This window comes from Strigops habroptila, chromosome 1 (genome assembly GCF_004027225.2).
Source record: "Strigops habroptila isolate Jane chromosome 1, bStrHab1.2.pri, whole genome shotgun sequence".
Taxonomy (NCBI): domain Eukaryota; kingdom Metazoa; phylum Chordata; class Aves; order Psittaciformes; family Psittacidae; genus Strigops; species Strigops habroptila.
Genome location: NC_044277.2, coordinates 66,678,029 through 66,916,446, shown reverse-complemented (window position 1 = coordinate 66,916,446; position 238,418 = coordinate 66,678,029). Strand labels below are relative to the sequence as shown.

The following is a 238,418-nucleotide window of genomic DNA, read 5'->3' as shown; positions in this document are numbered from 1 at the left end:
CAATTGGAAAGAATACTGTGATGTACCCAAATATATTTACTAAAACAGGCTGCCAAAATAGATGGCATTCTCATGCAGCGCATATGAAGTAATACTGGTATGGAGTTATTTTGTAAGTCTTTCCCAAGAAAAAAACATTAGTTAGGTGAAACAGAAATTTTCTACTGGAAGGTTCAATGAACTCAGTGTATTGATCCAGAAGGCTTATGAAGCCCAGAATTGATTCCAGGAGGTGAAAAAGACTGAGATTCATATCAACAAGTACACAATGATTACAGCATTCTCCTGAGATGTAGAAGAGCCAAACAAAAATTTTGACCTCTCTTTTGAGAGTGGTAAATATTTGGCTAAATACATAAAACAGGATAGTTCCTTTGAGGAGCGAAAGATATTTCTTCCTAAATCTGTATGTCTAAGAAGCTGCTTGAGTCATGGTAATCATTGGCAGACTTAGTTCTTTTACCATCACATTCAGGTGATTTCTGTCCAGAGGAGTTTCCAGGTTATTGTTTGTATTCAGGTGGACATGCTCATAATCTCCTATCTATGTTCTCTTTTCTAAGGAAGACAGTTTTCTTTTCACTCTGTTCAGAATGAAAAATTTCAAACTCAAATTTTTTAAACAAAGCAAAGATCCTCAGTTTTCTGGCCTGAGCCAAGTTAGAGCTATGTAAATGGCTAAAGCCACAAGAATACTGCATTCTGCTGGTATACCCCTGGACCTATCAAACCTAAATAGCATAACTATCTTCAAATGTGCTTCAAGTGGGATTTTTATCTTTTCGTACTTAAGATATTTCACTTTTTGCTACCTCTCATTACTCACAGCAATTTTATGTACTGCTTTCCATTTATCCTCTGGCCAGGATGAAAGTTGCTGAGAATGGGAATGAGGACTCTTTTTCTCATAGCTGATGCTCCTGGTTCCGCATGTGGCCCTGGGACATATGTCCAGAAAGAGATCTGTAGAAAGTGTAGACTCACAGGAATGCCCAGATATTGGCAACAACGTGAGAGAATGCCTCTGTAAACAAGATGGGTAAACGCATTACAGGAAAAAAACCTGCAGTAATAAAACTGCAGTTGATATGCTTTTACTTGTCTTAGCTACATCCTGTAAATCTATTAACTGAATCTTTGTTTTCAGTGTTACCATTACAAGACTTAAGTATGGGATAAGGTAAAAGGAGTTGCTGACACATTTAGACACTGATCTATTATCGAAAAATGTGCCTTTCCCTGAGTCTGATTAGTAGTCATCATGCATTTCAGAGGTAAATAACACCTGGGGTGAACACTGCATCCAGCCAGCAGGAGCAAAGAGTGTTTGTTAAATCAGCAAATGTGTTGAGGTGGTTCCAGAAAAAGCAGATAAATGAGTTCAGTTGTCCTGTGTGCGGCCTCTCTTCAGGTTCTCTCTTTGATATGCTTCTAAAACCCTGAATTATTGTAACGACCCACGCGATATATTGAATTTGAAAATTAATATTTAACTGTATTGATTTGTTGGTAGTTATGTCACAGGCAGATCCTCAATCCCTTTTTGGCAATGGGAACTGAAAACAAAAAAAAAGGATGGCTTATATCCATTTGTTCAGATTGCCATCTTTAATGGTACTTGTGTTTGCATTATTTAGAATAGTGGAAAAAGCCTTGCCATAGTGGAGTGGAAGTCTCTATCCTCCTCCTTAAAGGTCTAAGATGAGGGATGCTTAAAGGAAGAGCACGTCCCGCTGTACCCTGACTGTGAACAGAAACCCCACTCCCTGCCACAGCAAAAATCACAGTTCCATATCTGACCAGTTACCAGATGGCAGTTTTCTATGTGTATTAACATGAACTAAGTGTAAGGAGCTACATGTCATATCTGCTTGCACGCACATGGATACATCATTAGAAGAACTGATTTCTGCTTTCTAAACACTGTATTTAAAATAAGCAAGCACAACTATAGCATAGGTACTGAGTAGCTTAGTGGACAGTATATCTGAAAAGCAGAAGTGTAGCACAGTTCTCAGTTCGATTCTCATTTGTAGTAGCAGAATTTGAGTGTCTTTTGTCAAACTGCTTTATCTTCCTTTGCCTCATATTCTCCATCTCTAAAAAATCAGGACGAAGAGAGCTTTTATAGAATGTTTGAGGCAAAGATTTGCTGTCATTCTGTACATTACTTCATTAGGAAATAATGTTGGTTTTTATGGTTTTTTTCTTCCAAAACTTAGCTTCCGAACTATGTGAAAACTGTAAGTTCCTGTCAAGAAACATAAAAAGTTGTTTCAGAAATATTGCAAGACTTTTATAGTGCTGGAGTTCTTGTGAGGATTGGGCTGGGAGTACTTTTCAGGGCCAAGCTTTTGTGTAGTTCCAGGACAAGTTACAGAAGGTCCCTTATTTCTTCCTGACTACTATACTTGCTTTGTTTTGAAGCTAAAGATGATGGTGGTGTCAGAGTAGGATGTGTTCAGGCATGAAGGTGATTATCCCAGGGTACTCAGGGATCAGATAGCATGGCTGATGGCCTTCATCAGCGAGTACAGTTTGACATCTTCAGTGAGAGCCCACCTATGGTCAACAGTTCAGCAAGATGTCACAGTGGAGAAGAAACAGTGCTCTTTTTCATAGCACTGTTGTGTAACTAACTCCTGTGTCACTGCCCTTAGGGCATTGTGCACCCTCTGTGCCACCTTAGATCGTGCGGAAGGGGTTCAGAGTGATGGTGAGCATTCAAATGGGATGAGTGGGAAAGGTTAGCTTGGGCACAAACAGCTGGGGACAGGTCAAAGGGAAGTAAGTTGAGGAATGGCAGAGAGAAAGTGGAAAGGGGACAGGAAAGCTATACAAGGAAAGAGTTCAGGTTGTTGTTCCCTTAATTAGGGTGGGAGCTCACTGCCACAAGAACTCAGTGAGTCATTCACAAGATAATTGAGCTGTTGTAGGTGGCAGACTTTTGAAGAGATACAAAATCTGTTTCAGACCACAAGCCAATTTCGGATTATTGAGGACCTGCACCTAACATGGGTGCCAGTTGCTCCAGGCTTACACAGTTTTAACACACCAGAACCATGCTGCCTCATCTGAAAGATAAACCAGAAAGATAGCTAGGCCAATCCAGCCAGATCACTCACAGAGGATGCAGCATTTTAGGCAGCAAAGATAAAATTCATGTGAGTAACAGAATCAGCTTTTGTCATTACTTGCAATAAAACCCAGGTGACTCATCTACCCTCAAAAATTTATTTCCATGGTACTCTCAGTGTCATTTTTGACTGTAAAAGGTTCAAGTGAATCATTTATGAGCATATTCTGGCAGCTCAGCCAGGGTATAGTCTTCCAAGCCTGGTTTCTTGATGAGACAAAAACGGAAAATGAAAAATCACATTCTGATCAAACTAGAGATTTATCCGAAATTTCACCTGAGCCCAGGAAATTTAGTTCAAAGTTCTCCTCTGGTCTGGAGCCAGTGATTCAAACTTGATGTCTCTGCCTGTCAGAAAGGATACCATGTAATTACCTACCTCACCAGGGCATTGCAAAAATTAGTTACTATTTGCATAGAGTAGTTGAATAATTTAAAAGTCTCCATCTCTGCTTTTGTGAAAGACTTTCTTTCTAAAGCAAAATAAAGTATTAGTAATTTCAAAATGGTAGTAGGGGAGAAGGCAGTCTCCAGAGCACAGGCTCTGTTCAGTGATGCCAAAAAGAAACAGGCAGGTGCTGGGGAATAGCTGGGACATATCATGCAGAATGACCGGACAGCCTGCTTTTGTAGCAGGCCTCCTCCATCAGGACCTGGGGCCACCTATATGTCTTTCAGATGGAAGGCGTCTTCCCTGCAGTGAAGGCATGTTACACAATAGTTTGAGAAGACAGAACCACTAATGAAAGAAAACATCAGGAAGATGTTTGGGTTTTTTTGTTTTCAGTCCAGCTACCTCGCACTTTTATCACAGCTTTCCTTCTTGGATGACCATACCTAATGGCAGCCCTTTGCCCTCTCAGGTTTCAAGGGATGCCTGTGCCCTGGCTGCAGTGAGAAGATGTGCATTCTCTGCTCACCTGTGCTGCTTTTTCCTCACACAGCAGAACTGCAGTGACAGGGAAGCTGTAATTTGGCTTTGGTATTTAGATTGCATTTATCAAACCAGTTCATTTGCATTCACAGTCTCACCCTTGATTACACCTGACATTTTTAAGTCCATTATGTTTGAAAACATCTTGTCTGTCTTTCGCAAGGTAGGAGAAGCAGGATGTTCTGAGTTCCCCAAAATTACAAGATCTCTTCTATCCACATGCTTCTTCAGCTCACCATTAGTTTGCACTTCCATCAGCTATAATGGGTGTTGCACGTCAGGACTGAGCAGAGCTGCGCTACAGAGACCTGCTTCAATTATTTTTTAAGTGTTATGCTGCAGTAACAGCAGCTGTAACCAGGACCCCATGCACTCTCCACCACACCCACATATGCCAAGGACACTGTTTCTGCATTTGGTTCTTTGGGGTAGGGACTTTCCTGTTGGGGTGTATCTTGGCTGTACAATGTCAAGAAAGACTGACTTACTGCAACATTCTCAGTGTAGAAAGCTTTTTTAGCTATATTTTGTTGCCTGAATGTTCATTAGCTACCTAAACACTCTTAAATCCCTGCATCAAGGGTAGACAAAGGAAGGAGGAGATCAGGATGGGGTTACCCTGAAGGTAGGATGTTGAGGAGTCTCCCTGAGATCTGGAAACACCAGCTGGTGTCCTATGCTGTCCACTCAAATATGGCCCTTTGTGGTTTCACCTGCAGAGCTGATTTGGTCTATAAAAGAGAAAAACATAATAAATGTAGACATTTAATTTTTACTTCCCAGGGAAGACTCATAGATATGGTTGGGTTAATCATAACACACATCTATCTGCACCAAAGCATCCTTCTGGATGGGAGTTTCCTGCCTGAGATAGGCATGTATCATGTACCACAGCATAGTGAAGCATCCCCGTACAAGCTTTACCTCATACACACAGTTAGTGTTCTTGAACAGTTGTATTTTTGCTTTGTTTTCAACCCAGGATTTCTGGAAGAAATGAGAAGATGAATAAAACAGGGAAGCAAAAGAGGATATATGAAGGAGAAAAAAAGCAGTATGCTAACCCTGCCAACCACCGGGGAATGTCCTTCCCTATTTGCATAAGTATTAGTTTTATTATTTTAACTCATTGCTTCTCTCTCTACTTAGCTTTGTTTGGGGCTGGGATTAATTAGCACAAGAAGTTACAGAATACGAATTGCAGCAGACTTCTGCTTTATTCCAAAGCCGAGGTGACCAAGACACCAGGGAAAAGATCCAGAAAGGATTTCAACCTACATAGCTTTCATGAGTAACAGGAAAAAAAAAGTAGAAAGGATTACATTAAAATAAAAGGATAGCCTTCTTTACACACCAAATCTTTCAACAGTTCATTTCAGTTATTTATATAATGAGAGACAACAGTTCCAACAGAGAGGGCAATGTACTATGAATTTTCCACTTCTGCATATATACCCCCTGTGGTAAAATTCGTAGCAATGACAAAGAAGCTACTAAAAAAGAACAAGTTTCGGGTTTGATTTTTTTTTTTTTAATATATATTCAAAATATCATTTATAACTAAAATCCCTTTGAACCTTATTAAGAAATTCCAGCACACACTTTTGCTTCAGTTTCCCACTTACATCAGCCAAAAAGAATACATTAGAAGCAACTACCCTATGCATGTAAGTGTCCATGGGTATATACACATGAGAGACCTCGGTCTGCAGGAATATAACCCATGGACAATATGATTGTGAAATGATCTGTAAGAGTGTCTTTCAAAATGCAACAGCAGCTGAATGTGTTCTTACTAATTTGAAATTAGATTTCAGAACGAGAAGGTCTTTTCTTTTGAAACGGTGTTGGTTGCACAGAGATATGTGTGGCTGGTGGAAAAGGACATGGAAGCCCCAAACATCCCATTGCATAAAAGATCCCTTTATTCCTTTTCTCGTAGCAGATGCTCCTTTCCCCCACCCCAAAGCCATTTCCTCCCTCTATTTCTATCTACAAGCAAAAAGTGCACTCATTTAAAGCACATTTCTTCATTAAAAGCATATTAAAAAACACACACTGGAATTATATTGTGCATAATGCAGTTCCTATCACATTATAAAGTACAAGCAACAAGGAATACTGTCATCAACGCCATCTTATTTTCATTAAGCAAATATTGCTTGAGATGGTTCTCGGATTTTCTTCATTTTTCTATTACGTGATCCGTTGGACTTTATTTTCTTCTGATTATGGAAACAACTGAACATCACACCTATAAGTTCTAGTTACTTGCTCCATCATTTGCTTTTAATAGGTTTCCACAGCAAAGAGAAAATTAAACCAGGGAAATCTTGTAACAGAAAATGAAGAATACCTGATCATGTGCGCACAGCAAGTACTGAGGGAGGGTAGCTGATTTTAAACTATGCCTGTAGGGCATTTTCACCATTTCAGTTCCCAGGCATATAGTATACCACTTATTCATATTTTGTGGAGCCATTTCACACAAAGTTCTGACTACTCACAAGGTAGGGCATTGATGCACACTTATCCAAAAGGGGACAGGGATTGGATTTGCATTCTATCCAACAAATGACAGCAGACATAGGCTTCAGCACTTAAATTCCAGCTACAGCCAAAATGATACTTCTGACATGCTGGCTGTCACTGCCTTGAAGGTGCTGGGGTCTACCTTCTCTGACACAAAATGCTGCTCATGCACTGGGCATTGTCACATGCCACAGGGTGCTTCTGTCTTGGCTGGGCTAAGTGATCATGTACTTTGCCTCTGCTGAATCCCAGTGAAATCCAGGAGCTGATGGTGCTTCTGCCAATGGGAAGGGATGAACTCCTTCCATTCATCATTGCCTGTGCCTGCTAGAATGATGGGACAAGGTGCAGTACACAACCCAGCAGCTGACATTGAGAGCAGTGGTGCAGGGGTCGCAGTGTGTGCTTAGGAGAGGGATAACTGCTCTTGGGGATTCATTTTCCAACAGGCTGAATCTCCCCGTGTAAGTTGTTTCACCTTGCTCAGAAAGAGTTTAAGATTCACCAAAATGTAAAGGATGCAAATATCTATACTTTCAATGGGGCATTCAGCTGAGAAGATGCCTTTGATTCATGAGGACTCTCGGGATTGCTACTGTATTTTGTGCAGTAACTGCAGAAATAAAGGAACATACAAAACAAAGCAAAACGCTACTACCAGTGAGCAACTCCTGCTCTGCTCTGGGCTTTTCTTTAATAAGGTGTGGATATAAGGTGCCTTCCTCTATGGTGGTGTTCTGGATGGCAGATGGAGCTTCTGCCCTGTAGCCTTTGGTAAGTGCCTATGGCATTGGCTGACTCGATGCAGCAAGTTGCAAAATTGGCTGATTGTAGGTGACTTGCTGCTCCTCAGTCAGGCTAGAATAGATACTATTAACTCAACAATATAAGGAGGATAGGCACACAGGTCTCTGCTCCAAGGCAGAGAGGTTTTTGTAAATTGGGTGCTGCAAAGGTCACATTTAGCTTTTGTCCTGTTGCTACTAGCCTCTGGGGCCTCTCTTTTAAGAGCTACCTTAAAAGTGGTTGCAAGTGAAATTTAAGCTGCCTGTGAGTAGTTGTAACAGCATAAAGAAGCCTGACTCTAAATAAGTGCCAGGCACAAGGGGAAGACATATACAAAAGCTCTGCAGGTAATGAAAGGATTGTTTGTTTCCACCACAGCAGCTGGAGATGAACTACCACTGTTCGATCGCTTCTAGGGCAAAGACAGTCTAGTTGATCTGAGCTGCCCTCAGCCCACATTCCAGATGGAGGTATCATTCTCTAAGAAATAGAGATGTTCTGTGGAGGAGAAAATAATTCAGCTACAGATTGACCTGTCTCCATAACAGCAACTGCATGCTGATTTTTACCTCTAAAATTGTCGGCATTTTAAGATCTACTCAGAATCACTAAATGAGAATCATTTGGGCTTGTAGCTGAAAAGAACAGGGTCCTACCTGCTTCATACATAGGGAGCACTACGCTGCTGCCGGAAAATGTCTCCCACAAGAGGTCACAATGTCAATGTGACAGAGCTGAAGGTAGTCCTTGGTCCAGAAAAACATGCCATAAACTAACTCAAATCATCTCTCCTCTTTAAAAGACAGAAAAGAGGAGTTTGTGCTAAAGCAGCTTGCTACCTTACATCTCAGATTGCCAATATCTCTTTGAAGCCTCTGTGCAGAGGCTGCATTTTAGTGCTGCTGACCAAGAAAAAGAACAGCTCACGGATAAGCAGCCTCATGCTGAGAACACTTTTGGCTGCCCCAGTGGCGTTCAGTAGATTGGTCTGAAACCCCACAGAGACCTTCCACATCAGCAAGGGTGTGACCAGGGTGACCTAGACATCCAAATGCCACACTACAACCTGGCTCTGGAGTAGCGCAATATCCTGAGATAACAAGGGGGCATTGTGCATATTTTGTGATTTCCCACCTTGTCCTCAGAAGTTGCAAGAACTCCCACCATCAGGCGCATGTCTCCAAGGGGTGTTCAAGGACCACCTATGCAGACAGTTTCCTTGCAGAACTGCTATGGTTTGCAACCTGGGAAGGCTTGCTCCTTTTTTTTCCTGAGTAGGGAATTATTCATGCACATTACTGTGGCTGTGCAAGAAAAGGAAATATTCAGAGCATGCATGCACTCTTTTCTCTGCCACTGGTGGGCATGAAAGCATGACCCACTGTTTCTTTTAATCACACATGACCACAAGCTGTTTCCCAAATGCTGCCTTTAAAAACAGCTTGTGGATGTGGAGAAATATAGGGTAAACAGCACAGCCAGATTTGCTGAGAGGGTTGTGACTGCCGAGAGCACCTAAGGGTGAAAAAACCAGACTTCAGCCTAGTCCTCTCTCTTCTGCCTCCATCCTCTGTTGCAGCTGTAGCAGTATCCTGTCTCCTGCTCTGTTGCTATGCCAGCTTCAGTCAGAGGTTATCTGTATGGTAATGCACAGCTAGTGATAGATAGGTACGCTACTTTTATAGCATAACACAGAATAAATGAGCAAGATGATAAACTGAGGCTGAACATAAATTTCTGGAGGACTGCAGGGTCTTCCTGGAACAGCATAGAAATTTCTGCTTGACCAGATGACCTGTGCCAAGATGATCTGCTTGCTTTCACTGGACATGGATTCACTGGCTAGAATTCACTGGCAACACCAGCACATCCACTCAACCTGGAAGAAGAACATATGTGTCTGTGTGTTCGTGTGTCCTGGGGCTTTTGGTTTCCAACTTAGTTACAATACCTTGGGTTGTTCTCATATCCTGTCCCCTGTCTTGATACAACAGTCACTCCTACTGACTTTTGTGGGTCTCAGGCCAGCGCCTGAGTTGCGTGAGAATTAGGGCTCTGCCTTGCAGTCTCAGGAGGTTGTGGCAGCTGTGATTTAAGGGTTTTTCACATAGAAGATGCTCTAGGAAGGCTGGTGCCTCTACGAGGCATTACTGTCCCAGTGGCAGAAGCAGTTCATCTTTCCCAGAGCCTCAGTAGTTCAAAATCCCAAATGGACATAAACCACTGCTGATTTCAGCTTGTTCACAGATTTTGAGCAACAAACTGCATTGGGTGAGGAGCAGAGGCACTGCCCATTCTGCTGACCTAGCCAGCATACAGTAACTCTCAGCAGATGGCTGGGCACTGTAGCACTTTAAGCTCCCCACCAGCATGAATCCTAGCCCCATGACAGCAGCAGACACACAGTGAAATCATGGAAGTTGTTTCATTAAAAATTGACAAAGTAACATGTGCAATACAAAGACCAGAAGCCCTCAGTGCCTGATTCTTTGACCTCAAGCTTTCAGTGTGACCCACAAACACTCATTGGCTCAGGCTGTGACATTCTTAATTCCAAAATCAGGACATTCTCTCTTCTGAACTCTGGAAGACCAGAAGATTCCTAGAAATTACTGCTGTATGTATTTTGTTTTGTTTCTACATGCCCCATAGTTCTTCCTGGTTTGCATGGTCTTTTTGTTCCTTTATTTAGAACCATTTCTACAGTTTCCTATACATGCTGGTGTCCAGTACAGCATAATAGAGCCTGACTGGCCCACAGTCAACTTTTCATAATAAAAATTACATAGTATTCTCTGGTATAAGACATAGATAGTGGAGAATAATGTTTTTCTTTTTCTCTCTCTCATAGGAATAAATCTGAGCAGACTTTGGTAATCCTGCCATAACGCTCTGTGTTACTTCAGAGACCTTCAGAGGCCACTGAGTTACAAATAGTTATCAATTTGTGAGACTTGAGCAAGCTTTATGTAGCAGTTTGGCATGCAGCATTACTGCAATCAGCACTAATTTCACCTATAAACAGGTGCTGGTTCCCATTCTTGAGGGATTTCTTTGGTGGGAGGAAGTATATTAAAAATAGACACTCTTAGTTTTGCAATTATCTCAGAAATCAAGTTAAAATACAGTTTTAAGGGTAACTCTTTACTGACAATAGATTCTGGTTTTAAGCAGTGTGATATGGTATCATTCTCTGAGGTAACTGAGATTTTGGAATTAAACTCCTTCGTTGTGTAACTTCCCAAATCCTCCTCTCCATTTCCTTGTCCTTCCTACACTATAGGATGCTTTTTCCAGTAGGTTGCTATCTTCAATAATTAGATAATACACTTTGGTGGCAAAAAGCTTCAGCACCACAGAATTCATATAGCACCTTGATGGTATGAAGATGTGTCAATCTCCTTTAAAAAAATAAAATTAAACTTTACTCCAAACCAAACATACTTAGTTTGGAAATTAATACTAAAATAAGAGAAAAAAACCTCTGCCCCCACCCCCCTTTCCCCCCCAAAGAGTGTTGTGTTACTTAAGAGCTGCCATTACTTAGGGAGGGAAAGTGGTGGTTTATCCCTCTTTGCACAAAGACCGCAAAGGCATGTTGGTATGAGATGCTCTGTCTTCAACACTTTGGAATGGGAAAACAGCAGACCTTTTTTCACCAGTTCCCTCTTGAGAGGCATTCCTGTGGTTTCTAGGAAAGGTGTTGAGCTGACTCCAGCCTTTAGAAGGTAACCTTGCTAAGTTAAATGCAGTAAGGTGAAGTAGGAACGAAACTTGTCTTCTGAGCATCTAGTCAGCAAGAGCAATACTGTGAGAGGGAAAAGCCAGACACCAGTCATTATGGCTAAACATTATTCAAACAGTGAAATCAAGCTGGAAAGTTGGCCAAGAAGTGAAATCATGCTGAACAGCATAAGGTCACCTTCTAAATGAAAGCCTTATATGACACCATTGCTAGTACATCCCATCTGGATGGAGTGGTTCTCCACCTCACCATCCTATCAGAGGTGGATTTTCTCAAGCCCCATGTGGGTTAGGCATTAAAAAGCCTTTTACACACAACGAACAGGACTAAGTTGGCCCATGAGCACTAACATGACAGAGCTTTTTGGACAAATGTTTCCAGAATTTGTCTCATTTTTGGAAATAGCTAAGCTGTGTCAGCTAAGATTGTGTCTCTCCTTTCTCCAAAGTAGTAAATACAAACAAGTTAGTCTGAAGCATCTTTGCAGTAAGGAAAAATCTCATCCTAATATGGATGTGCCTAAATAAAAAGTCTATCAAGCAAGAATGACCTATTAACTTGTCCCCCCTGCAACTAGGGTGAACATTCAACATAGAAATGTCTCATACCTCTTTTTTTCTCAGTTTCCTCTGTACTTCGGCCAACCTGTGGTTTGGGTTGGGAACAGTGTAGTTGCAGTGTTTGAGGTTCACTAGCCAAAAATTTTTATAAGTAAGGCAGTGCCATCTGGCCTTTGCTGTTCATGTCCATTAATAATTTTTGGCTTTGGCTGGTGGCTGAGCAGAAAGTGCTTCTCACTTACAGGGTCAGCCTGGTGCCACCTTCTAGCTTAGATCCATCCAGGGTCACAAATCATTACCAAAGACCAAAACCAGCAGGAATCCAGGATTTTATTCCCTATTACAATTAGTTACGCTACTAAACTAATTCTGATTTTGCAGGTCTTTTTGATATCCTCCCAACATAACAGGCAAGAAAGCTTTTGCCAAAAAGATCTTTCCTGTAGTTGTCTTGCTCAGTGCTCATCAGCTGTTGGAGGCAAAGAAACCTGTAACTCTATAGCTTCAGGCCCCATGGCTTAGCTCAGCAGTCAGTTTCCCAGGACACAGTTATAAGGATTACTAACTAACTACTCATTGCTATTATCTGTCACTAGACATTAATGTGGGGGTAGAACTTGTACATTAGAGTTTTTTGGAGGATGCTAATGATGTAATGGTGGGGCAGGGAAAACTTCTGATGGCACAGTAACTGAAGAGAGAGAAATGAAGCCAAAATGTAAACCAAAAATAAATCTTACAAACCGATAAAATCAAGTAGAACAAAAATGACATTACGTGGCTTTATATTTGCATTCACCTTCAAGGTCTCATTTATGCAATTATTGTAATGTTGTGTTGATCTCTTTGCAAAGGAAAAACTGTACTGATTTTTCTTTTTTTTTTTGAGAGAGAATGAAAAATAAAAGAATAATGTTCTTGTAAATAGGGATGGCTGGAATATTTCAAAAACATTTTACTATCCTGAAGGCTGTAGCTCAACACTTTACCAGTAAAGGCTCAGATACTAAAACTCACTCTGATCATCTAAATCACTTATGAGAAGGAATTGGTTTGAAGAAAATTAATTTCCTTTGCCTTGGAGCTGTTTCTTACATTGTATAGGCATTTGCAGATATGAGAAGTGGGCAAGATTTCTGGAAGCACTGGGTTCCTAAAGAAACTGATTATGCATCTAGAAGGGTTTTCTGAAGTCCCCAGATAGCTTGTAATCTATTTCTGTGGGTTTCAACTCACTGTGATACCTCCGTGGACCTCACCAGGTATATATTTGAATCCCAAATGTCTTGGAAAATATACCACAACTACCTCTCCCTGTTTTTGACACTGAGTGTTTTATAATTTATCTGCATTTTGGAAATCTTTAGCATACATTTTAAGTTAACTTATTTCTCCAAAACAGGCTCCAGGGATGAGATGAGATAAGTGCATTTATGAGAAACTGTAAGAAGTCCTGGGAGATCTATCTCAAACAGACCATGCTGATCATCTTTTTACAAGGGCAAATAGTAGCAGTTTGTGGTTTCAGGCTTGGGGCATCTCCTGAGATACAGGAAGTTTGTGTCCAACCAGCATGCAGTGCTTGCCACTGATTTCACAAGGTCTGCATATATTTTACAGTTTTTAATATAGATAAACTAGGCCTATATCAAACATTTATGCTATTCCAGCAAGTCATAATGCAAGTCAGTCTGTCAGTCATGCCCCCACACAGATTTATTATATCTTTTGATTGCCAGATACAAGTGAATTGAAAACAAAGGTTCCTAAAAATGGTTTCCTTGCTCTTCTTGTAAGTAATCAATTACTTCTAAATTGCTTAATAAAGGTATGATTTGATGATGTCTCTTTCACATTCTCCCTCTCTGCTCTGTCCAAATGCTTGAAATATACATCTTCCCTATAAAACCCCCTCTTCCTTGCAAGCAGCACAAAATGATTTTCAGCCAGCAGCTGAGATTGCTTCCAGCACAGAGTAATCATGATCCAGCAGTGGGCTTTGATAGTCAGCTCTGACCCAGGCAGTCCCAGCAGCCCCTGTGTGCATGGGAATTGCTGAGTATCAGATGGGGCTGTGATGAACTCCATCAGTGTCAACATGATCAGCAGCCCCTGGCGGAAACAGGAACTGCAGTGCTGTGGTGGCAATGAAATGTTGGTACTCCGGTTAGGCATAAACAACACATACTTGGTGGAAGATAATTAGTGAAATAGTCATAAACCAGCATGTTATCAGTAATGGACAGATCAATACCTGAACTTCATATTGTTAGGATGTGACCTCCCCCCCCCCCGCAAACAAAGTCACAGCTTAAATGGACCAATTCTGCTAAGTATCTAGGAATAACTTAATATAGATATGGAGGGTGTCATTTCTACATCGGTTTAAGCTGATCTGAGACTGTATTGCTGCTGAAAATGATGCCTTCTTCCCTCTTTGAACTTGGGGTTTCAGGTCTTTTTGCCTGCCTCGCAATAATGCAAGTAAAAGGGCATGGAGTCACAAGGCAGGGGGACAGATGGACTACCCGTTCTGACAGGGGTTCAGGTGCAGAGCAGTAGCCTGCTGAACGGGCAGCCTGTAAGCACAGAAGTCCTCTGCTATTTGCAGGGCAAAGACGATCAAATACATAGAGAAGAACCTTACTGAAATCTTTCTGATTGGTTACAGCACAAAGTAGGGAATGCACTACAGGAGTAGCACAAATCTCCTTTCAGCAATAAGCACTCCTGCATTGCCTAGAGGATGCAGAAGTTGTGTTGGCAAAGCAGCAAAGGTGCGACAGCAGCAGGCAGGTGCTGAACTTGACTGCTGTCAATAACTGAGAGCTGGTTAAACTTGATGTCTGAAAATCAACCATCTTTTTGTGGTTTTGCCTGTGAAAGTAAGATACACTTACGAATTGTGGTGCTAAATTATTCAATAAATTATTCAATACAAAGGAAATTAAGATATCTGCTTCCCAAGTGCTAATCCAGGAACATGTCCAATTTCTGTCTTCCTTCTACTGCACAACTTCAGACCAGGGCCATGTCTTTCCACTTCCTTGGTGCTCTGCCTTCTGACTTTCTTGTGCTGTGTCTTTCTTTCTTGTGTCTACCTAGCACCCACACCCCCAGGGTGAAGCATTTGTGGGAGTTTAGTGCTGGCAAAGGGTCACTCAGAGCAAGCACAGGAACCTCGAGCCCCTGCCTCACAAGAAACATGCAGATGGCCCCATGAGAACTGCCTGCAGCACCTTTCTCTTCACCTGGAGCATATCTGGGCAAGGTAATTTAGGAGCTGAACTACTTTTCTGTCAGCTCAGAAGAAATGCTGGTGCAGGGCAGTTTCATGGGATGATGTAACTCAGTAGAGTGAAGGCTGCCTGGGCTACGTGGGGTTTCACACAACCACAGGAGCAGCCAGTGTCTGCCTAAGACTGGCTTTGAGACAAGTAAATTCCACAGCACCAGCTGAAAGGCCTCAGTGCCATTGGCACTAAGTTTGAACTTTTCACTGGCAGCACATCCAAGCCTTAGCAGAACACAGGCTATTTAGCCCTGTCCTCATGAAGAGATTGGGTGTTTAAGACACCACCACCAGCATTTAGATTTTCTTCTTAAGAAAAAATTGACAGCAAATATCCATATTCTAGAAAGGTTTCACAGGGGCTAAAACAACAGCTCAAATGCTCATCATACATCAACACATGGAGGTGGTGTAGTAGTTGTTAAGCTTTCTGTTACTTGGCTTTGCTGTTACTTGGACTTCAAGAGTTTGTTAAGCTTGCCTGTAATACATCTTCAACAAGAAAGAAGAAAAAACAGGAACGCAGTTGCAGCTGCATAGAAAGGTTGAAAGCCACAGCAGCAATGCAGTCTCTGATGTTGTTCCTCAAGTTAATTTTCTCATTCTGCACAACACCATTTTTACTATTCCTACCTGCTGCTGCAACCACTGCCTTGTTCATCGTTCATTGTTCAGTTACTGCACAGTCTTTAGGAAAGGATGTTTATGAGATAATCTATCTTCCCTCATATGCATAATAAAAATAAATTAGTAACTACATTAATAAAGCACCTACAGTATTTTAAGTTCTTTTTTTTATTGTCAGTGTAAATCATGAATCCCCTCAGCCCAAATTATACCAGAATTCTTACTCACATCTCAGAACTTTAACTGGTTTTTGTTTCAATTTATAGCAACTTACCTTCTCTACTTACTAGTATACCCCCAGCTATTATAGTAACTGAAAATACTATTTAGGAACAAAACATGCATTACAGCTTTTGAAAGTCACATTGCTACGTCAAAATTTAAGCAAAGGGTTTACAAAGTTATACATATCAAGACATTTGGATTGTGCAATTATTCCTCATCAGCCTCCAGACTTCCATACAACAGCTGGAATTGCTTTCACTATGGCTTCCTGGCAAGTGCTATGAATGATGACTACAGAAATCCTGTGACATTCAGAACTTTGGCACGATGAAAATTAATCTTCATTTTAGGAACATGGAAGCAAGCAAATGTGAATGTTAATGTAATTAAAAACTTGCCAGTTTGGGAATGCTGGGCATGAGTCTTGAACTTCTGACTAATGTCACTTTTTCACAGCTGTGATGAATGTGCACACAGAGAAGAGAGGTGCATTGAATTCTAAAATATTTAACACTTGCAAACATGTATTGTGATCCCTCTGTGTAGTTTGGTGCAATTCTGAATGAAGCTACCAGAACCACTTCTAAATTGTAGTTAGGATATTTTACTTGCCTTTGTTTCTAACATGGTCCATGGCTGCTAGTCCCAAGGCTAGAGCTGAGGGCAAGCCATAAAAATATGGAAACATATTCAATTCTCCCCATTGTTCTCTATTTTGATTCTGGAACTCAGAAGGGCATTTCCTCTTCCCAATTTTATTTGCCTATGGCCAGAAGGCAAACTACTGCAGCAAAAGAAGACATTTCACACATATTAAGCTAATTTCAAGCATAAGAATTATACTTCTGGTAAAAACTCTATTAGTGTAAGACTAATGTATAATGACTAATCTTATGCAACTGGGTTAGAGAAATTCAAAGAAGAACAAAACCCTTTCTGCTTGTCCACCAATATTTCTGATTTGACACAAGAAGACAGTACATGGCTGTGTCACAGGATGTGAGGTATTCAACCATCAAAATACTTGGAAATATACAATAACTGGTACCAAAATTTATTTCCAGGGTAAGGGTTTCACAGTCAATTGTTGCATACCCAATATACTGAACCCAGCCTTGGACTGTCATCTGCAATGCTAACTTCTTTTCGCTTTAACTCAGACATAAATTAATTCACTGGCAGCTGAAGACATCCAACATTCAGTTCCTAACTAGGAAAGTTCAAAAGCAAACAGTCTGCTGCTGTCTTTCAAGATGAAAGGCATGCTGTCCTTGGGGTTAAATGTGTAGCTATGCCAAATATTCCTTTCCTTTCTCCCAGCCCAACCTGGTAAGACTGTGGAGAGCAGGGTGTGTTAAAGCCCAAAGTGGCAATGCCACATCTAGGTGTGCAGGAGGGCCTCAGGTTCAGTAGGTGGTGAATTTAGGTCATACTTCTCTGACATACTTGCCTTATAGGCAGCACTTTTCTAGTACTCCCTCCTAATCACAGCTCCTCCCCTTGAGCTTCAGCAGAGAAGGGTGGACGAATTCTGCCCTATGATACCGAAATTGTGATGCAACTTCCCTCAACCATGAAAGAGCAGGGAGGTCTGTGAACCTCAGGCTCAGCCTCATTTTTCTCTTCCTTTCTTTACATCATGGAAGATGTCAGTCAAGCAGGGAATACTTGCTGACAGGTAGCCTTGGGTGACTGTAGGGTGCTCACATCTTGTGGGGTCTTCTCAAGAGGCTTTGGCACTGCCTCTGCTCCTCAGACCACTTGGTCCACTTCTGTAAGGGAAAGAAGTGCAAACATCACTTCTCCAGCAAGGAAGGAGAGGGAAGAGGCATGAGAGACTGCTTCCACCAGTCGCTTGAGGCCAGCCTTGAGGACAGGAGAGAGAGGACTGAGGGCAGCCTAACCAGCCTTGCTGTCTGTTCCACTCACTCAACAGGCACCAACATATTGCAGTGGGATGTATTAAAGTGAAAACGCCCTTCATCTACTCTTCTAATGGGGTATGTTGTGGGATCCCTCATTCCGCCTCTGCTCTTCCTTTCCCAGGAAAATGCAGGAACAGGCTTCACCAATGCAAAGGCCATGTAAGGCAGTTTACCCCTTGCTTAATGGGGTAAACCTTACCTTTAATGAGTTTCAGCACATCTTCGCAGAAGGTTTGCATATGTTTAGCTTGATCTTTTTTTCTTCAGTTCATTAAACCAATAATGAAGATAAAGCTCAAGTACTAGGACTGTTAGTGAGCTGGTCATGGCTAAAGTGGAACAACCATTAAAACCAAAACTAACTGCTTCAGGTAGAATTTCTGGTTGTAGAACTATTAATTTAAGCATTTCACTGTACTACCAAGGTCTTTTTTCTTTTCATGTATGTAATAAAAATGAATCTATTAATCTTCAATGTGCATATCTCCAGAAAGAAATGAACAGGAACATTTTAATTTTCAATAAGCATTTCTGGTGGATGAACACAGTTAAGTACCATCATATAAAATATCTGTGATAGCTTAAGGGTGCAGAGCAAAACTATGTGAATAAATACAAGAGTGAATTAATCATAAAAACTTACATCTAAACCACAGAAGTGTCCTTTAAAATAGTAAATCAGGATTAATCTAAGCACATGCACATATTTGTGTGTATGTACCTGCATGCTCAACCAGCATTTCAAATCCCTTCAAAACCATCCACTTCTGTTTGAACAACAGGCACACATACAGTTGTGTGATGCTATTCCATGCAGCAAAAAAAATGCAGGTAATCAAAGAATCACGGCAAAATAATTACAGAAATTAATTTATAAACGTATAAATGCTGGTCCATTTCTTGTTACAAAGGGTGAGAAGAGCAGCTGAAACTGACAGGGCAGGAACATCAGGAGCCACTGTGTGCAGGGTACAGGAAAGATTTTGTCAAGAAAGAGGGATACAGGGAGAAATGATCTGGAGGAACGAAAGCCCAGGACAGAAACAATGACAGAGATGAGAAAGACATTGCTGCTGGACAGGAGCATCAGGAGGTAGACAGAAGTTGAGAACAGATGGCCCTGAGACAAGAGGAGAGTGGGGCAAATCATGGAGATCAGATGAAGATTGGATGGGATTTGCCAAGCAAATACGTGGATCAAAGGCAAATGACAAAACTAGAAAACATTTCTGTAGGTAAGTCCTGTGAAAAGAAGATGCGTTATAGGGTGGTGGTGAAGCAAAAAAGGAGGATATCATACCCACAAATGTGAATTTATTTAGGTTTCACAGCACATATCTAGAAAGGGTGGGGCTAATTTGTCATCTCTACTGAGCACTTGGATTAATTAACTTCTTTCTATCTCTTCGAAGTATTTTGATGCATAGTATTTATCCTCTGCACACTCCCACAAACACATGTATCTACAGCACAAAGAAACGAACTGCTGAAAGATAAAAAGTACTAGCTGAATAATTGTTAATGAATTCCTCCGGGCTTTGAGAAGCAGCGAGTAACAACCACCAAAACAAATACCATCTGCAAAATAATATTTTTAAACTAACTTGCTCACTGAAGATTTTTCCCAGTCATATTTATTATAAAATACACTATGAAGTGGTTTGTCTGGATTTTGGAGGGGAATGTCCTGGAAGCTAAATCATAACCAAAAATGTAATAAAAGAGATGAAAAATGTGCGAAAAGGCCATATTAAAACTTATTACATTGTGGTATCCTCAGGAAGTTGTTTACTGCATATTTCTTCTTTTCTGTGGCTAGATCTACACTTCATTTTTAACTTTCTGTCAAATCTATTTCACTCACAGCCTTTGTAGCTTAAACATTTTCTCAGTGACTGCAATTGTATTTCTCTGTTGTCTCATCATCTGCTCCTGGTCAGGTATAGGTTTTACCTGTGACAATATAAAGCCAAATGTTCTTGAAGATTGTTTCACAAGATCTATGGAAGCTTTAGATTTCATTGAGGGTTTATTTGTTCTATTGAATAGATGTACTATTTCGACAGGGTGAGAATAAAATTCACACATACAAAAATCAGTAAAAGGTCCACTAACAATATTTTGATCATTAAGAATAAATCTGTAATTTGACTACTCAAAATAATTATTTGCCTTCTTTTTAGTAATATGAGGATACTCAGATTTACAAGTCTATGGATTTTATTGAATCAACTAAAGAGTAATATTTCTATAAACAAATAAGATACTGATTCTTGAGTTGAACAACAAATCAAAAGCTCTTGTTCAAGTTCTAGCAGTGCAGGAATTGTATATCCTGCATAAAGACATTTTACGCTTAAAGGCATACACAGCAGAGGAAAGCAAAATATTCCTTTCTTAAAAAGGGAAAATGCTAGTTCCTGATTGGAACATACACACATACCTATTATGTGTAGTAGTGGCAAATGCCACAGTTATATATTTAATGATCCTATGATCAAAATGTTTTTATACATCCTGTAAATGGCATTAATTTATCATTCATTACTTTTTTATCTACTTTTTTTTTTTTTTTTTGGAAAATACTACTCTATGTATTTGTGTAAACCTTTGATGGCCAATAGAGATCAGAAGTATGACACAGGAGAGATTTTGATACTGGAATAGAAGCAGTGCTCCACCAAACTATCCTCAAGTGGAGAGGAATCTTTAACACTCTCATCTGCTCATGACCTGTCAGAACAAATCATCTACATGTGATTGGATATGATGGGAAAGGAAGAGAGAAAAAACAGACATGAGAACATCTTTTTTTCCTAGTTTTTGGTGCTGGTTATTCTTTTGCAAACTTATCTTCCATCAAGACTGTCTATATGAAAGTGTCTTCCCTGGACTAAGTCTTCTGGAAGTGTTCCCTACTCCATTGGACAATACGGCCAGGAAAAGGAGTGGAAATGGGGCATGTCCCGTCAGCCCACAGCAAGATTAGGGGTTCCTTAGATGAAGTATTCTTCTTAATATACTTCCAAAAGTTAATTTTTTTCTAAGTTTTCCATTATTTGAAAGGAAAATACTAGATCTATTTACCTTCTGTCAAATCATTTGTGGAATTCTGCACCTCTGGCTTGCCAAACACTGACTCGTTCAACCTTTCAGTAATATCCCCTGAAGCAAGATCTCCACAGAAATCACAGTGGCCTTGGAATACAGTGCTATGCTCCTCCTCAAACACCATTAAAGCCAGTGGTCTGTGCATCTCATCTCAGCAAATCCTCAACAGCAAACTTTAGGTCTGAATTGTGGAAATGATCTAACAATAAGCTCTCAGTTTGGTCTCCTCTCCACTGCTACTTATTCGCTGAGGAAGAAGTTCTTTGTCTCACCGTTACCTTTGGTTTAGTTTCTCTAGCAGGCAAGGGTATACTAATGTCCAGTGCAAGCTATTTGCAGATGTACTGCAGGAGAAGCAGCAGAATTATCCCACACTGTCCCTTCATGAGCAAGATGTGGCAAAATCACATCTGAAGCCACAACTACAGCACAGAAAACACCGAGCCCATGATGAAGAGTGCTTGATATTTCCAGAAAGTTGAGGAGAAAACCACAGCTCCAAAGACCATGCACACTACTGCTGAGCATACACACAGAAATGGGGCATCAGACAGAGAAGGGGATTATGTGGTGCAATATGCAGCTTGCACCAAACACAGGTGTCTGAAACAAATTGTTCTGGAGGACTTACATCCGTCTCTTTCCCGATAAAATTTGATGGAGAACTTGTGTTCCCTGCAGGGATGGTACGTGGGGGGAAATATGGATGTACTTCCATAATTTTCACAAGGATCTGACAATTATTAATAGTTAGTCTTTAGATAGCACTTTACATTTACAAATCTCAGTACTAGCTGTATTTAATTAATGATAGGTCCTTAAATACACTGGAGTTGAACTAATGAAGCTTAGAATGACTGATTATTGCAGACAGAAGAATCGTTAACCTTAATGAATCATGTTTGGGACAGTGGATGGAATAAGTATTAGAAATGTACTTGGACAGAGTGTGACAGGCTGGTAAGATAAAAATTTAGTCATCTGGCACAAGCTGTTTTGTAGTCCTCCAGCTTTTGTCTATTTTCCTGGTAGATGGATAGCCATAAGGTAAGCTGAGACTGCAGCATGAGGCAATAAGAAGATATGCAGTGCTTGCTCATGATGCCATAGGCGCTGGTTTTCTTTGTACAGTACCAGAATTGCCAGGACAGTTACTTACTAATTCCTGATGGTTTTAGCAGATACAGAAGCATGTCTCCAAGTAACCATCAAATCACTGTCACTTTCAGGCTTTTGGAAAGGGACATAATGTACCATTACGAATTAACAGGTATCGTTTTAATATCAGTAATGTCAACATAGCAGAGCCTTAATGAAAGACATGAATAAAGACCTTCACCTGTTTGAGCAGATCACTGTGATAATTTTGTGGTATAAAATTACTTGAGATGAAAGAGTTACCTCTCCAGTCAAGCCAAGAGTGATTTTCTTCTGGGTAGAACAGTGCTTCAAAAGCTTTGACCATCAGCATCCATTAGTTACAGGCACTGCATCCTCACAGAAGCCCTACAACTCCCTGTCTCTGTGCCCTGTATTGCTTCTTGGAAATACCAGACACTATCTGAATGTAATGTATTTACAATTGCATTTTGAATACCTCCAGAGTGACTGGCAGACAGATCAATTTTTTTGATTAAAGTGACTTTTCAATATTAAATAAAAAAACCTGTCTGAGCAGGTTTAAATTTTATGTTAATATATTGCTGTTAAACTTTCTGTGTCTGCTTCAGTGTTTATAAGTAACACCATTATTCCATGTCCAGATAAGTACCATTCATTTTCCATTACATTTTCTCATCCTTAACCCCTTGATTTGAGGGAAATGGCAGGCACAGCTTGCTAGCAGAGCAGAGTTTGCTAGCAGACGCTGCAGCAGAGGACCAAGTTATATGAGCACTGATTATCTACCCTTGCACCCCCAGAGTGCCTGAAGGCCTCCTTCCAGCCTCGCTGCTTAAGCTTGCTTATCTCCACTGTGGCAAAAGCTGGGTTTAACTGATGCGTGTTACCGGCTCCAGAATTCTTGCAACAGCATGAAAGTCCCCAGAAGGTTGTAAAAACCACTTTCCCAGTTGCACAGTTGTTATTTAACTGTACAAAAGGCAATAGCCCACACCAGGACAGCAAGGTGAATACTGAGGTGAATACTGAATACTGAGGTATCAAATCTAGATGCTATTACTAATAATGTCATAAAGTATCTTGATATTAGTCTCATTTCTTACAGTGATCTGCCACATTAAAACAACATTTATTTTTTCAGTCATATAAGGTACGCAAGACTTTGCTTCTTTATTCACAGATCAATTAGCTTCCCCCTACAGAAGCAAATGAGAAGAGGACACAGTTCTTGCTGCAAGTATAGGTAGCCTGGTAGCTATGGCAGCAAGCCTTTGCAAGAGTGAGCCCTGTTTTGGAAATAACAGTGCACAGGTTAGAAAGAGTAAAATAAACACGGATTTGTTTACTAATAACCTGCTGTGATTAACAGAAATGAAAAGGATTAGGCATTCCTTTGGGAAACATATCTCTTCTTCATAACAATTACACTGACAGTAGCTTATTAATGCTGTGTCAGCTTTTGTTTACAGTTTTCACAGAAAAATGAAAGAGAATTGATACAACTGAACATGAATGTAAATACACTTATTTGTTTGTTTCAGTGGGTATTTAAATAAACAAATGAAGATACCCTCACCATTATGAGGCAAAGCAGAAGATTTAAACTAAAATCACAATGGAAAGCTGTCAAACCTTCACATTTTGCTGCTTGAGGAATGCATAATACATGTAGCATTTTCTTTGTGGAATCAGAAAGTCATGTTACACAGCACACCTTCACTATCATTTTCCCCAGTGAGGTTTGGGTTTCAGATTTTGGAGACCGTGAAGGGTTCTAGATCTGTGAGAAACCACAGTTCTTGTTCTCTTGCTTAGCTGTAAAAACCATCATAAACTAATATGAATTAATCTCCTATGAGATATTTGTGTTCCAGAGCCCTGGAGAAATGCACCTAACCCCATTCCCCAACACAGCAAAAGAAAACAGTACCAAGGTTGTGCTGTAACACATACACTCCTACTACCATAGTGAGCAAGAAACGCTGGGGAAGCTGCTTGGATTTTATGAATAATGCAACAGCAACCTGTTTAAGGGAATGAAATATTGAGGAAAGGGCTAAAGAAACAGTTTGTGTTTGAAATAGGAAAGAAACCAAATGCTTGATCAGATCTCTGTTCTCATACAAGTACAAAAGCCCAGTCTTGCTCAATTTCATGCACAGCTCTGACAGCAGCTCCATTGGGATCCTTAAGATAGCAGTGGAAAAAGTCAGTGTGAAAGAATGTTACACCATAAAAACCACCTTTCCTCTTTTTTCCTGTTTAGTCACTTAATTCTTCTTGAAGTCTCTCATCTTTTATTTTCTCCCTCAAGAGTTTATTGCTTTCTCCTTCTTACCCTGCCTCAGTCCAGACAGGAGTATCAGGCAGGTACTTCACTCACTAAATTACCATCTTCAAACTGAAAACACAATCTGTAATTTTATAGCAGCCTGCCCTGCTTAGGACATTAATCACGCATTATTTGTGGTGGTTAGGGCTTGGTGCTTTATCATAGAACAAACTCTAAAAATAAAAGTACCAATAATAAAAACGCACTGGCTGTCTGGGACGTGCTGCTGAGATTCACTGTTGGAGGTACAAGGAGAAGCTGCTGGGACCAAAATCCATCACCTGGCACATTTCTCCTGACTCTCCTGGCATCACAGTGAGTCAGCCGCCACTCCTTGATTGCCAAAACTACGTCAGCAGCCTGGGGTTAGTCAGAGAGAGACCAGGGGAGATGGCTGTCCCTCCCCATATGCTATCATTAAATAGGCTGTGTCCCTGCATACAAAGTGGCACTAAAATGGAAGAGTAGCCAGGCCCTTAGAAGGGTCTGGGAGCTCTGGGTGATCTACACGAAGGTGATCGGAGGGCTAGAGAACCTCTCTTACGAAGACAGGCTGAGAGAGTTGGGGTTGTTCAGCGTGGAGAAGAGAAGGCTCCAGGGAGACCTTAGAGCAGCCTTCCAGTATTTAAAGGGGGCCTACAAGAAGGTTGGAGAGGGAATTTTTACAAGGGCATGTAGTGACAGGACAAGAGGGAATGGCTTTAAACTGAAAGAGTGTAGATTTAGATTAGATATTAGGAAGAAATTCTTTACTGTGAGGGTGATGAGGCAGTGGGACAGGCTGCCCAGAGAAGGTGTGGATGCCCCATGGAATTGCTCAAGACCAGGTTGGATGGGGCTTTGAGCAACATGGTGTAGTGGAAGGTATCCCTGCCCATGGCAGGGGGGTTGGAGGTAGGTGAGCTTTAGGGTGCTTTGCAACCTAAATCATTCTATAATTGTCTGATACATAGATGATGGCCCACAGCTTCACATAGCCTTCTTGTTCCTAATTGCCACCCTCCAGCCACCTCTCTTCTACCTCCATCACAGGATGCCCAGCAGCTGACTCTACATCGGCCTTTGCAGACCCAACCCAAAAGTGATTTCCCATGTCCAGGAGTGGCCTGGGGTCCCAGGAGCTTCAGAGTTTTGTGCTGTGCCAGCTGGCATGCCAGAAGATACCTCCATCCCAGCAGGACAGAACATCCCTGCCCACAACCCTGACAGCTCACAGCCTGGCACCACTGGTACTGAGGAGAGCAGTCTGATGCATTGGAGACAAGACTAGGGAGGTGCACATCCAAATCTCTCGAAATCCAATAGGCTTTAGGTTTCTAAAGAAGTGTCCTTTCTCTAGAAATGCCCATATTATTCTGGTAAATAATACAGTTCCTTTTTAGATAGGCTGTGAAATGCAATAGAGCAGGGTCTGTGTTTGCATACATATACTAATAATGTAAAACAGATGTTCAAAACCCACCATTTGATCTCGTATAAATGTTTATAATGTTCTCTAGTTAAAACCAGGCAAGTTTTTCTGTTTCAGCAATTAAATGAATGTTTGGCTTCATTCCTATATATTGATAGCATCTATTGTTCATTACATAAACAGCTGGGTTAAAGAAATAAAGAAAATTACATAGGAAATGATTTTTCTACAGCTTACTTTTCCTCCTGTTACTTGTCATATGCAGGAAGGAGGCCTTCAAAAGTCCTGTATATATTGCTGCTGTTGTGTTATGTTTAAAATTTTGAGAGCCTTGTTTAGTGCTTTGTTATTTTAAGCATATGCAGACATAAAATAGCAATATAGTGGTAATTAATATTTACCATCTTATAGCTGGTCTGATTTGCAGCAGTCCAACTGCTTAATTTCTATTTTACTCATATTTGAGTGGGTATTCTGTCATGGATTAAAAAAACCTGATCTGACCATACTCAAGCAGCTGGATCCAGTTCTTCTAGGTCTGGATTAGCATTTATTATATGTAGGAATATGACATGGATTGACAACAAGTTTTCTTGCCTTAAATTGGCATATATATCCACAGCAGACAAAATAAGGGAAAGTTAAAGGGATAGTTAGAGAGCACACACTGGAAAGTGAAAAATATTAATCTAGCTAAAACCTCAAAAAAATCCAAATATTTCAAAGTAGAAAACTTGACAAGTCAGGTCCCTTCAATGCTAACACAACACCATCAATGACAACTGCGCCCTGAGTAGACTCGTTAAGGGGATTGCCCATAAAAGAATACTCGTACCCTCTTTTTAGACTCAGAACAATCTGGTCATCAGGCAATAATCAGCCTGACAGCAACCACTGCGGCTAGCTGAAAGGACTTTTCATAGCACCGTATGAAAGAAGCAGCCTTTTGATGCTCAGCATTTAGCCTTGCCGTTGTCAGGGTGACTGGAAAAGAGCTGTGCATAGAGTGGGATAAAACAGAAAAAAAATGTCAAAACTTTTTCATGGAAAAAAAAATCCATTTTACACGAAAAAAATATGGGTTTTAAGTCCTACTGATCATGCCGAAAATTACTAGAACTACTTGAAATAAAATGAAGTGTTTGGTTTTATCTGGCCATGAAAGAATAAAAAATTTAGGGCAAAGCTGAAGTCTGACATGACAAAATGTTTACAAAATGGTTTTCTTTATTCCAATCACCTTTAATGAGGGAGAAAAGGAAATCTTGAATGAAGGAAAAGGGGAATAATGACAGATAATTACATTTTTGAGTGATTTATCAGCCTGGCCACTCTTCAGATCTCATAGCTTCTGGTCTGCAGGGATTTTACTCTGTGACCAGAGTGGGCAAGTCCTGTACAGCAAATTTCACAGGTATCTCGTTGCAGATCAGATGCTACCATGGTGCTGCAATGCTGAGTGTCCTACCCTATTGCTGACCTAGTGCAAGATGACTCACTTGAAAAGCTGTAATGAACCTTCACCTTCCTAGAAAGGCATTTCCTTGACTTCAGGTACTAAACCAGAGCAAAGACATTGTGTTTGAGCCCCAGCACTGTAGCACATGTATTTGAATGAGTCATGTGTGTGAGTAGGCTCTTGTTTTATCCTTGAGCAGTGGTGAAGGAGAAGAGAAAGGGCCTTGCATTTTCCTATTCATATTTTAAAAACCTAAGACATGATACATCACCTAGAATTAGGTGATAAATAGAAAGGTAGAACTAATCTGTATTCTAAATTGAAATGCATCTCGTACATTAAAAAAATAAGCTTTCAAAATGAAATACCAAAACTTAGCTGTGCTAACACACAAAGTAATTTAAAATTATTCTGTTTCCCTACCTCATGGTGCTGAACCAGTATTCTGTTTCCCTACCTCATGGTGCTGAACCAGCTTGCTGATTGTCTTTATCTTCAATGTTTTTCAAAGAATTTTGGTCTTATTCCTCACAGCAGTCTGTAGAGCTGCTGCTTTTAAAATACAGCTTTTAACCTCTGGTACAAAGCAGCTTGTGGGAAACCAGCAAAGTGAGCCATGTGGGAGGAGAACAGTCCCTTCTGTCCTGGTTCAGCTCATAGCCAAGGCTGCTGAATGAAATTCTCAAGGGCCACTTTCTTTCCCTGCCCCTGATGAAGAACAAGGCAAGCTCTTCTGCAATGGCCATGAACTGTAGAGTCACTGCTGCCAGGGTGCTAAGCTGGAGCCCACAGTGTCCGGCTTGTCCAGATGCAGGAGAGGAGGCTGGAAGGAAGCCTTGCTTCTGCTGCACCAGGGCCTTCCTCAGAGAGAGGTGCCAGTGCCAGCAGTCAGCGGGACAGCAGTATTTATGCAGGGCTCAGCTTCCTTCTCTTGATAGGAATGGTGATGGTCCCTCTCTGACCTGAAGGAGCACAGCAAAAATAAGTGTTTGTCAAGTGCCACGAATTGTAGTCATAGATGCCACACAAAGGTCCACAGAGCAAAGAATAGCTCGTTTCTCAGAATTGAGCTTGCACAGCGTTTGGTAAGTAGCCTATTAAACAATAAAAGAACAACAGAAATTGAGTGTTTACTCATAAGCTGGGTATCATCCTCTTTTTGAGCCAGCCAGAGCTTTGTGGGAGTAAATCTATGCGGTCATGCGACAAAAGGTTTTGTCATCTGCGCCTGGGGGACGACAACCCCTCACTTTCCACCGCTGTAGTTCTTTACTTGGTGGGCATCACAGCCCTTTAGCACTGCCTGCTGTCTACAACTGCTTTATATATTGCCATTTTCTGACTCAGCAGAGGACATGCAAACAATGCGGCTCACTGAAGGAATAAATATTGCAGGAAGACATTTTTCACCAAGGTGAAAGAGAAATGCAAACAAGCATAGAGAAATGGTGCAGATTCATAGGGCATGTACACGTGATGATGGCCTTGCCAGGCAGCTGTCAATATTGTCCTCAGATAACGTATGCTTGCTGGGGGCTGAAACCATGTCCATTTCCTGGGGAACAGAAAAGACATAATGATGGATAAGGAGGACAGGGAAAGAGAGTCAAGTTCGGTCAAAACACACTCAGGTTGCTTAAAGCACATGGTCTGTTTTAGTTTTTTGGCTAAAAATCCTCACTGAAAATGTGTTATGTGATGACAGAAAGAGGGAAATTGCCATCTGCCAGTATGGCAATACAGCCAACAATATTTTCCTATCCAAGCACCAAAACTGCTTTTGGGCCATATATACTCAAGCAGCTGGCAGTTGTAGCAAAGCAACAAGCTGCTTCAGTGCTTTGGCACACAGTTAAATGAAAACAAAAGGAAAAGAAACAGTAAGAAGATATTGGCAAGCAGTTAGAAACTGTCAAGTTGTTGAGCACTGATCTGGGTCTAGACCCCAGGTCATCCATAGCTTCAGGAGAAGTAAATCTGTAGTTGATTTGCTTCTTGCACAAATGCAAAATTCAGCTTCTTTCCCATGCTCAAGGTATCCAGCTAAGAGGCACTTGAACCACTTGCAATCTAACTGATTTAGCATGTCTTCGTATGTATGTATGTTTATGCTCCCAAGTGACTGGTATCAGGAACTGCAACAATTTGCTGCTTACCCCCTCTCCTCAGCTGCAGGACAGCAGAACTGAAGTTTGGTCCTCATAGGCAACTGAGGCATTCACTGGTCTTGCTGACGTTGGTTCCTGTGAATGATCAAGAGGCCACAGATGCCCCTGAAGTGTCATCTCTGTATCTCCACCAGTGATGCTTGTGCAAGACATGCAGGATGAAGGCAGGTGGAGAGTCTGAGTAAGCAGCCCTTGCAAAACCTATGGGTGAGGAAAAGCCACATAGCTCATATTGGCATAGATGACAGACCAGTAAATGACCAGCCATTCACATTTTAAAAACTTTTCTAATTTTGGGGCAGTCTTTATAACACAAGCCTGCCTGTCTTGCTCTTTCTGATAAACATTTTATGCAGTGGGTCTGGTTTTGTTTTGATTTTTTTTTCATGAGTGCCCTGGTAATATTTTTTTTCCAACACTGATGTTTTTGATAGTGAATCTCTCTGAAGTTTCTTGTTTGCTTCTGCTGCTGACATTTCATCCCAGTAGATTGGGAATGTGTGCATGTATCTGTGCTGTGTACTGATACAACCAAACTGCCTTCGAGCAAGGGTGAACTTCCAAAGCTGCTTCTTTCTCCACTTTTTAGCTTTCTAACAATTTTTATTTTCCTTTTATCCTTCTCTCAGTTCCCCTAGTGACTTAATGTGAACTTCTTTGAAATAATCTAAGCTAGTTTGGTCTGAGAAAAGACAAGCTACAAAAGGCATAACCTTAAAAAAGAAAATAACACTTTTTATTTTTTACATGTGAGAGAGGAAAATAAGGCCAGTTTTCACTTCTTCAAAGGAAGATACCACTTGTTGCATCTTTTATGATTTTTCAGGTGTCATAAATGTCTGAGGATTGCCTGTCACTGATCAAGGAGAGTGTTAAAGAGGATGGTGGAGGTATTTTGGTTTTCCATATCCTTTTGTTCACTATATCCCATTTTCAGTATCCTGCTGCAATGTGGCTTTTTCTAACAGACAATGAGAGACACTCTCATGCAGAGTTCTAATTCTTAGCTTAAATCCCTTCCAAAAACTGAATACAAACTGCTGCTATATCTGGGATTTCAAATACTATTATAGGAGAAATTTCCTATTTATACAGAAGCTAAAGAGAAACTCTCTGTCTAGAAAAAAGGGGTTTGCAGCTGACTGGAAAAGCCAGAATCATAGAAGCTTTCAAAATACTCCATTCTCTGTCATTTGTAAGCCTCATCTGCGTCTGTGTTTCAAATGCTCTTGGTATATTTTCTCTGATTAGATGCCTGCAAAGACTCCCAGAGCTGAGTCTATTGAAGAAAGGGCAGTTTGCTGATAGAACATACTGTGGAGGCAAATCAATTACTTAAACATGGGTTTCTCTTGCCTTTTGAGATGTTACAGAGCCTCTTGGACAAGGACAAGACTATCCATCTAGCAGGGAAAAAGCTAGCAGGACATGACTCAAACCTCACAGGAGATCCCCATGCTTCTGGGGGAACAGCTGAGGATCAGGTAGTTTGTAGTACTTAACGCGATGCAGAATGTGTTTGGAGCATGGGGCTGAGCCTTGTGGTCTGCACTATACACATCTGCTTTGATTGTTTCTCTTTCCTTTTTTCTAGAACTCATTTCCAGCTGCAGTAGGCAATGCTTTCTGTGTTATCCCAAAGTGTGTTTGTCTCCAGTAATTTTATTTCAGAAGCCCTTTATTTTGGGCTAGGATTAGTCCAACTTTGACTTAAAAATGTCTGAAACATAAGCACCTAACACTAAGTTGTGTGCCCTGATCCATATAATCTATATATCCTATCAATCAATGTTCCATGAACAATGACACTGTCAACTGCTTAAGATCAGGACAAAGAGTCATTATCTGAGACTACTTGCCACTCTTCACTAACTGCAGGAGAAACACCGAGAATTTGCTGAGACTAGACCCTCACTTCAAGAAGTTTAAAATTGAATTAGAAGTAACCTCCCCATTGAGTAAAACAAATATTACAAAAAAAGCCTTCTGTGCTTCACTTTCTAGCATTTCTACAAGTTGCAATAGAAGTCTCACTCTTCAAAAGCAATGGGAGCCCTCCGCTTATGCTTTGGGAAAGTCCATGGTACCTCACTCCTTTGACTTGTAACTTCGTTATAACCGCTAATAGCAAATTTAGATATACCACTATAAAACCTTCCAGCCCATTAGTTAAGGGGGCGAAGGGGGTGCATTCACATCTCTACACAAATAGAACAATGCTGTCTCTGTAGGTTTGATTAGATCTCGAATGAGGAAGAGAAAATTGGGTCTTAGATTACTGGAATGGTATGATGAGCTTAATTTAAAAAACTCATCTATGAAGTGAACGCTTACTTTCTATTTCTTGAGGTGCAAATTAGTTTTAATGAGCAACGTTCATGGTTGCTTATTTAAAGTGGTCATTCTGGCATGCTTCTTGTGATTTTCAGACTATTAGAAGGTGACATAAGATACGTGAAAGGTTGAGGATCTTTTAAGCTTCCGTGGTTTTCTTTATTTATTAACCCAGAGAGTGAAATTGTCAGAAGCTCCTTAACAATGTAGGAACCCATGGGCTATTTTGGAAAGAGATACAGGACTCACAGTTGAACTATGATGTTTTAATGAGCTTTGTTGCTGTTTGTTGCAAGCCAGGGAGGCACATCCAACTAGGCACAGTGACTTGGCTGACACACCTGCCATCTGAACGTGTATCTGAAGTCTGAGCCTCCCTGGATCGTGAGAAGCCACACAAATCAGCTGGACTCCCCATCAGTTCTAAAAGTGGGGCATTCCTCACTAGCTCTACCTTTGTTTGTTTAGGCATTGTAATTGAAAGGGAATTTGTAGTTTACACTTGTTAATAGATCTGGTGTACAAAGAACTCTTCCATCATAAAATTATGACCTTGCCGCAGCACTGCAATGTTCATAAGAACCTTTGTCTTTTAGGTCACCTTCAAGCTCTGAGGAAAGATCATAGAACACTGCTGATAGATAGCTGTCCACTAAAAGATTCTCAGGAAAAGTCAGTAAATAAAAGTGTTCCAAGTAATCATCCCAAATAGTCATTGCAAAATAGGAATAGGAATTAAGATGACATGGTTACTCACAATACATCAATTTTGAAAAGAAAGAATAAAAGTGTTTTACCCAGTGTATTCAATTTCATGCAGTAGCTAGAATTCACATCTATGGAGTGTTATTTAAGAACTATCCACACCAAATGACCTTGGCCCATCAGTCTCATCAAGGCTTTGGGTCACCTCAGTAGATAAACTTTAATTCATATTACACCTTCCTGTTTTTTATTCCCAAATGAATCTACTGAAAATTTCAGTTTGAGCAATCCAGATGTCTGCATTTGTGGTACGTGATAGTATAGAAGGCAGCATGTGTAACAAACAGACATTCACCTGCCTGTGATTTTACCTGTGCAAAAAGCCAGCACACATCTTATGCTGCACTTCTGTAGATTACTCCTAGCTACAGGGCATGGAAGTCTAATACTAAATAGAGTATTCCCAAACAGGAGTGGGAAAGACTCTGTGCTGGATGAGCCACCATCCACTTCAGTGAAGATTCAGTAGTTCCACTGATGTAGATAGAGAAGAAAATGTCTAAAATTCAGTCAGAGGTGGAAGTGCTTCACAGTGCCAAGTCATTTGTAATACAGGGTATATTTATAGTACCTGTCAAGTGAATTTGGTAGGATACAACAATGAATATGGCTTAACTCATTCAGTTACAGGCCTGGCCTAACCACCTGCTTTGTAATTTATCTGTCACTAACTTTTAATCATAAAATGTTTAAGCTAGGATGCAAAGGAAAAGAGGAAATCACCTTGGTGCTCACGCACTGACAGATGTGCCACACCCCTTTTTGAATTTAGTAGATAGAAACTTGATATATAAAATCCCCTCTCTGTCTAGTAACAAAATTAATTGTCCTTTGAGGTAAATATTGATCCAAGCTTTGTCCTACTTCCTGGATGAGTACATCCTGATACTGCCCTAAACATGTCAAAAATGTGCCTGATACAGTCATTCATTTCTGACGAAAGCCTTCTTAAAAATACACCATAAAATTAAATGCTGATGGTCAGTAGCTGATTCTGGCAAGCAATTTCCACTCCAAGTGCAACTATCTGCTCAACTACAAACTTTCACAATAAACTCCCTGGCCATAGAAATTGTTTCCCAGTTTTCTCTGCTGCAGGAAGTCTGCAATGTTTGTCAAAGTAAATAAATGGGAGGAGATGCAAAGCAGCTAATAGCTTGTACATGAAAACCTATTTTCAAATTTCCAGTAATAAACTCCTTCCAAAAAAGGTCCTCTCAGGAAAATGGCTCTGTCGTTTACTTAATATAATTATCTCAGAATATGTCTTGATTTGCTATATTGATAAATGCTGTATTGGCAAGTACACCCGAAAAACTAGCACACAGAAACATGATACCTTACAGGAAGCTATTACTAATAATGAAAACCTTTCAGAGTAAAATAGAATAGCTGTATCATGTGCAAACCCTTTGTCATGTGGAACAAATGAACCCAGGAATACTGTACATAAAAACTAGATAGGTCTATATGAAAACAGTATGTTCAATTGTAAAAGTATTTTTTGTTGATTACTGATTATTTTTTACAGTACTACCAAGAAGATAAGCAACTGAATCAAAATCATCCTCCTTCTCATACATTTTTTTAAAACACATATAGGATCTCCTACATAATAACTTTTTAGACAAAATATGGCACTGTGTCAATAAGACTTCAGTGTACATCCATGACACTACCAGTAAACAGGAATATGGACCTGAAGCCACACGATAGCAGGTCCTTGCTTTTGTACCATCTACACAGAGAATCTTTTTCCTAGCTGTTACGTGTACTGTATCGCTTTCTCTCCACCCCATTATGTTCCACATGTCAGATTTCGGCAGGTCCTTCCTAAACCCCACACTTGTCACTGGCAGACCAAATTATTCTTCCTCCCCATACAGTTCTGAGAAATTCAACTCCTCCTGGCTCAGAGGCAACCGTGCTGAAAAACTAGCAGTGAGACAAGAGTAGAACATGTAGTATAGTGCAGGGAGGCAAACGGTGTCAGATGTAGGACTGGAATGAGAAAGGACCCAGTAAATTAACTTCTTAGATATTCACTTGTGTTAACCTTAACGAGCAGCCAGACATCCACCCAGCTGCTCCTCAAGAAGGGCAGGGGGAAAAAATAGGATAAAAAACCTAGTGGGTTGAGATAAAGACAAGGAGATTTCTTACCAGCTAGCATCATGGGCAAAGCAGACCCTACTTGGGGATAATTAACTTAATTTATTGCCAATTAAAATAGATCTGGATAGTGAGAAACAAAGAAAATAAATACGAAAACAACACTTTTCCCCTACTCACGCCCCTGTTTTTTTCCTAGGCTCCTTCATGCCTGACTCCTCTATGTCCCACCCCAAGCAGTGCTACGAATTGTGCTGCTCGCAATGTGCCCACCCATGGCTGATGGGCTTGGCTGTGTCCTGTAGTCGGTCCATTGCAGAGATGGCTGCAACTGGCTGTGTCCAGCACAGGGCAGCCATTGGCCTCTTCTTACTGTGTTTCTAAGATGACTTTCATCAGATAATAACCCTCACTGCTGGCAACACCTTGCCACCTACACCCAATGCATACTGCAATTGGTTTTACCTAATGTTTTCAACAGCTGAAGCTCAGTTTAGCAAAGTGGTAAGTAGAAAGAGGCAGGGCATTGCATTGCATTGTATTGTTCTAACACAGCAGCAATCTCTAGGACACACTGTATGAAGAATATCAGCTTATTCTTCCCTGCTGACCTTCACTGTAACTAATAGCCATAATGCAAAACAGCCATTCAGCAGCCTCATAACACTATTTACACAACTCAGCTGAAAAAGAGTTCAGGATCTCGTCATCTGCTTTTTGATTAACCTTACTGTGTCTTTGCAATGAGACCTGTCATTACCATTACTGTTCCCTGGCACAGAACAAAAGTGTCATTTGCAAAGGTAGCTATGTCTTAATGAAGACAGGGTACAGCCAGAAAACAGAAAACAACACTATGAAGTGCTGAATTTGAGTTTATGTGCAACATATGCAGAATCCTGTTGAGTCCTGCAAGACGGAGTCCTCCTGACTCCCTTATGATTTAGTGTTCCGCCTCATAGAGCAAAACCAAATAACTACTACCTCATAAATGAAGCAAATGAGAATTTCCTGGGTTTAGGGATCTTGAAACATGTACTCTAGCTTTCCCAGGGGAATGCCTTCAATGGTTTATATTTTCTTAAATGAACACTCAGGTACTGATTTATATTTACAGCATCTGGCCATGTAAATTTTTAACATAAACCTGTATTGAGCAGGAAAACAACACCTATCATTATAAATTAGTTTGCATGGATGCAAAGCTTTCTCTCTAAGGATTTCAAGCATGTCTCATTTGCAGTCCCTACAGCTTATCCCTAGGGACATCCCCTCTCTGTAACCTGGAGGAGGTTGGAGGCTTGGCTGGATTAGCATTGAGACACATGGGCAAATGTAGTCAGGAGTCAGGACTATGCCTGAATGATTTTGATTTACAAAACTAGTCTGGAGATGTTCATCTGTCTCTGGAGGAGTGAACAACAACCGTTCAACAGCAGCTTGTTACCGCTTTTAACATTGCCCTTTCTGCATACAGGGTAAATATATTACATCGGATGTTGCAAGGTGAGTGCTTATAAGGGGGCATACATTTTGTTTCTTTATAAAATGTACATACATCTCTTCAGTCTTGGGTGAGCTCCCAGGACAACATTACTTAATCCCAGTGAAATATGTTGTCAGATTTCTTTTCCCCTTCAGTTACATTCCCCTTCTCCCCAGCTCATGTTCACAAATACATCTATTTTTCTCCTTGTGTGGAGACCTTATAAGTCAAACTCTATGTACGTTGAGTTTCCTCTGTCCTCCTGGAATAGCTGTGTTTTCTGGTTCCTCTGGACACTTATAAATTCCGCTATTTGACCAGGGATAGGTTGTGCCCTACCCTTTATCTGGGCTTCCAATAGCAGGAAAATTACTTTAGAAAGAAAGTCTTTATTCCCACTGAAACATGCAATCCAGCATCTGCTTTGAAAAAGAGAAGCTCCGGATATTTGGTACAGGGTGCTATGGCTTTGCGTTGCAATCAAATAGTGCAGCATGGGAGAGAAGATCTCGCTTTCAGAGGCAGCTCCTCCTGTCTTAGGCTAAATTCATTCTGTGTAGGCAATGCAGAGGAAGCATCACCTCCAGGCATAACTGCAGATACTCACCCTCTGGCCTTCAGGCAATAGGTCTTGCAGAAGTAAGAGAAGACTATCTCCTGCCTGCAGGATTTGTATACTGTTCCATTTGTGCTGTGCTACCTCTCCAATGAAGATGGCTATAAACCAAAACATAGCTGCCATTCTACTGAAATTTTGCTAATTTATGTCCTTCCCTGTTTTATTGCTAATGCCATTAACGAACCATTTGTTGTAGCACTGGTATTAGAGATATCTTTTCCTGTAGAAAAGGAACTGCATATTTGAGGCATTTTAATTTTCCTGGCCAGGCTAAACCATGAAACTTGTTATTAAGCTTTTATGTAGATTATTACCAAAAACATTAGCATATTAATTATTCCTCTGTGAATTCCTAAAATGTTAATTCACTACATACTGCTAACTAAAGAGGGCACAGCTCACTGAGCACTTCCACCAGCTTCTCCCATACCCTTGGGTGGATCCCATCTGTCCCCATAGACTTGTGTATGTCCAAGTGGTGTAGCAGGTTGCTGACTATTTCCCCTTGGATTATGGGGGTTTCATTCTACTACCTGTCCCTGTCTTCCACTTCAGGGGGTTGGGTACCAGTAACTGGTCTTACTATTAAATATGGAGACAAAGAACCCATAAAGAACTTCAGTCTTTTCCTCAGTTCTTTGTCACTATGTTTCCCCCCCCACCCAAAATTTTTCTACTTTCCCTTTCTCTTCTCAAGGTAATGTAAAGTTATATTTAGCCTTCTGGTAAAGTGCTCTGGAATCCTTTGATGAGGAGTTGCCTGTAAAAAGTCCAAGGCCCTGCCAGACTGGGAATTGTCTAAATCATGGGGAATTAACTAAAGAAGACAAAGCTATTAAACACTCCATAACCCAGTTGTTTTAGAGGAAATACTGAGAGATAAGTATTAATGGGTTTTTTTTTAGAAGATAGATAGGAGAGTGAAGAAATAAAATACGAATAATACATCTTTTGTCCTTAAATAAGAAAAATAATGTGTCCAGAAAAAGCAGAATACCTTTTTCTTAGAAATAAAATTGCTAGAAAAAATTCCACATGCATGTTGCACTCTCATAATTCCTAATAGGACTTGAAAGTACGGTTTTGAGAATTCTGTATTTTCTCTAAAGATGTAATAATCTTTGTAAATTCATTCCAATGCTACATATCTGATTGAAAGATCCCTAGATTTAATATCTTGAGTATATTGGCTTTGTGGCATAGCTTTGCTTTGCCATAGCATGAGGAACATTGTTTCCATTGGTCAAACACAGCTGGTTTGATGGAGAGCAATGTTAAAACCAGACATGCCACACAGGTCCTGTAAAATTTCAGTAGGCTGGCATACACAGTTCTATCAAAACAATAGAGGAGGACTGAGTGAGCAGAATTATATCTGAAGCTAATCTATCAAATAACAATAATTTATAAAAATCACTACAACAATATTGTAGGTCCCAACTCTCTTATAAGCTCCTTCCCAGCAGATAAACTGTGTAGAAAGAATCAAGCAAGCAGAACCCCCCTGGCTTCATTATTACTTGCACCTTGCTAGAGCAAGTGCAGTCTTGTTTTAAAATGCATGTTTACTACAGTACTTGCTCACTTTAAATCGGTGTTCAATTCCAGGTCTTCTTTTGGCTGCACTCAGTATTGTACTGACACCATAGAGTTATACTATTCCTACATAAGCCTTACAGTTTGAAACGATGTAGAGAATCCTTATTAACACCTTATAGGCAAGATAACCACAGTTCTTTGTTTAAGCCATTTATCTGAGTACCGTGTTCCACTCCTTATGATTGGATTTAGCCCCAAAGCCGGCTGAGTGCTTTCTGTTTATCATTCCACAATACGTTTTTAAAAAACACCCGAAGGTAATATATCTCTCCTCACTTATTCCACCAGTATTAAGATCATAGCCAAAGGACATATATTTAGTTAAAGCTGTGTGCGATCCTGCTGAAAGTCATAAACCTCCTTAGCTTTAATGGTTCTGCCAGAGTACCCTTATTTAGCTTCTATAAAAGCATAATGTAAAGGCACTTATTGGGAAACAAAGTTTATATCTGGCTCTGTTCAGCTGAAGTGAGCCCTTGGCTCAGCATGGCTAAATTGCTCTCTCTGCATGTCAGCTCCTCTCTGCCTGCTGGCGCTGACATTGCTGTGCTCCTTAGCACTGCTGAGGTTTGTGCTGCTTCCTCCTCCTCCTCTTCCTTACAGCACTTGGAAGGACAGGAACACAGAGATTGTAACAGAGGAGACGTACAAAATGTAAATGCCTCTAATCCAGGTTGTAAAAGACACAGAGCAACCCAAAATCCAATTTATGCATGACACAGAGTATGGGTTCTGAAGCACTTTGGAGCCCAGCTCCTTTCTCTGCATATGAAGTCTCAACAGGCAATCAGTTTCCCACCTGTGTCAGGGGGGAGCTTAGATTGCAAACTGCCCATTCAAGACAACAAAGAAGCTACATATGGTCGCACGGTTTGACACTCTAATAGCTAGCATTATAACTAGTATAATAACTACACATTGATGTAGCCTGACAGTACGTTTAGTCCCCCAGATTTCCCTCTGGAGGTACCATACGAGGCAGCCAATACCAAACTTTGCTGGTTCTACCCTTGGCTTGGCCACAACGCCCTGAACAAGCAGACTGTATATAAGGAACCAATTGCACTCTGGGAAACATGGGTGGTCCCTGCTCCTTTTTTATTCATACCTGATGCAATTTGCTTTTCTGCCTGGATCCTCATGATCCAGCCTGGGGGAAAGCAGAGTCTGCCTTCTTGCCCTCTGAGGTCTGAACACAAGGTCTAAAGGAAAGCTATTTTTACTAGCTATTTCTACTCCTGCTGTAAAGTGACTGGAGTGCTTGGTTATTGGTAACAGTTACTCCTTGAGGAATCTGTAAATGTACTCAGCAGATACTCTTAGTTTCAGGTCTGACCCTGCTGCTTGGTTGCAACAGATCTTTAAAACAATACGAAAAAGGAAGTTAGGTGGTAGCAAGAACCAATTCCATTTAGAAGACTAAAAGTGCTTCTTCCTGCAACCCTCAGACCCAGAATGGGGTATATTGCTCGAAAAACAGTCCAAGCCTTGGAACACGTCCATTCAGGACATTACAGACAGAGGGAGGAATAGCCTCAGCATTTCTGACTACTAAATGCAGGAATATATTTAGAGTTCAGTTGTGGAAATGGTGGGGGAATCTGATGATGAAGAGACAAAACTGGCACAAAGAGGGAGAAGGATTACAGCTAATACATTCATAATGCAAGCCTTAACTCTCTCTCCTGGGACAAACTGAACATGAAGCTACCCAAAGCAAAAGAAATAAGCCAATTTGCATAGTAAGGAAGGGAAGACCTAGCATACAGTGGTGATTCATCCACTTTCAGGGCTCTGGGTGAAGTGAGGGGTGCCATTTCCTCTGGTGCTTGCCAGTTTCAAGTTCCTCATGGAAGAAAAGACAGAAAGAGGCAGAAAAGGAGCCATATCCGGGAGAACTGATTCTTTTTTTCTTCCCCTTCTACAGTCCTCAGCTTGCAAATGATCTTCCTTCAGCGACATGTGCCTGTTCCGGGGCCTTGCTTTTGCTCCAGGCTGAGAGTAACTTGGCAGCAGATCAAGCAATCAAGCACACTTTCATTAATACAGGCTTGAAGCTGCCTTGCCATCACTCCTAACCTTGTCCTCTGACACAGAAGAGCTCCCCGCTCCCCACATGCCCTGGCGGCAAGAGGGCCTGCTGCTTGGCACTGAAAGGATTCATAAAATTAGAGTCCATGTTCAATAAACACGATGGAGTGGAAATGGCCTACGTAACACTGTCAATATAGGACTTATGGAGAACAGCGGTTTTATCAGCTTTGAAGCAAACCGGCAAAAGCTGACACTAATAGAAAGGTCATTGAGCTGTCTGTGTAGTGGGAAATGTGACAAGTCAAACAGTTTAGGTTTTGAGAATGGTGCCCAGGAGAAGACAATGTGTCTGGCATCCAGCAGTGACCTTGTCACTGCCTGTGGGCTTCCCACTGTGGAACTGACACCACTGCTCCCTGCTTTCCAAAGTGAGGCCACAAGAAAGGCTTGGAGAAGATGGTTGAGACCAGGGTATTACACTGCTGGTGAGACACATCCAAGATGAGCTTGACAGCCGAGCATGACACATTGTGTAGTGGAGGGTAGGGTTGCTGTGCTATTCCATAAGCACATCAGCAACAGCTTACCTCAATGCAGCGCCACCAAATTAAAGTGTCACCAGATTCAGACTAAAAGCCTTTGCATGTGGTAAGAGAGGCCTTATGCCTACAAGATGCTATTTAGATCTACACTAGATCAGTTCATTGCAAATTTCAATCCCAGCTTGGACTGCAAGCATGAAAATTGCTGTGAGTGGGTAATGCAGAGAGATTCTCCACAAGCCTATACCTTGTGGCATTTTTTGCACTTGTATAAAATTGACCCTTTCTGATCTGGCAGCATCTTACCCATCATTTACGTGAGTACTGAGGACTAGGGCAGAGATCAAGTCAAAGAAGAATCACTTTTCTCATGTGTGATTCAATTTCCCTCAGGTCTTTCTCGTTCTCATCAAATAGCCCTTAGAATTCTAATTTCTGTTCCACTTTAAAGAATAAAACTAAATACTTCGTGGCTCATGATACTCTGTGTCTCATTTTCCATCTATTTGCTGTAATGAAATTAGTCTTTTTTTTTTTTTTTTTGGTGATTGTTGAAAGCTGATGCTTCCAAATAGACCCCAAATAGGGTAGATCAAAACATCAGTCTTAAAATAATTACTGCCATAATAGCATTTGCAGTGTGCAGCAAACACCTCCCGGCTGTAGCCCATCCCTCCTGCTTGCCTGCACGGTTACTCTGACCAGTGTCAGGAGCTGCTTCTCTGCAGCATGGAGGGCACTGAAACACCTTGCCTTGTCACCATTCAGTATCAGAATGGTGAGAGTATCAAAAAGTATCAGAAAATAATCAGAGAGTATCAGAAAATATGTTATATTTAGAATGTGTGCATTTCATGTAGCCCATTTCTCCTTTTGAAACCAGTCCCGTATGAACTATGTTCTCTCTGGAAAGTGTGTTGGGGCTAGCGTGCAATGCATCTAATGTCCTGATAGTGCACACTCTCATTAGGCAAATCCCAAGGATAACTCCGAAGCTAATGAGAATGGTTACAGATGCATTAACAAGGTCACTGATATGAATATAGTCACAAATCACCTAATTAGGAAAGGGAAAAAAAAATATCAGACAAGCTCTTCTATGTTTCTGTCTTAAAAGAGACCCTCTGCAGCCAGCTGCCAGCAACTGCTTCTCTTTCCTCTACCTGTATGGATGGCTGCCAAAATACCTCTCTCATTCTTGGGGATTGAGAAGAGAGGAAAGAGCAGGAATTCCTGAATTCTGTCATTTTGATCCAGAATGGATAGTTAATCTGTGATTCTAAGTGCATCTCTTCAGGCCTGCTTCTTCTCAACCCTGAAAATTTGCTCACATCCATCTACTCCCCTCCTGAGTCAGTCTTATTTTGCCCTCATTTTGTGTCTAAGGACATTGGCGGGGATGCAGCACTCGCTGCACTGTATGCAAAACGTACAAAAATGAAGCGAAACATTAATCAGGTTTTCATCAAATCAAAACTCGATATATGAGAATTACGGTCATTGAAACTCACTTCTCATACCATTGGGTAATTCTGACTTTGTCAGGTTCTGTTTGCCTGGTTACAACTAGTACAGAAAAATAGACATGCTGGTAGTCCCTAAGGGAATAAATAAAATATACACTTCAATCTGATGAAATGAGTAGGGTAGAACTACAAATTTACATGATTCTGTCATTCTATAGGAAATGTAAAGCTGACATAATCCACTCCAATTTCATCAAACCCTCTATATTTCCACCAGGTCAAAAAACCCAAAAACACTTCAGCTGCATGAAAAGAAAATTGTTTCTGTTCAACCAAGAGTTTTCAGCTTAGCTGAATCAGTGCCTTTGGAGAAAAATAAACACGTGCCTTCAGGAAACTTTTGACAAATTACAAAGAGATGCAAAATAGCAAAATGTCCTGGTCTGCAGCTGTATGCTAAGAAATGCCTTCCTATTAAATGGGCAGGAGATTTATTCTGCTCCTGATAGCGAGAATTTACCTGTTAATATGTAAACTAATAGAACCTTATTCTATTATGGGTTTATAATACAAATAATTTGCCAACTAGTAATGATGTAGTGTACAGACAGGTACAATAATATGTATACACACATGTAGAATACCATAAATACTGAGCACACATATATATATAGTCATAGAAAGCCTAGATACAAAACTCTTACATCAGTCATACTGAGTGTGTTTATATAAAAGTATATATATAAGCTAACTATTTGTAGCAGAGGATGATGCCTTCAAAGCAGAGGTACTGTACAATCCGAATATGGTCTTAAAATAGAGATTTATCCTCCTTTCCATTATTATACACTAAATACTGCTCGCTCTTGCTCAATACAGCAAGTTTTCCTACCATCCCCCATCTAGTGAGGCAACTTCATTCTCTTTTGGCACTTTCAAGGTTACTTTCTGCCGGAACAAATGATACCCATGCTGTCTTTTCGCAGCTTCAACAGAAATCATCTTATTCTTCATGATCCGTGTGCAAATGTGTGCGCACTAATAAATAACAACACTGCTCATTCAGACAACATCCTTCACAGAAGCTCTTTCTAATCCAGTGGAATTAATAGCAATGCCAAACAAAACCCCTGCCAGCTGGGATACAAAAGCTAAAAACCTACACTGACTGCCTGAATACAAAAAAGAAATCAAGGCAGGTAACGAACATGGAAAGTTTACTGACATGTTTCTGAAAAAAGAACCGTTTGCTGAGGTCGGCTGAGGTCCACAAGGATGGATCTGCAAGACTTTCAACTCCTGCTGTAAAGTGACTGGGTGCTTGGTTTGGTAACAGTACTCCTTGAGGATCTGCAAATGTACTCAGCAGATACTCTTAGTTCAGGTCTGACCCTGCTGCTGGTTGCAACAGATCTTTAAAACAATACGAAAAAGGAAGTTAGATGGTAGCAAGAACCAATTCCATGTTAGCAGTGCTTCAGAGCCAAAGTCCTCATTGCAATCAAAATAAATTTGTAGTTTAAGAGGAAAAACGGGTTCTTCTTTCCCATTTTCAAAGATCTCTATACCTCTTAGATGTGTCAGTTTTAACCACCAAGTACACTATTTAGCTGGAAAAACCGCACAACAAAAGATTACCTTTAGAAAAATAATGTTTGTCAAATGCCAAGTGCTGCTTAGAACTGCAGTGGCTTGGTGGAATCACAGCAGCCAGGAGTTTCCACTGCAGCAAAGAGCTTGATGATAAATGAGTAAACCAGACCACCAGCCCAAGACCCTGAGTGAAGCCCATCAAAAGGTACTAGAGAAAGAGAAACATGATGGAACAGCAGCCTGGGAAAGCATAAAGCATAAATAACAAACCACAGACAAGCTGGTGTCTGTTTGGGTGCTAGTTTTGAATGCCCCTCTCTCCCTCCCCACTGATATCCAAAGATAACACAAGATTTTAAAGCTGTAAAGAACACACTCCCAACCTGTGGCCCAGCTTTTCCAGTCACTCCCAGACTTCAGCTGCCACTGCTGGCTGAGGGCACACTGCCTCAGCGGGCAGGGAGGGAAGGACAGGGTGATGGAGATAGCACCTCCCAAGGAACTGCCATTCTCGGGATATGTAGCAGCAACTGGCTTGGCAGACTCTTAAGACACTAGGCATATTCATACATAATTCTTCACGTGGTTATTTCTTGTTCAAATTAAAAGGTGAAATAAAAGAGGAAGTTCATTGTTGCAAAATAAGACAAAGAGTGAATGATCCCACCTGACAGCCGCAGGTTTGTGGAAACTTCAGGAGCTGTTGCTCTGAGTTACTTGCAGAGGCTTGCCCCCACATCCCTTCATCGCTACTGTGCTGAGTTAATTTCAGGATGCCCCATCTGTTCACTGTAGTTTTTAAGAAAACTGAGGTGTATTTAGAGGATAAGGTTCCTACTGATTTTGTTAATAACAGGAAAGGCCAAACACTATGTTTTGGGGTTTGGGAAAAACACACTGTATACTGGAAAATTCAGACTGTGACCTAAGTGTTATTTCCTCTCGCTGCCGAAGACAGCCTCTGTGCCTTGGTGGTTTCTGTAACAGCTGTGTAACCAAAGCTTTTTTTCCTGGTTTTGGAATACAGTTGTGTAAGCCAAACAAAAAGCCTTCAGGGTTCTTTTTTTTTTTTTTTTTAAGAATAGATATTTTAAACATTGTTACCTGTAAGACTGGCATAAATAAGATCTCTCTCTTGCAGCTGGCATGCCACAGAAATGATACATTTTGATTATCTCTTTCTGTCCAACTTGCATGGTCCTAACTAATCAAGTATTTCAATAATAAAAAATTGCAACTAGAACATCAGTCTTTCCAACTTACTGCTTTCTCTCTTCCAAAAACAGTGTGGGAGAGGTGAGACCATTTATTTACTTCAACATATACATTACAGTTTGAAGGAAAATATATGGTTTGCTCCTGGCTCTGAAGGAAAAAATAGTGTACATTTATAAGTCCCTTCCAGCAGGAGCAAATTCAGACTGCATATTAACCTTAGGCCTGAAAAACACTGGTTAAAAAAACCGATGTCATGTTCTTCATGTGTGAAGAATACTCTATTCTTCAAACTGAATTACATTTATTTTCACAGATGGGTCAATATTTTATCTTGATTTGCCATATTTAGTGTACCCAGAATGAATATGGGTAAAATAGAAAATCTTCTAATTGTCAGAGATTTTGTGTGAAGCTACAATGGCTGTATGTCACCTTGATAAGCAGCTTATCCAGTACAAGAGAGCTGCGTTCTCAAATTAATGTAAATTATGTGAAAGCACCAAGGAGTGGAACACAGGGCTATTATTCGCTGAAAGGAGTGACTCACAGTATTGCCACTGGAGTAGAGCACAGAACTGTGCTCTTCAAAATCCCAGCTTCGGTTTAATTTCACAAAATACTGTAATTCCATTTCCCAATGAAAGTAGCTTTGGCCTTCAATTCATTGGTCTCACTGTGTTAAAAATTTATTAAATACAATTTAAATTAATATTTTATTCCCCTTTGTGCCCCGTGGCCTTTCCTTTCTGAAAGTAGATGAACTGGGCTGTCGTGTGCAACAGCACTCACCATCCAGTCTGCAGGAGCACTGTGCCACGTGAAGGTAGAACTCCTGTCTGCTGTGCAGGCTGTGGAAAGGGCCACACATCCCGTTTGTCCTTCTGTGGAAGGACATGTGCAGGTTTGTCCCAGTGTTGTCTTGCCTAAGAGGTGCAGCTGGTTGTGGTCTCCCTGCCCCGGGGAACACATAGTACCCAGCTCGGGAAGCATCATATAGGCTTTTGGGCTAGCCCCTTTCACCCTAGGCATGACAAAGTGAGTCTGAGGAAGTTCTTTATCCAGAGGAGCTCAGCCTGGGGCTTCCCATTATTGCACAGGGCTCTGCCCACTGAGCACCAAACTCGAATTTTGTTCAACACAAGCTGCATATTGGAAGAGCTCTTCCAAGAACCAGGCCTGCAGAGACAGCCAGTCATGTCATCCAGGAAGCTACATGAACTGATGCTACTTGTGTCTAATGCGTTACTAATTCCACATGGTACCATGGTACCTCTCTCTATTTTTGGTTTTTTTTTTTTCAGTTTCACTTTGCTTTTTTTCCTGAATTATAAAAACAGTTGGAAAATGCTCTGATCACGGTAAATTCATATGTTGTAAACATTTTGCTATTCATGTTCCATTGTCACTTATTAAAGTAGAAATGCCTTGGAGTTTCACAAATGCACACATAGCACAGAAGCCTCAAGCAGTTCTCCTCCCTCTTCTGTTTAGAAATTTGCTAACAGCTGGAAAGCCACTGCCTTTTCTTTCAAAGTGAAAGCAGAATTTGACTGCAAATGAGACAGTGTGTACTAAGCGTAATAAATCAATTTGTCATGACCGAATAAACCCCCCAAGTTCTAAATCAGCATATTCCAGCAAAAATTTAAAGTCTATACATACCTGTATATTCTGCCCTCAATAAGAACCACCTTCAAGCTGTTCTCAGTCTTAAATACTTTTACTTTTATTTTAGGATTGAGCTCCAAACTGTCCACAGCGTCTTCATGGCAGTGACTATAAATCAGCCCCAGACTTGATTTTTGTGCCCTCCAGACCAGGCCTTGCCTCTGTTCCTGCACTTAGACATATTGATTCTGGTCCAAGAGGCTTTTTATTTGTTAACTCTTGTCAACTGCACAGTGTTTTTGAGCCTCCTCAGCTCTCCCATCTGGCCCACCTTTTTAATTTCTGTGTTATCATATTTAATTTTAACTTTATATGATTCAGCCATGAAAAAAACATTTTACAGCACAGTGTATAAGATAGACGTTTCACAAAATAAAAAGCTGAAGTACATTTCTTGGGAAACAACAAAAAAAAATATGTTCAAATATGGTATGGTCTCTATTTAAGTTATTTGCCATTTTTAAAATGCTTTTTCCTCTGCGGCAAAAACTTCACCCACTCTTGTATTCCAGCCCACGGCCACTGTGAATAGTTCAGAGCACCCACACACATGTTCAACTTCCACAGGTCGAATCACTGAGTCCTTTTCATAGAATGATTTTCAGATCAACCTCGATGGAACAAAATAAAGAAAATATAAAAATCACATCAATTCAAAGCCCTCAAAATTTCCAGGTGGTTCTGCAGAAGCTGAGTCAAGCTCAGCCATGAGATGAGTACTGTCACAGGGATGTGATGTTGTACCTACACCCTGGCACCAGATGAGGTTTTCCAGTCTTTGATCTTTGTGCACAAATTCCCTGTGATATGGCTGTGAACAGCCAACACCAACGAATCAGGCTTGTTATTTAATTTTTAGACCCTAAACTGTCTTTATCTTTTTACCGATGAATGTAATTACAGACAAATCAACTCAGAAAGTAATGGCAATCACTCTCTTGCACAGTGGGAGGAGAAATGAAAGATAAGATCGTTTTTCTCCTATCTGTCTTTTTAATGACCATGAAAAAAAGCCTCTGAAATTAGTTGAATGAATCTTGGCACTTCTTTCTTGGCTGAGATCATGATTTCATGGTTAATTATTCTGTATCTAAATTCTCTCTGGTTGCAGCCTGCATGAACTTTTATTACTTCAGCAATATTCCTGGTTATCAAAAGTCTCAGTTTCTGTTTACCAGGGCAGTAACACCCACACGCGGGACAATGTCTCGGCTTGACTTTGGACTATGTAACTTCAGGGTTTCTTATATGCATACAAGGTAGCAGGTCGGGTTACATATTTGTTCTAGCTGCATTATAGCCATTGAGCTGAGTTAGTACAGGAACAAGTGAACCTTTGTTTCTCTTAAGGGTACAGTTAACTTAAAATTAAAATCTGAGGAATGAGTTTGGGAAGCATCTGCCTCTTCTCTCTGACCGTCGCAGTGCCAGCTGGGTTTTGCCTTTGTTTAAAATACATTTTTCTCCTCTACTGTGGGGAGATGCAAATTGGAATTTCTGTACAAAATATGATGAAATACTTGATCTGAAAAACTGAAAGTGCTTTTTTTCCTTTAATGTTTTCCAGTTGAATGTTATTCGCAGTACTAATTGGCTTTTTTTAAAAAAGCTTGGTAGACCTGTGATTTTAAGATGTATGTCTCTAAAACATTGACTAGAGAAACTTATACTTTCATGAAAGTTCTAATGAATCAATGTCAAAACACACTTCACACAACAGCTAACAATACAATCATTCTCTGCCCCTGGATCATTTAGCTTTTGAATTCAGGTTCAATGAACAAAAGACGAAAACTAAAAGGTCCAGTCATTCGTTCTCCCCTTACCTCATTCAGAAGTGTTTTTTTCCTTGGCATTACTATTTACTGTGGCATTTCAATGGGAAAAAGAAAAATCTCTGTGTGAAGACAGTAATATTGAGCAGCTAGAACACAATTTTGTTTTTGAAGGTTCCTCAGGAAGGGCTGTTACTGGTTTCAGGTGGGTTTGTGGCTCATAAGTGAATGTGGATCTGGCCAAATGCCTGTGTTGCCACAGGCACTCCTTGACCTCCAAGTGGCTTTCTTGAAGCTGCTGTCCTGCATCTTTTCTTGCGTTTCTGACAAGCACCAGTAAGTTGTCAGGGGTTGGTGTCCCCCCCACCAAGGAAGCAGGAGGCAGCTTCCATTTATCCTTGCCTTCAGAGGAAGCTGAGGGCAGTCCTTGTGCTGTATGTTCAAACATTTAATCAGCTTTCCTCATGACTTACAAGAGAAAATGTTTATCACCACCTGACAATGTCCCTACCCCGCACACACTCTGCATGCATTTGTGTAAGAGCTCCTTGGTCGCTTGTCAGGCGCCAGCAGAGATTGTTTTGACAACATAGTTATTCATGATGATTCCTCCAAATAGAAACATTTCACAGCAAAGTTATTATGCTCAGCATGAGATCTCTGAGCACAACCAATGCAACCCATAGATGCTACTTGAACCACTAAGTAGCCTTTCACTGAATGACAATAAATGAGTGACTTGGGTCAAAGTCTGACACTGTAGCAGGGTGGAGTAGAGAATTGAACCTGCATATTTTCCCTTTAGATGAGTTTGCTAACCACTAGGTAGCTGTCTGTGCTGGGCTGAGACATATTCCCACATTTTGGAGCTAAATTTACAGGTTTCTAGACAGGTAGAACAGGAAATTAAATTAAATTAATATAACTTTCTTTTTTTTAATGGAATGAGGTAGCCTTTCTCTACAGCAAAAAAGTACTTCTTGGCTGATCTCCACAAGGAAAAAGTGCATTGCTAATACAACTGTGATAAAGATAGTACAAGAGTAGTATGATAGTTTAGGAGTGCTGGTCCTTTGAGCAGCACAAGCATTAGGCTGTCCAGTAGACTAAACAGACTCGTGCTAAGATACACTGATGGGGTGCCTGAGGATGAACCTTCTCACCATGTAACTCTTCCTTGTTCTCTGAACAAGCTTTTTTTTTTCTTCCCCTGTCTCTCTGTGAAAATAATAGCTTGGTTTTTTAGACACTTTTCTTAGCTTTTTTTTTTTTTTTTTGTTTTTGAAAAAAACACTAACACTGCTTTATAATCCCACACATCTTCAGAGTGCAAACGGACATCAGCAGCTCAGTGCTCCACACTGAAAAGTAAACAGACTCCAAGAGTAGAAAGCCAACTAAAAATAGTTATAATAATAATAATAAAGTAGCCATAAATGAGCATGATGGAAATTAAAGGTCTCTAACATCAAAGAGGAAAACTGCTGGAGCAGCTCTGCAGAGAAATACAGACTGGAGAAAAATGAGGCAAAAAAACCAACCACCACCACCCCCCACCCCCTCCGTAAAACAAACTAATGTTAGACTACTGAGTTTCATAAAGTTAACAAACTACAGTAGCCCTTAGTACGACAGAGCTTGTCCTTTTGTTGGGTATCTTGACAATGTTTTGGCCTACCAGGTTTACTGTCCTTAGAAACAAGAAAACTCCTAGATGTTTCTCAATATTGCTCACTCTTCGTTCCTTTTCTTCTTTTTGATATAGGCAATGAAAATGGGTAAAAGAGTATTACAGGCATTAGGTACAGGGATAATGCTAAAAGTCAAGGTAATACAGAGAATATAGTTTTAAAAAAGCTGTCAAGAAAAAATCATTCTTAGGAAGGGGAGGATGAATATTTAAAAATAAAACTGAAACATTTCTCTTTGCCAAAGTTATATTGAAAACAGCTTCTTTTCCCACTTTCTTCTCCCGCCCAGATACATATGTTGGAGGCCCAACTGAAAAAGAACTACTAGAGAAGACTCATCTGGACTGTTTTAGCATGGAGTGAAATGTTTCCACTGCTGGAAGGCATTTTCCCCAGGTAGGGCCCTACAGGAAGGCTTGCCAAGGCAGATGCAAGTGAGCAGTTTCAGGGCTTGCAATACCTTCCTAACTGGAGAGTAACTTGGGAAATCCCTACGTGCCCTGCCTGCACAGTGAGGCAGACAGATGCAAAAAAGCCTTGTCATTGGTACTATTCATGACCTTGGGAGACAGAAGAGGATATGTAGCTGGGAGCAATGGGCAATCTATAAATTGTCCTGTATCTAAGGCCCCTGTGTTTGTGGTTCAAGCACCACTAAACTATATGGTGGGAACATAGCTGGATAGGAGCTTGTTTTCAGTGCTGCAGAGTATCTGAGATTGTGCTGGCTTGCAGAGTTACTCTGCTAGTTCTTACAAATAGGAACGATTTTCCCATTTGTTCAGATTTCAGTTGGTGGGTTTTTTTCTTCATGGACCCACAGATGCCATATCATCACTGAAAGGCAACTGAGGAATGTGAGGTGAGAAAAATAAAGCTGATGGCTTCTGGGTCTTTTCCCTTATTCTGTCAGAGGAAAAATTCACTTAGCCAAGAAAAGGAACTGATAAACCTTTGAGCCTGCCTAATTCATTCAGCCCGTCGAAAGGCAAGGAGATGATACACACACAGCTCCATTCATCCTGGCGTCCTTGCTGTACGCTAATAAGAGATGTGTTCACCCTTTCAGGGGATCTCAGTACATCCTTTCATTTTGGACAGTGCCTCATTCACCTGCTCCTGAAGTGCATCATTCCAGTAATATCAATCTATAAGGCCATCAGCCCTGCATACTTATCATTTCCAATTAAAACAGCAACATCTGCATTGTGTAGGAAGTAAAAATACTGGAAGACTAAGGAGGCCAATACCTAAGTTTAGCTATCAGAGGTGAATGTGACCTAATTTAAACGTGATGAAATTAGACCGTTTGCCCTAATTTTCATGCACTTAAGGTTATCTTAAGAATACTGATAAGGATGGAGTGAACACTTGAGAGCAGCTGGCAGGCAGCACGGTCACTGTGCTGCAGCACATACAAAATTTGCTTTCAAATGTAAAGCTAGATTTATAAAAATGAGTGATAAAGGTAATCTGTGTGGTTCTCCAGCTTGTTTGGGAAAGGGAAAATGCTAGCATCCTGCCTTATAAATCACACTGATTCCTTCTGCCTCTGCTAGCCTGCTCTGGTTGTATATTGAAATAAACTCAATACTGTGTATCATTTTAGGGGATAGAGTTGCTCTTTGAGAGGTGTTGGTGGGAAAATTGGGGTGCAGGGATTATTGGTTTGCATTTTGCATTTTAATTAAATTGAGCTAGGAAGAGGAAAGCATCACTCCTTTTTTTGTCAGGCCGTAAGTAGTGAAGACATTGCTAGTTCCACCTATTGGCAGAAAAGTAAAAATTATTTTACCTCCTTTCTAAAGAAAGGAATTCCAAGAATTTCTAGTGCCATCTATGAGTGAATACAGAGAATTGCCAGTATTCCTACCCTTGTTTTATACACACACACAGATATAATGTAGAAGTGAACATCGCTCATCTTGCCTTCTCTGTGTCCACACAGAGCTTTGTGAATACAATCCTATTGCAGCTATTTAATACATGCACTTAAATAAATCCAATTGGAGTTAGGAAAACTTTAAAACTCATCCCTGTAGTACAAGATACTGGCTGAAACAGCTGACATTCAGCCTACCATCATAATACTAAACTTTTAAAGGAAAAGCCTAAAGAAGGCAACTGGGCTCAAGTCTCTAAACTTCCTGAATCACAGTGATCCAGGGTGAAAATGTGGATTTGACCCAGAACCCACTGAAGAGGAACACCTTTCCACTGCCCCTGCTATAGTTCAGGTTTCTAGAAACACATCCTAATGCAAAACCAGCTGAAAATGGCAAGAGCTGCAGCAAAATCTAGTTGCTGTCCTCCACTCACCCCAAAAAGACAAGCATGATCTGCTTGGAATTCCCCCCTGGATCTTTCTGGGAAACAATTTAAAACCTCAGAATGATAATTATCTTTTTCCAATACACTATAGGTTGAATTTAAAATGTTATTGAAAATACATCATTAGAGACTGTCAGAAGAAGGGATGGGGGAAATCATATACTTTAACGTTTCCTTTTTGAAGGTTCCCAAATGTACCAGTTTCAAAATGAAAAAGTTATCTCTGAGAGTGCAGGGATAACTTTTTTTCTCCTCACAGTTACCTCAGTCTCTTTCCCATTTTTTCTCTCCAAAGAGGACAGCAGCAAAGGAGAAGTGGCAATCCAGAAAATAACAACTGGTTAAATTGGATTTCATTAGAGAAAACTATTAAGAAGAAGACTACAAAATATCTTGAAAAACATACTGGTTTTCCCCCAGAGAAAAAGTTGGGAGTTCACAGTAAGGCAATATTCATTTGAATAAGTTTCTCAACCCAAGTTGGCAGCAGAAAATATTATAAATGTTGTCATAAAAAATGAAATACCAAGAAAACACCCAAAACAAACAAAAAAACCCCAACCAACCAACCAAACAAAAAAACCACCAAAAGTGCAAGCAGCTGTTTGGGGAGAAGTGTTAAAAGCAAACCCTCAACAGTAAGAGGAATGAATGTCTAGGCTGCTTGGAAAAAGGGGGCTGTGGAGCCTCCACCTCTGGAGGTGTGGTGGGGTAGGTGAGAGGATGATGTTCACCCATGGTCTTTGCACAGCTCAGAGGCTGGCCACCCATCAGCCTGTGGGTGGGATTGGGTCCCCCTGCATGGTGTGCTGACTCTTAAGGTGTGCTGGCCAAAAGCAGCCAAAGCAAACTGGGGCACATGTCTCTGGGTGTCTAGCAGGGCAGGATGCAGAACCAGACCCAGAAGTATTTCCTAGGCTGATGGCAATGTCCTAGACTGACTGCAATGCCATGCGGGCACGTTGTTATTCTGGCTGTTAAAGACCTGTCTGGGAATAAAAGTGACCCTGCACAGATGTCATTGCTCCCATGCAGCAGAGCCCCTTACTATGCAGAGCATGTTAGATTAGCTCAGGTTTACAGCTTCCTTTCAGTTCTCTGAAGGGAAGTTTTTGCAGCAGTATATGCAATGTATTTTCACTACAAGGTTTCACATCCGTATCGGCCTAAGTCATAGAATGAATCAGAATGGTTTGGGTTGGAAGGGACCTTAAAGACTTTCTAGTTCCAAGCGCCCTGCCACATATGACCACCTGGACCACATGATGACCTGGGTTTTCATATGTAAGTAGACAGCAACTCATTACACAATGAAGAGATGTACACAGGAGTATAAATTGTGACGTCTGCTCTGACTACAAAATTATTTTTAGTTTTAGTACAAGGTTCAAAAAAACCCCTTGTGGATTATGACACAGTTCCTATGTTAAATGTAAAGAAAGTGTATTATTTGTATTATGCTGTTTTCAGTTTTTCCAGCAAGCAGAGTTTAAAGCAGGAGATTTTCATTAGCCAGGGACTTGAGTTCTCTTGACATCAGGTTCATGACAAAAATACAGCTAAACATGGATTATGAAAGTAGCACCTAACCCAAAAATGACACCCAGAAACTAAGAATCCCAGCAAGCAGTGTACATGGTAGTGTATTTCTCATCACTGGGAGGCATCAGGTGAATGTGGGGGTAATAGAGGGTGATGTTACACCCATTTTATTTTCACCTAAGTCATTCCCTCTGAATATTTCCTGTTAGTTTTAAGGCAACATCTGGTTTATAATAGACTTGAATGAACTGGGGAACATTTTCAGAATCAAGCACAAATGAGGGATAAAAATCTAACAACGGCATTTTTAAGGTAATACATTTTAGTGCAGAGAATATGGATGTATAAAAATATGAAAAGATATGCATTTGGTTTCCAGTAACCAAGTGTCATCAAATGACTAAGAAAGGCCTGGTGCAACAGAGTCCTGGGCTGAGACCCTTGTTTCAAAGCAGGTGTAATGCAGTAAGAGGCTGTGTCTTGTAGGGGTTAGTACTATGGCATGGCATTGTAAAACAAACCCTAAGCTGTATTGTCCTGTTCTGATCTTTCACTTGTCCTTATAATCCTTCACATTTTTGTGATATGCCTCCAGAGCATGTGTTCCTAGACCTTGTCTAAGGCCAAGGAACATAATCCTTATTCCATCTAGTGGGAGATCGATTGGGAAAGTATGCAGGTACCTCCTTATCCCGGCCTTCTGCACATTCCCTGAGGCAAAAAGCTCTTCTAACAAATCCATGTGTGTCAGTAATTAAAATATAACTGCAGATAAGTATTTCCCACCCACACAGACGCTATTGCATGCCTCATCTTTTTCTAAGACATGTATTACCAGAGAGCAAAAACTTAAATTTCTTTACCCATGATTTATCTATTTTAGCACATGTCAAGAGTTATATAGATACACAGTGAGAAGCAATGGCACAACTGCTTGAAAATTTATCACAGGATGTGTTACCGCAATTTCAGTACATTTCCAAGTAATAATGATATGTAGGTTTTAACCAAAATGTTCTATCATCTCACCCAGTTGCCTGAGGAATTACCTTTCTTTCTGTGAGATACCACTATGGAAAGGACAAGCTATGGTCCCTCAATTGGAAAAGAATAGGAGCAGCTTCAATCTGCAAATGAACATTACTAGACATACTTTTGTATGACGAGTCTATTGGTTTTCTTGGAGGATTTTGGTTTGGTTTTTTGTTTGGTTTGCGAAGCATAGAACAAGCACTTTGTGGTAATTTCATGGTTATAGATTGAACACTGCTACTTGCATATATGGTTGACTTGCATAAATAAAACCAATGAGAAAACGGTGGATTAACCAAAACAAAAAAAAATCACAACCATATTTGAAAAAGCCGGGAGAGATCTTTAGGAAATACACTCCAAACAGTGACTACCATGCACATTCCTGTGTGGGAACCAAGCCCAGAAGATGCCCTTTGGTTTTGCCCTTGAAAATAATGAGTCAAGAGAAGGAAATTTCAATTAACTAGAAAGCAGAAGAAAAAGTTGCTAGAAAATTCTTCTGGGAGTTATGAAAATAGATTCGTATTTTTCTCTTCTTTATTACCAGACACAGGCTGCATTGATGTGGACATCTAATAAAATTGAGCAGAAACAAAAATTTCTACTGAAATAACACAGAAATACAGAACAAATCAAATGAATGCCTTTTGCCAAAACCCAAGGGGATTAGGGGAAGGATTTGAAAGAGTTAAACCAGTTTGTCTTGGCTTTATCAATAAAATATCTTTATTTAGTCCTTTCATATTTTTGCCTGTGAATAGCATTTTTTAACATCAATTGTAAAAATGGGTCCACAAACTATTATAATAACACCCAAAATTCACAGAGCAGGTTTCATATAAAAGGTCTTCTTTGGACTCAAACTGCTGGGTTTTTTTCCCCTTCATTTTAAAATAAATAATAATTAAAACAAAACAAAAATGAAACAAAACAAAACACCAAAACGAAACTGCAAGAGAACTATTTTCCCCTCCAGTATTTTTGTTCAGCTATCAATTCCACCACCACCACCTGCCAAATTCCTTGCTCAGCTCCACTTATGACCTTTCATTTAAAAAAAAAAAAAAAAAAGGGGAAAACAAGATGAGCATTTGAAAATTGATGTAAAATAAGGCTGCCTATTTGACTCATGCAAACATTCACATTCAAAATCCGGGAACTGAGCAGCATATCAATTTGCTCCTGACACTGAGGTTAGTAGCTGAAACAACGGTACCTTCCCCACTTGCTTGCGATTCAAACGCAGCATGTGTCATACATCTGCGCACGTTGTTCTGCTGCTCAGGCTGAAAAGGATGAGGAACGCTAGTTTTGTGAGTCAGTGCCTTCCCTGGAGAGCCTTCAACCATAGCATTATAAAAGTAGTACTTTTGTTAATTCATTCTCAAGAGTATTTGCCTTCAGCCACTAATGATGGTAGAACGAGTCATTCCTTTCAGATTTTAGGAAATCCATCTTTTGCTTCATCAATGGAGGCAGTCTGGGGAGGAGGGGATGGGGGGGTGGAGTTTGACCAATCTGGTATTCAGCAGGACCAATTTCCTCCTGGTTTCATATCTTTATGTACATGGCTGGTTTGCCTCACTCTCCTCACACAGCTGAGAGTAATTCAGCTAGCTACTGTTATTAATATGGGATTGCGGTAGCTTTGTATTTATAACCTGGTAAAGCACTTCCCAGGCTAAGCTACCCCTCTGGCACCTCTAACTGGATTGCCTTCATGGCTTGTGCCATACAAATCCTTAAAAGTTAAGGTCCCTCAACTTTTGCATCTTTCAACTACCTGATCTAGCAGAAATGAACAAAATAAAAGCTTGCCAGTATAAATCAGAATGATCTTATTATTGTCACTAATATTAAGGGAGTTAACATTAGTTTGCAATAGTTGCAAAACTGCTCTTCAACATGTAATTGATGACACACAGCAGCTGCTGGGGAGGAACAATAGATGCGCCCTCCCTCTTCTTTATGATGAAGCTTGTTCTTTAAAATGCTCGACAGATAGAGATGACTCCAAAGAAGACAATGCACATCATGTTTTAAGATCTCAGATATTCCAGTGGTAGGTGATAATTTTATTTTAGCTTCAGCTGTCAGCATTAGTTAATTCTAATGCTAAGTAATATCGCTTCACTTGCCTTCCTGGGGTATAAGGAATGGATTTTTTACACAGGTCTGTGCTACTTTTTGCTACTTATGCTCTCAAGTAATTCTCGAGGTACACTTTGTATTTAAAAGGTTTTTCTATACATCTAAGGGCTGGGAGCTCGTTCATCTTCAAAACCAGTTTGATTCATTCCCACGGCACATGAAGCTGAAAGAGCAGAACCAGCAGCAAATATCTACATCTGGCTCAACTTTTATGGTATTAAAAGTTTATTAGTTATTTGCTCCCTGCAAACTTCTTCCAAAGAGTTAGAAGTTTACAGAAAATAAGCATTTGTATTGCTAGCAAAGCACATAGAAGTTGGAATTGGCTCTGTTTGCCATAAATGTCATCTCCAAGGGCTATGAGAGCTGATTTTAAGAGATGTCTGGCACTACAGAATCAGAAACTAATGCTGGCATGACTTTTTGGAGTCACCATCCTCAAATGTTTCCTTTCCACAACCCATTTACAGTCACAAAACAGACAGCAAATCCTTTCGTTTCAACAGCTTCTGGCTGCAGCACTGCTATCTCAGCAGGATGCGAAAACAAGATAAAAAGGCCAGCAGTGACTTGCCTGTAGATGGGTCAAAGAAATTTTTCATGAAAACAGCTTTCATTTCATCCCTAAGATGAAATTCAGTGACTGCAGCACAGTCAGGTCCCAGGCTATTACACGTGTAAGTAAACAGCTCAGAGGTTAATATACAGCTGAGAAAATCTGTGGCTTATTTTTTTCTTTTCCTTATTTTATACATGATTTTCAGCTGGAAAAGGATTCAGGAGTGTGCCTCTAAAGCCACATGGCACAGGCTGGGCTTCTGCTCCAAATGTTGTAGGATTCCCCTGTGATTTAATCCTCAGAAGGGGAAGCCAAAGAAGATACAAAATTTAGATTTTGTAAGACCTGCCATCACCTTTTCCTGGCCCATCCAGAAAAATCAGGGTACAGCAACCAGCACTGCAATAAAGTAACACAGAGCAACACAGGACTGGCCCAGCCTTTTCCAAAGCTGTACAAAAGAGATCAAACAAGAGCCTAACACAAAAGACATGTTTCAACAGAGGTAAGTTTCAGAAAACAAGCTGGAGATTAGATAAGTGAATGCCCAACTCTCAATAGTTGGTAGTAACTCACAGTTAATAATTAATCAATGTACACAAATTGTCGCGTCTCAAGTTCCTTCTAAGAGGAACAGAAGAAAGGAGGTATCACCTATTTTTGCATCATGGTGGCTCAGGGATATTGCTCTATGTGCTGAGCAGTTTCTATTTGCTAGAGAGCATTCACACCTTTTCTTTCAATGTTAGACCCCAGAAAAGTGCTCTTTCAGTTGAGCATACACTCCGCAAATTTTTAATGTAAGCTTTAGAGAGGATATCTAAGAGTCACACACTTAAAATGGCCTTGAACACTTGAAAAAGAAAGGTTGCTACATGTATCAAAACACAGACTGTTCAGCAGGAACTGTCGGCATCAAAGCGAGAGCCCAGGTCTTACTAATCTAGTGCTTCCACCTGGAAAAAGAAACTCTGAGAAAAATTTGAAGACTACCAACATGGATAAAACAAATGAGCTGTTGTGGATACCCTGTGGTAGCTGAAGGGAAAGAGACATAACCTTGTTTGAAGAAAAGGCTCGACATGTCAGGAAGAAAATTAATTTGGACAATTACAGGGATGACAATGCTTTACTGCTGTGACTCCCAGAATCTGTAGAAATTACACAGGGGAGGCACGTGGCAGGGGACAGGGCTGGAGACACAGGCCTGGGTGGTGGCTCTCTGTGCCAAGGAGGACCCTAGAGGGACTGCAGCCCGTGAAGGGCCAAGACCAGGCAAAGGAGAAGTAGATGGCATGGATCAGCAGATAAATACTGCTGTGCACTGACCTCAACCTCCTGTGTCACCTGCACGTCACCCAAGGGATGGGAGGGACCTTGGGACAGGGAGGGACCGAGTGCAACTCACAGTGAAAATAATAGAAGTGAGGACTAGGAAAGGGGAAGGAGAAGTGTTGGACTGAAGCAGAGCCCGGGCGCGTTTGTTTTGTCACTCAGCATCTTATTTTTTCCCTCAATAGCCAAATCAGTTATTAAAAGTTAATGTTAATTGGCAATGAATTAAATTAATTTAAATTCCCTGAGTCAAGACTGTTTTGCCTGTGACAAGACGTTTTCATTTACTCGGCATTTTCACACAGTTCTGGGCTGGTTTTTTTGCCAGTCACTAAAGTGTGTTGATAGAGGGGTATTTGTTCTTTAGGACAGGGAGGTTCAGCATGAACCATGCAGTGCCCAAGGAAGGGGGCTGGCATTCCTGGCAATTGCCTCTTCTGAGGACAGCACTGCTCTTTCCCCACTGTGGCAGAGACCAGCTCAGGGACAAGTGGCAGAAGAAGCTGTGCTCTGGCCTATTTCTGTAAGCTGAGCATGAGAGGAGGCTGCCACTGTTGTAGTACTTCATACAGCCTTGTTCCTGGCCAGGAGCAAGCAGGGACTTCCCTGTGCATAGAACACCAGCTTAGCTGGCTACACCACCTACACCTTGTCTGTATGCCTTTACGAAATCCAGCCTTCCCAGGAAACATTCATGAGCTCTGCAACCACAGCACAATGCTAAGTCCATGTACAGCAGTGGGACCCAGCACAGCTGACGACAAGTATCACCATTATAAAGCTGATAGTGACAAACCCCATCCCTAATGCATATGATAAGGCCCAAAGGAACTTTTGAATCCTGCAAAAAAAAAAAAATATAGCTTTTGTTACACAAAGAAAACACTATCCTCTTGTACCCATAAATCATTATAGCTTGAAAGAATCTAATACCTGAACAACAAAAGGATTACAATGTCATCCAGGAGAGTCCATAGCTTTTTAATCAGCTCTTTGGTATTTGCAATCTATGTAAAGCACTAGGCCACTGGCTTAAGGGTTAAAAAAATAACAGAAATATTTCTCAAGCTGGTTTTGAAATTGTTAAGTGTTTTGTGCAAGAGGAAGAGCAGGACCAGGAACAAGAGAGTCCCAGCAGCCTGTTTGTCAGCACAGGAGGTGGCCTCCACTCAAGAAACATTTGAGTCTTTTGGGTGGGACCAGGGTTCATGGGTACAGAGGGTAACAGAGCTATGTGGGGCATGCCTTCATAGTTTGTCATTAACACCTAAACACTAGCTTAGAACTAAAGCTCTATTGTTCTCAACTAACTCTTACATGGATGTTTTAAAAAAAGAGAGAAGGCTGGAGAGAGATCCATAAACAGTTCTCCATTATCTGAAATCTAGTTTCATTCCCAACATTTGCCGATGACACTGGGCTATTCTGGGTCTACTCCAGAGGGAACTGAAGAAAGGTGGAAAACCACACAACATGTTGCCAGTTTAAATATACGCAATTTGAATTGTTTCCAAATGCTGCTAGGTACTGAATTGAGTACATCAATTCAGAAGAGACACCAATGCATTTTAATAGACAATTTAGTGACAATTTCTGGACAATCTGTCAGTAGCAAAAAAGCAAACAAAAAATCTAAAAGGAAACAAAATGTTACAGAATAAGATAGAAAAGCATTCAACTGTTTGAATTTTAGCTCATCATACAAATTACCTTCACTTTCTTGTGAGAAATATATCTGAGGCAGAATTTGAAGGTATCACAAGAGAACTGAGTCCCACAAGATTTTGTGCTGATTTAGATCATCCTTCTAAAAGGTACACCCCAGTTGCTATTACATGTGTCTTTAAGTGCTGACCATATAAAAGAATGGTCTTTGGGAGGGGTAACTGTCACCACACAGCACCACCAAATTATATGAGTAGCTGCAGCACACTTTACGCCCTCTCTCAGCAAAGCACGTAAGTGCAGTCCTCTCTATTTTCAGAGAAATGTAAAGGATCAATGCTGCCACATAAGTTTCTGCTGCTAAGCCGTTGTCAGCCTCAGGAGAGTTCAGAGGGCTCAGAATGCCAAAAGAAGAGATGTGGGAAAAGTACTTTTAAAGAGAAATTTACTTTGTCATACATCACCCACAAAGGTAATGGCTATAAAGAAGGATCAGCCATCTGCCTGTTAAATCCATAGTGCTTAAGCCAAGGGAGAGATGACAAAGGCTTACAGGGAGGAATACTCTGTAGGATGGGTCCCATTTAACATCTGCATGAGTGACTTGGAAAAGGTCAATAACATGCTTATGACATTTACAGATGTCACTCAATTAGAAAATGAAGCAATGAGCTAATGCACAGGTGAAAGACGGTAAGAAAATTAAGAAATGGTGTGGTGAGGCATATATGTGCAGTCAACACACACACATGGATATGTCTGTGCACATCTGCTTCCAAACATAGTGAAGAAAATTATTTTCTAAATGACTGCTTTTATTGACATTGGACTCACTCTGTTGAATGGCTGAATGAAAACACTTTTCCATCAAATGCAACCATCTAACACTTTTATTGCTGTTGATCTAGTTGTTCGTTTCCACAAAGATGATTTCAGACCAGATTCCTGATAAATTTCTTTTTTTCTATCTTCTGTTTTAGCTTTTGTATATTTGTGTTAGGAGTGTAGCATGCGACAGCACTTTGGGTAAATTTCAAATAGAAAAGGGTAAAAGCACAAATGAGCATATTAAAAACTGCTAACTTGTACCTGAGAAAACAAAACTTTGTTTTGAAACATGTCCGGGAGATGACCTTCTGGAGAGAGGAGGAAGTGTAAGGGTGTGATTACTCCACATGAACAGCACTTACAGTGACAGTCAGGGAGCTGGCTCTCTTTGCCAGACAAACACACCCAATGCCTTCAAGTCCTTTCCTGACTAGCTCCCAGATGGGGCTGTCTGGCTGGATGTGATAGCAGGGAATGAACACCAGCCAAGGCATGAACACATTCCCACCTGCTTGGGGCCAGCAGGAAAGCCTTTCTCTGCAATTACTCTGGCAAAAATTTTTCACCTTTCAGTTCTGAACACCGGGAGTCAGCGTCACTCAGCGCAAGGTCAAACCACTGAATTATTGCTCACTTTCCATCGTTTCCTTCCTTTGGAAAAACAGCTCTGCCCCTTTTCACATACTGCTTGAAAAATCCTTCCCTGACTCATGGGCCAGTATCCAGGACACCTGCAGCAGGGCCAAGCTCGGTCACAGCACAGAGGTGTCTGCCAGACAGACAGAGCATCCCTGCTTATGGCCAGGGATCTCCCGGGCAGACGTGGGAGAGAGCTGGCAGCACTGCGCTCTCCTGATGGCACGTACAAAGGTGAGTTTGTTGTCTCCTAATGCAAACAAGGCGCAGGCAGCATTCACAGGGTTTGCGCACCTCAGTAGGGAGCAGGAGCTGGAAATCAAAGGACAAACTGTGTGTTGAGCACGAGACCTGTGAGACCTGACCACCCACTTAAACACTGTCTGCAAGTCTTGTCCTGACAGCTATTTAACTGGACACCTACCCTGCACCTTGCTGCTTTCAGGCTGTCCCAGGCTCAATTAGCAGCTGTCGGGCATGTCTGCACATGCACAAGGCTGAGGTGGGGCAACATGGTCACCTGCAGACAGCAGGGTATCAGGAACATTGATCTATGCTGTGCACTCAATGGCCCCACATTTTACACTCCGATACACCATACCAGCGAGGGCCTTAGTAAGCTTAAAACATCTCACAGATTGACTGGGGGCAGATTTTTAGCTCCTGAATATTAAAGTTATGTTTAGGGTTGGAGTTCTTTTCCTTTTTCAGATACATCAATCTGCAGAGAAGCAGCTCTGTAGGGAAAACCAGCAACCCTCATACACATACATAACACAAATTCAGAATGGGTTGGATAAGTTGCTTCAAAGGAATTATTTTCTTTAATCTGTCTGCTTCTAAACTGGAACTTTGTCACTGGCACAGGTTGCTCAAAGCAGCTGTGAATGCCCCATCATGGCACTGTTCAAGGCCAGGTTGGATGGGGCTTTGAGCAACCTGGTCTAGTATGAGGCATTCCTGCCCATGCCAGAGGAGCTGGAACTAGATGATCTTTAAGGTCCCTTCTAATCCAAACCAATCTATGATTCTGATTCTATAAACACAGCCATATAGTTTGTGTTAGCATCGCCCTGTGTCAAATCACAGGACTGAGCCAGAAACTCCTGGTAGCAGTATGTGTGCTGCTGACCTCCTGCTTCTCCCTTGTTCCTTGTCTGTGAGCTGCTCCCCTGTGCCCTCTCTGCAATGCATCTCCCCTGAGTAATAGGAAATGTAGGAGGAGAAGTTACACTCTTCAATTAGCTGCGTGATGACACCAGCTGATGTGGTATCCAGGGCAGCAGGTCAGGTGGACTCTGAAGAAAATGATATTGGTTTTGCTGCACTCTGGTGTAGCCTGCCTGCAAGGCCAGGGTCATATAGCACACTGTGTGGCCTATAGCACATCCCTTCCTATGTTACAACTCTACTGGGTTATAAATGCATAGAAGAGCCTACAATTCCCCTGGCATCACTGCCGCAGAAAAACATCTTGGCATACTAAAGGCCACTTCTATCAAATGGCATGAACAGCTTTGCAAGAAAGGCTGCCAATCTAAATACAAGAGGCAGAATTACTATGATTTGTTAGCCTATTTTCAAGGTATCACAGCTCTGAGGAACAGAAAGACATGTCAGTGTGTCACTCTTGTAGCTCTTTGGGTGTCAAATGGTTCAAGCTTCTTTCAGAAGCCAACAGAAAAACACAACTCACCCTCCATTAACAAAGCAACCTCTGATAGTATATTTGTCTCTCTAATAGTCTCAGATTGTGGCAGACAAGAGCCCCAAAATTTGGTCTGGTGCAATAGGTGTAATTGCACAAAAGCCTTTGTGTGTACCTATGTCCAAGTCTTGGCCTTCCAGGTGCCAGTGGGAAAACAGACACAAGCTGAATGGACGGACAGAAACTCTGCAGAAATACCACCTCAGCCAACAGCTCTCTTCCTTCTTGTTGAGGGCATCTTTGCCTACCTGCCTGCCCTGACCCCTGGCCAGGCACCTGCCCATCAGGCTGCCTGCTGACCTTGCTCCTTTACCGGGGGTTAGCAAGCACACCTGCAGCAGAGCACGGCATGCCCCTCACTGGCATTCACAGCACGACATCTTACTGCAAGGCTGCATTCATCAGCACACTGGTGTGCTGGTGTGGGAGAAACGGAGCAGCTGACTGCTGGAAGGGAAAGGAAGGTATTGTGTTTGAGTTCTCATTTATGATACAATGCCAAGATGTCTCACAGGGATTCATGCTCCACTTTCCTCTGCCTGCAGCCCACGACGCAGTGCAGTCTCTGCGCTTTCAGCACAGCCAGAGCTTGACCGTGGCAGCTGCATTGTTGTGGCACATCTCTGGGCACAAATGGCTTGGCTTTGTCTGGCTACATAAACAACAGCAGTCCAGGAGCAGTATCTTCTACCACCACTGAAAAAGTAGTAGCGATGTGTGTGAATTAAACCCCTGAAAAAGAAATATTTCATGGTTAATTTGTTACACAAAGGTCTTCTCTGCTTTGGAATTTATAGACCTTAACCACTGTTTAAACTCTGTATGGTCCTGGGAGATGCACAGTACCCCAGAAATGCGATTCCCTGCCTCTCATAGTTGTGGCATGCTTCATTTCCATCCTTTCTTCAGCAGGGATGTTTACGATCCATGTACCGCATTTACATTACCACCCAGCAGGCTATGTGGAACTTAGTCAGCTAAATATCAAATCCAGCACTTGCAAGTCTGCCTAATTAAAACAAGTAGAGCTGAATGCATTGAGGAAAAAGCAATCAGCTTAAGCTGTTCTAATACAAAACGTGTGAAGTTGATCTGGGATCACACATCTGGATTACTATACTGGCATTTGGAATATTCTGAATACCATATGTTGGGTGCCCTATTAAAAACCTTTAACGGGAGAAGTTGTGACTGATGATGGCTTTCAGCTGTGCAGCATCCAAGGTCAGAAGGTCACTTTGCACATCACGTGTTCAGGTAACTCTGAGATCCCAGAGTCCAGATGCAGCAAATCACACAAACAAGAGACAGAAAACAAAAGCACATATCCTATTCAGTACAGCGCATGCCAGACATCAGCTGGCCAGATGAATAATTTTCCAGGAGAGCATGAGGAAAAGTTATTCTTCAGGAGGACTTGAGGAGACTCGTGCATCCTGTTCATGATCCAGAGTCTTGCTTGAGCTTCTAGAGCAGGCCTGTCCTGGGTTCAGCTATAGCAGTCATTTTTCTCCTGCTCAGTAGCTGGTGCAGTGCTGTGTTTTTAACTTTCAGCCTGGGAACAACGCTGATAACACCGATGTTTTAGTTGTTGCTAAGTAATGTTTATTCCAACCAAGGACTTTCTCAGTCTCATGCTTTGCCAGGGAGGAGGGGAAGCCGGGCGGAAGCAGAGACAGGACACCTGACCCAAACTAGCCAAAGGGGTATTCCATACCACAGCACGTCATGCCCAGTATATAAACCGGGGGGAGTTACCCGGAAGGCCCGGATCACTGCTCGGGTCGGGCTGGGTATCGGTCGGCGAGTGGTGAGCAATTGTATCCTCTCCCCTTGTTATTTCACTAATCGTTATTATCATTGGTGGTAGCAGTAGTGGTTTTGTGTTATACCTTAGTTGCGGGACTGCTCTTATCTCAACCCGTGGGAGTTACATTCTTCCCATTCTCCTCCCCATCCCTCCGGGAGCGGGGGGAGGAAGAAGGTGGGGGGGGGAAGTGAGCGAGCGGCTGTGTGGTTCTGAGTTACCGGCTGGGCTCAAACCACGACAAGGCCACAGAGCCAGGGTCCAGGTAATTTACCTGGCACTGCCATTGAACTGATGTGGGACAAATCAGTTGGCATCATTCCTGTAGTTTCATTGTCATACAAAACGGATAATCACCTCCTGCAGCATTAGGAAACCACAGGGGTGTTGCCAGGTCTTCTAGGACCAAAACTCAGATTTAAAAAAAAAAAAAAAAAAAAAGTTCAATTCTTTTTAAAGACTTACTGATGGAAATTTTGTTCTAAGTAATGAAAAATGACTGATCAAACATAATACCACTCTGCAAATATTAGCACAACCAGGCAAAGAGAGCATAGAGCAAAACTGATCGTTTTTTGATCCTGCCTTTTTGTGAAGCTAGAGGCTCTGAAGACAGTCTAATTTCAATTTCCCTGTCATTAAAAGCATGTCCAAATACTTTTGTGACAGGGCACATGTATCTTTGCATTTTACAAATCTATACAATTTATATGCAAACATGAAACACACAAGCCTTTGCTATCTCTTGAGCTGAGATTCATAGAAAAAGTGAATGTAACAGCCCGCACAAGGGAAGTTGAATGAATTTTCATCACTTTCCTATATTAATGATATGATATACTGTAAGCAGCAAAAAGACAAGCTTTAGTATGACAGAGCTTCCCCTCATTGCCTGAGAAAGCCCCCAAAGCCCTTCAGAGGCCCCACCAGGTCTCCAGGTAAATGCTGCAAGCCCCTTGCTCATGCTAGATGAAGGCAGGTTGCACATGAAGTGTGTGCTTCATCAGATGAACACTGAAACCAAATTTGTTCCTTGGAATACATGCACACGTTCCCATGGTCTCAGGTAACACTGAGCTGCCAAAACGGATTGCCTCAGCTGACCTGGCCCAGCTCTTTCCTAACAGAAAATAAACATCGAAGCTCTGTTAGGCCAATTTGCCAACTTCTGCAAAGGTTAAAACCTCACTGCCTATTCTCATCTAAGGCATTGAATGGGCTCATAACTGCACCCCCAAAAACGCTTGTAGAATGAGCAGGCATGATGATTTTACCTGTAGGTATTCCTGCAAAAGGTGAGCACAGAGTTCAGCTAAACAGCCCTTGGGGTGGTTCTGCAAGAAACCAGTGAATCTGCTCAGTATTTAAACTCTCTTGTCCCAAGGCTTTTGCTTGCTTCCTTGGGCATGAACACTGTCATGCTTACTGTTTTATGAGTCAGGAGATGAGATACCTCTGGCTGCAGGGAAATCGGAGAAATAAAGGGCTCTCCTTTAAGATTACCTAAATGCCAGGTTTTTTATGCAAAGGTGCAGCCTGTGGCATGTGAACTACACAGATCTTAAAGGCATGTACAAATCAGGCAGCAAATAGCAATAAAGAAGCTATATGGTTTGCTAGATGGCCTTTTAGAAAAAAGCAAGAAAAAAAAAAGCTTAAAAACAACTGGATTTAATCATAACTTTGCCTTGGAACAACATGATAAGTCTCCCTTGCAGAAAAAAATTTACCTTGGGCTTTGGAAAAGGTGGGATCTGGTGCAGGCTCTTTCATAACACCCATGATTGCTTTCCTCTAGAAACAGTGTTGATCTACCCAGACAAGGTGCTCCAGTTGAGCTAGGTGCTGTAAAGAGACCTACAAGCTCAGTTGCAGATGGGGACCCAAGAGTACCTGGCAACATAGGCACCAGCATGTCTTCCTCTGTTCCTCTTCAGGTATCACTAGGTGACCCTGTTAGTTTGTCTATTTCTTCTGAGCAAGTTTTTAATCTTCAAAAAAATATTGCAGTGTTAGAGATTGGGCTTTTTTTTTTTTTTTTTTTTAATAAAGGAGTCTTATTTTGAGAAAAAGTGTGGCATGGGAGATTGCTCTGAGGTTTATTCCCTATATTTAGAGAGAAAACCTGCAAAACCAACACTCTGGCCTCATAAGGATGAACTTTCTTCGAGAAGGGGTTTCTTTGTACACTGCTTGAGTTGACCTTTGCTCTAAAGCTAGTAAACACATAGAAATAAAAGAAGATGGGCTTTGAGCAGCTGATACTCCAGCTTGCTTTAGTAGAAAGCTGATCTAGAAGTTTGCTACGATTTGGCCCATTGCCAGGAGGAGAAGGAGAAGTTTCTTTTCAATTGGGAAGGCTGGAACATTTACATGGACTTCCCACATTTACCTGGGCTTGCAGAAGTACAACATACCAGCTTTGCGATTCTGTCATGCATTACCTTTCCTCTTCCTCTAAGAGTTATTTGTGCTTCTGTGGAAGAAAGGTCATTACAACATTCAGCTTTTCATCTCAATCCTTTTCAATTCAAAAAATCAAGAGTGTTTATATAGTGAAGTGTGTAGTCACTTGTACAGCTGCAGCATGAAGGCAGATTTGGAGTAAAGAGTTTGTAACTAGGAGAACTCTCACAATCACACCTCTCAGCACTGAGGAGCTGGACTGAAGCTCTGTTTTATTCTCTGTGCAGCTGCTTGACTATTCAGTACTGTGAATTTACAGAAAAGCACAGGGCAGCAGCACATTGTGCTGAACTGCTTTTGGGTCTGCTGGGAGAAGGAAGACCTAAAAAATCAGAAAAGGAGAAATCAGTAGTGCCTGGGAGAAATAGTGGGACCAGAGGAGATGCTGAGTGGAAGAGGGTGATGCAAGAACTCAAAAGTTACTGGTGAATTATTTCCTACAAGTGGTCAGCTCTGTTAACAGAGTGGTCGGTGCTGCACCACTTAAGGAAAACCCAAAGACAGGTTAGGTTCTTCAGGAGTGAGCTGACATTCTCACAGTCTAAACACTTTGATAATTGCTGTACTTAAAGACTGTGCATGCTCCAGAAGACCAGCTGCCCCAGCACAAGTCAAGAAGATGAGGAAATTAAATGAGAAAAAAAGCCCACCCCACACCTCTCCACCTTACTCCCAGAAAACATAAACAAAGCAAATCTTGGTCCCTGGCAATGTGTCAAAAGAGAGAGGAGGGAACAAAGAGTATATTTGTACAGCTGGCACAATACAGACAGAAAAATTTTGCAGCCTGAAGTGCTCACTGTCTCTGAAAGGAGAACAAGCCCCAGATGGCAGAGGTCTGTCATGGTATCAGTTGCTTTACATGGGATGACCAAGCAAGAGGTGGGTTTCCTCTATTTGCGTATGAGCCAGCAAACCCACCAGTGACATCTGCTAATGTTGATGGAGGGGAATCCACCCTGGGTACTGCAGAAATGGTGATCTTTGGATAGCCTAATAGAATCAGTCTCAGTAAGAGAAAGAAGCCCAGCTTCTCAAAGCAGAAAATCTTGACTAAACAAAACCTAAAGGGGCTGCCCCAAACCCACAATAAAACCCTCAGCTTTTTTCGAGCCATTAGACTTCCACTGCTGGGATTTCCCTGGGTACCTGCTGGGAGGCTGTTATGAAGGTTCATGGAGGATGGTACTTCCAAGCTGACAAGTACAGGAGACTCTGGAGAGCAGACTCAGATCCGCAAATGGGCAAGGGCTACAAACAAGCATGTGAGATTAGGTAGCCTTTAAGATCCCTTCCTTTCCTAAGAACATAGCTTCCAGCCAAGCAGAGCTTTGAGATGAGCACATGACCACCTTTCTGATTGTTGCTGGCCATTTGCAAGGCTTTCCAGGGGTTGTTTTTTTCTTCTAGCCTTCCACTTTAATAAGTTAAGCACAAGTGGCAGAGACTGAAGCAGAGCTGTAAAATCCACTGTCTGAGATTGCCCCTTGCTTACCCATTGCTCTAAGGAACGTTTTGCAATTACAAGTGACAGGGCAATTTAAAACAGTAAGTGGGGTTTACCACTTAGCAATTCTCACGATCACAGTGGATCAAGTGTTGCATCCAGCTCCTATCCTGGTGGCAGAGTTCCCTCCCATGCACTACAGGAGCAACAACAGTCACTAAAGTCAGCAGGTATGCCTGTCTGTAAGCTGAGCTGTAGGAAAATGTGCCACCTTTCAGCCGCTCTTCTTAAAGCTAAAGTGTATGTCCCCTGTTAAGTACCAAAATGATACATGCAGCAGAAACAGACATTAAAGAACACTTAATGCAAGAAAAACTCGCAGAGAAGATGTTTTCTCTGCCTGCATCCCTTTCTCCAGCAGCGGCAACTCTCATCCCAGGAATAAATTATCCACATATTTCTAAGCACTGAAGCAAGCACAAGGGCTTTTTACGTCTCTCTCAGCTCTGCCTTCTCCATACAACAGTTGTTTCCATTTACAGCCAGCTGCCATCAGCATCTCTCACCCTCCATGCTTGCAGGAGCTGAGTTGGATACTGACTTCATGTTTTCACCTTTGTTGTTCTCTGGGCTGTGGGGGAGGAAAAGGGGAGGAAGGGAAAGTGAATGTAAGTGAATATCAAGAACCTGCCTTAGATAAAATATTCAGATCTTACAGTGAATAATACATGGGAACGGCAAATGTTTCCCCAGCTACATCCCAGCTCAGTGCACTGGAGCTGGCTAGCAGCACCTTACAGAGGGCTGGAGGAGGCAAAAAATTTTGCATCGCTTCTGTTATTAACTAAATTCGCCTGTGCCAGCCCAACAGCAGACACAGGCTACATACACACACACACAAAGATCCTTCACACTTCTGCTCCACTAGCATAGGTGCCATGTTCCTGTGCAGCAAAACAACAGGCAAACTTCAGAGGTTTCAGGGCAGCCTCAGCTGGAAGATAGGCTCTTCTGTGTTGCTGCCGGAACTACTTCCAAAATGATTAGTAGAGGTTTGCCTTGCAACCACCTTGTTGCCCTCATACTGTGCTTCCATAGACCCTCCCTGAAGAGCTTCCTGGTGGCCATAGCAACATCTCCAAAAATCGGCCAGCGTGCCAGCTCTTCCTTCCTTTCAAACAGCCTCCGCTCTAGGAAGCAATCCTCTTGAGCAGTAAACCTGTGTGCTTCCCACTTACAGCCATTTTAATCTCTGACCCTTTGACAGAAGGCTGTTTCTGTCATTTATTTAAGAGGCGAAGTTGCCCCAGTGCCTCCCCCTTGCCTTCCCCTTCAATTGCCAGCACTGATTGCTGCTGATCAGCTTCACAAGAAAGCAACACTGCGACACACCAGTCTCAAAACATGAGTGGCTTTACCTGCTGGCAGCATTTCTTACGCACCCTCTCAGTAGCTCCTTCTGCTGTTCACCACAGCGATGTCCCCGTCCTTTCTGCAGGGCTCAGCTCTGCTTGTTGTGCCCCAGGGTCTGGTCTCTCCTCTCTTCGTTCTTCTCTAGCCAGAGGGTTGGCTGGACTAAACCCCAGCAAGCCCCTTCGTAAGAGCTGCTGAATCAACCTGGGCACCATCTGTAGTTGGGAAACAGGCATCCCGCTCCACGAGGTGGGAAAGTGCTTGTCTAAGCCCATACTGTAACCTGGGCAGTTTGAGCATCCATTTGTATGGGTGCCACACTGTTGTGGGAGCCGCTCATCTTCCTGCTTTTACAAGTTACAGGTATTTTTTTTAGTGTTATTCTAGTTTCAAGTACAAACTGCACAGCGGCTAAAAAATAGGGATCCTTAAGGGATTTTGTGACCCACCCAATTTTCTAGCTCAGGATACACACACACACCCCCCTGCTGTTTCAAGACACCATGAACATCCAGAAACCACTTCTCAGAAATTACAGTGGGGGGCCTACCAGGAGGGGAAAAGAAAGAGGGAAAGAGAGGGAACACAGAGGCCATCCCTTCCCTCACACAGTCTCCAGGGAACCTCTCAGCGCTTGTACAAACCCAGGAACATGGACACCTGCCCGTGCAGTTAATTCAGATAACGGCCATGCCCAGCTGAAACTGCTGCTCCAGATAGGCTCTATTCATTGCATTTCTCTTTCAGATTGCTGTTTACAGAAGTGTTCCAAAGCGTTTTGCTTCCAATGCACTTTATTACTATTTAGAAAAAAAAGACAGATTGCCTCTAAGACATCCAAAAGCATATATACAGCTTGAAGGAAAGATTTTGGTTAGTTTTTCAGCCCTTTAGTGCTTTCAGGTCTAATTCATTTATGCAAGGGGATAAAAATCTAACTTATTGCAGGTCGGCATGTTTCCAGACAGATCTAATTGATACTCTTTCTGATTATTAATAAATAACTTGCTTAAGTATTGATCATAAATCTATGGTATGGCTTGGATTTATTCTAATTTTGCCTATCAGCATCAGCTGCTGTGGGATGCAAATACAATAGATTCACTTTGCTATTGCTTGTCAGAATATTGTTACATGTGCTACTTCAGTCTCCCAGGCTCAGATATTGCATTCCTCCCCTGGGGTTTAACAAATAAGAATTTCAAGAGGGCAGAAAATGAATTTCTGGCCTAAGGGAAAACATTTGATGAAAAAAGTCACATTGTTAATAGTTTTCATGGAAAATGAGATAAAAGTGAGGATGAAAAAAAAAGAATACTAGAGTGGTTTTAGCTCTAAGTGCCACTGAAGGCCTGATAAGAGCTGTAGTCTGGCATTTTTGAGCCCATCCTCTGCTGCACACTTGCGCTCTAAGTCAGGCTCATGCAAGGCATGCCTCACTGGGTGTAGAGTAGGAGGAAGACTGCTGTTCCCTGTGGGTGAAGTCAGGCAAGGGAGGCTGTCTGGTAAAACCTAAAATATAATTCAAGAAGCATTATGACATCTGGATTGACTGAAAATCAGTATTTTATATCGGATGTATTTTTTTTTTATAATGAGAGCTTCTTTACTCCTGTGGGTAGCAATGACTTTCCATGAGAACTGTGAAAGCCTGATTTGTCCAACAGAAATGTCAATGGAAATCAGTTAGGTCAGCTTTCATAATACCACCTTGTACTTTGAAAACAGCAAGCAAAGTAATCTTCCTGTTTTATCAGAAGGAATCAATGGCAGACAGGCCAGGTGGATCTCAGCGTTGGACAGCAAGTCATTTTTAGTGCACAGTTCTCCTGCTCTGCTCATTGCCTCATCACCAGAAGCAGGAAAAGATGTATTGGTGCATTAAAGAGTCACTGCAATGCACTACTACATTCCCTCCTTGAAAGAGCGAGTTGGTGTCTGCAGAAATGCATCTTTATTGTTCTTGGATTCATTACAAGCAGCAAACTGATGTTGGGAAAGAAAAAGAAAAGTCACATATAAAATCCAAGCAGAGCCAAAGTGCCAAGAGATCTTACAGGAGCTCCTGGCGAGGTAACATAGAGCTGAGGTAAACAGCTTCTTCAACCTGCTAATTACTTTGATCCATTTTCAAGGAAGGGGATAAATGTCACAATAACATCTTTTACTTTAGCTAATCAATGCTGTGGACTGCAGAGCAAAAGGAAACAGTCCCATGAATTCACAATAACCTTCTTCAGAAGCCTTTTGATTTTTTATGCTTAGCTGCTGTAAACCAGAAGAGGTTAAAAAAGGAAAATGCAGAAGAAACACTTGCTTTGCTTCTCATATCTGCTGGGCAGCCTTCGGAACAGGTACAGCTACCACATAAATGCTCTGTTATGCTGAAGACCAGCCACAGCAGCTCATTTGTGCTTCTCCACCAGGCATATTGCTAGCACTCACATCAGTCACCTGTTGGGTTTTTCCCCTCCATCCTCAGACAGCAACAGCAGACATGCTCCCTGAAGCAGGAGTGTCTCCTTGGGAGTCACACACCGAGCTGATGCTAGAGCAGCGTTGAGGCTCAGGATGGCTGGAAGTCTGAAGTGGTGAGGATGTGTCAAGCCACCTACTCTGTGTTTCTTCAAAGGGCTGGATGAATGAACCAAATCCAAGTTATCTTTTGGTTTGTTTTTTTGTTAAGCATGGGCAGAACTTGGGTGTACTCAGGCAGATACCCTGGCCCTCCTCTTTCCCCAGACTCTCCACAGATGCTTCTCTCAGCACTTTGTATCAGAGTCTTGCTGTGCTGCAGATCGTGTATGCACTGAAAGCAGAAAGAAAGCAAACAGCTTTTCTAGGACAAATTCGGCCATAAAAACAAATCTCCATAAAATGGGAAAGTTTTTAGAAATACTACTTTTTTGAAAATTTATTTTAGAAATAAAAACTCTCTGTGGAAAACCTTCGTTTAATAAAAAAATAGACCAGTTGAAAGGGAACTGAAGTCATTGATTAGAAATAAATTAAAATACAAAAAGCTTGCTAGGTGACACATGTGACTGGACTATTATGAAATAATATAATAGAGGTGCTTTGGAAGGGCCAACAAGAAAAAAATAGTTTTGTGTATCAACAGATATTTTTTTTAATTTTTATATCCTGTCTTTATCCTAATGGGGCACAAAGATAAACTTAGAAAATTTAAACTTCGCAACGAAAATGAAAGAGGCAGCATGGGACACGAGAGGTTTGCTACAGGTCATCTAACAAGGAACACCGGGTAGACAATTTCCATTTATTTTATTTTGGGTTTGTTTTTTTTCTTAATATTTTTTTGAGGGTTGCTTTTTTTTCTTAAGCCATTAGTTGGAGACTTTGGTAGCCTTTTCCTTTCCCAGCAGAAAGCTACGAAGCAGGCAAGAAGCTCAAGAGATGATGCCCTATCCCTGGCAGTGTTCAAGGCCAGGTTGGACCAGGCTTTGAGCAATCTGGTCTAGTGGAAGGTGTCCCTGCCCATGAAGGGGGTAGCAACTAGATGATTTTAAGGTCCCGTCCAACCCAAACCATTCTATGATTCCTGGGATACAATGGCAATAATTTTTCGGAAAGGGAAGAGGGAGTTTCAGAGTACGGGTAGCCCTCTAAAGAAACAGTATTAAAAGCACATACACAGGCTATGCCAGTGTGGAGGAAGCATAGCAGCAGCATAGCTCTTGACAGAGCAACTTGGCTCTGCCAGGAGCTATGCAACAGCCTGAAACTTGAGAAGAATATGAAAACTAGGAAATAGGGTAAGTTATTCAGAAGAAGCATGACAGAAAAGCATGAATTTATAAGGGTAAAATCAAACGCCAAAGACACAGAACAGATCCAGAGAGCAGCAACATTAACAGAGAAGTATGTAAATTAATAAATTAGCAAGGCAATAATGATCAGTTCTCAGTGGGAAGAGAGCAGCTGGCACTGAGGATCAGAGCAATTAATGCTGCTTTGTTTTAGTATTCACTAAAAAGGCTCCAGCTAGGATGAGGATAGGCAGAAGAGAAACAGCCAGGGAAGGGGTGGAAAAGCAAAGATATTGCCAGAAATGGAGCAAGCCAAAGAGTAGTCTAGTAAGGCAGAAAACACCTAATATTATTTAACTAGCTAGATCTGAGTAAATGCACCCTGGGTGCTCATCAGCCTGCAGAGGAACATGGCAGAACTGCTAGAAGTTTTTGCTGAGTGCTTGGAAAAAGAATGTTGCTGGATATTGGGAAGAGACAAGCAAGATTTTAATCTTAAAAAAATGACTGAAGTGTCCAAGGATAATGGTGCAAGTGGCTTCAATTTCAATTCCTAGAAAAACATTGGAACAAATTATCTAATTATATGTGACCATGCAGTAAGCAACCAAGATACAACCAACCACCATCACCAACTCATTAAAAAAGATCACATGAAATCAGTCTAGTTTTTAACCCATTGACATACCAGAATGTAAAAATCTAAGAGACGCTTGTGGTTGAGGATATTTTTGTCGTCCCCCCTGCTCCCTGTTTTGGTTTTGAGGTAGGTTTTGTATTCCACATTCAGCTAGGTTTGGAAAGGAGAAATAATCTGTTACTGCCTGAAACAGACCAACATTGAGGATCTTCAGGAATACAGGAGTTTGATAACACATTGTGAAATGAGATCTCTTCAATGTTTATCTTTATTTTACACTTGCTGTTTTGTAACTCTGGATATCCAGATCACATGAACTGGCTCCCCACTGTGACACTAGCCCTACAAAGTATTTCACCCACACCATTAGAGTAATATTTACACAGCACCCTGGGGTTCACAAACACCAGATGAATGTAAATACATTTCTGTATGCACATGAAAGCACACTGCAGTGACATCCAGAGCTGGTTTAAAAATAATTATCTGCATTAGTCATGGGTTGAGCAAGGAATGCTTTTATAAAGGCAGAGTTGTCAGCCTCCATCCACACACAGCAGAGTGTGGGGAGGTGCAGGCAGAGATCTAATCTATTAAACCAGTTCATAAATACCTTACACCACTCAGCATGAAAAATGAAGCTGTGAAGTATACAACATATGTAAATTATCTTCTAATTTTATTAGACAGAAGCTCACAGTACAATGTTACTGAGAAGGCAGTAAAGCTTTGGTTGCAAATCCTAAGACATCAGACTGTTTGCTGCACAACTGAACAAGGGAATTCAGTGCCTACCATTGGTACCACAGGTCTTCAAGGGACATCTGCAATTTGTTTCATAAGGAAAAAAAAAAAACCCTGTTCGTGAGCTGTTGGACATGAATAGTCTACCTCCTCCTCCAAGTTCTGCCAGATCTTCCCTCATGTAGATTAAAAACTCTTTAGCTAAAAAAACATATCCACTGCAAATGAAACACTGCAGCAAAAAGTACTTTTATGGAGATATTCATTATGACTACAGAAAAATCTTCCTAAAAAACCTACCCAACCAACCAGCCTTTGACGCTCTTCCTAAAGGAGAACCATCAGCACAGACGAGTTGACTGGGATGTCACGGGACGCATTCAAAACACCCCCAAAACCAACACTGGGCCACAAATCCAAGGGGCAGAAGTGGCCCATTACAGGTCACCAATGCCCTTGGGTTGATTTGCCAGCCCTTGCCACCAATGGCTCCTTTACACCTTTTTGAAATTGTCCCCTCATGGAGAAGGGGGTCTTCCAGGAGAGGGGCACTGCACACCAGCCCCTGGAGCAGGGACAAGGGGTCGCTGTGCCAGGGGCTTGTGAAGCACCTTTTGAGTACTGCAGGTACCTGAGGGGGAATATATAGGCCTGAGGAAGTTCAGGTGAGATGCAGAAGGCTGAGAAACTTTGGGGATCCATGGGAGGAGAAACCTGGTGGGTGGCTGCAGGCTTTTCCTAGTGAGGGAAAATGGAAAAGGGGCCAGCTCACAGGCGGTGGTACCAGGCTAGGCAGGCAAGGTGTGAGTGGCAGGTGACCTGAGTGAGGGTCTTGCTTGCAATAAGTGATGGGGACGTAACAGAGGAAGATGGAAACACCTGGAAGTTGTGGACTGTAATCCAAAAATCCAGCTACTTGCAAGTTATCAAGAGACAGGAAATCATTAGGTTCCTCTCTTAACCATCCCTGTCATGCTACTTTGGATCAATGCACCAAGTTCCCTGCATCTAAAGAAACCAAACAATTGACAGCCACCAGCCACTGATAAAAACCAAACTGACTTCAGCTTTCTAATTGTTCCACCCCCAGTAAATAAAAGAAAACTATCAAACCTTTTCAACAAAACCTCTAAATTATCCCCTTTCCTTTAGCAGCCACCTACAGCACATGCACATATCTGGTGGCTGCACTGCAGACGCCATCTGTTCCACCACAACAGCAACTCACCCACTTCAACCCACTCGGCATGACCAGAATTTAACACTGCATGCTGTGTGCACAGGGGAGGCACATGTGTTGCGAGTGATGGAGGAGAGCAAACCAGGATAAGGAAGGGACAATCACTGCTGGAGGGGGAGCAGGGTGCAGGTGAGATGAAACCTCTTCAGGACACTGAGTTGGCTGCACTCAATAAGCTGGTGATGGGGGAATTCATCCTGGGAGAAACAAATGTTTCACTGTCTTATAAACCGCTTAGTCCTGATGCAGCTACCTGAATCTATTGCTTCCTTATCAGCTACAACCAGTAATGCAATAGTTTTTAGTGTGAAAGTTCTCCAATGCAGAAGTCTACAGAATATTTTTACCCAAGTAGGGCATCCCATGAAACAGAGGTAAATAATTCTGGGAGCTGGCATCAGGCCTGGCACGGGCAGAGGATCACAACTTAACCCACAAGGTCAGTTCCCCAATCTGACAGTTTTGCTCTGTGACTGTGAGCACCACAGAGTGTCTACACCTAGCCTTACCCATTCAGAGAACAGATATGAATAACTGCACCTCACTGTACTGCAAAACAAACTCTGCTTGGCAACGAGATACTAGATACAGTACCTTGTCCATGGGGATGCTATGCAAAAATGTAGTCTCTTCTGCAAAATTTCAGTTATTGCTACTTCTCCCCACAGCTCCCAACAAGGAATGCAAGAAAGCTAGCAAGATTCTTGCATTAGAAAAGTATTTTTTTGTATGAACTTCTTAAACAATTCCTTCAAAGTCCAAATTCTATGAATCAAGAGGATCACAGTGAGAACAAGTTTTTTACCCAGGGTTTCAGTTCTCTTTCCAGAAAGGGCTCTGCTCTATGTGGGCTTCCTCTCAAGGCACGTTGCCAGTGCTGTATTTCCAGTTTCCATAACTTTCTTCTTTCTTTCTTGCTATACTTGGAAAATCCAGACTTCATGCATTACTGTTCCCTTTGCACTTTGATGCTTCAGAAACATTCTCGGTTCACGTGGCTCAACTTCTGCTCCTAAAATGTCTGCGGAAATTATTTGAGGCATCATTTCTGTTATTAAGCCTGTTTTGTGTCTCCTCCAAACTAGTTTGAAAGCCCTTTGGAAGTGGGATTGCATTTGATAGTGCTTTGCACAGCATCAAGCACCATAATCATTCAAGTTTATCATCTGATACAATAACTGGTTTGATTAGGGAAACAAGACATGATACGTTAGTTAATCTGTTGAAATATATGCTGAATGCAATCATAGTTCCATAAAGTATTTTATTTTTCTTATTCTCCACCATCTAAACTCCCTCAAACACCAGGAGATCACTTTTCTAAGCCATTACCCTTAAAAAAACCTCCTCAATCTACATAAGCTTGTAATGACAAAAAAGTAAACAGTTTACACAGATGGCAATAAAGCAAACAATATTCAGTGTTAATTGAACAAGTAAATCTATGCATGTATTACAGGAATCTACAAAAGCAAACAGTATGCATATAAATAATAAAACCAGGTTATATTCAGATTTTTTCAATAGTTTGAATGAAGTTTTTACTTTAGTACAAAGATTACTGTGGCATAGTAGAAGAAAGTGGTCCTTATTTATATGTTATTTATATTACCTGTATTGACACCTTCATTTTAGACTGCCTCCTTTTTATTCTGTGTATGGTTGAGATGTCAAACTGAATTTACGTCTTCTCTGCCCTTTCTGGAGCTACTTTTATTATTCACTTATGTTCTATTTTATATATATGCACACATACACATATATATCTATATATACACCCCCTTCCTATCTACTTGATAAAGGAAGAGACAGCATTTGAAAGTAATGCCATTTAAGCAAATCTTTAAGACTGCTCTTGTAATATTGGTTGCAAGATGGGGTTTCTTAGTTACACAGCATTGGATCTTTAAACCAGGCCAGTTCTGAGTAGTCACTGCTCTATCTGTCAAGTTGAATAACAGGGCAAATGGGAAAACAACAGTATGACCTCCATCATGGAAAGAACAGTGGGAAGAAACCTTCCCACTCCGAAAGGAGTTCAGACTGGCTGTAGCACCCCCCTGACACAGGTACTGTAGCTGAGCTGCCTTTTTTCCTTGCAAAAAATCTAAGGGCAGTGGAGAGAAGAAAAGAATAGGAAGAAGCTCCTTGCAAATAGCAGTTCTCCAGCTCACCACATTTAGGTCTTCTGCACCTAGGATCCATTCAGTCCTACCTTTCCTTCACCTGGAAGTTCTGCCTCTCCTCAGTTCCTGCTTTACTCTTCAAAAGCAGGCAAATAATTCACTGTATAAGAGCTCCTACAGAGGTGGTATATTCCCAGCTGTGTGCCAGAGACTCAAGATTCTTACCTGTGCTCTGACATCTCATTTCATGCAGCAGGCAGAGCTACTGAAGTAGCAGAGGTGCAATATCCCAGTAAATTTACTGTGAGCAACTCTCACAGAGGAGAAGAATTCTCTATTCAAAATGCAAGTGTCCTCAGCAATGAGATTTCTGAGGATCACTTAAGCAAAGGGAGTAGATTATCTCGTAATAGCATTTCTTAAACTAAAAAACAGCACAGGAGAAATTGCATATTTATTTTTTAGCACATAGTAATCAGTTCAGTTACATTATACTATGACTGACCAAAAAAGGAATTTAATCCCAAATCAAGATGAAATCAGATACTTTAAAATATTTTAATATTGTAAAAATTAGACTTCAAGTACTGTAAGGAAGATAAGCTAAATTGAGTCACTGCTAGCGGTTTTTTATATCCCTGAGATATAGCACAAAAAACTTGCACATGGAAATAATACATATATTGGGAAATGCCAGTTTGATATATGTCTTCCCAATTATTATGAATTCAAGCAAGACTATCAAAATTCAGGTTTTCTCACCAGTGGCTGCCTGTTAGGAGTCTTTGCCTGACATGAATTATGCAAAGGCACTTCTTCCATACTCCTGGCTCCCTGGCAGAGCATCCTGTTTCTCTGTGGGGTTGCCAATACTGTAAGGATTCTAAAGGATTGCCTTGTGCGTAGGAATGGAATTGCACTAAGTCTGAAGTCACCTGTAACACTAGGCATGTTAAAGCCCTCTTCTCCACGCCAGCAATCAGCTGTGCAAGTCTTGATGATACAGCCACGTGCCTTATCTCCACCAAAAGCGTCTTCTGCACCCTATCCTGCTAACAGGCTGCAAAGACACTGGTACCATATGGTCATATGGATTTCCAGCAAAGCATACATATATTGGCAGCTTTCTATGCACCTGCAAGAGATTCCAACCAGCATGCACATCCCATGTCTGAGCTGCCCAGATGGTTGGTTTTGGCCTTGCACTTTCCTTCACCAAGATTTTATTGAATTCTTAACTTCATCTTGAAGGATTATTGGCCTCCAGCTTAAAAAGACTAATCAGTAGGCAGAGCCATGTCTTGTAAACAGCAAAAAGTGCTTACTAACAACCATCCTAGTTCTTAAGTGAATCCCAAACATATTTTAAGGTCAACACTCTATCCATCTGGCAGCATTGAGTTTAATCTTCAGAGTGTTTTCTATTTTGAAACTTATAAACTTTCATTTTACATACACATGTAAACAGAAATAATTCAAGAACAGCATCACTGGGCTCTGGTGTGTTGTGAAAAAGAGACAACCACCCTGGAGTAGCAGAGGGCGTAGAAGATACGACTACTCACATGTATCTCTGTAGTACCATGAGGACACACGATATACCAAAAGAAAAGGTAGCCTGAACATTTCATACATACTAGCAAAAAACCCCTCTATCTGCATTCAAACAGTTGGTTATGTGGCCTCATATGGTGTAAGTGCAAAGACTTCTTGGTCTAATTAATCAAAACAATCCTCTTTTATAAAAACTGTTGCAAGTGAAATATGCATAAGAATTTATGGATTACTTGGTTGCTTTACTTCTCCAGTGAGCTATTTCTGAAAGAACTACACACTGTATCTATATGGAGCAGACACTTTCCATACGTTTGCTTGCTTAGATAAAATTCAAGCTGCAGCCATGTGTGATTTTTTTTTTTTTTTTAAAGGATTAAAAGGGTCGGTAATCTTTTTATGCAACTCATTTTCTTCTTGAATAAAGCCACAGTAAAACCATATAGCTAAATACGCTTTATTTCACCATTAGCCATATAACCAATATGCACAAAATGGTGGCTATATTTTTGTTCCAAACAGTTCCAAAACCAAAGAACACTATACTGAAAACATTTAACCAATACTTTATTCCTATAAAAATAAAAAAGAAAAATGATACATTCATTTCAGGAAGTGTCTACATTTTTAAACAATAAATTAAGCTTTGTAATATCAATATCAATTTACATTTCAAATGATTTAAAAGAAAAGTACAGCTTAGGATACAAAATAAACTCTTACCTTCCAAATACACCAAATACATTCTTTTATTCCTTTAATGCACTGGCACCTAAGATCTCAAAAGAAGAAACTATAGAAACTACTATAGAAGGCTGCAGAAACAACCATTAAAATGAACAAACAAAAGAATGGCCAGAGCCACTAAATGGGTATTATCTTTTAAGCTTTTTCTGCATCTGACAAAGCTTTTTGCAAAGCTTGCAAAAAAAAAACCAACTCCAAATCCCAACTCTGCCTTTCCCACTTCCATATCAGTCATAATAAAGTCCAGTTTTAACCAATACAACATTTGTTACAAGTGCCCTGGCAGATTTACCAAGCCATAACAGGACTGTCCCCATTATTTACCTTGTACCTCTCATTAAGGTTTCACAATAAGTGTGAAAACCTAAATAAATCATGTTTAGTACTTATAGCACAGGTCATTGGAATATAAGCATTGATTCTTGTATTTTCTTTTGCAAAACCTGGATTTAAAAATCTATTCACGTTTGAGAGCATATACTAATTCCCCACCCAATTTCTACAGACAGTAACTTGATTTCTCTTAAAAGCTAGGTAAGCAACAGCTATACCAACTTTTCATTCATGAATGCAAAGCTCTGAATTAGAAGGGTATTGACCAGGCATAACTCAACTGCCATCATGCTAACCTGCTGCTTGATTGAAGCAAATGAAGCCCACAGAAATTAACACTGCTGCTCTGAGCTTTTTTTTCTTAAATGAACGTAGGGCTTCAATGTACTTGCAAACTCATATAGATACACCTGACCTTACTTTGAACTGGACTGCTCAGGTTAGATAATACAAGTAGAACGCCACTAAGGTCAATACAGATGGCTGATTTACTAAGCAGGCTTTTAGTCAAGAAGGAAGCCCCTTCTCCTTCCAGCCTGCAGCAGGGACTTCTGAACCAGGATTGCAAACAACCTTTTGCAAGGAAGTTGAGAAATTAATCAGGCAGTTAGGTTGATGTTGATGTTTCTGTGTTTTAGTGGCCATACTGCCTTACAGGTTGAGGGCTAGTTCAGTTTATGACTACGTAAGATGCACCCGCAGCAAAGAAGGTACTTCCTAGCAGCTTTCTTTTTTACAGAGAAACTCTTTTTACTTCTTGTAAAAGGTATGTGTATTTTGTATAGATTTTGGTAAATAGTCCTTCAGATTTTAATGCTGGATTTTTTTAAAGCATCAATTCTAGCTTAGTACAAGGTGACTTCCTAATGCTTGAGAGAACAGGCTCCAAAGATGGCCTGTTTACAAAACGGTTACTGCAAAAGGCTGATCGAAATATGATGCTACACTAGTTACAGTTGGTAACTGATGCTAGGTAATGGATTTAATAGGTCTAGCAGAGCACCTGTTTCCTCCTTGGATGCGTGGCAACCTCAGTAGTTATGCAGACACATTCAGGTTCCATCTATGTCTCAGAAAAAGACATCAAATGAAAACAGCCAAAATAATTTTTAAAAGGAAAAGACTTCAGTTTTGTTCAATGTTACTTAAAAGCACAAGGCAGTAAATGAGGAAAGAGTTAAACAAAATTATTTCCTAGGTCATTTTGACAAAAATTAAATCACATCAATAGCAGGGCTCCTTAGTAAAGAAATTGCTCCAAGAGAAATTATGCATTTGAAACATAGAAAAGTGTTCTGCAAAGGGAAAAAATTCGTCCATTTTCCACCCCTACTTTATCTCTTAAAAACATTTTCATCCTCACAATTTTTAATTTTTTATTTTTTAAGAAAACACAAGTCTATCTGCCCTGAACAAAACATTCCCTAAATGGTTTTTGAAAAATATCTTTATGATTTTTTACCATTGCTAGCAGCATTGTTTAAATTCATCAGAAAGGAGTTCAGTTCAGGCTGAAGACCATGTTGCACCATCAGCAGGTGTAAGTAACATCCTATCTTAAGCAACAGCAGCATCACTTAGCCTGTCTATGACAAAGCCAGCTTTACAGTAGTGGGAAACCTCAAAAAGTGTTTTTATAAGGCGAAACAATGACAATTCATGAAACGAAATCATGAAAGCCAAGAAAAGAGAAGTTGAACAACTAATAGTAAACTGAAGTGTTTCATTAATGTCTATAAAAATCAAGGCTTTAGTATTTTAAATAAGAATTTCATTAAAGACTCAAAACCCACAGCTAAGCTCAAAATAACACACAACCTAAGACTCTTATCCAAGTAGTCTGTAACAAAATTAGGAGAGTCAATGAAGGCACATTCAACTCCCCACCCTCAATGCCAGCTCTTGAGATGAATTTGTCTTAAAAAGACAGTAGTTCCTGGTCTCTTACTTGGTTTTTCCATTATATTCTTGGTGCTCGACAACTGCTTTTTCTGTCCGTGGACAAATCAGATTGCTACTGTCACAGAGTTAGTCTGAGCTGAAAAATGCTTGAATCGATCAATATCATATGCTCATCCTTCCTTTTCATTTGGAAAAACTTACGGTTTTTTTTAAAGACAGCAACTTTCAGTGATTGTGGATACTCGTTTAAAGTTTGTACAGCTATTGAATAACTGGAACTTTAAATATGTTAAAGTGCACCACAACTAAATCATATTGCATCTGATTGCTAAACTGTTAATATAGTGCTATTGTTAATCTGAGACGGCTTAACACTATCAGTGTCAGAACTTAAATGTAAGAGAATCCATTTAATCAAAACATTATGTTTTATATAATGAATTAATCATTCATTCACTTGGCTTTCAACTTCCTCTGAACGCAGTATTTTATGACACAACCTTACCTTCTATACAGTTTCAATTAATAAATGCTTTTAATCAAGTAGACTAGTTGCAGGTTACTAATCGAAATACAAACATTTCCTAGTGCATGTACTCTTTGGAAAGGCTTTATATGAAGGAGTAAAATAAACTTGCACTTCAATGCTTCATTTCAGGATATAACAATAAAGCCATTACTGGTGAAATAACTGTGTTTAAATTTTAGTTGACTGAATATGAACCATGTGTGTCTATTTTCAACATCTTCAATCAGTGGACTACTCATGCATTTAGTTGACACATAAGAACATTATCTACAGGGAAGAACGTTCATTGTAAAACAGTATCATATCATTCTTTAATAAAGCAAATGCATAGTTCAGTAAGTATTTCAGAACCACAGTTCTTATGAAAAATATATATATATTTAACCAAATATTGCATAGTAGAAAAGGGAGGGAAAATAAAGAACCAACTGTTAAATAGGTGAGTGTATATGAAGAGCTATTGCTGAATTCTTAGGTACATTTTGATTGCATATAATTTAGTACCAACATGAAAAAGACAGGATTATTGAAGGCAAACCGCTGGATTAGAAAACTTTTTTTTTTTTTGGTCCAAAACACCACCACTATTCAAGGTTTTGTTGTATTTTAATGATTCATGTTTCGTACATCCTGTTACACAAAGGCATTCATGGTTTATGGCACCATTTTTATTATTTTCAATACATGGTAAGACGTGTCCCTCCCACCTCCATCTCAGAAGTGTTCCCCTGTGATATTTCTGAAGACGCTCTGAATAGGCATTTTAGTTACTTCTGTATCAAATATAAAGCCATTTAGTTAAAATTTATTTAATTCTGAAGAATAAATGTTATTGTATTTCACAGTGATGAAAACCTCAAAGGCTTATTACTCCCTCTTCATCCACCGCAATGCTAGAATTTTTGAATACTTATTGTTATGATCACACAAGCAAAACTGAGGTTAAAGTGTTTATGTAGGTTATGCAGAATCTTGACTTCACAGAATTTCCCACTGTTTATCAATTGCTTGACAGACAAACAGCTAAACAGTGTTAGGAGTTTTAACTCTACCAACCCCCTCCCTTCCCACTGATCAATCAATTCAGTGTGTTTTTCATTTCTCAATTCTTGTGGAAACAAAAGTCAGCATTAAGAAGATGTTTTCGTAATTATGCTCTCACTGCAAGATCAGATCTAAGGCATACATTATTCAGTGCAAAGTCATCACACACTACAGATGGAGGACAACCCCCCCTTCATTCTCCCCTATGGACCCTACAGGTACTTGTGCAAAACCCAGCAAGACTGAAATAAAGATGGACACAATGTACAAGATGCTTGCCTAGTTAACATCTGCTCTATGGTTTTCCAAAAACAATTAAATCAAATATTACAGAGATTACTATTTTTATAATTTTTAGTAGTCTCTCAGTGGCCAGCAATTTCAAACAAGTTATTAAAATCCAAGTAAGACTTCAAGAATGGTATTACCAAAACCATCTAAGTTTACCAGAACAAGAGCAGCATTTGATGTCACAATATAACCATCATCATTTAAACAGACATAGTATTGTAAGTCAAGCCTATACCATGTATCTTGAGACTGGAGTTATATAAGGAATAAATTTAAAGTGTTTTGGTAAATACATATTCAATATGAAGAAACATAAATAGCAGTAGGAATATAGCAATAACCTTGAATGCAAATAAACCAAGTACTTCTATGAAAGAAACATGTCACAAAGAGATGCTCTAAATATTTTCTTACTATTTATTTTCTTGTTTTTTCCTCCTTTCCTTTTGCACTTCTTGACAAACTACTAACTGCAAGTCATGCCAACCGCAAAGGATGACTTTGAGACCTGGGCAAAATAAAAATTAAAAAAAAAAAAAAAAAAAAAAAAGGAGATGTTTTAACAGCAAGGCACACACATAACAAAAGGGAGACTTTTGTTAACCACCCAGCAGGAACAGACTCTTTAGTGCCCACTACTTCTCAGGTGGGAAAGAGCCACTAGGTTTTTTCACTGTGCGATGTCCTCTCTAACAGCAGCAGGTGGCCTGCACTTGTACAACACTTTTCCACATGCATCTTTCAATAAAAACTTCCCAAGCAACATGTGCAGGTCCAGTATAATTTATGTTTGGAGTCACAGGCAGATTGACCTGATGCACTTTAGCAAGTTAAGAGTGAACCAGAGTTATGGTCTCTTGCCTTCCAGTCTGTGCCCAATCAAGCAAGAGGATAATGATCCAAAGTATTACAAAAACTTCAGTGAAAGTGAAATTTGGAATGCAGTATATAAGAATGAGCACAAACCTGTTCACCCTGCAACTTAACAAAACCAAGAAGCTTTCCATTTTGCCAGTTACCCTGCGTGTTCCAATTAAAATACTTCTGATCAATAAATAGAAGCCAGGTATCTTTATCTATAACTAATAATGTAATCTTGAAGAAAGGACCAACCCTACAGAAAGGCAAGAGTCAGCAATTTAGCACATCCTACATTCACTTCTCAGCTATCTCCTGGGGAAGAAACATAACCTTCTGGTAACACGAGAGATGCATGTTGTACAGCTGTGGCAGTTTCTATAATGAAACTCCAGATATAAATGATAATACCCATAACACAAACCATAATTCTAAAATATAGCTGGTTATGTGTGTACATATACCTCTAAAAAGAAAATTATCTAGTTTTCTCTTTTATACACATATAAACATCTGGCTAATATGCCACATAAAAATTTTTCCTTATTTAGGACTAATCTTTTAAATAACAGAGTTTTAAACAGTCCCTTAGAATATTTTTTTAAATACTATTCAAAAATGAAGTACTATCTCAGGGTAATCAAAAAGCACACACAAAATAAATTAACATCATACAAATGTGGTTATATTGTTCAGAAAGTCCAATTCTCCCACTTGAAATGAAATTGAGACCAGTGTACCTTAGGGTGAGTTATTCATCAATGCACAAATTCATTCTCTTTCCATGTAAATCTTCGTATGAATTTAGCTGCATTTCCATAAAGCAAGAAACACAGTAAACCCACAGAATTCTTGCAAGAGGGAGTTGTGTTTCACTGGGTAAGAGCAGTTTTTGCTGAAGGGCAGCAAGTCAACATGTTATCACCATCTGAACACTAGCAACACCTGTGCCCTTGTAAGCTTCACACCTTGAAATAGCAGCAACATATTTGATGGGTTCAGTAGTAATTTTTCTTCCAGTATTGGATTAGACTACTTTGCATATACAGTAAGTCAAAACTCTAGTATCTTGTGTGCAACATTAATCCACATTTACATCTGAGAACTCATAAATACATATGGAAACAAAGGTGACAGAAAATTAAACCTCGTTTAAGTTAAAATGCTTTCAGTCCACATATAAAAAACAGCAGTGAAAAACAAGTATAAAAGACATGGACAGCAGAAACAGAAGATAAGGAATAAAATAACTAAAACTGTAAGAAGCAGGTCACTGTTAAAAGGGCAAGTTGTAATTAAAATTGATCAACAGAAGATGTAGACAGTACCATCTGCATAAATGCTTAAATGCAGCATTATTTTCAAATCACATACAAGTAGATGTGATTTCTAAGAAGCATATTACAGCTGGCGTACTTACTAATAGGTTTATGGTAACTGAATACTTAATTTCTCCACCTCTTAATGTACACTACTTACACATTAGCCTTTAAAGTTCTTGATCAGCCTTTTAGCAGTCAAAGTTACATCTCCATGAATATCTAGTGTCCCAGTAAGAAAGTTTAAATATTCAGCTCCAATGCACTTTCATACAAAGATACTACATACCTTAGCTGAATCATTTCAACACTATGAGTTTTCTTTTTGCTATTTCAAAGGAAACACAAGGACCTTTTAACTTCCAAAGTGAAGAGTGTTTTAAGGCAGTAAAAGATACATATTATGGTTCCCATGATTGTTTATGGTTGTCTATGTGAACAAAGCATATTACACACAATTGCTGTCATATATTTATCTACATGTCTTCATTACGCTGTACATGATTTAGCAATCTTCTTGAGAAATTTAAAGTGCCACAGTTCAAATGTGCTCATCTGTCTTTTCATGGGCTTCCCAAGTCCATTCTAGTTGCTTTCAGAAACAAGCCCTTGCTTTACTTAAAGAACAGTGTTTTTAGGGGAAAAAATAATTCATCCTTCAGTGCTGTGCTAACTGGAATCCAGTGGTCGAACCAATCCTTCTTTGTAAACACGAAGAATAGCTTCACAAACAAATTTGTATTGACTCTGTATAAGAAAGAAAAAAACAAAACATTTATGGATGATTCAACTCCTGATTGTATAGTAGTATTGAATAGAGCTAACAGTCCCACTGCTTCCTTTTCTCTTGGACAATGACAGGAGAGGAGACACAAAGATGGAAGGAGAAAATCCAACTCTGCTAGCGGTGTTCACTGTAAACAAAAGTAACATTCTTTGAAGGACAAGCACTAAAAATCTCATGCCAAGGGAAAACACAACCCTCAAATTTAAAAGAACACATGCTTAAATTTCAGGAAATAGGATTTAGTTGTAAAGGCTATACAAATTTATGAGATTCTTTATATATGTCTTTATTGTTCTTTATACATCTCATCTATTTATTTGGTAGTTATCTGATTATTACAAGTATTCTAAACCTAACAATCCTGCAGTTACATATTACTGGGCACATTTAAGTTACATGACTAAAAATGCACTTAAAGTTACCATATAGGATATATAGGTCCAACTGCCTTGCTAAAAACTTTGGTTTTTTTTAAACCACCTACACTATTGCAGAAGGAGTCGTCACTTTATTTTAATTTGTGATTAGACCACACATCGCCTTTTGTAACAGAATGGGATCAAAACCTTTGGAATGAATATTTTTGAAGAGTAGCAGCCACATTAATTCTTCCATCACGGAAAATTCTGAGCTCATTTAGTTCTTATAAAGTCCTCACAAATTAGATAAGTGTTTCTTTCCTGAATTATACTATTGCAAAGACTATTTCTGTTGATGGACCTGTCTGTTAAAGCCAGTTAGCCTGTGAGCCTCCTTCTGAAAAGTGATACAAGAAGACATTAGCAATAGGACTAAAAATCCACCTAGCCTGAATAAATGTTTATGACCAACAGAATCCCAGGAACACAAGATGATGGAAATTTAAAAGAACTTACAAATATCAATACATACCTCTCCTCCAAAAGTACTTTTCACCATTGTCAAAACCCCAAAATGAACACCTTCCTCCAAAGCTCCATGTCATATATTCAAAGAAGCGCAGCTTCACATTTTCTAAGTCCCTTTTTACATCTTCAAAATGTTCTCCCTTGTATTCCAGTTCCCATCAACTCTCTAGAGGCATCTGGAAACATTCCCCCAATATCTCCCAAAGGACAGGGCTAAAAGATAATACTTGGACCACCAAGGACCTTACACTGCATTTAAATACCAGTAGTTAGGAATGTGACTCTTCTCTGTAACCTGCAATACATTTTCTCTTAAGTACAGAAAACCTTAGGAAAACTGGGGCATGGAAATGAATTTTCTGCATCTCGATCTTCATGCCTTTTCTTTCAACCCTTTAGTCAATTACTCCCACTTTCAATATCACTCTCTTCTTTTGTCTTTATTTCTTAATTATCTTGACTTATCTCTTCATTGTTATTATCATTTGCATTTTTTTTACTGACTGAACGAGCCAAATATGATATTTAGCTCTCTGTTCAATACTTCTGTGATCAAGTTACTGAACAAACAAGAACGAGCACTTCAGCATTTCTTCCTCTGACTCAGACTACTTGTTCTCTTTGCTCTTATCTGTTGCATGTATTCTTACTGCTTACTCAGCAGATAACTAGTTCTACTATGTACCTCCTATAGCACTGCTTTCTGTATTGTTTAGCACCTCTAATTTCTCTGTAATGGAACAAAATGGTTAGTTTTTCTTTTTTTTTTTAATTTATTTTTTTTAATGAAAGGCCATACTGTTACATAAATTTTGTTGTAGCTTTATTATTTTGGTCAAAGCTTTTGTTTTGGTGTTCCTGACTATCAGATTGCAGATCTTTGAGAAACTACAGCCTTCACATGATTAACAGCAGACACTAAATTGGTCATTTAATAGCTCTGATGAGTCCATTCTTACTCATTGAGTATGCCCTATCTGATACTAATTCACAACATGATTCTGGCTGTGTGTATCATCTTAGAATTGGAGCACATATACAATACCCACAGGGCAGCTGAACATGCTCCAGGCAAGGCTATTACAACTGAACAATCCTTCTATTACATCTGAATAATCCCCAATGGCTTTTCCCAGCAGCCCTAAGCTGAGTATCAAGTGTGAGCAGTGGGGCTAGCTGGAATGCAGGCATGGGAATGTGATAGAGCACCCAGGATAGAGCTAGATGTTAACATGCAGCTCTTCGGTATTCTGTTTTCTCACAGCTGAGCAAATGCAGTACATATGTACAGAAAATAAGGCTTCCTCTCTATCACTTACTGATGTTTGCACCATCATAGCTCGCTGGTCTCGCATTTTTCGTACAATATCCAGGGGATAAACAGGTTGGTTCCTTTCAATTAAACACATGGCTGTTTCCATAGTGACCAATACACCAGTGCGACCAATTCCAGCGCTGTGAAATGTAACAGAAAAATAGTCTATAAATTAGTTTTTTGCAATGCACCAGATTCATATCACAGTCTTAATACTGGGATGCCAAAGACCCTTAGAAATTACATGAAGACCTGAATATTAGGACAGAGTGAGAAGCTTATCTTTAAAGCAAGTTCAGTATATTTCCTGCCAATTATTAAAAAGAAAAGAATTTTTATATAAATAAAACTAGAACATCACCTAAAGTGAATGGATTTTTAACAACTATGCTTACAAATCTAAATGTACTCATTTGGTATTTTTGACTAAAAATTTAAGAGCTAACTGACTGCTTTTTGACAGGCATTTGAACAGCTGCAAAAACCCCTTTGCAGTACCATTGAAAATGAAATTACAACAGTGGTAGAGGATAAAAATGGAGAACAACTTACACTGCAGATTATCAGCTCTCTGATAATTACATGACTAAGCCTTTTCACCCAAAGATTGTAGGACAAAGGGAGAGAAAAGAAACTTGTCCTTTACATACAACACCAGTGCCTCTGTCTTCAACAGTGAATGCTGCTATTGCACAGTTTAATGTTTTCATCTTATTCAAAGAATCTCCTGCCTTGCAGACAAACTTTTCAAAGCAAATGCTTATTCTAAGGCTGAAGCAAATCTATAATCAGAATTTTATAACACAAGTACCTGCAGTGAACAAGGACAGGCTCATTCTTTACTCTCTTTGGCCTCATACAGTTCACAAACTCCAAGAAGTCCATTGAGTCATCAGGAACACCATGATCAGGCCAAGCAACGTACTGGAGATGGGTGACTGTGTGGTGTTGTTCTGTCTAAAATAAGTAAGGTTTTCAAAAAGTGTTCAGTGTTATGACTCCTATATTGATGTTTACTAGATACAGGTCATACTTTTCACAGGTGTATTCTGCAGATGCTATAAGATGCATATGATGTAGAAAATATTTGTCATTTTAAAACTCAAAGTATGAACATGCAATTCTTAGAAAGCATGCAAAAGGCATAGCATTTTCTAAATAAATGAGGCATCAAGTTTAACTTCTGTGATCTAAACAGATTGTAATTTTTTGAATTTATTGACTGCTGACTTACTATACCTTGACATCAGTGATTCACCTCAGGTAAAATACTACAAAATGTATGCATACTAGTACTATGTAATAGAATAGGTTGGAAGAAATAGCTGAAAACATCAGAGAACTACTGAGAACTCTGTCAAAATAACAGGGTCTTGGGGCTACATAATCCATTCTAAATATGTATGCTTGCGTACTTACAGATTCAGTTATAAAGTTGCCTGGAACACTTGCTAAATACATTTTTATGTTCAAAAACAATATATATAGTTCATACATACATGTTCACTGTACATATATGAATGACTTCAGTACGACCCACAGAAGGATACTTATGTATGGAAGCAATAAAATCAGTTAAAAGATTCTGTTGTATGAAGAGCTCCTTTTTCATTCAATTATACCTAAAAAAGTAGCTTTACAGAAGTTCTTTCAGTTTAGCTTTTTGTTAACTTTGATTATGAAATCACTCAATCATCTTTGCATTCAGATTGGGCTCAACAGCTATGTTACATATATAACCAATGATTAGGTGGGAAGGAAAAAAACCTGAGATACTCCTCAGCTCTGCTGCATTGTGCAACAATGATCTCACGCTTCACAAACTGAGAGAAGTCTTCAGGCTCCTTTACTTCTTCCACACATTTAGCAACAGTTAAGCTGTTATCTGGAATTTATTGATGTCCATTACTAGACAACATTTGACACTAATGAAATAAAAACTCCTTTATCACTGCATTAGTCTATAAAAGCTAGCCTCTCCCTAGTGTTCCATGCAAGAATGTTTTCACGATGCTTGTGACTTTAAGAGGTATTTTTTTTTCCTTTTAAGTAAGTGCAAAACTACTGAAATACATGACCTGCTTCAAGTGCCTTCAACTGCTTGCTTTCCTCTTCCACTTGAGGAAATGATTCCACTCCTAAGAAGCAGGTTAGTAAGATACAGAAGACAGGATAAACTACTGCCTGTGTACCAAGTAGAATTCTAGGAAGTGTGTTCATCCCAGTCAAAGTAATTGCAGAAATTTACAATTGCCTCCAGGGACACGAAGATAAACAACATGGCTCATACTTAGCTTCTTAAAGGCTGAGCAATCACTATTAAAAGGTCTAGCATAAGGCCCAAGTGGATAATATAATCTACCATTAATGACCAAGCTCGCTGTAATACAAATTGTATTGGCAACTATCATCAAAAAGACCTTACAAGACCGGGATCTCTGCAAGAAAAAGCACAGCCTTTTTCTTGTCAGCTTTGCTGCCATTATGTAGTTGAGAGCTTGATCAAATAATTACACTGTAAATTTTTCTGAAATGCTACAGATTGAAAACAGATACAAAAAACACAACAATAAAATGTCGATTAAACAATTCAAACAATTAAAAAGTTGTCTTTTGGAAACCTGCGCCTGCTTAATCAGAAGCTCTTCAAAAGGGAAATGAGATAACGCAGCAATTACATGCAGCAGTTTGAGCTGATTCTCTTAAATCAGAGACATTTGAATTACAGCTTTCAGCTGAAACAAAGACTTGATTCATTCTAAAATTATCCAAGAGTGAGCATCCAGTGACCTTTCATGTGCATCAAGACCTTCAAGCCACGCATCATGGATAAATGCCAGCGGCACACCTAAGAACCACCGACAGTGATCTGTAGCATCAAAAGCCATTTTACTAGCACAGAAAAGAGGATAGAGTTAACTTAATTTTTACTTGTTAGTAATTCAGACTCAAATATAGTGAGTTGCATTTTTTAAAAATAGTTCATACACATTAAGTACCACAAACATATTACGTAAGACTTACTTGGAGTAAGAATACATGTCAGAACATGCAACTAATCCTCAGAGCTGCTCCTTTTGGGTGTGATTATCTTAATTTTCTGTTATATGCCCTACTCACCCCTAAACACCAACATAGCTGCTTGTTATTTCAGATATGCCTCAAGCTTCAGTATAGTTTTCTAGTTGCTTGCGTTTTATCTGTAGCATTTTGATATGATCAGTTTTGATTCTTTCAGTTGAGCTCTTTTGAGATTATTTAAATTGTTAAAACTTGATCATTACATCACTCACTTTTCAAAATGCACAAATATTTTAATTGTTTTTTAATTAAAAGTTAAATCTATTGTAAAAAACAGTTTTACTCATGTTAGAACTAGTTCTTCTAATACTTTTATGTCTCATGCAGAAGGTATCAAATCAGTACTCTGGCAAAGTCTGGAATTTTAAAGCTATTTTTAGTGGGTTTTGGTTTTTTTTTTTTTTTTTTTGTTTCGTTTTGTTTGGGTTTTTTTTGAATATAAAATCCTCAAGTCTTTACACTTATAGTAAAAGTCCGCTTTTAAATTCAGAAGATGTCAATCAAATACCACCACACATGGAAATAACTTTAATTAAAAGACCACCACAGTTACTAAAATCTAGCACTTGTACATTAAAAACAGTGCTAGAATTACACTTACTGGTCCCATAGGTAGCCTCACTGTATATGTCCTATTACAAATAGTTATTTTTAAACACCCTGTTTCTGCCAGATCCTGCTTCTTTGTACAAACCTAGTAGCGGAAGAGGTAGCTTCTCATTATACTCAAGTTGCTGTCCAAACCGTTATCCTCTACAAGTCAGCTTAAAATCCTTTCCACAATTTTTTTTTTTAGACTGAGGTTTTAAATGAAAGTTGTTATTGTAGCATCTGAATGACTGATAAATGTAAAATTTATTTTTATAAAATCTGGCTCTATTAGTCCTGTTTTGCTGTCTCACTTTCTGTAAGTTTAGACTTACAAGAGTTGCTCATGGTCTAGTTGCTATTTTTGCCTAACTTGACATTACACACCTTGTTGTTCCAAAAATATTTAATGTTTATCAAATGCGCATGGACTGATTTCAATTGAATTTATGTATTTGGTATTTCCACAAATCAGCTTAACAATGGTTGATTTTAAAAAAATTAGTCCAACCAATGTACAGACTCAAATGACGCTTCTAGATTATGTCATTTGCCCAGTTTATCATCAGCCATTTGGCCAGCATTTAGATGCTTCACAGCATTGAACCGTATTAATTTGACAAGCAGCTACAGAGGTCTTAGACTTCTTAGACATAACCCAAGGTGTTCGTTAGTGTCCTTCTGATAATGGTTATTGTTGTTGCAGCAAAGGTATCTGCCAAAAATAAAATGTTCCTGTACCTACCCCTCCTGTGCAAATTCAAGACATCTTACTGCAAAAGCAACTTCATTGCAGTTAAGCTAACATCTAAATTTTGCTCAGAAACACAGGGTAAAGATACATGATCTTTACTAAGCCTGTCATTGGGATTGCAACTCCTGACAAAGTATGGGGCTGTTAGTGGTAATGCTTCAAATGGCTGCTGCAACACTTGCAAAACCACCTCATTATCAAGACCTTCAGCCACAAAAATATCAATTCTTCATCTTTCTGTAGTTTGCAGCCCTGCTTATTATAATTAAATCAAAAAGCAGACTTCCTTGTTTCATTCTCCTAAAATGATTCTCCCTGACTAACAGAAGAATTGAGTGCTCTTCAGAAAAAACAACACACAGAGCTTAGAATGATAATATTCATATAGAAAGAAGGAAATTTAGACTTGAAAGGTCAACCTTAATTTTGACTTTTCTTAAAATCCAAGCCATTGATTTTGTGTTTCACCTTTTCATTTAATGTCCTTTTTGGTCTAGGTTATAATAATCTACCATAAAAAAAAAGTGAAAAATTTCACCATGAACTACATTAAACTTGAAATGGTCCTATTATCTTCTAAGCAGGAAAAGGTATGCTCTTTGCTAGTGAGCTTCAAAAATATACCTTGAAAGCTGAGACTCAGTGATCAGGGTTAAAGCCTAGTTTCTGAAAAGCAGATAATTTGGCAGTGGCATTTGGATTTTTGCTGGACCACTGTTCCCACCTCACTATGCTCCTGTACACTCTTGCCGTAACACTTTTAGTCTACTTTTGTTCTTCAGCTCTTTACTATTCAAAACTAATTCTTGTTCTTCTATCTCAAGTATCTGACAGAAAAGAACACGTTTAGTGCAGACACTTTTCAGAGAATTTTCAGAGAAGCCTTTGAAATACCTCTGCAGTGTGACAGGTTTATTCAAGACATTTATGACATGATCAAATTTCTATAGATTTCTTTGGAAAGAGAAAATACAAGGTCTTGTTTAATGTGCAGAAGCAAAAGTTTTAGTGAATCAATCTAAGAATCTAACATGAGCAAACTCAACATTTCCCCCCACTAACTGCTGTACGACATGTATCTAGCAAGGAAGACAAATGGCATGGAAAGCCTCAGCCCAAACAATTAAGATGTGTAAAAATATCAGAGATTCTATTTTCAGCTCCATATAGCAGTAAGTGCTGCTGGCTGTATACTCATTGACATTGCTGTCTTTGTTTCATCTAATATCAATTTAACACAGTCATTATAAGGCCTGCATGCTGGTCATTCATAAACAGAAAGATACCAGTCATTCTTCATCTTGCAATTTTATGTCCTCCCTTCAGCAAACAGCAATATCATTCCTTAGCAAAATGAATTTATGCTTAATCTTCCGTTTGTTTGAATTGCTGCAGCAATTTATTTTCTTTTTCTTCGAACATCCCCTCCATCACTGTGATGTCCATGAAAAGCGATAGCTTTTAAATGAAAAAGCAGCTTATCTCCCCAAATCCTGCTTTTTGCATTGTCACTGTCTGCACAATCATGCTGAACAGTCCACATTATGACACAAGGAATTGTCTTAATTACATTGACCTGGGGTTTTTTATAATGTGTAAGTGCTCTTTCATGGCGCTCACTCATTCATTATAGCAATGGTATAACTTGTCTTTAAAGAATGAAATACAGCTAATCAGGTGGGAGAATGACAGGGAACTTTGGAAGCAACCAACAAGGTGTGGCGACAACTAACAGATGTGGCAGAACTAAGAAAAAACACCACCACCACCCTTCCTCCCCCAAACAACCCTTGCAAAGTTACAGTTCTTCAAAGTTATGTGAATAATATACTTCAGCATGTATCATCTCCACAGCCTTGCTAAGTTCCATGGATGGCTTTCAGTCACACTTAACCAACATAATGAAAAATCCTTGTTTAAACAAGAGAAAGCAACAAAAAAGGTTTCTCTTTTCAAAATATAACTGGATGAAATTAGTGAGATTTAATGAGCAATGGTATGTTGCAAGGTGATTATCTTAAAGCAAACTCAATGGAAGTTTGCTTCAGGCTTTCCATGCTATTTTTTCAATGGTAGAAAAGAAATATTTATCTTGTTTTACACAATATTGCACTGTGTGATGAATTTTTGCAGTCAAACTATGCAATTTATTTCCTTTGGTCTGTTTGTTCTCGTTTCCAAAGTGTTCTGAAGCTTTCTGAAAAGTAAAAAATCACCTACCTAACCTCAAAAAAATCCCCAAATTAGTGCTTTATTTGCTTTTCTTTCATTTTGTTACAGGAGAGCTTTAAATTGTGGTCTTGAAAATAAAAGGTAGGAAATTAATCCTTATTTCATTTCATGAGGCTTAGAACAGTTATAAATTTTTCACACATTGGCTAATGTTCAATCACAGGTAGAGAAGCACCAAGTTAAACCGTGTCAGAAAAATCCTCAGAAGTTTCTAGTTCCTCAAGTCTTCAGAACATACATGAATAAAAAGCCAAAGGCATCATTTCATACATTCATACACTTCTCTTTCAAGCTATTTTCCCCTAAAGGCAGATGTGAAATCTATGCAACTTAATTCACAGGAAACTCTCAACAGAAATCAATTCTTTTGTGAGTTTGGAAGCTTTATCCATCTTACTATTAAAAGCTACTTGTCTTCGAAAAGACCAGTTCAATGACGCTCACATTAGTTCAGGTAATAATAAAACCCTGGTTTGAATTCAGATGTATTCTTAATTAATGTATTCTTCAAAGAATACAACAACTCTACCTGTGAGAGGTAGTACATATAAAGCTATATAAAGTCTACTCAAGCACAAGATGCCTCCAGAAGAACACATCTGGCCAGCTTTAAGAAAGCAGCTCAAATGACATATAAAACTAGGAGATATATCAGTGTTTCAGTGAGTTCTTTCAGTATGTTTTAACAAGCTACAAAGGTTTTTATTTCCATCTGAAATGCCAAATGTACACAGAGTTATCACTTATTAGGGTCATATTTTTGCTGTCTGGACAGGCCAGTGTTGAGTGTTCTTCTGAGTGTAGCCACTTTATTTCAGTGTACAAATAAACTTGCCTACAGTGAAAAAGGTAAACCAGAATAAAAGACCCCCTCAAAACAACCTTGTCCTTACCACAACCCATTCACATCCACCTAGGATTTGCTTTAGCATGTTTTTGGCTAATCTATATGAAATCTATGCAAGCATACCCCTTTGCATTAGAAATGATGTTCTCAGCTGAGAGCTATCATGAGACAACTTAGTTGAAGATCCTTGTAACTTTCACACCTGTTAACACGTCTACAAAGGCACACTACATTCTCACAAACACTTTATTGCAAAAATAATTAACTTGTATTAAAATAAATGAAAAATAAAGTTGTCTGCCCCACTCTCATTAGGATTTTGAATTATCACATACTAATAGAGACACCTGAAGTGGAAAAAAAACCCCATATTGAATATGGTCACTGGTGAATTTACTCAAAATTATGTAATGGTTTGAGAAATGTTAATGAAGAAAAAGAACAAGTATTTGAAAAGAGTAACTAGTATTTACATGAAGCATTAGCTACCCAAAGACAACTGGCAATCACCTAATTTAAGTGACAGGGACTAAAAGTTAGTCTACATAGACTCTGCAGTACTGCTTTAATAAGGTTAATTTCTTCTGTGCTGACATTCAAGTTTATCATTTACAGATTAATTGGCTGAAAAATGGAAGCAAAAATCATGCTGCTCCCTGACTGGATGGTTTCTTATATCTAGGAACTGTAAACAATCTTAACTGAAAGTACTGGCACCTCTAAACATGTGATGTTTATGACTTCAAAGGAAATCTTAATCATGTTAAAGCAAATCTGGATGCACTGTCAAGTGATTCTGTTACAAATTTATGAGACTAAAGGATTGGTCATCTTGCTGTAAGAACATCAATTAAATGTCACATTTTAAAACTGATATTTCTTTTTTCTTATTACTAGCAATTCTAGTAACAGTAAAATCTACTTAACCATACAGAAGTTTAAAAGATTGAATAGCATTAGAACTGTAAATTAGCATCTGGTCAGTACAGAGCGATTTCTTACACATGTATCTTACGATAGCACAAACTCTTACTCTTTTTAGAAAATACTTGTGACCATAGAATTTAGGAAAAGAGACGAAGAGGGAAATGTGTAAGAAATGTAGGACAACTTACAAACAAAGCCAACCTTCATCTGATATATTCAGGTTGTGGGAAGTCTAGATGTGATCTCAAAATAGATTTTACAACACAACCTGATATGCAAGAAGTATCCCATGTTCTTTTTGCTTTTTAACCTTTCTATTAGTGTAAACTATTAACAGCCATGGAAAAAGCACCTTACATAAACTGAGCACATTTCAATTGAGAAATATAAGGATTTTTTTCTTCTTTTTTAAAATCTGACTAAAAACAATGAAAAGGAGCTGGTGACACTGCATCTTCTCTCAAAACAACATTGCTACGCTTCACTTCGTTAGCTACTCTAGCTGCATGTGCCATTAACCAAGTGACCCACATTTCATCCTTGAAGGAGGACAGTTTGAAAAAAAAACTCTCATTGAAAATCAGAATACTTGGGAAGAGTCAGTGACTGCAAAACTGATTATAGAAAAGCACTACACTTCTTTACAAAACTTATTACAGTACCAGTGCAGCATAATGTATTAATGTATTATAGAACTTCAAAAAGTATGGTTTTGAAGAAGCTCTAAAGAAATAATCATCTCGTTGATGATTATATGAATTATATGAATGTTGATTCATATAATATATACATATCTGTTTTATAAAAATGTGTGTATATATACACACGTATATTTTCAGAGGTGTTCATGCTCAGACACAAGAGTCTATGTCTACCTATCTATACATGTATTCATTCAGCTTGCTTGGGAATAATTAATGATAACAGGTATTTACCTCAACATTTGTAATCACCATTTCTCTAACAACATAAGCAATCGTACAATCTTCAGAGTGGCATCTGACACGAAAGCTGCCATATTCCATTACATCTGGGGGATCAGGCCAGTACTGATGACATTTGGTCTGTAATGAAAAATAAGCACACATCAAGACTGTATACAAGCACCTCTGTTTCCAGTTTCCCCTCCTATGCTATGGTTCACAGAATTTGAGTGGTATAAAATCTATTCTGGTTTTTTGGTGAGGTGTTTACACCCGAATTGGAAAATAGCATTACAAAATTGGCTAAATTCTCTACAAACCTTTGTTTTAGCAATTTATAATAAAAATTCAGGTAAATTGGATGCAAGATGTTTTCTCTCTCGTACTTATCTGCAATTGCTAGAACGACTTCTCCAGGCATAATATAGGAAGAGAAACAGATGGATTTATTCCCTTTTAAGAACAAAAGTACAGGGGACAAATTTATAACTAACTTCAGCCACCTAATAGCAGGTTACGGTAAAAACAGAGCCACACTTTTCTTGGAAGTGAACAATGAAAGGACAAGAGGCCACTGACTAAAAATGGAAATTTTGATTAGATGTCCGTGAGGATGCTCAAGCACAGAAACAAGATGCTCTATGAGGCTGTGGAACCTTCATCCACGGAAATAATCTAACCTTAACTGACATGACACTGTGCAACCTGCATGAAATTCAAAGCTGCCCCTGCTTTGAGTTGTGTACGTGATACCTCCACAGGTCTCTCCAAACTGAATTATTCTTAGACCTTGAAGCAAGATCATGCTGGAATGCGAAAAGTAGTGTGAAACAGTCTTTTCTACCCTGTTCCAACACTGCAGTCTCACAGCTGAGGGAAAGAGCAAGACAGGCTCCATTTGTGAAAGCCCTAAGAGATAACCCATTCTGCACAGAGAAGAGCAGCAAAAGGAATACCCAACTGTCCTTACTTATGTCTCAACCATTATGCTGTTTAGGACCTGAAACACTTACTTTCTTGCTTTCTAAAAAAAATTGGTTTTGACTGGTGTGCCAGAAATTTGATAGCATAGGATAGATTACGTAGGAAATAATGATAAAGGCTACAGTGCAGTCATACAAGAGTCATCATCCGCCTCAGAAAAACCCCAAACTGTTCAGTTTTCAGCCTCTAAAATGTCAAAAACAATGCCTTTATGTACATTAATAATCTAAAAGCGTCATCTTTAAAACTAGAAAGGATAGGGTAAACCAAAATGCACCAGAATGCACCAGATATTGCTTTAATTTTCAAGGCCAGGTTGGATGGGGTTTGAGCAACCTGCTCTAGTGGAAGGTGTCCCTGCCCATGGCAGGGGGGTTGGAACCAGATGATCTTTAAGGTCCCTTCAAACGCAAACCATTCTATATTATTCTGAAATTCATGGATTGGTAGTATTTGTTTAACAGAATTACAGGAATTTTCAGATCAATTCTAGGAAAGAACCTATGACATACATAAATTTAAGCAAGTTAAATTCTAATCACCAGCATGCCGAAACTAGTAAATACTGCAATGTTAGACTCTTGCTTGAAGCCATGTTTACAAGTTTTGCTCAACCTGCTCCATGCTTCCAAACATCTGCTGAATCATTAAGAGAGCAACTGCCACATGGAGCCCAGTTTTCAGGGGATAAAAATAACAGCATGTAGTACCTGGCTGATTAGCAAAAAGAAGTCAATGCAATGATTTCTGTTTATCAGACAGCTAGTTTGTTTTCCGAGAAGCATAACAAAAAACATTGCACAGTATTGTTCCTCTAAGTAATTTAGAAAGCTGGGCCTTCAGAGAAATGATTCAACAGAACAAGCTGGCCTGTTTTAGGGTTATTTAATCACAATAATGGGAAAAAAGTTTAAAGGCACATTTCTTTATACATTTCTTTAGCATACAAAGAACCTGAACGCTTACCCGTCCTCGTTCCGTGAGAGTTGTTAACATGATGATCAGTGACAACTTGTGATCCCAGACTACTTGCCAGAAGTGTGCACATGTGTGTGGAAGAGGCCCCTGAGTAGCAATGTACCTGTTCACAATACCCACAGAAGGAATTTCCATCTATAAAGAGAAAGAAAAATCCTATGTGAAGTTTGCTCTCACTACTGAAGTACTATTTTAATTCCACATTGCATTCAAACAGGAGGTTCTGAGGGAAGATTAAGGAGGAAAGCTGAGTAATAAGATAATCAAGATCACAATTTGTTATGTGAAAAACCTTTAAATATTTATCTAAACCAGATGTATACTAAAGAATCCTTTATGTATCAGTCCTTCATGCGGAACTAGAAAGAGATGGCTAAGAATGAAAATGTATTTGAAAACTTGAAACTGCAAAGCTTTTTAAATTTTTTTCAATATTTAGTAAGGAATAATAGCAAGGTATACCAAAGGTACACTAGCAAAAGATGTTCATTGCCTGATACTAGACACAGTAAGTTAATAGTTGATTCTGTGATTAGGTGTTTAACTTAAGTATCCGACACAAACATTATACATAGTTTTCCCTCTTTTCCTTGTCTCCCAGTCTACACAGATCATTAGGGCAAGCAGGGCTCTGGTGTATCTTCTGGACCCTTCAGGGCATAGCAGATAGGCCATAAGTGTTTCTAGAGGGGAAAAAAGGCTTAGTTTTAAGCTGTAGGAGACAACCTCAGCATTTGCAATATATGGAAAGGTAAAACAATTTTTACCGGTTAAAGACTCTGCACATATCACAGTGTATACCATATGCTTGTGTCTCCTGTGTATCAGGATGGCCACTTGTTTCACAAGAGACACTTCATCTTTTACATTATGAATCTTCACATCTTTTACATTCACAAATCCCCAGAATATAACATGGAAAACCCTTATTCCTTAGAAAGGCTGAATTTAGCCTGCTACTGTAAAATAGAAAGAGAGCAAATGCAGACCTCTGTATGACTTACATTCACGTAATTCGCATTAATGTAATCTTCATCTCCTTGCAATATTATCCTTGTGGCATCATCTGCCAACAGAAAAAAAGAAGGGGAGGGGAAGGAGGGGATAATTAAGGACCATGCTTCCCTTCCGTTCAGTCAAAAGAATGAGAAATGGCAGACACACAAACAGCAGAATATAAATCAGAATAGATTACCTTTTAGAAAATAAAATTAACAATTATATGACTTTGATTACATAATGAAATCTTTAATCAAGAAGTTCTATACAACTGTTTTATAAGCTATCATTTAGAGGATAAAGCAAAACAGGCAGAAACCATACTTTATACTTACAAGGTAGAACATCTTTGTATCTATTCTTGTCCATATTCTGAGGTACCTTTGCACATGTAACAGCCAAACCTGGTTTCTTTCTATAAAGTTGCTGCAAAACAGATTGAAAAATGGTAGGATTTTGAGGGATATGATCGTGCAATACACACACTAAATAGATTCAAATGAAAATACATAGACTGGAAAAAAATCTTCAGTTATTTTCTCTAATATTTTTCCCAACCATCTGCAAAATTAATCTGAGAGATTTTTGTATTTAACATAAGAATTTCTGTTATTGCTAGCCCATCATGGTCTCCAGAAGAATTTCAATTCAAAAAAAAGAGTAAATGTAAGAGCCAATGATATAAACTGTTTCCCTGCAAGGCTGCCTTTTCCTTACAAAACTGTGGGCCAGAATAGAAGCAACAGTTGAGGGTGGAAGCAGCAAGCAATTAGAAAAGGAGAAGGGGAAGATCTCAACTCTCAGAAATCCTGGAAACAAATCAAACCTCTAAGAGAGTCAAAAATTGTGTTGCTGTTCTACAAGCTTTCAGTGTCAGAAATGGTTACTCTAAAACTTGACGATCTAAATTTTGTAAATAATAACAACCAGGGTTTCTCCAAAGTTATAAATGTTTGGATCCACAACAGCAAAACAAGCACATACATATGTACACTATACTGAGTTATCTTTTGGAATTTCTTATGCTGACATTGAAGGAACTGATTTAATAAAAACATTTTATTAGTCAGTTTTCCACGACATTCCTTGCTAACACGTTGTTAATTCATTGATCTGTAGACCAGTATCATCCTACATACTGGGGAATCTCACCTATAAAGTAATCTACCCAAGAAGTAATCAGCAGTACTTTAGATTGCCAGGTAGAAACACAACAGAACTGGACAATACGAATGATCTGCAAATGCAAGTTAACATTCCAACACTTTCGTATCAACCTCTAAGAGAAGATGGTGAGGAATGGTCAAATTGCTCCCTTTATTCCGTGAAAGAAGGCCACGCAAGAACTTGAAACCCTAACTTAGGGTATAAAAGATATTTAGAAATGTCACTAAGTAGCATGGAAAAAGAAACACAGTTCAAGACTGACTGACCTCTGGCAAAACCCCACTATTCTATTCAATAAAATAATTAAGAAAAAATTATTTAGTGAGCTTTGGGTACTTGAGCAAGAAACATGTTAATTAAAACACATTTTTCTCAGCAGATGATACTTATGCAAGACTAATAACTCATTTTTCCCTATTCTAAGTAGCGAAGGGTCAAACTGATAGGGAAGTCACATTCTTGATCTCTTCAGATAAGACTGAACAGCAGCAATGAGATTTCCAATTAATTAAGCCCTTACATTACATGCTGGTCACAGCTACAGGTCTATATTAATGGCATTTGAGAGTTGAGTATTACCTACCTCAAACTGAATAAGAACAGTCCCACCTTCCAGCCCTCTTTTTAGCTGCTCCATAGACTCCTCCAGTGTATCACCACCATATTCGGAACAGATAGGAAGAAGAGATTCTGCGAGATTGTGGGAGTCAGCTTCGTCTTCTGACTTAGGCTCCACAAACTGTTTAACTACTAAGATATATTCAAAATTAAAATCAGTTACATACAGCATTAATGTGTTTGCAACACATACTAAAATTTACCAGCTTGTAAGAACAACAAGATTTGCAAAGACAGAGTCTCAGGAAAGCAAAAACAGCAACACATTTAACTGCATTTCTTTAAGTACTATATTACTGTAATAGTTACTTAAAGTAAAATGTCCTTATGACCCTTCAGAAAATGAAACTCCTCAAGATACCTATCTATGAAGTCAAAGAACTTGACTCCAAGCGCAAAGATTTTTGCTGCAATCTTGTCTTACACAATGAATTTCTGGATAGCCTAAATGAATCACAACATCCACCGTAGTAAAAAACAAATGAGTTTCACCTAAAAAAGTTTAGAGCATAATTAATGAGAAGCTTGTATAAGTTTGGATCCATAACAGCAAAATGAACACAAACATACTTACATTGTACTCCCCTGCCATTTAGAGAAGCAACTGAATTATCTTTTGCAATTTCTTATGCTAATATTGAAGGAATTAATAAATTAAAAAAAAAAACAAACATTAGTCAGTTTTCTATGACTTTCCTTGCTAGCACGTTCAAGAACATGACAAACGTTAATGAATTAATCTACACAGCAGTTCTGTCTTTATGAAAACTATTTTATCACCAAAAGTGTCCACCAGCTGTGGTTATTCTCTGCAATGATAAGAATGGCTCATACCTGCCAAACTTCAGAAAACGGGGAGCTGTTCATACTCATGTCTATACAATTGACTGGCATGGGGCCACAGGTTATCTTTAGCTAAGAGCAGCCTTTTCTTATCTGCCCGTAGAAAGGGGACTCGAAAAGTTAAAGGAAGCCTAATACTGCATAAAGCCAATGGAAAGGCCTACAATAACAGGAGCAGGACTGTTCAGGGAAAACAAGACCGAGAGCCCACTTGTCTTCTTAGAAACACAGGAAAATTTAAATAAAAGTAAATGCCACAGAAGTACATATAATTTCGGCACTTTCATTCCCTCCTGTTTCCCAGTGATGCATATCACTGTCAGATTTTTAAGTCTTCATGTAATCAGAAGCTCTGTGCAACACCCTTCTATAATTGTGTGTGTTAAGGTCTTACTATAGCTCTTAAAGAAAGTAAACAATAAACTAGAAGTTTCACATCATCTGAAAGCTCTTGGGATCTGCATGTGCTTAAATATGGAGCAAGCAAAACCAAGCTGGAGGGGTTACCCATATTTTAAATATATAGTCTTAAGATCCTGCATATTTCAGAGATTGTCTCCTGTTTGTAGCCAGCACAGTTCAAGTTAAGTATTATCACAAAATGTTTATTATAAGCATGGCAGGGGGGAAGCTTATTTGACTTGCTTCATTGTATAATTGTGCTGGGGAACAGCCCATGGGTATTTGCAACCTTCTGGATTTGTGAAATTATACTATGTTTACAAAAAAACCCAAACCAAACCCAAAACTTTTGCAAGGGACTGTTTGTTCTCATAGGGTTTTTTTCAGACTTAAAAAATAAGAAGAAATTCTAACTTGATAGATTCTTTGTTTCATACGAACACATATATGTAAACAGAAGAGGGTACACCACCAAGCATAAGTGCAACAGTCTCAAACATTAAAAGCGAATAAAATGAGCCCAGTTACCTTTCCGCCTGACCAAAAGTGCAAGCTCTCTTGTGTGAGATTCTCTGCTGGCTTTTATGAACATGACCACCTGGTCATGCGTGTGCTCTGAGATATCTCGGCCATTAATTAATACTATCTGATCACCTTCAATCAGTTTTGGAATGCATTTATCAGCCTGTTTCAAGACCAAAGAAACATATTAATGTCATCGCATCCAGTCATGTAATCAAGAACACATCAGGATATTAAGTTCATCACGTAAGCAAAGTCTTCAGAGTTCTCCTGACAAAGTTTCATTTTCTGTGTCAGAAGTTATATCAAAGGATTCAGATCTAAAGCTGTCTTTCTTGCTTCAAAGTCTCTCAACAAAGATGAGAAACAGTTCAAATGGCATATTGATAACTATAAAAGGAATTTGTATTTATCAAACAGCCATTATCAGATTGTTCTTAAAGATCTACATTTCAGACTCCAAGCCTCAACAACCACTGGTTATAGCCATTTGCAAAGGGATTTCTGGAAAAAGTGTTACGGGCACATAAGATAACACAGCAGTTTTTATGCAGTGAATACTGAGAGGTCCAAACACGATTTAGATTAACATAATTTCAGCAACATAATATATCCCCAGGCATGTATTTTTTAAAATTTAAAGAAATCTATACACATTTCATAATTTTGTTATTTATCAGACGGTTTGGAGAATATAAAATGATATCTGCAAATAGAGAACATTCTTCCTCGCTTTATTCACTCAAAGTTTTAACAAGAAGATACACGTAAGTGCTCAACCTATGATGCTCAGGTACCCTGTATTTGGGACAAATTCTTTTGCTATCTGTGCTGCAGGTAGCAAAAGAATTTTTATCTCAAATGAAAACTTACATTATGTCTTGTCTTGGATACAGCAACTTAGATTGACTGCTGAACTGTAGGTTTTGTTTGGCTTTATTCTGCCACACTACTCAGTTTGCTTAGCTCCAAGTCCACTGCAAAGCAATTCAAGCTATGGTCAGACTATGATGATGCTATGAAGGGACTATAGCATCTTTCGTATGAGGAAAGTCTAAGAGAGCTGTGAGTGTTTAACCTAGAGAAGAGAAGCCTCAGGGACATCTTGTCAATATATACAAATAACTGAAGGGAAGGTGCAGAGAAGATGGAGCTAGGCTCTCTTCAGTGGTGCCCAGTGACAGGTTAAGAGGCAATGGGCACAAACTGAAACACAGGAAGCTCCATCTGAATGTCAGGAAACACTTGTTTTACTGTGAGAGTGACCGAGCACTGAAGCAGAGACATTGTCCAGAGACATCATAGAGTCTTGGAGTATTCAAAAGCCACCTGGACATGGTCCTGATCAACTGGCTCTAGGTGACCCTTGAGCAGAGGGGGTTGGACATTATGACCTCCAGGTCCCTTCCAACCTGGTGTAATTCTGTAATATGAATGCATTGGATTCTACAACCCCTGAGTGGCAAATAGGATAACAACTTTATTTTCATTGCTGTCCTAATTTTTATTTTGTCTAGGAAGTACCTGGCTACACAAGAGCGATATATATACATTCAATTTAATTTGTTATGTGAATGAGACATAGACCTTTACCGTTATTCTCTATTCCTAGCTGTTCCCTGTATTTCCTTAAGGCCAGTACTGTTATCCTGGACTTTATTTATCCAATGTTACTAGCCCTATCAAGAAACCATCACCAACCCCTCAAATGTGAACAAGATGTTCTAATTAGACCTGATCCTCGTTACGCCTTGCACTTATGGCTCCTAAAACAAGATTATCAGTGTTGGACTGTATTAACAAGTAAAAAAAAGGAAGAGATGGAAAAGTGAGAATGAAAAAAAAACCAAGAAAGATTGAGGGTAAAAAAAAAGAGAGGCAAGAATAATAAGAAGAAAATAAATTGGGGGCCATTTGTGTCAGAGAATAAAGTAAAAGGAAAGAAAATTTAAGACATGTGAGTGCCACAAAACAAGTAAAAAAGAAGAGAGAGAAAAGAAAGATGTATGCAAGAGGGAAAAAAAAATCCCAAGCAGAAAGTTGCTTAAAAACTTTTAAAAAAGGAATAGTTTCTCCCAACTTTTTCCAAAGAAAAATGGTATAAAAATAATGAAGGATATGGAAGATTGACAATGATTAATATAAAAGACAAATGTAAACAGAACAAGAATGGGAATTAGGAACAGCCAAGGTGTTCTTCAACACTGATTTAACTGGATATTCACAACTCCTCAAAACCTGTCTTGCCATATTTTGTACAATTTAAAAAGGCAGAAGAATGCAACTGTGAATGACTGAATCACTCTGAAATATTACTGAGATAGAAATTATTCTCTCTGAAATATAATTATTTGAAAAGATAAGTGATATGAAGACCATATCAGGTCAGTCTAGGAGAGTCAAGAAGTCAACAAGAATAGGGAGGGAATGGTTTCTGATCTCCTATATTTGTCTATAATTTAGATTTCTTGGCTGGTTGGTGGCTATTACTCTTTATTACAGAAGGAGATTAATATCTTTGCTCAAAGAAACTTTGTTAATCATGAGACATGTTAATGCCTCAGCTCTCTTTCTTGAATCATTTGTCTATATAAAATATATCTTGAAGGAGAATTAATTAATTCTATGTAAGCATAATTTGTAGATTTTTCAGATACTGTGCTTCTCCAGACAATTAATTATGTCAAAGGCTTCCTGTCCTATCGGCACACCCAATGTTTCATTTTATGCTAATTACCTTGCTATTGCTCCAAGAAGCATGCATACTATTTTTCAATAAGAAGTTCTATTAAATAAAACCACAATGACTTCTTTAGCACATTGGGACATTAATATTGGTTGGGGGGAGGGGAGGGAAATCAGTATAAGACTTCAGTAAAAAAAAAAAAGAAATACCAGATACAATAAATGCTTGTTCTTTAAATCTAAGGGTCTCTCACAACGATTTTGGCTACTCTGTCCTACAGTCTTCCTAGCATACTAGATTGCTGCTGTATTAGAGGGTGATTTTTAGAAGAACTTTAGGATATTAAAGGGAAAATAGTGTCTTATTTTGGTGAGTAGATTTGCTTCCCCACCTCCACAAAAAATATGGATCGTTTTGTAGGAAGCTGGGAAAAAGTGACATACAAACCTAAGAAATAATTTTAGCAAATAATATTACCAAGCAGCATCTCTGAGCACAATTTACAGGGTAATGAGTGAATCTAGAGCAAGTTAAAATAGTAGCAAATACAATGAAGGAAAGGCACCATTTAGCTAAAATAACTTAAAAATGCATTCCATAGACAGTTTAACTTGAATTTTCAAATATCAGGTACATTTCAGTAAACAGTCAAGAACAGGTGAAATATAGTTTATGGAAAACAAAGCAATCACTTAATACTGCTTTTCTCTAAAAATAAGTATATTATTTTTCCTCTTGCTGTAACATGACATGATTTCTATAACACTGCTGTTGAGTATATTGTATTGGATAGTTTCCAGTTTATTTCCCGACTCTTGATAACCTGCTTGCTTGGTGGCTTACTAGGCTATACAGCTAATGGGTCATCTGCATCTATGCCTATGCCACTAACTGAAGACACTTAAATGAAGTGTGTAAGTTAGAAGTCCAGTCCTTTTCTAATCCAAGAGAAAAAAAACCCAGGTCAATACTTTCCAGAAGATAATCTGAATCTTCCAAAGGAAATCGCTGCCTCTGAAGCGACATCTTTGATTCTCTGATTGTGGAATGAACCTGTTTGCCCTACATTAACTTCAGTATTTCAAATCACCTTTAAGAAGTTTGGTAGATTGGCTATTGCATGTGTTAAGGACTGTTTTATTTCCACTTTGTGGATTTAAGTTATAATTTCTTACTACTCTTTCATTCAAATAATTGTTGTAGTTCATAAAGGAGTGTTATGCACCGCATAAGCCCAGTCACAAATCACGTGACAAAAAACTTCTCAAACAATCTGTTTTAGCTTGATTTACATCATGACATTTAGATATCAGTCCTGTGACTGCTTATAAAATTTCAAAAGAGTCTACAAGATGCAGAGTACATTGGATTTCTGAGATTAAGTGAGCAATTTTTCCTATTGAGTTTGCACTGAAATTGTTTTATGGGAGTTGGGAAATAACGCTTTGGAAGAAGGTGAGTGGAAACAATTTACAATAACATATGTCCTCACAAATTTATGTAGTAATTATTTAAAGAAGATACTAAGATGTAATGCTACTATTATTATTTCACAATCCAACAGAAGAATTCAATGGCTGTACTGATTCTGATGAACACACCATCCAGTCCATAAATATTTCCCTAAGCAAAAGTTCATGGGAAGATAAGAACAGAGCAAACATATTCTCTGTCCCCTACCCTGCCAAGTACTCTTCCATCTTATAAATACTTTTGGCCCTAAGCATTTCCTCAGCCTATTGCAGTTTGTCTATTCAGTAACTGTCAGCAGATTTTTCCCCCAAGTATTTGTCCTTTCTTGACCACCCACAAAATTATTTTAACTACAGCATCTTTTGTCAAGGAGTTTTACAGATCTACTGTCTTATGCAGGAATAACTACTTGACTATGCATGAAGAACCTGAGTTCACTAACTTAATTTGATAGCCTGTAGTTCTTCTGCCAGAATTCCTTGCTCACAGTGCTCCTAATCTTACAGATCCCTACAACACTTCCCTTAAACTAGTTCCTTTTTTGAGGCTGCAGGGCCTCAGACTACCTGCTTCTTTAATGAACACTGTTCCATATCTTCAGTCATCACTCTTGCCCCTCATCAAACATTTTCCAGTTTAAGATGCACTTTTTGAGATGACAGAGGGAAACAAGTTTTCTAGCGCTATCTTGTTTGGCTAACACTTCCAGATCTTTTAATCTGTAGTTCAAGAAACCACTGGTCAAATCTATTGACAAAGAGAACAGCTCAGCTGCTATCTCATACTGGTTATGGGTGTCCAAATTCTTATGTGTATGAACCTTGGAGTGGTAGAGGGAGTAATAAAGGGAGGGGTTAAAAGTCTTGAAAATTTACTTACAGGTGATCCTGGAGTTATTCTTGATACCACTAATGGCATTTTTTGATCTACACCACCCTAGAGGAATATCAAGTAAATAACAACTATAAGTATATTATTAAGCACAAACAGCATTTAAAACAAGCAATTGCCTTTTCATATATATATATATATATATAAACTTCATGCTCTGTCATTGTAGACAGAGTTGGTAAAATTGAATTTTCATCAGTACATGGGGGTGGGGTGCAGTGTCTATCTTTAAATACACCAATTTCTACTAAATTAGATCCAGTGTCTTTGCTTGGTCATATATTCTAACACGCAATAAACAGATCAAATGCGGCATTTATTCTAACCCTACCCTTTAAGAAAGCCTAATTCGACACTTCAACTTGAAAGGTAAACAGTGTTCTTAGATGTTGCAATGAACCTGCAAGGGATCAGGTAGGATCAAAGTTCCAGACAACTGTACTCTGTTATTCTCTTTACATGACATTCTATCACTACCCCACCAATAAATGCCCAGCGTGAAATGGAACTCTGCCCCAATTTTGATATTATGGCTACTTTACACCACTCTATTTGCTTAAATGGAATTTCAGTGAGAAAATTTACAATATTTCAATGAGAAAAATTTACAATAGTCAATTACAAATAGTAATTTCCATTTTCTTCATAAATTCATTCTCACCTTTCTGATATGATTTTTAACAGATCTATTCAATTGGATAGCACAAACTATTTAACTTGTTTTATAATAGAGGTCCAATTTTCCAAAAGTTAATGCTTGAAATAAGGCTTCCAAGTTCATATTTAAGCCAAATAGGCAGTCTGCTTTATAAATGTGCCATAGCCATATGTAACTAAAACCCACAGAACTATTAAAAGCTTATTTCTGTAAATGTGTTTTAGCATTTAAGGATTAGGCTACCACTTCTAAAAAGTCTCAGTCCATAAGAAATTCCTGCAGAATATACTGCTTTGGACAAAACAGTATATTCTACAAAATAAACATAAATCTAAAGCATATTATATCTATAAAGTCTTTAAAAATAACTAAAAGATTGCTCGTTTACCTTTAGATTAAATCCAAACTTCCCATCTTCATCTGGTATGATACGCACCAAAAGTAAATCTCCCTCAATTAGGTCATTCTGAAATATATAGAAAAAACAAACCATAACTTTTCTAATTTCTAAAAGAAAATAATAGCAAATTAGAAAACAGTACATCCAAATTTAAACATACTGAGCAAGAATGCTCAGTATTTTAAACATAAATCCGTGTTTAAAATGAGCATCAGCTAAGGCCACAGAATACACTCATGACTGTATCCTTTTGGATTGTAAAAATAGCAACATAACAGCAAATATATGCTCTGCTTGCTCAGTCCCAACACCGTTGCTCTCACCTTTCTCAATTGATAGCTCCTATTAAAATTTTCAACATGTTGTCTTTACTGAATGTTACATGCAATGCATTTGAATCAATTCTACTCTAAGGACTGTGAAGCGACTACCTTTTCCCCAATTTTTCTCCTGTAAATGAGTGCATTGGTATCTTCTGCAAGTGATGCACAAGCTAGAAGTATTAAAAGTTGGCAGTAGCCACCAGACAGGCAGGTTAGGAAGCTCTTTGGCGCCCCTCTGGAACAGGCTGGAGAAAGGGAAGGAATGATCTACTACCATTACGCTAGCAGCAAGCAGCTGCTTTCTAGCCAGCAAAGAAAACAAAGGATGGTGTTTAGCCCTTCTGAAAAAGAGATGCCTGGGATAAAGCAGAGTCACGCCTGCTATCAAGACATATAGCAATTAGAGTTATCTCATCTTTCTCCTTGGGGGAATTGAGATTTAATCACAGAAGGAATCACATTCCACTAGGAATTTCCCCTGCAGACACTTCTGAAAGCCTGGACACTACAGAAATCAATACAACTGGCAGACTTGCTTATCATATTGTGTACACAACATCAGATAAATTTGACTAAGACAAGATTTATTCTTATTACTGCATAAAATATGCTCATCCTGAAATATAAACTCAGTTGTTGCACACTCTTAACCTACAGTTCAAAGTTACATTCAGCACTAGTTTTGACTTTAAAAGCACTCAGTTGAACATACCTTATCGCAGTAGTACTGACTGGAATCTTCAATTGAGCTACTTTTGGTAATGTCACATGTTTCTAAGAACTGTTTATCCACCCCTTCCAACAGGTGAGAGCCAGAAATGTTACCAACTCCATTGGGAGACTGAGCCAAGGCTTTAGGTGAGATATGGGTCAGAGAACTCCGCGTTGGACTGTTTCCCAATACATTCCTTCAGTTAGAAAGGATGAATAAATATTACAAAGGTATTGTTATCCAGACTTTTAAACTAAATAGTAAAACATACAAATGTACTGCCCAGTTCATAGAGCAAGCCAACTTTATACTTAGATTTAACATCACTTGTTTAAGTGCAGGCTAATAGGACTGGAGTATGATCTAAGTCTACCATTTGATCAGTGGATATCCAGAAGAACGGACAAAACAAAATTAGAGCAACAAAAACATTCTTAGCAAAATGTTTGGATATTATCAGTGAAAGGCACTGTTGCAGTGATGTGGGAAATCATAACAACATGAAAAGAGCTGAACCCCAGGGGAAAGGCACTTCAGTTGCCAATCCTACCATGAATATATACACCATGTAGAAGGACACAATTAAATGGAGGTGCAGATCTGACGTAATGATTTAAATATCTTAAAATTCAAGGATAACTAAAGTCAATAATTAAATGCCTCAAATCTTAGAATTGGCCAAGTTGCCTGGTGGTGCTCCAGAACCTTTCCAACATTCATTTAGCTACATACCCTCTGATGAAAAGGATGAAATGCAGACGTCTAATACAACTAGACCTCTCCTTTAGTTGGACCAAACTCACAGAAACCATACAAACTGGTCCATTTTTATAAATACTACATCATACTTTGTGAAAATTTGTCTTGGGGAAAGCTCAGGTGTAGTTCAGATGCAGTTTCCTACCACTATCATACAGCACTGTGTATGGCAAATCCTGAGTCTTAGCTACTTGTACTACCCCACTGCAGACAGACCTTTCACTTACATGATATATCACCATCATTTTCCAAGAACACTCTGCACTGCTACTGACAAACCAGCACTGCAATGAAGCATATTTGATCCTTGGAAGTACACGTGCTGTTAGTTGTTTATTGCAGTTTATTCTTAAAAGCAACATCAAACTCTCACAGGGTTAAAGTAGCAGGAGTACATGCAAGCAAACCCTGACATTAAAATCTGTAAACTCAAACATTTATTTCTGCTCTGATACTAGTCTAACTATATACATGAGCTTTTCTGAACCATTTCCAGCAGCCACTACTAGCTGTCAATGAAGATGCAATGCTACACTACAGAGGAATGTAGCTTAGGCTTTTAATATACAGAACTAACATTGCAGCAAATTTTAATAATGCAAACACTTATTTCTTGGTTTGTGGAAATCTGACTGGAATAAATATAAACATTCTGAAAGATACCATCAAGCAAATGTATCCTTGCCATATTATTTCTGATGTTCAGCTATACTACATGTACTTGGGATTGGGAATGAAGTGTTTGTGCAACATTTGCAGAATTTTCAGTTATTACAGAAAATATTTTTTCAGTGTTTGGGAGATCTTATTCACTTGGTGTTTTTAATAATTTCAAAATACTCTGAGGTACTGAACTATAATGACACTTAAAGGAATTACACTGTCAAAATTGTGGTTTTTATCTGATAGCTTCCAGATATCAGATAAATTTCATGATTCCTGTGTGTCCTGGGTTCAGCTATAGCAGTCATTTTTTCTTCTTCTTAGTAGCTGGTGCAGTGCTGTGTTTTTGACTTTCAGCCTGGAAACACTGATAACACCAATGTTTTTCATTGTTGTTAAGTAATTAGGTCAATGTTAACATTGTACATATAAATACATCCCAAACCCTCCAAAAAACAACCATTTCACTTACAAATTGAGATTACAGATCATAATGATTTTTCAGTGCAGAAAAAAAACCCAACCCAATACTAGAAAAACACAATAAATTATTTCAGTTAATGTCTTCTGGCACTACATAAAGAGTGCCATACCAGATAAAATTATCAGGTTTTTTTGCATTGTTAAACTTTTACAACAGTTTTTAAACCAACTTTTTTGTTAATAAGGGATGTATTAGGACTTCAGACTTTCCTGATCAAAACATTTTTTTTAACAACTCTTTACAATCTTCATTGATTTATATATTTGTGTCTTTAACCATTACTTTAAAAATGTCAGTGTTATGCATTTTACTATGTATCCTAAAGCTAGAGATTCCATAGTAGAAAGTTTAAAAGAAAACTCACTTTGGTGATTCTTGTTCAGATGACCTGTAAAAAAAAAAACAAACAAACAAAAGCAAAGAAAAATGGTAAATGTGTAAACTCTCTCTCTAAAAAAACCAGAAACAAACAACCTGCATAAAAGCCGAAAGATGTGCTCACAGTAAATTAAAGAATACTTATTCCTATGCTGAAATGCGACAATTATAGAATTCACGAAACACTCAACAAAAATCTCAGGGCAGCTCTAACCACTCACTTCCACCCTTCCACTTTTGGCACAAGCCTAACTACAGACAACACACATCTGCTACCACAGCTTAAACTATGTAAGAGTTTACAGAGGCCATTATTTAGGAAGACCCACTACATCCTTTAAGAAAGTCTTACATGTGGATCACAATGACTACAGGCGTCATTAACTGTATTTTTAAGAAGTCAAATGTGGCAAAATCTTTATGTATAGGTAACAAGACATGAGTACAGGCAGCTTCAGAAGCATGATGTTTCTTACACTTATGAGAGCAAATGATGTTGACAGAGAATTTTAAGACAAAGCATAACTAAAGCAGAAGTGGTTACACAGATGAGGACAATTTAGAACAGAAAAGAAACAAAAATTTCCAGTATATAGCATTTTCAAAGGCTTCCAATTAACTTCATCAGAATTCACCTGAAACAGTGAGGTTTCTACCTCACTATTAATTAATTACACCAATTAAAGCAATAGCTGTGATACTAAGATAAAGTTGAAAGTAAGAGTTACAAAAAAGATGCTTGCAAAGCAAAGTAAGTTTAAGGCATATGGGATAGCTTTACAAATTTCAGTAGTGACCAAAAACCCTCAAGTGATAAAAGTCTATGCTGTAAAAATAGAAACATGAAGTAGTTTGGTTTGAATGTAGAGCTGAATTGTCAATTCACAGTATACAGTTACATTTTCAACTATTATCTCTAAAACCACCTCAGCACTAAGAATTTTGTACTATGTTTCATCAAGACTTCAGTAGAAATAGAAGTATCTGTCTCATTAATTTTTCTTATATGTATTCTGCAATACAAAGAAATTCTTTCTTAAGAGGCAGAAGTGGTGAAGTTTGATTACCTAAGAATTTGTGGAGGTTGGGGTTGTGTGTACTTTGTTATTTTTTTAAAAAAAGCACTAAATTTCTTCCCTTTTTACTACAGTCATGCCTCAATTCCAACTTCACTGACATCCACGCCACTCTCCCACAAACACCTCTGGTTCTCCTTGTTTGCAATCCCCTAAGTGTCAGCAGTGCAGAGCAGATCCTTTGGGAATGTGCATTCATTTGCTGCATGACCAGCCCACATGTAAATGGAATAGCTATTGAACTCGTAATTGCTCAGTGAGAGGAGAATGTCAGTTTAAGGCGGGCTTTTTTCTGCCTAGTCACTGACTTTCACTAATCTTGTAAAAAACTTTTCATCTTTGAAAACTTGACTCCTATATTAGATTTGACTGCAATTGTCCAAACGTTCTCAAGTGGGAACAGAGGCAGACAGGCAGTGCAATGACATAAGCTGTATTTCCTTAGGAAGTCATGCTAAAAATAAAGAATCATTGAATTTATTTTTGTTTAAGCTAATTGATTTCCTTGTGAGGCAAAGAACAATGAAACTGTACATCATTTCTATGTTTGGCATAGCTACACCTCTATTACCAAAATCTGTGTAGAATTCAAGTTGCCCTAAGTTAACACTTTCAAAAGCCTTCACCCAAAATTTACACACATAGAACTGGGATTCAAATAAATGCAATGTCCCCATTTTAAATTTTATATTTTTTCTTTTTTCTTTTCCTCCCATCATTCCTCCCAGTAGAGTGTGATAATTGGAGACAGAAAAAAAAAAACCCAACCTGGGCTTCCACTCATATACTATGTGTAAACACACAGCAAATTTTTCATCATCTCAATAATACATTTGGAGACTTTAATGTAGGATATAAATTCTAACTAATACTTGCTGAAGGCTTATCTGTTGAATTACTGCACTTTAATTCAAACATACCAGCTCTGAAAGAGTTACTGAATCATTCCATAACCTTTTAAAGTTGAAAAAGGTAACCAAAAATTTGACCTAGAAAGTGATCCCATTCAAAGCCTAAAAGAATTCATCAGGGACAATGCAGCTGTGTCTGCCTAAAGTCCTTAGTAGCTCAGCATGCTAGACCTGCAGAATTTTGCTCTGCAACTCAGTAAAATATTATTTCTAGTATTTAATTACTCACCTATAAGATAAAGTACTTCAAACATGAATAACTAGATGATCTTTTCTGTCTATACAGTATTTCACATTTTCCTAACCTATCTTCTTCATTGCACAACATACTACAAGGACCACGTTTTGAGTCAATAAAAGATAACACTCACCAGACCAGCCATTCAACTTTTTCATCGAGAAAGAGAGCTCTTCCTTGCAATGAGATTAAGCTTTCCATTGGCGTAGCTAACAAGCAAACACTTTAAAACTGGAGGTAATTTCTCTTCCTTATTCCCTAATATATCTAAAAAGATGCCATTTCAATCTTTCACTCACTGTGGATTGCTATGATGATGATATTGATAAGAAAACTCTTTGCCCCTAAAAGTATCTTCTCTCTTCTGTCAGGAGGACAGAAAGGAAAGGTCTTAAGGAAAGACCCCTCCTCCCTATCTTGCTGTGCCCTCGCAGGGAATTCTGCTATTCTGAGAACTGAGGATGATAAACTACAGCAAAGTAAAACCCCGAGAGAAAAGGGACAACTGAAACAATAGCACTGTAGCAAAACTCCACCTTTACAAACAACTGAAGGAAACATCTGTAGGTTTTGCCCTTGTGCTGTTCTTGAAGTTCTTAAAGCTTCTTTATTGTAACACCTGCAGGGTTGGGGAGACTGAGTGTGCCAGCACTTCCATTATCACCTCTTTTCTGAGTGCTGACTATTAAAAGTGGGATTATTATTCAAAAGCCAAATAAGTGGAAGACATTTGCAGCAACACTTTTTTGCTGCCTGTTGGAGAAATATATACACAGAATACTCAGCATTTCTATAAACAGAGTGACTGTGTAAGGCAGCAATGTAGATTCTTTGTGCTGCATTCTTAAGAGTACCATTACAGAAAAACTTGAGGACTTCACGGTATACATAAATTTTTCAGTGATTTTTCTATAAATTCCAAACATTCACATTTGTAAGCTGCTGCCATCATTCATAAAAGGATGCTTTCAGCTACTCTGCATTGCCTCTATTGACCATATTCTGTTTTACTGACTTTCCATGAAAGTTTCATGTATTCTGATACTCTGCAACTGCTTGGCTTGCTACGAAATTTGACTTATTACAGATTTGCAATTCAACTTTGAGACTTACTTTTTGGATGTAAAATGTTTGTTGAACTGGCAAAGAAAGTGTAGCACATTTCAGTAAGGATAGATATTTAAAAAGAAAAGTTTTCATGTAAGCAAAGTATAGACATGCACTATTTTCATGCATATTCGAATGGAAGAGCACAGTAAAACTCACACAAGTCTATTAGTAGTCTTAAAGCCCTAATTTGAAACTAAATGAAAAGTTCTCAGATCCGTTGCCTAGTATGATAAGGACATCTTTGGGAAAGGTTGAAGTACAGGAACAAGGACAATGGACTCTTCTGAAATGCAGCAGATTTTCTAAAACCAAGGAATTGAACATATCTGTACTTGATTAAAAAATAAGGATAAATAACTTAGTTTAATTTGTTGGGGTTTTATTACTTGCAATTTTCTACCAAGAAAGTAGTTAGGAGGACTTGGCTGGATACATCTGAAGGGTACTTTCACCAACACCAACGCTTTAAAAATTTTGTTCACAAAAGGAATTATATTTTAGTTAAAATAACGATGTGTTCCAATAGTACATTCTCCAAAGCTCGCTATGCAGCTACACTTTATTGTTTATCAAAATGGTAAACTGAAAGAATTGAACAAATGCAGCATCCGTTCAGGAAATCTATTTTCAGTGCAGTACCTTCACCATGATGCATCACACTTACGAGGAACATATATGTACTTCCAGAAATTCATAGCACAGTGCAAGTGAATTTCCTTTTTGTATACTAGTTCATCATTTCATTTCCTTCCTCTCCCCTTCAAATCTGGGACTGTTCATATTATTCATATATCACTAGCAAAAAGTTTTAGAATATAAATTAAAGAGGTTTATAGCTTTGCAAGCATGTTTAAGAGAAAAGCTTGTACAGGAACATGTTGCATTTAAAACAAGTAAAATTGTAGACTCAAAGTAATTTAGTTCGGGAGGCATCTTGAGAGATCACCTAAACTCTTGTTCAAAGACCAGCTAATATCAAAGTTAGATGAGGGTGTTCAGGTCCTTGTCATGTTGTGCTTTCAGGCTCTCTAAGGATGGAAACGCCTCCATCTTTCTGTCAACATGTACAAGGACTTAACTAATCTCAGTGTGATTTTCACCCCCCCAGTGTCTTTTGAGCATTTCCCTTGCTATAACTTGTGTCCATTGCCACACATGTTTTTACTGTGCATCTCCAAAAAGAGTTGGCTCCATATTTTTGATAACCCTCTTTTGGCAAAGTAAGGTAACAATGCAACCAACTCCTCCTCAACCCCCCCAGCCTTCTGGTTCTCCTCATACATCATACGCTCAAATCTATGAATAACTAGCCAGATTTATCTCACCAATCAATGTATGACTCTAAATATAAGCTCTGTAATGCCTCATCTGTCAGTAAGTTTTTCTTACTGACTTCTACTATACCTTATCGCTTAGAAATGTGTTTTACAATAATCTTTCTGGTTAAACAGAAAATTTCACAGCTAATCTCTTCTGTTATGCCACTGAGTCTGCTCTAAAGAACTACCAAAATACTTGTTCCTATGCAGTCTGCTGCTGCAAACAAGACAGACATCTTCGGTTTATTTAATTACAGAGCAAACAAGAGAAACTGAATACCGGTCAAGTAGCAAGACCCTTCACACAGCTTTATCAGGGTACTTTTCCAAGCCTACAAGCCAATTATTTTTTCCCTTAAGTTAGTACATTATATACATAGTTAAATTTATTTGTTCTTACTAACAAGTACCCCTCCCACTCAGAAAAGTGTGTTCAAAGACATGAAAAAAGGCATTAAGAGAGCAAGCAACAGCTATATTTACACCCCAAACTATTCCACCTATAGTATAAAAACCATTTTAAAAAGCACAAGCACAAGCTGAATTTACAGGTTTAATGGCTTGTGGCATAAAGGTCAAAAGCAAGCTCTGCTCCTCATATAAAGGAGAAATTGGTCCCACACAGGTAACATGAATAAGGTTATCCTGAAATGCAAGGAAATGTGTTTGTTTCAGTAACCCTTTGCATCTGACACGTTCTTCTCTGAAAGAAACCCCAGCTTACTTTCATGAGACAACACTCAGGGGGCAAATGTGGGTGTTGGCAACAATGCACGGTCTTCCAACAAAACCAGATTAAAACCTTAAATCCATGAATAGGAAAGAATCGACAATATTCCTCCATTTTCACAGTGACCAGTAGAAAACCATGCAACTTCCTGCAGCTGGGTTCTTGGAGGTTAAGAGCATTAAAAACAGTGGCTTTCTGTTTTCATTTCTTGTCATTCATTCATTCTCTTTCACTTCTCATTGCACTGTGAAGTGTGAACATCAGTATCACACCTCAGGCACCAGAAGATGCTTGAGAAAAAGGAGAGGACCATACAGGGAAAAACAAAGTTCAAAACTTCTTAAATATCACTTGGTTACATGTCTTTATGTTTTCATGGCAAGCCTTGGACGTCGGTATTTTAAGTTCATCAACTGATTAAAATGTGTATTATTGAAACATTTAAACCTACAGATTTTTAATTCATAACAGATACCTGAACATAATGAAACAAGCAAACTCATTTTAGTCTTAAATTTTCACTTATTTACTCGAAGATGAATGGTATCTAGTTTCTTTCAAGCTTGCCCCCGCCCCATTCTTGTAACATCTCATTAGTGAAGAATCCCACCCATGAACTACTGGTTGTGATAAGCATTAAGTTACATTTATTTACTTTTTTTTTTTTTGTAGATATACAATATTAAGAATCAGAACTTGCTCTGGGGGTGGACAGAGCAGTCTTTCAAGACAAAACCTAACATCTGAAACAAGATCAAACATGTCAGAGTACATGATCCCAAAATGTAATCAGTCTATTGTCCCAGTTAAAGCCAACTTAGTTTTGAAGGTTAGTGCTTAAATTAGAGATGTTTTGGAATTTTCCAACCTGGTCTTGAAACTATGTCACAGACTTCAATATGACTACTTTATTTTCACTGTAGCCTTTTGCCCTTAAATGTCACGTAGCATACAGATTGCATTAGCGTCACAAAAAAGCAAATGAGAAATGATGATTTTTTCCTCTATACCACTGAGGCTTTCCTTACTCCAAAGTTGGAAACTGTAGTGGCACCTTTATCAAGACAGCCTGCAACAGCGGTAATCGTCAGGTACTATACCACGATACAAAAAAAGAAAAATTACAATCTAAAAGAATTGCCTGCACAAGCCCATCAGCCTCCCTTTAAAAATAACCAGCTGTGGTCTAAACCTGTTAAACTGAAAAGGAAACATGTTTCTCAACGGCAACTTTGAGCTCTTCTAGGATCTTTATCCAAGCTACCTATAAGGATAGCAGATGGTCAGGTTAGGTTGATGCCAGGTAGCTTGTTGGTATGACAGAACTTTGAAGAAAACATCCAAAAAAATTAAAGCAGCTTTTCCACAGAGATAACTTTAGAAATCAAGACTTATCATACAACCTGTTCTCTACCTTAAAGGAAAGCCATAAGACTTCATATTCATAACTCTTCCTTAATGCACATCTCAGTGTTTAAGGACATCTGAAGGTAAGATAACAGAATGGAGAGAAGTTTTCTACTTTGCTTAAAAGAAGAAATGTAGTAAGTCAGTAACAGTAGTGATTCAATGAAGGAAATGCAAATTTCTCAAGAAAAGCCTCTTCAGGGAAGCTGAAGTCAAGACTAGAGAAAACCAATTTTAACTGAAAAACAGTTGTCAAAAAAGTGCACTTACTAATTATGTTTTATCTCAATATTATTATTGAAATCATTAAAAAAAAATCCCAAAATAATAGTAGGATCATGCATATATGCATGTTGACATAGGATAAATATAGTGACAGAGTACAACATATAGTCAGAAGGTAGACTGGATTACCTATTCTGAACTGGTGAGGTACAGCCATAACAAAGTGTGGTGTAACACAGAAAACAACCTATGAGACGTCGGAAGGCTTAGTGTGGGTTCTGTATCTTAATGCTATTTTTCCAGTGGCAGCAGCAGTCAGATGAGATGCCCAGCAGCAGGGCAAAAAAGAGGAGAAAGAACTGACAGGGGACGCTTTCTTCACAAAGGCCAGGGAGCCCTGGCCTAAACAAAAGTCTTCTTGAAGTCCTCTTTAGCACTGTCTTTGATGACAGGTTTTGTATGTAGCTGTGATTTGAGATAGCTGGCTAAGATAGGCAAACCTATTCACGTCTGGTGAATAAAGCTCTATTTAATATATGTTAATTCCGGATTAGAGCAATTTTTTGGCTATAATACCTATGTAATAGACAGCTCCAATCTTTCCTGCAGACACTAATCTGAGAGAGAAAAATTGCTTCGGTTCACTGTGTCTGAGCCTCAAATTGTACTTGAATGTGAAAGTACTTAAGATAATTTGGGTAGCAGAAGCAGTCCAGCTTCTGCGACCCAAACACAAAAGACAAGACTCACAAGCTTGCCCTGGTTTTCTGTAGTTCACCTATGCGCATAATTTGCTCTATTTTCTAATTTTCTTTTTCCGGTCACAGCCTGTAGGGTTTACCTCATAAATTTCAGTTAGAAGGAAGAACGCTCACGCTAAGCACATTTTAAACACAATCACTATGTTCTTCAGGGAAATGACATAATAAATGACAAAATATTCTTGGCCCTCATCTTCAGTATGCTCATTTAAAGTATTTAGCAGTAAACACAGTTCTAGGTGTTGACATGTTGACATAGTACAATATATTTCAAGAAATGGAAGAAGAAATGTTAACAATTGATATGTTTTATGCTCTCTAAACTAAGAGCTGTTCCACATAATTTGTCTTCTAAATTGTGTAATGTTTTACAGAAATAGTTTGCTTGATTCCCTTAAGTGAGTAAATACAGCGAGGAAGAAAAAAGATTATTAAGAAAATAATTATGCTTGGTATTGCCATGATGACAAAAAAAAGAGGTGCATAGGGAAATAAATGCAAGTGTATGTACTCTGCCAGCAGTGGTGACTCCTATAGTTCTGACACCCGCCAAGTAGGATTAGGTATACAGCAAGTCTTGGTATATGAGCTTTACCTATATATTTGTCTCAAGAAGTACGATATCACCACAGTTTGAAGGTAGGTCTTTCTTGGACCACTTATCATTTTGACAAAAAGGACTTAAGATACTACCCAGGGGCTGAAGTGAAACACATGAATACTATCCCTCTGCCCACAAAATGCTGATGGCAGCCTGAAAAATAGAGGAGACATATCCCATTCTAACTGCAACTTGCACAGTCTTGAGCTTCAGATGTAAATGAAAGCTTCAGTAAATGAAACTGGTGTGAACATATTTAGCTTACAAAAACGAAGCAGCTGCATGATTATAATTAAGATTTGAGGTCCCAGGCATAACAATTCAGCGATTAAAAATCAGCATCATACAGCTGTTTGCTAGTACCTCTCAAAAAATGTTTCAGATTTTTTTATACCAAAGCTATTCATTAGTTATAAATAGCATTAATTACACCTTTTTCATAGCCTCAGACTGCAGCCTAGTAGCAGAAAACAGCCACAGCCCTCTAAAGACAATATATAATAGCAGGACTATAAGAAGCTGCCTTTAGCTCGCCTCTAGTGAAAAAGAAATACTGAAATTGCAAATCTGGTTTTTTCCATAAGTTTCAATTATGTCTATTCAAATCTACTAAAGACTAGCATGGCAAGAATGAGCAAGTGGGCTTTAAAAGACTTATCAGTACACTGTGAGGTGTTCTATAGTTAACATCTAAATATTCCTGAAGTGTGGCAAAAGGACAAGTGTCCATATTTAATACCAAAGACAGGCAAGTTAAACTTTTTTCTTATAAACCAGATTTAGCTGGCAGGATAAGATTCCCTTTCCAATAAAACATTCAGGGAAAGACAGACTTTACTACACATGTATGCTTAATTTTACTTTACATCTTTCAACAAGGGGAGTGAGGCAACTAATAACTACTGTAAGAATGTAAAAGGAGAAAATCTGGGATGTGGACTAGCATGAACTGTTGAAAACATCAGCGTACAGAAGAAACTTTTTATTTATTTATTTGTATGGCTACTGTATATTTTACCTCAATTGTTAAAAAGGAAAGTATTAATGCCCATTTTACTTCACAAAAGTCTAACTGTCAATACAACAAAGGATCATTCATTCCACGTGCTACATTCTCTCCTTCCAAAACACAAGCATTTTTCCAGTTACCTGCAGGGTATCAAATATTACAAACAGACCCAAGAAACCAAGAATGTGTTAGGGATAAGACACATAGAAAATTTGATTTATATGAGGTAATAACAGTCATCTTCCCAAAGTGAGTGATATTACTCAGATACAGTGTAGTCATGTAAAGCTCAGAAAATAAATGAGCATGCTATTTTCAAATTTGGAACATCCTATTTTCACTGCATGAGAAACAGCAGAAAAGCAGGCTTTCCCACTCCATTCTCAGTAGGCATAAGGTAGGTGAAATAGGAAAGAAAGTGAAAAAATACAGCAGAAGAAAAGAAAAAGGAGAATAAATGAAAAAAACCCAACAACATACTAACTGGGAGGATACAATCCACCAGTTACAGAACACAGCATAGCAACTTAGTTTTCTGTCTACAGCTTCTATCCTCATAATATCCTCTTATTATGCCTCATTATTTTTACTCATAAAATACTTCTAAAAGTGTATAATCTGTAATTGTTAAAACACAGGACAGACATGGCTTCCTATCTATGACTGTTCACAATATCTAAATGCATGACTTTTATATATTATTATGGCTATTACTGACAGTAGTAGTACTAAGGCTCATCTGACTTCCAGTAAGAAAAATAGAGAAACAATTTAAAACACTACAGTGACAAACTCCAAATACACATACAATGTGATCAGTTTTCCCTTCTTTTATAGAAACCTCTCTGATGTAATCTAGAACAATATTCTTGTACTAAAATTTGAAGAAAACAGTTTAAATGCAGTGTTCAAAGCTATAGTTAGCAGCTGTGCACTATCAGAGATAGGCGAGTCCTATCAGCTTCCATTAATAAATCACTTCACAAAATATATCTTGCCTTAAAGTTACTAGGGATCACTAAAGACCATATTCCTTTTGTAACATTTTACACGAACTTGCATTTTAATACATAGTATTCTCCCAACTGGAAGTTTTAAAGTGGCTGGTTTGTTTTGGTTTGGTTTTTTTGAGACTGAACAATCAATGACTTTCTACATTATTTCTGAATTAATATTGTGTTAATCTGAACTTGCTCATTAAGGAACGCCTCTGTAAAATAAGAGTGAGATGTTATATATGAGCAAACAACTAATCAGTGCACAAAGATAGGTGCTTCAAGCCCTAGAAGCAAACCCAGCAGTGGTCGGAGTGCTGCAGAGGAGAACAAACTTGGTCCTTGAGGAATACAGCAAAAACGCTTCAAGGCAAAAAGCAGGCACTGCCATTAGAATAGCAATCTACAGTTCCTCTGAGAGAGAAAAAGATGGATGACCGCTAGCATTACTATGTTCTTGTCTTTACTCCAATGCAGTACATCTTTCAACTGACAATGCTGAGCTGATGATGTGGAACATGAGCGAACTCTTTTTAAGAGTTCAGCAAGTCTTTCCCCCCCCAAAAAAAGTAAGAGGTCGTAACAGGTAGGGAAGAGTTGCACAAGCTACTAGAAAAAAGGATATTACAGATATGCACAGGCATGCCTTAACAGCTTCTCTAATTTTACTGAGAACTCAACTACTGAGAATTGTTTAGGGGTGAAAAGTTGGTTTGTTTTTAACTTGTAATTTTGTATCATGGCGTTTGCAGTTTAGCGATTTGTCAAAATAAAGCTTATGCAAACACAAAACTGTTTGAACTCATTTTAATACTATAACCAATGGTGACTGTTTTATACTAAAGCCTTTTGAGGTTTTGTTTGGTGTCTTTATAAAATGTAAAAATAGGCAATGAATTATTTGCAGATGTCCTTACCTCCTCTGTGGACTACGGTTTTGAGAGAACTCCGAATCACTGTCCTTTGATGTTGGAGAGCCCTTGTACGTATAAAAAACATCCTCTGTTTCAGTAATATAACTAATCTCGTTTGTAAGGTTATCTACAGATGAGTGTCGTGCTTTACGAATTTCATGACGTAGTCTAGGACTCCGCCTTAAAAATAAAGAACACAAACATAAGTTGGAAGATCAGGGTAATTCCTAAAACTTCATCAAAGTGAAATTTCTATCCTATTGAAATCTATGTCCTGAAATCTTCATGACAGGCCTACAGGTCTCACTTTAAACAATCAATTTTTAAACATTTCGTATGGTATACTAGACAATCATACACTGATAGGTTCAGTACACTGAACTGATTAGTTTTGGCGCCCCCTCCCCCAATGCTACTTGTAGTGTTAGTTCTCATTGTAGGGTAATTAAGGTTCAAAGGATAGACCCCTGCAGTACTCCACTTGTTACTGGCCTCCAGGTAGAGTATGACCCATTAAAACAACTCCCCTCTGAGTCCAGTCATTCTTTAATTTATATTTTCTTTAAACCATCTTGTTGTCCACCCTTCTAGAACACAGTGTCTTAACTTGGTTATAATATTTTGGCAGATATTATCAAAAGCCTTGCTAAAGTTGAGGTAAGAGACACCCAATCTTCTCCTGCCGTCATATGTATTCTCAGAATAACAATGTTTGAACATATATGTACACACGACATAATTATTCTGCTGGAGTACATACAATAAGAAAAGGTAGGAGGCTGGAAGGTGTGGGAAAAACTGAAACTGGATTTACCAATTAGGGGTAAGAGGAGGTGATCGAGAAGGAAGGCTTTTGGTCTCTAGATGCTCAACAGATAAAGATCGTCTCATAGATGGGTTCCAAACCATCCCACCTATCACTTTTCTGCAGTACTGGCTGTTTACAGACCTGAAAAGAAATAAAAAACTGTGCATTAATTATTTTGCTTAGAAAAATTAGATTAAATAATATATGCTTATGAAAATCAATTTTATAATGAATCTGTTTTAAAGAGTCCCCTGTGCTTACTCCTCCTCATTTATGCATTTGCATTCTCGCAGAGCCATTTGCTGTCCTTCACTTGTGGCAATAAAACTATTTGTTGATCCCTGCTACAATGCTAATCACAAGCCTGAGTAAAAATAACTTTTTCTGAGAGTTATTTTTAACCCAATTGTGTTTAAGAAGATGGAGGGGAAAACAGGAAATTCAGTATGTCCTATTGGCACTGAACTGAGTGCTTAAGAAAACATGGTTCAAATACAGGCAAAAGATTCTATATGTTACTGTTAAAATTCATTAAGGGATAACAATTTGCTAATTCACTGAACACAGGACTACTTTAACCGTCTACCTGCTGTATCACCAAGTAAGAGCTACACCAGACCACACTGTTTCCAGAAGGAAGCCAAATTTGAGTGATGTGTTCCTCAGAGCAATAAAACATTAGAGAAAGATCTGACAGGAAAAGGGGATCTCCAAGTCTGGACTACTTCTTGTGACAAGAGTCTGACAACATAAGGGTTGCATCAGAACCAGAACCTCAGCTAGGAAAGCAATACAAGTATCTTACTAGCGGAATTATACAGCATAAAGAAAATTTTAAACTATATTGACATGGAGATAAACTAACTTTTACACATCTTTTTACACAGCATTCCACAAGACAAGCAGAGAAATAAGCTTCCCATGCTCAAGTTCACATGCCTAAGATTTCTCATGTAAAAGAAGCAATTTATGAGTTACAGAGAAACCACCTTTGGCTTACTAAGTCCTGTGCTGTACATAATGGGCAGCTGGGATAGCACAGTATGCAAGGACTTCACTATAGCGTTGAAATGTCTCAAGATTACATAGCATAAAAAAAAAAGTTTATGCTGTGAATACTACTCCTGCAAATATCAAACCTTAACTATGCCTTGTGTTGTGCTGCTTTTCATTTATACAAGTGAAAGATAAAATTTTGAAGTATTTTACATATCTTGTTCATGTTTTTAAAGCAAATTAATTCCTTCATCTTCTAAACATGTACTTTTAAAGCTTCTCCCAGTTTAAAAAACTAAGAGGGAAGACTTAATATGAAATGTTGACATATCAAAACCAGTTACCCATGTGTGTTTTCAAGCTTCGTTAACACACAGTCCATGAACTCAGGAGAAGCTTTTGCCTGTATTACCCATTTTATTTCTGTAAGTCTTCTGTATGCCAGTGATAAGCCACCAAACTACTCTGGTCTTCTACAGAAACAGAGTTCTTTTAAAGATGCCTTACATGGGTGGAGCAGAAAGGGAGAGTAGAAAAGGAGGATTTATTATAAAAAAATGCATCTTGAAGAATTCCACATATTTTGCATTAATCAGCTTGCCTTTTTTTACAAAGGCTTGTTCATGCCTTTTCTAATGCAGGTGAGTTTTGAGGTGCAATGTAACTTGTGTGATGGAAACCAGAGTTCCAACCTCTAACCCAAACCCCTAACTTTGTCCACAGAATCACTTCAACAATATATTCTTTAGATATTTCAGTTAAGGTACAGAACATATACAATCTCCTGAACGCCAAGTAGCTGCTCTTCAGATGTAAAAGACGAGTGTACTTCACAGCAAACATACTGAAAGGCTGCCAATGCCTTTCTGGAATGGGCTGTAATATCTTGAAGTGACAGTTCCTTGCTCCCACCTATTATCAAGATTATCCTTTGTGGAAAAAAAAATAGGTACATTTTTTATCTTTTCAGCAAGGAATGAGAATGCATCTAGAAGAGATTATTTAGCATTCAGTCCAGAAATGCTGAATAAACTTACCTCTCAGAATCTGGGACATACGATTCAGCCTGCCCTTAGAATAAGGCTTACGCGCAATTTATGCAACTCAGCAGCCTAATTTAAATAGAATGCCACTACTACCTTAAGCTAAGAGAACCTAGAAGGGTACAGAGATGTGCAAATAAGAAATTGTACTAAAGGGTTCCAAGAGTTCAACTGTTCGATGCAATAAACACTAGGATATGTGCCTCACATGAGTGTAAAAGAATGTAATACAAGAAAGCCACAAATTCCAGATAAAAATATTGTGATATTTAAGGTGGTGAAACCTGAATGTAACCTCCTTCAATACTGACAGAATTTGGATGAAAAGAATTATTCAAGACATAGTTTGCATACAGACTGGGACACAGCTACAGGCAGAACTGAACTCTGTCACTCCAACCTGAGCTATCACTGATAAAAATCCTCTTTTTCACATTACAAAGCAATATATGCTTTCACACAATACTTACTTTGCTGGATTTCTAGAACCTAGGGTCCAATAATGTGACAGTATTTTTCTTTCATGAGGTAGCGACTTCTTTGCCTGAAAAAACGTATGATGCTCTACACACGATTTCCATAGATTTTTGCATGCTCTGTAATTTAACATGTTGAAGGCAACAATATGCTCTCTGGATTCATTCTGTAAGAGTAAGAAATACCATGTTTCAATGTATACAAGCAGATCAAACACAGTAGAATGAGATCATAAAATAGCAATAAAATTACTTTTAGCTTAAATGGGAAAAACATATTTAGAAAAACAAAAATTTAGCATATAGTAGATTTTTAGCTGAAGATAATCAAATTAGCCCTGAGATTATATGAAATTCTAGACTGCAAAATGGACACACTACGAATTTAAGCAATATTGAAAAACTATTGAGTTTTTCAGTTTCTAAACCTTACAATGTTATGAAATATTTAAGTCTAGAATGGTAAAGATTTTGCATATACAAGTGTAATATTAAGCACCTAAATAGAGTTTCAGATTTCTAGTCTTATCTTGGCCTCCTATAACAAAAACCCCCTCTTTTAAACATTCCATTGTAGAAAGGAAAAAAACCACCTCAATCTTTGAATTCAAACACTTCACATAAGACTTCAATAATATTCTTTCAAGAGCCACAGTATGCAAAGAACACCTGCTTGATAGTCTTATAGAAGATACTAAAAGTGTTAACAGTGATCCATCTTGAGGGAAAGCAAGCAGCTGTGATGGGACCAGAGCTGCTGCTACTGCTGTTCAAATCAAATCCTTTTTTCTGGATGATAACATGAGGCCACAATGAGAAGAATAAAAGAAGGCAGAATACTTGGTACAAATTCTTACTTGTAACTTCAGTGCCAAAGTGCCACATGGGTGAAGTATCACACTTCACTCATGTTCATGCCCTCACCAAACATAGCACTTGTGGAGCTATTTCAGATGCCAAGAGAGTTTTGCATAAGATAATCTTTGGTTAATATAGTTATTGGTGCAAAGAAAGGGTAATGAAGAGTAAAGCAAGGAGGAGAAAGGAAAATAACACGAGACCCGAGTTAATTGCTGATACAGCTCAGCACTTTGGGGGCAGGGGGGGAAAGTGCAAGGTTTTGATTTCATTGCTTATCTTTTTCCAGCTGTTCTGAATTATGACTGAACTTTGACACCTCAGCATATAATTAGGCAGGCAACCAATGCAGTAAAGCTCTGTCTAGCTCATACTTTGGAGAAAGTCAGGATTTAAGCTGCAAAGACTTTTTATTAAAGGACTCCAAGATCTAATAAAGCCTTCTCATCCAGTCCAGCAAGAAATAGAGGTCGCATCTGGATAACACCTTGATTTCTAGTTGCTATTGTCCTTTTGCTTTTTTTCACAGCAACAATACTGCTGGGAAGTAACTGCAGACCATTTTGGCTGGAATACTCAATCTGTTTTTCCTGTATTCTTTTTATTTCTAGGCAACATTTTACAAATGCCCTGTATCAGAGAACAATGCCACATTCTGCAAATCACTTTAAGACTAGTTCAGAGAATCTATGACTGAAGTCACTATTTTAGAAAACCAGTGAGAATCTTAAGAGAAAGATAAAAAGGATTTGCTTCTTGATTTTATATAGGCACTGCAAAACATTTACCTGACGCAAACTTTCAGGAATGTTTTCCCTGTTTTTTTTAGTAAGTAGGGATTTTTATTTGAGCCTCACGCATACTGGAATCAATTCATATCTTTGTCAGTTTGCCACAGTTGCTTCTAATTAGCTCATATAAAATAAAGTGTGCAAGCATAGAGAAATTTAAACTCAGAATTTCTTGCAATACAAGAAGCATACATCACTTAAAGATTTAATGACAAATGGCATTTCTGACACATTCTCTGCTGGTTAAATACCACTTTAAGTGTTTTACTACTCCAGAAGACAAATAAAAGGAAGTGTAAAGGTATTTTTGTTGGCCTGGAGCACCAGCCTTTCAATTGCCACAAAAATAGTTTACCTAAACATCTCAATTGTACTGAAAAGCCATAGTGTAAAGATAAGGAATTCAGCACACCTAATAATCTTGGGTTTAAATTTAGTTTTGAGAATAGTAATTAATCTTGCTTTCTACATTACAAGTGTGTTCTTCCCAACTGTTGTCACAGAACCTTCTTAGCAGCTTCTAAATGGGCTAAAAAGTTTAAATATGGGCTTAAATTAGGAAAAATACTTTCAGGAGTTTTAAGAAGATGTAGTCAATTTTTAAATTAACAAAACATTTTGTTAACATAACCATCTGGCTCAGTAACAGACCACCTTGCAAGCTGTGCTATTAAATCTATGCACAGTTTTAAAGGTGAAGACAGTTCTAGTAGGACTCAAGGATCTAATGCCCATCCTACAAGTTCCAGAAGAATGATATTAATGGTTATTAAGAAATGAGGATTAGAGAAATTTGTGGCCACTAAAGTAAAGGGAACAAATCTCAATAGCTAAAGTGAGTGTCTTGTTATTTCAGCATCAGGGGAGAACTTTACATCAGATGTATGCTTACTCCATTCACAGAGAATTTGAAAATATCTACAGAATAGCAGGTAAAAGTATATTTTAATATGCAGAAAATAAAGTTGGTTTTAAGCATTAGATAAGCATATTTGAAATAAAGTTTCATTTCTGGAAGCTTTAAAATGTAGCCTGTAAACCAGCAAAGTTCCTACTCCTACTTTAAATCTTGCACCCTTCTTTAAGTCTACATATCATGAGCTTTTGTAGCATCAGACATTCACTGATTCATCAGTCCTGCTCCCCAGTCCTTATGTAGCTCTTCAGTAGATACAGAAATATTGTGTACTCCTATCAAGTAGCTGATCAACAGACTGAAGCAGGGGGAGAGTAAAAGAGAAGGTGTGTAGCAGGGAGAAAGTGAGATAAGGTAAGTTGACTCTTCGGAATAGGGCCATAAGAAAAAATCAGTAAGACAAATATGGAGAATAAACATGGCACATCTCAGACGACTGCAAATTCATCGCCTCTGAGAACTTTCTGCAGATCCTGTAAAGAAATCTACATGACATACAAAACCGAAATATTACAGCATTTTCACCATCTTTAATAAAACCTTGCCTATGAATACATAGTATCTGCTCCGCTTTCCCCACAGTCTTCCATCTTCCTTATTTTCACCCTCCTATCAAGTAGCTGATCAACAGACTGAAGCAGACCTATTTCTTCCTGTACTTCCAAGTAAAAATCTGATCAACCCAAAGACTGACACCACCTCAGTCATCTGCCCTCACAAACCCCAAGTGACCCACCATTCTGGAGAAAACTTTTAGCAATCCAACTGCCTCCTCACTCCTACTGCACTGCAACAGCAAGCTTTTCCCAGCAATACCGCTGAAGTACTGCAGGCTTGCTGCCCTAAATATCAAGCAAAGGAGGCTAAGTGTCAAGGATGGATATATCTAGAGATTTAACAGCACATCTGGTCTGCTTTTTCATACCTATTGAGAAAGAGTAAAAAGGTCATGTTGCTGGCCCTATTTTTCCTACAGTTCTGTACATCTTTAAGCATGATACAGTGTGCACTACTGTAATCTCAGTGGGTTATGAAATAAAGAGCTATGATCACTTAAAAGGAGATTAGTTAAAAGAATCAAGGGCCCTGAACTGTCATCATTTATCAAACACTTAATTGAGCAAACTTTAAGAACGCTGTTCTCTTCAAAGGTCTCCAGAAAGAGAAATTCCATCTTTGACAGCAGTCAAGTCTTTATGCAACAAACACACATTTTATACGATTTTAAGTCCAGAGACTCTTATATATTGCCACTGAATTTCCATATTCCAAAAACCCACCAAAACCTTTAAGTACATTAATTTTACTATTCATTGTTACTAATCCTCTCAGAGAGAGTTCTGTTCCTACGTTTATTCTCACAGACACATTTGGAAATTGCAGTCCATAAGCTTGCCCATATTTGTATATTTGAAGATATTTAGAATTTAAAATGAGTACTTATCAGTGAATTTTTAATTCTCAAACCTAGAGGGTAATACTTGCAAGTGTAATATAATTACACTGAGTGTAATTCAAATACAAGTACACTCACAAGCTAATAGAATGGTTTGCCAATCACTCTCCTCTTCATACAGCGAAATACATATGAACAGACTGAGATAAGTTTGCATATAAACAGTATATTTAGAAGCATAGAGCTTCCAAAAAACTTAAGACCCCTCTACAGTGGGTTAGGACATACTCTCCCAAAAGAGAAAACAATGTCATTTGTGCATGCTATGTGTGTAAGCATTCATACAGTAACAGTGTCTCTAGATACTACCTGTATTTATGCATGAGCCCTGAAAAGTAAGCATGAGTTCATACGTGCACACTGCTCAAATCTGGAAGATACCCACAAAATTTGGGCGGCGGTGGGTGGGGATGAAAACATTCTCCTTTTGGGTAGGAAAAAAGCCTCTATAGCAATGTGTGTTCAGCAAACCTTCTGATCAATGTGGGTCAAGAAGTCTTCTTGAAACACAACTCTTGTCAGTTTAAAGAGCTCATTTACTACTGGAAAGAGCCTTCATAAAGTTTAGGTTTCTTTTAACATTTACCTTTTACTATCTATTGAAGTTCTATCCTCAATTGAATGAAAATATATGTATAACTGCTGGTCACTAATTTCTGCGTGACCAGAACATCAAACATTCTTTTCTCTTTGTAAAAAGATACTTAAATTTATCTGTTCATATTGTGGCATCACAGTACTGTAATCAAGATTCCCCCCCCCCCCCCATTAAATAGACTATTACATCTGTTCTGCATTATCTTCGCGTATTTTGCCAACTTCTAAAGCCCTCCACGTTATATGCAGCAGGAGGAGCACTATCCCCATTTCCAACCCTATGTCTTTTGGCTGCAGAGCTCTCCCTTTCTTCAGGAATCATCCTTTCTCCCAAAACTGAGACCCATAATCAGAAGGCACCTCACAAAGTCCTCCTAAGCCATTTAGTAGATTCACTGCATTAAGGAACTCTACAAGGCAGGGAAAGCATCAAAGAAAAGAGCAGCAGATACTGACAAGAAAAGGGAAACATGCCAGGTTACTAAATGCTGGAGAAAGGATGAAGATCTGCATTTCCCTCAAGTCCTCAAGGGAGAAGAAACCTGCATGGGAAAGATACAGTCCAACAGACTGAATGTGGAAGGATTCAGTATTGGAAAGGACACAAAAAAAGGGAAACAGAACAATGATAAGAGCACCAGAATAGCAAGGGCAAGTTAACAAAACAGAATTTCAAAGGAAGGTTACCACAACAAAGCCTTCTGATCAGCATTTTATTGTCTTCACATTTAAGGAAAAAAAAAAATTGAACACGACCACTTGAGCAAAAGAAAATGGACTACTTACATGTTTTTGCCGTTGTTGTATAAAAAACTTTTTCCTTTTAAAGGAAATTTTTAATATATTTACCCTAAAAGAAAGAAACAGACCGTGAAATATCAAACAATGGTAAGAGGGATAAAACAATGAAAAATAATAGCGCATACAGCAAACCTAAAAGACTATACCTATTAAATATTCAATGAATAATAGGCAGTCATCTCCTGTGTTGATTAGCAAATAGGTGTCAAGAAACTCGAAGGAAAAGTTCTAGCTAAGAAGGAAAAGCCTTTTTAAAATTAAGATTCTTCCTCATTTACTCCTTAAATAGTTCACTGGCAATTCTCTCCCACCAAATCTATTCTTGCATCAAAAACTTGATGACATCCTTTACCAAGCTGCACAAATGTTAAGCGTGTCAAGTTTCTATAACTTAAGAATCATATGACAACTGTGACTAAAGGAACAAAATTTAAGAACCTAATGACATGATAAGGTTGGTCATACAACATCTTATGTTTCCCAGAGACTTCACAGAATTGGCTTCATAATGTGAAAAATATCATGCACTTGTAGTAATAACTAAACACACACTGTAGTTAAAATCATAACTGTAGGATGAAAACTCTAGGAATGAATGTTAATACATTTTTCACTTCATTTGTTAACATTGCTACATAACTTATGTGATAATTTTATACAGAACTGAACACCTCATATATATATAATACAAATAAAGAATTTCTAAGGTAAGGATTACAATTGAAATTGGTGCTCAAGCAATTTTCAATTTAGTTAAATGCTTATCAGTTTTGCTAAATTAAACAAACTGCTAGGAACCTACGCACCTTCCTACAGCAAAACAAGATTTGCCTAAAATACCTAAATTTTCTCTGCAATACTTCAATAACTGTAAATCTACACATTTTGGGAAAAAAAAATCTGTGATCAGCTGGAATCATATGGATGCCTTGGGAAAGTTATTTAAGGTCTGATCAAGCTATATCTTGAAAAAAAAACACCATGAAAAGATTTTGGAAGGTTGCTGCTAGAAGTTTCACAATATTCTTGTCAACTGATAATGCTTCATAGCATCTTAGTTCTCATCAGGTATGAACTATGTTGAAGGTCATCTTAGTTCTTACTAGTTTCTGCATTGCTCTCAGCAAGTGGGACTATGTAATAGTGTTCATTCCCCACTACCCACTATTCCTCTAGCAGTTTCTCTGAAGTTTTCAAAGCAAAGAAACTGCACACATTGAATAGCATTTAATGCATAACCTCAATTGGTGCCTATGTAGAGAGTGCTTGTATGGTTTTTGCCATAAATATAATATTTTACTTGCGAAACAAATTTGGAAATTATCACAAAGCAGTCAAGCAACCCCAAGAATAACTTTTTAGAGCATATAGAATACTACATTATATCCAGAGTTATTTTTTAAACCTGTCTTGACTTGCATTGCCTCTGACTGATCAGTCAGCTCTTTATGTAGGTTGCTTTGATTGAAAATCTGCTTTTTGCCAAGGCAGTACTCTCTCACTGCCTCTGTTCCTGAAAACTTTTGGTCCCCTTTGACTACTACCATATGGCATAGTTGTATTGTTGTCATGCACTAGTGCTGCAGAGTACCGAAAGTTTTGGAAGAGTGCTTTGATGGCGTCTGCTGCCACCTTGAGTTCTACTACGTTTATGGTGAAGCTTGCTCAGCCCATAGGAAAAACTACTTACTACAAGTGGTGTTACATAAAAAGCCTAAATACTATTTCAATTATCTGAATAGGGTCTTTTTGTATTTTCAGACATATCCTGTTCTGTAAGGAACCGCCTTACCTCCACACCTTCAGCTCACAACACATTAAAACTCCAGACATTACAGAAATATTTCCTACTTTGAGGTCTAAAATGAAATTGAAAGTTTATACTGAAATACAGCACAACCCAGTATGCTCTGGTGACTTTCCTTGTTTGCTTGTTTGAGAAGGGGAGACTGGGGTGGGCAGGGAATGGGCACCATTCCTGCATGAAGAAATAAGACTAATTCGTTCAAGAATAAAACAGCAAAAGTTATCCCCTATGTAGTGACATTTTGCTCCTCTCAAGTTGAGAAGATATTTTTAGAGAGAGAGTAGGAAAGCTTGGAACAATTGCATTAGCTGTCAGCTGAAAATATTGCTGCCTAAACTGAAAAATCTGTGGGTTTTATTCCCCTAAATTTCTTTTTGTAAATGAGAATATGTTTTTGTGAATGTTAATTTAGCTTCTGTGTTTTATTCCTCTGTGATCTCCAGGATTTAAAGCACAGGAAGTTGTGGATTCCTCCTGTCTTATGTGCTATAAAGCTCCCTCTTCCTTCACAAGAAAAAATCATATCATCCTGGATTTTAAAATGCCATTGCTATGGTGTTCAGGAATAACTATTATCTACTCATACCTGAGGTCACTAAGTCGGCAGAACAAGACTTGCAGAAGACAGAAAATGTGCCTCCAACTGGCAGTTTTTAAAACCTGCAGCTGCTTAGAGAAGCTGAGAGATTGATAAATGAAAGGGCAGAGCTCAGGGCACAAAGATGAAAGATAAAAGTATTTTATGCTTTAGTGTGCATGAGAAATGGAAAAATACAACATGCCACTGTGCTGTATGAGAGTATTATTGATAGACATTTGGGGTGGCTACAGAACATCCAAGTGAGTTGAAATACAACTCACTGCAAAGAAAAAACAAAACAGAAAAATCCAGAGAGTGTGCAGTACATTTTCCTCTAAAAATTAAATTTAAACCAATTTTATTGCTTTCCCCTATGGTTGGATTCATAAACGAAAGGATGGAATGACCTGATTATTTAAGAAATACTACTAAGAAGGACCTTTTATATAATTAAGGGACAAAAAGCAAATTCATTCCATCACAATGCACTTTTCTGTCATGATTAAGAATACTAAACCATCTTACTGAAAACATTCTACAGAAAAACTGCCACAAATTAATATAATGAAATAATGCATAACATGATAAAGCTATACTTTATCAAGTATGCAAAACAAATTCACAACTTATTTTAAAAAAGAAAATGTGGGAAAAATTCTTTCTGATCCAATTCAAAAACCTCATGGAAATGCGCAGCCTCCACAACATTTATGTTACCATTTTTAGTATGATATAACTAATAAGGCCCCACAAATAATTATAGCTTAACTAATTTCTAATGTCATTCATGTTAGACCTCTTTTACACATTGCTGTAAAAACTAATCTGTACAAAGCAGCATTATGATGCATTCTAATGTTTTCAGTATCACAGAATAATGCAAAGGTTTCTCCTTGAAAACTCCAGAACTTGTTAATGTTCTATAGCCTTGTTTACATTATATAGCCCTATTTGATGACTTTTAAAAATTTGTCTAGGTTATATTATGAGAGTTCCAGTAAATCTGAAACTCCAAAGAAGTCATTCTACATTTTTTTTCCCATGAAGCAAGTATCTTCTTGCTGAGTGACAGGATAAAATGATCAGACCATTAGCTGTTGAGCTTTACTAGTAATACTGATTTTTTTTATTTTTTTTTAAAGACATATTGGTGGGTATAAAAGCAGTGAATCTCTAAGATCACAGGGTCCTCCTAAGCATATACTTACACCTTTATGTGAATTATCTTATCTCAAGACTTCACATAGTGCAAGGAGTTCAAAAGTCTTAGAGAATTAAAAGCCTAGGTAACAGGTTTCACTTCTATCTCAACATGAGCAAATACCATGATACTCCAAAAAGAACAAATTTAGGTATTGCAGGCTTCCTTAGAATAAATATTAAAGCAAGTAGAAATAAGATTGGAAAGACCAGACATATTTCTTTACTAGTAAAGGAATTTACCAGGGATAGAAGCTTGTGCAGATGAGTTTTCTATATACAGCAATTCCACCAGATGCAATCCCAATCATGAGATCTAAATTATGGAGATCCTGCAAAAGAAAAATATTGGACAAACACAGATGCAGTTTGTGTCATTCCCATTTATCTACTTATAAATTAATTTTCAAGTTTTCTATACTTAAGTTGCTACTCCTGAGGCAAAAATTCAACCACATATTTGGATTTCTCTTCACATGCACCTCTTTCTTCTGATATTATCTACTACATATAATTAACTTTCACTCAATAAAACAAGTTATAATATTCATCTTACTACACTAGATATACTTTAGATCAGTATCAAACTAAATTTTCAAGTCCTGCCTTATTAGTTTAACCATGGGAAAGAAGTTGAACTACTTCCCAAGATCAGTCAAAGTAAATGTCACAGAATTTTGGGAACTGAATGCAAATGTCCTGACTAAGCTGTTTCTATAGACAAAGGAAACAATTCCTTATTTTTTCCAAAAAGATCTTGCCAACAAAGACTGGGCAGGAGGTAACCACAATTCTGCATATGAGGGAGTATGCTAGAGGAATATACACACGTACATGGATACTTGATACACTAAAGTGAATCCATTATTAACTAAACTAAAAGCTGCGCATTAGCTTAACATGCTTATCTAGAAAAATTAATCCACACATTTACAGTCCTTTATAGGTATTGAGAGACTCAAGATGAAACAATGCTTCCATGTAAGCAAATGCTTGAATTAAAATGTTGGGGAGGACACTGAATTGTCAAGTTGAGTCTAAACTCAAACTGATGTTACAAAAGTTACAAATCTTGGCTTCCTATTTCTCTGTAATCAACACATACTAATACGTTATTAAACAATTTTGTAAACAGAGCTGGACACATGCATAGATCTACATCTAAGTGTAGAATCCACTGATTAAAACATCAGGCCTGACTCAAAAGTAGTTGCACACTATTTTTTTAAGGATGACCAAAGGTAATGGATTCTGTTAAAGACTTCAGTAGCTTAGATGCTCCTCTAGATGGTACTCTGTGCTCAGTTAATATACAGTTTCCTTGTATGTCCAATCCCAATTTCTTTATATCAAGAGGGTACAGAAGAATAGAACAGATAGCATGTGCTCTAATAATACTATGGAAAATCTACAATAAATCCTTTAAAAATAGTTGTATAGAAGCATGGTAATGGCACATGAATGAATGAAGCTGAACCAAATTTGCATCATTATTTATAAACCTCAAGTGAAATACAAGAGCAGTTCATAGAGAATGAGCATAATCTATTTAATACATAGTGCATTAACAGCGAACACTGAGAAGATGAGAGGAATATCAGTGCTATCTCTGCGAGTGTAATACAAGAAAATCATTAGGTAGGTAGCAGCTCAAATATGCTCAAGGTAGCCCAGAATCAGCTGAAATTATTAGTGATCCTCAGCTCCCTGCTGTCCCACTTTGCCACAGAACTGTTGCTAGAAGAGCTGGTTGAATCTCCATTGGAAGAAACTCCTGAACTGCCAGTTTATGCCAGCATCATGCAGAAATCCAGAACTGATAGCCCTTTATTTTAACACCTGGGGAGAAAACTAAGATATTTCAGGAGATAAACTGCATGTACTTTAGCTGCCCCTGCCATGATACAGCCAACCTAAAGCAGGGCAAAAACCTGTATTATTAGCACTTAGAGCTTACTCCAGGTTCCTGCTTTTAAAAATCAATACTGATTTAAAACAGCTTTAGGAGAAAAAACTGAAAAACTACATGATTTAGCAGAAATAAGGATTAGCTGAACACTTGATAGGGATTACTTAGGCTAAACTACTTTATTTTCTTCGGGAGCTTTGCCAGAAAAAAAATGCATTCCCCACTCCCCCCTGTCCCAGTCCAACATACTAATCTCCCACGCTATTTGCTATAATGAATTCTCTGGTGTTATACCTAAGAAATCCAAAACCAAGATTCTATGATTCTATGAAATTCCAGCAGCCAGTGAAATACCATGACATGTTTCTTATTAATGCACACCCTGTATCTGAAATATCTCAAATTGATTTTTAGTGGTCATCTTCCACACTGTTACGTACTGCTTAGATTTAGCCTGGAGTCAGGAAATAGAAGAACAATTTAAAAAACAAAACCAAAAACCAACAAAAAAAAAAAAAAAAAAAAAAGCCACAACCATACCTTCTATATTCTTAACAGAGAAAGTGAACTCTTCAAACATCTGCAAACTACATCATAATACTAAATGGAGCATTCATTTTCTTTCATGCTAAGACAATCACAAACTTTAGTAAAATTATTAAGTAAAATATTTTGCAGTATTGAACAATTTATGTTAAAAATACACTTACTTCTTCAAGGAAATCTAGCTTAGATGGTTGAAATTTCAACACCTATGTTATATCACAAATGTATTTAAAAATTACCCAACTCTAAATAAAAAGAACACACATTAAAGTCAATACTTCAAGGCTAGTGTTTTTTTCTGCTATTAAGTTCATGTAAAACACACAATATTTTTTTTTCCAAGTGAAAAATCACAATGTAAACATACTCTACCACTGTGCAATTCCACTCCATAGAATTCAAGTGTTCGTGCTATATTTATGTAGCAGGACTCTGCTTCAGATTGCTTGAGGCCACTGAAAGAAGGAAAAAAGAAATATATATTGTTCATAGTCAAAAATAAAATATTTATTTCAAATGTGGAAAAACAGAAGAAACCCACAGCCCAGTGTCTGACAAATAAACCTCATTAACTAGTGCCACGAGTTCTTCAGTGGTGAGGGCCATCCTAAATTCTTCTCAAAAATGGAGCAAATTACACCTTAGCTATTCTGGACCTGTTCTTCTGAAAAATGATTTGTATTTGTTTTGTTTAAAGGGATAAGCAACCAATTTCCCAATAAAAACTTCCTTTATGACAAGAAGCTGTATCTGTAAGTATTTTATATTGTATAGCCTCTCGCGAGGAAGTAATTTAGAAGAAAGATTAGAAACAGGAATGTCTAAAAAACATAAGGAGAGAAAGAAAATTAAGTTACAGTTATGAAAGTCACAAAGGAACAGCCATCTGAGTTTATCTACTATCTATAAATCCTAAAACACTTTTTTCTCCTGCCACTAGATATGAATTACACTGCAAGACTTACAAGGATTCTATCTTTGGGTCTTCTAGAAAGCTTCTATGACTCTGATACTATTTTTTCCCCAGTGACAAGAACTCAAAAATCCCCATACCTCAAATAAACATATTGTATATCTTCATAGAAAGGCTACGTGGAATCTACTAGGAGTTTTCAAAACCAAAGAATCCAATCAGTAATCCATTCTCATCAGGTATGTTACTGGTACTGATCTAGTCAAAATCATGTCTCAGACATAAGTATTCACTATTGAACGTCAAAGGAGGATGCAAGAAATACTGCCAGCATATGCAATAATTTGTCTGCTTCTCCCTGCACTCTGAAATAAATAGTATTGAAGAGCAAAGTTTCAAAAATGTGTTAATAAAGAAACATTTTTCCAGTGTAGTCTGCTCAAGTATTTTCATTCAGAACTTCAGCTACCACCACCTACTCTAAACCTCTCAGTCATCAAGGCTCGACTCTACCGAAACCACTCAATGAAAGCATCAATTTTATTGAAAAGACCCAGAAAAGAAAGGCATCTTTCCCACAGACCTCACCACATCTCTGTCTGGACCACATCTCTGTCTTTTCTCTGCAGGACACAACCAGCTTTGTATCTCTGACTATGACAGCACTAAATACATGAATTCAACCAAACCATGAATTCAAACCACTTCAAGACTCTTCAGAGTGTCTGATATGATGCTTTCTGAAGAAAAGCAGATTTATTCATGCCTGTTTACAAGTTTCCCTCTAAAAACTTCTGAGCCTACAGGAAACTGCTAATTAATTTGAAAGTAGAGGGCTTCTGCTGTTGCATTCCTGAACATCAACTGCTAGGAAAGGAGTCTATGTTAGGTACCTACACAGAGAGAATGGTTGCACTTAGAGTTCAGTGATTATCTCTTTTTTGCCCCATAAATGACAATGCAACATGCATGAAGTTCAGAACTACTCACTATACCCACTAGCAGTAAAGAAATAAGAGGGAGAGGTGAGAGTACTGAAAGATGACAAGAAAGGTTGAGAAATATCCGGAGGAGCTATTTCAGGGTATAAATCAAAGAAAGTAGGAGAGTGGAGAACTAGCTCTGTTGCAATAAAGATACAGACAGAAAGAACAAGTCCATGGAGACCGGGATTTCATTTGCTCAAATGCTCACAGATAATTTCTTAGCTTGGCATATTTGCATTCAGCTTACGAGTATCTGATCAACAGTGCTAATTCTAGAGCTACAGTCTTACAAGAGACAAATCAGCAGGGTCAGAAAGAGCAATTAGCAGCGGACTGACTGGAATAATCTGTTGTAGTCTTTATATTACATTCAGGAAAGTGGAGAGAAAGCACAATGTTAATTGAAATGTTTCATGTTTGGTTGGGGTTTTTTTTTCCCCACTGACAGACAAAAAAAAAAATTAAAAAAATAGGATTTGAAAAATAGTCAAATGTCCTTGATCCAAAAACATCCTCAACCATCCAGTACAGCATTCTAGATGGTTGCAATTAATAATGGAGAAGGCCAACTGATCTACGGCTTCTTATAGCTAGAATTTTATTTGAAATTTATTTAAACAAGTTAACATATTAGCATCATACTCTGAATATGATTAGAATACCAGCTACATAATAAAACCAAATATTTCTTTTAATAGAAGCTATATGAAATAAAACTGTTGTACTGAAACTACTAAGATCTTTAGTCTTCCTTTTGGCATCTTTTTTTTTTATTTTTTTCTTTAAAAACTCAAGAGCTGAGGGAAAACTAAAACGTTAATGTTACCTGTGTTGCTCATGTAGTGATTCTACTTTGGTAAGAAAATCTTTGTTCTGCTCTGGTATAAAGCTGTAATTTGACAGATATCCTGAATGATGTACTGAAGCATTATAGTCTCCAAGTTGTGCTGTTAGGAAACAAAAAGCAGATACACAAAGTTTTCATAGTTAATTGATTATTATTCAGAAGGAATTCCTTCTCCTCATTAAAACGCATACACATATGGGGAAATGCAAGAATTACAAATTATTTCCCAACAGACAAGCAGTGTTGAACACAGGGATTTGTATGACCTCAATGAAGAAAGGTTTTTTTCAAAATACACTTACCGTAACTATAATCTCAGACAATGAATGACTCAGTACTTTATTTAGTTGTTTATATAGCCTCACTTTTGCATCACAAGCTGTACCACCACCAGACAGGCCTTACATGCCATAGCTGCACAGACATACAATACTGCAACATTAGAGAAAACCAAATTGCTTCAGTAAGAGACGGTAAATGAAATCAATTTGATATACATTTGACTATAACATACTAGAAGTCTTCAACAAGATCTGTCACTCAGAAAGCATCTACTATTCACACAGTCAGGTAAAAACTGTTCAAGCTACCAACTGTGGCTCTATCCTAATAATTAAATTGTTAATTTTGCCTCAGCTGAACACGAGTTACTTTAAGCACTAGAAATAACTGCTAATTTGCACTAACATTACCAAGCTGCTACCAAAAGTAAATATATGTTTACAGCCAAATAAACTAACAAGTTCCCTAAAACCTTATACCTTCAAAAATTCTATTAATTCATAGATGGTTTAAAATATTTACTAGACAAAAGCTAATTCTGATCCACAGTTGGTTGTATATCTGAAACGTAATGAAAGTACATATGACCATAAGTTTATAGCCTCAGTCTATGCAAGTTTTCTTTAAAAGCTAGGTTGGGTTTATATCCTGCAAAACATATAAAAACCTTTTACTTGTTATAAAGATGCAAGCTTTGGGGCAGCAGGGAGGTTGCTTCAAATAAAGTACTTTTCTATTTGCCACAAATTTACCTAATTTCAATTAAGCAAGTAATTCAAGCCCCATATTTCATGAAACTATGTTTTCATTAAATAGCTGAGATTTAACACAAAAAATTATCGTATGTTTAAGCAACTAAAACCTGTACTAATCTGCTTGTTCTCTAAGGACCATGAAATACTTTTTATAAAGCATTAAAGCTTCCCAGAAGTTACTTATATGACTTGTAAATTAGCACAACAGAAAGTACTTATATAGACTGCAAACAATCCAGCATAGAAAGCCCCTCAGCTAAATCAAAGTTAAAGAGTCTACTTTTAGCAACAATACTACTACCATTATTTTCCAGAAAATGCAAAGTATAAAACAGTAATTTAAATTATTCAGGTTAGGGGGTGGGATGGAGGCAGGAAAAGTTGTGGACTTTAGAAATAACTTACAGTTACAATAACTATGGAGTATCTGTAATACAGGGGATAACTAATACTTGCCCAGCTACACATTCAAAAAGCATGATTTATATAGCCTAGAAAACAGAATGTGATACAAAACAATTCCCATACAAATGCAGTCAAAAGCCACTACAGTTGCACACCTAACAGTCAGCATCGAGGGAAATATTTAAATCAAAAAAAAAAAAAAAAAAGGAAGGATAAACAGTAATTTATTTTGAATGCAGATGTTCTCGCAATGCTTAGCCTTTTCTTTTTGAAAGGTAGCCTGAATTTTGAAGTATTTTACAAAATGGCTGGCAAAAGACTAAATATTTACCATTAGAACCAAAACACATATTTGAACACTTCTGTCAAATAACATTCTGAAGAAGAAAACAAAACAAAAAACCAACGAGACAGAAGATCCAGAAGTACAACAGGAAATGGAAATAATTTTTAGGAATATCTGTATATTAACAAAAGTCCAAGTCTGCCAAGACTAAGGCTATTGTAACAGTAAAAACAACAATTTTAAACTTGCTGAACAAAACAGGTATGTTAACAACTGCTTAAAAATAAAACACACAATTTCACAATGACAGTAGTTGATTGAAAACTTTTTCCTTTATTAGTGATTAACACAACCCGTCTTTTCTACGAAACACAGTCTACATTTTTAAGGTTTGTTGCAGCAGGCTTGACTTACATTCTTTTCAACAGGAAGAGGCCAGATTGCCAGAAATAAGACAACGTAATTGTCCAATTTTATTTGCATTAGGCAAAAAATACTTTTTACTGTAGTTTTACCTTCTCTAAAGAGGGCAACTGCTGTTCCTTCATGCATTAAAGAGGGTAAATGCTGTTCCTTCATGCATTATGAGGTAGAGTCTTCTTGGTCATCTTCCAAATATGGAGGGTGCTCAGGTCTTTTTTTCCTCTTCCTCCTAGCTACCTGAGGTCATGTCAACAAGGGGGAGCAGTTTAGAGTACTACTTGCTTTTTCAACTCCCCAGTCAACTGTCACAGTTGAAGAGAAACTATAAATGCTGCTTAGTAGACATCTTGGAGAAATAATGATCTTGTGCAAAATTTAATTATCCAAGTTGGGGGAAAAAAAATTAGGACATATCAAACCTCATATGTGAGGTTTCTACCTCTTCACTGGATTTCTCCAGAAAAGAACAGAAGGGCAGTAAAGACCTATTTCTAATTTGAGAAATCACAAACCACATTTATTTGAATATCAGATTCTTGTATTTTAGAGTTCTATGTCTAATATACAAAGCTTAAAAAAAAAGGAACATCATGGACCATTCATTTAGAAGGTCATATTCAATAAAAAGAGGACACTTATTTTTATAATTCTTAATAAAAGAATAGCGCAATAGTCAAGCAGCCACGGAATAATTTTCCGTGGATGAATTCCCATGTTAACAAACCACAACAGTAGTTGTGCAAACTCTCAATACAGTAAGAATTTATAAATGCTTGAAAAAAAACCCAAACCAAATAATCTTGAGATCATGTATGTTCACATAGGGTATGAACTGCCTATGCCTTACTGAAGCCTAAACAAGCCATCTTTTCTCCAGAATGTAAAAAAAATTCGTTCAGTTAGAACAATGTCAAGGGTATATATTTTTTTTCTCTTTCTCCTGGCAGCAGAAAGACTTTTGTGCAGGAAGGCATCAAAGAAAAGGACTAATTCAAATGGAATTCCCCACACACACACACAATTTTATAAGGTTCAGATACAGAGAAAGAGAGGACCAAGAAAAAGTGTGTTCATGTAGTACAGATACATTTTAATATGAATTTATGAATTCTATGGGCATACATGCATCTTCCCTAGAAAGAGAAACTGGAGTACCAGATATACAGCTGCATTAAGGGGGGTGGGGGGAGGGTGGAGGAAGGTGGGGAGACGAGAGCTGACACATATGGAAGAGAAAAAAAAGAAAGCCATTGAAGCCAACAACTCTTATGGTAATTAGAGAGGTTTCATTTATTCAGTGGTTTCTTCCAAGAAACCAATGGTCAGTTGGCTTACATACTAGGGTAAGGCAGCACTGATCTCATTTCTGTCTTCCACTGTCCCAGAGGGAGGGTGCAAGGAAGACAGAACCAGGCTCTTCTTTGTGTTGCAAACCAAAAAGATGACAGCCAACAAATTTCAGCACTAGAAATGCAAAACCGAACTGGAAAGGCCCTGAGCAACATGATCTGACTTTGAATAAGCCCCTTCCAAGCTAAATTTGCCTGTGGTTCTTACGTACATCAAGCTACTTTTGACATTCAAGCTTTCTGCTACATGACCAAGATAATTATTTATTTGGTTCCAGTTTCAGACATCAATTTTTTTGTTGTTTTTGAATCTAAGAGTACCAAATAGCACCATGCCAATCTGGCTCAATTTCCAATCTGCCCCAGAAAACATGATAGTAGAAAAGATAAGCCTTTAGCTTTGTATAATTTAAAAGGTGACTGATTTCTACTTGTCATCGATGTGATATCCTTAAAGATACAGAAGACAAGTTAGTTTCCAATTCTAAACAGTGTGCTTGTAAACAATAATAAAAAAAAATCTGCATACAAAGTAATAGCACCAGAACCTATTTCTGCATATAGGCATTGCAAGTAACTACAGATGTCCGATAGCAAATGTATGAATTGCTTACTGGCTAAGCATGAAGGGAAATCAGTTACAGATAATATGGACAGTTCGGTCCAAAGGAATCCTTACAATAGCTAGTCCTTGAAAATACATTTAATATTAACTTTCTAAAGACCCAAGAAGTGTACCAGAAAAAAAAAATCAAGTAGCTTCACATTGAGTTCATAACTTTTTGCAGGGTTGTCTATTTTAAGTGACATGAATAAAGTACAAAAGCCAACTGAGTTGCCTGTTTTTAAATGAGGATAATTAAATAAGCAGATCAGGTCCCCAGTGGAACAGAAAATAACGAATGGGACAAGTCTAGCAGATAGGCTGTATAACTGATTTAGCTTCTATCAAGGAGTAAAAATCCTCAGATACAATATTCCAATCCAGGATCAAAATATCCAGGGTTATATGACTGGCCTCCAAATTAGGACAGCAGTAATGACTGATGTGCTGAGATGAGCATGAAATATAATATTAGAGGCTAATGATAATTTTTTCTTCATATGAACACTGAGCTACAAAAAGAAAAGATATTTCTTAATCTGTACAGTTCAATCAGTTTACACATTTTAAGTGATCACTTCCTGGCACAAATAGAAAACAGAAGAAAGATGATGCACTGCATAGCATAAGCTGTTCTCAACAGTAACTAAAGTATTCAGGTATGAAAACACTTCTGGATTCAGAAAATAATCCATGACATCATAGTTAAGTTTCAAAGAAACAACATAAAAATGTAAACACTTCAGGAGAGACTAAAAAGGAGCACTGAAATCACAAAAATACACATAGATGTAGAGCTTAAAGACACCATGTTGAAAATGATTATCAGAAAGGGACTCCAAAATGGACCAAAACCCTCATAAGTGGGTGCTGAGAGAAGGAAAGGTGTTTCAGCAGTTGGAGCCTGTATCCAAATAAGGACAAGAGAATGAAATCTAACCCACTCAGCCACTAAGTAAGCAAGCAAGCATGATGTCCCTACTGGACAAGTAGAACTAAGTATCATGTGGATAAAACTAACCTGTTTTGTAAAGGAAAAAAAGTGATTCACACTCAAGAGACCTTAAAAATGTTCGATTCGGGGATGACTAAGTAGCTGCTTATAACCACTTAATGACACTTTGTGGTAAGACAGAATGAGAAATTAGGCATTAATAAAAACAAAGGAACATTTGTAGAAAAAAAAAAACAAACCAACAAACCAAAAACCAACTACAGATACACAGTGGTGGTCTCCAAGTTACCTAGTATCACTCCGGAATGAAAAATGAGTCAGTCAATGTAACACCGTTTATTAAAATACAAAACAAACAAAACCCCAGCAACTCAAACCCCAGTCACTGTTAAACAACAAAATCACAAGTAAAAAGAACAAATTAGAAAAAGTGTTATACTGAGTTGCTATTTCTGCATCTCAAATACAGTGTGGACTTCAGAAACCACAGAGTCATTGTCAGAAAAAGTATTGAAAAAAGCAAAGTATAGTCCAAGGTACAAAGAGTATTCCTCTTACAAAAGTATGGGCATAAAAGACTTAAAGGAATAGTTATTAGTACTCCCAACACATTAAGAAGTTTTGCAGAACCAATGCATCTTGAAACTACTCTGACCTTCAATCATCTATGTTGTGTCTCAGCATTCCACAATTTTCATCATGAGTATAATACTGTACTACATGGACCTTAACTTTGGGTAACCATTCTTTTCCCCTTTTTAGTTATGTTAGACAAAAATATTTAATAGGTTCATCACCTTAAAAATACAGAAGAATAGTACCAAGCCTACAAGGTGCTGTTGATAGTCAGCTACTTCAGCTACAGCACTGACCAATACCCTAACCTGGGATTCTCCACTCCAGAGATTACAGCATTGTACTTGAAGTGTTACAGATTCAAAAAATTATTTGTGGCATAATGCAAGAACACCAGACAAACAATAGTTGAAGCAATGATCCCTTGAAGTGGCCTCTATTGCCTTACACAAGTATAAAACATAGTTAAGGGAAAACAGTCCAAAACAGCTGGAGAGCTGCTGTATTTGAACTGTCGGGACAGTCTTAGAAGAGCTGTTGTACAAAGAGATGCTAGCAAGCTCAAGAGAAGCAATCTAGACCACAATGAACCATATGGAAGAAAATGGGCATGTATTACAATTAATCTCTCTAAGCAGATTTTATTGGCAGTTTCATCACCATCACAGAGATGACACTCTGCTACTGGTGATCACAGGTAAGACATGATAAAAGGAACCCGTGAGTGAACAGCATTGCTGCAGGCTTAAGAAGAACAGATGGGACATGCACAGAATCCTCATCCTACCCAACATATCTGGTAAATAATTTCAGACAACGGAAATTTAAGTCAAAGTCACCTTTATTCTTCCAGTCTGATTATGATTCTGAGCCATGAGGGCTACAGGTGCCCTGGAGAGTAGCAGGAACCTGACTGACCTCTGAGCAAATCTGTTTACATGATGACCTTCCATGCACTATTTCACTTTACAGAAGCACAGGCAGGGAGCACACACAGAGAAATATCCCCAAATGATATTGTGAAGAGAGACAGGTCACCATAAATTAGGAAGTCTGAGGTTTCAGTGTAACATCTATAAAAAGAGAGAGGGGTAAAACGAAGGCAAGTTGGAAGAGCTGGCAAAAAGAACATTGATGGAGGAATTATGTGGTACAACTCTCACTGGGAAGCTGCTGTTGATGTTCCTCTAAATCTTAAAGCCCACCTCCTCCTCTAGGATCTCAGTCTTTTGGTGTACTCAATATTCTAACAAACTCTCTTATGCCTAGTTCCTGAGGGACTTGCACACTAAGTTCAGTTTTCCCAAAATCCTCACCTGCCTTCCGTTTCTTAGAAGAGGTTAAAGCCCATTTGAATCCCAAGTAACCAGCCAACCCCTTCCTGAACAAACTCCCAAAGATAGATAGCAGCATGATAGGGAAACCTCCTGGTTCTCAAAGCAGAGCTGAGAGAGGAACAATAACACAGGAGATAAGAGAAAGACCCTAGCCATAATGAATCACTGAGCAACTGATGCTCAGGAAAGAGAAAGTTAGAAGTATTCATAACATCTTATGTTGGCTTTGTTGCTGTGCTTTAGATACAAGTCCCAACCCAGCAAAGGATTTACGCACATAAGAGCATATTCCCACCAACCCATGGGACTTCTTACATACCAATAGTTAGTCATTTAAATACTGTTCCGGAAATGTGAATTTCCTACACAAAGTGATAGAAAACAAGTGGTGCTAAATCAGCTTTTTGTCATTTTAAGTAAAAACCAAACCAACCAACCAGTCAAAAAAATGGATGCACACACTGCATAGGTCCCTTATTTAGTTTTATAGACTATACAACATTCCCATTTTACACTAGTAAAAACCAAGATGTATGATTTATCATTAGATTGGTTTTTTCAGTATGAGTATCCTTCAGACTGAACAATTTTGGAATTACTTAAAATACCCCTTAATAAATTCTCCTTTAAAAAGGATTTCAAAAATCCATTGATCATTTCTGTCACAAAGCATATTTACTGATAATAAACTAACAACTTATTCAAGTGTCTGAACTGTATTCATAATCAAGTTTAGTCACATGCTACTTAGACACAGTATTCACACCCACTTGTATTCTCCTGTAACTTAGCACCACAAGACAACAGGGTGTGCCACAACAGTGCAGAGTAGCACGTCAGAGCTTTACTTGAGAATCACAGTGCTGAACCCAAACACCTGCACAAATGACAATACAGAGAAGCAGCACTCAGAGGCACCACAGACATCACCACCAATTGTCCCTTTGCAAAAACTCAGACAGTTTGTGAAGGTAAACCATACAATTGCCACATGTGAAAACTATAGTTAAAATAGCAAGAGCAGAAATATCAAATGTCAAGCTTCAATGAAAGACATCTGCCTCAGCCCTCCTGCCAGTGACAACTGCTCCACCTTTTAAATAAATAAACATAAGTTTGACAGACAATAATGATTTCCCTTTCTGCATACCAGGGAAGTCAGAGAAATAAGAACGGCCTGAAAACCCACAAGAAGTGGCAGTAATAATAAACAGCTCAGGTAGAACTGATCCAGCTTCAGACAATGGCTTTTTAATAAGCAGATACCTCATATCCCAAAACTTTAACTCTCCTTATTAAGTATGATTAGAAGTTAAAGCACCAAAAGAAAACTATTTAAAACAATTTAAGTTGACAAGAGTCCTAGCAAGCATGACTAGATAAGGAGACCTACACAATCAGATTTCAGAAGGTCTTTCCTATGCCATCGCCTTTAAGTAAATGGCAACAACTTGGTAGCAAAACAAAAAACTTTTGTTTTTCTTTTCCTTTAAGGGAATATGTCTTTCATATGCTTCATGCTTTGCTGAGGCAGAGAATCATATAAACAGCAAAAGAAAGGCCATCAGCTAACAAAAAAAAAAAAAAAATAAAGTCGGATTTTTTTTTATTATTATTGTTTGGAGTTGTTTTGTGTTTGTTTTGGTTTTGACTTTTTTCATATACATATATATTTACGCACACATTCATATATATTTTTATATATGTATAAAAAAAGACCCCCAAAATCACACCCCCCCTCCCCCAGACTGGTAATAATAGCACTATCTTGAGTTAGGAAAACCCAATTATTCTAGTTTGCCTTCCCCTGACAGTAGTTTTTACAAATAGACAAACTCCACTAAACCCTCAACCTGTTGGGTCTGGTTTTTTGTTTGTTTAATGAGAAAGTAAAAAACAGCTAGAAGAAGACCTATCTGTTTAGGATGCCTGTAAGGCATAGAATCAGGCACCATTTTGGTTTTCCTACAGAAGACATTGTTCTAACACACCCTTAGACTTTCATTTTGCCAGTTGCAGGAAGACAAGTAAGTTCTTGTACGTAGAGTCACCTTAAATGTACTGCAAGGTGTCAGACAGTTTTACATGACTAACAACTCAAATTCCTTGGAAAAAAAAACCAAACCCTACATAAGAACATTGGAGTTTCTTAATCACGAGTTTACCTTCCCCTTAACTGTTCTCTAGATGATCTCTTATTTCCCTGAAAACATTTCCCCATAGCTGTTGTAACACACACTAAGTTTCATTATTTTGTTTCCAATGACGATGAAAGCCTGCCTTTTTTGTCAGCAGTTCAAGCACACATAAATAAGAGCAATGTTTCTCTTGTATCAACTTTGTTTTTTCTAAAGACCTAACAAGTACACTTTTTCTATTTAGAGTGACTGAAGGCTTTTTTAATAACGTGCATCTTCTTTACAAAGCATCACGATAGCATTTTGAATATTCCACACATATATAAGGAAAGAAATCTTTCTGTATTTTTCAGTGCCACACAGCAGAGAAGGTAGTCAGTCAAAGACACTTATTAACAAAATAAGAATTGGTTATTACTTACATTGTACTGCATACGATGCCAGAACAACAGCAGAATTAATGGGACATGACAACCTGGAGAGGGGGGAAAATGTTTTTATTTAGACATAGAATGTATAAATGTCATTTTATCAATGTCTCTGCAATTAGTTCAGTATGTGAAGACTCATTTACTTCAAAGAGTGTCTGATTTTTTTCTTACAAAGTTTGATGGTCAAAGCACAATAGGACTGGACATTAAAAGCTAGTTGCTGTGCAACAGCTTATGTGAGTGGAAGTAACTAAACATTAAAGGACATGTTCGTATTCTTGCTGGATGCTTATTCAGGAAAGCAAAAGGATAAGGGATTTTTATGGAGCTCTGGACATCACTTTAATAGCTGCAGTCTGGTGTACTTTAAACTAGACACAAACACTAAAATTAGCCAAATGCCAAGCACAAAGACAGCTCCAATCTCATGACCAAAAGTGACTCCGTAGAAGAAAAAAGCCAACACCTAAAGGCAGTTTACGTCTGGCAGCAGATACTCAGACCTCCTTTTTCCTCTCAAAAATGTATAATCACACAGGCAAAGGAACCACTGGGTATATGTCCACCACAGAGGGAATATAATCCCGAAATCCTGAGAAATGATAGCAAGAACCACACTTTGCTACTCCCTCCCAGTTACTCTACTAGACAATGGGTCCCCACATTTGGAATACCATGCCTGGCACACCATGTTTTACAGACACACAGCATCTCCTACAGCTCATTCACTACAGGGTTGTAAACTGTTCTTCATAAATGAGCTATATGAAAATTCATAATGTTTACCCTAGTAATTTGATTTCCTTTTAAAGCAATATTTCACAAGGTACATTTTTATAGCAACGATACCCTCAGAAAGAGGCTTTTTTTTTTCCTTTGGTTTTATTTTGGTATTTAATTGTATTTTAAAAAGAATTCTAGAGAAACTAGATTTCTTATTACCTTCCTTCCACAATATCAGTCTTCAATTGCAGGAAGAATAAGTGCCTAGAACAAATTTTTTGGAAAACAAAAACAAACATATGTTTATTTTCACATTTTAAAGGTATGGTTTAAATGGTTACATGCATCAGTTTTATTTTATTAAGATTTCCTGGCAAACTGTGCGAACAGATGAATAAACCTTAGTGGCATTTACAAATAACGCAATCATACACCCACTTACTCTCATAACAGTTTTAAAGGTCTTTGGCAGTCTGTACTACAACTCCAGGACCAGCATTAATGCCACAACAAACACTACAAAACCCAAATCATTACAGAACTGAGCTCTTTTACTCCCAGTAATAGTCATCTTGGGTATAACTTAAAAAGAAAGCCAACCCCAGACTGTGGTAGTCTATCTTGGAACTACTCAGTGGAGGACACGACATTTCTCAAATAGCAGATGCTGATGAAAAGCTCTGAAACAGTTGTCCAAGAACAGTTCAGCCTTGCTCTTATTAGTGTGTTTGACAATGTTACTTTATAGTAATACTGGGGAGTTGGGATGTGAAGAACCATAAAGAGAAGGTCTTTGAATAATTTCAGTTTAAAACTTCAGAAAAGCTTACAACTGCATGATTAGCAAATACCAAAACAAGTCAACAGCGAAGTTTTCTACAAGAAGTATCATTTAACATGATCTACTATTTCTATTCTCGAATCACTGAAATTAATAACGACAGTTACAAAAAAGCCAGATTAATGGGCATATCTGAATTCTAAATTCCAAATGATAAGCACTGAACAAGTATTCAGTTAAAGCCTTGTGACAAGTAAATTGAAAATTGCCTATAATTCAGGTACCCCACCACCCCAAAACCTCAGAGACAGGTTACAAAAGTAAATTTTAAAGGTCTATTATAAACTGAAACATTAGAGATCTTTGCATGTTACAAGTAATGGGCAAACTAGAAAACAAGAACTGTTATCTGTCCTTCCTGAAACAAAATAAACCTCACCCTCCCACACCCTCAACATTAAATCTACTACACATGTTCAAAACTGACTCAGTGTTGATACAAAACTTCTAACAAACCTAGAGCACACAGACAGCTTAATCATTGAACTTCCCTCTTTTTTAATCTTTGCATCTGATTAATTAAGGGATCCGGAAAGAAAAGGAAAAAAAATGCAATAGGTAAGTACTTCAAGTAATGAAGGGGCTAAAAAAAGGGGGAGGGGGAATCCAACATGCAAATAAACTAACTGCCATTTTTGCACTAGCTTATACTATTGGCTGTATTGTGGAGTTGTAGACTATGTATAGCAGAAACCATTCATTATGAGCATCACATCGAGCTGCCAATTCCAAGCACATTGAATACAAAAAGTATAAAAAGTTTTCAACCTAAGAAAGCATAGTTTGTCAAGCTGTGCAGATGGGAAAGGAGGGCTTTACATATTCCTAGACCATGGAAGCAAACATCAAACAGAAGTTACCTGGTTTGTTCTTGCTGAAGCGTGTTAGGATCAGGTATAAAAAACCTTACACGAAAACGAAGGGTGCAGGGAAAACCTCCTGCAATATTTTAGAAGAGCAAATCAATTTTTTGTTTTAAAAAAAAAGGTTCTATTTCTATACTTATAGAAAAAATACATGAACCACATAGAAATCTCACGTGTTTTTCTCATGAATCTAAAAGAAACCATAAAAAGTGTCTCCTGATCCCCAACACCAACTATGAAAAGAAAATACTCTCAGAATTTGTGATGCTTTCATATAAAGTACTTTGTATATGCTACTTGACATAAAAGGCATTAGACAGGTATCTTTACCTCGTAGGTATTAGATGAGAAAAGAATTGAAAATATATTGTAGCATCTCAATTGGGATAATGTGCAATTCTATCTTACATATAAATACAAGAATAATACAGAAGTTCAGCATGTTAATATTATGTAATTTTATTTCAATTTGTACACAATCTATAGCATATGGTAGAAATAAGAGAGCTGAAAAACATAACTCAAATTTCACAGCACGAATTAGGACATTGTCAGTCAGTCGTCCTAAACTATCTGGCAGGGTCATGCTGGCCAGCCTGTCTTTCTTGGTAAGCATTCTGTATTACTCAAAGCTGTTTATAAACAAGACATACTAGAACAACACATGCACTTGGAAGCATGTAGTGTTGAGTTTTTGTTTGGTTAGGGGTTTTTTAATAAAAACAAGCTTTTTTTTTTTTTTAATTATTATTATTCTACATGAGACAAGAAATTGACAGAACCTACACATGAAACCGGCTCCACTTCCCTCAATCAAACCTCCTCTTCTTTATCTTCCCTATCAGGAGGAATTTACTGGCGCCATATGACAGGACTACTGCTTTCACAGCCATGATGCCCAACACTGTTCAGATGTTTAGATGCTATTACAGCACCAAAGGCAGTGACCTACCAGGTCTTGTTAGCACCCAGTTAGCAGTAAGAGGTGGAGAAAGCTCTGCAGAAAAGACTGGCAGACAAACAAGCCTTGTTCGTAAGGAAAATCTACCATCTGGACACTAATTCACAAGAACTGTATTTATCCTAGTCATAAAACCACAGAAAAGCAGGACTACACAGTTACAATCAAGATTAAAAACAATATTAAAAGCAAGTCTTACCTTTTAACTGTTTTCTAATAGGTTTGTTTGGTTCAAGCCATCGCTGTGAAATGAAAAACTGTTAGATGGATTAAAAATATTTACAAATTAACACTATTTATGCTTGTGTGCATGTATATGTGTGTATACATACGTATATACACATACACATGCACACATTTATTATTTACTATACTTACAGGTGAATCTACTGAAGTTTCATTTTGCTGTAAACCAAAATATTCTTTCTCTGTCACACCCAACTGGTTATAGGTCATATCCAACAAAATCTGTCCAGTGTCTTGTTTCTGAAAATGAAAAAAACTTTAGAAGTTAAGCTCTGTAACACTTACACATTTTGAGGTACAATTAATTGAAATAAATGTTGTGGGCGCTTTGAAATAACTCATGAATAAAAATAGCTGCTAATTCAATGGTTCAAAGTTTATCACCAATAAGAACTTTCTTCTGATAAAAGTATCTTTAGTTAGTTTGTTTTTTAAAGAGGATTCCTTCCCAAAATACATTAGGCATGTGAAATCTCAATATGAATTGACATGAACTCAAGCCCTCGAGATCGGTCCAGCAACTCAATTTTAAGCAACCTCTCGTTGGACCACAGTCTGTAGTTCTCAGAAGCACAGCCTGCAAGGGTGGCTTACAGCCACATGGGGCTGCTCTGGCCTCTGCCGTTTTCCACATGAGCTGTCAAAAGCCAAAATCAGTATACACCAGGACAGAGAAAAAAGGGTAGGATGCTGCGCTCCAGCCATAATATCCTGTCCTTTAGCCTGAACTCCCACCTGCCCCTCAGCTGCCATTCAGCCAGTATGTGCTTTCTGCCTAGACATCTCTCAAGGCAGGTACCACAGAAGAGCTGGTGCAACAGGGAATTATACAGGCAGCAGAGATCCAGAAATATAAGCATAGTATAATTTTCCCCAAACCAAACCAGTAGCTCCATGCCATGGCATTGTGGATTAATCAAATTCTGCCAAGGAACACTGTGAACCACTTCTATTAAAAAATCAAAGAAAGAAAGAACAAAAACCACAACCACAAAAAGGAACAAACTCCCCTTGAGAACATTGCAATCCTAAATATGCTAATACATAATATAATAAATAGTTTGAAAAGCTGTATGGCATTTTATGTCTAGATTTTCATATATGAAATTGCTGGACAGAACAAAAATCAGGCAAGTTTGCTTGCTATCTGGTTTATTCAAAAAAACATAGCAAACTAATTTTTCATGTGATCTTCCAAATCTTACTCTTAAAAGCAAAAATAAAATATACACGTGCAAACAAAAATTACCAGAGGAAAATTATTTAGACTGCAAAGACAAGCACTTTGTTCTGAAACAAATTTCTTAAAAATTAAGTTCTGATTTAAGTTCTGATTTCTGAAGCAAATTTCTTAATCTTTTGAAACAAAGGAACTCATGTATAAGCATGAAAATGATCACATTTTTGTGGAAGGCCCCCGTCTTACTCAGTGCATAAGAATGCCCACTTAACAAGCCAATATTGTATTCAATTCTCTTTATCTAGACCTTGTTTATTATACAACACTCAAGTCCTTTTCAGATGACAGATTAATCTTTTTTGCTTTTACAGGGTACCATACTGTTGTAATTGAGTGCTTTAAATAATAACATATCCCATAGTCTTCCCTTACATCATAGAAGCAAACTTCCTATTTAAAAGATGGGAAAAGAAGGACAAAGATTAAAACAGAAGACACCCACTTGGCTACCTTATTTTGGAGGATGGAATATTATCCAACACTTCCTACTGCTAGATCAAATGAGCTACTCCCAGTAGCTCATTTGTGATAGGAATGCTCAGTGTTTCCACATCAGGCTTCAGATGTAAGGTACGGTAACAGCCAACTGTTGGCCTCCTGTGGAAAACTGTGCCCATTTTTCCTGGATCAAAGTCACATATGAAGAAAACAAGGTAGGCACCACTCAACTGTCTTACATATGAGACTACCCTCTCCCCTCAAATAGTCTCCCATCTTGTCTAACTTCCATAACAAAAGGCCTTGAAATAAATGTGAGTCCACTCAGGCCTGTAAGTCTTCAAAAGCAGCCTTCAAAAGCAGCAGCTCTGTCCCCTCTTCCTTCCTCAGCTGCACATTCCTAATCCCCGTCTTCTGAACAGGTTACTGTTCTCTAGGATATTCAAATCACAGCACTGATCAAACCCATTTTATTTTACTTAAATAGTGTAGACCTAGTGACAGGTAAGGACCACACAACCAAGCATTCCTCATCATGCACAGCCACACTGCTGTGCATCTCTGAGGCAGCTCTGTCCAGCACCACCAATGAGGTGGGCTCCGCTATGAAGGCCTGAGATTTGCTGTCAAGATATTATCCGTATGTGTACACAAGAGGGCCCTATGAAAACAGCAGACATCACCTTAACCCTCTGAAATAATGGGCATTTCCTCATGTGAACATCTTTAGCATTGTCTTACTATACATATCATATTCATTTCCCCAGGGTTGTGTTTCTATAAGCAGAACGTTAAAACCCTTTCAAGTGACATCTCATGACACCAGCACTGCTCAGAAGCATAATTGCACATCTATGGTGCATACTTCTAACACGAGCTAAATGAGCAACTGAAGTCATATTGTGACCAAAACCAATAATTACAGGGGATGAGACATACACTTTGTTGAAAGAAAGTGTTCAGGCATCTCGGGTTTCATTACAAATGGGGCAGAAGACCACAGAGGGCAGATTCTTCTGCTAATTTTCTCTTCTCTCTGCATTTCAACACTTTCAGTCTCCTTTCTTTGCAACGGCATTATGTTCTAATTCCCTTCTTATTTTTCATGCTTCTGCTCCTTCATCCCAATTCAGATGCCTTCATCTTCTCTCTCCCCACCTTCTCACAATTGCATGCTCCCCTCTTCCCAGCACACACAAATTGCTATGCTTTCTGTTTCCCTGCGAAGACAAGCAAGCTCCCTGCTACTATATTCTTGCTCAGCAGCCAAGCTGAGCAGCAGTGCTCTCTTCGCAATACTTCCTGTGGGTCTCCCAACCTTAAACTCAGCTGCCCAGACAGTTCTAGTCTCCTCCACCTACATACCTACTATTTGTTTCTCTCCACATTTCCTATCAAAACCAATTTCCAACACTACTTTTCTGTGGCTCCAGTTCTTGCTCTCTGGTATTAAAAGCACTAAGTTTCTTACACACTGCCTAGGTAAAGTACCCACTCCAGAAATCTAAGCTAAGTACAAAATGTCATTTTAAATTGTTAAAGTCTTCTTCAGTTGTTAAAATTCTAGAAGCTGAAGGTTTTTGGTTTTCCTCAAGAAGAATCTATATTTACTCAGCTTTGTCTTTAAAAAACATCTGAATTATTTTTCAGCCTATATACTTGAAAATAAAGTTACCACACAGCTCACGCTGCACAATGTTCAATCTATTTTGCACATAAATAGTTTTGAGATCTAGGTGTATAGTGAGGCAAGCTAAGCATGTCACATCCCTGCTTTTGAATTTTGACATCTGTTCCAATACAGTCCATACTACAGTGTACTCTAATAGTACATGTCAAATACTTTACAGCACACTGTTCTCATTGCCCTCCACCATAGGAAGAGGGCAAACCAACACGAACACTGTTCAGCTAAATCAGGCATTAGAACAAAGTTCTCCTTAACCCTGTCAACCATTGCAGCAAGTAGTTAAAGCATTCTTAATAAAGCTCTTGCCTTTCTACAACGAGAGAAAAAAACAGAACAACATGCACTTTACACGCTAGCCTCTTCTGTTGCAATGACACAAGCTCTTAAGAATTTTAATTTTTTTCTACTAAAAAGAAACATTTCCAAGACCTTTGCTTGTTTCCACCCAGAAGTTTTCATTTATTTCATGTTCCTGACATCCACCAATCCTTATTTTGAACTGTAAATAGCTTTGCATCAACCACTATGTAACCACACATTCACCTCTGTTTAAATCTTCCTTGAAATATATTTCACCTTATGTTAGATAGGCCAAAAATTAATATTTAAAGAAGTCATAACTAACACCTGTTACATTCTGCCTATGCTGCAACAATTTCCTGCTCTACTTAGGGAATTTACATTAGTCAGGTTTAATTTCTACTAAGCTACACTATTTTGAAGAGAAAAAACCCATTCATTATTTTTAATGTCATAGAAGCTGGGGTGATCAAGATCCACTGTCCTAACTGCTGCATTAATCTAAGTGAAGACTGCCAGCTCGTTGAAGTGAAGGGGTAAATATTCAAATAATCATTTCCAGTTTGTCAACTTCTACACGTGGTACAAAGTGACATTTTAAGATGACAGTGCAACATCCCCCTACAGCACATGCCCTTGTCCCTCTCTGCTGCAAGAGCTCTGCCCCCACTTTCTGGCAATGATAACCTCAAAGTTAAGCGCCACCTAAGCTTTTGCAAATTTAGTCTCACTTCAGACACAACACCTGTTGCCCCTCATGTGCTGTTTGAGGTCATTCTTTCCTAATTCAGCCCGTTACAGTCATCTACCACCAAACAGCTTGTGTCCTTTGGTCCCCATATGCCTATGAGCTTGAACTGCTACGCTTTCTTTTAATTTCCACACTAATTTTACACACAGCTAATTTATTTGCTCTTCTGCTAACTCTGTCCTTTTCTGTACCCGGAATTTATTTACTCACCTGATACTCTTATTCAGAGCATGCAAGATTTTGTTTAGCTAGAATAAACAGAACAGCCTCTTCTTTCCTTAGGTCCTGACTTTTGCAGAGCATCCTAGTTGTACTTTCTATGCCTGCCTGACTGGAACTTCCCTCTTTTGTCTATGAGTAGCTAGGATTCATGTATTACATTCCCCAGAAGATGGCCTCAATGCCAAGACCAACACTGTTAATACTTCCTTGACATTGGCTGAAGACTCCTGTCCAGCGCTTAACAGTGCTCACCTCTTTTGGAACAATAACACATGAGCAGCTCAGCCTGCAAACTATTGGTGTTCTCCTCCTCTGTTGTCTGCAACTGAAAATTGAGCTTAAAAAACCCCATTACATCATCTTATGAAAGCTATCGAGTTTACACTACTGATTTCCCTCACTGCAATTACTCTTTATTCAAGATAACCTACCTGATATCTCATATTCCTGTATCCTTTTTATTGTTAAGGCCTCAAACGTTACTTTTTTGATTTACTGAAGAAGATTCAATAGCAGCATTTTAATGAAATTTGACAGTCAAGAACCCTATTAATATCCTTCTTCCCTTTTAACATCTCCTTTACAGCAAGATCTACTGCTACCTCTTGAGCCAACTCCCTGCTATTCCCATAACTCTTCTAGATTCCATACACTCCAGTGCAGTATTTTCCTATATAAAGGTCACACAAAATATTTATCCAAGCTCACAGAGTTTTGACCCACTGCATTTCCTCTGTGTTAAAAATGATTTAAAACAACAGATATATGAGGTTAGTCATTCCAGTTCTAACTTCAGAAAAATTTCCCCTCCATTAATTCTTTCCTTCAGCATTTATTACAAAGTCAGGCCCCACGAAGGGCTAAGACTAACAAGCCTGCTGTAAGTCAGATCACTTTCTCGCTGTCCTCACAGGCATCATCAAATTTCATACCATCTTACTGTTTTGCAGTCAGAGTATACTAATCTCTACCTCAATATAAAGGCAAAGACTTGTTGCCAGCCTGAAACTTCATATAGCAGTTCTTTCGACATGCAAGGACACAGATAAGCACGTCTCATCTTATCAAACAATATCCATCAGGAAAACTTGGTGACAGAGATCCAACAATTCTGCACCCTTGCATTTTACTATGAGTGGCTTAAAATTATAAAACTCACACCCACAAGCAAAAAGAACCTCTAAGAGGTATATCTCTGCCCATAATTTTAAACATACCAACAGTAACTGTTGGGTTTAATTGCAAAAATCATGTTCCTTCTCAAATACTGGAAGAAGGAGTAGAGAAGGAAAAACATTCCTTATGATTTGAATTTCAAGTGTGCAACTTCTCTCATTACTACTGCCTAATCATTTTATCTCTAGAAGGAAACCCTATTACCAAAAGCCAACTTGTTGAAAAGCAAAAATCACAGGTACTAAGACAGAAGCATAACTCAAAGACAGTGCAATACAGTATGGAGCAAAATCAGATCTACAAATCAATGTCTTGATTTGAGAAACATTTTCTCTAAAGTAACACAGAAAGACTTCACTAGCAGGGAAAATCTGTTCAGGGCAAAACTATTTTTCCTTCTATACATGCCTAGCTGATTCCCAGACTGACCACAGACCTGAGTTACTCTTTGCTCACAGACATAAAACTGAATGATGTTGGCAATTAAAATAAAAAACACACGCACAGACAGGCACAAACTTCTCACTATGCTGAATTTTTCTGTTAAAGTACGAAGAACTTAGATACGAGATGGCTTCAAACCCTTTTGAGAACTGGACCTTGCAACACAACCAGAGTGTGGCAAAGCCTGTCCTTAGGCAGTCATCAAGGTGAGATAATCAGGAAGGGCCATCCTAGAAGATGAGTGCAGGCTCCCTCAGTAGTCAATCCTGAGAAGAAAGCTCAGTACTCGAACGTAAATGTTCTGGTAATTAATCAAATGTTCTTGCATTAGCCCATAATATAGTGTGGTAGCCATGCTCCCTGCTTCTTTTCAATTGAGCAATAATGGGTCCTGCAGTACCCCTATGACAGTTCAGCATTACAGCTGCAGTAAAGGAGGCCCTTCTGATTCCTGGGTGAAGGAGGTAACCAGCAGGGATACCCACTGAAGGCAGAGAGGGAAATCAGCTGGATTTGGAGTTTCAGTGTGGTTCTCATTTATCCTATTGCATTCACTGCTTAAAGCACAAAATGAGAAGCAAAGTTCACTTGTACAGCGCTGGACTTCAGGCCAAGAACTAAATCTAAAGCTGTGTTAACACTTATTTACAAGGAAGAATATACTACTATGCATGGATTCCAAAAAGTTTAAAAGTCCTAATTTTTCAAAGATCTTCACGCAGGTGGGAGGGCAATTATGCTAGCTCAGTGATAGACAAGGCAGTCCTCTAGAGCATTCTGAAGACAAACAATGGGAATTGTATACTGATGTGGTGCCCTTTCTCTTATATACCTACTTTCCTTGTACCCCAGTCCCCAATGTTAGCTACTTCATATACATACACACACAAAGACATATATAAATATACGTACATATATAGTAGATAAAATATATACTAAAATGTGAGAATAAAATATATTCTTTCTGTATATATTAGAAAGAAAAAAAATCTGGTTATCTACCAATTCATTTCTATTTCAATAAATATCCAATAGACAAAGTTAAAAATTAAATTAGTCTGCAGACAGAACTGTAATAACAGTTAGGAAAATACAGTTTTCAGGTGAAGTTTTTAATCTCCTACAATAAAGCATTGCATAATATAAGATATCCAATAATGCAGCTTTCTCAGCAAAATGCTTCTTCTCAAATAGGATAAATTGCTAAAACAAGTATCATATCACAAATTCATATGATTATACTTGAATTCATCCACAGTTTTTCTGCATGGTCAGATACTTCTACTGAAAATTGACTGAGGAGTGAAGGTATTGCCTTTATTTTCATTTAAAAATGAATAATTTTAAGCAGTAAAGGTTAAAAACCATAATATTTATAGGATAAAATACAGTAAAAATGTAGAGTACAAACCTCCATTAACCCTCTTTCCCTCCCCGCTCCCAAACAAAGAGGATGCACTGAAATACAAAGGACTGAACAGAACTGTCCTACTAAGCCATGACATCTTCACTGTTCACAACATCTTTACATTTCAGAAAACATGTACTGACATCAGCACAGGAGTTTGCAAGGCCTCCTCATTTTAGCACTACCAGTGCTTTGATGAAAGAAGGAGCACATCCAAATTTGGGAGTTCCCTTTAAATATGAATTACTTATTCATAGCTGATAATGATCACCAGATCTGTTTCTTCATGGTTTCCATACCATACAGAAGACCTTTTTCCAGGTACAATCTGCACGTCATGATTTTGTGATGTTTCAGCTGGTTGACTTTAAAGAAAATTAAAGTAGCACTTCATAAATCCGTTTCAGAACCAGTAATTTTGCAATTTGTAATGGCAATGCTACATCTTCACCATCTTTTGGAAATTCCATGCCACAGGATCCCACATTTGATATTCAGCTTTCAAGCAAACTTCTATGTATTTTCAAAAAAAGTAGTTTTCCAAACTTACGTTAACTTTGAAGCTTTGTACTGAGCCATCCAAAAAGTGGACGTTACAGATTATCTCTGATCGGGTTTTCTCTTTTGGTAGTTCTGATGCTCGTATGTTATTTATCCTCCCACCTAAGGCTCGTAAACGGGAGTTCATAACTATTGCTGAATAACCTGTAAAACAAAAATTATGTTTAATAGCAGTTCTTATAATTCACTATGTTACATCTATGGTTTTGCAGAGAAATCATGAAGACCTTATTAAGTCCCAAATGCCTATAATAACAAATGCTTCTTATAAAAAAGAATAAGTTGTAAAATTAGTATGCAGTATACCAGAACATAAATGCACGTATAGAGGCACTTCCATGTTCCAAATGTGAACATTCTAAAGGGAATCACAGGTAACCTCTGAAATCCATGCTTATGTCAGGCATCTGACATTGCTTTAGTTTAAATTAGTAAAAAACCCACCCAAACACCTACTGTAAACCAGGAAGGCAATGTCAAGACAAGTTTTTATCATCAGTAACTAGTAAATCCCTCACCCACTTACAGATTTTCTACATATTTCTATATTTACCACACGAGTTTCACTAAAATAAAACAATTTTGTTTACTCTTAACTGACAAAACAGCTTGGTGTTAATACAGATCACATTCTGTCAAATAACATTTTGTTTCAGGAAAATATATATACACAAACACCATGTGCAAAGCAACCAGAATTAACATTAAAACATGTCAATATTTTACAGCCTAGCATACATAAATTCATGAAGCCAGAAATTTAAATCCAGGAAGAACATTCACACGCACACACAAAAAAAAAAAAAGTTTTGTTTTTTTTTTTTCTGTTTTGGAAAACATTCTCATGAACACCAAACAACCAGTTTTTACGGATGTAAAAGAAAAAAAAATGAATCCCAAGTAGAAAAAAAGCTATTCATTGAAATAAGAGATTAATTAAATACAGTCAAGCCTGTAAACATTTCAAGCTTCTCTTCACTGGATCAGTTTACCCATTAACATCAGAGCATATAAAGCCAGTTGGCAAGCGAAGCAGAGGATAGTTTTCCAGGTTAATTACCATACCAATTATCACATTATACCTCACTTATTAGAGGCTAGCTATAAAGAGACTTGCATAATACGAGTGTTTCCTAGACTGCTGGCCAATCTAGACAGGGCCAACATCAGGACTATTTCGCAATCTCCCCTTATTTGTGTATCTGCCTTAAAACGTAGGCTGGCTTTTCTCGAAAGCCAATAAAAACGCTGAACAATTTAGAATAAAATAAATTCTGAACCATATCTACACATACATCACTACAAAAAGCAAACATGAAATGCATGAAAAAACATGCAAAATTGTACAGAGCACCAGGGGCAACAAAGCAGTGCAGTGATCCATCCTCGCGCAACAATATGCAATTGTTAAAATTCCCTTCTCACAGAAAACTCAGAAGTCCGACACGCAAAAGAATTCAGCCAGTACTCCCTCATACTTTTCTTTGACAACCAACTGACAGTTTGCTATTGTATATTTTCTAAAACGAAAAACTGTAAGTTGCCAAGACTGATTTATCTAGCCAGCATCTTTTCCTAGGAGATCAGCAGTATTTTCCTATTATTTCCCAAAGATGCGGGGTTTGTTTGTTTGTTTGCTGTGGTTTTTTTTTTTCTTCTGTTTTTAAAGGAGAGAAAAAAAGAAGAAATGATTCTTTAGGTGAATTCTGAACAGTATTTCCATATAAACCACTATATATTCCTATTGCTTTGAAACTGTTCTTGATATATGGTCTGCAATTAGCCAAGTATTTTTTTATTTATCATTTATTTATTACTCCAGAAAATGGGCTTTTTTAATCAGGAATATTTGTTGATAAGTAAAACATGTAGTCATCTAATGACAAGGGACATACAGAAGGTGAAGACAGATTACAACTGTATACAAAGCCTTCAATTGCACATTCTCTAATTTTCTAGCAGCTACGTTTTAAACTATTTATTCAGCACTGTGTTCACCTTTTACCAAATAGCCAGGTGACTACACAAGTCTGCACAGTCTTTTTGCCCTTTTCCACCCCCCGAAACAGACAAACAGAAAACCCTCAAAACTTCTCATTTGCAGAAATAGCTGTCTACCAACTAGTTCACTGATGGGCAAAAGGAGAAAATTATTCTTCTTAGTGGGCCAGCCACTAATTGAGAAAACGTTTTTGGTAGCCACATTCAAAGCTTTGTCAGCCTGGCCTTTTGGGCTCAGTCCACATTGCAATGCCTAACGCTCCTGGAGCTTACAGACTTTGCTCTTGGGAAAGCACTATTTGACCTCTCTGCTCATATTCCCCAACCTTTCTCACTTGCCATTCCCAATGTTTCCGATCTTACACTTCCACTGTTCCCTTTTTCTATGTATGTTCTACTTCTGTTCCACCTTAGCTGAGTTCCAGCAGAGAGTAACAACCACAAGGCATCTTCAACATTCAGCTCTTGATCTGTCTGGAGAAAGCAAGAAAATTGCACTCAGTCTCTGCACTCCTAGCGCAGAGCGTGCTGCAGGATAAGGCATGCTTGGAGACCCTGTGGAAATTTGATACTTAATCTTAATCAACATTCCAGCAGAGCATTATTTTTTTCAACTGTTATAATACAGGTAGATCTTGCCACTCACTTGCTCAAGCTTCAAATATAAAAGCCGATAAAACAGCACCAATAACATTTATATATATGTGCGCTTTCTACCTGGAGAAAAACCAAAACTAACAAAAACCTGCCGAAACCAAACAAAAACCAAAACCATAAAAAGCCCCAAACTCTTATTGCTGTGAAAAAAATAAACCTGAATAAACAAGTTGATGATTTCTATTTAACTGACTGTGGATAGTAACACAAGTAATTACAGGTCCATTTCATGCCAAGGTCCTTCTCGGTAGAAAGCCTAGCATGTCACCTGGATAACCTAGCCCACACTTAAGGTGGACTTGGAAAGTTAGGTTTAGTTTTCAGGTTATGTTCCCCTATGTTCTTCATAACTTAAAACCCTAAAATGTCTTCTCCACTTATGTATCTATTTCTACATGAAATTCAACCATTGCCCCTGATAAATCATACTATAGTCTCTAAACCCAAGCCCAGGTCTCCATTAAATGCTGTCAACTAGACACAAGAGATGACAGGAATCTTACCCTAAAGCTGTCTGCAACAAGGATGAAATCCCATTTTGAAGTTTTTCACAAAATAACAAGAATTATGAATGCTATCAAAGATCATACAGTGTGCATTATTATTGCTGAACTCTCACATGTCCTCCAGCAAGTCAGACCTGCTGTTTTCTATACTTCTTAATAATCTGTCTGGCAGCATCCATAGGAACTACTCAAGAACTAACAGTAATATGTACTTGCATGCTGCTGTTCATTATAGAATCAGAGAGGTGCTTAAGTTTTAGACTAAGGTTACAGTTGGTTTTTATGCTAGTTCTTCACAGTTACTTTTGTTTTAATATCTTCAGGTTATATGCTGGATGCCCCAACTGAAACAATAACTTGGAAATTCATCACAAGAAATCCAAACACCCCAGTGTGAACAATTCGCATTGAGTTCATAAAAGAAAACTTGGAATTCCTTGATTTTTACAACTTCATGTAAAATCATACCAGTAACACAGTGGAAGTTCACAGCTTGTGTTTACAACATGCAAAGAGCCCCAGCTGAGGCTGTCCTTGACAGAGCCAGCTGACCATGGAAACTGTGCCAAGGCTGGGATAAACAGCTGAGTGTTTGGTCATCACAGCCATCAGACAACTGGAGCTCAAATGGCCTAGTCAAGCCCCAGGAAACTGTCACCAGCTGGGAATCTCAAACAGAGAAAACCAGACTCTACTTCCCACCTTCATGGCCTTCAACATTACTCTGCAGACAGTAAGCTCCTGAAGGAGCTATCTCACAGGTGTCACATCACAGGCACCAGCCTAACATGCTGTATGCTAATAAATCTGTAAGGAAAAAACTTTGTGAATCCCTAGTCTAAAGGGCAAGGGAAGGAGAACAGAAGAGGTGAGCAGCTGAGTTATTAGCACCTGCTCTACTATTTTTCTTCCATATATGACCTGCATTTAAAACTGTATTTTAAATAGACCAAGACTACTGAAATGGCTTATCAACCCCACCGCAAGATAAAAGGGTACATAGAATCACACAAAGCAACCTGCAATGGAAATTGCTTTTGGGACAGGCGAAGGGTCACTGAGATCTCAGGCAAGACCAGATGCCAGCTCTGAACACCAGCAATCAGCCTCCAGCCATGAGCAACCAGGACCAGCCATCACATGCAAATCACAGCTCCAGCTTTGTAGCCTTGGGCAGGAGGCTAGTTCACAAAAGAACCAACAAAAATCTCAGAGACATATTTGAACATTATCAATAAATGAGTAGTTTAATTATTATTCCACTTTCCCCAAAATAAATATCTCAAATCCAGAAAGCTAAGAGTTATATTTTAATTTAAAAACCAAAACAAGCAAAACCACTCCCAAAACAGTTATTTTCACCCTTGGGTATAAAACAAAGACGTGGAATTCTATCCTATAATCAAACCATGCAACAGGCTTACAGGAGCAACAAATACAACTACAAAAAGAAGTTAATGTTTTCCAAGTACATTAAACACATTTCTGTATGAGTTTGGTTATGCATGCCTTCTCCTACAATAACGCTGCAGTCAAGCAGAACAAAAATAACTTGTTTTCCTCATCTTTTGTATTGAAGACTGACTTTTAAAAGGACTTTTTCCATACTAGCATTTAATTTCTTTCCAACTCGCTTATGAATAGTTAGTAAAAGAAACCTATGACCTGATTTTCAGAATAACTATCATTAATGTGTTTGTTACCAAGGAATTAAATCAAGAGCAGGTTTGCTGAGTATTATACCCAAGGACCTTCCACATATAATCACACCATATGTAACTGTGAATAAGGGTTTTTTTTGTTTGTTGGGTTTTGTTTGGGGGTTTTGTGTTGGTTTTTGTTTGTTTTTGTTGCTTTTGGTTTGGTTTTGTTTGGGTTTTGTTGTTTGTTTTTTACTTTACTATGAATTATTCATTACCACAATTTCATCGGGTAAATGGGGAAATTTCCACTCATGCAAGTAGGTGTACTCCTGCTTTTTCTAGATGGGACTACTGCGCTCCAAGTGCTCTCAGAGTTTCTTTACATTCATGACTGAAAATGTACAGTTACATGTCAGGCTCTTGAAACTTGTAAATATTACAGAATCTGTGGGAATGTCATTTATGAAAGGATAGTGCTTCTAACCCACTTTCGTTGTCAGAATGCCCACTCCTGACAACAAAGGGAAAAACTAGCACTAAAGACATGGGCAAGTCTTGTTTGTCCTTTCAATAATAGTTACATTTTATGGTTACCTATTGATTTCCTTCAAAGATATGAAATAAAGTAAATGGGAATAAAAAGTATAACAAATTAAAGGTGTTTTGTATCAACATACAGCCCTAAGACAACCAATACAAATGCTCTTAAGCATGCATCAGCTTTGCCTCTTTGCTGGTTAAAATAATCTCCCAAATTATTATCAGATAAAACAACCTTAGTCAACCTGTATTTTTTGTACTAATCTATATTCTGATTATTCTTCCCTTGTAGTTAAGAATTATTTAAATACTTCAAAGCCATATCTATCATCAATGCATCTTAATGATGGTTAAGTTATCCAGCCCGATTTTCTGAATAGAAGACTTGAAGTTTAACTCAACACCTATGAAAACCAACTTCTGTTTTCACCTTCTGCAGAGGAAACACTTTATCTTTTCTATATTCCCAATGAGAAACTAGATGTCACCCATTAATATAAAATTCAATTCTAATATTTTGCAGTAAAATCCCATGAGGTATTTAACCACAATGTAATATTTATAAGTTTCCATACAAATTACAAGGCATTACTAAAGCAACAACTAAAGTAAAAGATAAACTTCATTTTGAGCAATGCATAGCAGGTTACCACTTGCTCCTTACCTATAGTTATTTCCCACAAGCTTTTCCTGACATATTGATTATAAATTATATATGAATTAATTTGAAAGCCAGAAGTATCGCATGATAAAATTTTGCACCACTTCAAAACAAAAATTAAAATCAATTAAACTGTAAACATAGAACAAGCATGAAAGCCTTAGATGACTAAGCATTACAGCTTATGGTGTCAAAATACCTCCAAATTGAGATACAAAGAATAAAAGACTTCTTGAAGCATCTTTTCAATCAGAACCAGAATAAAGTTTAATATCCACATTGAAAGCCTGTGTGTGTCTCTACACACACACACAATATCCAAAGAAGTAGCTGCAAGGTTTCAAACCATCACTCTTAAAACAGACTGGAATATCATTATAACAGAAGCTCTTCACCCTAAAATTAAAGTCAATATTAAAAATTTAAAGATTCAGTTTTCTTATATTTTCTTCCAGTGTCTTACATCTGTGATATATTCCAGCATAGCAAAATTATTTTTCTGTCACATAAATAATTAATAGGTCTAGCAAAGCATTCTGAGAATATGTATCATCAAAAATTGCATGGGTAAGGTTTCAGTCATTCTAGCTATCCTCTTAAGTTTTCCAGAAAAAAAGCAGAAAATGAGTCCATTAAAAATAAAAATAAAAATAAAAAGCATAGGCATTTTAAAGTTAGACCTTAAACAGGTATGATAACATATATATTAACATATATTCTCACACATATGCCAGCCTAATATTTACCAGAACTAGTACAGAGTAAAGAAAAAAATTCTTCCATAGTAAAATATAATGATACCTCTTCTTTATCCGACAGCTCTTTATGCTGGAGTTCATGCACAAATAAGCCTTCAGGGTAGACCGTATATATGATAGTATCTCTATTTGCTTATTTAGAAGGTACTTGAAAGCATTTTAACTTCAATGAAGGTATTGACGAAGAAAGAAGTTTCGATTTAAAAACAAAACCCAAACCACAAGTAATTTTGATGACTCTTTCCTCTGCTAACCTCCACAAAATTGGAACCTAACTTTTATTTTAAAAGCCAGTAAGTAAGTAGAAAAACTGGATCATTCCTAAGTCTAGAAATCAAGTACCTACTGACTGCTCAGTAGTCATTGCCTCTAAGAAGTAAATCCAATATATACAGTTGAATAAATTTAAAAAAAATCCCCGCACCACTACGAGAGGTTAGGTGCTTAATTATTGCATAAGATTGAGTTATTAAGTGCTTTGCAAGCCTTCCCTGCACTTCATTTAACTTTCCATTATAACATATCTCTGGTAAATTTGTATTGTGAAGTGTTTTCAAGAAAAATCCAGCTATGTTAAACTCTGGATTCAGCATGACCACACATGAATGTCAAAGATGGACCAGAGCAGGTGGGCAGGAGAGGAAATAAACCTGAGTTTTATTTCTAGCATTACACTATATCTTGATTGACATGTGCCTAAGATCCCGCTAAGCCAATAACATACTGAAGGTAATGCAAGCACTGTGAGAAGCTGCAAATACCTGGTGGAGATAAGCCATGCAGCACAGTAAGTCACCCATTCTTAATTCAGTTCTTCTGTCTGGTCCGTACGTATGTACACTCACACAGCTGGACTGGGATTACCACTTCTGTTGGGGACCATCCAATCTCTTGATGAATGGCATAGAGGGACTTGATGACAGACTCCATGCTCTCAAAATACTGTACAGATGTAACAGAAAAGGCTTTGCTCTCTTCAGACCATTAATTATACATTAATATTGGTTAAGTTACAGAAAGCAGAGCTGCACTTATTGTCACAGAGTAACAACACTAAGTAAATTAATTATCTTTAAAAAAAATAATATTCATGTCAAATGTTTGGTTTTTCTGTATGTATTTTATATATAAAAATTATATATACATATTCATTCTAAGGCAAGTTTTAGAGACAAAGACTCTACTTCAGCTTTTCTGAGATCTTTCTTACCCTTCACCCTCACCTTCTTTTTTTTTTTTTCTCCCAAAAGGTTTACATTACCCACATCATACAGATTTTTACCTGCAAAATCTTAAAATGTGTACAGCTTCAGGCATACCACTTTTTGCTCTTAGGGCTGAAGAGGACACAGACTGGCAAGTAATAAAGCAGGACAGGCAGGTTTATAGGTTTATAGAAATTATTTGGCCAAAATAGTCATATTCTTTACATAGTCATAGTATTTACATGTGGGGAAAAAAGAATTATTGCAGCCTTTCAATAACATGTTCAACAGCAAGACTGGTTATCTGAAAACTTAATCTTGAAATCAGATAACCTAAAGTTAATTAAATTCTAGAAGAGCTTATTGGTAGAAAACCAATACTGACCATCGATTTCAGTACTCATGTTCTTAGCACCCTTTAATCCAACTTCTATGGAAAATACTTTCGCCACATTTGCAAAGGACCAAACCAGATTGTATGAACGACCCTTCAAACTTCTAGGGTGTCGATCAGGTCATGCCAACTTCACTGATGCTGCTTTACACACACAGAATGAAACCATGCAGCTAAGGCATGGCAGGATCCAATGTGTCATCTTACACAGTGTGAAGCATTACCGTAAGACTTTGGATACTGGATTAGCAGTAGTTCAGATACCATCTACTGCACGCAGAATAAATGAGAGAAGAAAAACAAATAGGAAAAAGCAACTGAAGTAATACAGAGACCTGCTCCCTACACTGTTCAAGTACTATACAATACAGATGAGAACAAGGCATACTCATAATGCTTCCACATTTTCAGTAGCTTTTATTGCTCATGTAAAAGATCTTTCTGATGCTTATTTTTAAAAACACATTTATAAAATAACACCTTAAGCCAATGTATTCAGGGCAATAACAACTCATTGCTCTATTTCCTGCACTGTGCCAGTTGAAGAATTCAGGAACTCTACAGCTTCCTCTATCGCCTGCTTCAGCTTTTTAACAGCACCACAGCACAAAAGGAAACAGTCTCTTCAAAAAACACAGGAGCTATCACTAATCTATTTCCTAAATAATGCCTTTTGGGCGCTACAAACAACATTGATGAACTCATATTAGAAGCTGCAGATTGAAAGTCAAAGTTCACCTTCCTCAGCTTGAAGGTCCTATGTTAACAACACTGAAGAGTGAAAGAACATGAAAAGCTGAGTCAAAGTCAAAGCTGAGCACTGCAGTGCCCAACTACTAAGATTTCCCATAAATAGCTCAGGATACGCTAAAGTATACAAAGGTAATTTTTTTTTTAAACCTAACTGCCATGTTGTAAAACCAAATATGAAGCTGTGCCCACACCTACATTATTCAGATCACCAAATAATGTCATTAGTTTATATATAATAAATAATTTATGCCTTCAAATTTTTAAGACCAAATAAGTAAGCATTTGCACTGAATTTTACATAGGCAAGCAACTAAAATATTCTGAAACCTCAGGTCTCAAGTTCATTACCATAACAAAATTGAAATATAAAGATCTCATATTCTATTAGCAGGCAATAAACTGTATTTCATGAAACTATTGTATGACATCTGAGAACCATCATGTCCATTTTACTACCAAGTGAAGTTGCAGTAATTAAGCAGAATTTTAATCTGCATTACAGATTCAGGAAGGGATGTACAAAAACAAATAACCAAAGGCTATCTCTAAGGATCAAGACAGATATATGCAAAATATGCTTTTAAAGGGAAAATTCTACTGTTTCACTATATCTATAGTATGATACTAGTCAAGCAGTCTAGAAACTACTTGTGCTATTTCTATTGATTTTAAAAAGACAGAAAAAAGTAAAACAGGGATTATCCACACAAATGTCACACTATCCGCTAGGCTTGCAGGTCAATACTAATCTCTACCTCCTCTAGTGTAAAATAACTAACTAACTAGAAATTTCACTTTTGAGAAGTCACAGTGACAAAACTTTGCTGAGAATGTCAGAGAAGCATCAAGTCCCCATACCATGTTCCCTAAGGGAGACATGTTGTTTTCTGATAGAGGACAACAGTTCAAAGTTACTATTTGTGAGTTAAGACCATTGTCTACATTGAAAAAAATGTTTCATTTGCTAATGCAGCATGATGGCCTATAAATAAAAAAAATCAGCTTGCATAAGAGGTAATAATACCTCTAATGATTTGACTCGTTAAGGTGTGTTAAAAAAAAAAAAAAAAAATCAAAGACAAAACTGCATATTTGCCTATCATTACTGTTAAAGATTGCTAATATTGCTCACACATTAGCTAGAAGAGTTTTTATTGCTTTCACAAGCCTCAGAAGCAGGCAAGCAGTCAAGACTGATGACACAATTTTTCTGCTGCTAATGGTGCTCAGCTGACAAACTCATACAGGTTTAAAGTAATTTTTAATTATATGCTACATTTTCATTAGAATATTTGATCCCATACTAGACAATCCCAAATTAAAGTTTTGCACTGTTACTTAGTGTTTTCCATTCATGGTCATTACTCAATCTGCTCCTCAATGCAACATAGGACTGTTTGCCACTCAAACTTGGGAAGAAAAAGTTTCATCGCTGGCAGCAAAAAAAACCCCAGTCCATATGTTTTGCAAGAAAACATTCTCATTGGAGAAACGCCCAGGTCTCAAAAGAAAGCTTACCTAATGAACAAAAAAACCCCACTCTTTAGAATTACTATGAATTACCTCTCTGCACCCAGGCTTTTCTTTCAGACCTTAAAGCTTCAAACTTCATGGAACTGTGTTCTATACATTCATGCTTCATCTATTTTATAAGCCATGGTCTGCCACATGCTTTTAAAATACATTCTCTCACACATGACAGAGAACTTCTGCCGTAACACTTACAACCACAAAAGGTCCTCGAAGGGATCTGGAAGAAGCTATAAGGACAGAAAAAAAATTTCTTTTAGACACTCTGGTTGTATTCAATTTATCCTCCAGGACTGTTCAAAATGACACAAGTTCAAAAGATCCAAAAGTCTCACAAAGCTAGTTTGTTTGAAGGAATTACACCACGGTCTGCCTCTCAAACTACAGGAAAGAACTTCAAAATGTGTTGCAGAAGTCTCGGAACTCAGAGTCAGAACCTAAACACCAGAATAAAATTAAAACACCTCCTGCTAACTTTGATCATAACTGTTACATATTCAGTTTAGCAAAACCAAAGATGCTCATGTATGAATTTTATTTGCCATGCGAGGGAACTAGAGGAGAAGTACCTCTCCAGAAAGTTTACAACCATGATGTTTTCAAAGCCTTCAAGAAGAAAAAGCAAACGGACACTGTGAAAAGCCAGCCTACGAACATCTGCACTTTGTAAACAACTGTCATGGAAGAACAGTTTTCTGCCATTCTTTCCTCTCTATCTTCACCTCATCTTCCTCCCCATTTATGCCTAGCTGACAGATTCATATTTTAAGCCTACCAAAGCACATGTCTTTCTTCCCCTTTCAGCTTTTTGCAGAGACTACAAAACATCTAGGATCAAATCAATTTGTTACCTTCTATCTAATGAGATCAAACTGTTTGCCAGGATCTGCAGTGGCACTGAGTGCATATAGTTTTTGCACAAGTCCTGCTCCTGCACCAAGAGAACAGGTAAATGAAAAAAGAGCAAATTTGACACCCAAAATAGCTAGCCATTTTTCCAATGTCTGCACATGCTCTGGTGTTCTCACTTTAAAAGAGGAAAGCACTTCCTACAACAGTGAAGAAAAAAAAGAGTAAACATATGACAGACATGTCCTAGCTTGCAAACAATCTGTGCTGTTTTTCAATCAGCATTTAAACAGTGTATGCTTTAGACCAGCGAAATCTAAACATTTACATCTTTACATCCCTGTTAGGCAATTTTTTCCTTGCACTACAAGATCAACACGCACCTAGCGACCACACCACAAGGAAACCACTCTGAAAAGCATCCATCTAAAATAGCTGCTCCTGTGTCTTCCCCCCCACCGCAAATACAGCAGCAAATCTTTTGGTCATTTCCTTCCTTTCAACAAATTAATTCACTTAAACCTCCCAAATAGCCAAAAAGCAGTGGCTTGGTCAGTATGAAATGTGGCTTGAGTGCCAAGCTTAGATACAGGATGGGTAGCTGGACAGCTGGGTTCCCAGCAGCATGGAACACCTTCCTGCACCAGGGCAGGCAGAGCACCCTTCCACCATCACAAGGTGGGTGAGAATATTGGGCCAACCTTTAGGTAAACACCTGCTAAACCTTCTGCCACAAAGCTACCAAAGCAATAACACTTTTTTTCTCAGTTGTGTGAGCTTTTTATTCACAGTGCTGATAAGTTTGCCTATTCCAGTTGCTACAAACAATGTTAGCAGGCTCAGGTGATGTTCTGACAGCTGGTTTCCAACCCCAAATCAAGAGGAACATACTGGGATGCTGGAAACCTGAGGCCAGTTAAGGGGATACCCATTGGGAGGCCAAAGGAAGGCAGCCTGCATTCACAGCAAGCAGGAGCCATGCAAGCCATGACTGGAGTTTAGAGGTGTAAAATGGAGCAGGACAGAGTGTGATTTTGGAAAGATGACTTGGTAAAGAGCTGCTTGCTCTTGAGTGGAGTACTCCTTTGGGTTTGTGGTTTTGCTTTTAGATTTTTTGGGTGTTTTGTTGGGTTTGTTGTTTTTTTTCTTCAACTCTCCTACTGACATATAGTGCCTTCACAAGTAATTCAAGCCCACTTACGTGGGTTTTGTTCATTTTTAAGACAGTTATCCAACAAACGAGCGTTTTAACAAAGCTTCCTGTTGCTATCTGAAGTAATGCAAGTCTCTTGAACCTTGTATTTACAAGCTTGTTAAAGCTCCCATGCACTGCCAGGTTCACATAATTTACAGAATTAAACAACCTAATGTTCAAGAATGCATTACCCAATATATATCTATTACCCAATATATATCAACTGCTGCTATTTTTCAGAGTTTCAAACTTGAAGGCTAGTTTGATTTTAAAATTTCAAATCACTTAATACATGAGACAACACCAGGCATTTTTTAAACACACAGAGCCAAATTTTGCCGAGTAGATCTGACATTCCCCACTCCTTCCTATGTCAGCTTTTGTATTCCTGCCTGGCAGGTAGAATACTTATCTACTTCCCACAAAGCAATCTCAGTATGCTGTGGCAACCAATTACAGAGGAATGCAGGCACTAGGCCAGCGTTGGTACTGGTTTATACTGAAACAGGAGCAAAAAAAGGAGAGCTTTGCTTACAGTGCTGAGATCTGGTCTCTCTCTCCTGGTTTCCCCACCATTAGGTACTTTTTCACGGCAGTGATAATGAGTAATGCCTCCCAATAGGGAAATTCCTCAAAACTTAATATGGAAAGGCTGGGAAAGGCAAAGAGGGAGTTGACTGCAGCACCTTATCAGGTTAGAGCTATGATCATACCTGGACTGAGAAACAGAAATCCACAATCACTAACGCATTCTTTTCTTGTAATTTCTTTCACAACCATGCAATACACCAGAAATATATTTTAAAGGAAAAACATCAAAACAAGGACTACTTGAAAACATAATACTGTGTTTCTGGTTTTGCTTAAGACTAGTCAATTAACCAAAAGCATGTGATACAGCAAATAAGTGACAAAACAGCCCATTTCCCTGGAAAGAACTGATTGTCATGACAGCTTTAAAGGAGAAATTAATTTGAAATAAATTCTACAAACAATGTTGTCAAGCTTATTTTACCTACTCAATAAAGTAGATTAAGAAGTTCAGTTTGAAAGCTATTAGCTAAACCTTTATATAGCTTATGATGTGATCAGTTACAAAGGTAATGACCCCTATTCAAGATTGTCTACCCTAAATTACACCTGTATAAAAATACTCATCTTAGTTTACTTAAGCTTACTTGCCTTCCTAGTGCAAAATGTACCTTGTCATGACCAGGTAAGAGGTCTGCTTGCCCACAAGAGCTTTCTGAATGTGACATCAATATTTACACATGCTGAACGCATTCAACCCTCACCTGATCTTTGGAATCAAAGTACAAATTCTGGCCTGTTCCACATACTCTTTCCTGCTGTTAATAAAACCTAGAATTTCACCCAAGCAAGTTAGTCCCTTGCAAAAACGGGGTGGGGATTCAAGTGCAGCGTGAACTGCCAAATCTAGCCAAAACATCACCATAATTGATAAGCAAGGTATCTAACCTTCAATCATTCAGTAGCATATAGTCCCCCTTTTGAAGCAATGACAAGAACAGGGATCCTTTCACAGTAAAGGCAGTTTGCAAGACTAGACAAAGCAAGTGGTAGAACAGTTTTGTTGGGGACTGAATGCAATAACAAGCTGGCTGCCTACCTTGAGCCAGCAAAGGCAAAGCAGCCAAAGGGAACCACAGTAGCATGCTTGAAAGGGAAGTCTAAGAAAACTTTGTAGCAGAGCTCTGGCTGGGAAACAGTTCAAAACCTTGAGGAAAAAATCAAAAGGTAACACCTCCTGGTTTAAGTCTTCTTGCATTCATTAAAAAAAGGGCTCCCTTTTCCATAAACATCAAAAGCATTATATCAGATGATGTTCAAATGAAAAAATAAATCAGAACTGATAACACTAAGTCTATGATTAGTGCAGGCTCTGAGGAGTATAGGGGGTTTCAAGTAGAATAAGCTGAAGATCAGACACGAAAACAATGACTGGATGAATAAAAGCATAATGGGATGGGTTGGAACAAAGCAAACAGTAATGAGAGTATGACAGCAATACAGAGAGTGAAGGAAGAAGAAATTAGATAAAATAGTGGGAGTTATCTGACATTTTTAAAATAATTAATAAGTTTGTTCCTAAGGAACTAGATCAGAGACAGGAAAAAAAAAAATATTTAGGATGGGTGATGTCATTTGTACAAATTCCTACTACCACCATTAGGGGAAAAAAAATGTGGGAGGGTTAGACCATTAATTACTATGACATACAAGATGGAGGGTTAGGGTGGAGGTTTTTTTGTTGGGATTTTGGGGTTAGTTTGTTTAAGGTTTTTTTAAATGTCCTTTGAAGTGTTGGCATCTTTTGTGAGTTTCCCTTCATAAATATTAGATAGTATGACTTCATGCTGAGCCTGAAAGGTTTCCTTGACAGCGCTGCTTTTTAGTCCTAGTCAAACAATGTTATCTGCACAATTGAGTAAGAAGCCATCTCATTCAACTATTTGGCATTCTTTTACTGCTGAATTTGTCACTTTTTTCTCCAAGATTACTCAAATATGTAGTCTACAGACAGCTGACTAACAGTGACCATATACACACATTACCTTTGCTGCTAGACATGCAGTACTATACTCACAGATTTTAACTTTGTTTTCTAAACAGATAAAGGTTTGACCTGCTGAAGTTTAAAGCATTTACTTCTAACATTTCCAGACCAACTCGTCACCTTCACCCTATTATCATCTCCAGAAAAAGAAGGAAATTAAAACCTCAGAACAAAGATGACAAATCTATCCAGCAGCACTATTACAACTATCATCTAAGAATGTACTAATTACTTATTTCCACTGCAATCTTCCAACTGTATTTCAGTACACGACAGTTCAGCAAACTATTGTCTTCCTGTCTCCAAGAACTTTATGACCAATGACCAATATTGAACTATTAAGGAAAAAATGGCAATATTGTCAAAGATGTACAAAATTAAACTAGTACACTGTAGTGTACTAAACTTGTAAGAAAGAAATGTGTAAATACATGCAGACTATGTACATTCTTACTTGAGTACATTGACCCAGAGGAATCATAATGTAATTTGCTCTATAAGAAAAACAATATTAATTTAACTGTTTGGATTAATTAATCAAACTTTTGGAAGGCAAAAAAAGCAGGACAGCAAAACAGCTGTAGTACAGTTAAGTCCTTATGAGGCTGTAGCACCTTTTCCTGAATTCATGAGTCCAGCTACTGCTGAATAAGTTTATTCCAGTTCCCTCTTCGTTAATTCTACTGTTACCAAACCTAAAAAATTTTTTATCAAAATAGAGCTCTCATTACAAATGCAGTAAAGAAAGGATTAAACACATTTATGAGCAAAGGAGTCATGTATCTTTTGGAATAACACTGAAAGCCAAAATAAAGGAAATTAAAAGGAAGAAAAGATAAAAGTTAATTTGGGTTTATTACAGCCAACTAACACTTCACCTGAAGCATTACTTAAGATTCAAATGAACAACCGAACAAAAACTCCACACAACAAAAAATGCTTCTTTTACTGGGTAAAACACACCTTTTTAAAAAATGCAAAAAGCAGGTTTCAGATGGCCACTTTCCTCTGGTTTCCAGCCATGCAAACCTCTAAAACAGGACCACAACTAGGCTCTAAAGCTGGGTCCCCACCACCTTCCCCAAAGAGAAAGGCTCCAGGGTCCCAAACTCCAGCACACCCCTGCCCATGTTGCAGCAGCACCAGTCCCACGCTGCCAAACTGCGCCACACGGCTGCCACTGAAACCCAACCCGGAGGTTCGAGCAACTCATTAACCATGCAGCCATAATTCTCTGCAGGGCAGGAGAAGCAGGTTCACAAACAACGCCAAGAGATGGCGTTTCCAGAGCACCTGCGAGGTGTGCTAATGCAGGAGGTTCACAGCAGAGAACCAACCCCAAGTGAATCCTGTGGGCTGCTTGCTTGGAGAAAAAGGACTTATTGTCAGTAGTGGGTATTTAAAACCACCAACTTTATTTTAGGGCTAGTCCATTTGAGGATAACAGTACTATCTGTTTGAACATGGTTTCTCACAGCTGTAATTATGCTAAGGAGTCAGGGAAGTGTAAAGACTCATCTACATCAAACATCCCTTCTCACAGGCAAGCCCAACGGAAACACCTTGCTCCCCACTTCAAAAACAGGTCCTAAAGTGGTTATGTGCCAGGGGAAAAAAGAGGTATGGTTGATCTAAGTGAAAAGAAAAATAAAGATATCAAACAACGAACCAAACCAAGCAAACAAACAAACAAAAAAAATCAACAGCAACCACACAAGAGGTAAAAATCCCAGAAAGTTTTCACTTAAGAGTAATGCTAACCTTGTAATTCTTTTTCCCTGCTGAAATGCTTTTACCAGTACTTTTCAGTAGAGGGAAGAAAAAAAAAAAAGAAAGCCTGAGAGCAAGAGTCAAATTCAGAGGTAAGGGGGAAGGAGTCATTATAAAACAGGCTCATAAAGTATACCCACATATATATGTACTCGGCTTTGATTGCAAAGTTAAGCATTTGAAACAGTACCCAGAAGTTGCTAAATTAACTCAACTTGAATGATAACTAGCCATGTAGTCCCTACACATATTTTGACATGCAAGGCTGCCACACAAGGTTTTGAATATTTAAGTGTATTTTCCCATTAAGTAGCTTACAAGACTTCATTACCTCCAGCAAGAGATACTTAAGTTCCATTCTGGAAGCCAGGTCTAAATTTTTTAGGTTTTCTGCTGCACTGTAGTCATTTCAGGTATTATATATACACAGACATCTCCATGTTAACACTGAATTATTTCCTGAGCCAGTACACAGCAGAATTCTCTTGGCAAAATTTGAAAAGCAAGTTAGCATGCTGTTAGAGGGAATGTCAAAAGAATACATCGACTTTTGAATGACTTCTACAATGAAATGAGACTAAACCAGAAAGACTTGCGGCAGGAAGGCCAACCACTACAGTTGGCCATTTTGTGGAAAAAAACACAAAAAAACAAAGACCACAAACAAAAACCCAACAACAAAACAAAACGAAAACCCACAAACCAACCAAACACACAAAAATACCCCATCAGGACTTGTCTACTTCAAAGTGTCTTGAAGCATATGTATTTCAACTATTTTCAAGTTTGTCTTAACATGCAAATTAAGCATGTTTGTTCTACAAGTATACCAATAAGTATATAATGCATCTCTGTAGATACACACTACGCCATAAAATCTTCTTCATTCAGGCATTCATCATTTACATATAACCAATAATAAAAAATAGGTATTTGGTACTACTAGTCAAATGCTTTCTGATTATATTTGAAACTAAGTTTTTAAACACTACTCTAGCAGCATGGTGTGCATCAAAAAAAATTTATAGGAGGCAACCTGACTGAAAGCTCTTGCCTCATTTTAGACTCTGCTCATGTAAATAACTGATTATCATTATTATAGCTATTTCTCTAATATAGAACAAGTCTCAACTCCCTTACCAGTATCACTGTGTGGTGGTAATGTTTTGCATTGATGAATTAACTTATTTCCCACATTTATTTTCAGCAGGGGAAAAAAAAAAAAGAAAAGTATTATTTTAAGAAGATTAATGTTATTTTCATTAAACTATCACCAACATTTTAAGGAAACATGGCTATATATGACCTAGATCATAGAATCATAGAAAAATCTAGGTTGGAGATCATCTGGTCTAACTGTTCTTGAAAGCACAGCTTTAAAATAGATTTTCCAAGGTCCCATAAGGTCAAACCTTGATTTCCAGCAAGCAAGACTCCACCACTGCTCTAGGCAACTTACTCCAGTGTTTAATAGTTCTCAAGGTAAAGATGGTTTTTCCCTTGCATCCAGGTTAAAAACAAAACAACACACACACACACAAAAAAAAAAAAAAAAACACCAAAAAAAACCAAAAACAATAAAAACCACCCCACAAAAAAACAAACAAACAAAAAAAACCCTCCAAATACAAGAAGGGACAAACAGGTAGTTCAATACACTAATGATTTCATCTTCAAATTTCAACACACTAACCTAATGTATCATGCTGTCCAACAACACAATCTAAGTATGCAATAAAGACTGAAATCTCTGTATTGCAGAAATTATTCAACACTGGACAACTGTCATGTTTTAACACCAGCAATGCAGCAGGAACTGACAGGCATTAGAAGTTAATGTATGCGGAATATTTATTTCGAGTAGCTACAGTTTACAATATATGTAACTGCTTAAATAACTTATTTATTGTTGAATAATTTGATAATATACCAGTGATCCCTTTTAGTGGCTATCTCTGGCACTATTCACAGTAACATTAGCATGCCAGGATGCCTCTGATTATATATATAATGACTGTTCTCATCTCTTTGGATCCTAGGCTGCCATCTCTCCTGAGCTATTCCTCTCTTCTGCTCCCAGACCATTAGTTAGAGGATGTAGAGTAAGGCACAGTGGTTGAACCCAAGCCAAGCACCTGCTCATTCATCACCCTGTGGGCAAAACAATATACACACCTGCTGAGCCTCACACTGAAGCCCTGCCCTTAGGGCAGGCACTAATCTTTTTAAATAGTTCACAGCTTAATGTCTGTAAGACACCTTAATTTATTTTTTTTTCTTTTTTATAGAATGTTTGCAAACTAACCAACAGTTGGACATTACTGGTATGATCTTCAGACAACAAAACAGGCTTATGATTTGAATGTTCATTTGATCCAGTGTTGGTTTAGGTTATCTGACAGCACACCAATGTTAAAAGTACTGAAGAAACTTTCACCTCATTTGCTCTCCTCACACATCAACTGACAAAAGGGATCTCAATGGATGGAAAGGAGGAACACTAATAAAGACAGGCTTGACACGTTATCTGACCTTATCTGCTGGCAAGCAGCACATTCGCCAACTGCCTTGAAGCTGCATCTAATCAATCCAGTAAAACAAGCTTTTCTTTATTACCCATGTTGAGTTCAACTTTGCCTTATAACACACAGCAAATGGTTGTAAAGCCAGTTTTTCTCCCCACTGCCAGAAAGAAAAGCAAACGAGCTTCAGTGAATGATGCACAACATCTCTAACCAAGAAAAGCCATTAGACAATTCTTGGTATGTGCACTTGGCAGCTGAGGACCATCAATAAGCACAGGACTGACCAGTGCTGTGACCATCTACACAACCAAGGTGGCACCTACAGAAAAACTTTCTTCAGAGCTTCTGTAGCATGTGGCCTACAACCTGCTTTTGTAGAGAAAGTTATAAAGACACGCATGTTATCTAGGGCTTAGAAATAATTTTACCTAATTAAGTAGCAGAAGGGATGAAACCAAATTTGGCCTCCAAGCTAATGTGTTCTGTTTACAAATGGTTGGGGGATGGGAGGCAGATGTCAAAACAAACGGGTCAAAAAAAAAAAAAAAAAAGAAGCTTTTGCTTTTGGTGAGGTGATACAAACAGCTACAGTGTTGGACACTTGTCAGATTAAACAACATATCAGCTTAACACAGCCAGTATTTGTCTTTGGATGCTTGCTTTGACACCCAAAAGAGAAATTTTAAACCAATTCCCTTATGCTAGGAAAGATTTCCTTCCTGGGTAATTAGAAAAAAATAAACACAGATGATCCTAGTGTGCAACATGACACTACTCCAAGTCAATCAAACATAGCACAAACTGGTTAACAAGTAACAGAATTTGCAACTGATAATAGTAACAAAATCTCTTCCTCTTGGGAGCACCTGATGACAGAGCTAACTTTAGACCTCAGTACATCAGCTGCTGGACGTACTTGTTAAAACCGCAGTTCAATTCATTTATTAATCTCACAAAGTATGTTGTCCACCAAAACTCCATTTAATAAAGGGTCAGAGTCCTTCTTCACAATCTAAGGAAAATGGGTAACACATTATGAGTAAGCTTGATTTCCTACATAAAGAAATGACAACTACTCTGCAAACATTTTCTTCCAAATGGATGAGGCTTTTTTTTTTTAAGAAACATTATTTATATCATGTTCTCAGAATCCAGATCAACACAAATAACAGCAAGTTATTCTAGTGATTAATTACTTTGTTAATAGGTCTATTCTGGATATACCCAGCCTCACATTCCCCTGAATCATGCTGTCTGATTACCACAAAACCTTCAATTGCTCACAAGTCAGATATAACTGTTTAGAAACCAAGTGTAGTTAGATAGTGACACTGTAAAGCCCAATGTGCTGTCATCTCAGATCTGAAGCCAATATACTCAGCTCAATATATATTAACATGTAATAAATAGGGTTTACCAATTTACCACAGATTTTAAATAACTCTGTAATTGTGTTCTTCCGTTCATATTGCTAAGGAGAAACAACTAATTTTACATTACAGAATAAAGTGTAGTGCTTCCATCACACCAAAATGGAAGAATTTCACAAGAAAATAAAATAATAATAATAAATAATAATAAATACATCCCCCAATGAGAGAGATAGGAATGTGTTTCAACAGCCAGGCTACCGTGAAAACCTGGAGCAGGACTTCCAGCAGTTTTGCTCTACACTTGGGTAATAAAGCAAGTAATCCTTGGAAAGAGGCAACAAACTTCTCCCTAGAATGCTCAGTGAAACACTTCAATAGAAAAGAAAAACAAAGACTCTCCCATCTTTACCTAAAGACTTCAAAATTAAGCATGTAAATTCATCGTCACGTTATGTGATATCACTATAGTGATAAGGAATTAAATCTGTAAAGAAATTAAGAAAAAAGCATCCAAAGCACTGTGTCTGTTCTTGAGCGTTTACCAAACAAGTGAAGCTTGTATCATAAGGGTAATATCCCAACACATAACCCTCCCTTACTATTAAGCACATAGTGTCATTACAACAAGATGTCAAAGGTTCTATGCCAAATGCAACTGCGTACTTGTAAATAGCCAGTTGGGGAAGGGTAGTGAATTCATGACGGTAGTGAATTATTGTATAATAATGTACCAGAAAAGCACATGGTATTAATAAAAGTTGTCTATTACCATTACACCGGCAGATAGGTATTTCTTTCACACTTGGAAGAAACATGGTGTTGCAAGCCTATGCATTCAGCTACAAGAAAAGTATGATGCTCCCTATTCATTCCAGGGAGATACCACCTGATAGGCACAGTGTACTGGCCAAAAGCAGAATACTGTGAGTCAATTAAGTGCTTCTTAACCGAATAGTAACGGCACACTCACATGCTCCATCAGTTATTTGGCACCTTTGGTCAAAGGTACCCCATATCAGGACAGAATGAATGAAAAGATTAAATTTTTTATCTGAACAATAATAAAGTCATATCTGTTCAGAAAAGGCATAAAACAAAAGAAAGTACAACCTTTCCCACTATTAAACACTGAATCACTTCCTAGTTACCAAAAAAAAAAAAATAAAAAAAAAATCACTACGCTCCCCTTAATCCTAGAGCATTATCAGCTCCCAGGTGCCAAATCACCAGTTTCCTTCAGATAGAGATCTTTTTCTCCAGGTGTGCATTTTTAATATGAATAGGGAACATACATAACCAAAGCTGGAGAATAAACTTAAAATCCACTGAATTTAATGAATGAAAGCTGCAATTAAAACAGCTGCTTTACTACAAGAGTATTGCTGGGGAGTTCTGAAATCAGTCAGCAGTTTTTGGTCTCTTGCCACATCAGTAGTGCGCCCTGACTGGTGCAGTCCCACAGACTTTCCCTCAGCTTATGAAACTTTCTGGCAAGCACTTCAAAGAATGACTGTGTTGCTAAAGTCAAATAAATCTGAAAGCAAGAAGAATCAGTTGCTGAAGGTTTTTGGTTTTTAATTAAGAAAAAAAAAAAATCTCCACCATGGCTGCAAATATAAAGAAATCCACACTTGTGTGCAGTCTTATTAAAAACTATTGTTAATTTAATATACCTGAAGTACAGTATCATAAGTATTTTCACAGATGAAACTTGCTCAATATTTACAAATATGAATTTTCTCGGTGACACCTCAAATTGATTATTATTTTTTGGAGTTAAATGGGAAATATTGATTTCCTCCCCTCATTATTCCCCACAATTATAAATAGCAAAAAAATAATTGTAATTATATCACTGGCATTCAACATGGTAACAAACAGCCATCAAATGCTGCACACCTTGATAAGCAGCCTCCACAGTGTTGTTCTACTACTACTTTTTAAAAATTATTTTGTTAAATACATGGACAATTTAAGAACTATTCAAACTCACATGACTAAATTCTTCATAACTTTTTCAGATGTCACGCAAACCAAATTATATTCAAAGAAACACACTTCGAAGGGAAAAAGGTTTATGATCCTTGATACCATAGGATCTTGCTGTAAAAAGACATGATCACTTTTCACACTAATCCTCAGTAGAATAATGTACACGATGATTTAGAGTGGCTCTACCCAAATTAAAGTTCACCAGTGAGTTTCCATCAACCAAAAATTGTGACACTATTTTCACCAAGCACCTGAGAAAGGCATAGTTGAAGGTGGCAATGGGCAGAACAGAGACTGAAATTGCAACTGGGCTTTAATAAATCTTTATTGACATATACATATATACATAAACAAATCTTTATTTTTATATATATGGCTACAACTATGTGCAAAAACTAGAAGCTGGCCCGTCCTGTAACAACCACTGAAAGCTAATCGGAGCAACTTGTGGATTACTAGGTTGCTCAAAGATGCCTTTCTTTCCTATAGTAAACATTTCAGAATGTGTCAGTCCCTAACAACATGAAGATAAGGCAAGCTGTACTTTAGCATGTGCTTGCTGGTCGTCAACTTGACCAAAGTACAACCTGCTTTATCTACAGATTAGAGATTTTTTATGTCTTCTTTAGAACATTAGCAACACATTTAAGAGGTTACCCTCTTCCAGACAAACCACTAGTATTGAAACAACCACAGCAATCAAAAAAATCCTTGCATGTGCTTAACTTCAGGTATATGTCTAAGTCTGCCTACAACCAAAAGCTGTGCCTCTACCTGTACTCTTACAGTACAAGTAGTTGTTTCTCATCTATGTAAGAACACGAAAAAAAAATTTTAAAAAAGCAAACCACAAAATTGCAAAAATTATGAAAAGTATTTTATACTGATACAGATGTAGAAATAGAAGCCAACTGCACATACATCCAATACCTGGGATAAGAATATTACGCTTTAATCCCTCCCCAAAAAAAACCTCAGTGAAAAAGCAGAGATCAGACCTCTACACACTCAGGGACAATCCCCGGGAGATGCTTTATGTTGAACAACAGGATCCGTATTCGCACAACTGTAGGCAAAACAACACGAGAACAACACTACAGTATTAAAGCCCACGCGCATACAAGTCACAGCTCAGGCTCCCAGCTTTGATTCATAAAATGCGTCATTCCGCAGAGCATAACTGTATCACATAACTTGCTAGGGAAATAGCCATGGTTACTCATCACAGCTTGGTGCTATGAACCACTTGCTTTCCATAACACTACACGCACCAGATTAAAATCTGTCTGAGGGTGGAGGGAAAGGACAGCGGGAAATCAATGAACAAGATGTCAAATCGTAACTACTTTGGTGCTTTAAAGTGCAAACAGAACAGTGTTTGACTTAGTAATAAAGTGCTTTACTGTTGATTTCAGTTGCTTACAACCGCTCTTTTCCCAAAGCTATTTTATAAAATCTCATTTAGCTCAAAAACCAAACCAAACCAAAACACACAACTGGTTAATAGTGTAAAAATGACTTGCAAAGGAGCTTTTTGCTTCTTACTATATAAAAAATGAAAAGCTAGTTTTACTTCTTGCGCATGGCATGTTTTATTTGATATTTAAAACACATTGTTGAGGCATCCAGACTCAGTACTACTGGCATGTGTCAGAATCACTAAAATTAAAGCTGCTACCAAAACATAGGAAATGCATTTGCCAGCTATGAACCTCGAAGCATTTTACGATTTCACACCAATTTTACCATTTCTTCTCTTTCAGATGAAAAAATAAAAGTGAAACACACTTTAGTATTGTCCACCTTACCATTTCAGAAATTAAATATTTTAGCTTGTTTGAAAGGTTATGTAAACTTAGACGAAGAGTATGTAATTAGTTTTGTATTACAATAGAAGAGCAAGAGGAGTTAGAATCACTTTCTGTACATCCAGTTTTCTTCTTGCAGAGAACTTAAAGAAATGTTGAATTTATTTTCACCTCAAATAATTAAAAACCTATTGAACCCCTTGTAAAACTGCCCACTATAACAACACATATGCACAAGTTTGAATTAAGGACTGGCTTTTGCTCCCATTTTTCATGGATTTCTATAAGCATCATCACTAAATCTTAGAGGGGAAGTTCTAAAAATAAAAATAAGTGATGCCTATGACTGATAAGTTATTACGATAATACTGGACAGTATTGTTTAAGACCAGTTGTCTAATCACCTTCAGAGCACACAGGCCACTGCGTAGAATTAGGAACATAAAAGCTGGTTGTTGATAAAGATGATAGAAAGTAGGTGGTCGTGACTAGGGTTACTACGTTACCTCTTGAAACATACTGAATTGGTCAATAGAAGCAAGCATACAACATACTACTTTGGCTTTATTTCTAGTTCATGATGCCTGGAAAAGTATCAGTTTCACTTTTGGCAAAGCAACACCTTTCAAAAAGCCCCAGATTCCTTCTGCTAAGAAAGGGATTATGATCACTTCACTTTAAGAGCTCCTTTCAATTCCAGATTCTGAAAAATGCAGTTTTTTCAGCAGGGCTTTTAGTCATGCTCCAAAGCTTGGGACACTCTCTCTCCCCACAGCAGAAGTTGCTGCAAGTGCTTGTATGAAACCTAAACTTGTCAAGAGAGGGAACTGATGAAATTACAACCAATATGACAGATTAACATATGCCTGTACCATGTGCAAGCTTCAGTTTCCTGTGATTTCCATTCTATCTGCAAAAACATTCTACTGTTCTTTCATTTTCATATTGAAGAGACATTTGCAGAAGTTTAACAGGGGTAAACTAGTCACAAAAATCAATCAGATTAGCTCAATCCTGATGATCTTAATTTCAAATAGAGGCAATTAGAATAATGTGCTGGCTGCAGACTAAAGGGCCTACAGCCTGCAGAGATCCACTGCATCCCTTAATGATACCCTCTCCTGTTAAATCAATGGTGAGGATTCTTGGACAAAAGAACTGCGTTGTTATTGGACAAAGATGCATCCTGAGATGAGACAACAAGGCCATGTGAGGAGGCCCTCAAACTGTCTAAGTGTGCCAGCCAAATCCAGAGGAACTCTCAGAATGGTGAAAAGATGGATACATTTCTGCCTGTATCTTTTCCAACTTTTTTTTTTTTCCTGGAAACTGATTTAAAAATACCTCACATGTTATTGAGGAGTGCCAGATGGAGAATCTGTATTCCAAATGTATGCTCAGAGCCCAGAATTTGCTTGGACTTCTCCAACTTGCAAACCAAGAGCACGTGGGACTCACCAGATGAACGACAGTACAGCAGTGCACCAAGCACCTACAAGGTTTTGAAGCTTCTCTTGCATCTTCCTGGCCATCCAGACAGGAACCCTTCATTACCATTACTCATGTGTAATGTTTAAAAATCTAAAACATAAAATCTAGCACATAAGCATGACCAGACTTCAGCATCATGGGGATTTCAGCACAGCTCAAGCAACTGAATTATGTACAGAAGCATCAGTATTTTCCTCAGAGAGAAGGCTCCAACATTTTGTATGCAGTTTGGCAACAGGGGGAAAAACTAAAACCAAAAAGAACTTTATAAAGCTGGAGAATGTTTTCTATATTATATGATTTCCTAGCATTTCATTAAGTATTTTCTGTGCAGGGATATGAAACGAAGAAAGAAAAGGAATACAAAATCCTGTACAGGACATGTGACTGAGTTTCATATTACAATGCTAATAATAGAAATAAGAACTCAGTAAGGTTCAGTACATGCTGATATGAAGGCAATGGTATCTTAGGCTATGGGGAGATTAGAATAAATTATCTCAAGGTAAGTCAGGATGGAACTTGCAGCACATCTGTTACTCCACTCCAACTGCCTCTGCGCCTGCTCTTTCCCCTCAGTAAACACCCTGACAGAAGAATAACTTAACCTCCCATTAATTCACACTCGTCATGAGGTAAGACCATACACATCTTCTGATTTTTAGGCCTTGATAACAAGAAAACAATATAGTTCATGAAAAGCCTCCAATTCCAAAACAAAACTGCAGGCAGACTGTTCCTGGCTGATACTGACATTTCCATGTATCCTGAACTAAGTTGCCTAAACCCTGCCTTTCCTGTGGGCTTAAGAGACAACTCCAGTTCAGAATTAGCTGTTGATTGATTTGGATAGCTTCCTACTCAAGTGAAAGTCATCCCATGTTCTAGCCCAAGGTATCCGATGCTCCCATCAGGGGCTGAAACATCAGAGCTATGGATTCTCACCACAAGCCAGACACCTGCAAACTGGATGCACTAGTGCTCACCAACATTGTGCCAAATCCCCCTTGTTGTCTAGCCTCGTGCACTTAACACCATAGAACAAAGCATACATTTCGCTGTTATACACAGGTAGTCAGATGATAAAAGAAACCAATATTACAAACTAACACCAACTAATACAAGAAGAAAATAAAATAAGTAATTTTTGTTTAGTATACTCAAATCTGTAGTTTTGGGAAAACAAGTAACGAAATGTTGTTTTCTCGCTTTTTCACTTCAGTGCAAACTTTTCAGCAGATGACGACATGCTTTTGCCTTTGACCGCAAGCAGTTCTCAACTTCATGGTTATAAAGTTTATGGAATTGTTTCTCATTCAAAAAAACATGCCACAAGGTTCCTACAAAACTTAGAATGCACATTTACCGTGCTTAAAATAACATGGTTGGTATCAATAGCACTCATCACTACTAATCTTTAGTTTAACTGCTCGATTTATAATGAACAAATAGCCCTATGTATAGATGCTAGCATGGCAAGAATTATTCGTGAACACACAAAGTGACAAAATAGAACAACTGCTCACTGTACTTGCATTTAGTCCACCTTGGAGAACTTAACATCAATGACTTCTGTATACAACACTTCTAGTGTTGCACCTATGTAAGGTTACGCTTTTAGTGCCTATGTAAAGCTATCATTTACCCATCAGTACAAAAAGTAGGTCACAGCTTAGAAATGTATGGACACTGTCTCTGCTGTAATACTATTGCTATGTCTCTGCTACAATGACTATTAAAAAAAAACCACCCAAGACCTTTAGAAATCAGTTACTATGTTAGACCATTGGAGTGGATGAAAACATTATTTACCACATGACAAGTCATGGACATATGCAAGATGGTGATGTTACTACCACACTACCTTTTGCATTATCATCTTCTGCATTAAGCATACCACACCAGTAATACAAACTGATACATTAAGAAGCAATTACAGAGCTTTCTGGATATGCTATTCAATTACAAAGTTCACTTAATGATAGTCTTATTACAGTCTTGGTTTGTGCTAAAAGTATGAGGGTGGTGAGGCACTGGAATGGGTTGCCCGAGGAAGTTGTGAATGCTCCATCCCTGGCGGTGTTCGAGGCCAGGTTGGACAGAGCCTCGGGTGACATAGTTTAGTGGGAAGTGTCCCTGCAGTGGGACAGGGGGGTTGGAACTAGATGATCTTAAGGTCCTTTCCAACCCTAACTATTCTAGGATTCTGTTTTGGAGGCACAGGGGTAAAAAGTTAAGTATTGTACAGTACAACATATCACTGAGATATTACCCAAAATTTCTGTCCTGAAATTGTGAACAGTCTAAGAACATACAAAAAGGTGATAAGAGGCACATAAGAAAACTTTATTAAATCACAGAGAGAGATGACAAGTGTTAGGAGTTTTTCCAGGAATCTGCTGCCAGCAATATTAAGAGTGTTTAATGAAACAAAATAAATCTTATCAACACAAGATGGTGCTTCAAATGAACTCTTAAGTGTACTTAGAAATATGTGGAATATTACATTTTTTCTTAAAGACCAAAGATGTATTAGACATTTGTCACTAACCCATCAAGGCATTTGTGCCACAAAACTGTGCCAGAGAATGTCAGCATCATAGAAATGTAGTATTTGTATTTCATTAGCAGGTTTTTCCAGATACGGTAATTAAGCAGACCTTTTTTCCCCCCAATTCCTGTTTATTAACGGTTTCCTTTAAGATCTAAACTACCCAGGTAATAGGGACAATCTGTTTTCTACGGATTAGTTTCAGACAAACTTTATAAAAGCGAAAGTACAACTCCCCTCCAAAGCTAAGTAAGTATTCTACACATCCAAATTCCCTTTCTATAAATAACTTCTCTACGCAGTACTGTGCATAATTAGTACTTCAGCAATATAGATATTTCTACCAAAACCAAGACAGCTTTAGATGATCAAAGTAGCAGCACCAGTAGTTAATCTTACCAAGGCACTAATTTGTTCCGATTTGTTACGCAGGTATTAGACCAGTAGCAATCAATTTGGATCACAAGCTGTACAGACACGAGGGAAGCGACCACCCTAGCAGGGAAAACACAAACAAACCTCTACATCTTCGAAAGAGAGAAAAGCAAGGAGCAACAGAAGGAGAGGCTAATTACTTCAGATAATCTCAGTCATGAGAGGAAGTGAGAAATGCTGTAGATTAACAGGAATTCTATATTAAAAGTAGTATCTTTTACTACTGTTGCATCTGCTTCACAACACCAGTAAGGTAACTTGTTCTCACACTTCATATATATGCATATATTATAAGTACGTTAGGTATAGGTATGGATATATGATATGCTGGAGATCTTTGTGTCTCCACACTGCAACTCGGCACCCAAAATGCTGAAAGTAACCACGGCAGAGACCCGGCAGCCTTTGGTGTGCGGTACCTGCTGATACGGCACCATAGACTAGTTACGCCCGGGAGTTGAGTTCCGATCCCTTGGCAGATCCGCGCCGCGCGGCCGTGCGGGCAGAAGTACAGGCAGGGCCGCCCTGCGCCCGCAGCGCTCCCCTCCTAAACCCGCCCCAGGCGCTCGGTGCTTGGACAGGCTGGAAAAAACCTCTTGGGCGAGGTGCTCCGCCAGCGGCTCGGGGGAAAGTAAAGGTCGGATGGGGGAAAGAGCCAAACCAGCCCTGCAGTAAAGTCAGCGAAGGGAAGCGCGGCGGGGACGGGAGGGGACAGGAGCTTTTCCCGTCCCGTCGGGGAGCCGACGGTGCCCACCTGCCCCGCAGCCGGGGCAGAAAACACAAGGCGCGGAGTGGGGCAGAAAACGGAGGGACCCCGCGGGGCTGAGCAGCGCCGCGCCCCAGGGCGCCCCGAGCCGCCAGCTCCCCGCCGGCACGGCACGGCACGGCGGGCTACCAGGCTGACAGCCAGCCTGGCCCCGCCGCTCACCTTCCCGCTCGCCTCCCGCCCCAGCCCCGCCAGCCGCCGGGAGCAGCCCTCGTCCCCGCCGCCGGGCACTCCGCCGGCCGGCCGAGGAGGAGGAGGAGGAGGGAGGCACAGGGGCGGCCCCGGCGGCACGGCGGCCCCCGCCTCCCGGAGGCGCCCCGGTGGCGCCAACTTTCCCCGCAGCCCCGCTTCCGCGCCCCGCGCCGCTCCCGCCACCGCCGCCAGCGCCCCGTACCTGCCGCGCCGCCGCCGCCGCCCCGCTCCCCCAGGGGGCGCAAAAGGCCGCCGCGGCCGCCGCCACCGCGCGGACCGAGGCGAGCAGGTGCGGAGCGCGGCACCGCGGAGACCACCCCGCTCCCACCGCCGCCGGCTCCTGCGCCTGGGCTGGGCGGGGCGGGGCGGCAGGGGCGGGGCGGCGAGGAGCGCGCCCACCCGCCCGCGCCCGCCCCCTGGCGGAGAGAGCGGCTGCCAGGGCCCGGCCCTGCCTCCCCTCTTCGGCTGCACTCGGACCCTTTCGGCACTTTCCGCCGCTTCCGGAAGGGGGAACGGGAGAGGCGGTGGGGTGGTGGTGTTGCTCCTTCACACCCCGCCCTGCCCGCCCCGTGGCAGCTGCGCATGCGCCCCGCCGGGGGCTGCCTCACGCGCAGGGGCTGTAGCGGCTGCGGGCTGTTATGGGTCCTGCCTCGGCAGGAGGGCACCGCACACAGCGCGGCGTGCGGGATGAGCCGCCTGGCTGCGGGGCACGTACAAGTCACAGCGAGCCGCCTCAGAGGTGATTAGTGTGGGGTTGGCGGAGCCTGCCTCAGCCGCTTGAGGACCGGGCCAGCTGGCAGGCTGCGTGAGGAAACACGGAACCTCGTGTGTGCTCGCATTAGCTCCTGCGTTAGGAAAGAAGCAGATGCAGAGAGATGCGAAGTATCGTCAAAGCAAACAGTTTATAGCACACCCCATCCGCTTGCTTCTCCTGAAGAGAGGTCGGACGGGCCTGGCCGCCGAGGCCGTAGACTGAGGTCCCCCGGAGGCACAAGGAGGTGTGCCATACCTCCTGTCCTCTCGCTTCCCTTCTTCCTACAGGGCATCCTGCAGCACCGTGCAGAGAGGTTAGCTCAGGTCTCGGAAGCCGTGTAACTGTGTCAGAGCAACTCTACACCCGTGCTAATTAACTGAGCCGTTCAGCGGAGCTAATTAGCTGAAGCAGAATACCTCAATGACCAAGCAACCGGTGGTATGTTTTCTCTAGTGGCAAAGCTGGTTAAAAGAAATTTCGGGATGCTTGTTCCTGCCCTTGTGGCACACTTGTGCTAATGCAATTCTAAATGAGATCGGTGAAACAGTCCAGGTTAAAGCATTCATCAGAAACTCTCAAAAAATGTGTGAAACTTGGGTGCTGTTTTCCTGGTCTGCTTTGGCCCCTGTCCTCAGACATCTCTGTTTACACAAATGCAGGGGTAGGAGCAGGAGGAGAGTGAGCTGCTGTGCCAGAAGCTCTGTGAGAGGCAGCGCCAGAGAAAACGAGACATGCCATGGAAAGGCATATCAGACTATTCTTTGATATGGCTATATTGTTTCAAATTCCAGGTGCCCCTTGATTTAGGGACCTGTGTGCAGCATTATGTAGTATAAGTATGCCTGCAGTGGCAATGTGGCTTTCCAAAATGCAGCTCAGCTCTGCTTGCTCTGTACTGCTCATCTCATCAGCCGTGCTTTGGTACACCACTTTGCTGGCTAGTTTGGGTAAAGTAACTTGAAGGCAGCAGCTCCAGATGCAGTGAAGGCAGAAGAATGGGAGCCAGTTTGCGTATGTCTATGCAGTACCCCCTATCTAAATTTGAGTACTGGGAGGAGGAGCCTGGCTGTATCACATGTTTTCCCACCAGGGACAGTGCACGCTGCTGCTCAGCATGGCTGATTCACAGTGGGTTTCAGATTTCCCACAAGTTCCTCTGGACAATTCTGTTTTACCGTCATATACATGTTCATTAATACCTACCCTGAAGAGCGATCTATCCAAAAGACTTGATAGAGGAAGCCATCTAATAATCTAATCCCTCTTCATTTATAAAAGGTACATAGACTTGATCTTCCACACATTTAAATCCTAATGAAATACTCAAAGTCAGCAGGCTTCATTCTAGTTAACTGGTTCTGAGACTCAGGGTGGGAATAAGTTCATTTGTTCACTCTGTAACGTTGCTCCAGAATGTGAGAATATTTAACTCTGGAATGATAAGAGTTTGTAGAAAAGCACTGACATTGCCATCCCAGATCAGCCCATTAGGTGGGTGTGTTTCTACCAGAACCTCTCCTGTTTAATGAGTGAGGATTAGACCCCTCTAACACTTTGTGTGCCATGGAAGGCAGTTAAACTTCCTTTCAACTGATACTCTCCATTTTTCCAAACAGTCCAAGTACTTGGTAAGCAACAGTCAACACCTCTTTCTTTAGAGGGAATGCGGTAATGTGTGCTACATAACAGATACATGAAGTTATTAACACATGGCCAAGGGCCAAGCTGCTTCTCCCCATATTGAAGGTTACTGCATCTTGCCCTCCAGGTAGTCCCACGTAAGTCTATAGGAGTATTAATTTAGTGACATGATAGCAAATACATTCCAAGTAATCTTAGCCAGGGCCTGATGACTTTCAGAGATGAGATGTGACTGTATTAGGAATCTGATTTAGTTGTACAATCCCTATGTTTCCAGTAGGACCAAAGCTGTGTAGCAGACAGCTCTTTCATTCCAACATCAGAAATTATACTGTTGGACCTTAAAGGAAGTACATAATCTCAGTCTTTACATGCGTTAAACCCACTGCTTGTTGTATCAAGTATTGACTGGTATCAGTCGTACCAGCGAAGAAGAGTATCCCCTGCTCTGTTGACTGAGAGTTGCAGATTTAATAGGAACAAACAACACCTTTCTTATTACAGCTGTTACTTACAGCTCTGAAATTCTCTTGCTGGAAAGCACCCTCCCAAATTCTTGGTTGTATGGAAAGATAGAGAATCCTATACTGATTAAGAGCAGGGAAGAGAAAAAGGAATATAATAGCTATGATTGCCACATACAGGATACCATAAGAGTGCAAGTGAATTTCTCCCACCTATACATGATCTCTCCCATCAAATGACATATCAGTTAATAAAAAAATAATGTTTCAAAAACACTTCTGTCTGTGAATGTTCCCACACATTACCTATTTGTTAAAAATGTGCTAAACTAGGTAAATATGAATTCATTATCTTTAAGTCATTTTCCTATCCACAATCAAAAATGTGGACAAAAAGTTAATTCCATTAAAACAACAGCCTGAAAGTAAAAAGAAAAAAACCACCTCTTCCCCCTCCCTCCCTCCCTCTCCAACCCCCCCCAAAAGAAAAAGCAGCACCAAAACAAACAAAAAAATAAAACAGGATAAAGGTTGTCTCTGTTAATTTCCCCTTTTGTGGCAAAGGCACATTCTTATTTATTGTAATTGCATAAACACACTATTTTTTTGCAGGATTGTCTCCCATTTACTGCATGTCTCAACAGCTGCCTTCACTGCACATGTTAAGAAACTGGATGGCTGCTCTCATCCTGTTGAGTACCCAGCTGAAGAAATCCAGGACACACTTTTTCAACTCACAGTTCCTGCATGTGTTTATTCACATCTCTGAGCACTTCTTTAAATTAAAAATAAAATAAATCACAACCTGAACATTTGTTCAGTTTACTCAGAAAAGGAAAGCACTCAGTTACTGATCAGAGGGGAAAAGTCCTGCTGGAGTAACTTCCTCAGCATCACCTAGAAGTGCTGTGGCAGTAGCAAACATCTCTGACAGCAGTTTGTGCAGCTGCCTAGCCAAGGACCGGGTATTCAATAAAACTAGAGAAGGAAAAAAACTGTGAGCAGTGTTACTTTTAATATAGGTAAGTTCTCCAGTTAGGTTAACCTATAGTGATACGGGCAAAAGTGTAGCACTGTAAAAAGTTGAGGGAGAAGAGAAGGCTGCTTATTTGAGCAGAATAGCCAGCTTATGCTACCCCTCAGTGAGTTCATGAAACCAGAGTCTGATTTCACAGCTTAGACTGGCTTTCTTTTTTCAGGATTAATAGCCAGAGAAAGCTTAGCAGGAAAATGTCCTGAACACTGCTGGGCTATGACTTAGATGGAGGTAAAGCACAGAGCATGTTTTAAGAGAGGTATAAAATGATTCTGTAACACTTAGTGTCCAGTTTTGGACAACCTAGAGGAAAGAAGTATGAATAACTGTTTTAGGAAACAAGTCTAACAGGGAAAAGTTAAAGATTTTGACAGGCTAGGGATGGGCACAAGACAACAAGACAGCTGTCTTCAGTCATGTACAATATCCCCTGTGGCTGGAATGAAGTGGAAACAGCTTCATTCAAAACACAGATTACATGTTAGAACAAATCATTCTAGTTATAAACCAAGCTACCTAGGCAAATGGCAGAACCTCTTTCACTCCTGTGTTTTAAGTGCAGCTTTAGTAAATATTCTATATCTAAGGACTGACCCCTTATTAGAGAGGTGTAAAGGAAAAGGCTACCTGACACCTCTGTCAATCCACGTCTCTTGTCTGTATGACCTGTGGAGGGAAAATGCTTCAGGCTTGTGTTGTCAAGACCAGCAAGCCTCTACTGAGTAAAATATATACTGTGTGTATATGTGTATGTGTATATATATGTGTATATATGTGCACACACACAGATTTTCAGAAGTTAATCAGCCAAATCTAAGAGGATTTCATTCAGGTCAGCAAAAGACTCCTTCTTGTCAGAATCTTGGACATGCTAAAACTTCTCAACAGATAGTTACAAGGAGGGGGTTTGTGCGTTTGTTTTTAGTTAGCAATTCTTTACCCTGACTCTTTTTCTTGAAAAGGCTAAATTGTGCTTAAACTGCTTGAGGCAGAAACTCATGATGGGAAGCTTCATCCCAAATAATTAAATCCTGGCACAGTTGTAACTGAAACTGGATCTTTATAAGGAAAATGTTTGGCAGCCCGAGCTGTAAACATGGTCACTCTACCTTATAGATAGATCTGCATATGCGTGCACAGGATAAGCTTCACTGCACTTCCAGAGACACTGAAGTTCTCTGGAACTGTTCTCTGGAACAACCATCCTTATCACAAGTTCATGAGCTGTATTTTGAAGTCTCTCATTCTTTTAAAAACATAAACCAACAGTGAACTTTCAAAAAACCCTAAGGAGCTTACGGTATGTTCACACTATCACCAAATGCCAGTTTAAGAGAATACCGGCTGAGAGTATACACACAGGCAGTGAACATTGCTCAGCAGTTAGGCAGTAACTTGTCTGGCCGAAGTAATTTATGTGCTTGCACAGTCTTCACGGACGTTATCCTCCTCCCACGCTTTGGCTGAGATTGTCAAAAGTGCCTACATTTACTTAAAAGCATGTATGAAGCAAGTAATGTTATGTGCTGATACGTGAAATATGCATCATGAAATATGGGTTAAACAGAGTGGACAGGTACATGAAAAAACTGACATTGGGTGTACCTACAACATTGCATGTAGTCCTAAACAATGAAAATGTACCAGACTGTAAAAATGCATTTCTGAGGGAAAGAGTGAAATCAACTCAACCATCTAGATTTAGGCAGAACATTGTAATTAAAATATGTTGCTGGGAAAGTACTCTGTGCGTACACTTACAGAAAATTAAGTGAACATTTTTATCCCTACTTTGATTATCTGATCAGTAGTATGGTGAATATGTATTTACATGAATATTGGTCTTTCTGTCACCAACAAGTATACATCTCAAATCACCTTTTTGGCTTGGTCTTCCTTTACTCCTCCTTATGGCCACTCAATGATTTCCTCTTAACAGCAATATATAATTATTGTAAATTATGAGAGAGGGAGACATTGTTGTAACTCACATATTTTTCTTGCATTCACCTATAACTATTTCCCTACTTCAGGATATATCTTTTTAAATCTAAAAAATACGATTCATAGGAAAGAAGTGTCAGATAATTTTTGCTTTGTCTAAAATTTGCAAATGTTTTACATTTAGCAATTAACCATGAAAAGCATATTTAGATTGATCCTGTTTAAATGAACAGTATATTTATTTAATATAGCTGCACAAGAGAAACAACATGGTACTATGCTAATTTTCTGTATACTTTGTTTCTTTCAAAATTGCCACTCCCTAAAGTATAACAGGAACCCATTTTAAGTTCTGTCATTTGAATTTGAGATGGAACATTGAAGAAAGCTGCTTTATTTGCAGCTTGAAAGATACAGAATTGAGCCTTCAGGGAGTGTTGGGCACTCTTCTTGTCATTCTGGTTGATTGATTTGCATTATGTGGGTGGGGAATGTTGTTGATGAGGCTGTCCATTTTAATTTTGTACTGGTTGTGTCAGCTTTAAAGTGAAGTATGAGCTCAGGTTTAAAGTGAGGGGCTAGCATACAAGCTTTAGAACAGACATCGTGCTGCGGGCCAGAATAAGTAAAATAGCACCATTTACAGTGTCTCAAAAGTGCGATATTTAAGTCAATTCAGAATATCAGATGCTGCAATACATTATCATTAGTCTCCTGTATTGAGTAAGTGCCTTCTCTTTTTTGGTTTCCTGATTCACATGTATATGAACAACCTGGAAGTCTTTAAACTTAACGTCACTTTCCTGGTTCCTTGAGAAATACTGCTCTGAATTTAGCAGACAACCAACAAGCCTTAATGATGAGACTTGATATGTCCCCTAAAGGAAAAGAAAAGCAACCCAAAGCCTATTTTACTGTTCTGATTTACATTGTAATATATGCCAAACCTAGCCTGGCTTCCGTAAGAACACTGTGTCTTGCTGCTGTGTGACTTCCTATCAAATCATTCTATTTAAGAGGGGTTGAATTGGTCTCCTCATTTGTTGCTACATGCACATCTATTGCAATTAGACTTTCTTTAAAACGAACAAAAGCAAAACAACTCCATGCTTTTAGTTTTAGTGAACCATTTCTGCCCAGAATGTTTAACTGGGTAACTGTTCTTGCTGCTCTGTTGGTAATACTGCTCTGACCACTGTGAAAACCAAAAGCACCTTCCAACAGATGGCATATAGGCCAATTAATGACATTAGTGCTTCTGCGTCCTACATGAATGGAACAAATGGCTTCTCTTTTGCTCATGTTATCATACAGCAGTGTTCATTAATGCTCTCAAAAATGGAGAAATAAAAAAAAAATCAGGTCCCTCTTCCCACCCACTCCCCACCCCCTGACAAGGAAACCATATGTTTCAGGAGATTAGTAATAGAGCAGCTTCTTTCTGAAGGTCACAATTAATGCAAAAAATAAAACCTTAGCTATAACTTCTTTTAAGAGATTGTTAACGAAATGTGCAAATGGCTCAGCATTTTCCTGTTCAGCACAATTCAGTCCAGTAGCACATGGGGTTATAATGTACCTATGGGTAAAAGACATAAGGAATTAGGTCTGGAGTCTGGGGAAGGCAACAGCTTGACTAGACTAATTGATTTCCAGACTGATGTTTTAAAAATCTATACAGTGAAAATACTAATGAGGCCCTGTTTTGAAGGGAGGAGAAGGAGAAATTCTAAATTTAACTATAAACTTTCAGTAACTTTCAGTAACTATGAGGTCTTGTGCTCCAGGTATTAGGGATGTAAAGCAGCTGGAGAGGTTTTCTTCCGATGAACCCTCCACACAAATCTTGTCTATGTCTGGCTCTATTTGTTGTGACATGCACAAAAAGCAATGTGTCAGAGGACTTAAAAGCTGGATGTTGTATCACCGAATTTACAGATGCTCAGCTCTGGAGTAAAATAAGGTCTCCTACGTGCAGCTTTTGGCCAGCTTCAACAGAGTATGCAGGAAAGGTTTTCCAGCTCTTGTGCTGGAGAACTGTCAACACACTGAATCAGGAGTGCTTGGTCAACATCTTCAGCAGAGAGATACTGGTGCCAGTGGTGGGAAGCGCTCCCTACACAGGTACCTATTAAGTCTCACATCTCTGCTTTGGGTTATAATGCGGGAGTTTTAAATTCAGTCCAAGTCCCAATCTAGGCTCTTAAACACCATGTTGTATCTGGCATTTCAAGCTGTTCATACTTATCTTGGCTTTCATGAGAAACAATCTGAAGGTCTGAAAGAGCTATCAGCATTCTGTGGATTACACACACAGATAGATAAGAATTAAAAGAGAGCATAGCGCCTGCAGAGTCATGCTCTCCCAGATTAGGAAATATCACTGTTAAACCATTCACAGATTTATAATTCTGCCTTCCTAGAAAAGTTAGAAAAGTTCTCAGCTACAGTGTCCCATTTAATATTGGAATGCTACATATTCCTTGTCACAAAGCTATCTTTTGAGGGGTTATTATACCTTTTAAAAATATTGGCCGGTTTTGAGAAGAAATACAACTTCCTGATTTTTTCCTCTTTGTTGCAAAACCATTTCTCAAGTTCATAATAGTTTCTCAAGCATTAGAATTTGGGGCAGTACAAAGCTACCCAGACAAGAGTGATTACTTTTCCTCTCCTTGAATCACTTTGTGATGGGGTTTTTGGTGACCGTGGTGTCCTTGCAAGGCAAAAATAGGAAAACATGTTCAGAGAGAAGGAAAAGAGAGTTTTGTCACATCCTGGCCTTACATGGCCCTCGCTCTGTGCCTGTGCCTGTGGAATTTAGAAGTCTGTTGGGTAATGAGAAGCAGTGGGAGGGCAAGGAGAGGAAATAGGAGGAAGGGATAACAGCCTCTGAAATTTCTTGTGTTAAAGTAGTTTGGAATGGGGATGTTCTCGATGTTATTTGTCACTGGCTGTTTCTTTTGTTCACACATAATAGAGGCTTGGTTGTCTTTAATCTGTTATGAATATTTCTATTGCTTTTCTGTACAGTGTGGGCCAAGGGATGAGTGCTTTACTGCTATTTTAGACTCTTACATACATACTTCAGATCCTTAGACTGACTTGTTCCTTTCTAGAGAAAAAAGGAACAAGATTTATTCTCCAGGTCCCAACATTGCAGTCAAGTGCTTTCATTCCTAATTATTCCAAGCAGAGCGAGACACATTCCCCAGGGTGGCCAGGTACCTAAGCAACCTTTTAAAATTGCTTTAGTTAGAAAAAGAAGTCAAATCATTATTTCCTACTTTCCTAGTAAAGGATCAAAGCCAGCATTTCTGGATTAAACATGTGGTAAGAGTGGCATCTAATGGCTCTGAAATCTTCAGGATGGTGGGGGCATGCATACTGATTTTGAAGGATCACATGGATCTTTTTGCCATTTTTATTAGGAAGTATAGGGAAAAAACAAGGATTTTGGATGCCACTGGGTGCCTAGTTCCACTGGTAACTGCAGTTTTCAATGCTCAGATGTATGTGGATCCTGTGTGGAGCTAGCTTGCTGATGTGAACAGCTTGGGTACTTTTGGTTAACTACCATTTCTATAAATAAACAAGTGTATAGTGCCATCACATGTTCTTCCCTTCCTGCCTTCGACTCCATATGGGACTTTTATAAATCTGGAATTAAAGATATGACATAATCACCAACACTTCCGCTGCTAACATTACTATCTCTGTAAAGCCCGATAGCTAAAAAAACTGTTGTCAAAGCAGAGCCGATCTCATTGCTGATGCTTGTGCATAAAGATGTTTTGGCATGATAAGAGTCTGTATAAACTGATGTGCTTGTTATTGAAACATATCTTAAGTTTTCATATCTGTTCAAAAGGGAAAATAAAATAAAAGATAGTAATATCTTTCCTGAATGGAAGTGACAAAGCCAAAGAATTTTTAAAATCTCCTAACTGCTAAAAGAATATTTTAAGTACAGAAAGAAACAAATTAAGCTGATAAGAGTAGACTCTTTGGCTATTATGCAAATAAAAACTCAGTTATTTTGCTACAACAGAACTGTATGATTCCTGATGCTTCTCTTCAAACCTTTTTTTAGGAGTCAGTAGCTCTAAGCAGCAAATGCCAAACACTGCTGTAACCTGGTATGCTACTATCTGGAAATTTCAGATTAGACTCTGTCATAAAACTGTCAAAGAGCAGACCACAGAATAAAGGGGGAATTGCTTACAGCGGGTTAGAGACTGCGGTTCTATTAAGAGAGTTAGTTGGAGCAAAACAACTACAATTATAAGTAGGAATTATAATGGGAACTTGAAGGAAATATGTATAGTTATGTGACCCACTAATGACTCAAAAAAAACCCATAAGATGAATGAGTAACAGAGTTTTAAATATAGCTCCCTGCTGCGATAGTTTTATCATCAAACAAGGCTCCACTTGAGTTAAAGCGGAGCATGAGCTATATGACGAGGTCCTGCAGCCATGCCTCAGTAATTTGCACACTGACAACAAAGGCAGAGGCTACACAAGTAGTTTCTATTGTAAGTGATGTAAGAGAAAAACGTTTGCAAAGGGATGACTCACTGATCAGAGGGCTTTCAGTTTGACTGTGATACAGTGGTTCACATAAATGCACTCATTATTTTCTATAGCCCGTGATCTTTCCTGCTTCATAAATAGTAACATTTATTTTTCTGCACAATATTTATTTTCACATCGCCACTATTGATTTCACCGTATTTCATCAGTTGTTCCAATTGTAAACTTAGGCTCACTTCGTAATATAAGATCTGCAGCTTTCTAAAGGCAAATCAAATAGCAAAGTCGTGCTACAATTTTAACAGCTGGGAACAGAAATAGCTTTTGACACAATGCTTTAAAGTAATTTTTTTACTACATGACACAATTTGTTTTTAAAGAGCCGTGCTATGTCTTACAGACACATGTCTGGCAAAGCAAAGACATGAGTGGGGTAAAACAAACAAAATGACCTCTGCTCTGCTGGCCACCAAAAGAGCATAGGCAAGGAAGTGAAGAATTTTACAAGGTCCTTTGGAAACATAAACCCAGAGACTGTCTTGCAAATGTGCTTACCATCATTTGCAGTCCTGTCTCTGAAGGTCATTTCTAATTTCAGCCACAATTTGCGTGAAGTGAAGAAGTAATTCAGATAGCCTGCTAAAAAGTTTGTGGGTTTGGGGTATTATATATTGCTACAAGGAGCTTCTGAGAGCTTATATGCAAAAGTATGTCTCACCACTTCAAGAGGTTTTCTTTGCACATTTGAAGAAGTGAAAGGAAACTTCAAAATAATGATAAAAAATGGTAACCTATTTCTTCTTTTTCCCATTTCCCCTTTCCTGCACCACGTATGCATACTTGTAAAGAGGTAAGAGGAATGAACTTCATTACCACTGTGCTGCAGAAGTCTGTAGAGACAAAGAATGATTTATTTCTCAAAATAAATAAAACAGAGAGCAACCATCTTTTCCTTGGAAAAAATTTGGCGTCATTTACTGATACAAAACCACAGAAAGCATTTGGTATGTAAAAGCTATTAAGAACCCATCCCAGCCAGCCTTTCTCCTGTCTATAGTTCAAATAAATTGGCTTACTCTTTGGAGTGAGCATGGGATGAGAGCACAGGGCTTGCCTCTTGGCGTGGGTGACTGCTGTGCACCATTGCCCGAGCTCATCCTGTCAAAGCAATAGAGCTCAGAGTTTAAGCTGCCATTCAATCCCTTGTTTAGAACAAAGTTGTTTATAAACTCTCTGGTAGCTTGTTAATACAACGCCATTTACATTGGTTATAACTACACCAAAGAAGTAATTAAGAGAGAATATTTTAACTGTACCTGAATTTAACTTGTCCTTTGTTGCTATTCAGATCATCCAGTGTGTATGTAACCTCATCTTGAAAACATCAACGTAAAAATAGAAGGTTCATAGATAAAAGTAGTCCAGAAATATAACAGTATTATGCGTGACAGTGTCCAGGTCTGGCTAATTTATTCCTATCGATATCAAGACAACTGTTACATGCACAGTTTCTTTGAGTGCTCAATAAATTCAACCCTGTCAACAGTGCTGACATCCAGCATTAGGGTTACAGACCATACGTCCAAAAAATCTTTTCTCCCATCTATTGTGAAATTCTGGCAGTACAGCTCAGAGAAATGGAAGAGATATAGCAGGCCTGAAGGAAATGATGAAGAGCTTGTGATTTCCCCATGCTTATTTATGTGACGAATCCTAACAACAAGTCGGCATTTCCTGCAAGTCACGTGTGTCTGGGAGTCTTTGGAGATTTGTGGCAAAGAAGGTGATGCATCCTTTCATTTATAAGCTGTGCATGCCTTTTAGGGGTTTCACCGGTCTATCCAGGAATCCCTCACAGTTACATTTCTTGTTGTCTCTTCCGCACACCGAGGCAGTTGCCACAATGGAAGATGTGTGTTGTATGTTTAGACAGCTATTCATGAAAAGCCTAGTATTTTTAAAATCATGCATTTTCAAATAACCTGATTTCATACTATTCATAGCTTAGCGTAGAATTAAATAAAATTTGTATTTAGAATCCATGCTAGAATAGGAGTATTTAGGACGTGAACTGGTTTGTGGGACGTTAAATGTAGAATGCTACTGACATTATCTTTACAAGATCAAATTTGATGCAAAAGTTTGCTTGATACCCTTAATATCAAACACCAAAATCGAACATCAAAAGCATGTGAAAATTTGGAAGTATTTATTTACTTTTTATAGGAAAAAAGTCGTATGTAAAATATTACAACTGTAATTTTTTTGATGGGATTATTATGAGGAGCTTGGTAAAGTTTTTTTAAAGAATTATGTGAAGAAGTTGACACCAGTAATTTCTTTACCATGGGAGCAAAACTAATTTTATATAAAATATATTTTCATATTTCATTTTATATGGAAAAAACCCCTTTTTATTTTCATATAAAAGTAGACACCTTAGAAATACTTGTTGTCTATTTTGTGTGCCAAAGAGAACTTGTTTCAATGCAATACCTTACTGCTGAAAATAATATTCTGCCAAGGGTATAAAACATAGTATGACATGAAGATTGATTTTAAGGACTTTTTTTCAGTCAGGCAGACCTTGGCACATACCAGAAATCAGTAATCATTTTAGCCTCTTAAATCTTGTTATTTATTTCTATTCTAATAAAGGGAGGGAATAAGAAGCCCACTGGTGACAAAACTAGTATCTTTGTATTGAAATGGATATTAAAAAAAGCACAGTATGTACTTAGGGACTCTAGACTGCACATGCTCATGTGCTTTGTTTTGTGCCCATAAAGAGTCCCGTGGGAGCTGAAGAGGACTGTTCATACATATAAAAGTTAAAGCCTGTTCCTAAGCACTTGTAAGCTGACGGGCTAGCTTAACAAATGCATTAAGGATCCATCATATTTTTCCCTTTATGCTTATATTTTCAGTGAAAGAGCATTCAGTCTTAAATCTTTTTCATCAGACAAAACTGTACTGTAACTCTACACATCACAGGCAAAAAATATGAAGGAAATAAAAATCACTGTCAATCCAATTGTATGAGAAGTTTACTGTGGGATATGTTCTTTCAGTATCTTTAACCTACTTCTCTAGACTGGATTTCAGGGGACAGTGTGAGAGTATGAGCTTACAAAGTGACACTAGGGCTCTGAGCACTGGAAAGCATTGGCTGTCAGTCACTTCTGAGGACAACTTGAAAATGATAAATGCAACAAAATAAACCGAGCCTGAATTCAAACGACTTGGTCAAGCTGAATCAGAGCAAATGTTTCCATGATGCTGACTGCCTGGAAACCAGGCCTTGATGTTTTGCAATGGTACAATCTACTTTTCTAAAAAACCCATCAGAATGTATTACTATTTAATGGTAATGCAAAAAATTTTCTTTTACACAAAAACCTGAGATTTGTGATTTAATAGCTCACTTCAAAATGGAGGCAGACCATGCCTGCCCACAAACTACGAAGTACACCATTACAGAAGAAGTAGCTTGAAAGGAAAAAGCCAATTAGACCCATAGATGAGTGGGGTTCCAGACTTAATTCTAGGAGTTTTTTTCTGAAAGGAACTGACCTTTGTAGTTTAATAAAAAGTTGGTATGTATGATCAATCAAATAAAACTTCCTATTCTGAAACTGGCAGCACATTTGTTTGCAATGTAAGGAAGAGGGGAAGACACTTTTAATATGATCATACATTTAGCTGAGAATGAGAAAATAGATTATATTTAAAGAATGCTTTTTCTGGTGGCTGAGGGTGAGGTTCAGAAACAAATCCCTGAACCTGCTATTATTAGCCATCTCAGAGGAGAGACATATTTTATCTGACTCTGCCCCAGTTTGAAGACCTCTAAGTAATTGAAGTAAACTATATGAAAAGTCATTCGTCCTAATTTCTAGGCCCTACGAGTGATCCATATTGAAAGTCTAATCTAAGGAATGATGCTTTAAAGGACTAGTTCCCTGCTCCCAAACATAAAGCATTCTTCTCATCAGCTCTTCTCTTTCACCACAGAGAGGCTGTTGTGATTTTTGTTTCATAGTTTCAATATAAATATAATGCTATAATCTTAATAGGAGCTGGGAATGTTTAAAATTCAAGATACAGTTTCTATGCACATGGCAGAATTGTATTAAGTCACAATCTACAAGCATCAACTTTATTTTCTTGTTATGTTAATTCATTTGGTGGTTAGGTATGATCTCCTGCTTCAACTTATATTCAGTCAAATGGCTAAAGGAAAAGACTGCAACTAATCTGATGAGGCGATAACCCTTCAGAAAATCCTCTCCTTCAGAAAACTGCCTCCTATGTTCTCAGTACTCTGGAGGGCAGATGGAAAATACTGTAAGGAGGGAAAACTACCAAAAATGCATAGCAATTAAAAAAAAAAAAAAAAAAAAAAAGAAAGAAAATTAGGAAGCATGTGTGAAACTAATATAGCATTCCCTATTGATGGCACCAAGAGGGCATGAAGATCTAAGAAAAAAAAAGCCTAACACCGAAAACCAAATCTCAACAGTGTCCCAATATTGTTGAAGGAGTTTGAGCCAGGAAAGCTACTAGTCATTTACAGCCAAAAATACTGTGGATTTCTGCCAACCTTGTCTTTCTAGGTTTGTGTCAGTCCACAGTTTCCCTGTCTTTCTGTTGGCTATTTGCCTTTTCAGTACTTTAGCTTAAAAGGTAAGAAATAAAGCTATACTTACTGGGCCAGCAGACCATACAGATAAGTCAATATACTGCTTCCTTGGAGACTAAAACCACCTTTGTCATGATGTAATTGTGGACTTCTATTTTTATTGACAATTAGTAGTTATAGTAAGTGTCTTATGCTAAAAACTAATGATCTGGATGCTTGAGGCATGGAGGTGCAGAGGAGACAGGGCAGCTCACAGTCATCCCTTGCCAGTGACATCCAGTCAAATGGATACACTGCACAAGGTAGCTGCAAAGATTACAGGTTTCTATTGGATTCTGAAGGGTAAAATTCAAGAAGCCAGCATTTGTAGAGAGAAGTAAGATTTTATCAACTAAACTGATAAAGGTCAAAGCATGCTGTGCTTGGTTATGGAATCTCATGGCTGTAGCATATACCAGCAAGGTCTATAGAACAGAAAAGATCTTCTAATCAGAAGAGCTTCTAAACAAAAAAGGTATTGCTTTCATTTCTGCCTGCATTATGAGGATTTTAACCCTGTATTTACAAGTAATTTACAGCGCTTGAAATTGTGGATGCCCCATTGCTGAAGTGTTCAGGGCCAGGTTGGATGGGGCTTTGAGCAACCTGCTCTAGTGGAGGGTGTCCCTGCCCATGAGAGGGGGTTGGAAGTGGACGATCTTTAAGGTTCCTTCCAACCTAAACCATTCTGTGATTAACAGGAACAGGGTAAAGCTCCTACTCAGCCCTGCTTGCTTTCTAGCACTAGCAGAAATAAAGAACAGTACGATCCCATTTTGGATGCAAACAGAAATACTTGCTGAGTAAAGTCAACACTTGAACTGAATAGAGGGTGTGAACAATAGTAGATAGGTATGTCTGACTAACTCCGTGTGTGGATGTAAGAGGGGAGTGCATAGTTGTAGGTGGGTAACTCATAGATGAGGCAGCCAGAGCAACTCTGGTGACAAACCTGCAGGAAGTTTAATTTGCATAAACCCTTCACATTAAAAATGCCTTTAACAGTATGCACGTCTGCGACACCAAATACTCCGAATACCTACAGCCAAAAACCCCCCACCTTCACAGATTAGGAGAGCTGATATCAGTCAGACCTCAAGAGCCAAGCTTGTAAAAACGGCCTGAGGTTACCAAAAGCACGTAAGACACTCATGAACAAAATTATCATTCTCAAAGGGCTTGGAGAAAAAAACACACTTTGAGAGCCCTAGCACTTCTGAGAGCCTATAAGGTTATGTGAATGCTGCTGCAGGTTTTGTTTTCTTTTCTTCCCCCCCTGTGATAAGGGAATGAGCGCATGAAACAAAGCCCAGACTCGCTTTTAACCCGAATAAACCCCTCGTTGACCCGCACCGCAGCTCTGCTCGCGCAGCGCTCTCACTTCCTGCCTCACCACCGCGAGTGCGGAGCCACCGCCCCGCCCCGCCCCGCGGGAGGGCCGCGCTCTGTGAGGTCCTTTGCCGCCCCCTGCTGACCGCGGCCGCCCCTCAGGGAGCGGGAGAGGGCAGGGAAAGGGGCAGTAAAACACCCTCCGTGAGCCAGGTGCCAGTCATGTCCGCGCTGCTGCTGGTTCCCCGCTCGGTGGTACTTACAAAGACTCGTGCCCCCTGAGAAGCGCATTCCTTCCTCGGCTGAAGCCTTGCCCTATACATGGAAACTGACCTGTAGTCCCCCAGTTCCCTCTTTTCTCAACACAGTGGTTTCCATAAAGCTCCACATTTGCAGCTCTCAAGCTTTCCATTTCCTGTAGAAATGCCCCAGTCTTGAAGCTCACAGTCAAACAAGAAGCTGGATGCCTGGACTCTGAGCCCAGCAGAGCCTTTCCCACATCCAACACCTTTGGAAGACGTCCACGCTGCTGTTTGCATTGCAGGACGGCCTACCAGCCTTAGTCATGGGCCAGGAACCTGTTTAAAGTAGGTTATGGCATGGTAATCATAATTTACAGCTTCTGGAAATGAAGGAGGTTTGATTTGAGTGTTTTTTCCCTTTTGTTTTTTGTTTTTGTGTAAACTATGTGACATTAGCTGTAAAGAAAACAGTGGAACTCCCAGCTGTACTAGCCCTGGTAAACTGAACCGAGAGTTTGTTGTTGCTTATGCTCCCGTGGTTTCTGCTGTGTTGACGCTGAAATCATGTGCAGTAACAGCCAAAATAGTGAAGCACAAAATACAAATCCTGTATCTAGGGATCTCATTCCATAGCCCCTTTTTTCCTCTCTCCCCAAATACCTTTCTGGTGTGTGTTGCAACCCTGCCACTACACAGTTCTTTCTTTCGAGGTTGTCTTCGGGAGTTTTGCCTTTTTTCCACAGAAAGCAGCTGTTTCCCAAGGGTGCTCCTAAATGCTCTGCATCTCCTTGCTACTTATCTTTGTTATGATCATGCACTTTTATAAGTGTGTTTGAGCTTTATGATGTAGCTCATATTAGATTCCCTGCAGAGAGGAAGTAATGTAAATTAAGATGAGGGCAAATGGAAGAACAGGCATGTGATACACGTCATGTACTGAACTGCTGAAGGTAGTCAGCTGCTCAGCAGCAAGCAGAGCTCCAAACTGAGGCTGAACAGAGAGGGCTTAATAGCAGAGAGGGAAAGAGGAGGAATAAGAGTATGACCACTCTATCATGTGGCGTGTACCAGTCTGTGTTGTTGAGCAAGCCATACTTTTCTCATTGCCCATAATTACAAATACACCCATAACTGCATACACAAACTTATCACAAAGAGGATTTCATCTGGCTTTGGACATGAGCAATGCTACTGTCGCTTCTCTTACAGGCAGTACCTTTGTGCAGGTGCAGTTAATTCTCCATAAAGCTGTAAAGTCTTAATTTTAGTTTTCAAGCCACTGTGGCAAGCTGGTCAAAATTATTCAGTGCTGCAGCCTGGATACCAGTTCTGGGTCACTTCATATGATGTCAACCCTCTCTCCTCTCAGGAATCCAACTATCCGAAGGGTCCAATTATATTGCTATTCAGTGACAGCAGCATGTTTGGACACGTACAGGCATAATATGCATGACAGCCCTGTCTCCATCTCCCTACTGTTTATAAACATGCAGAGTCTAAGGAAGAAGAGCAGCTCATCAGTCACATATAGATTACCTGAGTTTGGGCAGTGCCACACAGTTCAGCTTCTGCCACATCTACTGAGATTGCAAGGCTAGCTATTGCTCCATCTACCTTGCTGATAGGACCAAGGTTTTGCCTTCTCTGCAGCTCTCAGGAGATCCAAATCCTAGCTCCAGATAAAGCATATTGGAGAAAAAAATCCCAAACACCAGTCTCCTTCATAAGCTGAGAGCAGAAACTCAAAAGCCTGCAAGTTATAACTGCTTGTGCCTTACTTTTGGTAAAGACTTGAGCTGACTTGCATGCCTATATACAGTACAGTGTCCATGGCTGTAATTCTTCCAGCCAACAGCTAGATTCAGGGCCAGGCTGGATGTGGTTCTGAGTGACCTGATCTAGTTGAAGATGCTTATTGCAGGGGGTTGGACTAAATGACTTTTGAAGCTCCCTTCCAACCCAGACTATTCTGTGATTCTAGATTCCTAGCTTTCTCCCAGCTGCTGACTCAGTCATTGAGCCTCTCCTTGGCATTTCTTACTGTGGTAACCATTTGGCTCCTTGATGAGAAATCCAGCTGTCAATGTGTGTAGGGGCTTGCTGGACTGAGGGTTTGGGGTTGGGTCTGTCTCTCCCTGGAGGCAATAGAAAGCTTCTTCCTGACAGCGCTAGAAGTGCAAAGGGGCTACATAGATCTAGCTAAAGCAAAATGAGGAAGAATACACACAACACAATCTTCCACAGCATTTTCCCTCCCTCACACTGGATAAAGGAGTTGTCCTTTACCATTGAGCATTAAAATCATCACAGCTAGATAAAATTGATATTCTTTTGTGACATTTAATGAAACACAGCTGGATCAGCAAAACAGGCTTAACCAAGTATTTATGGCACTCACTGTTATTTTCTAGTTATATTTTCACCTTGAATTGGAACATGGTCAATACAAGCACAGATTTTCCGCCTCCTGTTTGTGTATTGCATTAATTTAATATGGGCTTTAAACATTCATTTATCCCTAACACCTTCGATGACATTATCTTTCAACTGTAAATCTCACAAAGTCAGATTGAAACATTCCTGTTGAATTTTGTCTGTAACTTCAATGAACCTATCATTTTGATTCTTACTTCACATTGAAATAAAGAAATTTGAGCAACTGGGGTAGCGCATGAGTGCTTTGTGTAGCCCTGTATCAAAGAACTTCTGTTTTCTTTCAACAGAAGTCATCCAAGATCCCCTGAGCTTGAAGGTTCCCTCCCATTTCTTCTTAGTCCTTCTCCTGCGCACTTGCGTTCATCCGTGCCCAAATATCAGGGCATACAAAGTCTGTTTATATGGGATGAGATTAATTGCCAAGACATGAACAGTTTGAAGGTTGCCTGCTACCCTGCTGACTTCTGGATTTTAGACCCAACTTCAATTTTAAGCTCTTCCAGTTGTTGATTCTGAGATAGCAGACATTTCTTCTGCTTTTAGCCACAAACGACTTTAAAATTAGTATTTATTTGGTGCTGAATCTTGCATTTGTTTCCAGCATAGGAATAAGATTTTCCCCACATGCATTTGGCTGTGTTGAACCTGAATTAGGAAAAGGAAAGAACGGATATGCATCTTTGAGAATTCAGTTAACATTTGCTTGCACTTCATTAACTGATGCCAAATGCAGGAAGGAAGTAAACATTCCATTCTTTAAGAAAATTAGTGAATGAAAGTGTGTTGTAATTTGGAAAAAAATAACATAGGAAACATTATCACAGGCAGAAAGTGTATTATTCCAGTTCTGACACTGCAGAAGGAGAGGGAAAGCAAAGTATAATGAAGTTCAGTTTTGGTCAGCTCATGCCATTACTAGTGTTGTTTTAGAGTAACATTTGAGATGTAGTTGTTTCCACAGAAAGAAACTCATGGTCTGGGTTTACCCTTGCTTTCCCTGGACGTGCTGTGCACTGCCCATGCTAGTAGTGACGTAGTGACTTGATCTCTGCCTGCTTGCAGCCTGCTTGCAGACCCAGATGGCATGCTGGTAAGGTGTCATTTGGCCTGGCTGCACTGTCATTACTGCAGCTGCTGCTGTAGCTGAGCTCTGGGTGACCTGCATGGATGCAGCCAGCTGTGGCTTCCCAAAGCTGTGAGGTTTTAATGTGCGGTGTCGTCTAGAAAGCCATGCTGTAGATAACCTAGTACTGTGATGGGGTGCCAGTGTCTGAGCAGCAGTGATCTCCAAAGATAAAAACCAAGCAACCTTCCTCTGCCTCCAGCCATCCCTATCAACCACTAACAGACGGAGACCCTAGTTGGCAACAGCCCTGTTGAAATCTGATGTTAAGTGCCGCTGTTGACGATCCCTGCCTCCCCGCTGAGCTTGTGATGGGTGATTGGGCGGTGAACTGCCCTGCACACATGTAGAACAACAGTAAGCCTGGATATCTCATCATCTGCATACAGCTGTTTATAAAACTAAAAGTCTAATAGCAACGCTATCCAAAACAGAACTGAAGTAAGTATCAAATATATAATGCCTCTTGGGATAAATGAACTGTGTGAGTCACAGGGAGCTCCAATAGCAGAGGCTGTTGAAGTTCAAAAAGGAACAGGGGTGTAAATGTCATGGCCTCTTAGGGGTTGCCTGCTTGAAGAAAGATGCTATCATAACATGCTGTCTTTTACCTCTTCTTTTTCCTTGTAGTTTTCCTGAACTGGAATGGTTTTGTGCTCAGCTGAAAGGGAAATCCACAAGAGCATCACCCACCTGGGTTCTCCAAACTCACAAGGCTGTAATGCTGTCTGCTTTTGGTTTGGGGATCAAAAGACAGGATCTGGTATCTCCTCACCACAATATATGGCCTGATGAGAGCTGGGCGCAACTTTGTTTCAAGGGCTTTAGCTTTTTCCTGTTCCTCATGGTGCTAAATGTCATCAGCGTTCAATCATAATACAGAAGAGTACCCAGCCCCTTGCAATAACAAATCCCAAACCTATGGCTATAGAAGCTGAAGCTCCAAAATTAATCATGGCAAGATTTCATTTATAATTCTATTTTTCTATGCACAACTTTCAGTAATCTGGTGGCATTTGTAACAGTATAAAGCATTAGTAAAGAAATACTCACAGTATGCAGTTACTCAGCTGAATTTCTGCATAATGTTAAGAAAAATAAACAAAACCACCTTTCTGGAGACACTTAGTAGCTATAAGTATCTGAAATACCATCCTGGGAAAGTGTGGTCACTGTAGAAATGCTTAGGTTTTTGACCAATCTGTAGCTTGTCTGTTGGCAGTACTCACACCCAGTAAGGTAAAGCATCACTGAATGCCAGGCTGCTGCCTCACATACAGGCTTGTGGAAACCCCTGGTGGTGACTTGAAGCTATGGATTGGCATGGACTTGCCCAGTCATGGAATCATAGAATGGTTTGGGTTGGAAGGGACCTTTAAAGGTCATCTAGTTCCAAGGCCTCCCACTAGACCAGGATGCTCAAGGCCCCGCCCAGCCTGGCCTTGAACACTTCCAGTGATGGGGCCCAGCCACAACTTCTCTGGGCAACCTGTGCCAGTGTCTCACTGCCCTCCATAATGAAGAATTTCTTCCTAATACCTAATCTTAAAACCTCCCCTCTGTCAGTTTCAAAGCCATTCCTCCTTGTTCTGTCAACTACATGCCCTTGCTAAAGAGTTCTTCTCCAGACTTCCTTTTAGGCCTCTTTTAGGTGCTGGAAGACTGTTTATAAGGTCTCCCCTAAGCCTTTTCTTCTCCAGGCTGAATAAGCCCAGCTCTCTCATTAGGGACGCATTCTCTTCAGGCTTGTGTGGGTCTTTTCAAGATCTAAACCCATTGTTAATTCAGTAAACAATATGTGAATTTGAGGAGTGGGTTTGGGGAAGACAATGATGATTTAGGTGCTGCCAGAGACAGTGTACTCTGTGGCTGCTTCATCCCTAAGACAACTGGAAAATGCAAAGTGATTGGTGCAAAGCAGTAGGATTTAGCCCTGTACCAGATCCTATCCTTCTGGAAATGAAAAGACATTCCTAAAAGTATGAACCTTTGCAGGGCTAGGTATCAAGGAAGCCTGTAGTTTTCCTCCTCCTGCCCTGCAACCAGCCTCGGGGCCCAGTGCTGGGAGGGAGCAAGTGGGGCCAGGATGCATGAAGTGCACCTCCAGGAAATTACAGCACTAAAGCCTCCAGCATTTCTCCAGGAAAGCAGGGAAGACAGGGTGCCAGAACACACCTCATGCTTTCCACCTTGTCCTTAGGACTTGATCCTCAGGATGAACTGATGTGAATTAGTAGGGTAGCCTTAAGAGAACAGCTTATTTTTTCTTTTAAAAAGAGGTGAATTTTTTTACACAATGACTCCAACATAGTTCAGTGGCGACCTCAATATCCCAAATCTTCCCAAGGTAAAACAATAGATGGGATTAGACATACAGCTAACATAATCCATGAAAGCTTCTTTGTTGAAGCCCATGCTGATTCACATGGCTTCTTGTGTGATACGTGGAAAGACAATCTCAGAATGGCAAAAGCCACTAGGGAAGAAAGGACAAAAGAAAGTTAGTAACCTTCACTTTAAGCTTGGGGTTTTTTTTTTTGTTTTACTTTTGCAGGTTTCTGCCTCAAATTAACATTGGCTAATGAAGTTCTTTGCTGTGAACAGTAGGTTGATTACTGGTAAGGATTACATTTGTCTTTAATGAATTGAACCTTACTGCTATTGCTCCTGCTCAGGGATATTCTAATAAATGAAGTCTCATATCCTAAAGAATTTCAGCTGTATTAGAAAATTATGAATAAATAAAAAATCCAAAAATAAGTTTTAATTGCATAGGGATTGTTCCAAAGTGAATCCGTCTTCAGACAGGAAGGTGGCTTTAAATACCTGGTGGTTAAGTAGGACCATTTCCAAAGGGATCACTAGAAAATTCATCTTTTACAAATGCAACACTCATGGTACCAATTAATTAATGAAGCTGGAGTTAGCAGAATTTTATTACAAAAATAGATACAATGCAGCTGTTAGAACACAAGCATCTAAAATAGAAAGTCTGATTTTTCTCGTTATACTCCTAAAGCAGAAATTAGACTTTGGGCTATAAGCACTGGCTTTAAAAATAATCTTTCCTATCTGCAAAATGAAGACTATGAGGTGGAGACATACCTTAGGCAAAATATCTTAATTATTGTGAAGTAGCAGAGCATTGCTGAAAATAACTGGAGCTGTACTGATAATCCCAACAGAGCACCTGAGCCATCGGGTTTTCTGTGCAAGAAAAGAACTGCCAGTTTGATACCTGCCCTGTTCTATGGATATTTCAAACACCACGTGGCTCGTCCTTATACTAAAATGAGCCCAGTCTGAATCCATCAGGCATTTTCCTTGTTAACCTGCCAGTCTCTGCTATCCTGTTTCTCTGATTCTCATTTTTAAGTCTGATTTTTGCAGTTAATAATAAACCTGATCATACTGGATGAGTTAAATAGTTCAATTTTTTTTTTTTGTACAGTAGCTAATCCATCTTTGTGCAGCTGTGCAAAAGCAACCCAGATAACTACCGCAGTACTTCTACTTCAGCAACAAGGCAACTAAAGCTGTGAGAGCGGATAAAGTGCCTCTGAACTCATGTCCATAGCGGCTATAAATCCAAGCTGGAAAAATCCAACCAGGCTTCCACTATGAGTGGGAGAGGCCTGGTTAAATTTGATTAGAAAGTGGCTAAGGTGCCCGTTCCTGCTACAGCTGCTAAAAATAATATTAGATGAGGGAAAAAAAATGGAGATGACACATTTGCCGAACAATCTAAAAAGCAGCAATCTCCCAAATTTACCTGTTCCACGACCTTCCAATGCCTTACAAACAGGGGATGTGGGTTCCCCATGAGTGTTTTTCCAACAATAGAAAATAACTTGATGTCAACTACTGTTTTCAAATGGCACTGACTGAGTTGGGCGTAGAAGGAAGGAGCCAGCCAAGAGGAAATTTGAGGCTTTTGAGTTTCCCACTGTAAGCAGGTATGCATTGACTGTACTGCTTCCAAAGGCGTATTATGCTGCAAGTCAGCATCAATAATAGCTCACAAAAATGTGGCTAAACCTGTATAATACACAAGATGTAGTCATAGCACCCTGCAGGACAGCACCCATTATAGTGCAACCTCCAGGTGTCTATGTAATAAACCCTCTACCTCCTCCACGTCCACCACATTTACAGTCTATTTGTTCCTAAAAATCCTCTGTCTCAACCTTGGGCATGCCTGCTATAGGCAGCAAAAGTCAGGGAGATTGGGGATTTTCCAACAAATGTTTTTTGCTGGAAAATTCAATTTCTGAGAACTAAAATGTTTCTCCAAAGTGTTACTGTTAAAAATCCAAATCACCTAAAACTGCCAACAAAACAAGATATCCTGAGAAGACACCTGATGGGCTATGGTGCTCCCGCAGCTTGTAGCACTTGTAATACTTTTGGGGTTTTCTGTCAGATTCCTGCATGGCCTTGCCACATGGAATAAAAAAAATAAACCCAAAAAAACTAGGTCCTTGACATAGAAACAAGGGCCTGGTACCTCTGGGGTTTTAGCTTCACTGAAACGTAGCTTTAGACTGCAGTATGGAGCTTGAAAGCCTCAAATCCCAGTTGACTCAAGCAGTGGTTTCCAGTCTTTTGTCTCACAACTGGTGTCTCCTGTCACTGGGTTTAAATCCACGTGGAAGCAATGGAAAGTGAACTTTTCAAGGTCAATTTCATTCATAAACAATAAGTTTTGGTGTTTTCAGAACATTTTATTCTTCTTCTGTGGAACATTTTGAAACACTGGGGGTAGGAGGGAGTGCCTTTAGAGTGAAATAGTTGTCCTTTTTCAGAATCTTTGTATTCCCAGTAAACATGGAAATTTTCATTTTAATCAGCTTCAACTGAAGTCCAAATTGGAAAGAAAGAAGAAAAAAAACCCAAACCCCAAACCTCAGTATCATCCACTACTTGGGAAAGTTGTGGAGCTTTCTGTTCCTAGCAGCCGAATTGCATTGTTGATGAGAAAGAGCAACACCCAGAACAGTTTTGCATTGGAAACATGGAATGAACAGGAACAGCTACAGTCTTTGCATTATAATCAGAAAAAAAGGACTTGATCCTTTTACTTAAATAAGCTAAAGATTTGGAATTTCCCTGCTTTTCATCTAAGTGCTTTCTTTGAATCTTGGCCAGTGGATAAGAAATGAGTCAAGAGGTTTGAGATGATGTGAAAGAAAAAAAACAGCTGCTAGACCTGCCTTTGTTCAGATGTTGGGAAGCTTGAGGAGCAATTAGTGCTTTGTTACAACTGAAAATGCTTATCTTCTGAGCTGACGTACTTGAATGCATGAATCTGATTCCTTTATGTACTTAGTAGGGGATTAGAAGAGGAAAAAAGGAAAAGTAGTAAGTGGTTTGGTTTTTTTATTTTTTTCCCATACAGGGCTGCACGGGTTTGGAGAGTTTATTTTTTTAATTTTACTTAAGAACAGAAGGCTGCAATGTTCCCAGTTCTCCAAAAGTCGGTTCCAAATCACTTGTTTTGGACTCATTGAAATTTTTCCCTTCAACAACTCAATTTTTGGCATTTTATTCAGATTCACTCTATTTTTATTTCGGAATACTGTGGAGGAGGAGAAAGTTATCTATGATATGCTTTGGTCTGGTGTCCTACGGAAATAAAGATTACATTACCATGTTCTCAGTCTGCTTCTCTGCTTGCCTGTCCTCCCCCTCTCTTCCTACACCCCCAAAAGGTTTTGATCAGAAAGTTTTGCAATTCTTACAATCTCAGGAAACCAGGCTGGTAAGGTTGGAAAAGAAATGCTGTTTAGTACACCATTAAGGACAGAAAAACAAATAGACATCTTATTAAATGTGTGAGAATCTGTACCAGAGTTTCTCATTACAGTCTCACCACTGACAGAACAGCTTGTTGCCAGTGCTGGGAAGTTCAGGCTGTCTGCGTGATGTTCTCCTGGCTGAATGCACAGGGTTAAAGCAAAAGTTTTAAAGAAACAAGAAACAGCAAAATAGAGACAAGGATAAAGCTCCGAAGAAATAATAGGGAAGCCAAATATTGAGAAATTGCCTTCAGCTGCGAATGGTCTAAAAGGATGTTGTCTTCCCACAATCAACAGAGTGAAAAAATAAAAAAAAATACAAGGAAAAAAAAAGGGTGATCCCAGTTGTTGCTTCATTCTGGATCTAGAAGTCTACACAGACTGACATGATCTGTGAGTATTAGGGAGAAATTTCCAATCCAGAAAGGCAGGTCCTGGAACTGAAGAAAAAGCCTGCCCATCACACAGCAGGTTGCTTCCAGCCAGTGGTAGGGATCTAGGTTGAAAGGACATATGTGTGTTTTCAAGGAAATATTCAGACGCAGGGAAGTGGACCTGTTTCATCCTCTGCTATAATTTAATGTGGATATGAGAAGAATCGGTAATGTTTTGAAAAAGCTGTTGACAGGTTATTACTAAATCACTAATACTGTCTTCCACAGAAATGACCTTAAACCTTCAAATGCAGCTGGGCTTTTCTGTGAACAGAACAGAGAGGGTATAGCAATACTGGCATCCCACTAGGAGTGGGGTTTTCACTAGGTGGTCATACAGCCCAAGGCAGGGGAACAGTAAAGATCACAGGTTGAAAGGAAGGATTTAAAAAAGCACAGGTTGGACCACAAGCCTGAGGGAAACATGGTGTTAAGCCAAAAGCCAGTGTCCCTGGCAGTGTTCAAGACCAGGCTGGATGGGGCTTTGAGCAACCTGGTCTAGTGGAAGGTGTCCCTGCCCATGGCAGGGGGCTTGCCCCCTTCCAACTTTAACCATTCTGTGATTATGATTTTAGGGGCAGTAAAGAGACAAGTGACACTGTGATTGCCTGCACAAGGCAACATAAACAACTAGGGTGTACCGAGTGCTCTGTAGCAACTGCCCTGTGACACTATTCTCCCATAGTAAGCAAAAGCAGGATAAACTAGTCTGCAATTACTAAGTCGGTTCATTCACTCCCTTAAACATAAACATAGATCTAAAATGAGATTATATTACATCAGAAACAAGGCAAAGTTTGAAGATATTTGTTGAAATTTGGCTTAATGACTCTTTTGTCATTGTAATTCACACCTTTCACCTTGCTAATATCTAGCAATTGCAAATTGGCACCCTACCAGAAAATGAAAGTAGCATCTTTTGCCTGTCCTTTCTGTTTGCTTTATCTGTTCTTTCCTATTATTTTCTATGTATTTTGCAGTCACAGTGGATTTTCTTTTAAAAGCTGCTAATCCATTTCTGATTTGTAACCACTGTACAAATAGCTCCCTGTCATTCGTTTTTAAAAACGAGCTCTTTTAGTTAAACTTATAACAGCAAAAAAACCACTATGCAACTTGGTGCATTTTATGCTCACTACTTGACAATGGATTACACAAAAGACCCGTGATTCCATATTATGTCACTATAAGGGTGGCGATACACTGGAACAGGTTGCCCAGAGAAGCTGTGGATACCCCATTCCTGGAAGTGCTCAAGGCCAGGTTAGATGGGACTTCGAGCAACGTGGTCTAGTGGAAGGTGTCCCTGCCCACAGTAGGAGGGTTGGAACTAGACGATCTTTGAAGGTCCCTTTCCACCCAAACCATTCTATGATGCTACGACTCATGGCGTACAGGTGTTTTGTTGAAGACAACAAAGAAATTCACAGGGGCTGTATCCAGAGGTACTAGGCATTATCAGAGCTTTTCTAAAGCCAGCACAGAGACAGCACCCTGGCCCTGTCTTTGCAGAGGCTCAGAAGGGAAGCCCAACCTGTGAGCTGGTCAGCCTGCATATGGAGTGCTACATGGGGGGTCTCCAGCCCTGAGCTTCTCCACCGTGGAATGGGTAGAGCACGCGGCTGGCAGCAGGTCTGCAGTGGTGTGGAGGTGAAACCCCTGAGATATGAGAAAGGAAGCCAGAACATGCTGTTTTGAAGGTGGTATTGCTGACCTGGGCTGGGACCCAGCTGCCTGCCTAGCCTGGCCCCTTCCCATGGCAGAGAGCCGACAGCCCTGGAGAAGCTGTTTTCATCTGTCACTACCAATTATGCGCAGAAATTCTCCTCCCTTTAGTTCTCCAGCAGATGTCTTGTGGCTCAGACTCAGGAAAATCACTACACCCCACTTGGAGACAGTAGACACATCTTCCAGTGGCACAAAAAGCAGGGAAGGAATTTGCCATGCCCTTATAAAGGCAATTTTTCCGTGTACGCAGAGTCATGTGAAATGCTGGACTAGGAACTGCCCTGTTTCACTTAACACATGCAGGCTGCACTGCCTCTGTGCCCAGGGTGCCATGGTAACATCAGCTACACCTATACATCTCTATAAGATATAATATGTTATTTATTATGTTATTTATTAAGTATTCCTTCCCAGCAGAATCGTCTGTGCTAATCCGACCAGGGAGGAGAGGAGTCCTTTTGCCAGGAAGCTCATCCTCTCAAGATTCCAGTTTCATGAATCAGATTTCTGTTTAACTCATTTTATCTGACACAACACAGTGGATATGTTCTGTGCAGAGAAGTAAGAGAAATGGGAAAAGATGCAAGCATCTTTCTGAAGAAGCTAGTGTATCAAGTCCAATTTGATAGCTGTCTTTCCTTCAAGCTCACGGAACTTCCCAAGTAGATGCACTCTGCTGTCAGTTTATAGCTTTCTTTCTCTTCCTTATCACTCTGTTAGGAATCAACACTCACATTTTGTAAACACCTACGCCAGTTTAGAAAAGGATTATGGCTATGGGGAGAATTTGCAAGGATTTGGTTACGGTGCTGACATTCGCAGTGCCTATAGGGACATACTTGATTCAAACAATGCTTTGCAGATCCATTTTCCTCCCTAGTTAAGCAAGATTTAATCTAGTAAAATGCACGGTGGCCACCTTTAAAATATATATGGTATAAAAACGCCAAACTGTGTACCTGAGATTAAAACACAGTTCTGCCTTTTCACTGACAGCATGTGGTACGTTCTGTTTGCTTACTCATCACAGTAACTGGTCTGGTGCATCTTTCCAGGTTTTCAATATTAGATTATCTGAGCATATAAAATCAAGCTGACAGAATGAGTCACCTGATAGATTATTGCCTAGTGGAAAAAATGCACAGGCTCGTCATTATATTTGCCCACAAAGCACCACGCACACCTGTGGGGCTGTGAAGATAATAAGCATGAACTTGATTACTGCTAATATGCTCTTCTTCAGCTCTCAGATACACATTGTATTTCTTTTATATAATAACTTTTTGTTCATTTCCTAGAATTGACAAAATACTTCAGAGAAATTAATCTGATGAATAAAGGTTCATTGGCTTCCTTAAAAATTCAAACAATAATACCAGAATAGCAATAAAAGTTATTGTTCAAAAAAACGCTGCATTAAATGTGTCATCAGTTCCAGCTTAATGGAATCAAATACACTTAAGAAAATGGCATGCTCCAGTGTTAATAAGAGTACACTTCAGATTGCTAAAGCACTTTTTCATTTTGGCTACTTTTTTTGTTTTGGCTACTTGGCTATTTCTTGCTTTTTGTAGACCTGAAAAATAACATTTCACTTTACACACGTATATTATATATTCCCAGCAAGAGCAGAGAGTATTTCTGTCTGGTAGTTGCTACTGCAACTTTACACAACAGAGAAAAACAGATAGCAGCAAATCAAGTTACAGTGATATTCTACTAATCTGGACTCTGGAAACAGTTGTCCACTTTACTCTGCCATCAGGAGCCTTTACTTTCTCCCACTCTTTTTCCTGACATGCCTGTGACATAGCAACTTACAGCTCCCCACAAGTTTTCACTCAGGTCAGGACTGGCTAAGGGAACAGATTTGGTAGCCTCACTTTGCTCCCAGGGAATGCCTTTCCATGGGCTGACCTGTGGGGCAGGCGAGCTTGAGCTGCAAAAGAAGTGAATGCTTCTCATTTGAGAAACCTGCTTATCTTTCTCCTGTGTTGGCCAGGGCACTTTAGCTACAAATACCAGAGGCTGACTGATAAATAGTGGGGTTTCTGATGGAAAGTCACGCTCAATTTTTTTCTACCTCCTCACCCTGAGCAACACGGGAGTACAGGGAATGGGGGTTGTGGTCAGTTCATCACACATTGTCTCTGCCACTCATTCTTCCTCACACTCTTCCCCTGCTCCAGCATGAGGTCCGTCCCATGAGAGAGTGTTCCACAAACTTCTCCTCCTTCGGGCTTCCCCCTGCTTCAGCATGGGGTCCTCCAGGAGCTGCAGGTGGATATCTGGTCTACCATGGACCTCCATGGGCTGCAGGTGGATATCTGCTCCATGATGGACCTCCATGGGCTGCAGAGGCACAGCCTGCCTCGCCATGGTCTGCACCACAGGCTGCAGGGGAATCTCTTCTCTGACACCTGGAGCATCTCCTCCCCTCCTTCTGTGCTAACCTTGCTGTCTGCAGGGCTGCTTCTCTCACATATTCTCACTCCTGTCTCTGGCTGCTGTTGCTGTTGCACAGTAACATTTTCCGTTTCTTAACTATGTTACCCCAGAGGTGCTACCACCGTTGCTGATGGGCTTGGCTTTGGCCAGTGGTGGGTCCATCTTGGAGCCAGCTGACATTGGCTCTATCAGACATAGGGGAAGCTTCCAGCAACTTCTCGCTGAAGCCACCCCTGTAGACCCCATGGATCCCTTCCTTCCAGCCTCTCTAGGAGAAGGGGAGGTGTCTAGACAGTTGGCCACCAGCCCCCATCCCAGGTCTTCTCCTCCCGTGGCTAAGAGCAGGGCCCTCTCTGATTGACTATGAGGGCAAGCTGGTATTGCAAAGGAGAAAAGCTAACAAGGAAGTGGGGGAAAAAAACAGCAAACAAACTATGATACTGAGGTGTGGAAGGAAGGAAGACAGCTTGCCTGAGCCCTCCCACAACATATAAAAACATGCCACAGGCAAAATCCGAAATGGTGGAGCAGAACCACAGTTTCCCTAGGCTTTTCAAGTCATAGAAGTCGTGACTACTAGCTGTTGAAACAGACTTAATGGCCAATAGCTTCCTATCATCTCAGGTGGTTGCAAAACAACAGGGACACAAGCACTGCCATCCCTTCCTGTGTCATAACCACAGCAGATGCCACCCTGCATGCCTGGGGAATGCCACTGCTCCCAAGGATGATCACTATGGATAGCACAGCACTTCCTACGGAATGTGCTTTTTTGTTTCCTGGGTAATTTCTCTTTAATGAAGCATAAAACAATTGCCCAGTATTGCTTTCTCTGAGCGTTAACTACTTGTAGGAAGATTGGGTAGCTCCATCCCGCAAGACTGAGGGAAAAGAAAGAACCTGCCCTCATTTATTTAATAGATAAAATAAAATTGAATGAAAATGAAAAAGCTTCTTAATAAAAGGTGTTGTTCTTTTGGTTTTGGTGGGGCTTTTTGTATGGTCTTTTTTTTAACAAAAAGGCAAAATCCAAATAGGAAAAGTCTCCCAAATAATTCTGATAAACTTTAAAAGTTCCACTCAGTGTTAAAGGGAAAGGGTTAATGAAAAACATTTCTGAAATCAGAAAGAATTCTGTATTTATTAACAGGAAGAGTTCAAAAGATTAATCATACAGATTCTTTGACATTTCATCTTGCAAAAGCGTAATCCTGATAAGAAAAACTTTTTGGCAAGAGCACCTTCCCTGTTGAATACGTGATGGTTACTCTGGAAGAGGGAACAAGAGCTAGCTTGTTGAAATGTCTCTGCAAATGCAGAAGAAAAGCAGGTTTTACCAAGCACTGTTTCTAGACACTTCTACAGATGTTTGTCTTACGGATGCGAATGAAGTGAGAGCTGCAGTCCAAGTTCTTGGACTACCTCTGACACAGCACCAGCGGGAGAAATAAAGGTAGAAAAGCCATCTCGTCCTTGCCATTTACTTTTTCTCTCTCTCATTCCTGCTGGTTTTAATATTGGCAGAGGATTCTCTAGGGGGATTGTCTCTGAAGCACAGAGATCAACAGGCAGTTCAATCAAAAGCCAGCATGGGGGAAGAGAAATCCAAACCGCAAGCCAGCAAGGTGAGTTAGTATTTCCACCCATGGTTTTGCAAGGGATTAGGTATTCATAAAGATTTAACTAAGCTCTGCTTTGCCTGTACAGCTGCAATATTAATAATAGCCCCGCATCTTGTAGATCTGTCGTATTTCCTCCACAGCAAGTCTGCAGCAGTGAATATAGCTCTAGGCTGTTTCTGTATTACTGAAATTCACATCATTGTGGTTTTCTGGCCCTTTTCCTCCATTATCATTAAAAAGAAAAATGAAAAAGTGTTTCTTCTACTCAGACCCTGCTGTCACTCTCCATGCCCACTGTATATTATCTGCCTCCCTCATTATCTGGACCATGACAGTAAAAGTGCTGAACGAAGCACAGACAAAACCCCTGGGAGCTAACTTAAAATACTTAATGTCACATATTGCCTAATTAGCCAGCTTCCTTTTGCAATGAGATTTTTATTTGATACCATTGCTGGAAATCTTGAAATTGTTTTTTATTCTGACTTCATTTCTGCCTCTGTCTTGTTTATATACTTTTGTCACCTCCAGGAGCTCTGAGCTTTATTCCTCTGTTTTGATTCTACAAACATTCATGGGTTAGGTTGCATGAATATCTGAGGCTTCTAGAGAAGACTAAATGTAGGGTTTCAAGACAGCCCATGGACTTCCAGTGCTATATTGAGCCCTTTTTAGTAACAACCCATAAAACATGCATTAGTATGAAATTTTTGGTTGATAACATTATTTCTTTCTGGATAGGAGGTACCTCAAACTTCAAGACAGCTTAATTTCTGGCTTAATAAAGGCTCCTGGTGCTATTAGCTCTACCCCAATCTGCATCCTTGTGTCATCTTAGCATGGCAAGGAGAGCAGAGGGGGTGGGTGTCTGTTACCTTCCTGGCAACACCAGAGGAGCTGCAGGGTCGTTATTCCCAGGTGGCTTGGAAACAGGCCACCTACAGTATGTGGAAGCCAAGGGAAAAGCATATGGCAGTCTTGGTCTTTTGAGCTGTTCTGTTCAGATAATATGACACCAAATAAAAATAAAAAGAGAAAACAACATCAAATTGGACCTTCTCTTGTTCTGCACAAAACAAACATATTATCAAGGAGGTTTTTGGCTTTTATGTCTCTTCTGTCTAATATGTGCCTCCCTAGTAAACATTTTACAGATCCCAGTGGTTTCTGTGGAGCAGAAACAAATGTTAAAAAAAACAAATTCAAAGGAAAAGGTTTGGGTTTTGGTGTATTGGGTTTTGATTTTTTTTTTTTAATCTCCTCTTTATTCTTTTGTCCAGAAATGACAGAATTGGTTCCCAACTTGGAACACAATTGTTTATGACAATAAATCAGTTGACTTCACTGCTGCTGTGCCATCCAAAATGACTTTGTAATCTGGAAAAAAAAATGATTGCGCTGAGGAGAAAGGGAGCAACAGCCATTTCCCAGGCTTTTTTGACCTTCTGAGCAAGAATTGGAACTTGCCTAGTGGTTTAGATGCTAATCTGTCTACCCAGTGTGTGGGTGTGCTCTGAGTCACAGCCAACATGTGCACTCACTTCTAAAACAGGGCTTCCTAAATATTTTTGTAAGGGTAACTTTTGTTTAACTTGCATTTGGCAGAGTCCCACACTGGGAATGGTCAAAAGCTCAGGAAGGTCCATATGTTGTGTATGGAGCTGCTAAGAACAACTTTGAATGTTTTCAGACCTTATTCTCTCTCACTGAAGAAGTAAAGCCTCCTCCCAACATGAATGAAGATACTTCTTTTTTCTCACCCACTCGCCAGCAAACCACATCTGTCAGGCTTCAAGTGTGCAACAACAACTGTCTGTCCACAGTGAAGATAAATGTCTAATTTTTTTTTTTATTATCATTATTTTTTGGCACTTGCTGTATTTATTTTTTTAATCCATGCCTAGATACACAAGGGGCATTCTGCTGAGGATGCTCCAGGCAACTGTAACTGTGCAAGTACTAAGCAAACAGGATACGGTGGCCGTATACAGGTGGGAGGCACCGTAGAGATTTCTGCAAAGAGAATTCCTTTTTTTTTTTTTTCCCCCCATTTTATTGTTCTGCTTATTACATAACTGGGAACATGGATAATGAACACGTTTCAGTCAAAGCATCACAGGTGTTACAAATTGCTTTCTCTCTTGGAGGCCCTGTTATTAACCCAGTTACTGCTGGTAATAATACCTGCTGCTCTGCAAATAAGCCTGAAAAATGCACTGAGGCCAGATTCAATAAAGGGCTTAGGTGGCTCAGCGAAGTTGGTGTAATACCCCGTATTTAAGATCTCAGGCCTTTGAGCAGAATCTGAATCCTAAGCAATAGATCTATAAAGCACACAAAGAGAGTGTTAGGTGCTTGCAATAACAACGCCAAGCAGCTTTGCATGTACCTGCTTAGACCTAGCCAATAAAGCTGGCTGGGTGGGGAGAGGAACCTTAAAACCCACCTGGCAGACCTGCAAGGAGATACTTGCTTTCAATCAGGATCCTATATTCCAAAAATATATTATAAATATATTCTAAAATATCGGGGGTTTTTTTCTTTTGCCTTTTTTCTTTGTTTCGTTTCAGAGAACTGAGCAGGCCTTAAAGCTTTTTAATGTTCCTCCTTTGCAAGGATTGCCACACACTGATTTAACACCCAGCTGCTAAAGCTGTAACCTGGGAAGGGGATGTCCTAAGCTTGGTCCCTGCTTTGGCTGCACAGTGTGTGTGGGAGGAGGGGCTTCAACCCCCCCATTCCCCTGAGATTATGCAATTAGCAGCTCTAAAGTAGGTCAGTGTGAGTGGGCTGGAGGGATATGCTCCTCATCCTCCAGCTGCAACTGTGCAGCAAACAATTCAAAATTCATTAGTCCATAAAGAGCATATTAAGCAACAGAGTCATGTTTCCTCATGCTCAGGACACTCACCTGGCATGAGGGCAACCATGCTTCTGGCCCTTGTCTACCTTTGATTTTCTTTGTTTTAACCAGTGGTGGTTATATGCGAACTGCAAGAAAAAGGGGCCCAACAGGGGAACTAAAACTCATTCCTGTCCAGCTCTGCTTGCAGTGAGTGCTGTAACCACAACCAGGCTGGTAACACTGCCCAGTGCCAGATTATCCTCACTCCTGCTGGCCAGGCTTTCTCTCAAAAGACTGAATAGATTTGAAACAAAATATGTTTGAGTCCAAATATATTTGAATATTCCCTATTTGAATAGGGAATGAAAACTTCCAAGTCTTCTAAGTAAATAATCAGGCTACTATGTAGTGCTTGGGCAGAGGAGAGGAATTTTGTATTTCAGCTGCACGACTGCAACAGCCACTGCTGTTGCAGTGATAAAGTGTGATAAAGTAAGAAATAAATCCCTGAAAGATGAGCATGCTCGGAGGACACTGGTGGGACTGACTGTCCCCACAGGATGCTTAGTTAGGGATAGGTACAAAGCAAGCCTTCAATCTCTCACCCAATTCCACCAAGACTGGGACAACTCAGGACATGCACAGAAGTACAGCTCCAAGCTTCTGGCAAACTTAAGAGCAAGTAAGTCCCTGAACTTAGTCACCACCAGCTTTGTTAGGATTTTGGTCTTAAATGCCTCAACTGGGTCAAGTCCCAGATCAGAAAATTTTGTACGGATTTGACACGTAACTCCTTTTCCTATGAAAAAGGGATAGAGCCCCCTGCAGACTGCAATGTTCCAAATAAACCATCAGTCTGCAAGGAAACACCATGCAAAGTTTTGCTCTCAGTTATCCCATTACAACTTTGACTCCATGGTGATGGACAGCCTAACTCGGCCAAAAATATAATAGCAGAATTGGGTTGGTTTTTTTTCTTTAGAGGCAAGGCCATGCTATAAGATGGTAAGGATAAATGCAGGTAAGTAGACCTGTCCCTACCAAGAACTCTGTATGGCCAATGCAGTAGAGTCTCTATCCCTTGGAAATCCAGCCCAGCAGAAAACTCACAGACACGATGAAGAAAAACTTTCAAAAGAGAGTTTTTTTTTGTGCGTACCTTTGAGACGCAAAATGTATGCTGAGCAGTACGGCAACTGTATTCCAAGTCCCTTTCTGCTCTTTTCTTCCTCAACATCGTTTCCTTTCCTTGCAAAGCCAGCCTAGGCCAGCCGCCCACTGTCCCTCAGAGCCCATCATCCTGCATGAGGAGCTGAACGCCTCCAGCTGCTGGTAGCATTCCCACCCACGTTACCACAGCAGCAGAAACAGCAAAACATTAAACACAAGGATGCCGTGTGGGCAAAGTCCCTGCATCCTCCAGGTTCGTGAGCAACCTTTATGCAGCTGCCAGGCCCCCAGAGGGGCCTGCAGAGCTTGGGTGTTTGCTTCAGCTGCTTTTCCAGCTGAGCCTGGCACATTTATGGGACAACTAAGATCATCTATGAGCAAAACAAGTAGACAGCACTGGTTATACCCAATTTTAAGAGCTTTTTTTTAGATAACTGTAATGGCCCATGTATTCAGAGCAAGCATAAATTAAACAGTGTCCACAAATACACTTCTTGGTATCATTTGACTGGTACAAATGTCCATCTTATATTTCTACCTGGGCTCCACCCTTGCATTGCATAAGCCTTTCTGCCAGAGATAAGTCAACACAGAGGAATTAACATGGAAATATCTTTCAACGTGGCGCTGAGATGGGGAGCATCTGAAGACTATGTGTATTACTTTTGGCTTGTTTTCACTTTATTTTTCCTTCCTTTGGACATATCTGATCTTCAGAATGTAAGGAATGATATAGAGATCATTTTCTATTAGCTGACTACAGCTATAGATTGGCTTGACATACATTGATGTGTTAATTTGGCAAGATACCAAAAAATCAGAACCAAAAAAGCTGACAGTCAGGCAGCACAGTTCCCTGGAAAACAGATTTTCTTAAATAAATCTTTTGTTTTGACAACACGACAGCTCTGTTCACGAATACTAGCTGTATTGGGACAGTATATTTTGATTTCGCCAAGGCACACAATTTAACACCACATGACATTTTGATTTAAAATGTGCATTAACTGGAACTTATAGGGTATGCGTTAGATTGATTAAAAATTGATTCTCTGGTAGATCTTTACAAGGTAGCTGTCCACAAGGACATAACTGGGGCTGTTTTTCTTGTGGTCCACCTGGGACCAGTTCTTATCCTGACATGATTTAATAGGTCAATCCACAAACCAAACAAACAAAAAATCTGAAGTCTTTACTGGCAAATACGGTAGGTGAGTCCAAAAATAAGTGAGGTTGTTAATAGAGAATCAGTCCTGCTTTGAGGGTGTTCATTTGTTTAAATGGTCAAAGTCTAAAAAAATGCATTCTGATATACTCAAAAAAAGATTTTAGATTTGAAAATAGAGAAAGGAGGCTGAGGACGAGCAAATGGCTGGGGAAATGTTCCAGAGAAGGACTTTTTAAAGACTCCTCCTAGACAGTTACCACATTTTTGTCTCCTCAAGACACATCGAGAATAGAAACCTACCACATTTTCCCATTGGCACTCACATAATACCACAGTGCTGCTCCTAAGCAGTGAGAATGAATTATATTAATTTTAGAATGTTTTTCAAATCTGAAATCTAATTAAGCCATCCTGAAAGTGTATGCTTGACATTTCATGGCTGGGAAAACATAACCATAAAAAAAACCAAGCAAACAAATAAAACCTTAATGGTTTAGACTAATGTACTTTTGTCATATGCTCTTCTAGACTTATATAAAAAAATATATATCTGGGCTCTGGGAATACAGAAATACTACCAAGAGGAACAGACTAACAGATGATATTCAAAATACATGGAAAACTATGAAAGCATTATTAAAATAAACAATAAAACAGAGGGAGAAGTGCAAAATATAGCTTCTATTATTTTCCTTTGAAATTTACATTTGCAAGCAGCTATTTAGGAATATCTAGGATTATGTCACATAGTTCAGAAGTCTGTTTACCACTATTCCAGAAGAAGCTGCATTTATTACATACATTTTGCTTTCTAAGAGGAGTAAAATCCATTGTAATGGCTAATTTCATATATTTTCCTTTGAAAACCACCTCTGCCTAGAGGGGCTTTTCAAATGGCTTCAAAAAGATCGATGAGGAAGGTGGTGTGCTGAGACTAGATAGCTGTGCCTGTATGCTCTACGTACACCTCCCACAATATTGTTTTGATAATTAATAGTTTTTGAGACAGAAAAAAGCCCCTAAAATACAACAGTAGCAAGAGGTGGTGGAATCTTAACCTCTATGCTGCTGTTTCAGAACATTTTATTTTCCTGGTCTTGTTATATCTGTCATGAGACAAGCCTCCTGGAGGGATACCTGACACCAGAGGTTACTAATCCATAGTTTGCCCCAACTGCCTGGTGAAACAGAGTGAGAAACCACAGAAAACCCCACCTAACATTCAAAAGGAAAGAGTAGTATTCACCTGTGGAGTGAATACCTTAGCACTAAAACATCGGACCTCCATGGACCTATGGAAAACATGTCCCATGACTAACTATGGACTAATTTTTCAATGCTGTAACCATCCTGGTGTGCCTTGGAGGACAAAAATATACCCCAAACATAAATGTCCTTGTTTACCTTGAAAGATATTTAGGGAAACAAATAACACTAAGTAGAAGACACATGGAAATGCATTGTCATGGACAGCTAGTCCATAGGTTCAATTATGAAGTTTTGAGATTCTTGTTGACTTGACATAGCAACAGATACAAAGCCAACAGCCTCAAAATAGTAGCTGCAGACTCATAAAGATGTACCATACCCATTTTGCTTAGCAGAAAAGATTTCTTAAAAGACTTACTTAGGTTTTTATTTATAAGCTAAAACCTTTTGGACCAGCCCAAGAAAGCACTTAGTTTTGAGCTGAAATGAATTGCCTGCTGAGGCACAATTTGACCCTTTACAGCTAGAATGAGCCCATTCAGTACTCAATTTTTCTTTTTAATCCATCAGTTACACGCACTACCTGTTCCTGGCAAGTGCTTAATACTGTAAATATGAGGCTGGTCCTCCACATTGTCCTTTCTTCAGCCCATGGGGTACCTTGATTGGCTTTAGGGGGGGTCACTGCTGATTCATGCCACCAGAAGGTGTCATTAGAGGACCCAGATTGTTCATCCTGAGGTATTACATGTATTCCTTCCTCCTACGAATTTATTTCCTCTGGGCTTGATTTGATTTCTCTGAGCTAATTTTTCAGCCTCTACAGTGCATGGCACATTTCTACCAAATTTGGGGCCAAAATGAGATTGAGAAATGTCCCTTTCTCTCTTACACACATACCAAATCAATGACACGCTCTATGAAGTTATATTTCATATACAAACCTGAGCAACTTGAGAGCTCCAGTTACCTTTCATGTCTTCCATAAAAGGCAATTGGATTATTTTAACCCAGTATGACTCGTTTTCTTTTTAGCATCAAAGAAAACAAGAGAAAAAAGACAAAAAGGAAATTAGTCCATGAAAGAGAAAAATGCTCACTTATATTGCTTAGGCTACAGCAAAGGTAAAAATCAGCTATTGTCATCCTGCTTTCTAAAAACCTTTAATAAGACACGAGGCAGCAGAAAGGAAAGCATCACTTTTTCTTTTTATAGCACAGATATTATAACTCCAAATTTCTTTTAAACTCTTACGATCACTTGGTTACGAGTGGGCTGGCTTGTAAGTCAGCTCAGCAGGACACTGTATGCAAGGAAGATTTTTAACTGCCTGTCACCTTTTGCATATGGGAAAACAAGACAAAATAGAAAACATCTCTCCATGGATGAACTGCATTTTTGCTGACATCCCTGTCCTATTCTGCTCTCGATAACCAACATAAAGCCCCATACAAAGTGACATTTTTACCTCCAGAACAAAGATGATCCTTCTATCTGAAGTAATTTTTAAATAATATCCTCATAATGTTGCAAAAACCAGCCAGGCCATTCAAAACACAAAATTTCTTGAGTTCAAAGAGAGAAGCTTTGTTTTGCACTGAGCTTTGTTCTGGCAGTGTATTGAAGTGGCTTCAGGACATACTAGTTCCGTTTCTACCTTTGCCTAGTATTTTGTTCAGACAAGTCCAGTCCAGACTTGGTTACCTGACTTCATTATAGACAGCTGCATTTCTACCTTTCTGTCATACCCATCCTTGGTATGCTAGAAATCTGACTTGGTGTTTTCAGATGTCTTTTAAAACATTCCTAATCATTTTAAAAACCAACATGTACAGGTTTTGTTTTGTTCTTTCTTGCCTGTGTTACATTTTCTAGTAATAAAAATAAAACTTCTGATTAGCAAAGAAGTTCTGTGACAGCTTCCAAAGGAGAAAGAGGGATGGATTTGGGAACACTTGTCCTGTACTGTAACTCTCAGCTGACATTTGGAAAAAAATATTAGAAAGCTTGCTGATGCCTTAGGAAAAAAGAGGCTTTGCATTGTCAACAACAACAACAAAAAACCTTGCTTTTAATCGGACTATGTCTTGCCAGAAAATGCTTTCAGAGCACTCCAGTCTACCAGTCTGCCACTCAAGTTACTAAATCAAAGGCCATTGTTCGCATTCTCCACCACATAAGCAGCCCCACGCCACAGCGCTTTTCAAATACAAGTGGAAAGTCAAAGATTAAAGCAAGTTTCTTCAAGATGCTTTTATATCAGAGTTCTTCATACAAGCATCCTTTCTTTTGCTTGTAAGTACGCTAATCATGTTTCAATTGCATGTCTACAATATAAAGTTAATAGCTTCCTTATTTCCTTATTTTAGCATTTCCCCTCTACTCCCTCTGTCTTTTCAATTATACGAGCTAGATAATTTCTTTAATTTCCTTTCCAGTGTCCTGTTTTCATTTCTTACACAAAATCATATTTGGTCACTTACACTTTTCTTGAGGATAAGCACACGACAGCAGCATCTCTTGCTCCACCATGGTGCTGCCTCTTGCAGAGGTCAGTGGTCTTTTGAACAGCGCTTTAAGAATGTGTTTTGGAAGGCTAAGCTCACTCATGCAGGCTTCTGATCTTCTCCAGTACTCTGCTTCTGTGTGTTGTCACATGTTATCCTCCCTCCTGAGAAACCTGTGAAACAGGTCTGGCAACACACATCTTGTGTGTCAGAAGAGCTTTAATTGATTCATTGCAACAGGTACCCACCCTCATTAAAAAAACTTGTTGAAAGGAGTACTCTCTTAGCGCCTCATTTGAAATTACAGAACCTGAGGAATGTCACAGC

General features: G+C 38.9%; 1 protein-coding gene across 4 annotated transcripts; it reads right to left on the bottom strand.

Annotated features, from left to right (window-relative positions):
- Window positions 1–87,631: 87,631 nt before the first annotated feature.
- Window positions 87,632–238,157, bottom strand: PTPN3 (protein tyrosine phosphatase non-receptor type 3). 4 transcript variants are annotated; one of them, XM_030502421.1, is made up of 27 exons: window positions 238,068–238,157; window positions 166,792–166,946; window positions 158,705–158,812; window positions 158,526–158,583; window positions 157,360–157,438; window positions 155,878–155,922; window positions 154,927–154,979; window positions 145,374–145,494; window positions 143,016–143,103; window positions 140,437–140,525; window positions 136,592–136,655; window positions 131,182–131,354; window positions 128,679–128,813; window positions 127,868–128,044; window positions 116,555–116,578; window positions 114,285–114,480; window positions 113,238–113,315; window positions 112,180–112,236; window positions 107,148–107,304; window positions 105,340–105,506; window positions 103,925–104,015; window positions 103,595–103,656; window positions 102,579–102,725; window positions 100,641–100,769; window positions 92,088–92,233; window positions 91,281–91,416; window positions 87,632–89,034 (listed from the first exon to the last, which is right to left on the bottom strand). In XM_030502421.1, exons 1-27 carry the CDS (start codon window positions 238,114–238,116, stop codon window positions 88,957–88,959), a joined length of 2,862 nt encoding a protein of 953 aa, XP_030358281.1. In that variant the 5' UTR covers window positions 238,117–238,157; the 3' UTR covers window positions 87,632–88,956. The 4 variants fall into 4 exon arrangements, with proteins under 4 accessions (XP_030358281.1, XP_030358289.1, XP_030358298.1 ...); XM_030502429.1 differs by having other exon boundaries at window positions 158,526–158,568; window positions 238,068–238,141; XM_030502438.1 differs by lacking the exons at window positions 154,927–154,979; window positions 155,878–155,922; window positions 157,360–157,438; ... (2 more) ...; window positions 166,792–166,946; window positions 238,068–238,157 and adding an exon at window positions 147,638–147,760.
- Window positions 238,158–238,418: the final 261 nt, after the last annotated feature.

What these genes read in the sequence shown, in the direction of transcription:
- PTPN3 (XM_030502421.1), bottom strand. Translation starts at nt 238,116, where the DNA reads ATGGTGGAGCAAGAGATGCTGCTGTCGTGTGCTTATCCTCAAGAAAAG. An exon ending in TGCTTATCCTCAAGAAAAGT is followed by an intron (nt 166,947 to 238,067) that starts GTAAGTGACCAA and finishes TTTGTTTTACAG; the next exon opens with GTTATTCAGCAATAGTTATG. An exon ending in AAACTTCAGTAGATTCACCT is followed by an intron (nt 158,584 to 158,704) that starts GTAAGTATAGTA and finishes TCCATCTAACAG; the next exon opens with TTTTTCATTTCACAGCGATG.